At 34.5% G+C, this 279,119-nt stretch overlaps 32 protein-coding genes, 3 long non-coding RNA genes and 1 other non-coding gene across 65 annotated transcripts; 21 read left to right on the top strand and 15 right to left on the bottom strand.

Moving 5' to 3' along the window:
• Positions 1-5,557: 5,557 nt before the first annotated feature.
• LOC110599924 lies at positions 5,558-11,114 on the top strand. 2 transcript variants are annotated; one of them, XM_043950486.1, is made up of 7 exons: positions 5,558-5,724; positions 6,128-8,303; positions 8,413-8,494; positions 8,637-8,703; positions 9,583-9,768; positions 9,874-9,934; positions 10,497-11,114. In XM_043950486.1, exons 2-7 carry the CDS (start codon positions 6,302-6,304, stop codon positions 10,646-10,648), a joined length of 2,550 nt encoding a protein of 849 aa, XP_043806421.1. In that variant the 5' UTR covers positions 5,558-5,724; positions 6,128-6,301; the 3' UTR covers positions 10,649-11,114. The 2 variants fall into 2 exon arrangements, with proteins under 2 accessions (XP_043806421.1, XP_043806422.1); XM_043950487.1 differs by lacking the exon at positions 5,558-5,724 and having other exon boundaries at positions 6,110-8,303.
• Positions 11,115-14,756: 3,642 nt separating this feature from the next.
• On the top strand, positions 14,757-20,924 carry LOC110600441 (protein LONGIFOLIA 1). The gene is made up of 5 exons (XM_021737303.2): positions 14,757-16,049; positions 16,640-16,710; positions 17,024-19,105; positions 19,189-19,339; positions 19,934-20,924. Exons 1-5 carry the CDS (start codon positions 15,905-15,907, stop codon positions 20,767-20,769), a joined length of 3,285 nt encoding a protein of 1,094 aa, XP_021592995.1. The 5' UTR covers positions 14,757-15,904; the 3' UTR covers positions 20,770-20,924.
• Positions 20,925-21,517: 593 nt separating this feature from the next.
• Positions 21,518-21,589, top strand: TRNAT-CGU. The gene has a single exon. It is a non-coding gene; the product is annotated as a tRNA-Thr (tRNA).
• Positions 21,590-24,188: 2,599 nt separating this feature from the next.
• LOC110631277 (transcription factor TCP17) lies at positions 24,189-26,366 on the bottom strand. Its single transcript, XM_021779048.2, has 2 exons — positions 26,058-26,366; positions 24,189-25,784 (listed from the first exon to the last, which is right to left on the bottom strand). The coding sequence occupies exon 2, from the start codon at positions 25,738-25,740 to the stop codon at positions 24,577-24,579; it is 1,164 nt and encodes a 387-aa protein (XP_021634740.1). The 5' UTR covers positions 25,741-25,784; positions 26,058-26,366; the 3' UTR covers positions 24,189-24,576.
• An 8,389-nt stretch (positions 26,367-34,755) lies between these two features.
• LOC110600217 (nuclear transport factor 2) lies at positions 34,756-40,271 on the top strand. Its single transcript, XM_021737009.2, has 9 exons — positions 34,756-34,951; positions 35,833-36,018; positions 37,388-37,715; positions 37,805-38,037; positions 38,126-38,300; positions 38,663-38,784; positions 38,864-38,926; positions 39,584-39,647; positions 39,782-40,271. The coding sequence occupies exons 2-9, from the start codon at positions 35,833-35,835 to the stop codon at positions 40,030-40,032; spliced, it is 1,422 nt and encodes a 473-aa protein (XP_021592701.1). The 5' UTR covers positions 34,756-34,951; the 3' UTR covers positions 40,033-40,271.
• Positions 40,272-46,866: 6,595 nt separating this feature from the next.
• Positions 46,867-67,686, top strand: LOC110600467 (pyruvate decarboxylase 2). Its single transcript, XM_021737336.1, has 7 exons — positions 46,867-47,340; positions 47,579-47,742; positions 47,822-47,837; positions 49,338-49,971; positions 50,066-50,184; positions 50,297-50,485; positions 67,516-67,686. The coding sequence occupies exons 1-7, from the start codon at positions 46,867-46,869 to the stop codon at positions 67,684-67,686; spliced, it is 1,767 nt and encodes a 588-aa protein (XP_021593028.1).
• A 3,043-nt stretch (positions 67,687-70,729) lies between these two features.
• LOC110631308 (ninja-family protein AFP3) lies at positions 70,730-74,063 on the top strand. 2 transcript variants are annotated; one of them, XM_021779082.2, is made up of 3 exons: positions 70,730-70,964; positions 71,290-71,874; positions 73,407-74,063. In XM_021779082.2, the coding sequence occupies exons 2-3, from the start codon at positions 71,331-71,333 to the stop codon at positions 73,820-73,822; spliced, it is 960 nt and encodes a 319-aa protein (XP_021634774.1). In that variant the 5' UTR covers positions 70,730-70,964; positions 71,290-71,330; the 3' UTR covers positions 73,823-74,063. The 2 variants fall into 2 exon arrangements, with proteins under 2 accessions (XP_021634774.1, XP_021634772.1); XM_021779080.2 differs by having other exon boundaries at positions 70,745-70,964; positions 71,231-71,874.
• Positions 74,064-78,672: 4,609 nt separating this feature from the next.
• On the top strand, positions 78,673-82,869 carry LOC110630903 (glycerophosphodiester phosphodiesterase GDPD6). 2 transcript variants are annotated; one of them, XM_021778544.2, is made up of 9 exons: positions 78,673-78,789; positions 78,875-78,986; positions 79,482-79,669; positions 80,045-80,228; positions 80,405-80,479; positions 80,951-81,060; positions 81,278-81,496; positions 81,960-82,115; positions 82,485-82,869. In XM_021778544.2, exons 2-9 carry the CDS (start codon positions 78,974-78,976, stop codon positions 82,716-82,718), a joined length of 1,179 nt encoding a protein of 392 aa, XP_021634236.1. In that variant the 5' UTR covers positions 78,673-78,789; positions 78,875-78,973; the 3' UTR covers positions 82,719-82,869. The 2 variants fall into 2 exon arrangements, with proteins under 2 accessions (XP_021634236.1, XP_021634235.1); XM_021778543.2 differs by lacking the exons at positions 78,673-78,789; positions 78,875-78,986 and having other exon boundaries at positions 78,995-79,669.
• A 527-nt stretch (positions 82,870-83,396) lies between these two features.
• LOC110630904 lies at positions 83,397-84,102 on the bottom strand. Its single transcript, XM_021778545.2, has 2 exons — positions 83,955-84,102; positions 83,397-83,649 (listed from the first exon to the last, which is right to left on the bottom strand). Exons 1-2 carry the CDS (start codon positions 84,086-84,088, stop codon positions 83,451-83,453), a joined length of 333 nt encoding a protein of 110 aa, XP_021634237.2. The 5' UTR covers positions 84,089-84,102; the 3' UTR covers positions 83,397-83,450.
• Positions 84,103-87,526: 3,424 nt separating this feature from the next.
• LOC110630977 (glycine-rich RNA-binding protein 3, mitochondrial) lies at positions 87,527-90,564 on the top strand. 2 transcript variants are annotated; one of them, XM_043950165.1, is made up of 6 exons: positions 87,615-87,683; positions 87,816-87,859; positions 88,433-88,577; positions 88,674-88,742; positions 88,963-89,069; positions 89,792-90,564. In XM_043950165.1, exons 3-6 carry the CDS (start codon positions 88,442-88,444, stop codon positions 90,263-90,265), a joined length of 786 nt encoding a protein of 261 aa, XP_043806100.1. In that variant the 5' UTR covers positions 87,615-87,683; positions 87,816-87,859; positions 88,433-88,441; the 3' UTR covers positions 90,266-90,564. The 2 variants fall into 2 exon arrangements, with proteins under 2 accessions (XP_021634338.1, XP_043806100.1); XM_021778646.2 differs by lacking the exon at positions 87,816-87,859 and having other exon boundaries at positions 87,527-87,683.
• Positions 90,565-91,097: 533 nt separating this feature from the next.
• Positions 91,098-103,737, bottom strand: LOC110630976. The gene is made up of 3 exons (XM_021778645.2): positions 102,009-103,737; positions 101,181-101,611; positions 91,098-91,989 (listed from the first exon to the last, which is right to left on the bottom strand). Exons 1-3 carry the CDS (start codon positions 102,823-102,825, stop codon positions 91,198-91,200), a joined length of 2,040 nt encoding a protein of 679 aa, XP_021634337.1. The 5' UTR covers positions 102,826-103,737; the 3' UTR covers positions 91,098-91,197.
• Positions 103,738-107,241: 3,504 nt separating this feature from the next.
• LOC110630719 (phosphoserine phosphatase, chloroplastic) lies at positions 107,242-111,590 on the bottom strand. 3 transcript variants are annotated; one of them, XM_021778269.2, is made up of 8 exons: positions 111,433-111,590; positions 110,611-110,841; positions 109,918-110,050; positions 109,725-109,832; positions 108,579-108,672; positions 107,848-107,997; positions 107,723-107,776; positions 107,242-107,412 (listed from the first exon to the last, which is right to left on the bottom strand). In XM_021778269.2, the coding sequence occupies exons 2-8, from the start codon at positions 110,831-110,833 to the stop codon at positions 107,287-107,289; spliced, it is 888 nt and encodes a 295-aa protein (XP_021633961.1). In that variant the 5' UTR covers positions 110,834-110,841; positions 111,433-111,590; the 3' UTR covers positions 107,242-107,286. The 3 variants fall into 3 exon arrangements, with proteins under 3 accessions (XP_021633961.1, XP_021633962.1, XP_043806731.1); XM_021778270.2 differs by having other exon boundaries at positions 110,611-110,783; positions 111,433-111,577; XM_043950796.1 differs by having other exon boundaries at positions 110,611-110,911; positions 111,433-111,567.
• Positions 111,591-113,493: 1,903 nt separating this feature from the next.
• On the bottom strand, positions 113,494-118,456 carry LOC110599905 (ATP synthase subunit gamma, mitochondrial-like). Its single transcript, XM_043950488.1, has 9 exons — positions 118,208-118,456; positions 117,085-117,128; positions 116,793-116,945; positions 115,793-115,906; positions 115,556-115,683; positions 115,079-115,201; positions 114,866-114,985; positions 114,368-114,489; positions 113,494-114,020 (listed from the first exon to the last, which is right to left on the bottom strand). The coding sequence occupies exons 1-9, from the start codon at positions 118,303-118,305 to the stop codon at positions 113,951-113,953; spliced, it is 972 nt and encodes a 323-aa protein (XP_043806423.1). The 5' UTR covers positions 118,306-118,456; the 3' UTR covers positions 113,494-113,950.
• Positions 118,457-119,694: 1,238 nt separating this feature from the next.
• LOC110631017 (mitochondrial substrate carrier family protein E) lies at positions 119,695-124,589 on the top strand. The gene is made up of 9 exons (XM_021778714.2): positions 119,695-119,910; positions 119,995-120,110; positions 120,254-120,311; positions 120,421-120,570; positions 120,903-121,113; positions 122,766-122,811; positions 122,936-123,056; positions 123,312-123,384; positions 124,009-124,589. Exons 1-9 carry the CDS (start codon positions 119,826-119,828, stop codon positions 124,241-124,243), a joined length of 1,095 nt encoding a protein of 364 aa, XP_021634406.1. The 5' UTR covers positions 119,695-119,825; the 3' UTR covers positions 124,244-124,589.
• A 3,960-nt stretch (positions 124,590-128,549) lies between these two features.
• On the bottom strand, positions 128,550-138,894 carry LOC110600058. Its single transcript, XM_021736757.2, has 8 exons — positions 138,594-138,894; positions 137,137-137,180; positions 136,284-136,789; positions 130,902-131,025; positions 130,261-130,500; positions 130,062-130,183; positions 129,414-129,706; positions 128,550-129,001 (listed from the first exon to the last, which is right to left on the bottom strand). Exons 1-8 carry the CDS (start codon positions 138,705-138,707, stop codon positions 128,909-128,911), a joined length of 1,536 nt encoding a protein of 511 aa, XP_021592449.1. The 5' UTR covers positions 138,708-138,894; the 3' UTR covers positions 128,550-128,908.
• A 1,888-nt stretch (positions 138,895-140,782) lies between these two features.
• Positions 140,783-144,979, bottom strand: LOC110600242 (PLASMODESMATA CALLOSE-BINDING PROTEIN 3). The gene is made up of 4 exons (XM_021737042.2): positions 144,697-144,979; positions 143,972-144,208; positions 143,836-143,869; positions 140,783-141,390 (listed from the first exon to the last, which is right to left on the bottom strand). Exons 1-4 carry the CDS (start codon positions 144,746-144,748, stop codon positions 141,099-141,101), a joined length of 615 nt encoding a protein of 204 aa, XP_021592734.1. The 5' UTR covers positions 144,749-144,979; the 3' UTR covers positions 140,783-141,098.
• Positions 144,980-145,260: 281 nt separating this feature from the next.
• Positions 145,261-145,979, top strand: LOC122721678. Its single transcript, XR_006348393.1, has 2 exons — positions 145,261-145,433; positions 145,811-145,979. It is a non-coding gene; the product is annotated as an uncharacterized LOC122721678 (long non-coding RNA).
• A 3,282-nt stretch (positions 145,980-149,261) lies between these two features.
• LOC110630848 (protein CANDIDATE G-PROTEIN COUPLED RECEPTOR 2) lies at positions 149,262-152,201 on the bottom strand. The gene is made up of 6 exons (XM_021778455.2): positions 151,693-152,201; positions 150,940-151,131; positions 149,872-150,034; positions 149,698-149,800; positions 149,512-149,593; positions 149,262-149,414 (listed from the first exon to the last, which is right to left on the bottom strand). Exons 1-6 carry the CDS (start codon positions 151,990-151,992, stop codon positions 149,337-149,339), a joined length of 918 nt encoding a protein of 305 aa, XP_021634147.1. The 5' UTR covers positions 151,993-152,201; the 3' UTR covers positions 149,262-149,336.
• Positions 152,202-155,114: 2,913 nt separating this feature from the next.
• LOC110600129 (protein LEO1 homolog) lies at positions 155,115-161,605 on the bottom strand. 2 transcript variants are annotated; one of them, XM_021736879.2, is made up of 11 exons: positions 161,322-161,605; positions 160,457-160,797; positions 160,168-160,306; positions 159,868-160,053; positions 158,960-159,136; positions 158,585-158,716; positions 157,019-157,198; positions 156,800-156,931; positions 156,358-156,462; positions 156,028-156,273; positions 155,115-155,352 (listed from the first exon to the last, which is right to left on the bottom strand). In XM_021736879.2, the coding sequence occupies exons 1-11, from the start codon at positions 161,433-161,435 to the stop codon at positions 155,218-155,220; spliced, it is 1,887 nt and encodes a 628-aa protein (XP_021592571.1). In that variant the 5' UTR covers positions 161,436-161,605; the 3' UTR covers positions 155,115-155,217. The 2 variants fall into 2 exon arrangements, with proteins under 2 accessions (XP_021592571.1, XP_021592572.1); XM_021736880.2 differs by having other exon boundaries at positions 160,168-160,303; positions 161,322-161,604.
• A 6,292-nt stretch (positions 161,606-167,897) lies between these two features.
• On the top strand, positions 167,898-182,402 carry LOC110599906. Of its 7 annotated transcripts, XM_021736519.2 has the most exons (11): positions 167,900-168,149; positions 174,731-174,801; positions 174,942-175,197; positions 175,296-175,543; positions 175,749-178,405; positions 178,551-178,693; positions 178,946-180,880; positions 181,039-181,087; positions 181,167-181,414; positions 181,534-181,641; positions 182,138-182,402. In XM_021736519.2, the coding sequence occupies exons 4-11, from the start codon at positions 175,354-175,356 to the stop codon at positions 182,364-182,366; spliced, it is 5,559 nt and encodes a 1,852-aa protein (XP_021592211.1). In that variant the 5' UTR covers positions 167,900-168,149; positions 174,731-174,801; positions 174,942-175,197; positions 175,296-175,353; the 3' UTR covers positions 182,367-182,402. The 7 variants fall into 7 exon arrangements, with proteins under 7 accessions (XP_043806401.1, XP_021592211.1, XP_021592213.1 ...); XM_043950466.1 differs by having other exon boundaries at positions 167,898-168,149; positions 174,731-175,197; positions 179,483-180,880; XM_021736521.2 differs by lacking the exon at positions 174,942-175,197.
• Positions 182,403-187,887: 5,485 nt separating this feature from the next.
• On the top strand, positions 187,888-193,755 carry LOC110631340 (protein Asterix-like). Of its 2 annotated transcripts, XM_021779129.2 has the most exons (4): positions 187,888-188,198; positions 188,743-188,843; positions 193,207-193,275; positions 193,533-193,755. In XM_021779129.2, the coding sequence occupies exons 1-4, from the start codon at positions 188,040-188,042 to the stop codon at positions 193,537-193,539; spliced, it is 336 nt and encodes a 111-aa protein (XP_021634821.1). In that variant the 5' UTR covers positions 187,888-188,039; the 3' UTR covers positions 193,540-193,755. The 2 variants fall into 2 exon arrangements, with proteins under 2 accessions (XP_021634821.1, XP_021634820.1); XM_021779128.2 differs by lacking the exons at positions 193,207-193,275; positions 193,533-193,755 and adding an exon at positions 190,401-190,738.
• Positions 193,756-196,403: 2,648 nt separating this feature from the next.
• LOC110630710 (UDP-glycosyltransferase 83A1) lies at positions 196,404-198,273 on the top strand. Its single transcript, XM_043950010.1, has 2 exons — positions 196,404-197,055; positions 197,132-198,273. The coding sequence occupies exons 1-2, from the start codon at positions 196,569-196,571 to the stop codon at positions 198,019-198,021; spliced, it is 1,377 nt and encodes a 458-aa protein (XP_043805945.1). The 5' UTR covers positions 196,404-196,568; the 3' UTR covers positions 198,022-198,273.
• Positions 198,274-198,743: 470 nt separating this feature from the next.
• Positions 198,744-199,913, bottom strand: LOC110600466 (NAC domain-containing protein 101). Its single transcript, XM_021737335.1, has 2 exons — positions 199,736-199,913; positions 198,744-199,072 (listed from the first exon to the last, which is right to left on the bottom strand). Exons 1-2 carry the CDS (start codon positions 199,911-199,913, stop codon positions 198,744-198,746), a joined length of 507 nt encoding a protein of 168 aa, XP_021593027.1.
• Positions 199,914-201,419: 1,506 nt separating this feature from the next.
• LOC110599642 (diacylglycerol kinase 1) lies at positions 201,420-208,636 on the top strand. Its single transcript, XM_021736126.2, has 8 exons — positions 201,420-201,745; positions 202,173-203,647; positions 203,947-204,310; positions 204,624-204,700; positions 205,357-205,476; positions 206,207-206,371; positions 206,934-207,071; positions 208,200-208,636. The coding sequence occupies exons 2-8, from the start codon at positions 202,484-202,486 to the stop codon at positions 208,347-208,349; spliced, it is 2,178 nt and encodes a 725-aa protein (XP_021591818.1). The 5' UTR covers positions 201,420-201,745; positions 202,173-202,483; the 3' UTR covers positions 208,350-208,636.
• Positions 208,637-211,486: 2,850 nt separating this feature from the next.
• Positions 211,487-213,836, top strand: LOC110631202 (UDP-glucose 6-dehydrogenase 1). 2 transcript variants are annotated; one of them, XM_021778945.2, is made up of 2 exons: positions 211,487-211,761; positions 212,227-213,836. In XM_021778945.2, the coding sequence occupies exon 2, from the start codon at positions 212,248-212,250 to the stop codon at positions 213,688-213,690; it is 1,443 nt and encodes a 480-aa protein (XP_021634637.1). In that variant the 5' UTR covers positions 211,487-211,761; positions 212,227-212,247; the 3' UTR covers positions 213,691-213,836. The 2 variants fall into 2 exon arrangements, with proteins under 2 accessions (XP_021634637.1, XP_021634636.1); XM_021778944.2 differs by lacking the exon at positions 211,487-211,761 and adding an exon at positions 211,798-212,011.
• Positions 213,837-214,198: 362 nt separating this feature from the next.
• LOC110631144 lies at positions 214,199-217,661 on the top strand. The gene is made up of 3 exons (XR_006348424.1): positions 214,199-214,517; positions 214,969-216,474; positions 216,628-217,661. It is a non-coding gene; the product is annotated as an uncharacterized LOC110631144 (long non-coding RNA).
• Positions 217,662-222,052: 4,391 nt separating this feature from the next.
• On the top strand, positions 222,053-226,489 carry LOC110599726. Of its 2 annotated transcripts, none has more exons than XM_043950328.1 (2): positions 222,053-224,438; positions 226,272-226,391. In XM_043950328.1, the coding sequence occupies exon 1, from the start codon at positions 222,692-222,694 to the stop codon at positions 224,342-224,344; it is 1,653 nt and encodes a 550-aa protein (XP_043806263.1). In that variant the 5' UTR covers positions 222,053-222,691; the 3' UTR covers positions 224,345-224,438; positions 226,272-226,391. The 2 variants fall into 2 exon arrangements, with proteins under 2 accessions (XP_043806263.1, XP_021591974.1); XM_021736282.2 differs by having other exon boundaries at positions 222,054-224,438; positions 226,355-226,489.
• LOC110599727 (nucleoprotein TPR) lies at positions 226,363-232,513 on the top strand. 5 transcript variants are annotated; one of them, XR_006348471.1, is made up of 9 exons: positions 226,363-226,549; positions 227,319-227,463; positions 227,910-227,969; positions 229,150-229,252; positions 229,719-230,313; positions 230,848-230,983; positions 231,156-231,323; positions 231,411-231,516; positions 232,024-232,513. XR_006348471.1 is itself a non-coding variant. In XM_043950329.1 (8 exons), exons 2-8 carry the CDS (start codon positions 227,389-227,391, stop codon positions 231,462-231,464), a joined length of 1,191 nt encoding a protein of 396 aa, XP_043806264.1. In that variant the 5' UTR covers positions 226,363-226,549; positions 227,319-227,388; the 3' UTR covers positions 231,465-232,513. The 5 variants fall into 5 exon arrangements, 2 of the variants coding, with proteins under 2 accessions (XP_043806264.1, XP_021591979.1); XR_006348469.1 differs by having other exon boundaries at positions 232,005-232,513; XR_006348470.1 differs by having other exon boundaries at positions 231,950-232,513.
• Positions 232,514-232,816: 303 nt separating this feature from the next.
• LOC110599725 (G-type lectin S-receptor-like serine/threonine-protein kinase At4g27290) lies at positions 232,817-235,935 on the bottom strand. 2 transcript variants are annotated; one of them, XM_043950327.1, is made up of 7 exons: positions 235,677-235,934; positions 234,432-235,502; positions 234,176-234,342; positions 233,894-234,104; positions 233,566-233,803; positions 233,327-233,477; positions 232,817-233,235 (listed from the first exon to the last, which is right to left on the bottom strand). In XM_043950327.1, exons 1-7 carry the CDS (start codon positions 235,846-235,848, stop codon positions 232,936-232,938), a joined length of 2,310 nt encoding a protein of 769 aa, XP_043806262.1. In that variant the 5' UTR covers positions 235,849-235,934; the 3' UTR covers positions 232,817-232,935. The 2 variants fall into 2 exon arrangements, with proteins under 2 accessions (XP_043806262.1, XP_021591973.1); XM_021736281.2 differs by having other exon boundaries at positions 234,432-235,935.
• Positions 235,936-242,426: 6,491 nt separating this feature from the next.
• LOC110600378 (SNAP25 homologous protein SNAP33) lies at positions 242,427-246,819 on the top strand. The gene is made up of 6 exons (XM_021737223.2): positions 242,427-242,714; positions 243,708-244,259; positions 244,977-245,070; positions 245,358-245,488; positions 246,019-246,116; positions 246,478-246,819. Exons 2-6 carry the CDS (start codon positions 243,765-243,767, stop codon positions 246,575-246,577), a joined length of 918 nt encoding a protein of 305 aa, XP_021592915.1. The 5' UTR covers positions 242,427-242,714; positions 243,708-243,764; the 3' UTR covers positions 246,578-246,819.
• Positions 246,820-250,683: 3,864 nt separating this feature from the next.
• Positions 250,684-251,648, bottom strand: LOC110599812 (LYR motif-containing protein 4). Its single transcript, XM_021736389.2, has one exon. The coding sequence runs from the start codon at positions 251,267-251,269 to the stop codon at positions 250,970-250,972; it is 300 nt and encodes a 99-aa protein (XP_021592081.1). The 5' UTR covers positions 251,270-251,648; the 3' UTR covers positions 250,684-250,969.
• A 152-nt stretch (positions 251,649-251,800) lies between these two features.
• On the bottom strand, positions 251,801-258,052 carry LOC110599811 (heparanase-like protein 1). Of its 2 annotated transcripts, none has more exons than XM_021736388.2 (10): positions 257,516-258,052; positions 256,788-257,051; positions 256,605-256,641; positions 256,349-256,532; positions 255,472-255,620; positions 255,161-255,394; positions 254,323-254,512; positions 254,063-254,188; positions 253,729-253,828; positions 251,801-252,344 (listed from the first exon to the last, which is right to left on the bottom strand). In XM_021736388.2, exons 2-10 carry the CDS (start codon positions 257,007-257,009, stop codon positions 251,958-251,960), a joined length of 1,629 nt encoding a protein of 542 aa, XP_021592080.1. In that variant the 5' UTR covers positions 257,010-257,051; positions 257,516-258,052; the 3' UTR covers positions 251,801-251,957. The 2 variants fall into 2 exon arrangements, with proteins under 2 accessions (XP_021592080.1, XP_021592079.1); XM_021736387.2 differs by having other exon boundaries at positions 257,631-258,052.
• Positions 258,053-258,552: 500 nt separating this feature from the next.
• Positions 258,553-263,415, bottom strand: LOC110631019. 3 transcript variants are annotated; one of them, XR_006348410.1, is made up of 5 exons: positions 262,855-263,415; positions 262,526-262,695; positions 260,671-260,848; positions 259,901-260,596; positions 258,553-259,774 (listed from the first exon to the last, which is right to left on the bottom strand). It is a non-coding gene; the product is annotated as an uncharacterized LOC110631019 (long non-coding RNA). The 3 variants fall into 3 exon arrangements; XR_006348411.1 differs by having other exon boundaries at positions 260,072-260,596; positions 262,855-263,412; XR_002490451.2 differs by having other exon boundaries at positions 260,290-260,596; positions 262,855-263,406.
• Positions 260,377-262,309, top strand: LOC110631018. 2 transcript variants are annotated; one of them, XM_021778716.2, is made up of 6 exons: positions 260,377-260,666; positions 260,816-260,880; positions 261,134-261,388; positions 261,477-261,654; positions 261,728-261,809; positions 261,892-262,309. In XM_021778716.2, exons 1-6 carry the CDS (start codon positions 260,377-260,379, stop codon positions 262,081-262,083), a joined length of 1,062 nt encoding a protein of 353 aa, XP_021634408.1. In that variant the 3' UTR covers positions 262,084-262,309. The 2 variants fall into 2 exon arrangements, with proteins under 2 accessions (XP_021634408.1, XP_021634407.1); XM_021778715.2 differs by having other exon boundaries at positions 261,474-261,654.
• A 3,130-nt stretch (positions 263,416-266,545) lies between the features above and the next one.
• Positions 266,546-271,815, top strand: LOC110600545 (transcription factor PIF7). 5 transcript variants are annotated; one of them, XM_043950044.1, is made up of 9 exons: positions 266,546-266,906; positions 267,191-267,226; positions 267,535-268,030; positions 268,686-268,784; positions 268,875-268,940; positions 269,031-269,441; positions 269,567-269,669; positions 270,459-270,663; positions 270,742-270,844. In XM_043950044.1, exons 1-9 carry the CDS (start codon positions 266,767-266,769, stop codon positions 270,827-270,829), a joined length of 1,644 nt encoding a protein of 547 aa, XP_043805979.1. In that variant the 5' UTR covers positions 266,546-266,766; the 3' UTR covers positions 270,830-270,844. The 5 variants fall into 5 exon arrangements, with proteins under 5 accessions (XP_043805979.1, XP_021593100.2, XP_043805980.1 ...); XM_021737410.2 differs by having other exon boundaries at positions 266,774-266,906; positions 267,146-267,226; XM_021737408.2 differs by lacking the exons at positions 270,459-270,663; positions 270,742-270,844 and adding an exon at positions 271,365-271,815 and having other exon boundaries at positions 266,547-266,906.
• Positions 271,816-273,594: 1,779 nt separating this feature from the next.
• LOC110600263 lies at positions 273,595-276,068 on the bottom strand. Its single transcript, XM_021737071.2, has 2 exons — positions 275,913-276,068; positions 273,595-275,087 (listed from the first exon to the last, which is right to left on the bottom strand). The coding sequence occupies exon 2, from the start codon at positions 275,071-275,073 to the stop codon at positions 274,177-274,179; it is 897 nt and encodes a 298-aa protein (XP_021592763.1). The 5' UTR covers positions 275,074-275,087; positions 275,913-276,068; the 3' UTR covers positions 273,595-274,176.
• Between the last annotated feature and the right edge of the window lie 3,051 nt (positions 276,069-279,119).

Below are 279,119 nucleotides of genomic sequence, written 5' to 3'. Positions count from 1 at the left end.
AATAATGGAAAGAAAATGAAAGATGTTGAGTCATCTGTTAAAAACCGAGCTCGGGGTAAAGACCTAATGAGGTCCAAATCTATGAAAAAGTACAGCTTAAAAATTTTTACTCTCAAGATAAATCCAGCTCGGAAAAAGCCTGCAGATAAGAATATCCTTGTGAAATTGGAAAGTTATTAAGTCAGAAGCCAAGTCTTGGGATAAGCTTTCAACTCTGATTAGCTTAAAAGCAAGCAGTAAGGGACTGTGTGCTCATACCCTTATAAATTATGGGGAGTAGCTTAAATGTTTTATTCTTAACAAATTAAACAAGTTATGCTTGTAATAGTATAAGTAGCTCGATGAAGTTGAAAAAATAAGCAGAAATAAGAATTGTTCAAGTATGCACAATAAACAAAAATTAAGTTTCATCAAAAAGAGAAAATGATTACAGCCTATATCACAATCTATTACAAGTACCTATTCTATTGATGGAAAAACAGTCCTTAGGGGATTTACATGCCTGGGGGCATTATCATCTACACTACCTGTATCTACATTTACATTATCTACATTGTTGTTCATGGGAGGCCCAGCACCCTCCTGCTCAGACCCCCCAGTGCCCACAAAAGGCACGATCTCCTGCTCTTGAGGCCCAGCATCTTCATCTTCTAGCTCAGGTTCTGCCCCAGAAGACCCGACTGCGGTGCGAGAGGCCCCCTTGGGCAAGGGCCTGTCGTCCTCCTCGTAAAGCACCTCCTCGCCATCAGAGTCTACCTCCACGGCTCAGAGTTTAGCTAACGGGGCGGAGGGAGTATATTTGGCTGTCCTTAAGCCCCGATTGTATCCGGAGACGAATATGCGGAAGCTCTTATTCCATATGGCAGTTTTCATTTCATCAGAGCCTTGGAACTCCGCAAGTCGCTTCTCACAGGCCTCAGCTACCTTGGCTTTAAATTCAGAAGAACTCTTATAATCCTGGAGGTGAGCTTCACAGGCCTGCTCGATCTCTTTTTTCAGCTCGGGGGACTCCTTATACTCCATCAGGCGCCTCTCACACTCGAGTTGGATCTTGTCTTCAACGAGTCTAGCATCCTCGAGCAGGGCTGAGCATCTGTGCTCCAAAGTCTTGACCTCATGACGGAGTGCTTAATTGTGAAGTTCAGACTCCTCTTCCGCTGAGGCCAGATCTCTGATACGGTCAGAACTCTTTCTCAGCTCCTGCTCGAGAACCTCAACCCGAGCTAAGGCTCCCTCCATTTGAATCTTCACCTTGGCAAGATGAGCCTAAGCTCCGTCGAAATCAGCCTTCAGGGCCTCGTACTGACGCTGGACCTCGTCTCTCTGGCGAACAGCCTCGTCCTTTTCACGAAGGGCCTCTACCATGGAGGACAACTGCTTCAAGACTTCTTCACAGCGGACCTCAGCTGCAGCTGCCCTCTCATCAGATTCTTTGAGAACCCTCCGGGTGTGAGACAACTCCGATTCCAGGGACTTGGCATGCTCATGGGCCGCGGCTAGGTTGCTCTGGGCATCACTAGTTGCAGACAAGTTCTCCTCGAGACGCGCCTCCTCAATACGACGGTCCACGGAGTCCCTGAGAGCATGATCCCGGGCATCCATCTCCATAAAAATGTCTGTTGTCTGGCCAAAGAGAAGAACAAATATAATCAGAAAGAGAACATGGGAAGAAATCAATTAAAACAGAAAAGAAATGAGGGCGGAATACCATCAAGAGCAGCTCCCGGGCAGTGTCCCCAAGCCGATCTCTGGATTGAGCCCGGAAGGCCACCTGTTCTCGAGTAGAGCTGGCCAAAAGGCCAGAGAGAGCCAGCAGGCGAGGATCTGAAGCCTCCGCAACTCCACCAAACATCCGCTCTCAAATTATCTCCGCGACCACGCTCGCGGGTGATTGATGGGTGATGTCCTCTGCGTTAAGAATGTCATTATCAGGGGCAGAAAGCAACGGCACCACCGAGGTCTTCTTCTTCTCGAGCGGAGGCAGAGCTGGGGCAACATGTCTGGAGGCCCGAGGTCTCTTTGGAACTGGGGCAGTAGCGTCAGAGAGAGAAGGACGCTTGCTCCCAGCCCCCTTAGCCATGCCCTTCGAGGCAACCAACGACTTCCCCTGAGGGAGAACTTCATCCGCAGGCTCAGACTCAGCCCTCTCAATGACAGGAGGGCCCTCAGCAGCAACTTCTTGATCATCCTCGTCCACAAGGATGACCTCCACTCCTCCTTTCGGAGCCCTCTCTTCAATAACGGAGACCTCTGGCCTCACCTCGGGAACCTCTTCTTCAGCGAAGGCCTCACTTCTAGAGCTTCCTCAGAAGGAAAGGCAAGATCCGACCCCTCCGGCCTAGTGTCTTCTGTCGGCTCAGAAATGACCCTGGGAGCTTCTTTCGTCCCCTCGATAGAGGCACGTCGAGGCCGGGGGGCTTGAGAGGACTGATGAGCCGAGCTCGATCTGCTGCGGCGGGAGGGTCGAGACGACTTACTACGTCGGGAGCTTGGCCTAGGAGCTTGTGAAGAGACCGAAGGAGGAGGAGGTCGGGTAACCGACCTGGAAGAAATAACCTCGGCCACCTTTTGAGTAGCTTCCCTCACGGATTGCCCAGCCAAGAGGGCATCCAGAGTAGCGTCCATACTCTCCCGAGACAGTATGAGATTCTTAGGAGACTTGATCTGATCCATCTTCACCTCAGAGGCTGCAAAATTAAAAATCAGAGCAAGTCAGAACAGTTCTCAGCGAAGATCACGCAAGCAAAAACTAAAGCAGGCAAATGGGATAGGATACCCGCGTCCTTAATATCCCGAAGATTGGACGCGAACAAGCACTTTTCGACATCATACTTCTTCTTTACAGAAGTCAGTCGAAGAAATCCGACTTGGTCGGTAAGGCTCAGCTAGGGCAGGTCGTTGCAACCCAGAGAGACATCCTCCCAGGGGAGATCAAGCTCCCAAGCCAGCCCCGTCTGCTTCTTCAACTCTACCACCAAAAACCCCTCTACCCAGCCTTTGATAGAGTCTTTATAGCCCGTGAAGATGGACAATCCTCCGCGAGGGGCAAAGTAGTAAAATTTCTGGCTCGCTTTGACCAGTCTGAAGAAGCTGACGAACAGGTGAACCGTGGGTGTGAACCCCCCAGCTCAAACACACAGATTCGAAGAAAGACATGAAAAGAATAGAGTTAGGGGTTAGCATTCGAGGGGTGATCTCGAAATACCGGAAGACCTCTTTGAAGAACGGAGAAAAGGGGAAAGACAAACCATACTCCCTCTGTTTGATAAAAAAGACTAGACTGACGTCTCTTTGAGGGTCGACTAGGCCAGGGGGAGAAGGATCAGGAAGAACAATCCTTTCATTTCGGTAAGGTGCCCGGATATGAAAAAGAGGGGTATCTAGGTATTCCCTAGAGATGAAATTCCTAATGTTGGACGGGGTGATGCTAGACTCTAGGTTGACAACTTCGGGAAAACTAGAGCTATCCATGATAGAAGGAGAGGCGTACCTAAAAAACAGTTAGGACGGACGAGCAGAGGAAAGCAAAGAGAGCAGAAGAGCGGAGGAGAGCAAACGTTCTAAGAAGACTGGCAGAATACGAAATTTGAAACAATGAAGAGCCGAAAAGATATTTTGAGTAGTTTTGTCCTTGGGCGGCGCGGTCATTATTACTCTCGATATTTACCCCCTCATCAGTCGGACAATAACTGACGAGAAGGTAAAGGGGCAATTGATGACCGCTGGATCTCTTCACCCCGGTCTGGGGCCAGGCCCATGGTACCAGCCCATTATTTGGAGGCCTTCAAGTCTCCCACATGAACCAGGTCCAGTCCGCTCAGCTTTAAGACCGAACTCCAGTTAGCTTCCTCAATCAGGCCAACCCAGTCCACACGGCCCATTAAATAGATCCTACCTGGCCTCAACTTTAATCCAATCTTCAAGCCCAGCTCAGAATCAGGAAGGGGATCGACCCGTCTGACTTGTGGGTTCATCCGCATGCACGCTCGGGGGGAATTAGAGGCCGTTACGCATGGGGCAGAGATCTGATATTCTCGTACGTCCATATCAACATGGCGGGGACAGGTGGCCCAATGATAGGCAGTCTGTTATATATCACTAGCGGACAAAAGGAAAGGGATAAAAGGAAGAAACATTCTCTTCTCAAAGGGCCTTTGGGGGCTAAGTTCACAAAACCCTTGTAAAACCCTATTTTTCTGGGTCTCAGATCATCAGTTATCCCTTTAATCGGTTGATTCGATTTATGTAATTTAATAAATTTTATTTTTTATTTTTTTAATTCGATTCAATTTTAAACTGAATCGACCGAATACTCACTCTATTTAATTCCACTACAAAATCTAACTAAAAGGAGTAGGATTGCTAAATCCATATCACAAATCAAAATAGAATAACAATCTCTTAAATAAAATAGTTGAGAATAGATATGTTCATGGCCCAGTTTCGGTTTAAAATTAGCGGTTTAATTTTTTTTTCCAATTAAATTAAAATTAGTCCGATTTAAAATAGTACACAAAGATTTCGATTTCTTAACGGTTTTAGTTTGCTTTTAGTTTAATTTAAAGTGGTTATGGTTTTCATCATTCCAATTTCAATATCAATTAAATTTAAATTATAAATAATTAATTCGATTTCAATTTTAAAAAAATAAAAAATTTAAATAAAAGGTAAAGAAATAAATATAAATTTTAAATATTACTAAATATATATTTTATTAAATAAATAAATCATAAAATATATCATTTACATGATATAAAAAATAAAATAATATGCATATAATATAAAAATAAAATAATATTACATCTAAGTGTACATAATATTTTTTATAAATTAAAAATAAATTTAAATTTAATTATTTAATAACTTAATTTATTTATACATAAATTTTAAGTGATTTGATTTTTTTAAATAATTTATTTAAAAAATAAAAAATTAAATCAAAATCAAATTGGATTATTAATTTAAACTAACCAATTTTGATTTTGATTCTAATGTATTTGGAGAAAAATCGTAATTGTTATCTCTAATTTAAATTTTTATTTTGATTTAAAAATTAAAATCAATTGATGGATCCTATTCTAAATTTAATCAATTTAATTTTCATTCGGTCCAAACTGAACCTTATCCGTGTCTAATCGAGAAACAAAGCGCGGGAGAAACCATAATGAGCAACAGAAAGGAGAAGGAATAACATAGTGATAAGAAGATAAAATAAAAATTATATACAATAAATTAATAAGTATATATTTATTATAATAATAAAATAAATTATAAAATATATATTTTTATTATTTATTTTACATATTAACAGCGGTAATTTAGTTAATATTTAAACACTTAATATAACCATGAAGCTAAACCACACTTGGATTGGTTCGAGACTTTTAGGTAAACATGCACAAACGAGAAATTAAAACGACGTTGTTATGACGGTGAACATTGAGAATGAAATTAATCCCATCTACATTTAGGCCCTTTCTCAAACCAACCCATGCATCAGGCCCATTTTCATTGGGTAAGACCGAGTCCGTTAAATCAGCGCAAATCAGGGGCACGTACAGGTAACCTGCAAGGCTTTTACCTAGAACTAGAGGCTCTTCCCCTGCTGCTTCTTTCTCACTGCTCCAAATACCAAACTGCCATTTTCTCCACTGCTCCTCCCTTCTCTTCAAACTTCTCTCAGGTCGGCTTTCTTTCTCCGGCGCTTCACCGGTTCTTCATCCGGTAATGTTTCTTTTATTCTTCATCTACGCTTTGTGCTTCTGTAATGGATACAACCTGCTGTTTTTTCTTTTCTTCTTTTTGTTCCTTTTTCCATTTTACTTCTGTTCTTACTCCGTCGCACTGTAATCTGCTTTTTCTTGGTAACGGGCTTATTAGGAGATATTACTAGGGTTGATTTAGTCGTAGTTGTCTATTTTACTGCTTTGACCTTAACATTGTGCATTCATAGTGGAAAGATATATCTTGCTTGGAAAAATATTCAAAGGATTCTGTTAGTGATCATTGTATTTTATCTTTTCTGAGTTACCAGGTAGTATGTGGAAATTGCATTGTGCAGGTAGTTTTGTCTGCTGTATTATTTATGGATTTATGAAGTTTATTGTGAGTTTTTATCTCTGCGCAGACCACTACATAAGAGTCAAAAAGTGAGGAGGACAAAGTTTTGTGGATGACCTAAAGGTTAGTTTGTCCTGAGTGAGATCCTTAGTTATCTGGAGGATAGAAAGCTTGTTCAATAATAAACATAAATTCTGTCAGAGAGAATTATAGTCTTGGCTCCTGGATTTTTCAGCGAGAGATGGCGTCGTGTAATGTAGAAATAAAAGCATGTAAGGATGAGAAGAAAATAAAAAGCTCAAGTGAGATTTATGGTCCTTTGAGTAAGAATAGTAGCATAGGTTGTGATTCTACAGATGCGTCAATTTTAATGAGAAATGCGTCCATGGATAGGGGTATGAGTATTGATCCTCCAATCAACAATAATTTAGGGTCAGATGTCACGGAGTTGCAATGTAGTTTCAAATCAAATTGTTCACAAACAAAGAAAAGGAGGAAGAACAAGAAAAGGCTTCAAATTGAGCAGAATAGCCAGATAGACTTTCAGAGGGAGGGCTCTTCAATTAAGGATGATTCTGTCGGAATAAATTCACACAATGAGTGTAGAGTTGATATTAATACAAAGACAGATTTGCAAACAATTGAAAAATTGAGTCGATCGCAGAAGAAGAGAATGAGAAAGAAGCAGAAACGTAATGAAACTGTGATTAGTACTAAAGCACATGTTCCTTCTGCAGAGTGTCACTTGTTAAAGGTGGGGGGGAATGCTGAAAAGCAAAGTGATTCCTCAAGAAATCCAAGTACTGATTTGAAGAGAAAACGTGATATTGATGGCAAGTCTGGTCTTATTGAGTCTGTTGTTGATTGTAATAGACAGACAGCCTCACTTTCAGAATTGAGTCGGTCACAGAAGAGGAGAATGAGAAAGAAGCAGAAGCTTAATGAAACAGTGATTAGCAATGAAGCTCATGGTCCTCTTGCAGAATTGCACTTGATAAAGGAGGGGGAAAATGCTGAAAAGCAAAGTGATTCCTCAAAAAATCCGAATACTGATTTGAAGAGGAAACATGACAACGATATCAAGCCTGATCTTATTGATTCTGTTCTTGATTGTAATAATAAGACAGCCTCACTTTCAGAATTGAGTCGGTCACAGAAGAAGAGAATGAGAAAGAAGCGGAAGCTTAATGAAACTGTGATTAGTAATAAAGCTCAGGCTCCTGTTTCAGAGTTGCACGTGATAAAGGTGGGGGAAAATTCTGAAAAGCAAAGTGATTCCTCAAGTAATCCAAGTGCTGATTTGAAGAGAAAACATGATAATGATGGCAAGCATGGTCTTTCTGAGTCTGTTGTTGCTTGTAACATAAAGACCACCTCACTTTCAAAATTGAGTCGGTCACAGAAGAAGAAAATGAGAAAGAAGCAGAGGCTTAATGAAACTGTGATTAGTAACAAAGCTGATGGTCCTCTTGCAGAATTGCAATTGTTAAAGGTGGGGGAGAATGCTGAAAAGCAAGGTGATTCCCCAAGAAATCCAAGTACTGATTTGAAGAAGGAACATGATAATGATGGCAAGCCTGGTCTTATTGAGCCAATTGTTGATATTAACAGAAAGACAGCCCCACTTTTAGAACTGAGTCGGTCAAAGAAGAAGAGAATGAGAAAGAAGCAGAAGATTAACGCCACTGTGGACAAAGCTTATGGTCCTCTTGCAGAATTGGAGTTGATAAATGTGGGGAGAAATGCTTTGATACCTGACAACCAAAATGATTCTCCAAGAAGTCCAAGTGCTACTTTGGTAAAGAAACATGATAATAATGACGGCACTGGCCTTGGTTTGGTTGAAAAGAAAAATATTAAAATGTATAAAATGAAGGGAGAATTAAGAACCTATCAAAGGAAAAAACGGCAGTTCTCTGACTATGAAGAAAATGCAGAGCACGTCGTGTTGGCTAAGGAACATGCTGCTTCTGTCAAGGTTGTGAAAAATGTTTTAACAGATAAGACCTCTTGCGATTGTTCAAATGGTGACTTTGCATGTGCGGAAGGCAAGAATATAAATGAGACAGAGAAGTATGTTAATTTAAATGTTCCTGTCAAGCAGGGATATCTTCCTAAAGTATCATTCTCATCATTAGAAAGACCTCTTGTTGAATGTCCTGATAAAAAGCTTCTTATCCTTGATATTAATGGAATTCTAGCTGACATTGTTTCATGTTGTTCTACAATATCCAGGAAATCAGGTGAAGAAAATCGACAAGTATACTTGTCTTTATATCTAAACTGTTGATGTTTCCATTTCCTATTTAACGGTGTAGGTCTAACTCCCTGCTGTTGCTATGCCTTTTTCAGTTTTCAAGAGGCCCTTCTTTGATGATTTTATGCAGTTTTGCTTTGACAAATTTAATGTTGGTGTTTGGTCATCTAGAAGCAAGTATTGTTCTGCCTATCTTTTTTTTTTCTCAAAAAAAGCTATATTACATTTTTTACCAAATATTGGTCTCCATTTTCATTCACAAATTAGTATTCCTTCATGATCCTCATTGCACCCTGACGATAACTAATGTCAAATGCAGGAAAAATGTGAACTTGGCACTTAATTTTCTCATGAGAGGTTCTAGACATAAGTTGCTCTTTTGTTGGGTAGGTATTTATTGGAAGTGAAACATCTCTCTCTCTCTCTCTCTCTCTCTCTCTCTCATTTCTGGTTATGTTGTTTCTTAAGATCTTCATTTTTGTCAAGGGGAAGACTTTGATATTTGGGGTTATGTACAGTTTGGAGAAAAAAATTACCCAACTGTTATTTTTGGCATGTGGCGTGTTATTGATAACTAAACCTAACTAGTCAAAACTGAAATATAATGGTTCATTTTGGTTCCTAATTTAGTTTGGACCATACAATTGCGCAAACATAATATGGGAGCCTGAAACTTAATTTTTATTTATGATGTTTTTTGCTGTTTAAATTAAGTGGTAAACATTGCCAATGTTGATGCATGAAAGATGAATGGAATTTCTGAATCATTTCAGATATAGAAGTTCATTTAAGTCTGTACAAAGTTTGTCAATACTTTTCACAAGAAAGTTCGACTGCAAATTATACAGAACTATCGTATTGCTTTGCAACATCAATGCCTAATTTTGGTGTTGTTTTCTGGTTTTGATCTTGTAACCTATTGTTCAGTGGCATTGTCAATGAGTTTGAGCTCGACAGATGACATCTTTTCTCCAGTGTGAACTTTTTGGCTCAAAATACCCAAACATATACTTTTCCCTTATGGAAGCTGGAGTGATATTTGACTAAGCATATGAACTCTTAAGGAATTTAAAGTTAAAAATTGCGGCAGGCTAGGTATCAAAAGCTTTAACACTGGTCTATGTTTTGGTGGAGGTTTATGGAACATCTCAACCACTGTTATTGTTGGGTGCTTCAAGGCCATAATATCCCTTAGCTGTGCAATTGCTGTTCTCTAGTCCTTTTGTGCAATGCCATTCTGATTTCTGATGATTGTTTTCATGCAGCATCGATCCCACTGCACTAAAACTGGATTCACCACTATTGAGAGCAAGAGCAAACCCCTGGTATTGAAGGAATTGAAAAAACTGTGGGACAAACTTGAGCCTGGTCTTCCATGGAAGAAGGGGGAATATAATGAATCTAATACATTATTGCTGGATGATTCACCATACAAGGCCTTGCGCAATCCTGTATGTTTCTTCTTTCTCAGATGGGCTGTATTGACTTGAGTTCACTCTTTAATACTAATCCCATGCCATTGTTTGTTTTGTTTTATGTCTACTTTTTATGTTTAGGCGCACACTGCTGTATTTCCCCATCCATACCAGAACAAGGATACTGGAGATTCTTCACTAGGTGAGACACTCTCAATGAGGATGCAAGATTTTCTGTTAATATGCATGATAACTGATAAGCCTTTTTGACATGTAACATTTATGCAGGGAGTAAAATATTTATTCTACCTATTCTAGGTCAAGACTTAGTTAATAATCCTTCTTTTGGCACTATATTATGCTTTCATTAGCCAGGTTAACTGTGACATTTTGGTGTCAAATCCCCAGCTTTTTCTATAATCAAGCAAATCAATGGACTTTTGTTTATTCAGATATTTTAATTACTTAAAACATGTTTAAGTCGAAGCATATTCACCAATCCCATCCATCCAGACACAAATATTTCCAAAATTAGCACGTTCTAGCCTGTGTGTTTTCATTTTGTTTTCGCTGTTAGTTTTGAGATGCTAGTTTTTTGCTTGTGATCAGTTCCAAAGTGAATGTCGTTTTGGTTATCTAAGGGCTCCGTGTAAAAATTACCTTTGTGGCGTTTGATTGCTTTCCAAATGGTCCACTTTTGTGGTTTAAGATCTTCAAAAGTTTCTGATGATGATACTACATTTTTGTATTTATGTTCTGAACAGGACCCGGAGGTGACATTAGAGTATATCTCGAACAATTAGCTGAGGCTCCAAATGTTCAAGAGTATGTCGCGCAAAATCCATTTGGTCAGCAAGCCATTACAGAATCAGACCCTTCGTGGGATTTCTATCAGAAGATTTTAAATGGTACTTGAATAACTAGTAGACGCTAGTTCTGTCACTGGGCTATGGGGATCGATTTTGAATGACCTGCAACACTTAACTTTGTTTTTTGATCCTGAGTGATGTAATTCAATTTGCTCCTTAAGGCTGCATTGATGTTGCAGAATGCTGGTGCATATTTTCTTGAGTTCAGCTGCATGGAAAACCATAAACATGTTTGAGGCTGATACTGCTGTTATTTTGATAATCATGCAGAAGGCCGATCTGATTTTCTTCAACTTTGAGATGAGCGACATTTTTGTTCTTGTGCTTTAGGACCTTTTTTTCCAAATCATTTTTTACGCAAGGTTTATGTAATCTGCATTGGCAATTATTAGGTCTAACAGTATGATGTACTGCAAGTTAAGCAGCTCTAAATACAGATAGATCATTTTATTGAGAGAATAGCAAGAATGGAGTCTTGAATAAATTTCTGTTCTGTGCAAAGTCTTTGATTTATCTGATTATTTGTTTTGCTGGCACACATATGATAATATTTAATAATGTAATTAAAAATTCAGTTAGTCTAAGGTTCATAGCTGAACGTTAAGGGCAGTTAGCTGCAGACTTCTACAAAAAAGAACAAGCAAATGCATGCTTAATCTGAGATGAATTTACATTCCAAGACTCTTCTTGATGTGATGCGCTTCCTTCTCAGAATTTTGTTCCATTAAGTATCACGACTCAACTTTACAGTCATATTTGTGATTAAGCTCTGTTGCTTAGAAAGCTATGATGTGTTGGTAAAACCTGTTACAAGCACTGTTGTGTCTCCTGATTTGATTCGTGCTGCTGTGCTAGGTGGAGGGGGATGAACTAGGGCAGTGATCCTCATTTGATTTATACTGACTTGGCATTTAGCAATGTAGATTTTAGAATGAAGTTGAGATAAGGCAGCAAGGGAAACTATGAAATCCAAACATCTTGAATGTATTCATTGTAATCCTATCACTGTCACCATCATCTTCTTAATGCAGGTGGTTGATATTAGACTCACTACTTTTCATTTCATTGACTGAACCAACCACCATTTTTGGGAATCCTCTGGAGCCATGTATGTTGTGTTATCTCATGTGCTTCTCCCCTTTGTCTAGATGAAATGAGTAGCAGGGATCAGATACAGACAATTGAAGGTCCCATGTGACTAACCTATTTTAGAGGGCAATTATGATTTTGCTTTGCTGTTTGGAAGACACGTCTTTTGGGTCCACCAAGACTCCTACTTGGGTCCACAACATTTACTACCAAAATGGGGGACCTTCCCTTGGATTTGGGCCCACTTGCCAGCTTTGACAAGCCCATAAAATCCAAAAGGAAGATGATCCTAGACATGGGTGTGTGGGTTTATGTGCTAATCTGTTATTTAAGTTCATAAACTAACTCCAACTCACTCTAATTAAAAGGTTGGTGACTCACTAATTATGTAACTATAATCTTAGGCATGTGCAATGGATGTGGTTTGATTCCAATGACCTGGATTCTCACTTGCTATGACGTGTCTTGCCCTGTGTCGTTTTATTACCAACACACTTTGCCACTTGACCCATCTTAAAGGACTATTTTGATTCACACAAGACAAAGGTTCATGTAATATATTTACTACTTTACTCTCATAAAGAGGTACAACTATGATTCTCATAAAACATAATGCAACTGAAAGATTTTTTTTTTAAAAAAATAGTTATAATATGAATCATCTATTATTTTCATTATTATCCTATTAAAAGAGAACTTAATATTTATATGACATGTGAGATAATTTGTATATCTCTATTTGGGATTGAGGTTGGATCAGAAAAAACACTTAAAAAAATTTTTTTTGAATGATATTAAAAATGCACTTTGAAGCGATAATAAATTTAATTTATAAATTGCATATCTTTAAGTTTGGGAGTTCCATATTCCATTTCTCTATTTTATCGGCTCTTATAATAAAAGAAAAGCAATTTAATAAAAAAAAGAATTATTTGGAAATTTCTATAACTAAAATATAGCAAATATAACTTTGAATTAATTTTTAATGCCCTCAAGTAACAGTTTTAACCATATATATTGTAATATTTACAATAGCTTAACATTAAGTTGATATTCAATATGCTTGCTGTAAGGCCACCCACAAAAATTTTAAAAATAAAAAAAAGTTCAACTCTACATTTTGAAGGGTTTTTAATCATAAAGCGACAAGATATGGCTATATGTTTAATTTTTGTCCTATGTGGAATGAGCAAAATTAAGTACATAGTTAATTTATTCAAAGGTTTATTATTTCCTTCTACTTAATTTCTTTTTGTTTTAATTAATCAAAGGTTTATTAATTAGAATTTTCTTTTTATAATATGATAGTGTATATGGAAAATGGGAAATTAAATATCCTCAATAAATAAATAGTAAAAGAGGGACCCAAATGTAACCCTAGCTAGGGTTGCCTCCAACAAGAAAATCTCAAATTGTTTTGATGTTCACTCAAAATAAATAATGATTTTGGTGGGGATCATATATATAATTTTCTTGATATAAAGCAAGGCATGATATGCCAATCAGGAGCAAGAATGAGTAATATTACTTGAAACATGAGTTAGGATGATTGTGAAACGTTAGTTGATGTTACCTAATGGAGTTGATGAGGCACTCCACGTGCATGATTTTTCACTTTATGCATGTGGGGGTGATACTTCTACTCAACTCTCCACTTGTCCTTCCCAATAATTACGTCATTATTTTTTTTTTAATTATGTGTAACTGAATTTCTTTCTTATTCTCTTTAATGGTAATTATACTATTAATACCCTAAATGGCATTCTTATGTTTCAATTATTCTCATAGCTTTCAATCAAAACTTTCTATTCTTGTTTTGGAAAAATCCCACCAATTAATGATAACACTATTTCATTATAATTAATTATAAACCCATATTTCAAATTTCATTATAATTTTAATTTAAATGTGAAATCTTATTTTAATAGGGTTTTGTAATCAAAGCTAATAGCTTAATAGGTCAATAATGGTGGCATGATTAACATTACAGATTGGCTTTCTAATCATTAACCAAACCACATGTGCTCTCCATTATTTAATGCTTCCAAAACAGATTCTGAATTTTCTTTTTGCCTCAAATAGAACAAGAGAAAATGGAATTTCCCACTCTCTTTTCCTTATTTATAATAGAAAAAGAAAATTTTTTACTGTCAATTTTGTTATTACTAATTTAATTTATATTTTAAAATTTTTATTTTTATTTATTTGCTTTCTTCATAAATTTAGGCAATTTCATCTGTTTTACATAAATATTTTCTGATAAATTATCATTTAATTTTAGATACTTTATAATTATTTTCAACTTCAATAACTTATTTTATCTCCTTCCATCCTAAAGAAAAAGACATAAAAAAAAGTTGAAGTTACAAGATGACATTGTATTCTTATGTGTAAAATGTGGGGTGAAATAATAAATAATTATAATATTTAAAAATTAAATAATAATTTATTTTTAAATATTTATACAAAATAATTGAAATGATTTGAATATATGATAAAAATTAAATATAAAGATTAAATATTTTTTAACTTAAAGAAATAAAATATTAATAATATGAAAAAAAATTATTTAGTACCTATTCTGAGTGATGAAACCTTTTAGCACCCTTTTAGGTGAAAATCTAAAGTTGGAATGACCAAAATGTCCCTCAGATGCAGACGTTACAGATATGTAAGTGGCCTTCACGTTGTTGGTTTTATTCATACCACATAATTAAAATTGAATATAATTGATGAATTATATAATGAAGGATAATTTTCTGTATATTTACTATTAGAATAAATAAAAAATTTAAATTCAATATCTTACTATTTTTTATATTTGAAAAATAAATTAAAGCTAATTAAATTATGTTTTAATTGATAAAATTATTTACCATCCAATTAAAACTGTGAGCACAAGACAAGCTTCATCAGCAGAGGGCAAAATATAACCATTTGAGAATCTGATGGAATTCAGTAGATGACAAGTGTTTGAAAAAACAGGTGGTTGGACTTTTGCTGGTAATAAAGAAGAATTAGCATTCCTTTTTATTGTTTTTCACATCTCTCCTGACAAGACCACATGTCCATGCAGCCAGATCCAGACCCACCCACATACTCATCCCACATGGATGTATGAGATAGAGCCTAGATGACATCTGCCCCACATTTCCTCTCACTCTCTGCTGTGTCTTAGAAAAAAAATTGTATGCCAGCTCTTTGTTCTTTCATCAGATTTGTTTATACGTGTTCATAATATGACAAACCTTCCTATCCCTTCTGGCTGTCTGCCCATTTGTTATCTGAAGAAATACCAGAACCATTTTCCATGAAAACATCTATTCTTGGATCTGGAGAGATTCTTTTACACTTTTGTTTTTGGTTTTAGTTTCTTGTAGGCAACTGGAGGTAATGTTGCTGATGACTCGGTGTACATTCTCCATGTTTGTAATATAACGAGCGTTTTGGGTATTGGGTCCCTTCTTTCGTTTGGTTTTATTACAAAGCAATGGTTTGTCCAGTGAGAACCCATTAAGGTATCTTTCAGTTTCATGTACTCTTAAAATTTGATCTCAGTTTCTTCCGTCCGTGTGTTCTTTTTCTCCGTATTTTTCCCGGATTGTTGCTACTTGCTAAAGTTTGAAACTTTTGAGGAATGCATGGAGATCCTAAAATGGGCATTTATGTTTAGGAGGATAATTTGTGAGATTCGATTTTTGAGCTAAAGGACAATTCTTGATACTATGGGTATTGGTGGATGCCAAATGCTTACATTTGGAGCTGGAAATTAGCTGGAACCCATGAGGATTTTTTTGTCCCCCTTCTGATTTGTTGGTAACTTATGATTTTGGAAATGCTGCACTCCATGTATATGGAAAGTGCTTCATTCTGTCTTGGTTCAAGGAATTGGTAACAGTGGTATTTCTCCTCTGAATTTAACGGTTCTGAATTTCTCCTCTGAGAGAGAGAGAGAGAGAGAGAGAGAGAGAGAGAGAGTTCAACGTTGGAGTTTGACTCTGATTAAAGCAAACTCTGGAGAATCTGGAAACGGTATTTCTTAATTAGGTTAGCTGGGAATTGCTTAGACATCTTAGATTGTGGTTGACTGTTGAAAAGCTTCAGATCAGCTTATGGAGGTAGAGCTTAAAAATTTGTGATTCCTGTTTTTGGATAAAGGATAATGGAATATTAGGAAGGATAACCATTCAATAAAATTGGTTGAGGAAGAGGAGATGGCAGCAAAACTTTTACATTCTCTAGCAGATGATAATCCAGATTTGCAGAAACAAATAGGATGCATGACTGGGATTTTTCAGCTCTTTGATCGCCAACATGTCATCACTGGTAGGCGTCTCAGCCAGAGGAGGCTTCCTCCAGGTGATTTTCATAAGTGGTTTTGCATGGTTTCCAAACTATGTTGGCCATTTCATGAATTACTTGCCCTTTATCTTTCTGTTAATGTAGAATATTTGTCATTTCATAATATTTGTCCTTATGAAATGAATATGTTCAAAATTTATCAATGGGCTTTTATGCAATGAAAAATAGAAAAATGCGAGCATCTGGGTGATTTATACTTCTGATAAAAAAACTAGAAAAAAGAAATTTTTTTTCCCAGTTCTTTGATTCTTATGTACAATGTCATATTAACGTGCATTTCAACTGCATTTTAACTCTGCATTGATGATTTCTGGTAAGTTCTGCAGTCAGCTCATGGCTCTTGACTTCTTGTTGAAGTTCATAAGTTTAACATGCCTTTATATGTAGACTAGTTCTAGCTTCTGGATGATTTTCTTGATTAGTTATTTCTGTCTACTAAAAGTTTAGCTTCAGGAACCTGTACAATTTTGTGTAATGACTTCCCTCATCTACCCTTTGCTTGTTTTCCATTTCTATAACCAAGTTTGATCATGAAATTTTGGCTAACAAATAAGTTAAAACTTGTTTCTATTATTGTAATAATGCAGGTGATTCCCACTTGAGCAACGGCAGCTCTGACAAGGAATCTTTTGATGTTTATCACCGGGCTACAGCAGCTGTAAGCACTCTCAATTATGGGTTTCGACCCTTTTTTGCTTTCCTGGAAAAGTCTCAGAACATTTAACTGGATTTGCTAAACAATAGACACAAGGCTTAGTTGAGTAGATTATCATAGGTTTTTGTCAATCAGGTATTCTGACCTCTGTAAAATTGACAATCCATTATTAATTAGTTGAGTATCATGAAACACGTAGCCTCTCACCTTAAAGATTTATTCATAGGCTCTTTCCTATTGGTCTTGACAGATTTGTTGCTTTTGTATCTAGACTTGTTTAGATGATGTCTCTGAGCTTGTAAACTTGTCATCGCAGGAAATGAATTTAAACAAGAGTTTGAATGAGAAGCAAAGAATTTCTACAGAATCATCAAGACCATCTTTTTCTTCCTCTTGTTCGTCCTCCTTGTCCTCTTTGGATTGTAACAGAACAGCTCAACCAGAAGCGTCTTCCTTTGACAGAATCATTTTCCCTGAAACTCCTTCAAGGGATGCTGCTCTAACTCAGCAAAGTACCTCTCCACATTTGGGACGGCAATCTCTTGATCTTCGAGATGTTGTCAAGGATTCAATGTATAGAGAAGCCAAAGGGCTATCAGTCAGAACTTCAACTAAAGAGGAAGCAGTGGCTTATGCAGTGAAACATAAAGACTCCCCCAGACCTTTACAACTCTCAAAATCCGTGGATGGATCTTATGGAATTGGAAACAAGGGGAAGCAAAATTCTGCTGTTGATCTCAACGAGTCCCTTAGAGTCCTCGCTAAACTTCGAGAAGCTCCATGGTATTATAATGAAACTAAAGAAAGGCCAAGGTCATTGCATGACCTGAAAGAGGAGCCTTCACATATAATTTCAAAAGATGCTCCTCGGTTTTCTTATGATGAGAGGGAAATGAATCGTTTCTCTTTTGAATCCCGAGATACCATCAAGTCCAACCTAAGGCTGAAAGAGCTGCCTAGACTTTCACTGGACAGCAGAGAAATTTCTATGCGAGGGTCCAACTCTGATTCAAAATCAAGTTTCATTTCAAAAGATTTACAAAATGGTGTAAATCCAAATGAAAAGGTCTATAACATACAACAATCACTGGGAACTCAGAAACGCCCTCCTAATGTGGTGGCTAAGTTGATGGGTTTGGAAGCATTACCACATTCTGCATCCACAAGTTCCAGTCAGTCAGATTTAATCAAGAGCTTTCCTGTTGACCATAATGATTCCTTGTCAACATCATCAAAAGCAAATGACCTAAACAGGCAAATTCGGATTCCCAAGTCCCCAAGAAGTTCATCAAAAGAGCCAATTTCACCAAGGTGGAAAAATCCTGATTTGATCATGAAACCAATTTCAAGGTTGCCAATAGAACCAGCACCATGGAAGCAACAAGAAGGAAATCGACCTTCTCAGAGACCTGCAAAATTTTCAGCTGAGATACCAAATCCCTTTCCAACAGTTTACAGCGAGATTGAAAAAAGACTGAAAGATCTTCAGTTCAATCAATCCGGGAAGGATCTCAGAGCTCTTAAACAGATTCTGGAAGCAATGCAGGCCAAGGGGCTACTGGAGACCAGAAAAGAAGAACAAGGTACAAATTTTGGAATTCAAAGGGAGCATGAACCAAACTGCAATAGTGCTAGTCAAAGGCCAAGATTGTTGCGCCAACGCTACCAACAGAACAGCCATCTTAGTGCTTCCACAACTAGGAGCTCTGGTTCATTGAGGGGTCACGAGTCCCCTATTGTGATCATGAAACCAACCAAACTGGTTGAAAAATCTGGCATTCCTGCTTCATCAGTAATTTCAATAGATAGCCTTTCTAATCTTCATAAAACCCCAAGCAGTGGACATGCAGATGTTAAAAGTAGATCAGTTAATAGCCGTACAGCTAAAGATCAATCTCCTGGAATCAGTCACCTGGACTCTGCTGCTAAATCCATTGACAAGAAAGCCAGTGTGAGGAATAGATCCACCCAATCTTCAACAAGACCTCAACAATTGTCAAAAGAAAACACCACAAGTTCAATAAAAAGCTCAGGATCTGTGAGCCCAAGATTGCAACCGAAAAAGCTGGAGTTAGAGAAGCGATCTCGTCCACCTACACCTCCATCTGATTCAAACAGACCTAGAAGGCAATCTAGCAGAATATCAACTGATTCTGGTTCCCCTGGTGGGAAAAACAGACTGAAAGCTCACAAATTGCCACAGAGTGATGACCAACTGAGTCAGATAAGTACCGAATCAAGTCACCAAGGCGATGACATATCTCTGCAGTCTGACAGCACTGTTATCTTTGACTCGAAGGCAGATATGGAAGTCACCAGCACTGAGAAATCTACTGAGATCAATGGCAGCCACAGTCCATCTATGAAGGCCAGAAATCACTTGGTTCTTGGCGCCGAAGTAAGTGTTTTGTACTTCTCTGCTCACTCTGTTGTTCTGTGCATATAGTTAAAAAGTTCTATGTTTTCCTTTTCTTATTTCAGATACCAACTTCAATGTTGGAAGAAGATGGAATATTGGCAGAATTTGCAGTTGATACCCTAGAACATCCTAGTCCCATCTCTGTTCTTGACGCTTCAGTGTATAGAGATGGCACACCGTCTCCAGTAAAGCAAATATCAAATGTAGCTGAAGGTAACAGTCCCTGTCCAGAAAACTATGTGTTGTATGTGGCTCAAATTGGACTACAAGGAATCAATTACTGAAGCTTTTCAATGACTGCATCCGGTATATGCTTTGATAACGAATTATTTAACCTACATGGCAAGGGCTAAATAACCCTTTAGCATGAGGGTTATCTAGCAGTTAGGAAGACCATTTTAACTGCTTATTCAGCTGTGGTAGCACAATTCCAAAAGAAGTTATAAAACATATTATCGCTTATTCTTGTGCCTTTGCAATAGCTAGCTCACATTAGGCTGCTGAAAATTCCATTTTTCGCCAATAGCTTCTGAAGGACCTAAACTTTTTTCACATTGCATGTATTTTTGCATTCTACTCAAGACTTTCAAAAAATGGAAGTGAGTTAAACATTGAATCCTGACGTTGCTAGACAATGAACTTGCTGTCAAACTTGATATTAATAAACTTCAATTGGATATCTTATTTGTCATGCTTGTACTCACTGTTATTATCTTGCTTTATTCAACTTGACTTTCATTATCCCAATATATAAAAATGGCCTCTTCTCATCTAGCAATCTCACTTGAATATTCTCCCATGTGTCAGGTGATGGTGCTGAGGATTCCAAGGATCAACAGAGTGAGAATCAGTGGAACCTAGCAGATAATTTTGTATCCAACAGTGTGGGGTCTGGGCTCACATCAGAGATCAGTCGCAAGAAATTACAGAACGTAGAGAGTTTGGTCAAGAAACTTAGACGACTAAACTCCACTCATGATGAAGCCAGCACTGATTATATTGCATCACTCTGTGAGAACACAAATCCGGACCACAGATACATCTCTGAGATTTTGCTAGCTTCCGGTCTTCTACTCAGAGACCTTGGCTCTGGCATGGCAGCATTTCAGCTTCACTCCTCAGGTCACCCCATTAACCCCGAGTTATTCTTTGTATTGGAGCAAACCAAGGGCAGCACTTTGCTTTCAAAAGAAGAGTGCAGCCCTGGAAAGACCTCCCATTCAAAGCCAAACCCTGAAAGGTTTCACAGAAAGCTCATATTTGATGCTGTTAATGAGATGATTGTTAAGAAGTTAGCATTAGCGATGCCCTCTGCTGAGCCATGGTTGAAATCTGATAAGCTGGCAAAGAAGACTCTCAGTGCTCAAAAGCTCCTAAAAGAGTTGTGTTCAGAAATTGAACAGCTTCAGTCCAAGAAATCAGGAAGCTGGTTAGAGGAAGAGGAGGATGGTATGAAAGGCATTTTGTGTGATGATGTGATGCATCGGTCAGAGATTTGGACAGATTTTCATGATGAGGTTTCTGGTTTGGTGTTAGATGTTGAGCGGTCGATCTTTAAGGATTTAGTTGATGAAATTGTGATGGGTGAGGCAGCTGGTTTGCGCACAAGACCAGCTAGGCGCAGGCTGCTATCTACAAAATAGCATCCATCTTCTAATTCTTCATTTTACCTTTTCTCTTTCTTTCTTACTCTGATTTACATATATATCTATATTTTTTATACTAAAGCAAAATAAGTAAGAACTGGAATGCTATGATGGGTTGGATTGTAAAGAAATTAATTTCTCAGATTTTGACATTATACATATTCATAACAATGAATATATATGCTATATGCTTTTTTTTTTTTTGTAAAATTTGAATTGTGAAAGTTCTTCGTTGAGTATGTGTTGTAAGAACATCTGTCATTGCTAGAAGAAGAAGCAGAAAGCAAGTGCATTTAAAGAAGCGTTATATCTGTCTGTTTGATACATGAGAAATTATATAGTATCAACGTTGGAGCATGCAGATACCCATTTTTAATGGGTAAATAGGTAATTACAAAATTTTAATGATTTTATAATAAATTATTGGTTTGATTTATCATGCTGAGGTGGACATTAGTAAAATTTATATATAGTCCCTATATTTTTAAAAGTCACTTATTTAATCCTATAACTAAAAAAAGTCATACCATAAGAAATATAGTTAAACTTCATTTATGTCATTTATAATTTTATACATAGGTAAATAATCGTCTTGTTTAATTATAAGGATTAATAAATAAATTTTAGAAATAGAAAAACATAAGTTGCAAGTTTCACAAAAAATACGTCGGAAAATTTGTATTTATTTTATCTCTCACAGTCTTTTTTCGTAATAAATAATTCTTAGAACGAATGACATCAACAAGCCTCCGTAGCATAGTGGTAGTGCGTTCGCTTCGTAAGCGAAAGGTCGCGAGTTCGATCCTCGCCGGGGGCTTTTCTTTTTTGGATTTCATCTTCTGCTGGGCCTCGGTTGCGGCTTCTTGGGCCTTCTTTTCTCCAACATTACCAGATTGCACAAGTTCTTTTCCTTTTACAAAAATCTCAAATATGTAATTTTCTCAGCATTAAAAGAGCAAAATAACTGAAAAACTAATGATTTAGGATTAAATAATGAAAATTTAATATATTTATTAATGTGTATAATAGATTTTACAATGTTAAAATGCCTAATTAGAGATGACCATCATATCTGGGTGTATTAGATAATATTATTTTCTTGGGCTACGTAACAAATTAAAAAAATTTTTAAAGAAATTTGATTTAAAGAAAAGGAAAGAAAAGCTATAGATTAAAAAAAAATCAAAAAATTAAATTAAAATTCTACCTCATATAATCAATCACAAAAATTATTTAACTAATTAACCCAAACATAATTTTTTATTTTTGAGAATAAATATTTTTATAAACACGCCCACTCTACAAAATATATGAAAAAAATATTGAGACATGAGAAATGCATGGTCCCTTTACTAAATAAGAACACAGCATGCAGAGGAGAGGACCACTGATTCTATACATAAATCTCAGTAGTAGCTATCCACAAGCACGCCTAAACAGGCAGCCATAGAAGATGACAGAGATTGCTTTAATTTCCGGTTTCCAAGTGCGCAGGGATCGACATACGACTCTTAATTTGAATAATGATTTCTTCCTTTTCTTCCTCAACTCAACTCCTGCACCTTTATCCTTACCACTTAATTTTACATACATACAAGTACAGGACCACCCCCATATAAATATATATATATACATATATATAAATCAACCTTTTGTTTGATGCCAGGCCTCCTTTAAGACCCAACTTGCAATTTGTCCTTTAATATCTTTTTTCTTGGATCTAGTGACTACTGGTACATGTTGATGAGTGATCTGCTGCTGCATTTTCAGTCTTTTTCTTCCTGCAACTTATCTACCTTTCCTTTTCATATGCATATATATATATATTATATAACAGCATATTTGCATATTCGATCTCATCCATGTGTCTAATTTTCTTTCCCTTTTCTGGGTATCGATTCTTCCACTTCCATCCATGGCTTTCTTGCATTGTATTTATATTTGTCCTAAAAAGAACTTCAAACTAATTTTTCATTACCAAAATCCAACAAAGAATGAATTAGTGAACCTTCATTTTGCATGAAAGTGCACTCTGTCCGAGAAAGAACTGCACTAGAAGTAGGGAAATCTACAGTTCCACGCAAAAGCATGTGGCTGTATCTTTCATCTCTACATACTATACTTAATGGAGATGATCATCATATAGTTTGATCTTAAATTCTAATAATTTTTCTTAACATACATACAAGATATAAGGACTTGTTGGATTACAGTCCTGAAGTAGGGTTTGAGATTTTTTTTTTTTTTTGTTTGTCTGAGGAGAAAATTGTGTTAACCCAGTCTCGAAAATAGCATGCACACTCTAGGGACTTCCTCAGATTTCCTGTCATACTTTACTTTCCTTTTCATTAAATTTAGCATATGAATACTGTTAGGTTGATATATAAGAAATTAAAATATAGTTATTAGTATGATATATAAAAATATAATTTCACGTGAGAATAGAGACCGGAAATTGCAATAAAATTTTATTCTTTTTTTTTTTTTTGAGAATTATTTACTTCTGAGTTAATTCTCTCCAAATTTCAAGTAGTCATTTTAATCTTGATTCTAATCCATCTAATAATTTTTTGTCAATTTCTTGCACAATTATCTTAAATTTTTATATTTCTTCTGAACTCACAGGATAAATTAGAAAATTGGAGGATTTTTTTTTTTGATAAGGAGAAAATATTTTATTAGAATGAACTCAAGGAGAAAGTTAGCATGCTGATGAAGAGGATTAAGCAACATGCACAGCCTGACATTTAAATTTTGAGTCTTCATGACAGGCTTTATAGTAAATTTGAATATTAGATGATGATATTCATTTAGTTTATCAATGAATATTTTTACATAATTGTTCAATTTTAATTTATCAGTATCAATAATATTAATATCACAATTTTAATTTGATTTTGTTTCACTAAGAAGTCCTTAACCTAATTAAAAAATATAATCACTTAATTATCTTGATTTTATTTCATAATTAAGAAACCCTTTTACTAAAAAATTAAGCAAATACAACCTAGTGATTTGTAACTCATGATACTAAAATACAGCAACTGAATAGATAACCAAGAAAACCTAAAATCTCTCAAGAGCAAAACAAAGTAAAAAAGGGAAAAGAGTATTCCATGAACAGATAAACAGACTCCAAAAATCCTGTAGGAGCAACTAAGTCTTATGATGAAAACATTTTTTTTTTTTTTCAAAAGGAAAAAATAAGCATACTTTCTTCTTCCCAAATTCTATTTTAAATTTTAAAAATAGATTAGAGCATTGTTGTTCGGTTATCATGTAAGGTTTGAGCTGAATTTCCAACAGTACTGACACAAGTAACCTTAATGAAAAGAAGATAGACAAACTGAAATTTAATAAGTTAAAGTTTATGATGAAATTAAGTTCATTTGTAATTAAAATCAAGCACATAAATATTCATCAAATCAACAATTAACATTCTCATTCATGTACTCCAAGAACTAAATTTAAAACCCAAAAACACAAAATGTATAAAATTGCCATATTACAAACTTTAGCTTCTCCACATCACATTCTGCAAATCATGTCTGTTTACATAAATCAAACCAACACAGGAGGAAGTATCTTGTTTCTTACTTGTTTTAGACGGAAACAATTGATCATGGAGGCCAGCATTGACTCCCTAGCTGATATTTGCTTCCACGACGATTCCTTAATGAGATGAAATGAGACACCACTTTCAATTTTAGTGTATCAATATAGAGATAATAGATTCCCATAATCTGAAAATTTATAATATATATAGTCTGCTTGGAATTATTGAACTATAGCCAAGGAGAGGCATTATGAATCTGGATTGTCTTCTTCATCAGGCTGCCTTACATTTTTACTTTGATGAGACTGAGCAAACCCAGGATTTACAGTCAAGGAGAGATTCTTCATTGGCAAGCTTGTTGCACGAGAACTTGGCAGGATATGTTGTGAACCTGAGCTCAACAACTGGAAATGGTTGATTTCCCTGGATTCATTCTCTATGTGGGTGGTTGCATAAGGAGGATACTGTGGGAAGAGTGATGGCATTGTCACCTGCGGACATAAAAAGAATTGAGAAGCAGAAGAGAAAGGTGATTGTGATGATGATGGCAATGGAACATTGTTACTGAGGGAAGTTTCTGTTTGGGTTTGAAATCCAGGGGTTGGAAATTGATGAGATAAGGATAAATTTGAAGCATCCCAATGGTAGTAAGGGTTGAAAGGCAAGGGATTGTTTGGTAAGCCAGGTAAAGAAGAATGGCTACTACTGGTTAGAGGAAAGAACATTTGTGCTGAGGCTTGTTCAGGAGGATTGTAATTGCTAAACCCACCTTGATTTTCTTGTTCATTTGTTTTAATCCATTTTCCTTTCTCAACAATTCTTTCAACTTCATTACTTCTACCTGATCTCGCTGAAGCTTCAGCTGCCTCCCAATACTTAGATTTTGCCACTGTTTCTCGGTGATTCTCATCAAGACTGCTATTGATATTTATCCCTAAGGAGTAAAATCCTCCATCCTTATAGGATGCTGAATTGGCATCAAAGAAATTAGGTACAAGAGATGAATTTGGTTCATGAGAAAGTAGCATATGCTGAGGATGAACAAATTGGCCAAATCCTTGGGGCATCACGAGAGGTGGAAGCTTATCAATATCATCTTTAGTGGCATCAATCAACCAATCTATTACCTTGCTAGGCTGACTCAGGCCAAGCCTGTCTTGAAGATCATATAACTGAACGGCTGTGGGCACAGAGAGCCTGATTCGCCTGTCCCTTAAACCCTTTACAGTGCAGACCTTGCTATGCCTATCTTTTCCTCCAAACGAACGCGATACTCGCACAATTCTTGGGTTCCTAAATGCAGACCATTGTCTTGAAGAAGTAGATGGCACTGCCTTGGTGAATTTGTTGTCGTCGGCTGCACATACCTCTTGCTTTGCTTGAAAATCTTTTTCTCTTGAACTTCTACTCATCTTATTGCATCTCTCATTATTGAGTTGCAAATTCTAAACTGAACCTGTAATTGCATACACAACTCCATCAGCTATAAGCTATAAATCTTGATTCGGATTCATATAAATTGAAACAATATTCCATGCAAGAACTTGCTCATAAAATCAGATCACTTTTGCTTTTTGTTGCAAACTACTAGAATTCCAACATGTTAGGGTTAAGCTATGAATCTAAAATTAAAGAATCCGATTCAAGAATATCAAAATTAGAAGAACAATAAGTTCCAAAAATATCAAACATACATGGAATTGGTTAGCATATGCAAGCTTTAACTTACATCAGGGAGAAAATTCTTATGCTTCTTGCAAGACTGAAAGATTTTGCTTAGCTTGACTCATCTGAAGGAAGAAAAGTAACAGTAGGTGAAGCCAGAAAAGGCAATTACATAAAGAAAGCCCTGCTCACAAGTTCACATCAAATTCATTTGAAAAGAACATATATAATATAACCCTTTGAAGAAATTAATATTAGAAATTTTGGGAAAGTAAATTAGTTAAAGATGCCAGAATTTAACAGCAGAGGGAGATGAAAAAGGATAAAGCTAAGGTGCATTGGAGACCATATGTTGTTGACACGTCAACTAGGAGTTAACAACAAAAATACAAAATAATAAAAAAATGATCAAAATGCTGATGCCACAGACTGAACAATCAGCTGCCTAATAATGAAGAATGGTCGGTCTTCCTTGTAGTTTACATGTAAAAATTTTCAAAGCTAAACAAGGTGGATGCATGGGTTAAGTTTCCACAGACAGGGGACCATCCAGCATGTATTAGAAAAAGAGGGCTTATGCTTTATCGACATCTACTAGGTAGCTTTATAATGCATGCCTCTATAAATCAAAAGCTAAGTTTCTAATTCCCCTTTTTACGTGTGTCGGACAATGTGCATCTTTTTACTGTTTAATTATATATGTAATTCTGGGACTATATTACCCATAAATCATCAAAATTTTCAGGATCACCTTAACTTTTCTGTATTATTATATATAGTATAATATTTATTAAATCTAGTTTAACTCTGGCTTTTTTTTCCAGTTATGACGGTCTACTGTCGTTAATTTACCTTAAATATTATCGACAGTCATAATGAGTAATACGCATACATTTCATAATATACCGATCAACCGAGAAGATCTCAAAAGATTAATTATAAAACTAGAATTATGTTAATCCATATAATTTAATTAAGGATATGAAAAAATTATAAACAAGCAAATGAAATTACTAAGACAGGTTTTGAATTGGGTTACGAGAAAATCAGTTAGATAAATTATAGCCTGTGGCTTAGAAAGTTATGGTGTATGCTACAGTAGCTTGATCGACTGTACTAGATGATAGATATAGCAGTAGCTACATGCCCATGTGGATGAGGGACCAATGTAGGCTCTTTAAAGCGTCTAGAAGTAGCAGAGTGAAGGACCACACATTCACATATGGCAGTGAGATTTGCACAGCAGAACTTCAACTTTAATCTCCCACAACCTCATTTTCTTAATCATGTTTCTTCTTCTTCTTCTTCTTCAAATCATCAACATGATGCTTAGCATATTAGGGTTTTTGCTTTTCATTACATATAAGCCATTTTTATATCTAATTTGCATATGTAGCAGTAAAAGCATCCCTTCAATAGCTGGAGTAAATTCCCTGGTGCAGCAATATTCATTAATGGTGAAAAATAATAGAGGATAAAGAAACCCTAGCTAATAAAGAAAACAATATCAGAAGCAGAAGGAGAAACCTGAGAAAACATTGATTTTTCTTTTGGGTTACCTTAATTATCTCAAAAATGGAATCTATCCCAAAATAATTGAGGTCTAATAGAGTACTGTAGTTGCAGTTAATTTTTCACCAGTCAAAAGCTGAGCTCTTCTTTATATCTCCATCTCATCGAAACAAGTTAAAAACCCTAACACTGTGTAAACCCTTTTTACCCCACCTCGAAATTAAACCCTATTCAGCTTTTCAGGGCAATTCAAAACCCTAACATATATATGTCCTTCTATCCCTCTTTTTCACAGTTGATGTTGGAAATTTAATTTATATACCTGCACTGAATCAAGGCTTTTTTTTTACTGCAATTAGTTCAGTGATCTCCCCTTTTGCTTTTTCAGGTTGTTAGGTTTTTTTTTTTCAAGTTATATGACAGACAAGGGGGAAAATCCAGTTATCTCTTGCTCTATCTGAAAGAAAGCAGAAAAAATTGGTGGGTATCACGAGAAAGGGTTTTAGACATTGTTCTGATTCCCCACAGTAAATTAAAAGAAAAAAAAAATGGTCCCAATCTACAGGCAGCCATTAATCTCTTCACTATAAGTTGATGAAGAGTTGCTTCTTCCCACATAAAGGGAATATATCCGATTCAAAAGATAAATAAATAAATAAGAAAGTACAGGTTTTGAAGCTAGGATTTTCATCAATCTGCTGAAATTTGGACATGTAAATGAAAGTTTTTCCTTTTTCCAAGAAATAAAAATGTAGAGGAGGGGGAGGAAGAGTCCATTTCTAAGTGTTCAGAAGAAACCCACTTTGGCAAATGGACTCCTCGTTAGATGAGTTTATGTAATTTTCAGTAGGATTTGAGAACTGTTTTTGTGGGATAGTCCTTTTGAGTAATCTAATTGCTTCCCCTATCCAATTATTTTCATCCACACATTCTCAGCAGTTAGCACAAAATGTCATTATTAACATATATATACTTCTTTTTTCTTAAACCAGAAATATAAATCTATTTAATTAATTGTATCATCTCATTATTACTAACAATCATCACATCAACACTTCACCTTCTAGTTATATAAAAAAATTTGTAATGTTTCATTGTTTTAAGCTACTATAAATGCATGCTTCTCTATATAATTTCTTTTTGTCAAAGCTAAAGTCCATTAGATCAAATTCTTATCAGAGACCTTTAGAAGGATAAGTTCACACTACAAACAGCTATACATCAAGAGCTTTAGGGCACAAAAAAAGAACAATAAAAATTAACAGAAGAGCATGGGATCCCTATAGGCTACAACTCGATTCAATTGATATTAATGTAATATTCAAATTCCAATTTAATTTAAAACATTTCCTGGTATTAATGTCAGAATAAAGTCATTCAAGCATTCTAAACGTATTTAAAAGCATTAATTTTAAGAATGGAATGATATATCGTAAAGAAAATTAACTCAAATACATTAAAAAGAATCAATAATTCAAGTTATATCGAGTTTCTTAATAAAGAAATTTAGATATTCATAGATCAATAATTCAAGAATAGATTCAATTAAAAAATTATTCAAAACCAATTTAAAATAATTCTGAACAATAAAATAAAAGAATAAGAGAAGAAAAGAAAATTTTAGAAATGTAGTTCTTCTTTCTAGATTTTTCTCTTTGAGTCGCTTGTGATTTCCATGTAGGAGTTTTCAAAAGTGAGCCAAAAATTCATTCAATATAACAATTATGATGTATTTATATCCTATTGAGACTTTTATTTTGTAGTCCTATGATAAACTTAGAAAATTAAGTTTTCTTGCAAAAACATAGAGTGTATTATGCTGAAAAGAGCGAAATACGGATTAGATTATAAAAATAGAGGTCTAACCTATGTTCTTTACTGTTTGTCTTGGTCAATTTTTCTCGTATAGACGAAAATAGAGATAAGAAGAAAAAACATAGGTTACTCTATATTTTTATTATTTCGACAAAATCCTTCGAAAGTTTTTAGAATTTCTCTTTAAAATATTTTCTTAATTCCTTAATTTGTTTTAGTTTATATAAACACTAAAAATTAAATAAAAATATTAAATAATAAAATAAAAATTAAGAATCTTAAAAGCAAATATAAAAATTTAATAAAATAAGAAAAATTAATGAAAATAAAAAGATGTGGCGTAAAAAATATATAAAGAATTGTGCAAAATTTTGTCACATCAAATATTCTACTATATATAAATATGAAGGTATTACATTTGTATCAATATATATATATGGGATGAGGGATTGGGAATTAAATTTAAGCCTTCTAAATTTTATTTTAATATAATTGTTATCGAGCGAAATTCATGAGTGTATATATATTTATATTGATATGACGTAAAATTTTGATGTGTAATATTTTAACTTTATATAAATATTAGGGAAATGCCTATAAAAAAAATACTTGGTAATTACTATTTTTTCAATAAATATGAAAATTTAACATATGGATGATAATGTAATTTTTTATTAATGATTCCATAATTTATTTTATTATATTTTATGTAAACTGATTTTATTTGTATCAAGGGGAATGAGTTATCCATTATTGAACATTATAATTATATACACCGGCTGCATTTGACACCACAAATTCTGAAAATAGAGCCTTGAATTTATATAGGTCTCCAGATTTTTTTAAATTAAATTTTTATCTCTGTATAAATTTTTAGATAAATTAATTTGATTACTGATTTTTTTTATTTATGATGATAACGTATTTTCTAACTCAGGGTTTTTGAAAAAGTACTTTTTCATGTAGTAATTTTTAGATAAATCGGTTATTAAACTAATAATAATAATAATAAGCTTATATGAAATCTGTTAATTCCTAAGACATCGTGTATGTTTGACGAGGGAACCTCCCAAGACCTATTGGTTTTCGAACCACATCATACAAGAAAAATCCATATGGCAATTGAGGACAACTAATTATTTCTCAACTCTGACTTGCATATCAACTTTACATCCCCTTTATCTCCAACTCTGATTGTCTATGTTAATTTTGCTAACTGCCCCTCTACATTAGTGAATTGAAAGTGACTGAACAGTCTGAAGATAATATAACACCTCTTTCAAGGCATTTGACTCTGAGCATCATTAAGTTTCTGTTTGTACTGAAGCTTTATCAAAGACCAGCTGAATTATAATATTCTATGAAAATCTCATAGCTTTGAAGACGAATATATTACTGTTAAGCTAAAGTTTCTTGCGGAATATATGCATGGAATGAAGCTGAAATTTGGGGTAATCTTCCATTTTGTTAACCCAATAATTAATTAACCTAATTCTTGTAGTACAAATGCACAATCAATGTTGGAGATGAATGCAATGAGCTAGGACAATCTTGAAAGGCCTACAGTAAATTACTATCACAATCACAGACGTAGATAAATGATATCAGCCATCATCATCATGATGACCAATTTATAAACTGTATCAGAGATCTGTTCACATTCTGATTGTCTGTGGGTAGAAGAATTGTGAGAGAAGCATGAAGAACTCGAAGGAGACAAGAGATTGCCAAATCAAGAGAAGCATCTAAAATAACCTTTACTTCCATTTCTTTTATTTAATAATTTTACCTTGGTCTTTATGTCTCTTTCTCTGATCATTCATGCAGTTATTATGCCCATGAAAGTGACAACGCCAAAACCCTAGAAAATGTACCAAATATAAATGCTGTGTGTGCTCTTTCAATAATTCAAATGTTTTAAACCTCTCCTCTCCTTGTGACCACAAGGCTCAACCCTTGCCCTACGTTCCTCCCTCTCGAAATTATTAATATGCTTTAACTATTAGATTAAATTAAATTGTGTGAAATTCAATTAATAAATGGGTTTTAATTGCTTGGGTCCTATTATTTTAGAGAAGAAAATAATTGAATATAATATGGCTAAAAGTCGTTGATGCCGAAGTTAACTAATAAGCATTGAAGGCCTCGGCGTACGTCGGCTGGCCGGCAGGTGGTATTAATCAGATCCAGGAGAGAAGTGTATTTCTCTGGTGGTCCATTGATAAGTAGAAATGGCCAATTGGAGTAGAAACGATATTAAGCCAATCAACATCTGCTTCTGCATTCACTACTCAGCTACTGCCACCAACCTTCATGTCTCCTTAATCACATTTCTTATGAAAAGTTAAATTAAATAGATAATTTAAATTTTTGTAAAAAGTTAAGTTTAAAATTTTATTAAGATAATTATTGCACAATAATAATAATAAAAGGCTAGCAACAGTTACGATTTTCTAACACTTCCATTCTATTGAATAAAAAAAATATTTATTATATTTCTAAATTTAATTAATTAATCATTAATTATTATACTTTTCAAACAATAAAATAAAAAATAGTTAATAATTACTTAGAAAAAGTGATCTGTTGGTTTGTATTTCTGTAATATCTAAATTTATAGCACAGACAGAGATAATAAGTGAATTATGGAAAAATAAGAAAATTAATGAATTAATTTTTTGCACATGCACGATATTATTCACATTTTATGTACATTTTATATAAAATTAAAATCATATTAAAAATAAATTATTTGATTATTTGTAATATTTAAATTAAATATTTATATTAAAAATTATACTAAATCGATTAAAATATATATAATATGCGCACAAATTTAAATTTAAATATTTTAATAATTATAGAACTCATTATCAAATTAATCTTATAGCTTTAAAAAAAAAAATCTTATAGCTAAATATCATATTCAGCTTTTTCATGCTGACATCAAGATTTTCCGAGGCATTTAGTTGCTCTCCAAACAATTTAAGAGTATTTGGTTCGATGTATAATCGATAAATATTTAAAAAATTTAAAATAATAAATGATAAGTGATATGTTATAGTTATATATATATATATATATATATATATATATATATATATATATATTTTTTTTTTTTTTAAATAAAAATTAAAAGTTATAAAAATAAAATTTAAAATCTCTCACCTTTACTTGAATATACTTATTATGAAGTTAAATTTATAATTACAATTATAGTTATATTTTTTATTTATTCCGATTGGTACCTGATTTAATATTATTTTTCATTTAGACTATTTTTTAAAAAAATTTACATTAATAAATCATTTAAAAATAATAACACATTATATAAATGTAAAATATTATAAACAATAATTAAACTAATCATAATATTCATCCTTATACTATAAATACTATTTATATTCATATAAAAAATGTATTTTTAATTATTATATATATATTGAATAATAAATTAATTAATAAAAAAATAAATTAATAAATATTCTTAATTAATAATTTTATATCTAAACAGTAACATTTAGATATAATTTATTAAATATTTAATATATATTAATTAATTAAAATTAACTATAAACTACCGGTTATGATTTGCTATGCAATCAACGGCCACTATCAATTATATATATATCAGCTAAATTATATATTGCATGCGTGGAAAATTTAAACCTTATTATGTTGTAATAATTAGGCCTGCTGACTTCATGGACTGGCCCAGATTCAGAATGGAGCTCCACTCAAGCCCATGTGTTTTAGTATGCGCCCACTTCCAAATCCAAGATTCAAATGTTCGGTTTCTCTTAAAATTAAAATAAACGAAAATTAGTAATAAAAATTAAGCATGTAAATAAAAAAATACAGTTTAATTATATATAAATTTAAGTTTATTAATATATAAGAATTATTATATATATTTAATACACATTAACCATTAAATATAATAAAACATATATGTAATTCACTGTATTTTATAATTAATTATTTTGTAAAAGTTGAATTTAATGTATTTTTTAATAATTATTTTATTTAAAATAAAAAATTTTATCCTTTTAATTTAAAAAATTAAAATTTTACAAAAAATTATTAAACTATTTTATTGTAAAATAAATTATACTTGATATATGTACTCTCACTCCCAACAAATGGACCCACCATTCGAAATCCAAGCAAGATTTCATCTGGATTTCATCAGGTTATGACCTAAAAACTTGTATTAAAACAAAGATAAAATTTTTCATAGTTTCAAATGACAAAAACAATTAAAATTATTATATGTAACCATATTTAATTTAGACACGATTCATTCAAAATATAATTATATCAACCTTATACTTAATTTTGCAATATTTTTTTTAATTTAGTTAATTTATTTTCTAATATTTTTTATTAGCAATAAAAGAGTTTAATTTTTTATTTTTAAAATAATTAAACATACATCATTTTTTAAAAATTTAATTGAATTTTTTTTCTTTAATCATGCCAATCAATAATGATAACAGTCGAATTTTCTACATATAAAGGCCAGGTCAAGCCTAGAAGGAGGAGAGCACAGGTCCGAGACCAATCAGACCCATCTCAAAGCATGCCAGCTCCACGTGACGAGTTTCAGTCCGGTGATGAGAATTAGGTTGAATAGGCCACTCGAGCAGACTCATCTGAAAGAAATCTAGCCCAGTGATGTTACAAGATATAGGAGAGCAGGTCAAATTACCTCGCAGCGCTGTTCGCATGTATATCGGATAAATAAAATGGGCGCCTGATATGGAGAGAAGTCCTGACAGATCGTACGTACATATTTAAGTGATAAAGACAAACGACACTATAACAGATTAAACGATTAAACATGTCACTAGCAAAGAAAAAGAAAATGATAAAAGAGAAACATTTTATTCTCAAACCAACCTTATATAATCTTTATAAATCCTGTTTTATAAATCTCACAACATCAAATAGTGAAATGAATTTATTTTAAACGTCTCATTATTTACTTCATTCTCTTTAGCATAAAAAATAATGAAAATATAATTCATAATTGCAAAATGATATGCTTTTGCTTTGCTTTTAATATAAAAACACAAATACATTTAGTCAATGTTAAATATTGTCTCTTGCTCAATGTCACAACACTTCTTCCGCTCCCCTTTATTTTTTTAAAAAAAGAATTATTAATTAAATCAAGAATCTTCTTTTTTTCAATTCAAGTGGTTTACATTTTTTTTAATCTTAAAATATAATAAACACTAAAAATAATAAATATATTTGACTTTTGCAATACTTGAATATTTTAATAAAACAGACACTTTTTTGAATTTTTGTAAAATTATATATAATTCTAAAATAAACTTTTTATATTAAAAAATTAAATTCTTTTATTTTTAAAAAAGAAAAATTGGTTAAAAAAAGAAATTAATTAAATAATGCATCACACAACTCTCTCTCTCTCTCTCTCGCTCACACGCATAAACACAGAGAGTATCTTTGCTCCGTCCTTTCCTTTCCGTTGCTTTCCCTTCCCTTGATTCGTACGCTTACTTTCTCTCTTCTTCTTTCTCTTTATTCTTTTATTCTTCTTCTTCATCCTCTTAACAGATCTCACTCTCTCCAAAGCCCAAATCGAACACAATCAATCAGGTACTTTTAATTTTTTTTTTTCATTACTTTACTTTGATCTGATCGATCCGTGTTTCATATCTGTGTTCTTCTAGGTTGATTGCTTTCATAATTTTGCACCTACTGTTCCTTTTTTATTTATTTTTTTGTTATTAATAGTTTATTGTTCTTTGGATTTGAGACTTTGCATTTCAATCTTCATGTCTCTATTTTATAGCTTTCTGTAGTGCATGTGCCGAGCTGTTCTGAATTTTGCTCTAATATCCTATATGATTGTATTTGAACCTGGGTCTCATGAGCTCTTTTTGGCTTTTCCCCCTTTCTGTTAGATTTCCTTTTGGTCTTTTGGTTTCTAATCTCATATTGGGTTTTGCTTGGTTTCACTTGGTTAGTTTTCGTTTTTGGAGCTTGAGGTAGTAAATTAGCAAATATGGCTCATAACTCTGGCACTCTCATTCTACTAAATCTGTTATTACTATTGCTACATTTGCTTTTACCTCTCGCTCCTGCTCTTTTGCTTCATAAGCTGTAGGGATAAGCATACTTTTATTACTAAAGAATTAGGCACTTTGAATGGTGTAAACTCTGTGTTGTATGTATAGCTCGGCCACAGTGAGAGAAGATTATCTGAAGTTTGAGCTTAATTTGAAAATCCGAGATCTTTTCCCAACTAGTTTATCGCTATCTTTCTTTCCTAAATTTTCTTGTTTGAGGCTCTTTTTGAATGTGCCTTTTGATTGCTAATTGAGTATTTGAGTTATTTTATTTAGTCAAGTAACTTCAAATTTCTTTTGTGTTTGTTTTTTTTCCTTGAGGGTTAGATCCTTTTGAATTATCTTTATGTTGATTAGTTCATTTGCATACTTCACTTACTGAATGTTTGCACTGGATTTTATAAATAGATGGCAATGCAGGAAACAACTCCTGCCCCTGCTCCAAGTGCTGAAGTTGTTGGCAATGCCTTTGTGGAGCAGTATTACCATATTTTACACCAATCCCCTGGACTGGTTCATAAATTTTATCAGGATTCAAGTTTGCTGAGCCGACCAGATGCTGATGGTACTATGACAACGGTTACAACCATGCAAGTGAGTTTTTCTTTTTTTAATATCTCAATTACGAACACATTTCTTTGAGAGTTTAAAATGGAAGGCCTAGAGGGCTTGATATTTTAAAATGGAGGTAGCCCTTCAATATTTTCCTTATCCCACCCCCACATAATTTTATAATGATTTAGTGGATAGAGGGACTCAAACCTAAGTATATTTAAACCTAAGACCTAACACCCATTAGTTTTCATGGATTGGGTATTAGTTGAAAGCGACTAGACTAGGACGCAAATTCACTTTGACATCAACATATGTGTTGTATTTTTTGTGTTAATTCCATATCTTTCACTAGGTGGAGCATGTTTTGGATTATTTGCAGCCTCTTACTGATGCCTTCTGACAGCTAACAATGTTTAGGTCATTCAACTAATATATAGGAGCTGTCTAATATGCGATGGACATTAAGCTGTGAAATTTTGATGGATTTTTTAAAATGGAGATACAAAGCTTAATGGCTAGATCAGAGGAAAATTTTTAAGAAAATGATTGATTGCTTTCCTTTTATCATTGTCCCTTTTATGGAAATGGCTAATTTATGAGCAGAAGCCTCGTGATGCTTCGGGAGTCTCTATGATGAAATTTATATTTGCTCAGAAATATTAATGAGCAAGTTAAGCTGCATAGCATGTCATCCAAATATCAAAGGCAAGGAAATACGCCATTTGTCATGGCTAGACAATAGTTCATGCATGCTTTTCACAAAATCAAACACCAGTTAGCCATGTGCAATTTTATTTCCTAAAGATGTGAAGAACATTTGTTTTAATTAAAGAGTGTCATTCATCTCATCAATAATAGTTGTGTTTTTGTCGCAAAAATATAACTCATTGGTCGCTTCAGTTTTTTCTGGTTGCACACCTCTTTTAATAATTATGTCTATGAACCTTCACATGTGAGAATGTAACTGCGTGTACTATTCACTCTTATTACTTTTCTACCCATCTATTAAAAAAAATGATTGTGAAAGAGTATGTGAAAGATTGTTTTCTCGTGAATTACTCCCAATATTGTAACCTTACTTTTGCCTCAAGTAAAATTTTAAAATCTCATTGATTTTTTTTCCTGCATTCTATTTTGTTTAAATTATGAAATGTGCATGGTAATTAGCTTATCTTATGAAATGTGAGCAAGAATCACAATGTTGGTGGAGATTTCAATGGCCAACCATGATGTATTTAGCATTGTGAACTTTGGATGGAGATTTATGATCTTCATAAGGAACTTGCCTTGCAAACCTGTTAATATGTGCTGTTCCGTCAGTGATTAAATTATGATGAGTTGTTCTTGCATTTTCAAATTTGGATCTTGTTTAGATGGGTGGTATTTCACTCTGTTTATCATGGAGCAGGCAATCAATGACAAGATTCTTTCCTTGAATTATGAAGACTGCACAGCTGAGATAAAAAATGCAGATGCGCAGGAGTCTTATGAGAAAGGGGTGATTGTTCTTGTTACAGGTTGCTTAACTGGGAAGGACAATGTGAAGAAGAAATTCTCTCAAACATTTTTCCTTGCTCCACAAGACAAAGGCTACTTTGTGTTGAATGATGTATTTAGGTTTGTTGAAGAGAATGAACCATTACCAAATGATCCTGTCTTGAGTAACAGTGTCAATGAAAATGCTGTGCCTATAACCTCAACAACACAACCAGGTTGGGGTGATATTTCAGAAGCAGGTTGGTATGATTTCTTTATTGTTTCCTTCTTTCTGCATTTTATTGTAATGAGATCTGCAAATGTTGAAATTGCTTTATTTTTGCTCCAGATACGACTCAGTATACTGATCATCTTACAGTGGACCCTGCTACTTCATTGGAAGAGGAAGATCTTAATAATGGTGCAGAAATTTTTGATCCTTCTGATAAAGAGGAAGGATCAGTGATTAAAGAAGAGGTTGTTGAACACCAAACTGGTTCAAATCATAGTGAAATTCTCACGAGTGGTGATGCAGCTCCTGCAGCCCTTGAAGATGCTCCAAAGAAATCATATGCTTCAATTGTGAGATGACTTGTGTAGTTATTTCTGTTGAAAGGTATGGTCCATTTCTTTTACCTATTTTGACATTATTTTGTTGGATAATGTGTAGGTGAAAGTAATGAAGGGTACAGTGCCCAGTTCAGTGTATGTTGCTCCTAATTCAAAGGGGGCACCTGCAAACTCAGAAAAACAATCCCTTAACTCCACAAAACCTGCTTATGCTCCAGAGGCTGTTGCTCCCACTAGTGTTGGTGTTCCTGAAAGCAGTGATGTTCATGAAGAAGGTATGTATGTCTATACTTGGTAGATTTCTAATTTTGAGAACATTTGGTTGTATTAAAGATGTGCATGTAAAACTTTAAATTGATCCATTTCTATTTTGACTGCAAATAGTCAGATTTTAGTAATGATCTGAATGCAGGGCATTCACCTGACTGATCATCCCTAAGGGGATATCCTGATGGCAATGCCCTTTACAAGGGTGAAGACCTAGGTCAAACCTTGGTGGTGGGTGGGGTGGGAGCTGCCTATTGGGAAGGCCAAGGATAGTGATTTTTTAAAATCTCATATCTTGTGTGGGAGATGCTCTGTTGCCTTTCATTATACTTCCATAACCTGTTTTTCTTTTATTTTGTGCTTGTTACAGCTGAAGGTCATTCTATATATGTGCGGAATTTACCTTTTAATGCAACAGCTGTGCAACTTGATGAGGTGTTTAAAAAATTTGGGCCAATAAAGCGAGGTGGCATCCAAGTTAGAAGTAATAAGGTCTGATTTGCATGTGAATTTATTCTTTTTCATAGCAATTATTCATATACTTTGTATGGTTATTTCTACTGGCATGCAGCAAGGATTCTGTTTTGGCTTTGTTGAATTTGAAACATGGAGTTCCATGCAAAGTGCACTTGAGGTACTGCCTAACTCTTGTTTTGCTTTGCTGAATAAGCATGCTTCTTTTTTGTTATGTGGCATTTTGGTTTATCCAATGGCTTAGCAAGATTTTGTGCCCAGATTTGATATTTTCCCTATCAAGTGTGAGTTTGTAGCATATGCATGAGAGGATGGTATCATGGTAGATTTTCCTTTTCCCTTTATAATAAAGTGTAACAATACTTTAAAAGGGCTCAGGATTTCTTCTGTGACTACCATTTTAGAGAACTTGTCTTGACTTGCATACGCACATACACACATGTATATGCATGGGAGAAGCCTTTCATTTTCTTTTTTTCCTTAAAGTGAATAATAAATATCAAACTTGGGGCAGTTTTAGGTTTGAAATTCCATTTGATGAATTTTCATGCTTCTTTTCCCAGCAATGCTAAAAAAGAAATAACTCATAGCCACACGAAGGCCAAAATGTGGCTTAATTTCACTCCTAAATTTTGAATTTATTACTGATTTTAGTATACTACTAAACTTCAAGTTTGTCAGTGAAATCACTTGCAGTCATTTTGTTTGCATAAGGTCATTGTTGCTAGATTTGGGAAGAATTTCGGTTGGATTTTATAGATGATAACCTTATGAAAGTTTCTCATGGAATAAATATTATTTCAAAAACCAATTTCAGGCTTCACCTATCAATATTGGGGATTGTCAAGCTATTGTTGAGGAAAAGAAAACCAACACCCGAGGTAACTTAAATTTATGTTTCATTGGTTGATATTTTCTGCTTTTATTTAATGAGCTATTATGTTGATATCTTGAAGCATACACGTTTATGCTTGTAACCTTATGATGGCAAGTGAAATGCTACTGGTCTTTGCAGTTGGCAGCGGTGGGAGGGGGAGGTATTCTTCAGGAAGAGGTGGGTTTAGGAATGACAGTTTCAAGAACCGGGGGAACTTTGGTGGCGGTCGTGGTTATGGCAGAAATGAATTCAGAAACCAAGTTGAATTTTCAGTGCGACCCAAGGGTTCAGCTGGGCGCAGCAATGGTGATTACCAGCGGACTAATCCGAATGGAAGCAGAAGGGGAGGGCGTCAGGGTGGGGGGAGGGGTAGTTCTGTTTCTACTTGATCATAGGGCAACGAGGCTACATAGATGATTTTTTGACCGTACAAATGAGGGGCATCAAGGCATTAGAAGTTCAGGTTTTTTTATATTTATATTTGCAACTTTCCACAAGAATATTATTGTGCATCCTTGTTTTTTTCGTTTTCCCCTCCTGGGGCATTTCAGGAGAGCTTACGTAAACATGGAAATGTGTTTTGATGAAATCATGTAATCTTTCATAAAAGCTTCTATAATTTTGTAAAGGAGATCTCTTTCTTTCCTTCTCCCTGCTAGAATACTAAACTCCATAGGTAGGCTCACGTGGAAGATGAATATATTAGCAGCAGCATCAAATGATCCCTGTCTTATTACTTCTAGTTAAATGGAAATGCTCCTGTGTGTTGTTAACTGGTTGGGTTCTGCAATTGGCATCTTTGTTTCTTCTGTTGGTTTTAATGCATTGATAAAGAATAGAACGAATGGTTAATGTCCAGACTTCATCGAATGCTAAGCGCTAATTTGAATGGTTAAAAAATGTGAGAGATCAAAAAGTTGCAACTCATATTGGAAGCACAGAAAAGGGCTGGTGAAGTTTGGTTTGTTTTCTGCGAGATGGAGATAAAATTCGCATCAAAGAACGCAGAAACCCCAACCACAGAGAGTAGAGCAACCACAACCTGCGATATAACTTGCCAAAATTAATCCTGGGTTACGATATAAATCCGAGGGACCTAAAAACAGTCCCAAGCTAACGCTTAACGAAGCTCCTGGAATCCACCTATGGTAGGAGACTGAGTTTCTTGATTGTTGATAAAAGAGAGACCAAACTTCTCTGTTGCAGATGACAACTCTAGCTCTCTTGCATTTAGAGTAATTAGATACGCAAACTTTTAGCTCTTTCTTAACAAAGTGCTTAATCTCTGTTGCCTTAGTGTCTTGTCTTTGATATATTCTTGTCTTAAAAATAACTGGCAATGAATTTGGCACTCATCCTAGGGTTCTTAAATACTCTATACCAGTTATGAGTAGATCTCAAAGCAAAGGTTCCTCTTTTCTACCTTAACTAGCAAATATCACAAAAAAGGACAACTCTCCCAGCACTTAGCCCTAACATATTTACTTTCATTCAGAATTTTTAATATTTGAATTAACAATAAATTTTAGTATTTGAACTTTTATAAATTGTTTTATATTTTAACATGATCTACCAATCAAATCTAAAATTTATTATCAGTTATTTTTTATCTCATTTTATCATTATATAGTATTTAAATAATAATATATTTTAATATTTAATAATTCTTATTAAAATTATAGGATAGCGATCTTCAAAGTTTGATTTTTTAGTATTCATATTTATTCTAAAATTTAAATTTTTTATTAATTTAAATAAATAATAAAATTATTATACATAGTAAAAATATCTAAGTAAACATTAAAATTATGAGGTAAAATTTTAAAAACTCATATTTCACCGTTTTATGAGGTAAGTTTTTTATATATATATAATTATAATTATTTAATTTTAAATTTAAAATATATTATTAATTCAAAATGAGTAGAATTCAAATTAAAAAGGATTTTAAAGATCAATTTGTTTACCTTAAACAAAATGGAGCCTACTGAGGAAGAAAAAATAAAATGCCAAAAAAAAAATTAAAAAAAAAAAAGAAGAAGAAGAAGAAGAAGGCGACGTGTGGATTCACTAAAACAAAATAATACAGAAGCAGCAGAAAATTCCAATATTCTAGATTGTAGAATATGAAGAAGAAGTTAAAGAAATGAGGCACGGACCAAATTAAACAGTAAACAGTCTCTCCTGAGTGTTTGTTTTGTTTTCTTCTTCAAAAAGATGTAGCCTTTTGAACCAAAAATCATCGTGATCATCGATGTTCAAGTACAGGTGATTGTTTTCATTGTCTTGAGAAATTAAAGCTCAAATAACAATAGCAATAATCACAATAATACAGAAAAGGATCTGGATTGACAACCAAGATTTGGATCCTCTATTCAGTATTCATCTTCGTCTCCTCAGAGATAGAAGGAGCTAAATCAATGGCTTATAGCTAAAAAAAAAAGGAGCTTGATTAATACCTTCATGACTAATGCCCCACGATATCTTGAATCTCAACTGAGGATGGCAAATCTTTACATCCTTCGACAACCATTAGCAATTCATCTTCCAATATAATTTTGGATAAACATTTATTCCTCTCTAAAATGAGAGCTTCTAGACATGCAATACTTTTAAAAAGAGCATGTAAAAAAACCTCTACAAATGATAGCACCGGTCGGGAATTCTCCCATTATGATCTCTTAAAATAACTGCAGTAGTACCCACCTTGTTTCGTACGTCCATCAAAATTCAGCTTTAAGAAACCCACTGGGGGAGGTTGCCAAGAAGAAGGGGACTGATTATTAGGAACAGAGCAAAAGGGCGTTGGCTCTTTAGTGTCCCGAAATTCCTCCCAAGCCTTAACCGCCATTGCTGCTGAAAGGCCTGTTGTCTTGTTGGAATGTTTAAAAATGTAGTCATTTCGATCCTTCCAAATGTGCCAAAGAAGAAAAGCAAAAAGTTGGATTAACTCTTGCTTCTCCTGCTCATGACATAGCGTATCGCAGACCCTAATCCATTTCTTTATTATAGTAGCACCTGTTAAAATGGTAGATCGAAGGCTCAAGGGGGAGATAAACCAGACTACAATCGCATGTGGACAGAGAAAGAACAAATGATCAACATATTCATTATCTCCACAAAAAGGACATTCAGGATTGAAATGAGCCAACCTATTGTGTAAAGCTTCATTGCATAGGAGACGCTCCAAGCATAATAACTAGATGAAAATTTTAATTTTACTTGGAAAATTAATCTTCCAAAGTCGAATCCAAAAGATTCTAGAGCTAGAAGGAGCTACAGAGCTTGATTCAATAACCCCATTTGAAGCGAATGGTCTTCCTGTTCCTAGCCTTTTTGCCACTTGGTAACAAGATCGAACTGAATAATCAGCACCCTTCTCAAAATGCCAAACAAGCTGATCCTCTCTATTAAAGATGCTAAGAGGGATAGATAAAATCTAATTTACCTCGCGCCTGTCAAAATTCCGAATCAGAGTGTCTACATCCCATGTATGAGTCACTGAATTGATGAGTTGAGAAACACAAGGTGATCCGTTCATCATGATTATCATTCACCAACAATTGTCTAGGGAAAATACGAGGAACCCAAATATCCTCTTCACAGAAAATATTTTCTCTATTGCCAACCTACCATCGTGGACCTGCCTGCAGAACCTCTCTACCCCATATATTCTGTCATCCCCATGACGCTCTTTTCCCTTGAACTGCTTGTAGAAAAGAGGAATTTGGGAAATACTTCCCTTTGAGCACTCGAGCTAAAAGAGAATATGTTGTGATAAGATTCTCCAGCCTTGCTTTGCGATAAGAGCTCGATTGAAACTCTCCATATCTTTAAAACCTAAGCCCCCTTCACTTTTGGTATTACACAATTTAGACCATGCCACCCAGTGTAACTTTTTCTCAGTTTGCTTATGCTCCCACCAAAAATTTGCAACAACACTGTTGATCTTTGAGCACAAAGAAGAAGGTAGCCAAAACCATGACATAGTATAAACCGGAATAATAGATGAAATGGCTTTGAAAAAAACCTCCCTACCTCCTTTGGAAAGCAATTTTTCTTTTCCAGCTAGAGCATTTATTTTCAATCCTTTCCCAAAAAAAAAAAAAAAAAAAAATCAAAAGTCTGCATCTTTGATCTCTGAATATAGGAAGGTAGCTCTTCAAATTCGGTACTAACATGGAGCAGACCTGCTAGATTTTAGAGAGGCGGAGAATCCACCTGCTAGATTTTGAAGAGCTACCTTCAAATACAGTGTCACGTGCATCTTAGAGAGGCGGGTCTACCACCTGCTAGATTTTGACCTTTGCAAAAACTCGACTCAAATTAACTTATAAGTAATTGATATATATATATTTTTTAAAGGAAAATTATTAATTATATTAATAAAATTTTATTAAATAAAAAAAATATCATTTCAAATGGAATGACAATTATATCTAATAAATTATTTAGTTAAAATATGAGCTGATCAAAGTATGAGCTGTTAGAGTAATATCGAATCCATCTGTTTTGCTAGAGTAATATCGAATCCACCTAACATAAATATCAGTTTTAGAGTCTAACAAAAATTTACAATCATTCAAAATCAAATTCATGCATAAGATAATTTGGCAAAAATACTTTTCAAGTGTTTGTTTAAACCCTTACATAAGATTATTTGGTAAAGATACTACTCAAGTGTCTGTTTAAACCCCTACATAAAATAATTTGACAAAAATGTTCCTCTTTCTTTCTCATTTCTCGAGTATAAATCATTAAAATCTCTCAAACAAAGCCTCGAAAGAGAGTTTCTACGAGATAAAACTCTAATAAAATTTCAAAATTGACGTCGTCATTGCGATTTCGGAAACTCATAATAACTAGTAGACCTCCATTAAACATTACTTTCCAAAATAACCGAAAGAACAGACACATGACTCTTCCACATTAACGAAAGGCTTTCTCTCAATTCTTGTCTATTGACTGAGAATCAATCATCAAAATGTAAAAAATTATAAAAGAAAATCCATACGAAAACTAAGAGTTTTTGTTTCTATCAAAAATAAAATGTTTGGCTTGTAACTAGTAACCAAATCCTTCAATACATTAACTATCCGAGGATTGCCGAGTCCTCGGCAGTTCCAACACAGGACGATCATTGCTCGAGTATAAATCATTAAAATCTCCCAAACAAATCCACAAAAAAGAGTTTCTATGAGATAAAACTCGAATAAAATTTCAAAACTGACGTCGTTATTGCGATTTCGGAAACTCATAATAACTAGTAAACCTCCATTGAATATTACTTTCCGAATCAATAAAATTTGAAGAAAATAATAGACACATGACTCTTCTACGTTAACGAAAGGCTTCCTTCCAATTCTTGTCTATTGACTAAGAAGCAATCATCAAAATGTAAAAAATTATTAAAAAAATTCCATACGAAAACTAAGAGTTTTTATTTCTATCAAAAATAAAATGTTTGGCTTGTAACTAGTAACCAAATCCTTCAATACATTAATTGTCCGAGAATTGCCGAGTCTTCGGCAATTCTAACACAGGACGATCATTGCTTTCAGCTATCCTGACCTTTGACGAGATGAGCCGCTTCACTGTTGCCTGTCAAATTAACATTCACAGGGGTGTTGTCAGAGGCATCCTGTTGAGAGGAAGGAAAACAACAACGTTATATTTAGTGTTTTTTAGCCTTTTTTTAGCATCATCATTTATTTGGGCTGCAATCTCCTCATCAAGCTTATCAGGGACAACAACATCCCCTCTAAAGAATGCTATAAATCTGTCAAAGAGGTCTGCATATTCTGAAAATTAATTGGATTGTATGTGAGAAATATCTCTACCATACAGAAATCATAAGTGACGATTGGAATATCTCTGTTAATAGAGAGAACAATATCTTCTTCTTTATCAATAGACAATTGAAGCAGATCGTCTTTATAAGAAAGGAGAAAGAAGAAGTTAGGTTTCAGGAAGAGGAAAAGACGAGTATATCAACTCGCAAAGAGACCATAGAGGAAAATTTACGATAGAGTAAGATAAGAACATTATTGTTAAAAAAATGTTTTAACGAAAATGGTTATAAGTAATGGATGTTTATAAGTTAAATTTTATAAGTTAAGTCAAACCTTTTTAATTTGAAGGTAAATATATTTATAATTATAATTAAGGAAAAATATATATATCTATTTATAATAAGTGTAAAATCTTTATTTAGTTTTTCTTTATTTATATATTTTAATTTATTTTATATTTTTTAATTTAAAAATATTTAATTGACTGCGATATCATGTATTTATTTACATAATTATACAACCATAAAGAAGTAAGTAATTAATAATAATTGATTTAATGATTTTGAAATCTCTGATAGTTATTTAATATGGGGCACATATTAATTTAATTATAAATAACTTTTACTTAAAAATTTAATTTATAACGGACTAAAAAATTTTATATAAATCTCATCATTTATTCGTATTCTATTGAATATATCAAGACAAGATTTTCCATTTAATTATTTATATTGCTTGTATGTTTTTTATTTTTTAAAAATATAATAAATTTACTTTTTTTTTGTTATAGATATTAATAATATTATAATTTAATTAATAAAAGAGATTTTCCTATTAAAATAATTTAATTAAATAAAAACACCTTATAGGCTCTAGTTTTGTTTTAATTATTCACTATCCGTATTATATATTTACATTGAATAAAAGAGTTTCAATCCATATAATATTACACCTACCATCTTGAGAGTTTCTCACTGTCCAAAAATTCAACTCTATGAGAAAAAAAATCTTCATAATTTTTATAAATTTTAATATTTATATTAAGTATAATATTTTTGGTTGAATATAATGTACGGTATTTTATTTTTTTTTTAAATAGAGATTAAAAATTAAAAAAAAATTTTCAGATTTATTCAGATACATTTACTATCAAATTAAGTATGTGAGTATTATAATGTATTCTTATCAGGTTGTTAGTTAAAGGGTATTATATTAAATTTATTTTTAGTGCAAGAAATTTGCTATTATATGCCAATGGTGAGTGCAATAACATTTCAAATTTTAAAGTTAAGAGCTCACGAGTTTGAACCAGCGAAACTGCATCTCTATATAAATACAACTTCCGAAGCACCAAGCCCAAAATCCAGTGCAGTAGTAATATTAATTTCCAAACTTCATAACAATCACACATACTAGCTATTTCCAGCGAAAATGGATAACGCAACAAAAAACAAGCATCCCAGCAATGCCATGCGAAGCATACAAAAGACAAAGCTCCCATTAGCACCCACGCTAGGCCACCATCTAGCACACCGACTGGTTGAAGTTGGTGTCTCAGAGGTATTTTCAGTTCCCGGGGACTCCAATATGACCCTTCTGGATTACTTCATCGACGAGGGAGGGCTGAAGCTAGTGGGATGTTGCAGTGAGCTGAATGCAGGGTATGCAGCTGATGGGTACGCAAGGGCAAGGGGTGTGAGTGCTTGTGCTGTTACCTTCACAGTTGGTGGCCTCAGCATTTTAAATGCTATAGCTGGTGCTTACAGTCAAGATTTGGCTGTAATTTGTATCGTTGGAGGTCCTAACTCCAATGATTACGGTTCTAACACAATTCTTCATCACGCCATTGGGTTGCCGGATTTCTCCCAAGAGCTTCAGTGCTTCCGCCCAGTGACCTGCCATCAGGTAAACCACTCCAATGCTCGTCAGTAATGGTGCATATATTTTGCGTAGGGATAGCTGTGGAATAAAATTTCAAGCAAAAGTTATTATTAGTATTTTTATTATCGTTATTATTATAATTTTCGAAACGATCTTAATATACAGTAACTAGGTTGACTAGGAGCTGTAGGAGCAGCCTAAAGCCAAACCAAGATTATTAATGGTTGCATGCCAACTTTCTGTACTCAATATTCTATTGGAGGCCATTATTAATGATTTGGAGCACGCCCAAGAACAGATTGATAGAGCAATTACAGCATGTTTAGAAGAAAGCAAGCCTGTTTATATCAGCATTTGCTGCAATTTGGTTGCCATCCCTCATCCTACTTTGGTTCAGGATCCTATTCCACTCGTCTTCTCTTCCAAGTAAGATTATATGCATTCCCAAAATTTGCTCTCTAAATGTATAACTTGTTTTATCCACATTTCCTTTTCTTGTTTTCAGGATGAGTAACCATATGGCGAGCAATTTTTCAAATTATGCATAATATAAAAAATAATTTTAAAATCATGCAAGATCCGAAAATATTTTCGAATTCTGTGTGTTAACTCAATGAGTTCGCTAGTCAAACTGGCGAACATACTAATTTGATATTATGGGTGTCAAACTTATGAAAGTTCGACACTTAAAGTGCCGAAATCTGTCTTGTTCGGCACTATGAGTTCGAGCTTTTCATTGACACGGGAGCAGTTCAACTGCTTCCGTAGCAGCATGCGTAGCTCTTCGGCACTTATAGTGCCGAAGAGCTGCATGCATGCAGTGAATGGCCACTGCAGGCATCTCCTGCATCCATAAGAAAATAAAAATCTAATATTAAGTTTGTATAAATATTTTGTAATATATAATAAAATTTAAAATAAATATTTGCATCCGTAGCTTTGAAAGGTCTAAGGTTCGACTCCCCTAACTCCCTATTTAAAAAAAAAAAAAATTTTAAAATAAATATAATTAAAAAAATAAAATGTAATAATTTTTTTAAAAATATAATAATTTTATTTTTTAGATTATTTCATCCATCCGTTTTATTTTTTTATTATTTTAAAATTATTTATTTATTTTATTTATATTATTAAAATATATAAATTAATTAGTATTAATTTGATTTTATGTTTAAATTTTTGTAAATATTTTTTAATATACGCTCAAACAAAATCTGAATTTAAAAGATTGGAATTCTTCGGCACTATAAGTGCCGAAGAGCCCTGCATGCATGCAGTGGATGGTCCTGCATGCATGCAGAGATGCAGGTAAGAAAATAAAACTTAATATTAAAGTTTATTAGATATAAAAAATATTTATAAAAACTTAAATATAAAATAAAATTAATACTAATTAATTTATATATTTTAATAATATAAATAAAATAAATAAATAATTTTAAAATAATAAAAAAATAAAACGGATGGATGAAATAATCTAAAAAATAAAATTATTATATCTTTTAAAAAATTATTACATTTTATTTTCTTAATTATATTTATTTTAAAAAAATTAAATTTTATTATATATTACAAAATATTTATACAAACTTAATATTCGATTTTTATTTTCGTATGAATGCAGGAGATGCATGCAGCGGCGCCATTCACGGCATGCATGCAGCTCTTCGGCACTATAAGTGCCGAAGAGCTATGCATGCTACGCTGCCACGGAAGCAGTTGAACTGCTCCGGTGGCAATGAAAAGCTTGTTCGGCACTCATAGTGCCGAACAAGACAGACTTCGCCACTTAAAGTGTCGAACTTCCATAAGTTCGACACTATACTAGTATGTTCACCAGTTTGATTGGCGAACTCAATAAGTGCCGAACTTCCATAAGTTCGACACTATACTAGTATGTTTGCCAGTTTGACTGGCGAACTCGTTGAGTTGACACACAGAATTCGAAAATATTTTTAGATTCTGCATGATTTTAAAATTATTTTTTATATTATGCATGATTTGAAAAATTGCTCCCATATGGCCCGGAAGTAGCAGTGGAGGCAGCTGCAGAATTCCTGAATAAGGCAGTGAAGCCTGTTCTGGTGGCTGGACCAAGGCTCCGAGTTGCAAAAGCCTGCAATGCCTTTGTAGAGTTAGCAGATTCTAGTGGCTATGCAATTGCAGTCATGCCAGCTGCAAAAGGCCTTGTTCCAGAGAACTTCCCTCACTTCACTGGGACTTATTGGGGCGCAGCAAGCACTCTGTACACTGCTGAGATTGTGGAAACTGCAGATGCTTCACTCTTTGCAGGACCCATTTTCGATGATTTGAGCTCTCTTGGCCATTCATTGCTCTTCAATAAGAAGAAGGCTATTATTGCAGAACCTGAACGAGTAATAATTCCCAACATGCCGGTGTTTTGGCGAGTATCATTGAAGAAATTCCTTGAAAAACTAGCGAAAAGGCTCGAATATAACACTAGTGCATACGAGAATTACAAGAGGATTTGTGTTCCAGAGGCACTTCCCCTTCAATCTGTTCCCAATAAGGACTTGAAGGTTAATGTTCTGTTCAAGCACATACAAAAAATGTTGTCGGGTGACATGTTTCTGTTGGCTGAGGCAGGCGATTCATGGTTCCATTGCCAGAAACTGAAACTGCCACAGGGTTGTGGGTAAGAAATCTGTCACCTTGAACTTGTATACATTAAAATAGAATTTATCAAAGGCTCTATACAGAAAAGAAAACGAATTTGGGAATCTATGCTGGTATGAGAGTCAGCTGCTATATGCATTGATTGGTTGGTCAATAGGTGCAACACTTGGGCTTGCGCAGGCTGAACCGGACAAGCGAGTTATAGCTTGTATAGGAGATGGAAGCTTCCAGGTCGGTTTACACACTTATTATAATATGATTAACTAATTAATATCGTCACGGCTTCCTCTAATTCAATTGCTCCAGAGAAGAAATGATTAAGAATATTGTGTACGGCTTGCAGATGGCCCCACAAGAAGTGTCCACAATGCTTAGATTAGGACATAACAGCATCATATTCTTGATAAACAATGGTGGATACACAACAGAAGTTGAGATTCATGATGGTCCGTACAACGTAATCAAGAACTGGAGCTACGGTGGGTTGGTCAATACAATAAATAATGAGCAAGGGACTTGTTGGACTACCAAGGTAATAAAAGTATAAAACCTTTTTTTTTTTTTTTTTTTTACCATATGCACTAAAAGGGTCTCATGATCTGAGATCCAATAGAATAGGGTTTTACAAGGGTTTTTGTATTGAAAAATAAACTTAAACTTTCTGGGGAGGGGGTTCCCCTTTTATCCATTTCGCTATGCTTGCTGGTGACGTGTAAAGGCCTCTCCATGATTGGGACACGCGTCTCTGACATACAGATTCGGGCGTACGAGGGTATCAGCCGCTTGCTCCATGCGTAACGGCCTCTGATTCTCCTCGTGCGTACGCTCGAGCGGATCTGCTAGGCTGTCTGAGTATGGCTCTGGATACTGGGCTGGGCCGAGAGTCGGGCCGGACGCTGATCCTGAGAGGAGAGGGCCTGCTGGTCGCGGACTGGGCCGATCTGAGTGAAGAAGCTTGGTTGAGCCTGGCCTTGAAGGTTGAATGAGCCAAGCTTGTTGTGCATATCAGGTGCGTGGGCCTCTGCGTTATGGGCCTTGGGCTGTGGTCAAGCCCCTGATCCGGGATAAAGAAATCCAGCGGTCATCAATTGCCCCTTCACCTTCTCGGTAGTTATTGCTCCCACTGCCGAGGGGGTGAATATCAAGAACCATTATGACCACGCCTATTCGTGTTCAGGTGCCTTAATAACATCCTTTCATTTTTCCATCGTTGTGCAGTTTCTGAATCCTATCTGCTCTTTCCCCTTTCTGGCTTTTCTCCATTCTTCGTGTTCTTTGCTGTCTTTGCTTTCCTGTCATCATTATCTGGACATGTCCTTTCTTTCCTTTTCCATGACTATCTTTTAAAATTCTGACACCGTTAGCTTAGAGTCTAGCATAGCTCTGCCCCGTGCTAAGGCCTCAGGCTCCGGGTATATATCAACGCTAACTTTTCTTCATTCTCAAATCCTCTGCTGGAACAAGAGGTTCTTCCTTTCCGTTTCTCTGTCTGCTTCTTTCCTTCATCGAGATTGGTCTGATTGTTCTGTTTTATCTGCAAAGGATCCATTTGACGCCTTCTTCAAACGGAATGAGGTGAGTTTGAGTTTGTATTGCTTTGTTGCCCCAGAGGTTTGTTTTAATCTTGCTTTTATCATCTTGATGGAGAATTGTTTCTGACTTGTCTCTGTTTTGAAACTTTTTGCAGTACTTGAGATAAGAATGGGTCAGTTCAAAATTCTTGAAAATTTGATGTTACCTCTAAGGAGTCTGGACGGTGCTTTGGAGATCCTTCTGGTAGGGCGGCCGATGGGTGGGACTATTAGGCAAGCTGCTGAGACTGTTTTACCCAGGTCGTCTGGCCGGCCTCCTCCTCTGTTTGTTGTCCGGGCTCCAAAGAGGTTCTGGGCTGTTGGGGAGTTTGCGCTAACTTTGCCTTCCCTCAAGAGGGAGAAAGAAATTTCTCTGATGCCCCTGTTATCTTCTTTTGATATAAATGGAAGTGGCGAGAAAGATCAGCTTATTGTTTCCTTCAGTGTGGGGTGCTTACGTTATGAGGGACTGAGATCAGCTGCACTCAGTCAAGTCTCCAGCGATTTCTTCGAATGTATGCTTTGTGATCTCTTCGGTGCCGTAACTCGAAGACTTATGTTTTTCATGTGTGGTGCACGACCGGCATATAATATCCGAGCTTGTCCGAATGTACCGTGCATCACACTTGGGTAACCGAACGTTTGCCTAGGGGAACAGTGAGAAATGCTTATGGGAATCAACTTGTTCAGTTCCCCTATAATAACGAGACAGAGCTCAGCCGACCTGTAGAGCTCGCTTTCCGTACTAGGATAGTCCCCGGAATTAAGACTAAGATAGTAGAGCAGATGTCAGTGATGTAAACGTAGATGATGATGTATGTGGTTATGTAAATCCTTTAAGGATAGTCTTTCATCCCGTAGTGTAGGCCTTTGTAACGTGCTGTAATATACTTTTCTTTTAATGAAATTCTTGTTTTTTGCTCATACTTGTTCTTTCTCTGTCATGGATGAAGTACTGATACTGCTTTTCGTCGTAGCTTTAGCCAACAAACTTTTGTTTCGTTTTTTCCGAGCTGAACTGACCACATTTCGCGAACTCTTGCTTTTAGTCGATGAGCCGAGCTCCGGGCCTACTTAACCAACTGGACGGTCGGTTTACTTTTCCGAGCTTGACTAACCGACCCGTGAGCTCGGTCTTTACTTGATGGATTGAGCTTTGAGCCTCCTTTAGCCGACCGAACTCTCAAGTTATGTTTTTCGAGCTGGACTAATCCGACCTGTGAGCTCGGTCTTTAATCCTTGAGTTGATTTCAGAGCTCTCAGCTCTGTATGATTTCGAGGTGCCCTTATCGCCTCTTTCCGATCTCGCAGCCTTTGTTTAATAACGATAAGTCAAATCTTATATCTTTTTAAACGATGAGCAAGTCTGACCTTTATCATGCTCCCATTTGCTTGTACTTTTGAGTCTTTTCATGACTTGCCCCTCTGTTTCCTTGGTATTTACCATGGAGGTGGTGAAGTGGTGAATTTTGCAGGTTGAGTTGTTCTTGCGGGCTAAGTTGGGCTTGTATTATGTAGGTGGCGAATGGGCTTTTGGTTGATGGGCTGTAATCACGGATCTGGCCCTTGACGGATGTGGAGAAGCCCAGCGATCATCTTTTTGCCCCTTTACCTTCTCACCGGTTATTTATCTAACCGTTGAGAGGGTAAACTTCGAGAGTAATTAATGATCGCGCCGCTCCAAGACAAAACTGTTCAGATCCACGTTCCGTCTCATTATTGCCTTTCATCTCGAATTCCTTCTGTCTTCTGAAGAAACTAGCTCTTTTCTGCTCTCTGTCTTCCTGCAACTCCTTCTGCATTTTTCACCCCATTGTGTTCTCAGGTACGCTTCCTTGTTCTTCCATGGCCAGTTCAAAGCTTCCCGATATTGTTAACCTTGAGTCGCATATTACACCCTCCAACATAACTAAGTATAATTCCCAAAGATTTTTAGATGCTCCGTTGTATTTCATTCGAGCACCTCTTTCAAATGAAAGGATAGTCCTTCCTTACCCTCCCCCTCCGGGTTTGGTGGATCCCCAAGAGGGTCGTCATATAGTGTTTTTCTTAAAGCAGAGAGAATTCGGTCTACCGTTTCCTTTTACCCCTTTCTTTATTGAGGTCTTTGAATACTTCGGGGTGACTCCTCGGATGTTATCCCCAAACTCCATCTTGTTCATGTCCTGTTTTGAGTCTATCTGCCTGAGTTGGGGTTTTACACTCACGGCCTGTCTGTTTGTCACTTTTTTCCGTCTGGTTAGGGCGGTTCAAAATTTCTATTATTTTTCCCCCCGTACTGGGTTATCTCTTTTCACGGGGTACAAGGACTCCATAAAGGGATGGGTGGAGAACTTCCTTGTGGCGGAGTTAAAATTAGGGTCCGCCCGAACGTGGGAGGTGGATCTAAGTTGGGGGGAGATCTTTTCGGGTTGCAACGAGCTGCCCCAATTGAGTCTTATTGAGCAGGTCGGGCTGCTTCGACTGACTTCCGTTGATAGGAAGTATGACGTCGAGAAGTGTATGTTCGCGTCGAATCTTAGGGATATCCGGGACACGGGTATAATGCCTTCTCTGACTATTCTGTTTCTTCTTTGCTCATACTATCGGAAAGTATGCTGATTCTTTATAATTTCGTGTTTTTTGCAGCTTCCGAGGTAAAAATGGATGACGTCAAGTTCCCCAAGAACTTTGTCCTGTCTCGGGATAATATGCATGCCATTTTCGACGCCTTTGGGGATGGGCGTTCAGTGACTGAGATTGGTGCGGAGATGGTTCAAGCTGCTTCCTCCAAGAAGGTTAGCCGACCTCCCGCCAAAGCTTCTTCTAGATCTTCGAAGCCGAGCTCTCGCAGCACCAAGTCATCTCGGCTGTCTAGCCGAGGTGGATCGAGCTCAACTTCGAGGCCTGCTGAAGGGTCTAGATTTGCTCCAGCCTCCTCAGAGGTCGTGAGGGAAGCCTCCCTAGCTATTGTGGAGCAGACCCAAGGTGCTGAACAAATGGAGCAGGGTATTGCCCATTCTCCTGGGGGTGTGCCAGGGGGAAAATCTAAATCCCCTGCTACTGAAGACAAAGAGGCCTCTGGGACAGGGATGGAGATCATCCTCCTAGATGACCAAATCTCAGAGGTTTCTGCTCAAGATGCCCCTGCCCCTGCGAGGACTGAGCCTGAGGGATCTGAGGGCATTTTATCAAAGACCGGGGACAAGCGTCCAGCCCCCTCCGGAACATCTGCCCCGTCTCCTGCTCGCAAAAAGTCCAGGACTGCTGCAGGATCTTCTCCAGCTCTTCCTCCCATTGGGAATGAGAAAGGTGTTTCTGTTATGCCTTCGTTATCTCTTACTGACAACGTTCTGAACGCGTCAGGAATTACTTCCGAGTCTCCGGCCAGTGCTGTTGCCGAACTTCTCCGGGAGCGAATGTTCGGTGGAATCACAGAGGCCTCGGATCCACGCCTTCAGGGAAATGCATCCTTCCGAGGAGCAAGCATCCTTCCAAGGAGCAAGCATCCTTCTGATGGTAAATCTGACTGGTCTCTTAGCCAGCTTTACCAAGGAGCAAGCATCCTTCCGATCTCGCTCTCGTGAGGAGCTCGGATCCACGATCAGGGAAATGCTTCTGATGGTAAATTACTTTTTTCACTTCTTTTCAGTTTGCTTTGTTTCCTTTTCTTGACAGTTGTTCTTTCGTACTAGGTGACGGGCCTCTTTATGGAGGTGGACGTCCGTGATCGCTTCCTCTAGGAGTCTGTAGACCGCCGGATTGAAGAGGCGCGTCTGGAGGAGAACTTATCTGCAACCAATGACGCGAGGGGTAATCTGGTAGCCGCTCGGGAGCAGATCCAGTCCCTCCAGGTGGAGTTGCATTCTGCGCTGGAGGCCCTTAAAAAGGCTGATGAGAAGGCGGCTGAGTCAGCAGAGCAGACCAAGTCTTTAGAAGCAGAGCTGTCTCAGGCTCGCAGGGTTCTCAAAGCGTCTGATGAGAGGGCAGCTGCAGTGGAGGTTCGTTGTAAAGAAGTTTTGAAGCAGCTGTCCTCTATGACGGAGGCCCTTAACGAAAGGGATGAGGCCGTGAGGCAAAAAGCTGAGGTCCAGCAACAATATGAGGCCTTAAAGGCTGATTTTGAAGAGCTTCAAGCTCAGCTGAAGGAAGTGAAGGCTCAGGAGGAAATGGCCCTAGCTCGGATGAAGGTCCTTGAGCAGGAATTGAGTACGAGCTCTGATCGTATCAGAGACCTGGCTTCATCGGCTGAAGAGCTCAAGCTTCGCCATCAACAGCTCAACCATGAAGTCAGGGCCCTGGAAAGTAAGTGCTTAGCCCTGCTCAAGGTAGTAAAACATGGTGAGGACAAGGCTTCGCTGGTGCGCAAACAATGTATAGCGGAGTATCAGGAGTCTGACGAGCTGAAAAGGAAGATCGAGCAGGCCTGTGAGGCTCACCTTCAGGACTATAAGGACTCTTCTGAGTTCAAGGAATTTGTAGCTGAGGCCTGTGAAGCACATCTCGATGAATATAAAGCTTCTGGTGAAATGAAAGCGGCTATTCTTAAGAAAGCCTTCCGTATGTATGTGACCGGCTACAATCGCGGTTTAAGAGAAGCCAGACACGCTCCTGATACTCCTTTGGCCGAGCTTCACAAGTACGAAGCGGACTCAGATGGCGAGCCAGTACTGTATGGGGAGGATGATTTCCCTATGCCCCGAGGAGATTGCCGGAGGGACATATGCCGGCCAGCTGAGTCTCCCTCAGAGGGATCCGAGCTAGAGGGGGAGGACGTGGAAGTCCTTGGGTCAGAGGAAGATGACCCTGACTCTGAGAAGGAGGACCTCCACCTTGGATCAGAGGTTGCCCCTGTTGTTAATGTTGAGAGCTCTGATCCAAGGGATACCGAGCTTTCAGATGTGGCTGTAAATAGAAATAATGTAGGCGAGGGTGTTCCTACTAATGTAAGTCCTTTAAGGACTATTTATCCTCCCACCTCACCAGAGAGATAAATTGTAACAGTTATCTTGATGAAATATCAGTTTTCTTCTTAGACTGCTCTTATTTTTCATATATCTTGGAATTTATCTCGACTTTTCATATTTATAATGTACACTACGTGTTCTCATTCATAAGCTCCGAATTGATCTTAAGTTGCGAGCTCAGCTCTTAGCTAATAGTCTTGAGAGATCAAATCTCATACCTTTTAATGGGGACTAGCATGTCTGTTTTTTGCTTTTAGCCTTTCCTTCTTGGTTGTGAATTTGGATGTCTGTTCCCAATAAACTGATTTTGGAGTATAGCCTTGTTCTCCTTCATTTTTCCTCTTACAGGTTTCTTCGTTTATGAGCCTTTTGAAAGAGGGAGCCCGGCCTTTTGTTTTGGCCTTCATACCTTAGGCTTTTGAGGATGCAAAGTCTATCCGAGCTGGGAGCTCGACCTTGAGCTTAATATAGGTCTATCCGAGCTGGGAGCTCGGCATTTTGCCCGACAGCCATACTTTTAGCGTTAGCGTCTGTTTCGAGGTCGGCGCTTCTTGGCTATTGTGCCCCGAACCTCTTCAGGAGGTCGGAACTTATTTTGCTTTGGTAGCTCTGGGCTCCTCTCTCTTTTTGGTGAGGTTGGAACTGTATTTTATAAGTTGTCCTTGCATATGACATGGGAAATTTTCATTTTGGGAGGCTCTTGAGTCCTTCTCCGACCATTTTTGTCTTCAGGAGATCTTTACGAGACCCTGGCTGTTTTTGTTCTGGGGTGACCTCGGGGCCCCGCCAGCAGTTTTTTGTTTTGTTTTCCCGAGAGTTCTAGGGGATCCCGGTCTTCATGCTCCGGGAGGCATCTTTAAGATCCTCTCCGGCCGTTCCGGGGTGACCTCGGGGCCCGCCGGCAGTTCTTTATTTTGTTTTCTCGGGAGTTCTAGGGGATCCCGGTCTTCATGCTCCGGGAGGCATCTTTAAGATCCTCTCCGGCCGTTCCGGGGTGACCTCGGGGCCCCGCCGGCAGTTTTTTGTTTTGTTTTCCCGGGAGTTCTAGGGGATCCCGGTCTTCATGCTCCGGGAGGCATCTTTAAGATCCTCTCCGGCCGTTCCGGGGTGACCTCGGGGCCCCGCCGGCAGTTTTTTGTTTTGTTTTCCCGGGAGTTCTAGGGGATTCCGGTCTTCATGCTCCGGGAGGCATCTTTAAGATCCTCTCCGGCCGTTCCGGGGTGACCTCGGGGCCCCGCCGGCAGTTTTTTGTTTTGTTTTCCCGGGAGTTCTAGGGGATCCCGGTCTTCATGCTCCGGGAGGCATCTTTAAGATCCTCTCCGGCCGTTCCGGGGTGACCTCGAGGCCCTGCCGGCAGTTTTTTGTGTCTTCTTGAGGTGTTTGCACAAGATTCAGGCTCATTGGCCTTACTGTCGCTTCGTCATCTCAGCTGGTTTTGTGCCTAACTGAGGTCTTGTTTCAAGGGATCTTTCTGAGCCCTGTTCTTTCTTTTTCATGGAGGAATGTTATTCTTTTTCATGGAGGAATGTTATTCATACAGATAATTCATATTTGTATAAATAATTTTTTATTTACTCATATTTGTCAAAATACAATGTTTTTCTTTACAAATATTTCAGGGGAAATACCTTTTTAGGTGCTGGATGTTCCAAGCGTGGGGTTCGGGGTTTCCTTGCATATCTTCGATTCGGTATACCCCTGGCTTGACCACTTTTGTCACCTTGAAATGACCTTCCCAGGTCGATGCTAACTTGCCCGCGGCCACTCTTTTTCCTATAGCTTCCAGGTTTCTTAAGGTCAGGTCTCCCATTTTTAAGCTTCTTTCTCTGACCTTTTGGTTGTAATATCTCGCTGCTCGTTGTTGATAAGCGGCAGTTCGGACTTGGGCTTCTTTCCTGACTTCCTCAAGAGCATCCAGGTTGCTTCTTAACTTATCCTCATTAGTATTCTCACTAACGAATTGGACTCGATGAGTGGGGATCTGCAATTCAACCGGGACTACGGCTTCTGTGCCATAAGCAAGTGCAAACGGTGTTTCTTTAGTGGGCGCTCTGGGAGTGGTTCGGAGTGCCCATAGTATGCTATTGAGTTCTTCTGCCCAATTCTCCTTTGCGCCATCCAGCCGTTTCTTTAATCCTTGAAGGATAGCTCTGTTAGTGACTTCTGTTTGGCCATTAGTCTGAGGATGAGCCACGGAGGAGAACTTATGCCATATGCCCATGTTCGTCGTGAAGGCTCTGAAAATGCTGCAGTCAAATTGTATGCCGTTGTCTGAGATAAGTACTCTAGGTATGCCAAATCTGCAGATGATATGTCCACATACGAAATCTATCATCTTGCGAGCTGTGATTGTGGCTATTGCTTCTGCCTCTGGCCATTTCGAGAAGTATTCCACAGCCACCACTACGAATTTCCTTTGCCCCGTAGTCTTGGGGAAAGGTCCCAGGATGTCGATTCCCCATTGTGAGAAAGGCCATGGACTGGATATGCTTGCTTGAGGAGTGGCAGGGGTTCTGATTGCGTTAGCAAATCTCTGACATACGTCGCACCTCCGGACAAACTCTTCTGCTTCTTTTTTAACAGTGGGCCAGTAGTACCCTTGCCTGAATATTTTGTTGGCTAATGTCCCTGCTCCCTCGTGAGCCCCACATAGGCCTCTATGTATTTCCTCCATTACCTTTGCAGCTTCTTCCGGACTCACACATCGGAGCCATGGGCTGGACTTCCCTTTTCTATATAAGGTTCCCCTTATTGCTTGGTAGTTGGCAGCACGAGCTGCTATCTTTCTGGCTTCATCTTTATCTTCGGGGAGCTTACCCTCCTCCAAGTATCTCAGGTATGGGGTCATCCAAGTTGGGCTCTGTTCTACCTGCAGTACCGTGTTCGTCTTTTTAAAAGCAGGTGTACGGACATGCTGTATATATACTTCATCGGGAAGCTGTTCTAACTCCTCTTTGGTCAATCGACTAAGCAGGTCTGCTTCCTCATTTTCATCCCGAGGTATTCTTTGAAATCTGACGATAACTCCCCGACCTGTGAGCTCGGCTTCTATAGTCTTTACTTTATCAAGATAGTTCTGCATGATGGGGTCCCTAGCCTGATATACTCCCGTCACCTGGTTGATCACCAATTGAGAGTCGCTATTCACCTCGAGGTCGGTTACCCCTACCTCTGAAGCTACCAACATTCCGTTTACCAGGGCTTCATATTCGGCCATATTGTTAGAAGTCGTAAATTCTAGACGCAAGGCATAACATACTTTAAAACTTTCTGGCCCCTTAAGCATTATCCCAGCGCCACTACCTTCAGCACCTGATGCTCCGTCTACATACAGCTTCCAGCTAAATTCTTGGGGGGCTCTCTCTCTTCCCCCTTTCTTGATATCTCTGAGGATGATCCTCCTTTCTCCTCATTGAATGCGCACTCCGCTATGAAGTCAGCCAGAGCTTGGGATTTTATGGTTGTTCGAGGTCGGTACTCTAGACAGTAAGGGCTAATTTCTACAGACCATGCCAACATCCGCCCTGAAGTTTCCGGCCTATGTAGAATCTTCTTTAAGGGTTGGTCTGTCATCACGACTCCTTGGTGGCCTTCTAGATAAACTCTGAATTTCCGGACTGCTAGCAATAAGGCGTAAGCCAATTTTTCAATGTTCGAATATCTGACCTTAGTGTCTCTGAGTACCTTGCTAACGTAGAAAACAGGTTTCTGTTCTTCTTCTTCCACCCTTACTAGCACTGCGCTGACTACTTGTTCTGAGTCCGCCAGATATATCAGAAGTTCTTCTCCTTTTATGGGACTGCTGAGCACATGAGGCGAGCTAAGATACTTCTTAAGCTCTATGAAGGCCTTTTGGCAATCTTCTGTCCATTCAATATATTCAGTATGGCTTCCACTTTCTCCGGATTGGGCTCAATGCCTTTACCACTCACCATGTACCCCAAAAATTTTCCTCCCCTAATGAAGAAGGCACATTTTGCTGGGTTCAACTTCATTCTGTATTGATCTAACACCCCAAATATCTCCCTCAAATCTGCTATGTGTTGTTGGAAAGTTGAACTTTTGACCACCATATCGTCCACATACACTTCCAGATTTCTACCGATCTGGTTTTTGAAGATTTTATTCATCAACCTCTGATAAGTTGCCCCGGCATTTCTCAATCCAAAGGGCATAGCCCTATAACAGTAAGTTCCATCTTCAGTTATGAATGAGGTCTTTTCCTCATCCGACCTTTCCATTGGGATTTGATGATAACCCGACATAGCATCCAAAGAAGACATATAATCAAAACCGGCCGTTGAGTCGACCATTTTATTAATATCAGGGAGGGGGTAACAATCTTTAGGGCAGGCCTTATTTAGGTCGGTAAAATCTATACACATCCTGTATTTGCCATTGGCTTTTTTAACTAACACAGGATTTGCCAACCACTGTGGGTACATGACTTCCCTAATAAAGCCTGCCTCTTCTAGCTTCTGCACTTCTTCCCGGGTGGCCTGCTGCTTCTCTCTTCCCGCTACTCTCTTCTTTTGCTTCACTGGTCTGGCCTCGGGGAGGACATTCAATCGGTGTGTCATCACTTTGGGGTCAATTCCCGGCATGTCTGAAGGCTTCCATGCGAAGGTCGGTGCGTGACTTCGGATCAGGGTCATGACTTCACCTTTTTGTTCTTTGGTGAGGCTGGCATTAAGACTGAAGACCTTGTTTGCATCTGCTTCTGATAAGGGGAAGGTTTCCAACTCTCCAACTGGCTCTGTCCGGGCTTCTTTTGTTTCATCTCTGACCTCCAGAACTTCCGAGTCGAGTGCTTCTCCAGTTGAGCTCGGCTCTGTTACTGTGGCCAAGTATACCGCCCTTGCTTCCTCCTGGCTGCCCCGGACCATTCCCACTCCTTCTTCCGTTGGGAACTTGAGTGCCAAATACCTGATGCTAGTGACAGCTTCAAAATCGAACAACGCCGGTCTCCCCAAAATCGCATTGTAGCTCAGTGGGAGTTTGACCACCAAAAACACCTCATGATGGGTGCGAGCTCTGGGTGCTTCTCCCAGGGTAAGAGCCAGCTTCACCTTTCCTTCTACAAGTACCGGTGCTCCTTCGATCCCCTTGATTGGTGACTGGTCCCGAACCAGCTGTTCTTCTGGGATTCTCATCTGTTGGAAAACCCGATATGGCAGCAAGTTGACCTTACTCCCGTCATCTACCAGAACCTTCTTTACTCGAAAATTGTTAATGACAGCCTCAATAACGAGCGCATCATCATGGGGCATCTGAATGCCTTGTGCATCTTCCGGAGAGAAAGCGATAGTCATGGGAGAGTGCTCAACGATCTGCATGACTTCACTATTGCTGGTCTCCCCTTCCCGGTTTCTCTTCTTTCCTCGACGGCTCATCCGTCCTCCCGTTCCTCCTACAATCATATTGATGGTTCCACTGGACCCATCATTCACTGGTCCAGCTCCTGTTTTCCTAGGCGTCTGAGTTGCCGGACCTGGCTGAAGCCTCTGCCCCTCCGGCCTCTTCACGAAATTCTTGAGGTGCCCTCTTTTTATCAACCTTTCAATCTCCGCAATCAACTGGAAACAGTTATTTGTATCGTGACCATGCGTCCGGTGGTACTGACAATACTTGTCAGGGTTCCTTTGATCTGCCTCTGACTTCATGGGTTTGGGCCACTGGAGGAACTCCTTATCCTGGACTGCCATGAGCACTTCGGCTCTGGAAGCGTTGAGGGGGGTTGGTTTCTCGGGAACCCAAGGAGGGAGCACTCTTGGTTCAAGAGCCCGAGGAGGAGGAGGAGGCCTTTGATCCCTTCTCTCCCAGGCCTGTTTGTACGTGTAACGACCCGGAAACCGGACCGCCACCGGCGCTAGGATCCAGATCGGCTTAAGGCCGCCGGGACCCGTAGCAAGCCAAACATACATACTATTACCTGGTTAAATCCCATACATGATTAAAACTTAACCATAAAAACATGAAAACTGAACATCTGTTGAACCCAAATCTGACCTGTGCATGTATCCTGACATGAAACATACATTATAAAATCATAAAATCATAAAACCTCCACTGGAGTCCTCATCATATACTCCAATGAGGTAACATTACATGCCTCAAGTTTGGTTCTCAGCTCAACATATAACATAAACATAACCATGCATTAACAGGGACTAACCAGTCTATAGGGCCAGCACAACTAATCCATAGACACAACTTTACTTAACATTACATTATCTTACATGAATTTATAATACATGTCCACTCTAACATACTAAACATAAACATAATCTAAGCTATTACAACATGCATATCTTAACCTTGACTTTACCCTGCAGCCTCTGGACTCTGACTTAAACCTGCAACACTGGGGTTAGGGGAAAGGGGTGAGCTAAAAAGCCCAGTGAGTAGAAACAGAGAGAAAAATCATTCATTAATTACATGCTTTCATGAAATGCGTCATAACACAGAGAAATCACATAATCTTGTCCGCCTCGGGGCTTATGCAATATGTATTCCCCACGGACCCTGGTTTCTGAGAGTCTGTCTTTTTGCATGCATCTTTCCTCTCAGAGGATGGACATGACATCAAAAATCCCTCTGTCGGTGCCCGGCTCCCCCATAGGAGCTCACAAAGGCCTGTAACATACATGACATGGTGTCTGGTCCACAGAGAGCTCACATGGACTTTCCTACATGTACTTGTCCGGCTCTCAAAGGACTAAGACAAGACTCGTGACAGATATGGGCTATTGAAGTCGCCTCGGTCCACCCTACCTCAGCATCAACATGAAAATAATGCAATGCAACATATTCGTGAACTAGTGCAATCAACCTACTATACATAATCATGATGCATGAACATGCTTTAGGCATTAGCTTTTGTGCATAAAAGATTAAGTTTAGTTCTACTCACCTCCTAGCAGACGCTGACTGACTCTGCAACTGCTAACACTGATGGCCTCCTCGGTCTCTCGGGTCCGATCCTACACAGGTGGACTCGAATGAGGTGCCAAACACATTCTAACAACTCATAAACAACTCCCCAAAAACCCCTCTAAACATCACTTAAACATGCATGGAAAACACCCAAGAAACGGCTGGACAGGGCACTTTCGGCGGCACCTTCGGCGGCCGAAAGTCCCTTCCAGAGACGAAACTCGGGTAGGTTCGGCGGCAAGTTCGGCGGCCGAAACCCTAGGACAGAAATGAAAGTCCCTCCTTCGGGGGCACATTCGGCAGCCTAAAGACTGCCTCCCATGCAGGTTCGGCGGCCGAAACTCCTTTCGGCGGCCGAACCTGGTCCCCTCTGGACGACAGGTCCGATTCTGCCAAGCCAAAAACCAAACTCAAATATACCCAAATCCTCACATACTCTCTCCCAATCATGCATACTCACTCCCACAAGCATAAAGGAGCATAAACTAGCATAAACTCCTCAACACAAACATCACATAACATACATTGGGTATAAAACCCACATAAACCTAAACATGCATATCTACCCATACTCAACCATCAAAAACTTCATAAAACTTCATGAAAGCACTAGGGAAGCAAGGATCTGCACTTACCTCTTGAAGGTCGAGGGTAGTGTGACCCCTAGCTCGGAGGTGTGGAGAATCCAAGCTCCAAAAGTTCCAAGCTCCCAAAACTCCTTTTAAGCTTTAAATCTTCAAACACAAGGGTAGAAATCATGAAAAACTTGAGAGATGGGTAGAGAGAACACGAAAACGACCAAAGGAAGGCATAAACTCACCTGAGCTCGAGAATGGGGAGAAAACTCACCCATTTCCGATCTGAGGGCCCTTTATAGGTGGCCTGGTCGAAGACCTTCGGCAGCCTAACGTGCCCCCTAAACTCATGCATGTTCGGCGGCCGAACTTGACTTTCGGCGGCCGAACCTTGGCTCGTTTAAACAAGACTTTCGGAGGCCAAAGGCGCTCCCGAAGCCTTTCCATGTTCGGCGGCCGAACTTCACTTTCGGAGGTCGAACCTGGCAGACTCCTCCTTGGTCTTTTCTCTTCAAACTCAATTCTTTTTCAATTAAAACCATTGAAATCATTATAAAAACATTTAGAAAAATACATTTTACCCTTCTAGAGAGATCCAACACCCTATATTCCGCCGGAGGGCAGGAATTCCGATGCCGGATTCTAGCTGGGTATTACAGTACGGCTCAGGCCTCTTTCCATGTTTCTTCTCGTGTCTCTCCGGCCTCCTCTCCTCCGGGGCTTTCTCTTTTCCTGCCATCCCTTTAGCAAATCTACTCGTCACTAAGGCATCATCCTGCCTTATATACTTCTCTGCCCTCTTCATCAACTCAGCCAGTGAGGTCGGAGGTTTCCTGCTCAAAGAACCAAAGAACTCGGCAGAGGTTGTTCCCTTTTGCATGGCCTCCACCGTCCTTCCTTCATCCAGCTCGGGAATCTGCAGGGCCTCCGTATTGAAGCGGGCGACATACTCTCTGAGTGATTCACCTTCTTTTTGTTTCACTGTTTCCAGATAGCTCGTCTTCCTGTCTGCTGGCACCCCGGCTATGAACCGGCTGATGAAGCGGGTGGCAAGATCTCTAAAACTTTTAATGCTTCCGGCCTCCGGGCTGTTGAACCACGCCCGCGCTGGTCCCGAGAGCGTTGTTGGGAACACCTTACACATTAAGGCATCTGACAAGGTTTGCAACTCCATGAAGGTCTTATAGTTCATGACATGCTCTCTCGGGTTACCAGCTCCGTTATAGGCCGCCATCGGCGGCATCATAAACTTCTTGGGAACGGTCTCCTGCTGCACTATCTTTGAGAAGGGAGAAGAAGTGGGCAAGGAGGTTTGGCTCTGATCTTTCTTACCTAGCTCGGCTAAGAGCTGCTCTTTCAACCTTTTCAGCTTTTGGTTCATTTTCTCGTCTTCCGGGCTGGATCCTTTGCCCCAGCTGTATTCCTCCTCCTTTGTTTCAGTTCCCGTTTCCCTGGTTGTTCCGGCAGAATAGTTGTCCGCCTCCTCATTTTCTATCAACTATCTTGCCCTTCTCCCATGGATTCGGGCCTCCGGTTCTTCCTCTTCCCTAGCATCGTGGCTGTTAGTTTGGAGGCGGTCAGAGGTAGGTCGGGGTTCATTGGTTCTGGGTTCCTCCACTACTGGGAGTGCATTTACTGGGGTGCTAAGGCCCCTCTGTTGCATTATCTGCCCTAACCAGTGAGCAGTAGTCTGTAGCTAGAGAGCCATGGTTTGAATGTCCTGGTTAGACAGAGTCACGGTGGGAGTATTTCCTGCCAAGCTTGGCGAGGGATTAAGAGGGATAGGCGTTTGGTTATTCAACGTTGTAGGGCTAGAAAAGGAGAACTGCTGCCCATTTTGGGCAGAGCTCAGGTCATTTGGAATGTTAAGGCTACTTTCTTGGTGGTTTGCCATCGTGGATCTCAGTGGGTTTTGAAAGTGAAAACTCCGGTGATGAAAAGATCTCCTTCGTTTTCCACAGACGGCGCCAATTGATGATCTGAGATCCAATAGAATAGGGTTTTACAAGGGTTTTTGTATTGAAAAATAAACTTAAACTTTCTGGGGAGGGGGTTCCCCTTTTATCCATTTCGCTATGCTTGCTGGTGACGTGTAAAGGCCTCTCCATGATTGGGACACGCGTCTCTGACATACAGATTTGGGCGTACGAGGGTATCAGCCGCCTGCTCCATGCGTAACGGCCTCTGATTCTCCTCGTGCGTACGCTCGAGCGGATCTGCTAGGCTGTCTGAGTATGGCTCTGGATACTGGGCTGGGCCGAGAGTCGGGCCGGACGCTAATCCTGAGAGGAGAGGGCCTGCTGGTCGCGGACTGGGCCGATCTGAGTGAAGAAGCTTGGTTGAGCCTGGCCTTGAAGGTTGAATGAGTCAGGCTTGTTGTGCATATCAGGTGCGTGGGCCTCTACGTTATGGGCCTTGGGCTGTGGTCAAGCCCCTAATCCGGGGTAAAGAAATCCAGCGGTCATCAGGGTCAAACTTGATACTTCATATTCTGGCTTACTGTGTTTAGTTGTGGTTTTGTGTTTTCTTTTTATTTCATAAAAAATCAAGAAACTTGTTCACTGTTGTGTTTTCATTTTTACTATTTAGAAAATATTTCTAAAATAATATTATTTTTTATTACAAATTCTATCAATTTATTATTTTTATCGTAACTTGTATTAATTATCATTAACAATTTCAAAATTTTATTTTCATCAATTAAATTTATTTTTTTAAAATATATATTTATTCAATTAATTTATAATATATATATTAATATTATAAAAAATTACTATTTAATTATTGTAATATAAAACTCATTAATTAAATTTTCGATTTTAAAAAATACAATTAAGCGTCATTGAAATATTAAAAAATATACTGATTAGTTCTTCTATTAGTTAATTATAAGTATTTTACTATTTAATTTATGTGATAGGATAAAATTTATTACCAATTTTATAAAATATTTATTAATAAATCTCTTCATATTTAGAGTATTTTAAAATTTTTTTATAACACTTAACAACTAAAATTAATAGAAAAATTAATTACTATAATTTTATGATTTATTGTATTTTTTAAAATTAATTGACTAATTATTAAATTTTTCTATATTATAAAGATTAAATAGTAATTTTTTTATTTTTTAATATTTAACCACTAAAATTAATGGAGTGACTAATTAGTAAACTTTTTAAAAGTTTAAGGATATTTTAATATATTTTTTAAAATTAAAAGATTAATTAATATATTTTTCTATACCACATATACTTATTAGTAATTTGCCTATGTAAAAATAATTTATTATTATTTTTATGTGCAACTATTTATAAAATTATTTATATTTTAATTTTATTTTTAAATATCATATTTTAAAAATAGATATTTTATTATTTATTTTTATATAAAAATTTATAAATTTATTTGTTTTAAAAAATATTTTTAAAAAGTATATAAAAAATAAAAAAATATTTTTAATTTTTAAAAAGAAGAAATCTTGCACCGTTACTGAAGACGCCTTAAATATCTTTGTATTGTTTTCAATTATAGGTTGGTAGTGAGGAGGAAGTAATTGCTGCGATTGAGACAGCTATGGGTGATAAGAAGAATTGCTTGTGCTTCATAGAGGTGATAGTTCACAGGGACGATACCAGCAAGGAGCTACTTCAGTTCGGATGCAGGCTTGCTGCTAGCAATGGTCGACCTCCCAAATCTCATTAAAGTCTCCACAAGTGTTAAATAAAAATTTCCTCTATTGTTTCTTAAATTATTTCACTTATTGAGGAAGACGGTTCCTTCTACTATAACATCGTCTTCTTATGAGATATTATGGTACCGTATTGTACTATTGTTAGTTTCTCTCTGAAGAAGAAAGATCTTAAAAGAAAAGGTCTTCCTAAAAAAAAAATCTCAAAAAAAAAGATCTCAAAAAGGAATGTCACATTAAAGTAAGACTCGAAAGGATAGACCACTAATGTCAGGCTGGAAGGGCAGAACACAAAGTTCAAGTCGAAAAGACAAAACTTGAAAGAGTAGATCACTAAGGTCAGGTTGGAAAGGTAAGACCGGAAGGGTAGACTATCAAAGTCAAATTTTCCAAAAGGAATACCAGTAAGATTAGATCCTTTCAAAGGAAAGGAATACCACCAAGATTCAGCCTTCCGAAAGAGCAGACCACCAAAAATCAGAATTTTCAAAAAAAGAACACTCATATTAGATCTTTCAAAAAAAAGACCTAAAAAATGAAGGTCTCATCAAGGTAAGATGCGAAAAGGCAGACCACTAAAGTTAGGCTGAAAGAGTATTCCACTAAGGTCAAGTCAAAAGGGCAAGACCCGAAAAAGTAAACAGCTAAGGTCAGGTAAAAAATGTAAGGCTGAAAGGGTAGACCACTAAAGTCAAGTGAGAATGGTAGACCACTAAGGTTAAGTCACAAGAATAAGACCTGAAGGGTGATACTTGAAAGGGCATACTACTAAGATCATGCCAGAAGGGCAGACCATTAAAATCAAGTCAGAAAGGCAAGGTCAAAAGGATAGACCACCAAGACAAACCTTCTAAAAAGAAGACCAGTAAGATTAGACCTTTTCAAAAGGAAAACCACTAAAATCCAACTTTCCAAAGGAGGAAACCATAAAAGTTAGACTTTGTAAAAGAAAAACACTAAGATTAGACCTTACAAAAAGAAGACCACCAAGATCCGACCTTTTAAAAGAGTATACCACTAAGGTCAGATTTTCTAAAAAAATATCATTAAAATCAGACTTTTTAAAAGAATACCATTAAGATCAGACATTCAAAAAAAAAATACCACTAAGATCAGACATTTCAAAGAGTAGATCACCAAAATTAGATCTTCCAAAAACAAGACAACCAAGATCAAATTTTTTAAAGAGAGTACCATCAATATAAGACTTACGACACCCACACCTTTAATGTAAAAACTCTAAAGATAGGACATTCTATGGACAAAACTTCAAAAATAAAATATTTAAAAATAAAACATATTTATTATAATAATTTTTTTAATTGGAAATTAAAAATCAGAGAGTAGAACTTGAGATCTCTTAAATTTATTCAGATGTATTTACTAACAAATTAAATGAATGCTTTATTATAATAACTTTAAATTTAATTATATTATAGTAATATATTTATTAAAAAAATCCTAATATATTTAAAGAATTATCACCGCAGCATCGGTGAATTTAAGAGTAGTATATTGTATATAATTATTATGTTTAAACTTTTTAATTTTAAAAAATTAATATTATGCACACTTTAAATTTAAATTAATAAAATTTCATTAACTAGACATTAGCTAATACATTAATATTTCAATGGAAATATACATGCACGCGGTACTTTTGTGTATTGTATTAAACAGTTATTTAAGAGTATTTTATTTTCTGCGATAAAACGATTCTTTTAGCTTATTCTTATTACCAAAATTCAGTTTTAATTTCTTTTAATTTAGTTTGAGGTTTGTATATAATTTCTCACAATATAAAAGGCTGAAATATGTAATCTAAATATATAATTGTAAGTCAATGACAAATATTTTATATTTTAATTCAACAGGTTGATATCTTAAAAATTTAGCAAAATTATTGTATCTAAAGATATATGCTATATTATTTATTTTATTATTTAATTAAATGGATATATACTTTTTAATTATTATATAATATATATTCTGTTTCATAATTTTTATTTATTTTATTTTTTAAATTTTATTGTATTTAGAAAAGATGGAAATAATTTTTTTAAATTTTATATTCAAATTGAAGAGACAATAAACCACTAAAAAAATAAGATTTTATTTTATTTTTCACCATTTAGTTTTCTCTCCTCTCATTTTTCTCGTACCCAAACACGGGGTAAGCCGCAGCAGAAAATATGCCAAATTGCCAAGCCAGACAGTAAACACATCAGCACAATCAGCGCTGCTACAACACCCCTGATTAGAACACGTGTCTAGTGTACTGACACAGCACTCTTACCTAAACTCAGCAAAAATGACTTTTTTGATTTAACCAAACGCCGCTTTTGCATGATGCCAGTAAGCCGGTGCTTTGTTTCTTTCCCCGTTTCCTTCCTTCCTATTTACGTTTTCTACCCTCCTTTTCTAAAACCCCTGCTTGAATATCTAGATAATTAGGCCAAAACAAAAAATTCTAGATAATTCTTTACAACCATCCTTATTATTCCTTCTTTTTTCGAAATATATAAAACAAAATTGTGAGTTTACTAAATTATCGTCTTCCTTTTTATTTTTAATCTTTTTAAATAAAAAATAAATTTATTATAATTCTTATCTCATCATTTTCTTTTTAAATAAAAAAAAATGAGACGGATAAATTTAATTTTTAAATATCATGATTGAAAAATGGTGATTTATCTTGGAATTAATCAAGCTATTAAGCTTTACATGATGAAGTTGGAGAGATCGTTATTTTCATGATTGATCATAAAATAGAGCCAATCGATAACACTAGTATGAACTATGAAGGCCAACTTTTGCAAGTTCTCTTTTGCCAAAGGATTGGAAACGGGAAAAATTCGCTTGGCAATAGCTATTTTAGGGTACTGAAATGTCTGAATTAGCAGAAAAGGATAGAAGAAATTACGAAATAACCCAAAAGGATGAACTGTCCGAGGGGAATCGAAGAGCAGTAGGTGGAGCAGAGAACAGGTGTTTTCTGGTTATCATGAGTCAGCAGAGAGAGCTGCAACTTGCAAAATAGAGACCCAGGGACAGCACACAGAGGTTGTAATAAACCGTACATGACATTCATATAAGGTCTTCTCTCTCTCCACTGCTTGCCACGTGGCCATTTTCGAAATGTGTTGTCATCTATAAAACCAAAGGAAACTGTTTCATGAGTTAGCTATTTTTGGTTTCTTCCTATTCATTTTCTCTGCTGATTGCTTACCTTCCCCCGATTTGAACTTCTTTCTCTCTGGATTCAGCCTCAAAGCTTTGCAGCTTCATCTGGGTTTGTCATCTTTTCCTTTGTTTTTCTCTTTTTAGTTCTTGCTCTCTCGTTAACTGTAACTTCCAGGCTCTTTACAGGTGCTTTTACAGATATTTTAGCCCTTTCTTTTGTTGTTTTATTGATTTTTGAACCTGGAATGATTTGAATTCTCACTTTGTTACTCTAGATTCTTCGGTTGGGTATTGGGTTTGCCATTATTTACTGATTTCTAAGCTTTGGGTTCTAGTTTTTTATGTAGTTTAACTTCATCTGTTATGTGATGACAGAGAAGCTATTGCAAGAGTTTCAGTTCAGTCCTTTAACTTTCATTTCGAAATGGATGAAGGTTCTGGGAAAGTGAAGGTTGGAGAAACAGAAATTTCCTCCATGCAAAATAATGGGCAACCAAAATACCATTTGAAGAGATTCTCACCACAAGAGAATCCCAAAGAAACTACCCAGTTGAACACTCAAGAAATTCAACAAGAAAAGCTAGACATCAATCTTGGACTCTCTTTGGGTGGAATTTACAGTGAAAACTTGAGAGGAAAACCTCTAACTAGATCATCATCCATCATTGGAGTGCTGACTCCGAAGAAGGACCCTGAGGATCTTGATTCTCCATTGCCCAAGTCCTTCCTTTCATTATCAAGGTCTTGCTCCGTGCCTACTGAGGCAGAACAAGAGCAGAGGAAGGCAAGTCTGATGGCTTTAGCAAGGAGGAGAATTGAGTCCCCTCGGAGATTCAGTGGGCAGAGTAAGAAAGAAGTCACCGAGCAGCAAAAATCTCCAGCTAGAGAACCAATGCCAACTTCACCGTCCAAAGTAGCTGCCTGGGCTGCTGCTTCTGCTGCCAAGAGCCCTGCCTTGTGTCGTGCCCTTGTTCAGATCAAGCGGCAGGTCGCTTTGTTTGGAAACACACAACTTGAAGGTATAAATTTCTCTCTCCTTTCTGCTATGCTCAATTTTAATTAAATTGAAGCTAACTTAGAATCTTTGTTACATGCTTGAAGTTACTGTTCTATTGTTTATATAACCATTAGGCTTTGCATACAGGAAATATCACAGCAGAAATTTCGCACCATTTGCTTATTCTATTGTTTCCATAGTTGATGTGGTTCTCATTGCTTCAGTAACTTTCTCATATTTGCTTGTGTATGTTGAATTCTTGATTGTATTCTCTGTTTTAGATTACACAATTGGTTAGCATTACATATGAAAATTATACTGGAAAACTGGAAAAACCTTAGATTTAAAGAAGACTCGAAGAATGCTTTTGTAATTAGTGATTTGAATAGAAACGAAGAATAGTGCTCATTAAGTAGGATGAATTTAGTCCAATTGCTAGTTTATAATAGTATCTTTTCATGGAACTAATGTTTCAAAATGATACGGGTCTTGAATTCATGGTGAGTCAACAAAACAAGAAGATTAATGTCACAAAAGAAAATGAAAACGGTAAAAGAATGATTTGGTATAACAGGAAAGAATGTGTAGTTGATTAAGTATGCCTCTATGTATCGACGAAAACATGAGGAAAATGAAATATTTACCTATTCCTTTCATAGACTCTATTCCTTTTACAGTATAATTTGAAAGTCCACAATACATAGTTTTGCCAAATGGAATTGCATATTTGTAAGCCAGTTATTGATTTTAAAGCATCTTATGCATGGCGGATAATTTAAGTTTATGTAGAAGTTTAAGTTTATGGAATTGGATTTACTAACTTCATTAAAGTTTTTACTAAGTTGAAGTGAAAAGTGAATGTCCCTATCTTTATGTGCTTGATTTCTTCATAATTCTAACACATATTCCATAAATTTTTTACCTTAGGGTTTAGGGTCTGAAAATTTATAAGCCTTTTTAGCGGAGCATAGAGACTACTAATTTATTGATGATGCATATAACCAAAATATTGATGTCAATTTAGTATGTGGAATAAAACCATTTATTGATTATTATCATGGTAGTTCCGGCAACTTCCAAGACAAAATTAGACCAAAGAGAAGTAATAGCCAGTTTGAGCAAGAAGTTAATTCGAGTTTGCTTAAACATGGTGCGATTATATCTAATTAGAAACAGGGAAGACAGGGAAGACTGACAAATTAAAGCATATCTAAAGGTATGTTTATTTTATTCTGTATAAAAAGGAAATGGCTTTGTCTTTCAATCACAATACCTCTTGTATCTTCCATTAACGCTTTTATCTAAGAACAAGTGTGTCGCCATAATAAGAAAAGCAGGTGTGTAAAGATTTTAAGCACGGTTGTATCTCAAGGGTAACGGCTTTATGAGCTAAAATACCGAAAAATTCACAGTATTAAGCAATTTGATAAAGTATAGTTATTTTGCTCTTCAAGAATTTTTTTTTTTTTTTTTTAAAGAGCTGATGTTGATTTTGTTCATCTTGAGCTCTGAGAGATGTATTAAGCAATATGGAATAAATGAATTGCAATGCAGGACAAGAAGGTGCAGCTGCAGAGAAGGTTGCTAGCTGTTCAAAATCGTTGCCGATGCAGAAGGATGCTGAATCCAATGTGACGTCGAGGACAATTTCAAATGGAAAACAAGAAAAGGTTGAAGAAAGAAAGCTTGAGAATCATCCATCAAAAAGGGTTAAACGTGTGAACAATGGATTTCAAGATAATGGGATGGATGTAATGAAACAGATGCCTAGTGTGACAACCACTGGAGATGGCCCCAATGGCAAGAGAATAGAAGGGTTTCTATACAAGTACAGGAAAGGTCATGTGAGCATAGTGTGTGTTTGCCATGGCAGCTTTCTCTCTCCAGCTGAATTTGTGAAGCATGCTGGTGGTAAGGATGTCCCAAATCCCATGAAGCACATCACTGTCTGTTCCTCTTTTTCCTTTTAGAAGGCAGTGGTGACTTTTGGCTTTGTCACCCTTTCTGAGAATCTAAGGTAGAAAATGAGAACATCTGAAACTTATAAGCTACCTATTTTCACTATTTTGTCTGTTTTTTTCCTTTCGTTGAGAAACTTCCACCTGCTGGTGGATTTTTTGTTTTTTTAAAAACTTCTCTCTTTTGAGAACTCTTGGACAGAGTGTGTTTAGCTTTTAATAGAAGAGTAGCTGTTTTTGCTTTGTCTCTCTACTCAAATTGTTTTACGTTATTGCTTCTGTGTCATATATATTAAGCATATGGATCCCTTCTGTAAAGTATATAGTAGCTCTGTCTGCTCTACTGGAAATGCTTTAGATAGAAGCTGAAAATCCCACTTGGAAATCTGTCATCTGTTTAGTTGCCTTTTCTGCACAGGAAGCTTTTGTGATTTTATTTGGTATGCTTGGTTAGAATTGTAAGCATGTGAAAAATTGATTAGCATTCAAGACTTGATAAGATGAATACAAACAATATTGATATTATATTGTATCCTGTCACTAGCCCTACCTTCGGCATCCCGTCGTTCTGGACAACGACTTTGGGAATGGCTAACTCTCAGCACGACGACTTTGGGCATGTTCAACTCTTGATCTGTGTGTACAACTCTACGAATGAATTCACCAGCGAATGGTCGAATGGCTAACCATATTTTGTTATGTAGTATAGAGGTTTCGAGTTGAAGTTTTTCTAGATGATCGTTAAAAAAAAAACGCATGGCCTAAATGCAGAGCTTCCTTGAAAATGCAAAAGTAAGAATAATCACCGAGGAGCATATGTAAGACCCCAGTTTTATAAGCTTCTGCCTAGCAAAATAAAACTGTGGACAGCCTTCGGCTCTTGAAATGGATCATTGGACACAAACGGTGTCGTCTGGCCATTTTCAGTAATATCCTGTGATTCGAATTTCGATAAATTAATTTCTGGTTAAATTACTCTAATTCTGTTCATTATCACTACTAATATAGTAATTAAATATCATAGAATTTTAAAATTTTCTTGCTTGATGAATAAACTACTAATTATTAGATATTAAATATTTTATATTTTATTTTTTAATTGATTATTGTTATTGTTAAAATATTTTCTATTAGTTAAAATATTTTCTATTATTTCACATTTTAAAAAAAAAAATATTATATAATAGCCAAATTTTCACAAGATTTACCAACGAAATCAATAATGATGCTTGAAAAAGCGACACAATTGATTTTTTTTTTTTTTTTTCTATTCAGCTCTAAAAATAGCTTCACAAAGTTTGCTATCTATATTAATAATAATTGAAAAAGTGATGCAATCTTATCTTATACAAAATTATAATTATATTTATCTAAAATAAATTTTGTTATAAATATAAAATTCATAAATTATTATTTAAAAATTATCAATTAAAATTTGGATTAAATTACAATTAACTAAGAATTTTATTATTAATAAAATTTTATACTTTTAAAATATAAATATATTTAATTATATTATTAAAATAAATAATAAATAATTTTTGATACGGGCCAAACTACTACTTTACACATATTTGAATAGATTTCACTACAGTGAATGAAATGTGTTTATAAACTAAATGGGTAGGTTTTCAAATTTTCAAATATTGAGAATATTTCTTAGTTGTTCTTTGCTTTTTCTTTCTTAAAATTAAGTTATTATTATTTAATTGATGAATAGTATCATTATTTTATAAATTAATTAATTTATGTTGAGTTAATTATTAATTTTTATAATTTAAAACTCTGTTTAACTATACTAATGATTTTATTTGCTGGTAATTATTCATTCTAATAGTATTATTTAAAAGTTAAAATAAATAATTTTTATCATTAATAACACATAAATAAATGGGTCTGATAAGATTTGTAACACTTTCTACGAGTTCTGAAAAAGTTTAAAGAATCATTTTTATTGTGGTCAGCCAGTAGAAAGTCTTATCTATAAAATAATGGATTAAATCAGTTAATTATTAGTTTTTGTTATTTAACTCTATTTAATTATACTAATGATTTTAATAGCTGATAATTATTCATTTTAATAGTATTAAAGTTAAAATAAATAATTTTTATTATTAATAACACATAAATAAAAGGGTATGTTAAAATTATGACACTGTTTATTGGTTCTGAAAAAGTTTAAAGAACCATTTCTATCTGATCTGTGGTTAGACAATAAAATCTTATCCATGAAATACTTTATTAAACCACTACCCTTAACTTTATTAAAATCTAAAATGTAAAGACAGACCTTTTCAAATCTGCTAAAAAAAAATTATGACCTTTAAAGAAATTACTATGTTTATAATAAATAAAATATAAGTTAATCGATTTTATATTTATTATTTAATTATTTATTATCAATTAACTGTCTGAAAAATCTGCTAAAAGAAGTTTTTGTCTTATTCGATAATGAAATTTTTATCCTATATGATGAGACAGATTTTGGAGGAATATCAGCGTACAGGAATGTATAACCCTGCCAAGACCTAACCTAAATCATCTAAGAAAATCACAGAGAAATTTCTACTTTTATTTTGAAGCAAAATCTTAACTTTTCCAAATAACACGCGGTCCAATCATTCTCGCTTACCATCAAAATTTATTTCATTTTGAATCAATATTGATAACCGCTAGATTTCCCTACCTCCAATCCTGAGTCTAGATTACAGCCACGGCCCATGAAAGGAAGGCCCACATGCCCTCTCAAATAAAACAGGTTCGGACCACCAGATCCCTGAGGCCGGACTCCACCAGATTTTTCCTCATCGAGATCGGCCCAGTCCGTATAACCTCCCCACGGATTCCTTCTCCTCCTGGGTTCAGCGTCCAGCCCAGCTTTCGGTCCAGCCCAAAATCCAGAACGAGACTCGTCATACAGCCTGGCAGATCCGCTCAAGTGTACACATGGGGGAGAATCAGAGGCCGTTACGCATGGAGCAGGCGCCGGTATCCTCGTACGCCCATATCTGTATGGCAGAGACGCGTGGTCCAATCATGGGAGAGCCGTTATACGTCACCAGCAAGCAGAAAGAAAATGATAAAAGGGATACCCCTTTAGAGAGATAGGCCAAGTTTTATTCTTCAATACAAAAACTCTTATAAAATCCTATTCTATTGGATCTCAGATCATCAAATATCAATTGATTGATTTTCTTATTAAATTAAATCATTGTTCAAGTATCTATATCTTCCACAAATTTATCAACTATCCATTGTTTAAATTTTTAAAACTGATGTATATTTTTAATATAATTTAATTCAACATAAAATAATATGAATACTAAAATTTTAAAATAAAAATTATTAATAAAAAAATTTAAATATATTATTAGTTAAAAATATAAAATATTATTTAAATAATAATAGTTAGATTTAGTACGAGTTAAAGTATTCAACTCACATGTTTATCACCATCCGGTGGAAATTAAATTTGATTAAATCTAAAAAATCTTAAATTCTACTATCTCATCTCTAATTTCATGTCAAAAAAAAATTAAAAATAATAATTAGATTCAGTTATGTTGAATTTTATAATAATCTTACCGTACCTTGTCATTCTCTCTCTCTCTCTATATATATATATATAAATCATGATTTATTATATAATATAGATAATATTAAATTTATTTTTAAAAATATAATTATTTTCATGTGTATACATATTTATTATTATATAAAGACGAACATGATAAAATAATTTAATTATTTTTTACAGAATTATATATTTATCCATTAATAGTTTATTTATATAAAAGTATAGTATGGAGGCACGAATTGCATAATGGCATTTTGTAAGACCACTTGCGTTGTTGGAGCGCTGGCTTCTGCGTTAAGCTTGGTCATTGTACGTCGTTGCATGCAGAATTGCATGGGGTACATAGTCACTGGATTACAACTAGTTTGAGATTTATGCCTGCGTCAGATTGTCGTTGAGCTTGATTCCCAAATGTGTATTCAGTTACCGAGGGGAGAAAGCAATCATCAGCTCTGGTATTATTGCCTTATTGCCAAATATCCATCGTTGTTACTGAGAGGCGAATATAGTGGCAGATAAAATGGCCAACTTTGTAGTAGCTACTAGCTAGTGTTGATCATGTACAGATTGTTGATGACCCACCTGAAGCAGTGTTGGAGCGTGTTAATGCAGGCGCCGTGCATGGTGTGATCTGGCCGAGGTTTATTAGAAAGTCAATGGTTTTTATGCTTTCGTTTTAGGCTTTTGGAATTTGTTGCCCTCCTTTTAATTAAAAAAAAAAAAAATTAGAGGCACAAAAGTTTTTTAATCAATAATTTTGTTAAACAAACAATATAATCTAAATAAAAATTAAGTATATGACCACCGATAAAGCGAATATTATAAATAAATATAAATATTATAAAAATAACTAATTTAGTTATCATTTTTATTTAATTTTATATCATATATAAATTTTATTTATTGATTACCATATCTTGAAATTTTATTTATAATTATATAATAAATTATTAATTTATGTGTATTTTAATAATAAATAAATTATATAATATATAACATTATTCATGATTTTATATATAAACAAGAATTGAATATTTCAATTGTAATTAATAATTAAACCAAATAAATACTTAGTGTACCGGAATTTTATATTTTCTCCTCTTTTACTTTGTTTTGACACATAGACCAGCCCACATGAACCTGTCCACAGCTAATTCTACGTCAAACAAACAAAATACTGAAAAAGGAACTCAATCATAACCATACACGTTAGCAGATTCTTCATAATCCAACGATCAATTTTAAACAAATGAATATCCTCAAGTAATCATAATTCCATTCTTCAAGGTGATAACTGATCACAGATAATGATGGGAGAATTCCTTGTAGCTTGGCTATTATTGAAAAGGGTTATCTCAACGGAATATTCTTGGCTCTACATGGATCCACGGCTAAGAATCCTGTAAGCCCACCGTAGACCATATCACCATCGCATCAGGAAAATCATATAAAGTTGACGCCTTCATTTATTTGTATTTGACTTGTAGAGAGGACCCATCTCTGGGAAAGCAGCTAGTCGTTGCGACTTTGAGCACAAGAGGAGGGGAGTAAAGGAGAGGGCTTTGGAGAGAAGCTGAGCCGATTCCATGGCTTTAACATGTAAGTTTCCGAACTACATCTCTCTAATGATTTCTGGGTTTTTGCATTTTATGGCTAGTTTGATGTTTGATATGACATTTGGCAATGATTCTATTCTCTTTTTATATTATTTTGTTTTTTTCAATTGCTATTTTTGTATAGTTTTCCACATATATTCCCATTGTTGGGACTTGGGAATGGAATGTATTCTGAAATTAAGCAGATGATGATCTTGGAATAATGGTTGAGAATGGTGCAAAGTGGCTCCGCATGCAAAGGATAATTTTTAGCTAATGTTTTGTGATCGTTTGGCTATGCATAAATATGATGCTGTTAATCATACATTCAATATCTTGATGGGTCACCGCTACAAATTCAGCATAGTTCCATTAATCTGTTCCCAATATGTTATCCCAAATTGTAGATTAAAATTCTGTCCTCAGATCAAGTAAATTGCCCTCTGGGTGTTATCTCATCGTTGGATTAACATAATGGATGAATTGCTTGGTACTATAGCAAATGCAGGTTATGTTCTCATCATATTTCTATCAATCACACTTGTGTCAACTGCAAGGCCATTCTATCCTCTGCCAAGTAAAATAAGCCATGGTACCAAACAGCCTTTACAGACTTCTCGTCCATTTAATGTTGCACATAGAGGATCAAATGGAGAGATTCCTGAGGAAACTGCTGCTGCATTCATGGTACATAACTATGTATACTTATGTGAGAACATCCATTTGTAGATCAGAGGTTCATGGTTATTGAACTGTCTTGTTCTTTTCGTTACTGGTTATTCAAGCTTTTAGTTTATTCAGTGACTTCTCTTGTGCATACGTGGAAAGTGAAGAATCATTTTCTACTCTAATTAATGCATCTTTAGATGGATCAGAGAAATTCCCTTTCCCCGTCTTCGTTCCAAACCAAATTAAATTGTACCATATATAGACATATCTCAAGAACATCTTTATTTATTTTCCCAAAATATGATAATTTGGTTTCAAATTAATTTTTCTTGTTTCACTTTACATGCATGTGGAGTCCCACAAATGTTCCTGATAACCACCACTAATTTGCAGAGAGCCATTGAAGAAGGAGCAGATTTCATAGAAGCAGATATTCTATCCTCCAAAGATGGTGTTCTTATATGCTTCCATGATGTTACTCTTGATGACACAACTGATATTGCAGATCACAAAGAGTTTTCAAATCGTAATTGGACCTATGATGTTCAAGGGGTCAACACTACTGGCTTTTTCCCTGGTACTGAATCCTTGTCCTTTTGCCTTATGGATGATTTTGTTGTGCAGCTAGATATTGTAATTATCCTTGAGCAGAAGACTCAACAAAAATTAAACTTTCAGTTTTGGCTGTATCTCCAAAAGTGTTACCTTTTATCAGGAAAATGGAAACCTAAAAGTTACTTCCATTACATGTAGTTGATTTTACCTTTGAAGAACTTAAGACATTGCGGGTGAAACAGAGATTTGCATTCCGGGATCAACAGTATAATGGTTAGTTTCACTTCAGATTAAATGCACTATCTTTCTTATGTCTTTGACTTTCAACTTAATCTTCTTCCTTTATAGTACACAGTTTGATGTAGGGTTGTGGACTATTTTGGTAAAGGGTAATTCAGCTATTAGTTCAGTTTTAACTCTTGATTATTTCAGTTTTCAGTTATATTTGGTTATTTCGAAATAGTATTAGAACTAACTGATCTTTTTAATTAATATATAATATATAAATTATAATTTTTTGATATTTAGTTAGATTCAATAAACCAAATGCTCACCCCTACTCTGATGATCTTTGTTTAGATTTGCTTAGATCTCTGTAAGCAACCTGGCATATACATGTTAAACTTGTAATAAATTTTGCAATATACATTTTGTACTTGGTCTGTTGTAATAACAGAAAGATATACCATTTTGGATGGCAGCAACAAAACATAACAAAATATTCTTCTGTTGTGTGTCCTTCAGGAAAATTTTCTATTATCAGCTTTGAGGAGTTCATATCAATTGCACTGGATGCACCAAGAGTTGTGGGCATATACCCAGAAATAAAAAATCCTGTACTCATCAACCAGCATGTAAGAAATTTCTTTATAGAATGTCTTGAAGAATCACAGTGTTTTTACCTTTGCTAACAGTGGCAGTGTGAAGGCATTAATTTTCTGAAACCTTAGAGGATGAGATAATTGTAGAAATCAGTATATGTTGCCTTTCTCCAGTTTCTCATAGGAAGAAAACTTTGTGGAAAAATGAGATGTTGTGTTTGGTTATGTAATGTTTGAATCGTAACAACAGGTGAAGTGGCCAGGTGGCAAGCGATTTGAGGACAAGTTTGTTGAGACTCTTAAGAAGTATGGATATAAAGGTTCTTATATGTCAAAAGATTGGCTGAAACAACCTATTTTTATCCAATCCTTTGCTCCAACTTCGCTCGTGTACATATCAAATCAGATAGATTCACCCAAAATCTTCTTGATTGATGACATTACAATTCCAACTCAAGATACTAATCAGGTTTGTATTTCCCTTATTTTAACCTCTACCTCTAAAGAATATATGTGACTTTGTTGATTTTAATGTTATCATTTCTGCATTATTCACTTGAATGTGCATTTGCTAGTTTTCTAAAATATTAGATTCAGATTTTGGTTTCCATTTCAAGAGAGCTAATGCTCAGTTGTGCTGAACAAATTATGGATATATCATAAAAGTATCTATGGACAGCACAAGTTTGATCGCAGAGGGTGTCCATGTGATTATAAATTCTGTATTTCCCATATTAACTCGAGTGCTGCTCAAGTCCTTTTTGTTTCCTGGTACATTGTCTTTGCACAACAGTGGTTGTACAAGACTGGACCCGTCTTCTGGTCATGACATATGCTCACAAAAGTCCTATTGATGCAAGACATTGAATTTTCAATTTTAACTGTTGGACTTTGAGCTTCTAATAGAAATGGTGCCACTGATAATTTTGCAGTCATACTGGGAAATCACTTCTGATGCTTATCTAGACTACATTAAGGACTACGTAGTGGGAATTGGACCCTGGAAGGATACAGTTGTTCCTGTGAAAATTAATTATATGCAAATTTCTACAGATCTTATTGCCAAAGCACATTCCCATAATCTCCAGGTAAACTTACCTATCTAGAGCTTATATTGTTGACAGAAAAATACAATGGTGTCCTTATTAATTCATCGCATATCAAAAGGCTGCCTTGTCTCTGCTCAGATAAAAAGGCATCAAAGCGAGTAGGCTGTCTACTGTAGGCCAACCAAATTTTGATAAAAACTTAAAACATCATGAAGCAATTAATGTGTTTGTACATAAAATTCCGTAACCTTAGAGTACTTGGGTGATTCTTCAAAATATGTCTACTTATTGTCTATGTTCTTCTCTTTGTAAGCATCACCAGCATTAGAACGCTTGCATTGAAAAGATTATTTTTGTCAATGCTAAAATTTCGGTTGCTGATTCCTTTATTATGAGTTTAAATGGCAGGTGCACCCATACACCTACCGTAATGACGGTTCATTCTTGCACTACGACTTTCATCAAGACCCATATGAAGAATACCATTACTGGATTAACACTGTAGGAGTTGATGGACTCTTTACAGACTTCCCAGGAACTCTCCATAACTTTCAGGAATGGACTTCACCTCTTTCTAAGGAGGAAAGTGCATCTAAATTATTGCATGAAATAGCATTGTTGACCACTTCATATAAAAACTGATGGTGAAAACCAAATTTATTTGTCATCTTTAGGTTCAGATTCTCCAAGCAATTTTGCTTATTTGTTCATAGGAGAGAGTTTCAGGCTTCCTTGTATTGAATTCCCTGCTGAGAATAATAAATGACGTTTGATGAGGTTATTCCATGGAAAATGTTTGTGTTTTGCTTGTTTTCTATGTATCCTCGGTCATTAGATAGCAAATTTAATTACTATCCTGAGAACCATTTCCTTTACTTAAAATTCCATGAAAACTCCTTTTCTGTACTATTTTAGACTTGCACAAATCGTTATCAACTTTTAAAGTGAATTTTATCTTCTAAATAGAATATAATATCCTTATAATCTTTAGTTTATCATATATAAAGTATGTGCAATAATAATGAACTATACATGACTGATTAAATTTATTTACATGAATGTGTCTCAAGGAGCAACAGAATGATAAAACTTTTAGCAGCCATCTTCATTATGGCGTCTGCAATCATTTTTGCTATATCTTTCAATGATTAAATGGTGAAGAGCATGGAATTAACAAACTATCATCAAATACGAAACTAAGAGACTGCATTTTATCTATGGAAGAAGATACTGAAAAAGACTGCAAAGCTATAAATAAAAAATGAAAAACTAAGCAGCACTTTCAGCATAACTTTGAAGTCAGATCTATTCTACAATTTTGAAAGGGCATTGTCATGTGAACTGTACAAAATTAGATCAGCCACTTCTTCCCAATCAATTACGGGATGAGAAACAGGGTAAGCAGGAAAACCATTTACTTGGACCAGCATTTGAAGGCTTATTGGAGGGCTCTGGGTTAGAGGTTCCTTCTTGTGATTTTTGCTGCAAATCTTGCTCTTGGGATGCTTTTGGAGTGATGGGTGATGATGCATTTTGCTTTGAAGAATTATCCATTTTATGGTCCCCTGTTAATCTGCATATACACACAACAATTCAGTCATTTCTTCTAGATTCTATCTACATATAAGTTAAATTGCAAGCTTTGCTGCAAGTTCTCATTAGTTCCTTTTTTATTTTTCTTGGTTTTAGGGACTTTTTTATACAAATGTTTCTGCCTGAACTTGAACTCGAGACATCGTAACTGTAATGCCATTGAGCTAAAGTTGATTGGCATAATTATGGGGGCTTTAGTATCATTGATCCAAAGCTCATCTTTACATAAGTTATGCAGATTTGTTGGCAAGTTTTAGTTACAGAATTCATGGAGGCATAGCTTACATTGGAAATGCAAATGATTTGACACTGGCTCCACTCACATCTGAACGGCGAAAACTAGCAGACTGATGTGAGTTCCCGGCATTAGACTTTTGTTTATCAGCATCAGCTCCATTCTCCTTTATGATTTCCATCATTGCTTCAGCAGCTTTTTCCTTAGTTGGTTGTTCAATTTCGCCAGATTTCTTATTCGAAAACGTATCAGCAAAATATCGCTTACTTGACAACTCAATCACTGGAGATAAGGGGCCACCAGGCATGGGAAAATCACCCATTAAACCAAGCTCTCCAGACTTCCCCAACCAGCTTTGATCTTGAGTGAAGCTCATATTCCCCATATGGATGCTGAACAAAGATTCATTAGAAGCAATACTCCAGTCATTTAGACCTGAAGATTTACTAGCAAATACAGCAGATGGTATCCTGTAAGCGGGGTTGGCAGCTGGGTCCGCAGGTCGCTCCATCTGCATTGTTCCAGGAGACTCTGATGCTGATTTGGTGTTTAAGGTTGACTCATTACCAGATCTATCTACATTTTCCTTTGAAGCTAACTGCGGGTCTTTAACATGGTTAGGGGAGGCAGTCCCACCTTGGGAAAGCTGGACTTCTTCAAATGAAGAAGACGACGAGGAGGATGCGGTGCTTAATTTCTTTTCATGGGCAGGATTTGACTTCAAACTTTCAGTAGTTTCACTCTGATGGTCAGATCCCATCGTTAAAAATGTCTGTTTTGCTTCAAGCTCTGGAGTTCCCCTACCATCTCACATCACAGGAGCTCATCATGCAGCAAGATAGAGGACAATTTCATCAAACTTCAAGACATAGAATCAACAGATCACATGACCAGAATTCACTTTTCTCATCATTCAATGCTATTCAAGAAAGCTGGAAATGTTTCCCAAATATGTCACCTTCAAATCAGCATGCATGTATCATGCATGCACGTATCTACATTGCTTATCGTGTAGTGATATTAGAGTTGCATTTTAATTTTTCCCTGGGACTTGCAGAAAATGGATTAAAACCCATAAATGAACTTTTCCACCACAGTTTGTAAAATGTGATAATGAACATCCCGATTATTGTGAAAGAGTTGGTAAACTTGTGAAATTTTGGGTTCTAAAATGCGATATTATTCATTTAAAAAATAAATATAAATTCAAAAAATATGTTTATTCCCAAAATTTATAGGAAAAAAGAAGAGGTATACATAAAAGAGAAAGAAATTGGAATAATGAGAGGAAATCAAAGAATTATAATAAAACTTACAAGGGAAAGCGAGAACACCTTCAGAAAATTGCCAATGAAGTGTAATCAGCAACCTCTCCTATTTGTTTCTCTCACTTTTGATCAATGGAGGAAAAGAAACTGATAGCAAAAACTAAGAAAGTATAACAGGCAACACAGAAGGGGATAGAGAAAAACCAGAAACAGAAACAGAAACAGAAAGAGAGAGAGTGAGAGGGGAAAGGGATGAAGGGATTTAATGGTGTGGCATGGTTTTAGGCATTAGTTTCTCTCCCTCCAGAAACAACGGACTCCTCTGGATTTTGACATTGCTTGCGCGCCACCTTTCCAATCAAAATCCATTAGTCCTCTTGCTTACACCCCTGAAACGACAACGACAATTCTCAACATCAATTTTTCTCTCCTTTTTCTTTTTTCTTTCAAAAAAAATCAAATGCATGCATATGCTTTTTCCAAAATTTATATTTAACCCTATAAATATGCAATATTTACTTTCTACATTTATGTCATATCATTAACAAGGATTTCTAATGAAACTATGCCCCAACAATTTTTTTTTTTTCCGGAAATATCCCCAACAGATAGCCAAATAGAAAAAGGGGGAATGTGCGTCTCTTCTGTAGTTTGCTGTTAATATTTGCAATACCTGTTGTGTTTACATTCCGTTTGAAATTGAAAATTATTCAAGAATTCAATTCAATTAACAAATATTTTATTTAGAATAAAACAATTTTAAAAAAATTATTTTAAAAAGTTTCTAGTAAGGTATATTTGATTTGTATTTTTTAAAATAAATTATATTTTAGTTGTTAAATTTTAACCTAATTAATGTATCGATCTTTATATTTCTAAAATCGAACATTTAAATTTTTATATAATTAATCTATTTAAATTGGAGGTCTTTCCATTTATAATTTCATTAGTGAATTGATTAAATGAAAAATAAATACTTTAAATATCTAAAATACTTTCATAAATACTTAAATCATTTTAATATAGTGAAAATTTTTATATTGTATAAATTTTTAAATTTTAGTGTTAACATAATTAACGGATCAATTATTGTATTTTTAAAATTAAAATTTTAAATCTCTTTATATTTAATTCGTCTAAAATTATACTTTTTCATTCATTATATATATTAGTTCAAAACTAATAGTTGGTTAAATTTTTTTTGAAAGTGTAATTTTTCTTAAAATATTTTTTATAAAAGTTTACAATATATTTAAAAGTTGTTTAATATCACTTAAAAATATCTGAAATTATAAATATTTTCTAAAAGTTTTGAAATTATAAGTATTAAAGTATTTTAATGAATGAAAATCGAAGAATAAAAAGTGTAAAAAATTAGTTAAATAAGATATTATGGAAAAAATTAATGGGCATTTAAGTGTTCTTTTAAATAGAAAATAAAGAATTAAAATGTTTAAATTATATTAAATGATGACAAACTGATTATATAAATATTTAAGTGTATAATTTAAAAAATATAGGGATTAATTTATTAATTATACTAAAATTTGAAAAGAATTTAACGACAAAATAGATGGAAGGATATCTAATTTGAATATACTGATTATTAAAAAAATTTAAATGTTCAATTTTAAAAATAAAAAAAAATACATTATGATAAAATTCATAAACTTATATAATTATTTTTTAAAAAAATATATATATATAAAATAATTAATAATTTTATTGATTTTTTATTTTAAAATATGTGTTTTATTTTAAATTCTGTAATTTAATTTTGTGTTTATTGCTTCTCTTTTTCGTTCAAGGTGTCTTATATTATCTACTAAAAAAAACTTTAATTGCTTGTGAAAGAAGGTGACTATGAGCTAGAAGATTGGTTATTTAGGATGATTTTAAAAAATTTTAAAATAATAAATATATGATAAATTAAAAAATATTAGAATTTAGAAGCCTTTTTTTCTTCAAAATAAAATATATGCACTGTATAACTTCAAGATAAAATTAGATCATTAAAAAAAATTATGATGATTTTAATAAAATTTTTAATTTTATATAAGCTCTGTAAATTTTACACACGTACTTTATAATTAACGTAAAATTTCAAAAAATTAGATCATGGGCTATAATGAACTTCAATCTATGGCCCATGGCACAGTGTGCCAAAGGCCAAAAGAGATAGAGCCAGATATATTTTTTTTATATATATATATAAAAAAAAGAGGAAAACTTCAAACTAACAAAGCGGTCACAGAGAGCAAAATACAACGCAGTCACAAGGCCACACGTTCAAAACAGTCAGTCCCATACAAAAATCTTCGATCTTAACCATAACGCCTCTAATCCAACGGCGATGAACATCTCAGACAAAATCCAACGTCCCATATCCCCTTCTGCGCTAAATATAACCTTCCTTTCGCTTCACCCGCATAAACCCCCTTTCGCGAATAGGGTTTTAGTTATTCTGGCTGATACGCACAAGAGTGAAACAAGGAGAGAAGCAAATATAAGGTACGATTCGAATCAAATCCTGTCTTCAATCTCACTTTCTTTTGTGGGTTTCTTATTCATCTTTTTTTTTTTTTTTTTTTTATTTTTTTAAATTTATGCTTTGTCTGATGCTGTGATCCGTTTTCTTCCTAGGGTTTGATTCAGGGAATCAATTAGTATTCAGTTATATTTTTCAGGTCTGTTTTGATCTTGTCTCTCACGACGTTTCTAGGTGGCTCTCTCGTGGTTGGGATGGGGGGGGGGGGGGGGAAGGAAGTAGTTAATAGAATCGAGAGTTAAAGTAGCGCTGTTTAATCAGCTTTCTTGCGTCTCCTTGCGTGTGTGATATATGAAGTTTTAAGCTTAATTTGATTCAAATAGAAGATGTATGTTACGTTTGATGGCTGAATAAGAACTAATTTGAACGGGACATTTTTTTTGTTCTCCAGTCCATGCCCTTAGGCCCTTACCTGTAACAGACAGAACTAAACTCTCATATGTGCAGGTTTTTGTCATTAATTTATAAAACGTTGGGATGAATTTGTTATTAACTGTGACTTGTATTTGTATTGTCCTTTGCTTATTAGTTTTGGTGAGTATTTTAAGAGTAATGCTTGTGTTTCAAAGCTTATGATGACTGAAAGATACGTTTTACCAGTTGCAAGTAAGTTCTTTTATTAGAGGAAAAGTGCTGGCATGGAAAATTGGATCTTTTTAATTTCCATTAATTAATTTACAAAGTTTTCTGACTGAGGCATTGTTTTACTTAGGTTATTGCAATGGCTTTTCTTAGTAAAGTTGGGAGTGTACTGAGGCAGACAGCCACCACACATGTCAATAATGAACTTTCTGCATCCAGGCCATCCCTCTATCAAGCAATACGATGGATGTCGTCTTCAAAACTTTTTGTTGGAGGTGCTTCTGTTTCGCCTTTCACATGTGACTGTGATTATTTCTAACCTTTTAATTATCTCTGGATTGGTATTGATTTTATCAAATTTGTTATTGCAGGTGTTTCTTATGCCACAGATGATACTTCTCTAAGAGAAGCTTTTAGTAAATATGGGGAGGTCGTTGAAGGTATTTAACTAGGTTTGCCATATTATTTTAGTAGGTTCACAGGGATTACTTGTGGGTATTCTTGTATGTGTTCCTGTGCTGTGATCTAGGCTGCTAGGGATTGGGTGGAGCTGTAGCTAATTTGTTTACGTGGGTTCTTGTGGGTTCTTTTTGCATAACGCGAGCTTCCATTTCTTAATTTTTTTTAGTTTTGTGTAAAGATTCCTGATTGTCATTGCAGCAAGAATTATTCTGGATCGAGAAACTGGTAGATCTAGAGGATTTGGTTTTGTTACTTACACATCCAGTGAGGAGGCTTCTAGTGCCATCCAGGCCTTGGATGGACAGGTAATCTCTCTCTCTCTCTCTCTCTCTCTCTCTCTGATTGAGATTTCTAGAAAATTTCTGTTGATAAAAAATAAGATCAACAGTATTATTCCTGTTTTTTTTTTCTTGTTTCAATGTCTAAATATAGCTATAGTATTCATCTTCTCCTCTCACTGACATAAATTCTTGACACGTGATAAAGACTGCTGATTTGGACATACATGCATTTTACTTGTTTTGTGAGGACATATGATATGAGGCATGTTACCCATAAGTACATATTTGTCTACAATGAAACATAATGGTATGATATCTATATGAGCTGCTGGTGCCTTTGCTTCCCCCCCCTCCCCCCCCCCAACACCCTCCAAAAAAAAAGGCTCTCTGCTCTTCTTTTGTCCCGTTACTCATTCTTTCAGGTCTATTTTGTGTGTGTGTGTTACTCATTCTTTCAGGTCTATTTTGTGTGTGTGTGTGTGTGTGTGTGTGTGTGTGCGCGTTCGCGTTTGTTTAATCATGAGGAGACCAGCTCAAGTTCTTCCCTTTGTTTGTGGGTAATGTGTCATGAATGAAGTGTCTTACAATTTCAAATGCTGTTCCTTTCTTTTGTTGCATGTGGTGTCTCCTATCTCTTTAAGCTGCCAGGTTCTATTCTCACTGTATCTCTCCTTTCCCCTGGATTTAGTGATGTGTTTGTAATAATTGGTCAACATACTTCTGATCTATACGCTTCTATCTCTCAGGATCTTCATGGTCGCCGTGTAAGAGTGAATTATGCAACTGATAGAGCTCGTGGTAGCTTTGGTGGTGGTTATGGTGGTGGAGGTTATGGTGCCAGTGGTGGCGGCTATGGTGCAGGTGGCGGCGGCTATGGTGCAGGTGGTGGCTATGGTGCAGGTGGTGGCTATGGTGCTTCTGGTGGAGGCTATAACAATAATTATGGAGCTGGTAGCCCTAGTGGTAGCAGCAGCTATGCAGGTGGAAATGCTCTTGACGCAGCTTTTGGTAGTGGTGGTGGTGATGTTGCTGGAGGCAGTGATAATTTTGGTAGCAGCAATACGGGTGGCGGGTTTGATGGAAATCCAGGATTGGGATTTGGTGGCGATGAAAGTGGCACCTTGGATGATGGAGCTGGAGGATATGATCAAGATGAACCATTGGAAGGAAATTTCAAGGATGATGACGATGATGCTGGTGACTTTGCCAAAAGGGTGTGACGGCCATCTTCGCTGTTGGAAGGCTGTTACAAACTTGCTTCCGCTCCATATTTTAAATAGATGGCAATTTTGTTTGGTTTTAATCATACTTCTGACTGTTTATGGACAATTTGCATTATTTATCAATTTGGCGATGTGAAGTAAAACTTTTAGGGCACTGTCATTTGCAAGTAAAACAAAGTCTCTCACTAGGAATAATTATAGTTGCAAATACTATTTTCCCTTGGTCTCTCTGACCTTGTCCATTTGTCAGCTCATTTGGCTCCCAATGACATGTATAAATTGAGTTTGGTGGACCATATTGCAATTATTGGTGACATGCATTTCTATTTCTGTAAAGGAAGACTCTTTAGTCACCTCACCATTTCCATTGTTGGAGAGGCGAGAGGACGCCTTGCCGAGCCACCCACCTAGAGTTTTGCCTTTGTCCTTATTTTGCTCTAAGAGGAGATAGAGAGATGACGACGTAGATGAGAAATCGGAGTCCAAATTTTTAATGGAGAAGGGAAAAATTAAGTTGGATATTTTCAGGGACAGTCCCCAGCAACGACGTCAGTGCCGCAAACTGTGTGGTCAGGTCTTCGATCATAAATTAAGATCCGAGAGAGGATGAGGGAGAGGAACAGTTCAAACTGAGTCGGAGATGTGGAAGATCGTCCCTTAGATTTCTATGGTGACGCATTCCTTTGAGCTTGAAGTATGCTCAGAAACGAAGATGACGGACTTGATGGTTCGATGTTTATCTTATAAATTCAATCCATATGATTTGTTTATGTTAAATCACACATCTTCAATATTCAGTTAAAGTTATAGATTTCTGTCAGCTCTTCCATGCAGTAAATGAATGGGATGGAACATGTTATAGCTATGAATAAATATCATTCTGATAGCGTCTGTACACTGCAAAACTTTCTATCGTTTCACTTTCATTTTTAACGTTCATTTTCATCCATGGAAATCAACCACCTCTGTGCATTTAGCACTATGGGAGAACCTCTCCTTGTCTTCTCCACAATTTGTTGTATCAGCTGCTTCTCTATCTCAACATTGCAATCACTCTTTTCATCTTCACTTGCCCCATCATAAAGCAATTCTTGAATCCCTGGATTACGCTCTATTGATGCCCTTAACTTACTTAAGTGTGATTCTCTTGATGGTCTTTCTTTGTTGCAAGTAACATGAGTCGAGGAACCATTTGTTGCTCCATTTTGACCCCACAACATGCTTTCACTAAATGGATGTATGCCCTGGAGGTTATTTTCATAAACCCCGGATGGTGAATCATCTTCTTCTGACTCATTTATCTTCATTAGCTCTTCATAGGCTTCATTGTAAGCATCAAGAGCTTCCCCTGATAAATTCATAACTAGAGGCTGGGCCATAGAATTTAAAATTTCTTCAGTGTCTTCACCAGATGAGTATATCAGTTCACTGTTTGACAGCTTAATCGGAATATTATTACACTCAGATTCCCTAAGTTGCAGCCTCCTCTCAGTGTCTTGAAGTGCCATTTCAAGCTTCTTCACACGCTCTTCAAGTCTGGATTGAATAACTTCATGCAGACGCAGGCTCAGTTCTCGGGGTGAAACAGTATAATTTCCAGTGTAAGTTGCTGAGGAACCACTTGCATCTCTATCTGATTCAGGTTGGACAACAGTTTGCCTATTTAAAATGTCTGCACGTAGTTCACCTAGAGCAAAGTCTGCTACAAAATCCGAGTCATGCTGCACAACATTAACCTCTATTATTAGAGAAACTTAAATAATTGATCAAAACGACAGTAACGTAACAAATGGCTCATAGTTGCAAGTGTAGCAGACAAAGCTGGATATATATGTACAAATATGGTAAGTGGAGAACCAGTCAAGTTTTGAAACTTTGCTCGGCCCCAAATGTAACTGAGAGGTAAGAGAATCTCTTGATAGGTCACAATGTATAATAGGGTACTGTAAATTGCTGTCACAAATTGGACATAACTACATTTAGCTTAAACAGATGTGCATGAAGCGTGATGATGAGGAAAATTTAAACGATAAAGTGTATTAATTCAATAGTTGCCAATTTGTTTAAGATCATCAGAATCCAAGAAGTTGAATAAAATCTGGAAATCTCACATATAACTAGCTAGTTCATGACTTGGAAACATGTGCCACAAATTGTTTTATTAGATTATACCAGTCATAAAAGGAATATGACCATTATGGAGAAAATATACCATGATCTGTTGATTCCCCCTTTCTCCAATTCTTTTTATCAGACATCTTATTTAGTTGTAAAAAATATTAAAACAGAGAGTTTCAATTCAATACTTCTAGTACAAGAAAACACAGATAATATAGTAAACCATAGAAAAATGTTAGCGCAAACGCACAATATGCATGCACACATATTAGAAAAAAGAGGGAATAAAATGGAACTTAGAGCATTGCATAATTTAACAAGCTTCCACAAACAATTGCCTGCTTTCTAATGAAAGGAGGAGATTTTCATAACAGTAAACAGGAATAACAACTTTTCACTTGAGGAGATCTTCTTGAGTCGGATTCTCCAATGTTATATATTATTCAAGAACTCTACGTATTTAAATGTATATCTGATTACCAACCAGAATGCAACTCTAATCGTAGCCCAATCTTCTTCACATAAGAGAGTGCCTGAATCAACTAATGCTTTGCATGACAAGTTCAGCAAAATATTCAATTCTGGCCTACTCCAATCTACACAGTGAAATTATTAGAATGTGGAGTTCTCCTGGCCAAAATGGTTTACAAGATAAGCATTTACTTGCTTCCATCCTTCCTGATAGTCTAATCCATAATATCATTAAGACTTAAGAGGCTAATTCCTAAAACTGGAGAACAGACTGATTGAAAGCAACCTGTTCTGTGTCACTGAACATGCAGGAGCACATGCATACATAAAATTTCTTTCACAATGTGGCTAGAGGTGACAACGAATAAGTCAATGTTCTGGCTGAAATGTGACGGCAGAGGAAGGAGCTGGTACTAAGGTTACTACCAATAAGGGCAACTGCAAACTTCACCAGCTGGCTAGAGGGGATAACGAATAGGCTGATTTTCTAGCTGAAATAGCGACGACAAAAGGAGAATCATGGATGACACCCGTGTACAAGTTTTTGACATATGATGATTTGCCTATTGATGAATAGTCGGCTAAATAGATAATAAAGAAATCCTTTAAATATGCACTAATTAATGGTCGATTGTACAGAAGATCCTCAACTCAATCGTGCTTACGACACGTAACGAGAAATAAGGGTCGAAAAACCCTTAAAGATATTCATGAAGGTAATTGTGGAAATCATGAAGGAGATTGGATGATCGTCCGGAAAGCATTCGAAAAGGATACTACTGGCCCACAATAATGTAAGATGCAAAAGAGCTTGTCCAGAGGTGTCATCAATGTCAAGCGTATGCAAGCACCCCGATATCTCAAGAAGTCCTGAAGAAATGCAGTTCAATAGTAGAGTCAAATCACGTGTCTTTGATGTACGAGACTTAGTTCTTAAAAAAGGATGTAAAAAGCGGTAATGCCGCATCTGGTAAGTGGCGAAAACTGGATAGAACCGTTCAAAATCTCGAAAGTCATTCGCCCAGGGTCCTATAAACTGGTCAAGGTAAATGGCCAAGTCATCTCCCAATCTTGGAATATTGGTAATCTGTTAACGAGGTATTTTTTTCATATGTTGTGTGTTAAGAACTTAGCATAGAGTGAAAAACTAAGAGAATTGATGTAGAAAAACTGATCCCATTATTGAATGAGAAATAGCCTTTAAATAGGCAAACAAAACAACTAAATCAGAGAAATAAAAGGAGCACTACTAAGCACTATTGCATAATCAGATGTGTAGAAAATAAATGAATAAATCCCTACAAACTAGGACATATTCTAACTGAATTTTAACTCATTATTCAACAAACCCTCCCTTAAACTAATGTTTGCAAACATCCAGTTTAAGTGAAAGTTTGATCAACTGAACACACTCCTAGAAGTCCTCTCAACTTCACAAATGCTGCTTGCTTAAGTGGCTTTGTCATAATGTCAGCTACTTGATCTTCACTCCTGCAAAATAATAAATCAACTGTACCATCATTGCAGAGATCACGCAAAAAATGGTAACGAACATTTATATGTTTGCTCCTGCCGTGCAGAACAGGGTTTTTTGAAATCTTGATAGCTGAAACATTATCACAGAACACTTTTGTTGGACCTTGCTGCTGGCATTGAAGCATCTCTAGCAACCTTCTCAACCAAATGACTTGACAAGAACATGTTGCTGCTGAAATGAATTCAGCTTCTGTGGTGGACAAAGTAACAATTTGTTGTTTCTTTGAAGACCACGAAATAGCTCCTGAACTCATTATAAAAACAAAACCCGATGTATTTTTCCGATCATCAACATCTCCTGCATAATTGCTATCACAAAAGCCAAACAAATTTTCTTTTACTCCCCTTTTATAAAAAATTCCAAATTCAACTGTCCCTCTCAAATAACGGAGAATTCTTTTTGCTGCTAACAAATGTGATTCAGTAGGGTTCTCCATATAGCGACTTATCAGACTAACACCATGCATGATGTCAGGTCTTGTTGAGGTTAAATACATTAGACTCCCTACCATTTGCTTGTAAAGAGTTGCATTTATTTTTTTCCCTTCATCATTTCTCCTCAACTTCAAGCCACATTCAACGGGGGTAAAAACTATGTTGCAATCCTTCATTTTGAACCTGTCCAAAATCTCAAGAGCATATTTTTTTTGTGAAATAAAAATACCAACAGATAACTGCTTAACTTCAATACCAAGGAAAAAATGCATTAACCCCAAATCAGACATTTCAAATTCATTCATCATTTTCCGTTTAAAATCTTCAACCATTCCTTCATCATTCCCGGTATAAATAAGGTCATCAACATAAAGACACAAAATGAGCATTTTTCCATTTTCTAGCTTTAAAAATAGAGTGTGTTCATGAGGACATTTATGAAAACCTTCTTTCGCCAAATAAGAGTCTATACAGCTATATCAGGCTCTAGGTGCCTGCTTTAGACCGTATAAAGCCTTTTTGAGTTTATATACCTTGTCCTCCTCGCCTTTCCGCACATACCCAAGAGGTTGATCGACATATACCTCTTCTTTCAATTCGCCGTGTAAGAAAGCGGACTTCACATCTAATTGATAAATGAACCAAAAGTTTTGAGCAGCCATGGCTAAGACTAGCCGAATTGTGTCAAGCCTTGCAACAGGAGCAAACACCTCCTTGTAATCAACTCCAAATTCTTGATTGTATCCCTTCACGACAAAGCGAGCTTTATATTTGTCAACTCCACCATCTTTGTTCAACTTTGTTTTATAAATCCATTTCACCCCAATGGACTTTTGCCCTTTCGGAAGCTCTATCAAATCCCAAGTGTTGTTTTTCTCTATTGATTTTATCTCCTCATCCATAGCATGTTGCCATTTTGAATCTTTAATAGCATCATGAAATGTGAGGGGATCACAATCTGCAAAAAAAACAAAATGAGCAAGTGAATCGTCATCCGATAGTTCACCTCCACTTACATATTCTTCCATCCAGGTTGGTCTCCTTCTAGTACGGGGCTGGTCAACAATTACAGCAGTAGAAGTGTCAACGGAATGCTGTAATTGTTGCTCCATTGAAGAAATTTCTTGCTGCACCGAATTTTCTTCAATTTCATCAAAGCTTATAGGTGTAGGTGTGAGTTGCTGCTTTTTATCACTCCAATTCCAAGCATTCTCCTCATCAAATACTACATCTTTGCTAATCACAATTTTATTAGTGAGAGGATTAAACAATTTATATGCTTTGGAATTTTCACTTACACCCATAAAAATACATTTTTCACTTTTATCATCCAGCTTCTTCCTTTTCTCATCTGGAACATGTGCATATGCAATGCATCCGAAAACTCTAAAGTGATCAACAAATGGTTTTCGCCCATTGAAAGCTTCCTCCGGTGTCATGTTCCGAACAGCAAAAGTTGGACTTCTATTCAACACATGAACAGCCCAATTTACAGCTTCTGGCCAAAAAGTTTTTGGAACATTCCCCTTTGTTAGTAAGCTTCTCACCACATTAAGAACTGTTCTGTTCTTGCGTTCGGATACACCATTCTGCTGAGGTGTAAATGCTGCTGTGAGTTCCCTTCGAATGCCATTTTCAACACAAAAACTTTCAAATTCTTTGGAGCAATACTCTCCACCACGGTCCGTTCGAAGCGTTTTGATTGACTTCTCTGTTTCATTTTCAACTCGTGCTTTGAAATTTTTGAACACATCAAGAGCTTTGGATTTTTTCTGCAAAAAATAAACCCAGATTTTCCGGGTGAAATCATCAATAAAGGTTATCAAGTACCTTTTACCTCCATTTGAAGTGGGTTTAATTGGACCGCAAATGTCTGAATGCAGCAGCTCTAGCACTTTCTTTGCTCTCCATGACTGGCCTTTTGGAAATTGTGAGCGAGGTTGTTTGCTAACAATACACTCTTCACAAACTTCAGCAGGAATATTAATTTGAGGAAGGCCTGTCACCATATTTTTGTTTTGCAGAGTTTTTAAGCCACCGAAATTCAAATGACCATAACGAAAATGCCATAGCCATGAAGGATCTTTTATTCTAGCAATTAAGCATGTTTCAACATCTTGAATCTTTAATGGAAATAGTCTATTTGAACTCATCTTAATGCTAGCAATTGCTCCCCTTTTTGGGTCATATATCTCACAAATTTTATTACGAAAGGTTAATTCATAACCCGTTTCCTGTAACTGTCCAACACTCAACAAGTTACACTTCAAGTTAGGAGCATAATAAACATCCGAAATTATCTCAGTAAAGCCATTCAACATTTTGATAGAGATATCACCTTTACCCATCACATTTACAATGGACTTATCACCAAAACTCACAGTAGTAAAAAAATCTTCATTTAAATTTAAAAAGGAAGACTTACTACCGCTCATGTGATTACTGCAAGCTGAATCCACATACCAAACATCAGATGGTGTTCCTTGGTCCGCTTGATAAGCCATCAACAGCATTTCGGTTTCAGTTTCAACAAAATTTGACTTGTCTTCTGTTCTTTTGTCTTCTGGCAATTTTGTACGACACTCGGAACGATAATGCCCATATTTATGACACCTGAAGCATTCAATATTAGACTTATCACGGGGCTCACCTCTGCTTTGCGCTTGATCGGATTGGAAATTCTGTCGATTTCCTCTCCCTCTGCCTCTCCCTCTTCCTCTCCCTCTGCCTCTCCCCCTTGAATTCGAGAAAGAAGAGGGAAGAGTTGAGGCCTTCAAAGCTAACTCTTCAATATTTGAACTTCTGTTCATCTTTTGCTCATGCACCAATAACAAGCTCTGCAATTCATCAATAGATAAAGAATCCATGTCCTTTGATTCTTCAATTGAGCAAGCAACATAGTCGAATTTGGGCGTCAGAGAACGTAATATCTTCTCCACAATAGTTACATCTTCTATTTTCTCACCAATAAATCGCATCTTGTTGCATATTTCCATGGTTCTAGCAAAATAGCTGGTAACGGATTCACCGTCTCTCATCTGCAGAGTTTCAAAATCTCTCCTCAAAGTTTGAAGCTGTGCTCGCTTAACTCTGGCTGAGCCTGCATATTTTTTCTTCATAGAATCCCATATATCCTTGGAAGTATCTTTGCAAAGAATTGTTTCCAGGATAGAACGCTCAATAGATTGAAAAAGGTAATTTTTTGCCTTCAAATCTTTTAGCTTTGTAGCTTCAAAATCTGTCTTTTGAGCATCTGTTAATGTTTCTCCTGCTGCTAGAGCGCCGACTCCGTTTTCGACTATCGCCCAGTAATCTTTGGAACACAAGAAGTTCTCCATTAACATGCTCCAATGGTCATAGTGACCAACAAAACGTGGGATTGCTGCCTGCACAAAATTTGACTCTGCAGCCATGGAAATAATAGCTGCTGCTCTCTCTCTTTTTTTTTCACGTGTTTAACTCTCTACAACTAACCTGGCTCTGATACCACTGTTAAGAACTTAGCATAGAGTGAAAAACTAAGAGAATTGATGTAGAAAAACTGATCCCATTATTGAATGAGAAATAGCCTTTAAATAGGCAAACAAAACAACTAAATCAGAGAAATAAAAGGAGCACTACTAAGCACTACTGCATAATCAGATGTGCAGAAAATAAATGAACAAATCCCTACAAACTAGGACATATTCTAACTGAATTTTGACTCATTATTCAACATTGTGTTCTTCAGAGACAAAAAACGTTGGCGTTGCCTTCATAAAAAAAGATAAAGAGCATTCATGGAGGGGCACAAGGCGAGTTCTGCCAAGCTCCAATTCGGGTGTGGTTCCGCCAGGCCAAGTCACAAGGTGAGTTCAACTAGACCATAATCTAATCATCGATCCCACTAATTAAGGCCACAAGGCAGATTTCGCCAGGTCAGGTCACAAGACAGGTTCCACCAGACCACAATCTGAGCGTTGGTCCCACTAATCAAGGCCACAAGATGAATTCCACCAAGTCAGGTCACAAGGCGGGTTCCACCAAACCACAATCCAGACATCAGTCCCACTAATCAAGGCCACAAGGCAGGTTCCGTCAAGTCAGGCCACAAGGCAAGTTCCGCCAAATCATCCAGGCGTCGGTCTCGTATAAAAAGACCATAAGGTCATCTGAGCGTCGGTCCCGCATAACAAGACATCTTATACAAGGCCACAAGGCGGGAATCCGCCAGGCCATCCGAGTGTTAGTCCCACTAAAAGGTCACAAGACAGCTTCAGACAGGCCATAATCCGAGCGTTGGACTATAGAAACAGAAACAAACTCATACCAAGCCACAGGGCTGGAATCCGTCAGGCCAGTAGGGTGTCAGTCCCACATTCATGCCATGTTACAATTCAGACGTTAGTCCTACTAATCAAGGCATTCATGCCAGGCACAAGGCGGGTTCTGCTGAGCCATAAGACCAAATGTTGGTCCCACTAATCAAGGCAACTCATGCCAAACCATAAGACAAGTTCCGCCAAGCTATCTAGGTGTCAGTCCCGCATCATAAAAAAGTTTCTAAGACATTTGATGTCAGGCCATAAAGCAGGTTCTGCCAGGCTATAATCCATGCGTTGGTCTGCTTCAAAAAAGATTCTAAGGCATTTCATGCCCAGGTCACAAGGCAAATATATGTCAGGCCGATCAACTGGGTTTAATCTCGCTTCACAATAAGTTTTTAAGACATTTCATGCCCAGATTGTAAGGTGAATATACACCAAGCCGACCAACCAAGTGTTAGTCCCGCTTCACAATAAGTTTCTAAGGCATTTTATGCCCAGGCTGTAAGGTGAATATACGCCAAGCCGACTAACCGAGTGTTAGTCCCACTTCACAAGAAATTTCTAAGGCATTTCATACCAGGCTACAAGGCAAGTATACGCCAGACCGACCAACCGGGTGTTAGTCTTTCTAAAAGCATTTCATGTCCAGACTATAAGACATTTGTCATTGCTCTGACAAAGGGCTGCTGAGCAAGCGAGTAAAATCCACAAGGAGGAAAATGACTGAAAGATCATCAGGGCTGGTCAGGGCAAGAAAATGTTTGAAAGCTCGTCAGAGCAAGAAAGTGCTCGAAAGCCCACCAGAGCCAAATAATGCCCGAAAGCACGCCAAGGCTGAAAAATGTCTGTCAAGGCAGAAAGTGCTTGGAAACCCGCCAGGGGCCGATAATGACCAGAAGCTCACCAAGGCTGGAAAACACCCGAGAGTTCGTCAGGACTAGAAAATGTCCGGAAGCTCATCAAGGCTAGTTGAGGTAAAAGAAAGCTCGAAACTCGCCAGGGCGATACCATATCGCTCAACGGCTTGGATCAAATTTTGGTCAAAAAATGGACAAAATCTTGGATCGAGCTGGTCGGTAAGGCAAGTAAGAAAGCGAGGACAGCGCGCGCTCATCCCGAATAGAAGTTGATTTAAGTTCGACGGACTGAACTAAGGCCGCACGGCTCCACTCAGGACAGTCGGTATGATTTACACTTCAGGATCGTGACACATTTCACGACCAGGCCGCAAGGAAGGTATCCGCCAAGCTAACGACTGGGTGTCAATCCTGGTTAACAAAATTCTCAAGTCATTATTATGATCTGGTGTTAAGTTCGGTTTGTTATTTTTAATATTTTCACAGCTGCAACGCAATTGTCATTTATGGTCAAGAGCAGAAAAGGCGATGCGAGTATGGAAGACCAATCCAAACAAGCCATATGCCTCAGATCGCGAAGGCAACTGTCACCTTCGAATCTAAAGAGTCAAAGACCAGCGGGAAACTTCTGATATTACATAATAATAACCCAAAGAAGGTCATATGTTGGCACTCGAATACAGGTCCACGTGGCAAGAGTCTGATCAGATGATACTCGGTCCCACCGAGGGAAAAAAAAAGCCTGAATGCTTCAGGTCTCGACTCTTTGTCAAGACTCACCTCCTCTGGAGAGATCGGGTCTCCATAGGAAGTTATCCTCATTACGACTGTAATCGCAGGATCACTGACCAATTAGCTGGCAAAATCCCATATCAAATAGTCGGCCACATCATCATCAAACTTTCAAGAATAATATATTAACTTTATATTCTTACAGTATAAAAACTAACGATCACAGAGACAAAAGTATGCAATTCTCTTATACTATTACTCTCAAGTTCTACATTCGCACTATTCTCCAGTTTACTGACTTGAGCGTTAGAGTGGCTGCCGTGGACACCTACCACCGCATATTCTCTTTCTTGCAGGTCCATACAATCATAGCATAGCTCTGTTTTCCGATTGCATCAAGCATGAAATTAAATTTTCTAGTTGGCAATAATGCAAAAGAAAATAAACATGTTTTACCTCAACAAGGTCAGAAAATCTTCTCTCCAAATTAGATGTATTCATGTTTAGCGCCAATCTCTCAAGTTCAGCTTCAAGCTCAGCTTCAATTTTACTCATGTCTCCTGAAGTTTCCTCAGCCTCCTCATAAAGTGATTCTTTACCATCATTGTTTGTTGAACTATCCATGATTTGTACAAAAACATCTGGAATCAGTGCCCTGTACTGAAATGAGTTCTCACATGTACCCTGTGATTCATAGTTCTCATCAACCAACTCTTTCACTGACAATGAATCTTTCATCTCAAGTTCCTCTTGGAGATCTTGAACCAAGTTCTCAGTCTGCTTCAACAAATTTTTTAATTTGTCTACTTCTCTTCTATTAGCTAGGAGAGAAGAGGCTATGCCAACACAAACACCCAGACAAAATAAAATTGTCTGATCAGGTGACCCTGACGAAAGGAAAGCATTAGGTCATGAATCAGGTTAAGCTTAGCTAATAACAGATCATTCAAGACAAAAGTGAAGTATTAGACACAAGAATATACACACATAACAGAAGTGAAGTATTAGACGCAAGAATATACACACATAAAACACAAACATACACGGTAGCTGTACGTCTATTGCAAGAAGTTTCAGCAAAACAATATTGCTCTAATAAACTGTAAATTGCAAGTGGTGATCAAACTTTAAAACAGAAAACTAATGTATCTCTTGTTTAATGGGAAACAGTTACTAGCAGAAGTTAAGTTCTGGAAACTTCCAACACTAGTAAAGAACAAAGAACAATAAACTAACACTTGCACAAACAAAACAATGAAGCCATCAAGGAAGTGAGAAGGTTACCATTTGGAGACTCAAAGTGTCTTTCACTGCCTGCTTTGTGGAAATTGTTGTATCTTTTATCATGCTCATTTCCTGTCTTAGATTTAATCTTATTGGGGACATCCAACATGCTGATTTTTGGCAGGGGTGGAACCCCACGCCCATCTTCTTCTTTATGCAGCCTGTTAATTTCAGCACTGATCTGTGCACTGGAAGAATGACCATTCACTCCGTTAATAGTTTGGTTTCCATCAGTTACAAGCAGGGGCCTCATAGTTGTAGATGATGAAGGAAAGACACTGAGCACATACTCTTCCATGTTAGCGTGTTCCTTGTACAAATGAGCCATTACGCAACTTTCTAGGGAACTTAAAGGTTTAATAACATGGCCATATATATGTTTGGTTCTAAGAGAGCTTGTTTTCCTTGTAGAATCATGAAAAGTATCTACTTCACCGGTACAAGGCCTACAAGAATTATTACCCATATCACCACTCAACTCTCGACCACCCTCACCTTCTCTCGGGTTTTCATCTGTCGACAATCCAAGTGGCAACCTTGACGACGGAAGTCCATTGTTCTCATAACCACTAGAAGAACCTTCTGGTTCTGAAGTGCCATCTATCTTGTACTTATCCGACAATCTCTCATGTGTAGACATATTATCTGCCATCTTCCTTCTCCGAGTCAATCTCCGGATGGGGCAGCTGGGGGTTTCATTTTTCTCACATTTGGAAGGCCCATGCCCCAATAAACTATTCCTATCCCTTGAAACACATTGCCAATGTTTAGCAATGTATCCAGCAGCGGCAGCTGCTCCAAAAACCCATAAATCCATTTCTGCTATCCCAGAAAAGACAAAAATACTACCAAATTCCACAACAATATCTTCCTCTTTTTACCAGTTTCGGCCAGAAAAAATCCCAGGACTACAATTTCCATTACTTCCAACACAAATAGCCATTTCTAAACTAAAGAATGTGAAGCCCTAAAATTATAAAATCCAATAGCGAGTTGCAGACTGGGAACTGCTTCCACAGAATGGAAACACAATAACAATTGAACGAATCGAGTATTTTCCCTTGTCTATGTTCCCGGCATTTGATACTCCGACATAAATAACAATCCACTGAATTATAAAACTCCCTGTAGCAATAGTCAATTACTAAATAGCTGAACTTCAGGAAAAAGAACCAATCCCAATCCGTTCCTCAGTCCATTCCTAAACTCATTCAAGTAAAATAAAATCCCATTTCAAAGAATAAAATGGGAAAAAAAAATTCACAGCGCGAGAGATTCACAAGCAAAAAAATAAACTCACTGCATTTCTCAAGAAAAAGCTCGTTCTCAATTCTCATAACATATAAAGGAAGAACCCCAAAAATGCGCACTTGAGCGCAAGAATATACTACTCATTGGATGACGGCCTCTGAAGCATAAATGCCATCAATAGAAATGACCCATTTCACCACAAACGCTAGCACAGCGTAAAAGAAAGTCCAAGGGAAAGAAACCAGCGATAATACTAGCTTATTGCTTCGATTTTCCAAAAGAGGAAATGGAAGGAAAGGGAAAAAAATTTGCGCTTCTGACAGTTTTAATATTTGAAAAGCAAGAATCTAGCTAAAGGAACCCAACTTTTGAAGACGATGTCGCTTTTGCTGGTGTTGGTGCTGAATAATCTCTGGCTGATTGGATGCTTTGCTAGACTAAGACCCCGTGCAATGTTATCTCCACAGGCATGAGAGACACCTGCGTCTGTTTATGATAAATACTATAATAATAATAATAAGGTAAATTTCACATAACATATTAAATAAAAAAATTCACTTTGTAAAAATTAATTATCCCTTTTGAATATATATAAAGACATAAAATAAAATAGTTTCAAAAAAAAAAAAAGACTTAAAATAAACTATCCAAAATTTCTGCCTTTTAGATAAAATAAATTAAAACTTGGGTTGCTTAAAAATAAATATGCATGTGAGAAACCATAAATATATTTTCAGTTAATAGTAAAGATATCTAAGGTTGATATTTTCATTAATATTATTTATGAATTATGCAAATATGTTCTTTATGTAAATAACAATATTTTAAGAATAAAAACTTTATGGTTGTAACCTTTTATTTACTGTGAGAAATGTTAAAATCAATATATTAAAACAGATTTTCTTATAAAAAAGGCTGTGGGACTAATTTTGAGGGCACATACATTTCATTTTCTAATAAAGACATGTCCTATATAAGAAACCACTTGAAAATGAAATAAAGAAAAATTTAATAACTTCATACGCATCAGTCAGCTTATTTATTTACTCATTTTGCTTTTGCAAAAAATAGATGGTTGGTAATTCAATAACAATAATTCAGCCACTGCTCGCGCTGACCCCGAGAGCGTCGTTGGGAATACCTTGCACATCAAGGCATCCGATAAAGTTTGAAGTTCCATGAAGGTCTTGTAGTTCATGATGTGCTCCCTCGGGTTACCAGCTCCATCATAAGCCGCCATTGATGGCATCATAAACTTCTTAGGGACAGTCTCCTGCTGCACCCATTTCGAGAAAGGTGAAGAAGTGGGCAGGAAGGTTTAGCTTTGATCCTTCTTTCCCAGCTCGGCCAAGAGCTGCTCTCTCAACTTCTGCAGCTTTTGGTCAACGTCCTCATCTTCCGGCCTGGGCTTCTTCTCCAGGCGGTATTCCTCCTCCTCTACTTCACTTCTGGTCCACTTGGTTGTCCCGGCGGAATAGTTGTCAGCCTCATCATTCTCTATCATCTCCCTCGCCCTCCTTCCATGGGCTCGGGCCTCCGGTTCTTCCTCTTCCCCGGCTCTTCTCCCCTTTTCTCCGGTATTGCGGCTGCTGGTTTGAAGGCGGTTAAGGGCAGGTTGGGGCTCATTGGTTTGGGGTTCTTCTACCACTGGGAGTGTATTTATCGGAGTGCTGAGGCCTCTTTGTTGCATCATCTGCCCCAACCAGTGGGCGGTATTCTGTAGTTGGAGGGCCATGGTTTGAAGGTCCTGGTTAGATAAGGCAGCATTGGGAGCATTCCCTGCCAAGCTTGGCGAGGGATTGAGAGGAATGGATGTTTGGTTATTTAGTGTTGTAGGGCTAGAAAAGGAGAACTGCTGCCCCTCTTGGGCAGAGCTCAGGTCATTTGGGATGTTAAGGTTGCTTTCATTGTGATTAGCCATCGTGGATCTCAGTAGGTTTTGTTAAGAGTGGAACTCCGGTGATGAAAAGATCTCCTTCGTTTTCCCACAGATGGCACCAATTGATGATCTGAGATCCAGAAAATAGGGTTTTACAATGGGTTCTGTAAAACTGGAAAAAGTTTAGACCTAGAGGAGAGTATTTCTCCTTTTATATGTTTCCTTTTGTCTGCTAGTGACGTGCTAACAGAACGTATATCATTGGACCACCTGTCCCTGCTACGTTGATTCGTACGTACGAGGGAATCAAATCTCTGCCCCATGCGTAACGGCCTCTGATCCTCTTCACGCGCGTGTAGATGGGTCCACAAGGCAGATAAATGAGTCTTACTTCTGGTTTTGGGCTGGGCCGGGAGATAGGAGCAAAGCTGGACCCAAAGGAGATCGGCCCGAGGTGCAGTGAAGGCGAGGCCAGCTTGGTTGAGAAATTTGGAGGGGCCGGTATCAAGGCTCGAAAGGGCCAGACCTGTTAGTGCAGAGGATGTGTGGGCTTCTGAGCGATGGGCCGCGATCGAGGACTTGGGCCCTGACTGAGGTGGAAAAATCCAGCAGCCATCATCATTCAATCATATTAGATCTTAATTCATATTAATAATAAATGATGCATTATATAATTTTTTTTAAGAGTGATTAAAAAAATCTTATTAATTAATCGGATATAGTGGGGTCATTTTAGTTTGTAATTAGTTTGTCGATAGACCAGACTTCTGAATGGGTTAGCAAAACATATTTAAAAATTATTTTATGAAAAAAAAAAGCTTTACAAAAATACACCATTTGTTGAAAAAAAAAAAAAAAAAAGACTAATGAGGCCCAAATAAAATGATATGGGAGCAGAGTTGTTGCCATATGTAACCGCATTTCACTGTCATGGTTTAAAAGGCGAGTCTCACAATGCGGAGCGAGGCCCACTTAACCCTTGCACATGATTGTTAGGTAAAGAAAGGCAAGACGCTTTGAATTTCTTTTCCCCTTGCGTTTGAAAAAGAGGAAACTTTATTTAAAGTAGCTCTACATGTACATAATTTCAGTAATTGGACCCATTCAGTGTTGACATTTTCATTGCAACTTCTACTTCATTTTAATTATGATCTACTTACATCATTCAAATAAATAATGTCATACTTTGTCTACATCTTGTTTAATTGTATCACCAAACACTTCATACCGGACTGGTCAAGCAAATTTCAGTTTGATTTTGATTTAAATAAATTATCAATTTAATTTAAAGAATTTTGATTTAAGATTCCATTTGTCTCAAAAAGTTATTACCCTTTAAAAATTTTATTAAAATATCTATATAAATTTTTTAATATATATATATTTTAAATATATATTACATTTGATTTTCATTTCAATTCCAATTTTATCTATTTTGAATTTTGATAAGTAAAATATTACATGCGCTTACGAGTAATCTCGCAAAAAATAGGATCCACTTTTGCTAAAAAGGACAGATGGACTGACCTGTTTTGGGCCGAAAGTTTGATTGTGCTCAAAGCCCTGAACAGCTCACCCAGTTTGAGATTCTATCTCCTATCTCATATACAGCAAACAAGGATGAGAATATGTACAACTCTATTCTTAACACACCAGACATGTCGTTCCACTCAAATGTTCCGTTGAAAACCTAATTTTCATTTGTCCAACTCATTCATGTAATATTTCAGTTAAATTACTTCCACTGCACAGCATCATTCTAATATTCGTCATGATTTTCTGTTCATTTAAAGATAAAAAATTGCTCTGAAGAATAAACTCGTTATCTTGCACACAAAATCAAATAATATATAAAGGATGACCATGGCTTCTTTGCTGCATTCAATCTCATTGTCAATCATGTTGTCACTGCAAAATACTTATCGATGATGGCTTAATAACACCTTGAACAACTAATTTCTATTGTTCTTCTCAACCAATTATAGCTTGTGCATTGAGATAAGAAATAAAAATGAAAAAATAATAGTAGTTGACAAAAAAAGAAAGGAAAGCAACTATTTAGCACAGGCGATTGGCCAACAAAATAGAACACCCGCAGGAAAATGAAAAAGAAATATAGCAATATATTGTAATTCAGAAGTTTAAAATCTATTCCAAGGAACTTATCAGATCTGTAAAACTAAAAACCAGCCAATCTGCTTTTGCTGCTACTGCCTCTCGAAGTTGAACACCCGCATAGCAAATGAACATGTCAGCACCTCCTGGCTTTCGAGCCTACATATGAATAAATTATGAAAATCATGTATTTTAAGAATGTCATTGTTGAAGCATATGCAACAACAAAAATTACAAAGAAAAACTTTCTTTCTTTGTCATGCCATACATCTTGTCAGCTAAATTGGCAAAGCACAGGAAGTAACTTGACTACTGACAGTTTACTTTCTTGTCATACACATTGGGTTTAGAATTGACAACATATTAGGTCAGTTCAGCAATAATATGAGGATCAGAAACTTCTGGTTATTCCAAAGTCTCATGACAATGATTTAATTTTACAATTTGAAAGTAAAATGAAATTACTCGCCTCAAGATCAGTTGCACCATCCCCAATCATAACGAGAGCCTTGTATCCATGAACCTAGTTTGTCATCATAATTAGCTTTTCTTGAACTTATAAATCATTCATAAACTAATCGGTGCTAGACCAACCTTCCTTATTTGCTGCACTGCAGTTGCTTTTCCTCCACTTCTTGAAGTTGGTTCATTTGCATCAAACCCCAGAAATTCCCCTGAACTTCCAAAGAGCAATTGATTGGCAAATATATTTTCAGGTGGAATCCCAAGTATAGAGGCAACAGGCTGCAACAAAGTTGTTTGACAAGAATTAAAGCATGAAAACTAATTTATCCCATTCAAAAAAGCAACAAGACTAGAAAGCAAAGATTTCGGTTCCAAATCCAAGTGATGATAATAAACTTCAGTTAAAATATAAAGCTACAACACATAAGTCCTGTGAGTTATTTCAAGTGGAAAATTATAGAATTTAGTATTTAAAGGATGTGGTATTATAGGAAGTGAGCATGTTAGTATTTTTCACTCCTTCACAAATGATGTTAGCACAAAATCAAAGAGCTCTTATGCAAGAACCCTGTGCACTAATTAATTAAAATGATTAAAAAATATATCTATAAAAATGTAATTGTTAATTGTAAAGATCTTCCTATCAACAGAGTTAAGAAAATATGCCTTAATCCTACATAATTGTATGGTGCCAGTATATTGTGCAAGGACCTGATGAATTGTTAGCATAAAGTTATTAGCATGTTATAGTTTTATGCAATTGTCGTGCTACTATAAGCATTTTACTACAATTTAAAATGAAGATCCGAGTCTGATGAATGATTCAAAGATATAAAAAGAGGCCAAAAAAATAGGGTTACATTGATCATTTGACGAAAGCCTCCTGAGATCAAATAAACATTGGTATTTTTAGCCTTCAGCTTCTTGACCAACTCATCTATGCCAGGAGAGATCCTACATAATAGGAAATGGAAAATGTTAAGACTTTTCAAATTTAGATTTAACTATAATTGCCAAGAGAAGGGGATATGAGGAACTGATCAAAAGAAATTGAACGAAAGTAGTACCAAGTTCTCTCCACACATCAGGTGGCAAAACAAAATTTTGAATTAAATAAGTTACAGAACAAAATTTAAAAATAGTTGGAGTTTGAATTAAAGAACTCATCAAGATGATGCATACTCTCCACTCAAATAAGATTTTAACAATTTAATCCAAATAAGGTGCTATATTAACGCCTTGTTATTATCAGAAAGTCTACTAACTAAGCGTATTAAGTAAGATGTGAAGTACACCAATAATTTGAAGTATACTAAGATCACAAAATTAAAATCATGGACCAACTTAACTCTGAACCAGGCACGAATTAAATTAACCAATAAAAATGTTTCCTTTCTGATTCTCATTTATATATTTTTTTAGCTCCATCCTATGTTCAGAAAAATAAAACAATGTTTTCAAATGAAATCCACCATAAATTAAGCATATAACAACTAAGTAAAAGACATTTCAATTTAATCACATAGAAATATAGAAAGTACAAGGCTTGCTCAGAAATCATAAGAAAGAGAGGACAGTGAAAAAGGATAATGGATTGCATTGCTTTAGTAAGAAGAGGGTTGATCTCTAAATATCTTATGAATAAAATAAATGTAGACACTAGAAAGGATAGAGTGAAGGAAAATGATCCACATGGAATGTTTTGGTATTTAGATTCAGTTGAGTTGAATTTTAACGTCAATAGATGTCATGCAACAAAAAAACTAATTGATATACAAGGGAACTATGTCCCATGAACCAAGGCATGCATTCACTCAATGAAAAATCTTAATCACTGGATGGTAAAATGGATTAGGAGAAAAAGGAAAAGGAGATACATCAAGGATAATGGACACTTCAGATGTTCTATGGCATTTATGGTGTGTTGATTGTGTTTTTGCAACCTCCATAACAGCACCCTTCAACTCAAAGAAACAAATTAAAGCATGATCAAGGATTTAACCTACTTTGGGGGATTCTTCTCAAGAAAATCTTGGACCTGAGATAGGGAAGGTTTGAACAGAGATAGTCTGGCTGCCAAGGCCTCCTCAAATGGAACAGAACCACCCATTGCTCTGGTGAAATCCGACACCAAGATCAGATCTAACAATGTGAAATACAGCAGTTCTAAGATCTTAATAAATGATAAGGACAACCAACTTAGCAGTCCATTCTGCAACAGCCTTTCCAGCTCCACAAAACTCTGCAAGCTCATCAATGCCCTCATCTAGACATACCGTGCTATCCACATCAAAGCATACTGCATCGGCACTTCTCCAAAGCTCAAGAACCTCTGTCAATTTAAAAAAAGTCATCCATAATTAGAGCAATATACATATCGATCTTAAAATGTAAAGCCGGAAGGATCTCAAGTTAAGAGTTCGGAAATAATGCAGGATTCAAAGATAATCTGTTGTTGAATCACAGTATTTCTGTTTACATTATGTAAGCTTGGTTGGTCTCTACCAATTATTTTCAACTACCAATATCAGTCAACGAGGTTCGTTACAGTAGTCTTACCTTGCCTTCTGGATATCATAAACCTCCATTCACCGAAGAAAAGAATAATTACACTTTCGAGACCAAAAAAAAAAAAGTTCAGAAATTTATTTACTATGCACTTAAGGGCATCTAATTCTTTAAGCGCAAGTTTCACATTTAAGTTTGCTTCAGTTTCTCTTACTTGGGAACAATGCTAAGGTATTATCATTCACTAGTATAAAGCTTTTTAACCGGTAGATATTTAACTCAACTAATTCAATAATTTAAAAAAAAAACTTCAAAATGAAAATATCCCTCTAGTTGTTTAGAAATAGAGGTCAGCATAAAATATATTGAGTTAGCTATTATGACCTTTGGATGGCAATGTATTGTTGAAGTGACTCAGTGAGGAGGCTTTTAAAGGTTGAGCTGAAGCAGTGATTGAATTGCAATAGTGAGGAGATTTCATAAGCAAAATTCCACCGCTAATCACGTTATTTTTAAGCTGCAAGGAAAGTGCTGGAACAAAACGAGAGCGATATCGTCTACAAGTAGCAGGAATAGGGTTAATTTGTGAATGCACCAAACCTTCCATCGAATAATCTGTTCGGGAAAAAAAAAGGACAATAAATAAATGCAAGACAACTTGAGGCACCGTTGCATTTCATCAGTCCTGCAAATACTCTATCACATCAACAGAGTGAAAAACAATTAACATAGTTTTCTCTGCAAGCTAATCAACAATACTGTAACAACCCACTCCCTATAATCAGGCAATTAAGAGAAGGGTCCAAAGAGCAGGACATAAAACTATATATATATATAAAGAAACAGCACTAGTTATGCAGGGAACACTTGCGAATTACAGGAGAAGAACGAGATAAATTAATTTAAAGAAAACTGTCATCCAGTAGTATTCTGCAGAAATTAAAGAGTTACAGATCCATAAGCATTGCACAACCATCAATGAAAAAGCATACAAGCTGTTTGGTATGTGAGACAACGCCATGTTACTTTTATAGACAACAAAACAATTGCAGATGAAAATCTAAGATTCGTTTCCTTTTCCTAATGATTTCCCGCGAACCAAACAGGTAAAACCACAGATAGAACAATAACACTCCATTACACAACAAACATAAAGAAAGTAAACGAGAAAGCAAGAAATTTAGATTACAGCAAGCACGAACTCACAGTTAAAGTTGTAGGATTTGCTTGAAATGCTTCTCTATGCACTTTCTTTTCTCTCTTCTCAGATCCCTCTCCTCTTTCCGTACTTGATTGATTGGCCTATTCCTTTACCTACCGTTGGCTGGCGAGAGCACAGGTGTGTTGTAGCTTTCCAAATTATATATATAATAATTATTATTAAGGTATATAAAAAAAAATACTTTTTTAGGTAAAAAAAATATTTACTCACCCATTTTTAATATGTTTATTTTTTATTTTAAAAATTATATTAATTAATTTCATATTTTTATTTCATTGATAAAATCATCAATCCATTTAAAATTTTTAGTATTTAAATTAATTTAATGTAAAAAAATATTATAAATATTCTTCATTAATAAATATAATTAAAAAAAGTCTTCAATCTCTCTCCTCCTATTCCCCTAATTAGATCCGGCCATGGTCGGTATGATGCAATTCCTTTTTCTTAAACAAAAAAACTAATATACCATATAAAAGTAGGGAAATTCCATAATTTTTTTACATTAAAGAGGTAATAGAATTTAAAAAATAATTATTTGGAATTTTTATTCTTGGAACAATTTGGTGTTGTTCAATAATTTGTTTCTTTTAGCTAATTATTTAGAGGAAAACAAATATTTATTTTAGGCTTTATTGATTTGGTCATATTTATGCTTCGGATTAATAGATTCAACGCTTAAACTAAATTATAATCCTTTTAATATCTAAATTGATAAAAATCATAATAGTTAAATTTTAATTAATTTCATATTAATGATTTATTGGCATAATTAAATATTTAAATTTTAAATTTTATTAATTACACTCAAATTTTTTTTTAAATAATAAAATTATTTTTTATCTTAACTTTATTGATTAAAATTTAAAGTATAATCAACAAAATTTATACATACCATAATATATATTTTTAATTTTTTTATAAATTATTATAATATAGCTAATTTATATTTAATTATTATAATTTATATAAATTAAGCACTAAACCTTAAAAGGAAATTTCAGTTTTTATTACCTTGAAATTCCTAAGATGGTGCTAGTTCTAGTGGTAATGCTAAGGCTACTGTCTGTCTTTTCGGTAGTACAACGCACAGAAATTGTTCGATGAAATTCCAACTCCCATCTCCAGCATGCAATATCTTATTTTCCCTTGTTTTAGTGGACAAAATCACAAAATATTTTGATGTATTTACACAGATGAGAATTCCAGTTTCCAGAACGATGAGAACTGCAGAAAAAACGAGAAAAATAAATCCTAAGTTTTTCCTTCTTTAATTTTGGAACGAGGTTCCATCTCGATCAACTCGCGTGCAATCTTATCAGTTAAGTCTTTAGCCAAAACTTCAACCTTAAGGATACCCACCTCAATTGTCACCGCAAATCCTTTATTCCCATTACGCTGTGCCAAAGAAATAGCAGCCTCTGTGATCTTCGGCTTCAAAAAATTCAGCACATGGGTATCAAGATTCAAGGTCCTCAACACGTCCGGCAGATACAGTTCGCGCCACATGGATAAAGGGAAGACAATAGGAACTCTGTGCGAGGTACGTTGTTCTGGGAGTACAAGATCTTCAATCACAACTTCGTCGCCTTCTACTGGTGGGAGTTTTAGTTGATATCTATAAAGAATGCGAAATTCGATATTACAAATTGGGAGAGAGGAGGGTGCTGGGTCTGTAGCTGCTGGCTTGGCGTCGTACACGTTGAAAAAGCAGCTTACCTTGCTCGTCATTGATGCTTTTAACTTCCAATTGGTTTTGATGGAGGAGACTTTCCGCTTAAATATTCCCAAGTCTCCCGCAGTTCAGCCCCCTTTTCTTCTCTTTTTAGGTCGACCAGGAGTTCAGCCTTCAAACAATACATGGTACTTGTTTTATAGTACCATTTTATATATATAGCTTTTAATCATTAACCCTTCACCTTCTATTGCTCATTGGGCTTCCCTGAAAAGATGAAATGGGGGACTTCTAAATTCTAATTCTAACATGTTTTTTTTTTCTAGCAACCAGGCATACCGCAATATCCCGTATATCCCGTTATACACACTTTTCCGATTCAAAAAGGACTTCATTGGGCATAACACGATTCAAATGCAACTGAATTTACAAAGAGAAGCCTACAACTTGCGATGCCCATGCGCACGAGTACTCGCAAATATTTCCAATTAAAGAGCACAGACTCACTGCCATCCTTTCAGGAATCACGGATATTCCTTGGAAGTTCTTACTTCCATACATGCACAAAATAATTTACAGGATCTCACGTTCCAAAATAGTCATTTAGTTTCCATTTTAAGTACACGGGTAGAAAAGTGAGCCCAAAATCAATGGCGACCATCGAAAATCTGATTTTCAATTCCCAGAAATGAAGTACAATTGTGGTGGGATTTATTGAAGTAGCTCAACAAAAAAAATCCTCAAAAGATGGACAAAGTTCCAAGAAGGCCTTTGCCACGACCTTATTTCGTCACTATCAAGTACCCTAGCAGCCAAGACTTGTTGAATTATCCCTCGAGTGCAGATGCTCCCGATATAATCTCAATCAGCTCAGTAGTGATTGATGCTTGACGAGTTCTGTTACAAAGTAATCAAACAAATTATTAAAACCACGAACAAGAGATATGAGGAAAAAAAAAAGAGAGGGGAGGGGGGGGGGGGTTTGCTCCACTCCAATCCCATTACATATACAATGACAAACAAAGGTTGATCAGCTATAAATCTATTATGATTAACAGACTAACCATCTTTCACCGAAAGGCCAACATTTTAGACCACTAAAATGGACCAAGTTGGATATCTAAATGTATGAAAAAAAAAAAAGAGACAGAGAGAGAGTGAATTGAGCGAGAGATATTTCCCAGCTAAGATGAAAGCAAACATTCATTTTGCATGTATTGTTTAGTAAAGAGTGAATGAGAGACCTGTTATAAGTAAGTGTCAGACGATCAAGCATCTCGCCAGCATTTCTGCTTGAGCTGTCCATAGCAGACATCCTTGCTCCCTGTTCACTGCAAGCATTCTCTAGTACAGCGTTGAACAGGACCTGGGAATGTATGAAACATGTTCAAGAAAAATCCAAAAATTGTCATAGAATAGCATTCACAAAGCACCTCAAGTTCTTAACAATTGTTTTGTCGTACAATTTCACCCCCATACAGAACAAATATTAAGAATAGGCATCAAGCAAATTGGCAAAGCATCAGTGCCCAATAGGTTGCCAAAAGTCATATCACAAACTAAGGACGTTTTTCAGAAGAATCAATTCCTTGTATCTGCACCATAAAATTGCATTCAAGAGGTAAAAGTTCTAGGGCATTGAGCTTCCAGATTCCAGATTTCAGTTTGCACGGTAATTATTGCCAAAATGATTCATTTTATCCATGAAACCAAGAAAATAGCAAGAGTTTAGCATCACTCACACAAGAAAATTGGAACTCAGCAAGATTCTGAAGTATTTCACCCTTTGTTTCACCACCTTCAATCTCATAAGAGTCGAGATCTCCCAGTTTTCCACCAGATTCAGTCTCTTTCTCCACAACCTAAATCAACATATCATCATACAACATCCACAAACCAGACAACAAATCAATTCAAAGTAAGACCATATTATCAGGTGTCGCCTTCTGAATCACCTCTGGAGATAAAACAGTTGACATGGTTGGAAGAAAAGAAACAACTGAATGGAACTTGTTGAAGACAATCCTCAAAGCATCATATTCCACATTCTTTAAAATGTCATCTGCCAGAACAGAGACCTGAAAGGCCAACAATTAAAATAAAAAAAAAAAAAAGAAAAGAAAACAAAAAGTATCATAGACAAGAATCTCTATATTCTATCAAAATAGCAATTTGGCCCACTCTGAAAATGTCAGGAATGTAAATGGCATAATAAAATATCCTTTTCATGAACAGCATAAAAGGATCCATCTGAGAGAGGGGGGGGGGGGGGGGGGGATAAAATAAAATCAATGCAAGAGTGACCTTGTTTCCTGATCCACATAATAGTAAAAAGCATTTGAGTCTCAAATTCATCTGTTTGCACATGTAAAAGTATGGACATACAAAGAAATCATTTTATATGATCAATAAATCTGGGAAAAATTACCAACCTGAGTATAATTCAGAGGATTCTTCTGCAACTCAGTGATGGATAGTTCAATGTCCTTTTTCGAATCACGTATCAACTGAGCCTTTGCCTTTTCTCCCAAGATGACATATTTTGTTTCTTTCTCAGGACCTGTAACCATGCAAAAAAAAAAAAATTAAAAGAAAATCTAAATTGTCCAAAAACACCCAAGCATTTACTGATGATAATCTAAGCAAGTTCAGTTATAAACAAAATCTACCAGCAGTCAACTTGTGTAACGCCTTGCTTATCTTGACAGATGTGGAGTTAATTCCTCCACATAGACCTTTGTCTGAAGAAATAGTGACAATTACATTCTTCTTTACATCAACACCTGGCAAACAGAATAACACAATGACAAAATGAATGCAATAACAAAATGAGAAGTATTTAAAGAGAGAGAGAGAGAGAGAGAGAGAGAGAGAGGAAGTAGAAAAATATAAAAGGATTTGGTACAATTGCCAAGAAAGATACAACTTAGAAGTGCATAAAGTCTCATACCAGTATAGAATCAATTTTCTAATCAATAATTTATTTTTAAAAAAATCAGATGCCTTTTCCTAAGCCTATGATTTAATTTCTATCAAAACTTCACGTTTTTTGACAGCTTAATAACTCCTCAGATTAGAGAATGGTAATAGCTTGTGTTTCCCTAGACTTCACAATTTATGTAGTTGGAACTAAACTTTCTCCACAATGCTACAAATGCCCTTAGCACCATGACTTTTAAACTTCTGGTGGATCAGAGAAAATGAGAAAGATTCCATGCACCACTAGGTTAAATTCAAAGCACATAAGGTGATCCTGATGAAATCGTTTATTCTACCACACTATCAATCAAATGTCCAAATATCATTTTAAGTGAAGTATTCTACTTCAGGATAGGCACAACATATATTCACTTGCACTAAACAATCATTAAAAAGAATATCATTTGCGAAATACACACAAGTTATTCACCTCAAAAGCATACAATACTATGAAAATGTCGAACACCATTGACACATTAGCCACTTCTGAATAAATTTTGCAAAATTTGCATGCAGATAACCAAAGAAACCAGTAATTATGATTGGTAACAAAATGAAGACACAATGAAGACCATAAGAGGCATAAACTCTTCAAAAACAAAACTGATAAATTTGATGGCAATTAGTTGCAAGACTGATTAAATTGGATACGATAAGCTAGTCAATTTGTAAGCTTGTTAATAAACATACTAGGAGCATCGCCAAGAAGAGCAGTAAATGGCTGCCATAGGCCGCGGGAATTTTCTGCTCTAGTTTGAATTGCGCGTAACTTTGAGGCTGCAACCATCTTCATAGCCTTTGTAATTTTCTGAATATTTTTGACACTCTTCATTCGATTTCTGACTGCATAACATACATCAACAAAAAGAATGATCCACATTTTAGGGACCTTATTTACTAAGAAACAAAATAAAAAGTAGCCTACTATAAACTGCAAAAATGTAGCCTTAGGCATTAGCTACTTAATGAAAGTAACACTTACCAACTTGAGTTGAAATAGAACGTGCTCCAACATGGGTCTGCTCCCTGTACATGAAACAAACTTATTTTAGCTGCTCATAACACTAAAAGAATTTCTAAAACAGAAAAAATTGCAATCAGAAAATGATTACGCAGCATGAAGAATACATTTTCATGTGAGCAGATTAATGTAATGGTAATTCAATTTTTTTTTTTTTTTTGTTTTCTCAAACTTTATAAAACGTTATGCCTGAACAAGTCTTGTTTCGCCCTTCCTTTTTTTTTTGCAATCTTTTGTAGGAAAGTTTTGGTATCATACACCATTGCTCCATGAAAAACAAGAGATAAATCTTTTACAAAGCTTACAAAGTCATAAACTTGTTTTAGGCTTTTAGCTAAAAAACCATCCACCCAGAACAATGTCAAAAACATATTTTTCAAACAAAACAAATATAGAAGTAGAACATTAACAAATGGCATTTGCGGAAACTTGGCATTCACGTGAAAACTCAAACATCACAAGCTCAATATATAAACAATAGACTTGTCTGGTAGGACGCAAAAAATGGAGGTGCCAATTGATTGTTTCAACAGAGCCATATCACTAATAGTATCCAACAGAAATTTTTCCCGTACATATAACCCTCACCCCCACAATGGAAGCAAATGGGGTTTGCACGAGTTACATTGATATCTTTTAATTCACATGTCTGCTAATATCAAAACTGGTTAGAAGAAATATAGTCACCAAATGAACAAATTCCAATATCAATTATTTGCATTAAATCATCCTCCAACCTTAAAATACATTCCACTCTATATCTTGCTGAAAATATTCCATCCCCAACAATTCAACATATAAAAATAAAGCAATTTACATAAAAAAGAAACACTTTCCTCCATTTGGTTATAAACAGACGGCTAAAAGCTACTATAGAAACACATGTAGAATCGCGAAATAATACAACACCGTTGTGTTCCGTCCATTCGATTCAATCATCACATTTTCCCAAGATTATGAAGAAAATCCCCCATTTAATAACTAGTTGAACAGAGGCGTAAAACGAGAGAGACATAATGATAATATAGAAAAATGCAAGGAGAGGATAAAGAGAAGTGGGAGAAAGGGGAGGAAGAGATCGCACTCAGCAATAAGAGATGATCGGATGGCGGTCATCGGTTGGGGAGAAGCGAGGGGGGCAACGAATCGCCTCCCTTCGCGTCTCAAAGCAGCCATCGCCATTGTTGAAAGATTCTTTCAGTGAAACCCTAGAGGCCTAAGCGTTGTAGATCCACCCTGCCAGCTAATTTGCTATGGCTTCGAGCTCAGGTGCGTTTTCCAATTTCTCACTTACTCCGCTTTGTTAGAATGCGAAAATGGGAAATTGGGATTGACTGCTTCGAGGTGAAACACTGTCGTTTTATGTGGGTGGAGTCTAATTTAAAACATTGTTTCGGAACAATTACTATTCACGAATTAATGAAATATGATTTCATTGTTAATTCTAGAAAATATTGATAAAAAATTAATTAGAATAATAATTGAATAATAAATATTTAATTTATTATCTTTCTTTTGTTTGTAAATAAAATATGCAAGAAAAAGGAAGAGTATTTTTTAATAAAATATATATAATAATTTTTGGGCTTTATCATTTGAGTATAATACCAAGTTCAAAAAGTAATGTTGGTCCGAAATACATGAACTCTCTTTGATAGATCGGTTTAATATTTTTAGTTCTGATTCAAGTCCACATAACAGATCGAATTATTCACAAATTTAAATTCACCCACTACAGTCTCAGTCCAGTAACGTGACGTGGAGAAAAATAATAAATTCAGTCACTTCGCAGTCCTGTCTCTATGCGCGTCAAAAAAAATTAAATGATCGCCTGATATGAAAAGGACTTCTAACGCTTTCTTGTGTATGAATCATGATAAAGGCAAATAATACTTTAGCAGATAAGTCGTTACACGTCACTAGTAAATAAAGAAAAAAAAAAGAAAATCAATATTTTCCTTTCTACCTAAATTTAAACTATTGTAAACTCTGCTCTCTGTCATTTGCTTTACATAAAAAATATTAATAGGCACTAATTAGCTTTTGAATTACATTTAAATAATTATTTTTTATAAATATTAAGTATTAAAAATTAATCATAAAAATATTAATATATCAACTGATCTTTTATTTAGATATTAGGAATCAAATATACATTAATATTTATTTGTTATGCCTTTAAATTTAAAATTAAAATGACTTCCAAAAACTTAATTTCTAATTATTTAGATGAAAATTAGCGTAATTAATGTCTTAATCCAGCGAAATTATAAGAAAGTAAGTGTTCATGTTCAAATCTCATACAAATCTCTTTTACAATACTGGTTGTACTTGAGAAAGAAAAATTTTTATTTTTTTATTTCGATTAATTTTAAATTATATTTATTTTTTTATTTAAAATATTAATTTATAAACATATTTCCGTCCAATACCATTTAATTCTATAAAATCAGCATTTTCAAACTGAGAGAAATTTAGAATATGCCTATTGGTCATTTACAAAAAGCACGCTTTAGAAAAACAAGAAAAGACGAGTTTTGATTTTCTTAAAACCCGTATTTCAAACGCCTCCATGCCTGCTCTTTTTTTTTTTTGGCAGACGCAGCCTAGTATGATATAAAAGCATTTTAAGTCGTTTTCACGCAGCAAGGATAGCCCGCGCTCTTCAAACAATAAACCCTAAAGCTCCACCAACTGAAAAAATGGCGGTTCATAGTCCAACGTCAAATGAAATTCAACCCTCCATATCGCATTCAAACAATTCTTCAACTCACCATCAGTTCTTTGGTAAGCTTACAGCCTCAATTTTTTTTTATCTCTATTATCCATTTCGATGACATTCTGTGTTTGATTTGATGTTTTGGAGTTTAGTATGGAGAGAGTTCCTATGGGGAGCTATTGCTGGAGCTTTTGGGGAAGGAATGATGCATCCTGTTGATACCATCAAGACACGAATTCAGAGCCAAGCTGTTCTTAGCGGAAGCCAGGTTTGAATCACAAATTTCTTTCTGCATATTCCTTTTTTTTCAGTTTGGAGAGTTTTTTTTTTCCTTTTTGGTGCTTGGTTCAAATTAATCAGAAATCTGAAATTCATTTCAATTTATATTCTTCTGCATTCTTTTACTAACAGAGCCAAAGGAGCATACTGCAGATGGTCCGGACAGTCTGGGCTGCTGATAGAGTGAGAGGTACATGATTACAAGTTCCATTTTTTCTTCTGATAACTTTTCCATTACTCTCTATGTTCTAGCGGCTGTCTGATTATTATGTGGTTGGTCTGAACTGATTACCTTTTAGGCTTTTACAGAGGTATAACTCCTGGAGTTACTGGGTCTCTTGCAACTGGAGCAACATATTTTGGTTTTATAGAGTCAAGCAAAAAGTGGATCGAAGAATCACATCCTAGCCTTGGGGGCCACTGGGCAAATTTCATTGCTGGAGCTGTTGGTGAGCTAACCCTTTAAAAGTTCATTAATAACTTCATTTTGCTCACAGAAGAACTTTTTGGATTATTGCTAGTTTATTGCAATTTTATCTTGGGGATGGCATATTTCACTCTTCGTGCAAAATTTCATTTATATTATTTACAATCATGTGCACGCTCTGGATTTCTACATGTATTATGTTTCATACTTAGGTAGAAAGTTGTTTTGTCAGTGTGATTCTGCTATGATATGAAGGTCTTATTTGTTTAAAAGCACTTTTGATATTTCTTGCTTCATCAGCCAATGGATTTCTATGAGAACTCTGATTTTCCATCTTCTTGTTTAACATTTCAGGAGATACACTTGGTTCTTTTGCATATGTTCCATGCGAGGTAATGAAGCAACGCATGCAGGTCCAAGGCACAAGAACATCTTGGACTAATGCTGTTCTGAAAGACAATATCAGGGTGAAATCTGGTCAACAAATGTATGGCTATTACACAGGAATGTTCCAGGCTGGCAGTTCAATATTGAGGGAGCAAGGCCCAAAAGGATTATATGCTGGGTAAGTGTCTGAAACAGCAAGTAGTGCGTGGTTGTTCTGATTTTTCTTTTGAAGTATTTTGCTATTTAGAGTTCAAGCTTAAGTGTTCGCTTCTGAGCTAGCATTTTCAGTAATGGTGTAAATTGGATACTCTCCTTACAACTATTAATTCATAATGTAAGTTGTAGTAATAGAATTAAGGTACTTTTGTATACCAAGGGGCTAATAAAAAGTAATACCCATCTCCTTTTGGTTCACATATGAATGTTTAGTTCTTTGGCCTATTGTTTCCATAATGGACAAGTCACAATTCTGATTGGCCACAGAGAGATCTGTGAGAGTTGCTATTTTGACAAACAGTTTGGACACATTTTATGAAGTTACTGCTTAAAGTTTTTATGGCATCTCACTTGATAGGATGCCCTAATTCAATAAAGATACAGGTTGGAGAAGGATAATTTTGTTTGTCCATGTGTTCTGGTACACCACAACACAGCCCACTGGATGAAAGGGAAAGGAGATCACTGTAATTGTTTGTACATTTCCTAAGATCCTTCTTCCAAGAGCTTGGCCTGTAAAATGAGCTTCTCTCTTTTTTTTCTTTGCATATGGACACCTTTTATTAAAGGTGCCAAAAGGCACCGGGCGAGGCGAGAACCCTTGCAAGAGGCAAGTGCCTTTCCTCGCCTGGCTCAAGGCATGACACAAGGCGAGTCGTCACCTCTTGAAAATAACATGCATTGCTTTTTTCTTTCTTCCTTTATAAATACCAAACCTAATATATATTTCCTTTTGAAGCATTTGATTGGAGAACTAAATTTTAGGTATTCATTAGAGGATATATTCCCATTATTATACTAATTAGTTAAAGATTTATCTCCTATAATTAGGCTAATTAATCGGAGGTGTATATCCCTATAGTTATACTAATTGATTAGGGTTATTCCTAATTTGTTAGTATAATTATACGAATAATATACATCTTAAACAATTTAGGAAAGAAATAATATAATATTTATACAGTTGACTTCTAATATCCAAGTATATTCCAAATGGAAAATATTACATATTTATATACAAGTATGCCTATAATTCAACTAACTAATTAGAAATATATATATATTTGTAATTATGCTAACTAATTAAGAAGGAATTAATATAATATCTATTCATATATGTGTGCATATATATATATACACATTTGGCATCTCACTTCAAAAAGGCATCGCCTCGGCCTCGCCCCCTCGCCTCTCGCCTATAGTGGATCTTGTCACCTCTTGCGTTGATAACATTGAATATGGAGGGCGTGATTAGTCAAAATGTTTATTTTAACCAAACTATTATGATATGTGGAACTGGCTTATTGATTTAAATTTAATGCATGTGAAAAGTTCTTCTCAAGATCAAAGTAATGGTTCCTTAGCCATATTGTACCATGGCATCTAAATGTCAATTCAACTAATAGGCCATGAAGACTAGGGAGGGTCTTGGCTCTTTCAATATTCCAAAATCTAACCTGCTCTTTGCAAGGTGCACTGGGTATTATGTAGTGTTGCTTGCAAGATCATTTCTTCCAATAATATTGATATTATTGTTTCCAGACAACTAAGGTTGTGCCACATCTTTGAAAGAGTTATTTGTCCCAATGATTAATTTACTGCTTACTTTGGCAGATACTGGTCTACACTTGCAAGGGATGTGCCATTTGCTGGTCTTATGGTTCGTTTTTATCTTGAGAAACTTGGTTCTTAAATCTGCAATAAGTGCCTTCAAATTTTCTTCTCCTTGTTGGTTGATGCGACCACAAATCTTATTTAAGTTGATATTGTGCTTGTTATTGCAGGTTATGTTTTATGAAGCCCTGAAAGATCTGACAGAGTGTGGGAAGCAAAAATGGATGCCTGGTTCAGATTATTTCATTAATAGTTCTACGGAGGGGCTTGTCCTGGGAGGACTGGCTGGTGGTATGTGCTGTTCTGCCTAAAAATACTAAGTGCAAGGTTCAGAAATAGAAATTTGAGTTAAAAAAAAATTGTTATCTATTAACTGAAGCTAAAAATCGACTACATTTTTCATTTAATGTAGAAAGTTGCTTGTTAACTTACTTCTACAGGTTTCCAAATACAAGCTGATTTTTTCAGTACTTGATTTTATGGTGCAACTCGTGGAATAGATCTTGCTTGAATGGTCATTCATGGTTATTTTTAAATTTTGAGCAGGTATCAGCGCATATCTGACCACTCCCTTTGATGTCATCAAAACAAGGTTGCAAGTCCAGGGATCAACTGTAAGGTATTAATCTTTTGATATTCAACTTGCATGACCAAAAACGTTGCTGATTTCTAAATTGTATGATGAGATCATCGCATACCACATTAGATAATTGTTGCTTATTGCTTTTAACGTTGCTTTTCAGTGTTCAACTCTTAGTCATGATAAACTGAGTCTGCCAGGGTTTTCTTTATGGAAAGGCTTGTCTCTTTCGTTATAACATATCCATTCTACAAAGCGAAAAATCCAAATTTACCCCCTGAACTTTACAGTGAGGGCTAAAAATACCAAATTTAATCTTTCGGTTCAACTGTTTCTGACCTTTCTCTAAGATCTAGGTTTCTGTCAACTTGTTGCTTATCACATATTACAGTTAATAAATTAATGTGCTATTGTTTTTGAATTCGGGCAGGGATGTATATCATTATTTTATTGACTAGCATTTGAAACAGTGATTTTATAAACTAGATTTCACAAAATTTGGCAAATAGAGAGCATCAATAAAGTCTTTAGGGGAAAAATTGAGAGCTTTTTGTTAGATTTGCTAGGAAATGAATAATCTTGCCTTGTACGCCTTTTCTCAGACCTGTTTCAGATTGGAAAAAAAAAATGCTTGACTTACAAAATATTTGCAAATTATTGAAGGTACAAAGGCTGGTTGGACGCAATGCAAAGGATTTGGATGGTTGAAGGTGTTAAAGGAATGTTTAGAGGAAGCATTCCCAGGATAACATGGTATATCCCAGCTTCTGCCCTCACTTTCATGGCTGTGGAATTTCTCAGGGACCAATTCAATGAAAGAATAGAGTGTAATAATAAGCAAGAAGTTGCCAACTTGTCAATAGAGAGAAAGGGATCATCTCTGCGAGAGGTAGCATAGACCATTGTACCATAGTAGCGTTTTACATATTTTTTCTGGCCCAATTGCAATTCTTTACTTAAGCTACATTTTTTAAAGTCAAAATGCCTCTTTTGGCACTTAAAATTAGGTCAAAATATCATTTTAGCCTTTTAATAAATTCGAAAGACAATAAAATGCTGTATTTTTTAAACAAGTTTTATTAATTCGGGAGAGAATTTATTACTGCCCAGACTCCTAGTGGATTAGAATGAGCTTAATTTCAAACGTTGAAGACTTGCGGCAGGGGGTTAAACGATAGCGTTTTACTGCTCTTTGAGACATTCTGTAAGAACATCAATCGTCCCGTAAAAAAAAAAAAAAGAAAGGAAAATCTTGTTAGGAGGGAAATTCTAATTCTCTTCCTGCCAAACCTATATGGATTTCACCAGCAAGTTGTCAGATTTACATGGGATTATATTTAGGTAAAAAGTTTAATTTTGCACTAAATTATATAAGGTGATTAAAAAAGTCGAATTTCAAATTTCCCCTGCATGGTATTTATTTTTATCAATAAATAGCATTTATTAGTAATAATAAGACGGGTTCAAGGTCTGATACAGTAAAATTAAGGACAAGATTCAAATACATAAAAAGTAAGAAAAACAAAAAAAACTTAAAATATCTTGAATCCTGAAAAAATTAAAATCATCAAATGGGGATCCCAGATTTTAGCTATTCAAATCCATGTTAGTTCAGGAATATTGTGCCATATGCAGATTAAGATTTTGCACACTGCATCATGGACCAAATCTTCTCACAACCACTTGTTTCCTCGGTTCTTGAAGCTCTCGGATAAGCAAGATTTATCTTCTTTTTTTTTTTCATCAAATATATTAGGATATTTATTAAAAGGTTCTAAAGAGTTCAAGGATTACATATTCAAACTCAAGGCTATAGAACCAATAAAATATAAAAGGGTCTCTAATACCTATATAGATAAAAGTCTAATTAACCACCAACTTTAAAAAGCCAAACTCACCACTCGTAATCCGATTTGGATAACCAAAGAAAAGCATGTTCCCTTTTTTTGAAAACTCGTAATCCCAATCACTATTTAGAAGCTGAAACTCTTTAAAACAATAACTAAAAAAATCTAAACCACCTATAAAAAAATTAGAGAAAAGCATTTTATCCAAATGAGAGAAGGTTAAGAAAGATTTTCAGAGCAGAGAGAAAGGCAAAACCTTTGATGGAAGTACAAGAATTGCCGGTATAGATTAGGATGATAGAATTTGAGGCTTTATAAAAGGACGTCAGATAGAAAAGTGATAGAGAAAAGTGGTAGAGAAACTATATGAAATTCTGCTCTAGCCCCACCGTTGTTAACATCAATCATTTTACTTTCATTTTGCTTATATAAATAATTATCTTTATTTATTTATTTGATATTTTTACTAATTTTAATTAGTTTTTATAAATTAGAGTTTTATAGATATTTTACTTTTATTTTTTTGGAAAAAATCTTTATCAATTAAAATTTAAAGATTATTTATTTTAAAAAGAGTAGAAAGTGGTATAAGTACTGTGTTACAGTTTATATCAGTCAAACTGTCAACTTATTTTAAGTGTGAAAAATTAATAATTTATGGTGATAATAAATGACATCATTTTATCTCTATTAGGACAACCTTTTTATTTGATATAAATAGTCACCTTTTTATTATTAAAAAAAGAGAAAACTCTAAAATAAAGAAAAGAGCACCTACCTTTCTCTCCTTATTTTTCACTTTCTTCTTCCTCATTTTCACTTTGAGACAATAAGGGAGTAGCTCCAACTTCACCGACAGAGGTTCTTTGGGCATGAGTTTTCATCATTGGAAGAGTTCTTCATTTTAATAATTTATGATGATGATAAATGACATCCTTTTATTTCTGTTAGAGCAACCTTTTTAGATGCTATAAATAGTCTCTTTCTTATTATTAAGAGGGGGAGAAGATTCTAAAATAAAGAGAAGAGTAGCCACATATCTTTCTCTCTATATTTTCCACCTTCTCCTTTCTCATTTTCATTTTGGGAGAACAGGAGAGCAACTGCAACTTCAGCGGTGGAGATTCTTTGGGCATGAATTTTCATCATTATTCATTTTAATTTTTTTTTTCTTTATTAATTTTATGTTTTATTTATTTTATTTTAAAATTTTATTTGTAAATATCATGGGTAGATTTTTAAATTTCAAATATTGAACCTGTAATACTTTATTTTAATTTTAAATTTAAACTAATTTCAAACTAATTTCTATTAATGAATTTATACTAATTTTTAATTTTGAATCGAATATTTCATCTTAATTTTTTTCTTAATTTCTTAATTTGTGTTTAGCCAATCAAAATAATGTTTTAATCATTAATTCCAATGTTTTAATCATTAATTGCTGTATTGAAAAAGGAAGATTAATGGTGAAAAATTTAGGATTAGAACCTATATTCTTATATTCAAGAGATTAATGGTGGAAAACCTACTCTACGAGAGAGCTGGTTTTGAGATTTTTTGTGAGTCCTGTCATTAGACCGCTAGAATTATATTTATTTTAAAAAAATAAAATAATAATAATAATAATAATAATAATAATAATTAGCGGGAATAGAAGAAAAATAAAATAAAGGACAATGTTTCAATGGGACTGACGGTGTGCGGTTAGGAAGAAGGACCATCGGTGATGGTGAAAGAACGGCGCTGGTCGGCATTGATGAAAGGAAAGACGCGTACGGCTGATTCTTGGAGAGGACCGCGATCGGAAATGTGAGAAGAGAAAGGCTGATGTCGCAATTTGAAGCGAGGAGGGGAGGACGGATTGCTGTCGCGACGAGGAAGGAGAATGGCGCGCGACGTGGTTCGGCAGGCTGTTGTTCGATGCTGTGGAGAAGTGAGCTGACGTCGCGGTGGTTCACGGCTGGAGGAGGAGTTGCTGTCGCGATGTGGAAGAATGGCGGCGCTGGGTATCGCGTGATGGAGAAGGCTGCTGACGCGCCGCAGTCGGGTGCGGTTGTGAAGAAAATGGCCGGCGGTGAGGAAGGGAGAGAAGAGAAGAGAGACGTGGGGTGGTTGGCTTAGAGGAAGAAGAAACGAAAAGAAAGAGCTTACGTTTTTATCTTTCCATAGGTTTTTTGAAAAATTAAATTTTATTTTTTATTTAAAAAAAAAAAGAACAGAAATGACAAAAAAAATTATTGTTGTCGGTGTTGAATTATATATATATATATATAATTGTGAATTTTGGATGGATATATCGACAGAAAATGAAGAACAGAAATGAAAAAAAAAAATATTGCTGTTGGTATTGAATTATTTTTTTTTCATATATATAATTGTGAATTTTGGATGGATATATCAACAGAAAATGATTTTTGATATATTGAAAATTTGTGCTTTCTTGTGTTTGGATGGAGTATTGAATTATGGACATTTTTATTGATGTTCTATAAACCTTGTGCTTTTGATGGTTTGAACGATTGAAATGCATTATTGTTATCATTATTTGTCAGTTTCATGTCACTCTTTATAAATATTTTAAAGCATGATAGGTATAATTTTTTTTAAATTTTATATTCATTAGCTTTATACATATTAGTGAGCAACTTCATAAATTGATTTTATTTTAATTTATATTTATACTAATTTTGCCATATCCTTGTTTTATGGTCTTATTTGAGTTTGGGGTATTATGCAAAATTTTTGTAAAATTTTTAAAAGAAAGAAATATCTCATGCATCATATAGGTTATATATATGATTACATGATAAGTAAACTTCTAACGATGCCACCTCATTTAATCTAGAAAATTATATAACAAAGTGAATTATCCAAGAGGATTCTTATTTTGGTGGAACATGAAGATTCAAAGTTCAAAAACAAGACTATCAAAATTTTTCTACTCTACATTCAAAAAAGAAGAGTTTCATTCAGACCCAACAGAAAAGAAGAGACGTGATCAACCATCCAGTCGACACACACCGTTTGCTTCTCTGTATATGTGTGCAATCTGAACTTCCAATTCTTTACTGGCATCTGCTTCACACAGTGGACCAAATTTGAGTGCCCACGGGGACCTGATATCTAACCAGAAGCGTGCCTATCTCACCATCACTCTCCAAAATGATCCCTCCTCCACTGAGAGGGCTCTTTTTGCCATATTGTGGGCAGCCCCACTTCTTAATTCATTAACTTCCCTCCAAACAACCAAGTATATTAGTTCATGTCACGTCTACATGCTTTTTGTATATCCTTTAGTTCTTGCTGACTTTCCATCTTCCCCCTCCCAACCAAAGCATGTAAATCACAAAAAGAGAAAGGAAACAGAGCATTTTATAACTAATTAAAATAACTAATAAACCCAAAACAGATGGTCTGAAATGGCTGGTGAGCCAAAACCCTGAAAACTCACTGTTCAACATAGAAAATAAACTCCAACATTAATGCCATGAACAATAATGAAAATGAGCCAATTTAACAAGTAAGATGAATGATCACCACAGGGCTCAACCCAAAAGGGCAAGATGGTCCTACAGTTTCCCACATGAACTGAATTATTCAAAAACCAGTCAGCAATACCAAGTATTTGGTTAAACTTATTCAATTGACAACTAGACATGATGGTTATTCTTCATTGACAACGTCTCTTGGCCTCCCTTGCTGATATTCACAAATCATGGTCTTTTGTTGGGCTTGCCACGTTTCCTCTTGAGCGATGTTGGATGACGAGCACTACAAGTATTATTGGCTAAGCTAAGAGAAAGATCCTGTCATTTTGAAGATAGAAGTGAAGCAGAAATAAATTACCAAGCAAATTTAATTAGCGTATCAAGGAGGTACTTAGTCTTACAAATTGCCTAACCAAAAGCTTACAAAGCTTCCAAGCCAAATCACAAATTGACATGATCGAGTCCAATCCTCACATTGCCTGGTATTATAGCCAGACCAGTAGAAATACAGATAAAGTTCCAAACTTGCAAGGCAGTAAAATAAAGTGCCATAAGCATGCTAATAAAACATAAATTAATTGCCTGAATTTTCCCATTTCATTTTCCATTTTTGTCGATCATGTCCTCTATTAGTGTTGATATCTAATCATAACAGTGATAATTCTATAATCTAAATAGATTAGTCCATTGAATGTCATATGTAATTGAAATATAAGAAAAAGAAAATTACCGGATCATTTCTCACTGGAACTTCCACTAGATTAGAGACATCAAAGCTTGCCTTAAGAGCACCCTTACTAGCATGTTCTCTAGAGAACCCAGGAGGAACTTCAAGGTGGATCATCCTAATAGTTTTCTTCATCGAAGGCTGTTTACTTGTAGTTCCAACTTCAGAGTCGTGAGTTTCAGATAAGTTACTGTTAGATGTGCTAGTAGATATCTTCTTGTTGGATATGCTAGTAGAGATATGTTCATCTTTCGCGAATTGAAACACTCCCCATAAGAAGGGTGTCCACTTTAACTCTGCAACAACAATGATATAAACTAAACTGGCATGTAAACTAGCAAAAATATATATAAAGGTCTAAACAAAGAAATGAGCATGTTTCACAAGTTTCACACCTGACCATGGGGTTAATAACCTAGTGGTTGAATGCTTGTCTCATAGCATATAAGGTCAAGAATTATGGAAAAAAAAGTAAAATAAAATTAAAAAAACAACTTGCATATCTAGCAATATAATGATATAGTTGGAAAATTAATTTGTATATTACTATATTTTTATGAAATAAAATATTTAAAAGTAGCAACAAAATTGTAATCGAGGAAAACAAGTTCCATTAAGGGAGGGAGAAAAAAGGGGAAAAAAATAAACTACCTTTAGCATAGCACAATCGCATAGATGTGAATACAATTAACTCAAAATCATCCATGCGACTCCTCATCACTAGATCTTCCTTTTCCATTAATGACCATAGATAATCAAATTGATGTATAGACCTACAGTTTGCACCAGCCTTATGAATAAGATTTCATCTTTTCCAATAGAGAAAAATAATCTCAGATTTGAAACAAACCTCTCTAAATTTCCAGGGAAAAAATAAAGTGAAATATCACAACTAAAAGCAAAATCATTATCAAATATCTCATCCCAAATGTTGCCACGAGGTAGCAGCTCAAACTGTAGTACTTCAGGCATTTGCTTGGAAAGCTTATACGCTCTATGATCAATGACCCATGGACAGCGAGGAAGATGAGCCCTAAAATCACCAGAGAATTTTCCAGGCAATGCCATGTTAAGAACTTCAACACTTCCGCTGCATGATGAAAGGAGGAAATTAACGGCTCGGATTTTTTTATCACATACATCATAATACTGTTGTTCTTTTTTCCGCCACATCTACCAGTAAATAAATATAAAACCATGATGTGAAGATATATAATATAATCAATTCAATCATTAGCCAATCAGATTCCCCAGTATCAGCATAATTCATCGAGTAGTGGACAAATGGATTGAAATCATTATTAAAATGGTAAAATGATTCTATTTACCAAGTAAGGTTATTAGGTGTAATTAATAGGAGAAACTAATCCTCTGATCTATTGGACAAATGCATCCAGAGCTCACCTGAAGCATCCATCTCATGCTTTAGGAAAGCTTCAAAGCAATCAGATGTGTATCTGATCAAACAATATGAGGAAAGAGATTACTTACCTCCATACAGCCTCAAGCTTAGGACAGTTTGAAGGGTATTTCTCAGAATGATTCAGACTATACATGGCAGGCGTTGCTTGGATATCAGTACTTTTGGATTTACTATCACGTTTGCGTTTTTCACCTGTACAAATACTCTTTCGAGTTAGCAATACAGTGGTCAATCCAAGAGATAATGAGATCGGACCTCTAGCAAGGAACAATATTATCGAAATGGGAAGCTCCGAGATATTATTAGAGGAGCCATAACAAATATTCTATTCTCTAAGTGATTCTGACAATGCTAAATCATATATTCAATGCATGAATTGCATCAGTAAATTAACAACTTAGATGATCTTTACTAAGTTTCTTTAGGCTATTGCACATTCTCCATTTTATAGATCATGAGATGCCTAAATCAATAAGCCTGCATATAAAAGGAAACAATGTTAAAGTCAATCTATTTCATCGTATTACATCATGCGCATTACATCAAGTGATGTTTCTGATGTTTTTGCATTGTTAAATACTGTGAAAGTTGAATTTTCTTCGTACATTTATTTGAGAATGATACAGCATTTATATAAAAAAACATCCTATAATTATGTATTCTAACTAGGAAAGTATCCCTCTAAGTATGCTAATGTATCCCTATAATTATGCTAATAATATTTATATGTAATATTATTACACAGTAGACTTACTATAATGCTCCCCTTAAGTCATATGTTAACCATACTTAATTTATTACAAATATAGTCAATCCTAGTCCCATTTAGAACTTTCGTGAAAATATCAATTAGTTGTTCTACCATCTTGACATGTTCTGTTGAGATAACCTACTATTTAATCTTTTCATGAATGATGTGACAATCAATTTCAATATTCTTGATTCGTCCATGAAATATTGGATTAGAGGTGATGTGGAAAGCTATTTGGTTACCACTAGGGGTGTGCATCAATCTGTTCAATTTAGTTTGAAAAACTAAAAAACCGAATAAATCAAACTTATTAAAAATTCAAACCGAACCGAATAACAAAGAAAACTTATTTGAATCGAACTAAATTATTTCGGTTCGGTTAAATTGATTTCTTCAGTTTCGAACTGTTTAGATGATTTAAACTATGAAATAACAAAAACCAATTACCTGATTTTCCAATTACCCATTCAATTTGTCTTTTGTCAAAATTTTGAACCTAAAAACAATCCTTTTACACAAGGAACAATGGACATCATCAAAGATATCCATCTATTAAGTCAACATGTTTGCCTAGAATAAAAGAAAAAAAAAAGACAAATAAGGCAAAGAAAAAAGAGAAAACGATCACAAAAGGAAATATATTCCAAAAACATAAACAAATCAACCACACAAATTATTCAAAAACAAATAAAAATCAACCAAACATATAAGCTCACAACACATAAGAAAATTTTGCAAATTTCAAAAAAATAAATTAAATTAAATAAAATATAAAAACTCATGAACATTGCCTTCAGCACCCAAGGAATCTAGATATTGTAAACCCAAATGCTCTTGGTTCCAAACTTCTTTTCAATTTACGATCACCATCAAGAAAGTTCAGCACCAAGGGAGCACATGTGGTAATGGTGTGGATTGAAGAGGCTATTGGCTCGATTTATTTTGGTAAAAAAGAAAGGATTTAAATAGCTTTCGCAAGAATAAGAAATCGATAGGCAGGAGAAAACGAAAGGACGAAGAAGTAGAGGTGGGAGAGCAACAATTCTTCACGATAATAAGAGAAAGCAAAATTAAAATGAATGGAGGAGATGAGGGAGGAGAAACATCAAGAAAACGAGAGCAAGGTAAAAAGAACAGGCGGAGGGAGGCTACCGGCTAGGGTTTGGAAAGTTAAATGATATATATAACGAGATGTGGACGACTAAGATCATTTCTAATGGACGATTAGATTTAGTCAAATAAAAAATAAAAATAATAAAATATGTGTTGCTACTCGACACAAGACTTTGGAGTCTTGTAATGAACAATTAACCACTAAGCTGCAAAGGAAAACACATAAAAGAATCTACAAGCTTAACTTTTATCAGTTTGGTTCAATTCTACTGAAAATTTCCTCTCTAAAATCAAACTGAACTAGATAAATCAAATTTCAAATATTTTAAATCGAACCAAACCGAATTTTTAAATAAATTAAACTAAAATTTAAAATTAAATCAGTTTGATCAACTTTTTTTCGAATTGGATCGAATTATGCTCACCCCTAGTTATCATACCACATATTAGTAGGTGATGAGCCCTTAAGACTTCATCCAACAATTGACTTATCCATATTACTTCACACACAAACTGGGCTATAGCTCAGTATTTTGATTCATTATTAGAGCAAGAAACCATATTTTGCTTCTTACTTTTCCATAATACCAAATTTCTTCCAATAAAAGTACAATATCTTGTAGTTGATCTCTTGTTAATTTTCAATCCTACCCACTCTGCATAGGAAAACAATCAATATCTACGCGCTCGTTATTGCTATACAAGAGACTGCATCCTAGTGCACTTTTCAAATAGCACAAAAATCTATCCAAAGCTTCTCAATGGCCAGCAGTGGACGAGTTACTTGCCAACTAATTTTCTACACATTTTAGGATCAAATGACTCATTATCCCTTGTTGTAAGTTGAAGTTCAGGAGTCATTGGCACACTCTATGGTTTGGCACCTAATTATGTTTATGTTTATGTGAAATAGAAAGATGATTGACTCAAACAGGATGAGGCAAACTGATATTAACAGAAAATACAGAAGGAAATAGAAATCAAGAAGAAGAGAGAAGAAGAAAGAGAAACCAGATCAAAGAGAATTTTCTTATCAACAATTCAATTATTCACACTTAACAATAGGTAGAAGATAATATTTATAGCTAAACAATTGCAAAACCATGTGTTCACTCCGTAACTAACTCTTATCCCTGCACGTGACAAGGCTCAATTCCCTCTTTTATTTTTGAAGCCAAACGGCATTGTATCACAAACTCAATATCAAGAGGGAGGAACCACTGAGTGACCATAAAGAGGCAGGCTAGTTGATGTGGATCCCTAGACAAAAGTCTCAACCTGCAACATGACTCAAATGGGATTACACATTTGTACTTTCGTACTTGTTCACAGGAGTTTGCTAAATGCAGCCACAATGCTGCATCAAGGCCTGATTGCAAAGTGGTGTAGACTTAAATTCACATTCCTTTAAGGCTCAATCCAGCCTAATCTAATGAAAAGTTAAACGTAATTTTGACATATTCTATCAATTTTTTGAACTTGGTCAGGGCCTGATCAACGAATTAGACAACCTTAAGGTAAAGTGGAACCTAAGCCAAGCATGGCCATGTAAAACGAATTGGGTTGTTGCTGTCGTTATAGCTGTCACTGTCACCGTCACTGCCAAAGCATGACGTATTGGTCTAGCGCTACATAAATTTTTTAAATAAAAATTGTAAAAAGTAGGAAACTAATAGATAGTAACAAAATTAAGCAAACCTACAAATCAAAACTAATTAATAATCATAGATACATAAAAAAAAGACCTTGATTTACATTATTTATTAACAATAAAGTCAGTTAACTAGCACAAAGTATGAAGAATACTTCCTACTATATGATTTTTCTCTTGATCCTCAATAAAGTGTGAAATTATCTTTAAAACTGGGTTGAACAAATCAAAGTCAGCAGCTCGATGGATTAATTTGAGAAAGAGAGTGTCAGCTGCTTAGGGAAGAGGAGCTGCTGTCTCAAAAAGCAGCTTTGGTAAGGTAATAACCGTAAAGATCATTACTTAATAGATAATGATCAGTATAGGTCATTTTCAATACGTAACTGTGGTAACGTCTGTTATGCTAACATAAAAAAAATGTGCATTAAATAATGGGGATAACAGTAACTGGGCTCAAACTCCGTTTAGTAGCAGCTGTTAGTTAAAACCATGAGGGAAAGCAGTGAAAATCGACCTGGTGCAACTCAAAAATGGAATAAGTCTAATTAGGATCTGATCCAACTATGAATGAGTATCAATGCCTTAGGCCAAATTTATTAAGAGCAATGGAGGAGGAGACGTTTCAGAAAAAGTAATATAAAAAATCAACCTCAAGGTTAAAGTTTTTGGGTTCACTGGCAGTATATAGCCATGTGAAGAGTGGTGTATTCGTAAGATGATGGCATGAAAAGCCATTGGTTTACACAAAACTGCGAGTTATTGTGGTTCTCTTGACTATGCTATATAGTGATCACTCTTGATGCTGTCTACGACTAGATTGACTGCTGAACCTTTCGGTTTACAGAAAGCCGAAGTATACATAATCTAATCCAACACTATGAGCCTGCTGGAACAAATAGGTTCCAGTTTCCATTTCATGTCCAGGAAAGAAAAAGGTTACAATTTCATGACCCATTAAAAACTAACAAACTGAAATGAATCTTTATAAATAAATGGATTAACTTTGTAGTAAGTGTTCTTTTGCTCAAATACTTGACTTTACACTTTTTAAATGCAGTCAAGTGTATAGAAGAAAAAAAAAAAAACTAAAACCCACAAGAAATGTACTAATATCTTCTTGGAAGTTTTTTACTTGCAGTCTGTTCAAGCTCGGTAATCTGGGTTACATGAAGACGACCAGTCATTATCATTTCTCTGTGTATATCTGGTCTTTTCTTCTGTTTTTGTGATTGATTTACATAAAATTTATCATTTCTCTGAAGAAAGATTACATAAATATAAGCCCACGTGTAGTGGAAGACATTGAATGAACCAAGTATATACATTGTCTGAACTTCTCTGAAGTACAACATTAGCACCAAGATTTTTTTTTCCTCAGACATTTCTTTGAAAAGTGAATCATGTCAATTTTTCTTACCAGAGGTGAAAACTACTTGCCTTCTTATTTTTTCATTGGAAAATGGTTATCCTAAATTGAACTTTCATTCTACTGATGCAAGAAAGATAACTACGTTTCTCTAGAGTATAAAGAATAATATCAGGGAAAAGCAAGCGGAAAACACTTGATCTAGGATAGAAAGAAAAATAAAGATATTCATAGCCAAATATGATTTTATTATCATCAACTCGCTAAAATGAATTTTGAGCACAATCAATTACAGAGAAGGAATTTTGCAAGAGAAGAAACCTAAAGCTAACAAAAGTAATTCGTTAAGTCCAATATTTTCTGTTCTGATTTATGATTTCTTTATGGCAGACCCATAATTATCTGATATTGTTCTGTTACTTGATGTTCTCTACTTCTAAATAATGAACCACAGAGATTGGGAAATATAAAAATAACTACATTGATAAAATATTTGGAGAAGAAAATGCTTAGTATAGAATTACAACACAAATAAATAACCCATGCATGAGAATCGAATGATTTCTTGCCTGAAAGCTTCTTCCTTGAATGCCCAGGGGATACTGGAAGTTTTCCCGCTAAAGAAGATAGAGAAACCCCGTCCTTAATATCTTGCTCTGCATTCTTACCTACATGCGTGAAGGGGGACAGAGATCCTGGACGGAAGAAAGAAGGCCATAATCCTTTCTTATTTTCTCTTGTCTTGCCAGAAGAATCAAACAGCAGCGGAAATCTATCTGTCACAGAAGTCAGAGACAATGTGCCACCAGTTGCTTGTTCCGCCCTTCTGCCTAAATGGCTCAGAGTAAATGAAGGTTTCTTGAATGAGAAAGATGGGCATGATACTTCATTAGTTGCTTTCTTTGCCTTCTTGCCTGAATATGAAGATGCATCATCTTGAGCTTGAGTTCGTTCTTCGTTAACTGAAGGGGCCTCTTTGTTCCCAGGGATAGCTAACCCAATGGGCCTTGAACGCACAGCATCAACTGAAATCCCCTTTGGACTGAATTCTGGTGAACCCAAGTGATTGTTATGGCTACATTTTTCACAAAACCAAATTTTTGGAATTACCAAGCTGTTATGTATGCAATATGTGAAGAGGAGAGAGACGAAAATAAATTTGAAAAATAAAATGCTAACCAGAATATCAGAACACGTGTGAAGTTGTTGTCGATCTTACAAAATAAATAGTTTCTTTTCAAGTTGTTTTAGAGTTTTTAATAGTTTGATACAATTTACTTCAAAAAATAATACTTTGATATAACGTTCCCCTCTCCCTTTTTTTCATCAAATGGACTCCAAGGGGATCCAACTACAAAGAGCAAGAGATAAGGCATCCAGAAACTCAAAAAGAGAGAAGAGAAAATATATAAATATACATACTCTTTTGCACGAGCTTTTAAGCGATCGCATATTGCAATACCTTCCTGAAAGCCAACATCACCACATCAATCACAGTGCTCAACCAGCTAAAGATACCAAAAATTACAAATACACGACTTATATTTGCCAATCTTGAAAGCCAATATCACCACATGAATTATGATTTAGGAAAATCGTAAGGTAACATATGTTTCATTGCGAGTGAGTAGCTTGTGTTTGAGGAAAAGACTGCCAACCAAAAATCGAAAATGGAAAACTTGAAAAATGGAACTGAAGTTTTACTGATAAGCATTAGCTCCGTCGTTTCATCTTCAGTCTGCGCCTCTTGCAGAATGGTGATTCGTTCAGAATCAGAAACATGAGCCTCAAGGAGTCGACTGGATTGGAGAGCGAGAGAGACGGAGGTGGAGAGGCGTCGGTTGCCATTAGGGATATTAACCGCGAGATATCACTCGGTCCAACTCATTAATATTCTAATATTTAAACTCGTTTATTTTTTTAAAATAAAAATAAAAATTTATTCAGATTCACATTTTAAATTTAAATAAAATATTTAAAATTACTTTAAATTTAAACTATTTAATATATTTAAAGTCATCGTTTTATATTATAATTAAGTAACTTATATAAAAACGTATTTTAATAATAATTACATAGCTATAAAATATCTAAAAATTCTGTTTATTAAAAATGTCAAATATAAAATTTATGAATACATTATTAATATTATTTAATTATTTATATAAATATATTTAAATAATAAATATTCCGCATATAAAATCTAAATAAAATCTAAACTTTGTACGAAAATTAATCTTTATATTCAAAATACATCTTAAAATTAAATATGTACTATTTAAATCCGTCATGATCAAATAGATTTATCTAAAAAATATTTAAATTGTTATTATTTTAATTATAATCAAGTAAAGAAGTCGACTTGAAACTTAGATTAGGGCCTTCCCTACCGTCCCGATGGGGATTCGGGTCTCGCTTAACCGTTCACCCCTGCTTAGGGTCCAAATATGAGATTTGAAGAGTTTCTTTCATCCCATTTATGCTATTAAGTGTGGTAAGTTATTTACTATTTTTTAAAATTTTGTTTTGGCCACCCTGCACTTATAAAATGCCATAAAATTTAATTTCACTTTAGTTTGAAAAATAATTTTTTCTAAGTCAGGTTTAAGAATTGTTATTTTTTTAACCTTTATTAAGCCAAAAAGGCAAAGATTCACAACTCAAACTGAAATCATTATTTGTTTAACTGTAAATATAATTTAACTATAACTGAAAAATTAAATTAAATTAATTGTTATGTTGATTTTTTATCTAATGGATTCAATTTCAATTACAAAATTGTTGAGAAAATTAAACATCAACACATAACCAGATAATTTTTTATTAAAAAAAATCTCTAAGAAAATGAAAGACAATAGAAGGGCCAGTAGCATATGTACCTTCTTCTTCTTCTTCCTCGCGAGGGTCTGACTCTGATCAGCTGTTTTATCTTCTATTTTCAGAGAAGAAAATCCCAATGAATTTTTTCTCTTTCGCTGGGGTGCCCTTTCCATTTGATTAGGTTGTTGGTGTGCTGCGGAGAGACATGAAGAAGCTCAACAATGGCCTGATGCTAGTCTAGAATGCACAATGGATTCTACTATTACCTGCCGGAGACTGCACAAATTACCAGGTACGAATAAACTGTAACGTCCCAAATTTTCTTTGTTTGTTTGTGATACGTGGCCCTTCTGCACATAAATTTTTCATGGATTAAATTGGAAAAATTATTTATTAATTTATTAATTTTTAAAAATATATTAATACATTCTGATGCAATAAAAATTCTATTAATCAGTTTAGTCATTAATTTTAAACGTTAATTTTTATAAAAAAATATAAAATATTTTATACGAATGAATTAATTAATTGATAAATTTTTTAAAATATTAAATATATTTTAATATACAGCAACCAACTAATCAATTTTTATATAATATAAGAAATAAATAATAGATTTTTCTTTTCCTTATTTTGGCAAATTCTAAGAATAATGGTAACGCTTACTGGATTTCTGCTGACTTGCTATAAAAACAAAATTTACATTTATAATATGTGTAACGGATATATTTTTTTTATTATAATAAGACACATCATTAATAACGGTAACAAAAGCATTAGTACATACAGTAGTATATTAAAAAAAAAAACTTGTGAGTTTAAATTTGAATGAAAATTCAACTTTTCTTTAAATAATAATAATAAATCTGCAATAACTGGATTCTCAATTAAATCAATGATAAATAACATTGACACCTGTAATTTCAACCCCAGCCTATTTAGAATTTATTATGAAATAGAGAAAGAAATCGAGGAATTACATTGGCTTCCTAATTAGATTTAAGAGATTAAGAATTCTGACGTTTATAACCTGTATTGATCGTTTGGGAAGAGTATTACTTATCATCATCACTATTTTAAAGGAATTCTTTTTGTAAAAAATCATATTATGAAAAATAATTTTTAATAAAATATTTTATTTTATTTTATTAAATAAAATATATTAAAATATCTAGAATAAATTTTAATCTTACTTTTGAGCATACTTTGACCCTCAAACTCAATGGCATAGCTCAGATTCTAGACTTTTCTATCATTCACTCGATAATTTTAGTGATCAATAAAAAAAAAAACAAAACTCATTCTCCAAATACAAAAATATGAAATCAATGACTGGTCAAGTAACATCACATTAAATCTGGTCGGCCACTTCAAATTGAAATCAGCCCAAAATCAATGAAACTAGATTCGCCTAATCTGCAGTGGCTAATATTATTCACTTTTTAATGGAGTGTACGGATTTATGTACTATCAAAAAATATTGTCAAAATTACAATAATTTTGATTTAGATGTGTGTGAGTTTTATTTTTTGGTAAAAAAATTTATATTCCAATAAAAATAATTTTTTTTTTTAAAAAAAGGCAACTCAGGTCCAAAACCAGACCGAAATTGACTCTGAGCCAGCCCTACATCACACCCACCGGGCACCTGATGGATCATCACAAAGCAGCAATTCCCGGCCTTATGCATTTAATAATGCGCGGGTGTAACCGTAAACCAGCCAGCTTAATTAGCTGCTGCATAGCATCACTAACCATTGCATCTTCCTTTGCCAAAGCCGTTTAACTTAACGCATAGTCACAAAATTCCGGATTCAAGCCGCCTCAATACCCTCATCCCTTCTTTTCGTGTAATACCCCTTTTAAAGGCTTTAAATACTGAAAAAGCATTGTAAAAAATTGCATCTTTCTTCAGTTGACGCACGCGAAACATGGGGCTACATGAGGGTATTCCAGTTCCAGAAAATGTTCCGTGGACACTCTTCTGCTTAAGATTATCTTGGTCCATAACAAGATTCTAGCATTCTAGCATCCAATAATTTCCAGAGGCAAAATTGAAAACCCTGCTGAAAAGTCGGACCATTTTACATGCCACTGTTCAAGTTACCAAGCTTCTAAAAGATCACTTGATAAAATTCTCATCTTAAGAAGTCAGTTTCCAAAACTGCTGGAGTTGACTATATGAAAAAAACTGTAATGGGACAAAAACGGCCTCGTAGTAAAAGTAAGCAACGAAGTTCCTCAGCGGTAATAAGAACGTGGGTGCCAAACTCTGATTAGACTAATAAATTACTGGTTTTCTAGATCTAAATCTAGATGTACAGACACGGGGGAAAATACAGACAAAGATGTCCCACCACTGACCACAACCACCAAAAAGGAATAAGAAGCCCATCTTTTTGCTCTGATAGGAGTGGAGAAGAAACAAACAAAAACTTAGCTAGCATGTTCATACATAAACGAAGGGCAGAATCACATGCATACATTTGCATATTGATATCCAGCATCAATCGTGGCACATACCCCACCTAAGCAACCGCCATCTAGGCCATACGTTTGTATTTTTAACCCCACAAGAGCATCAAGCCTGATACCAAGAGGGTGACCAAGATGGAGAACCAGCTAGTGTTAGGGAGTCTGAACCCACCATCAATGTCTGTGTTTATTCCAGCTCCTGTTGGACTTACGCCGTTGCCGATGCCTCCCAAGACTCCATTGGAAGGTGTTGTGGAGTATGGAGTAGTTGTTGTCGGTGTGGTGTTGACTGGATTGGTGTTTGGGTTGGTAGTTGAGGGTGTGGTGGTAGATGGATTTGTGGTCACTGGAGTTGGAGTGGTTGTGCTAGTCCCTGCAGCACTGTATAAACCAAAGGAAGAGTTGGTAAATAAGCCTTTGAACCTGAACATTCCATAACTTAGCACATTATTCCCTTAATTGTTTGAAATGTTAGAAACACAAACCTAATGACATCAAACAGGTTTACTATTCACCACAGGCAAAAACACATATACAAGTTAACACAGTTGCAAAAGCAATCATACTTCTAGCTTCCATTCACAATTTCTTTTATATATATATAAGAACAGAGATGCCAAAGAATGAGAACAAGTTAAGAAGATATATTAGGTCAATCCTAAAGTATTTAGGGCATGTGCAGACATGAAAAATTATTCAATAGGACAAACATAACAGGTTCCATCCGTCTCACAAACATGTGAAGTGCACTATGTAAGATCCATATAGCTCATATTCATGTGAGAGGGAATATCGTTTTGTTTAGTAATTTTCAGTGAAAACACAACCAAAAACAACATTTATTGATGCATTCCCAAAGATTGCATATGGGATTCACATTCAGAACAGCAATCCAAATTGAACCTGTAGCAACTTTGAAGCTCTATATAATGGCATTCATGCTGTAACCATTCAGAGATTCATATTTTAAACTTTGCGCTTAAATCAACAACAAATAGGCAAGGGAAAAAGAAGTAAAAGCTGTTCTGGATTGGGACTATGAATAACACAGATCATTCCTAGTACAACATGAAAATCTAATATTGAGGACATAACCAAAGCACACAGAGCTCAAATTACTGTTACTACCAATAGTACACTGCTTGTCATTAAAATTTGGCTGTCCCAGGTGGCCTTGCTGCTAATTACCATAGTTATACGACACAAAAATGTGTTTTTAACCAAACTAGAGATAACAACAGCACAGCCACTTGAGAACAATGATCCAATAAATGCAGGAACAATTTTAGAATTATGGGACCACACATGCACAGTTCTCAAAGACATCCAAATTTCAAAAGATGGCTCAGATCCCAAGATAATCATTCATCCCAAGGCTTTTGAGGTGCCTATGATAATAAAAATAATAAAATCCCCACCATGGAAATGGCAGCAAACACTTTGATCTTCAAAGTAGAAAAAAAGTCTTGTTGCATACCCTGCCCTCCCTCCCTTATCACACCACTTTTTGACTAAAGACTCATCCTCGAGAAATGACATTGTAATGCCTTTTTATTCTCATTCTTTAAAGAAATATTGAGGACTTTGAGTTCATGTCCAGATCAACAATCGGCACTGCTACAGTATGTTAAGAAAACTAAACCATGTGAAATAAAAAAAGGAAGTATAAAAAAAATCTTAACATCCGTATTAATCATATGCAAGATCTTTAGACAGAGTTCAAAAGGTAGAGGCCTATCGTGGCTTATAACGCACAACATTGTCTTTATACAAGTTGCCATTCTTTATATCATCCATCCTTGTAAAATTTTAGCTTTAGCAAAAGACAATGAATACTAATAATTGCAGCATCTTTTTTATGAAAAGTGAAACTCTTCACCGACTAGCAAACGGCTAAATGATCAAGAACATTATCATGCAACAGCAATACGAGTCAAGATGACAAACATAGCTCATTTTGAATTTAAATAAAAGTGACAGAAGAGAGATAGAAGAGGTGGGGACAGGTGTCGTGCATTTTACTAACGAAAAGCATCATCAGCAAGAAAACAGTTGATAGAGAACCAAAATTCTTGCAAAAAGCAACCTTTTTCTCCTATTGATGAAAGGAAAGATGCCCATCCCACATAAATAAATAAATAAATGAATTTCCCCTTTTGAAGCCAAAGCTACAGGAGCAGAGGAATCTACACAAGCCAACGTGAACAGAACTACGTCTCCATCCAATTATGCATGTCATGCTTCTGTAAATCCTAATTTGATTGGTCTATCTATCTTGAAGTTTTTCCAAGCCCAGTTATCAAACAGCACCAAGGTTGATCCCACGAAATTCCTGACTCAATTCTTCATTTCCTTGGTGTTCTCAATGTGAACTAAAACTTCAGCCACGGTGGATTTTTAAATCTATGCCCTAGATTCTTCTTTCATATTCAGTATTTTAATATGAAGTCAGTGAGAGCCCAGAGGGAAGTAAAGGGACCAAGAATAAAGGGCTAGCACCAACAAGTTCACTTTTCCATAGACGGTATATTCTTCCAAATTTTATTATATTTTTATACTAACTAGCTTCACGACAGCCAAGCACAATAGCCACTTGCAAGCCTATCTTGCCTTGGCATCTAGCCCTAAACAAAGGAGGGGTGCCCCATTAACAAAAAAGTTAAGGGCACCCCTCAATCACTAATTCACTATGCTGAAATGTGACAGATTTACTTTAATCATTAACATTTGAAATGTCAAATGGGTATGAGAGAGAGAGATGCTAAACCAGAAAGAAAATAGAAGCAAATGCACCAAAAAAACAAAAGCAAGATAAAAGCAATATACCTGACAGTAGCCGGATAAGAACAGCCACTATAACCTATATGAATCACACAAAGAGGTAAGAAAAAATGGGTGCTTTGTTTTCTTTATGGAACACATTTAGATACAGAAAAGTAAGGGATTTGACGCAATGGCTTACTGGGATCAGATGCAGAAACGGCAGCTGTGCCAGAAAAATCACAAGAGCCTGCAGCTTGGCCCTTCTTTTGGAAATAGCTATTAACAGCATAAGAGCAATGGGCCTTCACAGTATTAGGTTGGAAACAACCGCCATTTGAATGGGTAGGAGCACAGTCAGCCCCAGCTCCACAAGCATAGTCCAGAGTCTTTTGAAGAACTGCATCAGACATATCCTTGCAAACACACCATGTGCAGCCTAAACAAGAACAATAAATACTGTTAGAACAAAAAAGGAAAGGAAATAAACAGGGAAATGAAAAGGTAGGTTTTCAAAATAAGGAATTTGGCCTACAGAAAATAAATATGATAAAAAAAAATATTGGAGAAGGTTGATTTTGGAAGAAAAAAATGTCATCTTTAGCACCTGCAAATAGCTCACAGAGAGAGAGGGAAAAAAAAATCCTCACAGAGAGGAAGAAAGAAACCAGGGCTAGCAACATTGTGAAAAATACAAATAAGAAATAAATTTGTAAGAGAACAAATAACATACTAAGAAACAAAAGGGCAAAAACTTGTAGGGAAAAATATCAAAAAAAAATTAAAAAGGGAAAAAATTTTCCATTGCAGGCAAGATCAGACCAGTTGTTTTATTGTAAGAACTATGGTGGGTGGGGAAAGGAGACGCTTAAGCTAAAGGTCTTCAAAATTTTTATTTTTTAAAAAAGGGTTACTCCAGGAGCTTACTAGCATGGCCAGTCATGGCCAACATCAGCACTGCGAGCACTATAACCGCCATTACTGCTCAGACAAAGGTTAAGAGATTAGTGGCACAGAGTTATAGCGGTAGCAATGGAGGCCAAGAAAAGGGTTTCTGGCGGAATCACTGATGAGTGTGTGTGTGAGTGAGAGAGAAAGAGAGAGTGAGGTATGGAAGAGTGTGCGAGTGACAGTGAGAGAAGTGAAATGGGTGGCTATCTAGGCAAAAAATAGTGCCGCAGCAGATTGTGGGGCAGATTGTGGGGGGGAGGTGGCCAGTTTTTTTAATTTCTATTTTTTTTTTCCCATCTTTTCAATGAGCGGCCAATTTATTGTCGGTTTGTTGAGAAATTATAGAATGGCCCATTAACAGTTGCTTTAGATAATGAATCATATATCATTTTGGATTGTATGAAAAAATATTATGTGTATTATTTATTTGTATTATTTATTATTAATAAATAAATAATAATAAATTTTAAATGTTATAAAAAAGTTAATATAAAAATTATATTATAAAATATCTATTTCCCTTCCTTTCTTTCTCTGCTTAATAATCTATTGCTGCCATCAAATCGATTATTTTTTTATTCCTTTAAATGGAAGACGACCGTCCTTTTTTCCTCAAATTTTTATGAATTCCTTTCATCCCGTTTTGAATGGTATAAATACTTTCTTTTAAGTTATATCGGCAAACCGAGCTTCAAGATAAGGGATTGTGATAGGTTTGTCTTCTGTTTGTTTTTTCTTTCCTCTCTTTAGTATTCTTTTGCTGCTTTGGTAATGCTTTTCAGTGTAGACTATAAATCACATAATTTTTTTAAAAATATGAGTTTCTAACTTTTACTTGGTGCGATAACTCTTGGAAATCCTAACAATGTTTGGTTGTGAAATACCTAGTCTGTAAAAGACTGCTTGTGTAAAGGAGCTCTATTGTACCGCTGGATATTCCTCTTGGTTCTAGATCCTTCTTATAATGATAGTTTTTTATCTTTTATTTAATACTTCTTAGCTAATTTGTTTAAGCTTTTAAAGTTTTTTTTTTTTTAGTCTTTTTGTATCTATATTTTTTGGGTGCATGTTAAGTTTTTCTTTTTTTCAGATGGATTCTGGATAAATCTCAAGAGATGTGGGAACGATGAAGCTTCGATTCTAAATCTCTTGTTCTCGAATGTTTCAGGTTTATGGTTGTCGGTCGTGGGCTTATCTCTTGTGGGTTGAGATAGTTTTAAGGTTTTGTATTGCTTAGTGAATTGGGCCTTCTATGTTTACACTGTTTTATTCTAATTTTTAAATCAATATGCAATGAATCAATTTTCTCTCTTAAAGAAAAAAAGACATATAGAATTTTACTCATGAGCCCTTTGGTTTAGCTATTTAATTGTGAAAGGAAATCGAAAAGAAAAATTAAAAAGGAGAACTAAAAAAAATAGAAATTTATTTTATTCTATTTTACGTGGATAAATTCTTAGAAAAAGACAAATATAAATTTTCTCCTAAATAAGAATGCATTACATAACTATTATGCCTTTACAAATTAAAAAAAAATGTTAACTAACTAGCTAAAAATTTTAAACGAATCTAAAATATGAGTTCGAGATCGGCTTATTTAGAAAATAAATCGAATCTAATCAAATTTTTATCGAATTAAATTTCAAATAACTTATAAATATTTTGGTTCGTTTACGCTCCTATTTCTGTACATTTTCTGATTTACTCTTCCCTTTTATTATCCAAATAAAATAATTTTAAGAAGTTATTTTCTTTATCTTGGCTTATTTTCGTTTCTCTGCAATAATCAATATCATCTAATATATAAATAATTAAATAGAAAAAAATTACTCTTTTAATTTTCAATCTCTATTTTAAAAATAAAATTACTCATTTTTTTTCCATCTATCATTTTATGATATTTTCTTTATTTTTACATAAGCAACATTTTTATAATTTTAATTTTCATTAAATATTTTTTCTCATTTAGAACGCTCTTTAATTTACTATAAAAACTTTAAATAATAAATTAAAAATATAAAGGGAGTTTCGATGCCCTTCTCTCAAGTGTGTATATGAAATATACTTTTATAATTTAGAAATAATAAATTATTATTTCACTATAAACTTCATCTATTATTATTATTATTTAAATATTTATATCTCAAAAATATTTTACAGCAATGCTTAAATATTTATCCATTAGCAACAATGAGTAATGTACCTTTTTCTAAAAAAAACTATAAGATTGAATAAATTAATTTGTATACTAAATATAATTTAATAGCAAAAGGAATGTTAAAATTAGTATAGCAAATCAAGTGATTGCAAGAAGAATTTAAGGAAAAGCACGTGTGAGGTATAATGGCGGGCGAGTACAAGCGAGGCGCAGGAAGACAATTCAGCCATTAAAAGTTGGCGTACAGCGAATACGGCCACTGATTTCAGCCACAACAGCTCGGATGCAAGGTTGGCTGTGGAGCTCACCACCATTGGTTATTTTCTATTGTAAATTTTTTTTTTTTTGTATTTTTGTATTTTACTCTAGCAAGCCTAAATATTTTAGATTTATACATGAACTCGTTTGTATTCAGACTTTAAATCTCCATATTAACAAATTCAAATTTCGAGGAAAAAGAAAAAACTCACCAACCCACTTTTTCTTCTAGTTTAGGCAGCTGTTATCTTGCAGTGTAGGACAAATTCACTGCTAATAATTTTGATTAAAATTGCTTTTAAGAAAAGTGAAAAAGCTTGAGATTATTCAATCCCTATTTTTCTTTCAGATTTTTAATATCTAATCAAGTTGATTTTTTAGTTACTATAAATGAAAAGCTTGTCAATAGATGAAAACAGTCTACAATTTGAATTAAAGGCAAAACGATTTTGGCTTTCAGACTCTCTTAAAAGAAAGGTTGGCTTTCAGATTTATTTAAATTAAAGTAAATCAACCTAACTTCATAAATATTCATATTAAATTTTGATTTCGTACAATGCAAAAATTATATTATCTACGAGAGACATAATTTCATTATTTAGCTTTATTTATTTTTATTCCGAAATAATTTATATTTAAAAATATTTTTTATAAAAAATACTTTTTAATAAAATAAATTTTTTTATTATTTAATTTTAATTTAAAAAATAAAACATATTAATAAATTTATATATTCTTAAAATATAAAAAATAATTTCTCTAAAATGATAAGAAAAATATTTTTTGTTAATTAGATTTTATGAATACTCTAAACAATTATTCCTTATATTTATATTTTTTATCAAAACTTTTTTACTTGTTTCTTTTTTTAAGACGATAACAACATATAAATTAAGACGATAATAACATATAAATTGATTATTATAACTCTATTTAATTTTATTTTATTTTAATAAATTTTTAAAAATATTTTTAATAATTAATAAAATTTAATATATTTAAAATGAATATAATTTAAAAATAAAAATTTATATTTTTTAATAAGTGTAAAAAAATAAAATAAATAAATAATTATGAAATGATAAGAGTAAAAGATTTGAAAAATATTTTCTTAAAAGAAATTGTAAAACAAACATAAGCTTATTTTATAAAACTACATTTAAAGAAATAAAGCATCCTCAATAAGTCAATATCTCATGAGAAATTTTACAGTATTATAACTATTAACATAGATGATTCCATATAAGTCACATCTCTTCCGATCCCAAAATCTTTCAGTATGAAAATTTCTCTTTTCCTATAAATATTTTAGGATTTATTAATATTTGTAAAGATTTTAAATTATAGATGTCTATTGACTTTTCTATTCCTATTTCCTCTAGACTTGCATAATTCCCAACTAGTTTAGGATTTCTTTTTTGGGGAACAAATTTCCCCACAAATTCGTTGTTTAGACAATTTTTCGGTTCGTAACAATTATTTTCTCTCAAACTTGTTATAAACTTGCCCAAGTTGCAATAACTTTTCAAGTTTTAACCCTGCGACTGTGACATTAATCATTCTGCAGCTGATGGTGGGAAATTCAATATAGTTGGAGGAAATACTTCTAGCTTTTAATTATCACATCTAGTTCATCTGTTCATCAACTCCAGTGAGTAAATGACGTGCAATGTAGGCTCTTTTCTGTTTCCTTGGGCTTACTAGTCACCCAGGATTTCATGCCAGATGATTGTTACTTGATACAACCTTATTGAAATAATAATAATTCAAGCTGTAAATCCCAGATCATGTTCCATATTTCAACAGAAAGATAATTATCGAACTCTACAAACTATTGATTTTTAGCCCAAAGGAACTCGATTGAACAATTGAGAGTAGGCACCCAGCCGATATTTTGAAAAGATAAAAGTTACTAGCCATTCTTTCACTACTGGGTTTTTATATTGGCACTAAATGCCTACTTTCAAAGCTATTCAAAATTAATACTTCATTTCATCATATTATAGATTTGCTATGCAATTAAATAAAAAGAACAAAAGAGGCCATAATACATTCTTTTTTTTTTTTTTTGAAAAATTTTCATCCTTTTATTATTACTTTTTTGCTTTAACAACATAATCAAATGTTTTTTTTTTTCATTCACATTTATTTACAGAGAATACAATCTTATGCCATGTTTCGATTCATACCTTAAAATTAATTAGTCCCAGTCAGCATCAAAGAACCCGGCGTCCTTCATCTCAGAGTAATATGCATTATCCAAAAGGAAATCTTCTTCCTACAAAAACATGCCAATTCAATTTCATTTAGATAGTGAGCGAACATGCAAACACAAGATATAAAGTTGATTGACCACAAGATTCAAGTATGATCACCTGGAAAAAATCTGCTAGAAATGTCAAGTAAAGAAAAGGAAGGTAAAGAGAGTGATAGCAGACAACCATGAAATCGTACAACCTGCAGCAGATGAAAAATGAAATAACCTTATTCACGATGCCATATAAAATTGCAAAGCATGTTAATATGAGTTTGCTTATGTTTTTAAATAATTTTTTAACTACCAAATGGCAAAGCTAGCCCCAAGCGCAGCAAGCACACATGCAAACAATGATGCAGCACTAGTGACAAACATCACAATGATGTAGTTGTGGAATGCTGGTCTAGCTGCAAAGAAAGAAAAGGATTATTAGTTTAGGAAAACTACTTTTAAACATTAGTAGAAATAATATACCCACGAGGTAGCCTCTCTCTCCATTTTGAGAAATGCACAAATAATATGTAGCCATAAACTGCTGTAAGCAATAGCTTATGTATAATCCACAGGCCCCACTTCATTCTTTGTGTACTATCATCACCGTCAATGAACAGTGGAACCCCAAATCCAAAAACATAAATTCCCTGTGGAAAAAAAAGAAAGGTCGAATGCAGTTAGGCTGGATTCAATAGTTAAAGATGGCTGTTGATTTGACTGGAAAGCATTGCACAATATGATGAATATACAAACAAATTGAGCTCTAATTAGAAGGGCCCCAGGATGCTATCAAATTATCCTCTCCTTGACTGCAAGATCAAAGTACTATTAAGGTGCAATTCTAAAGCCTCCTAGTAATCGACCTATCAGTTCTCAATTTATCTTAAAACTTAAAAGGTACACAAGCTCAAATTAATTCAATCGAGTTAGCAACCAAAATCTCCATGAGATATATCTTAGTGTATCCAATAAGCAAATATGGACACTAACTCTTACTTTATGTTGGACTCCCAATTATCTCTCCTTCTAAATCAAATAGCGACTACATGGAGCTAATTCTTTATGGATTAACTCACAGATAAACCTTAGAAACAGAGATGGCAACCAAAATGCAAAATTTGACGCTAACCCAGAGCAGATTATTGAATCTTAAGAAGACAGAATGACAATTGATAGCATGTGTGACTACATAGTACATGTACCCCCCCCCCCCCCCCCCTCTTTTTTCTTTCTTTAATTTCTTCTAATGAATGAACATGCCTGAACTAAAATTTCTTGTTCAAAATTTATCACTAAAAAACCCATGTCCGATGTTGTATTGACAACAGGTACATAAATAATAATGATGTGACAGTTCCTGTTTTAACAGGTTACCCAATACCTATTCCAGGTCGTAACATGCTCCAATAATTTAAAGAACGTATAGCTATGCCCATACAATAATCTCTAGCACTTTGGCACTGGCAGTGACTTTACAATCGGGAGATGCCATGTCTAAAAGTTTAATCATATCCAGCTTAAGTGTCATGGAAAAGGCAAAAGAATATGGCACCTTAAAGAGTATATCAACACCAATAATGATTCCTGAGACAGCAAAGTTACGGGTCAGAGTTTCCAATCCACTAGCATAACTATTCTGGAGCAGAAAAGCAATTAAGCTAATTTCCAAGCACAGCATTGCAGATCCTGTGAATAATGACAGGAAATTCCAAGAAATCTCCTTCCCAGGAGAACACTGCCAAGCCTGTTCATCAAGGAGAAGTACAGAAGGTAAATACTAAATGCAAAAGAAAAAATTACAAAAATCAGTTCATCACATCACTAAGCTACGAGAAAAATTCAGAAAAGGGGGTGACAAAACTTATATTATTTTTCTAAATCCCATGTCTGTGATATACATTATTCCCACCAAGGATAAATCAGTGGTCCCCTTGATGAAGTTACAGGAAAGGATACATCAACTGTTAATTCCATGAAATGGAGGAAATTTCATCTTGGGCATAATAAAGGAAAGGAAATTACAGCTTCTACGTTACTTCAATCCGTACACAGAAGTAACAGAACTCACAGCAATACTGAACAATAATAACAGTCTCAGAAGCAATTCTTTACAGGTCTCAACAACAAAAATGACCAACTTAAAACATCAAAAATCCCAATCCTCCAACTTTTGTAATTCTTTCTATACACTTTTCCCCTAAATTCACTTACAACTCCACTATGCTCAAAATCCACACAGAAACTCAATATCTTCAATTTTCTTCATTTAACGGAAAACCATAAGAAAAATTAGAAGAGAAAGGACCTGAAGACAGCACCAAGCAAGATTAAGAGAGCTAGCCAACCAGAGAAGGGCATAATAGGAAATCATGATGTAAGACCTCCCATTCCATAGCTTCCTCAAATTTTTCTTTGCGTTGATCCCCAAGTACACCACAAATATGATAGCCGGTAATACTAAAACAATAACATACCACGGCCCTTCACATTTCCGGCCGCCGATGGCAGGAAAGGTATGATCAGCCTGGGCGTCGATTCTGGACGAATCGGGGATTTTCGGCCCAAGAGAAGGAGAAGTTGCGTAAGCGATTGCTTCGAGATTCATTAGATAAGGGTTTCTTCGAAAGAAGAAGACTTAGATGAGCTGGAGAAACCCTAGATTGGACGGCTTCGATCGCATTGTGGGGGAGATCGTGGAAATACTTCGTTCTTACAACCGATGCAGCTATCGAAAGACCAGCAGAAATCGGGTGCGGTGTTTTTCTCTTTCTTTTTTTTTTTCGAAGATTTTCTTTTATTATTATTAATTAGAACATAATCGAACGGCTCTCTAATTATATTTTTAGGTATCAAGTTTTTTTATATCAATTAAAGAATATATTACTAATTTACTAAATTTTTTAAAGATGTATTGGTCCAAAAAAAATTAACTTTAAGAGTTTTTATATTTATAATTTAAATTTTTAATTTTAAATAAAAAAATTTAAATTTTAAATTTATGGTAATTATAATAATTTTTTAAAATTAATTTTAATCAAATTTAATTTATATAATATATTATATATTATATTTTTATCAGATAAATAATTTAATTAATTAAAATTAAAATTCTAAACTCTTAATTATATAAAATTTCTAAATTATATAATTAAAATATTCAATTCTCTAATTCTTAAATAAAAATTTTAATATAAAATTTTAAGTAATTGAAAATTTAAAATTTTAATTAAAATTTAATTTAAATTAATTAAATTATTTATATGATAAAAATAATAAAATATGGTGTGTTATGTGATTTAATTAAAATATTATTATAATTAATTTAAAATATTACTACAATTATAATAAATTTAAAAATTAATTTAACAGGAGCTAACCAGCTGTTTGGTAACCAAGAAAAGAAAAACAAAAAAAAGGCTCTCATTTCAATTCAAGGTTTAAAATGGTTACAGACACAACAAAGCACAACAGAGGCAGGAAAAACTCCCACTTAGTCTGCAGAGAAGCTTGCCTCCTCTCCCATCAACTCAGCCAATTTACTCCAATCTTCTCATCATCTTCTTCACTGCCTGTGCTGCATCATTCCTTGGGATACTGGGTATCTGAATTAATACTTCAGCCTTTTGTCCTGCGGTTGCATTGACAAGTCCACCATTGTTCTCCACTTGATAAACCAATTCATTCCCCTTTGGCCTTGCATCTATATAGACAGTTGAATTTTCATCAGTCTCCACCTTTAAAAGCATTCTTGACAGCTCTGTTACCACTTTCTTTTCAAGCCATCTTCTAATTGGCCTGGCACCATATTTATATTTTAAAATAGTTATATTTTAAAATAATAAAAAAAATTAGAAAAAAATATTTATAAAAATCCCAAATTTTATATCTTTTTACCATTGTATCTTTAATTTTTTTTTATAAAAATACCATACACTAATAATATTTTTATAATTGTATTTCTTTTTTTATTCTCGTTAAAAATTAATGTATAAAACTAATTTAATATAAAAAACCTCCAAAATAGCAAATAAACATTCTCAATAGAATTATCACATCCATTTACATTTTTTTATTTATTTAGATTAAATGTTAAAAGTTTAATCGTGAGATAAAAAATACATTTATATTTATTTTTAAATTTAAATATTACTCTAATTAAAATTTTATATGTTAATTTAAATTTTTTATGCTAAAATGAGTTCCTCGGTTGAAAAATTAATAGAATTATGAATGAAAAATACAATTGGAAAAATAAACGTTAGTATAGGGTATTTTTATAAAAAAAATAAAAGTATAATTATAAAAAAGGTAAAGTTTAAAATTTTATTTACAATATCTAAAAAATTTTAAATTGATATAAATAAATTAATAAATTTCTTAAAAATTTAGCAACAATGACCGGGAAGCCAAACTTCTCCAGCACAGCACTTGCCGGAAGCAGAGATTTTAGAGAAAAGGGAAAAGAAAATACCTCTTAGAGAGAGAGGTTGCGTGAATATTTACAAGCAACCTTGGCATGTACTGCTTTAAAGAACTTTTCTGTCCTCTCATTTAATTTCTCTAATCACGCAAACCCTAACATCTTTATTTCATTCTCGCCATTTTGGATTTAGGTTTAGTTAAAGATATTGAAATTTAGGTTTTGTTATAATAAACAATTTTTATTTTTAAATAATTTAAATTCTATATCAATAAAATATTTTGTCATATAAATTAAAATTTTAAAATTAATTAGAGTTCATTTATTTTGAATAAAAAAATTGGACTTATTTAACAAAAACTAAAGATTATTTATTTGTTAAAGAGCAGAGGAATATGTTTAAACTTTATTTTAAATTAATTATATTCTTTTCCGACCGCCCACAATGTAGTTGATTAAAATTAAAGCATTTGGTTTATTTGATTAAAATTAAAGCATTTGGTTTATTTGATTTAAAATTAAATGAATTAAATAAAGTGAAAATTAAAATTTTATTATTTATAAAAATTAAATTAAATTGATTTTGATAAAAAATTAAATCGAATCAAATTGATTTAATTTAGTTTGATTTAATTCGATTTGAATTTTTAATAAATTTTTTATTTTTTACACTTTAATTTTACTATTAATTTTTTTTTGAAATATTACTATTTTAAAATTTAATTAGAATATTTTAATCTTAATATAATCTAATCTTTTTATATTATTGAAAATAATATATTATTATCACTAATTAATTCGATTTGATTTTTTTAATTTTTTCTGATTAAAATCAAACTGAAATAAAATAACTAAAAATTTTTAAATTAAATATCAAAATAAACGGAAATGAATAAAAAATAAATTAAAATTTTAAATTAATTCGATACAGTTAATTTTTTCGATTTGAACCGAATAATTTTGATTTAAACCAAATAATTTTAACCAATTTTAAGTGTAACTATTTTTATTACTAACATTTTATATATTATGACAATATTTTATATGGAAAAGATTATAACTAAATATAAACAATTTATAATAAAGTTTTAAAGCCATATAAAAATAATAATATCTAATAAGATGCAATTTATTGTTTGAATTGCCAGTAGAGAATTTTGCCTACATAACTTGGCCTTCCATTTTAAAGATCATTATAATTTGCAAGAAGAGATTCTACTCGTACAGAAACAAATGCCTGATTATCTTTGTTCAAACTATAGTTAACCAAGCTTTATATTTCTCTTAATCCCATTAACTAATACTCAAAAAAGAAGATCAATATATATATATATAAAAATATATGTGTGCAGCAAAGCTTATGAACAGTGATCAAGGATGAAATATAAAACTAATCAACTACAGAAGTATTCACTCCTCATCACTGTCATATACAACTGCCATTCGTCGGTGAGTTGGAATCTTTCTTGGAGGGGACTCCTCTTCTGATTCAATCCCTGCTCGCTTGTGACCGCCTCCATACACCTTGCTCTTTTGCTTTGGCTCCTGCAAAATGACCAAAACATAAAATTCTAAGTTATATACTTCACACTATTGACATCAAAACTTGCAAATGATAACAATTTGAAAGTAGCCTTCCTCAAATGGGCTTCTAACTAAATAATGAGCTTGTATTCTGTTGAAGTTACAAGAGCATTATAGTAATTATGTAATAGATGCAGAATGGAACATCAACTACGGCGTATGGACATCAATTCCTAGGAATATATTGTCCTCCTCTCAGATTCTCTAAGAAATGCCAAGAAAAGAAAGAAACACAAGAATCATTCACTACAAATTTTCTTAACAATTATGAAGTTAATTTATTTGCTCCCCATAGAAGCAGTACAACAAACCTAATATAAACATAATCTCAGGCACCCTAACACAATAGCATCCCAGAAATTTAGGAAACTATTGTCGCGGTTTCAAGGACACAAAAATCAGCTGTGTAATACAAATAAGAGGCGATTTGATACCACCAGACCCAGAACTGTGAGGATGTAAGGCGAAACAAGGTTTTAAATTATGAAATAGTAATACTATCAAGGTATCAATATCCTTGTGCACCCAATCATATTGGTAAAAACCTTTCACACTGCACAATGTCACTTTTCCAGATCATTACATACAGAAGTACTGAAACAAACAATAGAGTACATTCATAACACTTATGCATACCTCAACCTCCTCTTCCTCTTCTGAGGCTCCATCCACCTCCGGTTCCTCATAGCGTTCTTCTTCTTCCTCCTCTTCTTCATATTCTTGCTCTGGCTCCTCAACCCTTTTCCGGGGAGGAGATCTCTCGAATTCCTCTCCATCACTTTCATACTCTGACTCTTCCCTCTCACTGTCAGAGAAACTCACAGGGCGCTTTGATGATTTCAAAGTGGGCAGAGATGACTTGCGTAGAATATCTTTCTGCCCCTGTTATTAATAGCGAAAATATTACAATAAGTCCAATTTCACCCAACTAAAAGGTAATCACACAATTACTTTGGGTTACAAGACCTTTTTAGCATTCATAATGCGTTTCTCTGCACGAGCTTCCACTTCCAGATCTTCTTCAAAGCGGCGGCGAGAACGACGAGAATCAAAATAATCTGGGTCATCATCCTAAATAAAAAGGAAATTAAATAATGAGACAGGAGACAAGGAGAAGATCCTAGATTTCTGTGCAGTAATAATGCTGATGTTGTTCCAATTCCAAACATATCAAAAAGAAAAATGAATCTTATGCTCATAAGCATCTTAAGATGAGAAGTGTATCAGACACAATCCACATGGAAAGAAAATAAATCAAAATGGAAGTCAAGGGGTTGCCATGTGCAAACAGTTATAATGTTGGAGCATAATATGAGAAACATAAATCACCCACACCTTATGAATGAAACAAAACAAAAGAGCAAAATATGTAGAAGCAATATAAGCAATATATTTGACAACTGCAAACCTCATCAAGAGCACCCTCCAAGAACCCAGGTGAAAGCTGACGCCTCCGCTCCACGGTTTGAGTATACTTCCGGCTAACTTTTTCCCTCTTCCGATTAAGAAGTACATTTGCTCTAATTGTTTGACTCTCAGCCTAAAAAACCAAAAAGACCAACATAAATTGAAAATCTGTAAACACACCAGGCAAATGCATGTCACTATAACTTTAAGCAATCTTTACCCTTTCTTTTTCCTCTTTCTCTCTCTCGGGATCAATGTCGGTGACGCAGTTCTTAACTTTATAAACCTTTCTATGCCGTGAGTCAACAAGAGCAGTCAACAGCCTGTGAGAATTTGATGTGAGTGAGGATGGCATAAACCTCATCTTCCTTCTAATTCTTCCTTGTGATTGAAGAAGTGACTGCAAGCAGAGGCAAAATTTGTATCTTATTTACCAAGAAATGAAGACATAGATTGTCCCCTGAAGGGCAATGCTTGGGGAGCTGATCTAATAAATGCACTTCAAACAGGGAAGCTAGATTCCCCATGTTGGGATGGCCGAGCATAAAAGATTTTGAAGGCAAAAAGAAGAGGCAAAGGGAGAGAAGAGAATGGAAACAACAGCACTGAATACTGTTAAGCCAGGATAAAGAAGAAAGCAAGGACTATCTTTTCCCACAAATGCATAGAGGCAGTCAAAAAGAAGTTGAAATTATATTATAGTAGAGAAAAGCTTTCTATTTCAACAACTGTTGATAGGAACAGATCCAAATCCAGCAGCACTTATTCTAAGCTTGGTACATAAATACAATAGAGCAGTACATCAAATCTTCATAGCATTTCAAAGTCCAGTTTCACAACCAAAACATAAGGGATTCTATCTACTATACTAAATCACCATTGCCTGGGCATCCAGCCCAACCCTAGTATGCAAGATGATATTGCACTTCCAGATTAGCAAAGGCTTAAGCAAGCTAAGAAAGCAATACAGTGACAGTTCAAACAAACTCACTATCTTTAAAAAAAAATAATTTCAGTTCCCTAGACAACATGTACACACTAACATGAATAAAAAGAATATTTGTCAATCACAATGCAAATAGAAACTCCACGTAATATAGGTTCCAAACTCAAGTTCTTTAAATTGCAGCCATTTCCCATCCCTTTCATCTACAGCATACAAACTAAAAAGTTACAATGGGAAAGAAAATCCACTAAAAGATTCAAATGTTTTTAAGAACTCCATGTGCATGGAATAAATTTTAAAATGATAGAAATCATTTGGATTCAATTACTTGGAATAAATGAAAACAAACAAGCGTCCTTGTTTTCTTATTTTGCTCTTATTTAAAAAGAAATTAATATAACTTGAAGTAGCAGCATTTTGGTTTCTTAATAAAACACTTCAGAAACGTATTGAATTCTTGCAAAATCATGCCACTTTTGGCATAAATTCATTCCTTTCAACATGGCTTATTTTTCTAACTAAAAGAATTGATTTCTATTAATTTTAAACTTTCCATACATGAGAATAGGTCAAATAGAATTCAGTTCATTTTAGAATTTCCAGACCCTCAAGGAAATCAACGACATCAGAAGGTAGATATTCACAAATGAAAAAAAAAAAGAATGTTATGCATCTTGGTAGACCGTTAAATGTCAAAATGAACCTAGCACAAAAACACTGTTAGCAGCCACCACAATATAAATAGAGAGAACAAGAAAATTGAGGAAAAAGAAGACTAAAACAGTTGAACATATCACATGCTTGAATCACACATGTAACATGACAGATATGGGGTGTCACCTTGTTATGTCTAAGAAAAAGATGTGTTTGGTCATGGCGATCATCTTGCACAGATATATCAAGAACTTCATTCCCGATTAATAACTGTAAACTGCCATCTGACCATCTCACAAAGCGAGCATTGCTTTCAACCTAAATATCAAATGAAAAGGATATTCTAGTTGCTATCAAATTGAATTAAATATAATAAATCAATGCAACATGCTATATCGTGCCAATTAAGCATAAGTAAATTTTAAATTTGTCGGTCAGACAAAATTTTGAAAATAAAATAGCAGCTATGGGAATAATCGTTATACCATGAATCATAACAGAAATGTCCTCTTTTTTTTTGGAACACTATTCCAAGATATAAAATTCCAGGAATCTACTCACGTGTTTAGTGCCATCAGGATTTCTAACAGTCCTCCATCGCACAATATTATTTTCCAAGCGTATGCGTGTCTTGGCTCCAGACTCATCTGTAACAAATGTTTTCTCTTCCACATATGTCTTAGGGTCAAATGGGTTTGGGTCAATGCCCATTATATTGGAAACCTTGATCATGTTCATCTGCAAACAAGTACTAAAATTTCACCTCAAGAAAACATGTGCAGGCATGAACATAGCTTAAGTATCAGATGCAATAAAACCACAAAACAACTGCTGCCATTAAGTACATTGCAAAATACCATGTCAGTCTAATACTTTCTTTGAGAAGCGCTCTGTTAACAATTTGATATTCTCTAAATTAAGTTATAATTTATAAGCAATTTGGTATTCTCTAAACAACTTGGCATCTCCAGTAAACCTTCTCTCTGCTGCATGTTTTCCATACAAGTTTATAGAGTCATTGGTGGAAAATAATAAATTAAGGGTGACCCAGCGCACAAAACAACATTTGAAGGCTCTGGTGAGGATTGATGTACACAACCCCACCCCTGTTTTACAAAGAGGCTACTTCCATGACTCAAACCAGTGGCCTCTAGGTTTCAAACAGAGTAACCGTACCATTACACCAAGCCATCCTCTTAGAAAATAACATATTACACAGAAAAAAGAATTACATGATCTATATGCTAACAATGCAATTAAAATGTTCCAGATGCATCTTTAGGGGGAAAAATTTTAAACAAAAAATAAATAAAAATTCCAGTTAGACCTGCTGAAAACAGAAACCCTTCTCTAAACTTAATTTTAATAACCAAGCATACTATTGCAAATTATTGTAGCTTTAATCAATCAGTCAAGAAATGCAAAAGCTTCGGCTACTAATTTAGCAGATAGAAGAAAGAAAAATACACCTTGGTTGGATCAGCTGGAGGTTGATGAAATGGAATCTCTAGCTCTAATGGAGGGCCAACTGGCTTCTCTTTAGCTTTAACATCAATGTTCTCCTCTTCTGACTCATATTGAGCATCTTCATCCATCAGCATATCCTCTGGTCTTAAGTTCTTTTCATAGCTCGCTTCCTCTTCCATTGGAGATCTCTAAGTAATGAAAACGATATGTATCATTCTCAGGGACATAAACATGCTTGACAAGACCAGATGATACAGAAATAGTATGCACTATGCAAACTGCCTTTGTTATTCAGTACTCACGTGTGAATCTTGCTCAATTTCATTCCTGACTGCATACCCTGCCTCTTCCTCATCATCAGAGTCGCCAAACACATCACGAATCTCTGCAGCTGACTGTGAAATGTGATTCTGATCCTTCTCCCCATCAGGTGATTTACTGCTATATTGTCCATTTTCCCATAAAAAACAATGAGGTCAACTTAAAAAGCAGACAGTCATGGAACATATACTAACATCTAGGATTATTTTATGTAGAAAGATTAACAGCAGTTATATTTAGAAATACGACAAGGAAAGAAAAGAAAATAACCTCAGACTTCTGTCCTGATCAACCTCCTCATCCTCATTGTCTGCGTAATGCTGGCCCTCAGATCTCTCTGATCCACTTTCAATTATTTCGTGTCTCCGACTTGTTGGAACTCTAGGAGCATAGTCTTCTTTCTCATCGCTGTCTGCTTCTTTTGCTTCACTCACTTCCCTCTCATCACCAACATCTACTTCTTCAGAACTTGGTTCCCTTTCCCCCTCACTTTCTCCTGGATCAGGTTCTACCTCGTGCATTTCACCTTCACTCTCCACTTCAACATCTTGATGCCCTTCCACTTCATCTTCACCTTCACCCTCATTCCTCAGCCCTCCTTCAGCTTCATCCTGGGAAAATCATCACAAAATGATGTTGTAAGCAGAAGCAGGTTGTTGTGATTGAACACCTTTTACCCACATCTTTCTCTCCATCCTATTCATTTTCTTCTTCTTTTTTTTAATGAAATATCAATTTAAAAAAATCCAGTGAACTTGATCCTAATACAAGAATCAGATTTCTCAAGCTGTACATTCCATTAATCCAAAACCAAATAAAACAGAATGCATATTGCAAAGACAAGTTTTAAAAGACAAGTTTTAAAAAATTAAGTCCATTTCAACCCCATTATCACATTGCAACCTATTAAACACAAAATTCCCTGAAACTCCATTTACAAAAAGCTGCAGGCGCCTAATAGCTCCACATTCCAATACTGCAGCGCAATTATATATATATATATATACATATGAATGAAAAAAGTCACTTGAAATCAACATAAGGATTCAAACCTATCAACAAAAATGTACGAATACGTATATAAACTAGTGTGCATGTACAAACTGTTTAAGAGGATGAGGACAAGGATGATTACTGAGGCGTAATTAGGCTGGGGGTTCGATTCGTGCTCGGAATCGATCTCTTCTTCTTCCTCAGACTGATCACCGAACAGGTTCTGCATCATCTGATGTCTCTTCTCTTCCCCCATCTCTTCCTTCTGCTTTCTATTTTCCCCCTCTGATCAGCGGTGCCTTTGAAAGATGATTGTCGAAAGCGAAGGTATCTGTGGAAGCTTTCCTGTGGGAGCGTGATTCTACTTTGGGTTCGGGTACAAATCGGATCCACCGTAAATTACCGCTCCGTGAAATTATTATTAATTAAGCTTTTGCTTTTAGCTTTAAGCCCGAATCTCTGACACGTTGGTCTGTCAGTTATACAACAATCCAATAGGATGATTGGAACAAAAATAAGGGAAGTACCAAAAAAAACATCTCGTACTTCGATTTATATTAAATTAATATTTATTCATATTATATCATTAATAATAATTTTTAAATATTATAAAAAGTATTAATATGAAAATTATATTATAAAATATTAATTTAATATAAATTAAATTATCAATATTATGATAAAAATAACTAAACTTATATTATATTTTTTATATTTTCTCTTTTTAATTAGTAATTATATTTTATTATATATATATATTAATTATATTTTATTATATATATATATACTTATTAAAAAATAAATAGATTATAATCCTAATTTCTTGCCACTTGCACTGGTTTGAGATTCTGTAGTTAAATGTTATTTATATTTATCTTATATATTTATATTATATAATTCTACTTATTTTTGCATAATATGGTATTATTATTATTTATTATTTTAATAATTAATTAAATTTATTATTTCATTACCATAATATCAAATTACTATAGTTGAATTTTATCTATATAATTCTATATATGTATATAATTCCATATATAACATATGAATAGAGAAAGGAAATATTAAAATTGCCAAAAATAGTATTACCAAATATTGATAAATACAATTTTTTTCCTTTTATTTTTATGTATTTTTTTAATTTAATTGGTTAAATTTATTAGTTTTATATTTAAATTCAAATTGATTGAATAGTTATTTCTAACATTTAAATTCAGTTTTATTAAATTTTATTAGGCAAACAAATTAATTTAAATTTTTTAATTTGTAATTTACTATATGATTATATGAATAAAAATTTATAATTATAACATTTTCATTTATTTTCTTTTGATTTTTATGAATCATTGACACATACACACACATATATATATATATATATATATTTATATCTTAAAAAATAATTATTTATACATTATAATATAATATACAATGCATTAAATACATAGCAAAAGAATTATATATTTTAAATTTCTATTGATATTAATAATTATAAATCAAATTAAATTAGAAAAATGCAGTATTTATTTCAATTTAAGTATTTCAAATTTTATTATTTTTAAATAAGTTTACTATATTAATACTATTAAAATAAAATATTAAAAAATAATAAGTACTACAATTTTCTAATAAGAATAGAGTCTCCTAAATTTGATTTTTTTAATACATTTTTTATTTTAAATATTTTAATTTTATTTAAGCTTTAATCTCTTATATTATAAAAAATATATAATATTAATAAGTAATTGATTCAATTTAATTTTTTATTAAAATTAAATCGGATTGAAATAATTAATTTTTAAAAATTAAAATTAAATTAAATTAAAATTTTAAATTAATTTAATTTAATTAAATATTTTGATTTAAATAAATACTATTTACTTTTATTTACTCATTAACGACCTCTTTATTAGCAATTATAATTTTACAATAATTCAATTGAGTCGTTTTTTTTCATGTATAATAAAAAATTATTTAAAATATATTATTGGAAAATAAATTATTTCAGTTAAAGTCAATTAGTTCAAATAGGCTCCTTAATTTTTTAATAAAGTTGAAATACACTCAAATTTATATTTTTAACCAAACATAACCCTGAATTTTGAAATTAAGTTTAAATTTGTCCAAACTTAATAAAATATTATTTAATTTATGCAAATTTTAAATAATTGGCAGTGATTTACATTTTTTTCTAATTTCTTTTTCAAAATAACAAATGTATTTTTGAAAAATGTAATAATGCATGATGCTGTCAAAAAGCTCGTCCGTTTTGACTTCGTTCAGGCGACAACAGTTTCTAGACCTCAGAGCATTCTTGGTTAATAGAATGGTCATGCTGGGATCTTCAAAGAGAGAAGGTGATTGGGTTAGCGCCAATGCCAGGTGTTGAATGCTAGGAAGCCACAAAGAATCAACCCCCATATTCACAGAAATGGGCATAGTAGAAGTAGGGATTGTAGCATAAGACTTGGAAACTGGGGCAGATGTAGAGACACTCATTGCAGAAAACTCAGGCTACAAATGAGTCCACTTTTCTATTGTAGGTGGGGGAGGAGGAGAAGAAAGCATAATTACTTATTCCGCTCGGCGAACACGTTTGGAAGGGAGACCAGTTGCCTTAACAATAACTTTACCCTGGGCAGCACGAGCCATCTTAATAAAGTTGCTCTTCTTTTCAGTCATATATGCACAAAATAAAAAGTGTATAAATAAGGTAGTCTAAAGTATAAGAGAAGACGAAAAGAAAAATACCCTGCTTACTTACTAGAGAGGTGCTTTCCCTAAGACGATGAAGGTTGGGCAGGTGAGAAATCCGAGTCTAGTTCACCTGAAAAAGGCTTTGCTAAGATAAGATAGTGTTACTCCCTGCCTTGGTGATGTCCATTTTCTGCAGGGACTTAGCCATCATCAAAAGAGAGTCTAAAGCTTCATTCTCATCTCTCTATAGCTGGACCTCATCCTTCCTCTAGTTCGTTAAGAGGTAAGCATGGATCCTCACCTCCCCTTATGTTTAAAGCAAGTTTTAGAAGTTTTGGAGAGGTTTATGGCATGTTTTGGGGTATAAGCATGAGTTTGAGCATATGTTGATCATATGCGTTTTGTTGTTGTTTTTGGGGCTTGAACTAGTTTTTAGGCCTCTATATGCATGAGATATGTTATATGTTAGTTCAGAAGTGTTGGTATGCATGTTATGGGTGTTTGATAGGATTTGGAGGCTGAGAGCATGAGTTGTGCTCGGATTCTGCCTTTCTGGAGAATCCAGGTTCGGCCGCCGAAGTAAGGTTCGGCCGCCGAACCCCTTGTGGAGGCAGTTTCGGCTGCCAAACCTTGCCCCCGAAAGCTAGGCTTTTGGGTGAGAAAGGGGCTTTCGGCCGTCGAAAGAGGGAGTTCGGCCGCCGAAAGTGCATGAGTTTCGTCTCTGGACGAGACTTTCGGCCGCCAAAGGTGCCGCCGAACATGCATGAGTTTCGTCTCTGGAGAGGGGTTTCGGCCGCCGAAAGTGCCGCCGAAAGTGCCCAGTCCAGCCTTCTTTTGCCCATTTTTCCATGCATGCCTATGATGTTTTAGAGGGGTTTTGGGGAGATAGTAGGAGTTATGTTTAAGAGTTTGGTCCTCATTTGAGTCCACCTGTGTAGGTACGGACCCGAGAGACCAAGGAGGCCCACAGAGTTAGAGTTACAGAGACTGCTCAGCAGTTGACAGAGGTGAGTGGAACAGAACTTTATTTTAAAAGTTAAGAACTGTTTTAGCATGATTCATGCATCATTAATGCCATGTTTATGTAGGATGCTTTGCATTAGTATTCACCAAGTTGATGCATTGCATTATTACTTGTATATGTGGATTGGACCGAGGCGATCTCAATAGCCCATAAGTCTGTCATTATTGTATGTCCTGTGTGAGCTCCTTTGGGGCCGGGCATTTACCTTGGATGAGTCCTGTGAGAGCCCTTATAGGGTCGGGCACCATGAGTAGTTAGTGAAAGACCTGTGTGAGCTCCTTTGGGGGCTGGGCACTGACAGAGGGAGTTTTGGGATCATGTCCAATCCGAGATGTGAAATGTTTGTGCAGTGATGCATCATATGATAGCATGTTTTAAATGTGATTTTTATAGATTCCGCTCACTGGGCTTTAGCAGCTCATCCCTCTCCCTAACCCCATTTTTTCAGGGCCTCAGAGAAGAGAAAGAGAAAGAGATAGCAAGGGTAAAAGACATATGTAATAGTATAGAATAGTGGACATGAGAATGATGTACAGTACAGAGTTCATGTAATGTATAGAAATGATGTAATAGCAAGTTATGTATTGAGTTATAGAATTGTGCTTGGCCCTAGTGTATGTTTATCCCTTTGCACATGATCATTTTATGATTGAGATAATGTTGTTATGATGCGCTAGGCTTGGTGCATGGTAGTCTTTCTATCTCTGTAGTTACTGTATGGTACCATAGCAGGTATCACTCTTCGAGTGCATACAGACAGAGCATGCATAGTCCAGGCTTAGTTGATGAGAAAAGTTTCAAGAAAAGAAAAGATAGTCAAGCAAAGAAAAAAAAAAAAGAAGAGTAAGTAACAGTTTTAAGCTTAAGTATGATCATGTATGGGATTTATCAGGTACACAGAGTTGACAGTAGGCTTACTACGGGTCCCGGCGGCCTTAAGCCGATCTGGATCCTAGTGCCGGTGATGGTCCGGTAAGCGGGCTGTTACAAAATGGGTCCATGAATAACTGAAGACAGTCTTCAGCTGCTCTTTATAAACTATAATGGTATCCTCCGTAAGGATAAACTATAATTGTATCCTCCATAAAGATCTGGTCATCTGCATCAATGCTCAAGGACAGAGCAAAAATGCAGAAGGTTTCTTGGAAAATTTGGCATTTATCATGAAGGTGATCTACATCTTGCTCTGATAGAATGGACGAGATGTCACTAATTAGGCTACTTTCGCTTTATTGAGCTGCCTTAAGTTGAATAATAAGAGTTAGAGTGCAGATGGAGCTGTCGGATGAGGAGTTTGAGGCAGAACTTCTACTGAGAGTAAGAGAATAAGAGAAAGTATTTCTATTCATTCTAAAAGGAAAAAAGAAAACAAAAATTACCATGAAAGTAAGAGAATATAAACGATAAAGAAGGAGTGACCGAGACTTTCTAGAAGCAAAGATTATAATTGTAAGTAAAAGTGATATTTGGAGAAGAATAAGGGTTCTTATAAAATGGTTTTTGATAGCAGGCTTTAAATGTTGTTTAAGAAAAGGGATAGCCAACATTGCAAAGTCATGTAGGCAAAGCGATGTGATCATGGAAAAATCAATCTCAATGAGCCATATGTCTTAAATCGTAAGAATAACTGTCACATTCGAATCTAAAGAATCGAAGATCAATGGAGGACCTCTGATGTTACACAACGATCGTCTAAAATAAACTATGAGCTGTCACCACAAAACAGAGTCATGTAGCAAGAATTTGATAATCTAAAGAGCGGTTCCACCCGAGGAAAGTAAAATCCAGACACCGTAACATCCGATTTATCATCAAGATTCACTCTTTACTGAATATATCAAATAATGTTATAAAGTTACCATTAGCAGATACAGTTAAGCATATCCCCATTACACCGGTAATTACGGGATCATCGACAAATTAGTTGGCAATATCTCTTATCAAACAACCGGACACATCATCGATGGATTATGAGAAAATGCTATATTTAACTCCATCTTCTTATAGTATAAAAATTAATATTTTTTGTACAATTACTGTTAAGTTATAAGCAATTACTTATAGTTCTCTATTTTATAGTTTAATGACTTAAGTATTGAAATGATTGCCGTTGGTGATCACCGGTTTCAAAGTACATTAAAAAAAAATATCACCCTTAAAAGTAAAGCATGAGACATGCAATCGCGGAAACAAATGGAACGCAGCATGGGATTCAATCCAAAAAAATGTGTTTTTCAAAATAAACATGGGAACATTATTATTAAATCTCTATTTAAAAAAAATAATTAATTTACCTTATAGTTCTTAAATATAATTAAAAAAATCTCTTACTATTTTAAATGGTAACTATTTAATAATTCTATTATATATTGCCAGATAATTTTAGATATTCAATAAATATTATATACTTTTTTTGAATTTATTCATTAACATTTCAACAAATTATTATAAGGGCTTTCACATTTTATTATTATAAATTATTTAGTTTATTGACCAACAGAAATACAAATAAATTAATTAAATAGTTACATTTTAAAATAACAAAAAACTTTTAATTAGCCTAAAAATTGTAAAAATAAATTAATAAATTTTATAAAAATTAAGAATATAATAGTAATTATCTCAATTAATATGCTAAATTTTTATTGTTTATTTTTTAAGTTAGAATAATTTTAATATTATTTAATATTACTGAATTGAACTTTGCCATCAAAATTTGATATTCATAGAAAGTATCATAATTTCCCAAAATAATCGTTTTATCTAAATCATACGCAAATCAGCGCCAACAGTGACCTCCATCATTGATACCCATCGGCCATCGCCCAAATTGGCAAATTCCAATTTGTCTAGGTGGGTTCCACATGCTATTTTTGCAACGTGGCGGATTTCAATTGCACGATCACCTAATTCTCTCTCCACCCTCAACCACCCCACATGCCCTCTTATTATTATTATTATTCAAAAAAACCTTTAAACTCGCCCAAAAAATGGGGCGCTTTTTCTTCACCGGCAGCTTGGGATCCAAACCTATGCCTAGCTTCAGCTTAGGACCCGAACCTCAGTTTTGTTCCTGCGTTCGTTGAAAATTTTGCACACTGCTTTGATTGCTTTATCCCTCTCTCTGAGCTAAGACTCAGTTCTATATCTCTTTCTACATCTCCGATTCAAACCCTAAATTATTTAGCAAATTTGCAGTCTCAGAAGATCGATTACGAGTTCAAACAGAGGCGTCAGGGCGAAACTGTAAGTCGCTTTCTCTTTCTGGAAACCCTAACTTTTTCTTTGTAGAAGCTAATTTGCCTTCAAAACCGAATCTGCGCCAGGAAATTGGTGCTTTAGGGATGGGCAGCTGCATTTCAGTTTGACATGTGTTTTTACAATTGTATTTGTAATAAAAATTTTTTGTATTGGATTTGAATTTTGGCCTTTTGCTCTCGATCTTTACCTGAATTTAGTGACAAATGTGAGATTGTAGGCTAATATATAGGTTGACGCTTCGTTGAAAAAAGGTAGGGAAGGAAAGGAACTGGGATTTTGGACGTCGAGTTTAGTTTGCAAGGCATTCTTTCTCGGGCTGCCTTTAGAAAATGTGCCTAGATATGGAGTACTTAGTGTTCAAAATTTATCTTACATTGTTACTTTTATTGTTACTATTTTCTTCCACGCATTGTCAGTGACTCAAAACACGCAATAACTTTTTCTCTTAATGAGATTTCAACTGGTTCATAATATTATTGTTATTATTATTATTAGTGCATTCTTATTCTTCTCTTTCTGAGTCGTTCAATATTTCTAATGCTCAGGGTTAAGCTGACAATGGTGGCATTTGTTACTCTTAAGTCTCTTTTTGTTACTGAAACGGTTTTTCTTCCCGTTGGCTGGACTTTTTTTTTAGCTCTATACCCTAAATTTCCCTCTTGTCAATTTTTTTACTTGCTTGATTTTCTCCCTGGCCCATGCTATTATCTTATCTGGAATATTACCTGGCTTGTAATGGGAGAATCTTTTTGGAACTACACGCTTACATTGCTTGTGAAAAGGGCAAATTTGTATTAGGCTTATATCTTATCAAGCATGTTGCGGATGTGGCAGATTTTGTATTGATTAGTTAATAACTGAAGAAGAAATTTGTTTAGAATACAAAATGAAAGTCCATTGAATAGCAAGTTTCATTATTCTTAAGCATGCAAAGTGGAGTTTGTGGACTTCTATCTGACAGAAAAAGGTGGTACTATAAATATAATGAATAAAAAGGATTGTTTGGTAAGCTTATCCGATATTACTCCCTACTTAAAATAAAATTTGCCCCGAATTTTGAAGTGAGAAAGGATAAAAGTTTTCTTTGGGGAAGTGCACCCCGTCTTCTCCTTTATTTAAAATTTGAAAAGTTGAACAATATGGAAGTGAGCACCTTCATATCCATCTTTGCCTTTTTGAGAGCTCTTGAACAATCAAAATCAATAGAAACACTAGTATGCAAAAGATTAGGTAACTCTTTTACTTCCAACATGGTTGAAGGGGATACAACCATGGCTCCATTTTTGATATCAAGTTGTTCTTTGCCCATGTCGTCATGAATAGTAGGCATTTCCTCTTCAATCTTTTGCAAGAATATTAACTTTCCTCCTGTGGGATCTTCGTATTGAAATTCATCATCCCCATCCTCCTCTCCTTTAGGTTCACAACAAATCTCCTTTTGCCTTTCAACAAGGCTAAGAGTTTTCCTCTTTGGACACCCATGAGACTTATGGATCCTAATGGCATTTATAACATTCTACAGTAGTGGATTTAGTACAGGGATTTACACCTTTTGGAGGGTTGGAACTACTTGCTTTGCTAGTCCTACTAGTTGAATTTATTGTTTGAGTTCTCCTCCTTGGTAACTTGAGAAGCAACTTAGGCTTTTTCCTTTCTTAGTGCTTTCCAATTCGGTCTTTAATCCATCGACATATCTTACAACTATAGTTGTGAAACCGAGAATCAAAATCTTTATTTTATGAATCGAGAATAAAAAATGGAATCGAATCTTAAGATTAGTTAAAAATTCCAAAATTAATTAAAAATGATATATGTTCTAAAAATAAGTATAAGAATATCTTATAATGACATGTTTTGATAAATATATAATTATCATTTATATAATTAGAAATACTCTTTATAATAGAATAATATGTATTTTCTATGTTATGTAGTTTTATGTTATAAATTATAAACTCTAGAATTGTAGACAATCATTATCATTAAACTTGTGTTGAAATTCTCATTTAAATTTGATCAAATAATTAAATAGTAAAACAAATATCACGTTTTAATATTATTATTATTAATATGAATTATCATAACTTGACAACTATAATTAGTTAACTAAATTAACTAAAAAGAAAAAAAGAAAAAGAAAGAAAAGGGAGAGAAAAAAAAGGGTAGTGGAGGAAAATAGTTAAGGAAAGGTTTTATGTACACTTTTCGTGGCAAAAATGAATGAGATCTTAAATTTTAAAAATACAAGGTCTGACAAATCCTTCATAAAGATTGAATAGAGTGAAACTCAGTTCATTCATATTGATTCACTATTGATTCTTTCAATTTAGTCTTGATTCAGGTATATTTTTAATTTCCCCCATATATTTGAATAGCTAGGATGTGGAATCAAATCAAGAATCATAAGATTTAGGTATATCTAATTCATCCTATAGATTTGAATCAATTTGTTGGGAAATTGGTTCGAATCGTAAAATCCAAGTCGAGAATTGTAAGATTCTGACAACAGAGCATTCAACTTGTCTTTTGGATTCGTGGAGATTGTTACTTATCAGATAGTTTAATGAACTCGATTGTGTATTCATGGATGGTTCTACACCCTTGTTGACATCTTTGATATTGTTGGAATAGAATTTGCTTATGATCTGATAATAAGAATTCTTGTTGCAATATGTAATTCATTCGCTGCCAAGTATGAACTGTACCCTTTCCTCCTCTTGCTCTTCTTGCTTGCAAATGCTCCCACCAAGCAAGCACACTTCCTTTTAGTCAGCATGCTACCATTTTAACTCGCCTTTCTGGTGTTGTCTCCATGTAGTGAAAGAATCCCTTCACATTTTCTATCCAATCCAAGAATTCTGCAATGATGAAATTATTGAAGTGAGGAATATCGACTTTTAATTTGAATTATTTGCTTTTATTTTCATTGTATCTATTGTAACCACGATCACATCTTCTCTCACACTTTCTATTTCGCCTAAGATAATCATGGGGGTTGTACACATCCTCTTCTTTCAAACTTTCATCATTAACTTACTGTCTGCGTGCAAGGATTTGTCAGACAACATAATCACCACATGCTTCACTGCCCCCTTGGCCTTCTGTTGTCTGCATGATTCCTATTTCCTTCAATTCCCTAATCGTTGAGACAATCTCCAATTTCTTCAACATGTCTTTCTACGTGCTCAAAATTGAAGTCCATTCTTTGTTCAAGATGTTCTAATAGTTGCAATGCATTTGTCACTAGATTGAAGGGCCTTAACTTCTTGATCACCGTCATGGAAATTATTGCTAATTGCTGTCCTTGCTTTGATGCCACTTGATGCAGCATGGAGCTCATAAGAATAACACACCCTCACACATGAGAGTGAAAATTGGGAGAATAAACTTGATCAGAAATTTATATTAATCAAAAGGCCACCAAGTACATGTAAATCTAGGGTATTTATAGAGTTTTAATTCTCCTAAATAGAATAGGAACAAAACTCCACAAAATAGGAAGTTAAAATGTGAAAGACGAGCCTCAGTCGCCAATGACAGCGCTGGAAAGCTTTCCAGGAGGGCGATGTCGAAAAGTGTAAGGCACTATCTAGGCGTGCCTCTGTGTTCCAAGCCCAATTGACCCCAGTTCCAACAAACGTGAAGGAGAAAGAGAAAGGAGAAGACGAAGAAGAAGAAAAAGAACTTGTCTTCTTTAGCTTCCTCCAGAAGATCTATAGGTAAGTTTTTGTTGTTGTTTTTCTTCTTCTTTTTCTTCTTCACCACTGTTGGTAACATGAAGAAAATTGAGGGCTTAGCTGCTTTTCTTCTTCTTCTTCTCCTCCTCCACGTTTGTTGTTAACTGTCACGTTGCCCATTTTTCCATGGATTGGTTCTTGGTTGCTGACAGTTCATGCATGCCCCGTTTTATGCTTTCCTTTTAATATTCAAAATGAAAAAGCAATTTATTTTTATTTTATGTGATTAGAGCTTTAGATATTTTAATTTTTTAACTAAAAATTTATTATTGTTGTCGCTAAATTATCAATTGAATTTTGAAATTGCAAAATATTTTCTATAAATATGAGGGTTACACTAAGGATGCATTCGCTAACGCTGTATGATTTCTGTTTTTTGTTTTTTCAAAACTAAAAATAATTTTTTGATTTTTGTTATTCACTTCTTGGAAGCCGTTTTCTAAAAATTATTTGTATAAAACATAAGTTTATACTTTGTTACATAAAAGTAAGTTATAAAATATTTTTTTAAAATATGATATAAATAATTTTATAAATGATTGCACATAAAAATGAATTTTACTTTGTTTTTACAAAGTATATGATATTACAATAAACATTTACTATTTTGTTCCCTTGGTATAAGAAAACTTATTAGTTAGTCCATCAATTTTGAAAATACATTAAAATATTCTTGAGATTTTAAAAAGTCTATTAGTTAGTCTCTCTATTAAAAGTGTTGCAAAAATGAAAAATTACTATTTAGCTCCTATAGTATATAAAAACTCACTTATTAGTTATTTAATTTTGAAAAATATATTAAAATGTCTCTGAATTTTTTTTAAAAAAAAATACTAATTAATCCCTCCATTAATTTTAGTCATTAAATATACAAAAAAGTTTAAAATGCTCTTAATATAAAGAGACTAATTACTAAATATTTTTACAAAATTGAGGGACCAATTAATGAATTTTTTCTTATCACATAATTAAATAGCTAAACTAATAGAAGGATTAGCTAGTATATTTTTAGTATCTTAGAGACATTTTAATGTATTTTTAAAAATCGAGATACTAACTAATGAGTTCTGCTATATCTCATATATTAAATAATAACTTATCCTTATAAAAAGTTTAAACTGCCCTTAACATGGATCAACTAATGAGTTTTTTCATACTACAGAGATTAAATAGTGAAACATTTAAAAACTAAAACTAATGGAAGGACCGATTAATAGATTTGTTGTTAAAACCACAAGCACTTTTTAATGTATTTTTCAAAATCAAGAAGCTAATTAATGAGTTTTTCCAAAGTACAAAGACTAAATAGTAAATTTTCCTTACGATAATAAAATAAAAATATATTTTATAAATTAATTGAATAAATATATATTTAAAAAAATAAATTTAATTGCTGAATATAAGATTTTGAAATTATTAATAATAATTTGATAAAAAATGTAAAGAAATATAATGGTTTGATAGAAACTGTTTCAAAAAACCTATATTTGGGGTTTTCAAATTGTGGTTTTTTATTTTAAAAACACTTTTTAACAAGTAATAAAAATAAAAATAAAAATAAAATACTAACAACATAATAAGTTTTCTGTTTTTTTATCAAATAACAAATAAAAAACAAAAAATCACAACGATAATGAATACACCCTAAATTTATATAATTAGCATTGAATTAAGTATTGTTTAAACTTATTAAAAAATACAATTAAATAAATATAATTTGTAATAAAATTTAATCATATAATTGCACTTCTTTAATTATGAAAGTAGATAAATTTAAATGATCATCTAATATTATTTGAATTATGATAAATTATTTATATTCATTTAATTTTTATTTTGTACTTTGCATCATTCATTAGCACTCCTATGCCTTTTCCGCCTAGGCTCCAGGATCCCTTGGCGTCTTAGCGCGCCTTGAGCTTTTAATAACTATGGTCAGAACACGTTAAATGCCTAGTTTGACTAGGAATAAGTCCCAACTGAGAGTAGTATTACAAAATAACTCCTAAATAAAATAAGAGTCATCAAAACTAATTTAGAAATACTAAGCTAAATAAGAAGTCTAATTGAAGTAGAAGTAGAAGTGTTTAGGAAATAAATCTGGATAATAACTATGGTCAGAACGCGATAAATGCCTAGTTTGACTAGGAATAAGTCCCAACTGAGAGTAGTATTACAAAATAACTCCTAAATAAACTAAGTCATCAAAACTAATTTAGAAATACTAAGCTAAATAAGAAGTCTAATTGAAGTAGAAGTAGAAGTGTTTAGGAAATAAATCTGGATAAAATAGCATAAAAAGCTGACCCTCCCGTATGCTGGACACACCCTGGGGCGTGTAGGCAGGTTGGGAACACGCCCTAGGGCGTGTTGGAGGCAGACTGCAAACCCTACCTTGCACACACCCCGGGGTGTGCCTGCAAATCCTGCCTTGCACACGCCCTGGGATGTGCTGCAATCCCTCTGGCATTCCCTGGGGCATGCTGATGTCTCTTCCAGCTGCCGTTTTTCTGCTGAGTTCTATCCCTTAAAGCCTTTTTCCTTCCCCATGGGTTTATCATTAATATGCTCCTCATCATGTATCTGCAGTCTAGCTCTAGTCTGAATTTTAATGCTCTATTAGTTGATTAGTTTGCCATGGTTAGTAGCTAGATATAGGTGGGTTATGGCACAGTGATTTTTATTTTAAATAATTAATGTTATTATCAACTGCTAAGGACCTTATTAAGCTGGGTTTCTGTTTCGTTGGGGGGCAGTTTGGTGCATTGAAATCAATCTTCTTTTGATTCTCAAGCTTAGTTGGTGGTGGTGTGTAACCACCTGCTGCAGGTTCTGGAAATTGGAGCACGTCCAAATCATGTTATGCAATATTTGGCAGATTGATGCAAGATCAATATTTGGTATTACATTTTTCTTTTGCAGTATGCTTTTTCTTGTTTTTGCTTTTGCAAAAATTGCAAGTTTTGTCTACTTCTTGTCATAAGGAGGCTTGTAATGTCCTTTTTCACCAAACAAGACTGATTTTCTTGTGCTTATTTAGCTCCCCTTAATTAATCCATTCAAACGAAGGAACTATCCATCTTCTATGTTATCTGGATCAATTGAAGTTCTTGTTTTGGAGGGACTGCCCCTTTTCTGTCCTCTACTTGCAAATGATATGGTATTTATGTTTGATAATAAGAACTCTGTTACCATTAATTTGTGTTATGCCTTCATTCTCATTGTATACGGAATGAGATTCTTGAATGACTTGAACATGGTGGTTCGGAGTGACACTTTAAAGGAGCAGAATTGAGGTTTGAACTTGCTTGAGCTTGAAAAGTTCTTGTGCTGTTATTTTCCCATTAATGAGATGTCAAGTTATAAAGACTGAAGTTATTGGTTTCCGTAATAGGTATCGGTTTTTCCTATCACAAAATTTTGGCTGCTGAAATTTGTCCGGTGGATCATCTATGCCTGGCAACGAAGTTGGAGATAGGATCCATAATTTCTTTGGTCAGGAGAACTTGTCTCGTGGCGAGCACCGCTCAGAGGTTGTTGACGGCACCTGGCCTGTGCTAGTTAACAATCCATGGGCTGGTAGTCAGAGACATATTGGCACATCTTTTTCTAACTTGAAGAATCACTCTCTACAGCAATCAGGTATCGCTTATGCACATTGAATTAGTTGTTTTTGACAATTGGTATCGAATTCTATGAAGTGTATTATTAAAGGGATTTTGTTTCTTTTTTCTCCTTTTTATCTCAATGTCAGACTAAGAGCTAGATGACTGGAAGTTTATTTGCGTGGTATGGTTTTAAGGCTTCTCTATTACTAATTCTCTTCAATTTTTTGTTTTTACATTAGCTGATTCTGAGAGAGTACATGGGGGACAATCATCAAATGTACAGCATGGTGTAAATTTTTCTCAATCAATCCTGAGGCCTGAGTTCACTAGAAGTCAATCTCAAAACCAACAACCCACATTGAATGGCTATGTGCATGGGAATCAAACTCTCCAGACGAGGCACAATGATACAAACTTTTTGGGAGTGGATTTGGAACCTGATCAATGTAATTTAACATCAAGAGGCTTTTCAATTCTTGATGCACAGTTGGGGAGTAGTCCTGAACTTCACAAGAAAAGTTCAGTAAGGATGGATTTTAATGAATCTCCTGTTAATTTTGATTTTTTGGGAGGTCAACAGCAAATTAGTAGCCAGCATCCTGGCATGTTCCAATCTTTGCCAAGGCAGCAGTCGGGGATTAGAGATATGCAGCTATTGCAGCAACAAGTCATGCTCAAGCAAATGCATGAAATTCAGAGGCAGCAACAGCTTCAGAAACAGCAATTGCAGCAACAAGATGTAGGGCAACTGAATTCTGTAAAACAGGTTTCCTTGTTTGCAAAACAAGGAGCTGGTTGTCATCCATCAACTTTGGTCAATGGCATTCCTGTACATGATGCATCTAATTGTTTGTGGCAGCCTGAGCTTATGGCAGCAAATACAAACTGGCTACAGCGGGGCATGTCTCAAGCTATGCAAGGTTCCTCTAGTGGGCTAATGTTTTCCCCTGAGCATGGCCAGGCACTGCCCTTGACAGGAATGATTCCTCAGCAGGTTGATCAATCTCTTTATGGTGTTCCTATTTCTGGGACAAGAGTTGCTCCAAGGCAATACTCTCCTGTCCAAATGGATAAGTCTACAATACAGCATATATCAGGCAGTAGTAATGCCTTTTCAGGTGATCAATATGCTGGGTTTTCAGACCTGTCTGGTATGCAGGATAGTACTTTGGCTTCTAGGCAAGGATATCAGGGAAAGAACATGATAGAGACTGCTGCTAGCCAAGGCTTAGTTGGTGGATTGAATTTGGAAAACTTGCAGCGAGTGGGTCCCCATCAAAGCAGTGGGCCTGGACAGGATTTTCATGGGAGGCTGGATGTAGGTGGTTCATCAGAAACATCATTGCAGAAGACAGCAATGCAGGTTGCCCCTTCACAGAATGCGGCTACACTAGACCCAACTGAGGAAAGAATTTTGTTTGGTGAAGATGATAATCTGTGGGAAGCTTTTGGCCGAGGTACCAGCATAGGATCAGGAGGTTTTAATATGGTGGAGAGCACAGATTTACTTGGTGCATTTCCTTCTTTGCAAAGTGGGAGTTGGAGTGCTCTTATGCAGTCTGCTGTAGCTGAAACGTCGAGTGCTGATACAGGGCTACAAGAAGAGTGGAAAGGTCTGACTTTCCAGGGTAATATACCCCTAGCTGAAAATCAGCAGACCCCCACTGTGAATGATAGTGGCAAACAGCAATCAACTGGAGTTGATAACAAATTGCAGGCTGCCTCTGTGCCAAATGCTAGACCCTATACCATGAATGATGGCACAAACTCAGGTATCAACAACTATATCAATATGCCTGAGGTTAAGCAATCTGGAGAATGGAGGGAAAAGTTGCATGCTGGTTCTTCTCAAAGATCTGTGCAGCCATTTTCTGGAGAGGGAACCAAGTGGTTGGATTGCAACCCTTTACAAAAGCCAGTGTCTGAAGGCAGCCATAATTATGAAAAGGGTGCTCAGGCCTCAGATGCAGGCCCAAAAGCAAAGAACGGTTCAGGACCTTCAGGTTCTTTGACAAATCACCTGAGCATATACTCCTCTAATACTGGTAATCAACCAGGCACTAAACCAAATGATTGGAATTTTGTTGATTCTGTGGCTGCAGCCACAGGTTCTGTTTTGAAGAATCAGGTTAATGAAAACACATTGCGAGCTTCTCACAGTACCGAGTGGAAGACTCCCATGTTAATGGGTTATGGTGCTGTTACATGGAAGACTGATTCTGTTTCTAATTCAATTGCTGAATTGGAGCATCCAAAATCTACCACTGGAAGCCCACAGGTCAATAAAGAAGATTCTAACCTGAAGGATATTGCTAATTTGCCTGATTCAAGTGCTGTATGGGCTAACCAGGAACGCAGCCAGCAGCTCCCCCATGGTAACAGTATTGACATCTGGAAACATGTTGGTTCTTCAGTCAACCCTAAAGAACGTGAGTTTCCAGGAAAATACCAATCTCGTATGGATAAGAGTTGTCAAGTTTTTGCATCATCTGGAAATAGTAATTTGGGCAATGGAGCGGTTGAAACTCATGATTTCTCTGATACAAAAGAAAGCAAAACTGATAGCTTTCACAATGTATCTAACCGTACTCCTTCTGTCAGTGGTGTCAGAGAAAAATCTTGGCTGGATGCAAATGATTCACTTACTTTGTCTGAGGAAAAACTGAAATCATCTGTTCATGTTGGTCGAAAGCCTTCAGGAGTTCGTAAATTTCAGTATCATCCTATGGGAGATCTGGATGCTGATGTTGAACCTTCTTATGGAGCAAAATATGTCACTCATCCACAGTCCACACCTGTGCAGGTTTCTCAAGGTTTAAAAGGTCATGATCATGGGGGTATTGGGAACTCAAAATTTCCTGTTCAGATAGCTAGAAATTCTGTGGAACTTGACAAGGTAATTATTGGATTTTCTCTATGAGGTGTTTGCCTTTTTTTTTCCCACTTTCTAAATTAGAATCATGCTACTGGCGTTAAATACAAACCAGAAACAAGTCTTCAAAAGATCTGTTGACAATTTCTCCTCTAATACTTATTTACAGCTTCATTTTGCACGTCAAGGGGAAACAAAAGGCTCAGATGAGATGTCAGCAAAAAGTATATTTCTAGTTTCTGAACTTGGTGCTTTTACTTCTTCTGACAGAGCTGTTTCCAATTATGCAACAAGCAAGACAACACCCTCAAGGTAGTTTGTTTATTTTGCAACAGTTATTTGAGGTTATAATGAACTAGTAATTATTTCATCCAAGCATTTCTATTACTTCCTATTGACACGGTGTTGATTTTTATAGTTTGCCACTAAGTTTTCTTTCCTCCTTCCTAAACTTCTTTCTGTTGTCAATTTCATGATGCTGGAACTAAGGTTTTTCCCCTTCCTACTTAACTTTTCGCATTGTCAATTTCATGAGTCATGTTTCTATTTTCAAATTCATTGTAGTCAAACTATGCTTGAGCTTCTTCATAAGGTGGACCAATCAAGGGAGCATGGAAATGCAGCACACTTCAGCACTCCTGACTGTTATAAGTCTTCTGAGATGCATGATATTAAAAATTCTAATGGATCTGTTCACCTCCGAAAAAATCAGGCTCCTGCTTCTCAAGGTTTTGGTTTACAACTTGCTCCCCCGTCTCAACCCTTGCCTTGTCAAGACCATGCCTCATCTTCTCAAAGCCCTTCACAGGCAAATAATTGCCTCAGTTCAACTTGTGTCAGTTCTGAAGTAGGGGAGAAAGGTCATGGATGGATGGCTTCCACATCTTCTGTTCAGGGCTCGCCTCATGAGATGTCTCAAGTAGAAGTAAGAAAAAATATTTCTGCTTCCTCAGGACAAACTAGCAAGAATACCCAAGGAAAACTTTCAGATGCTCTTTCCCCTAGCTCTTCTTATTCAAAAAGACATATCCATAATATGCACATGCATGATATGGGCACATGTGCAATGACCACTGACTCTGTCAATGCATACTATGATAGGTTTGCTTCTCAGTCGAAACAAATGAGCGAGACTTTTCAGAGAGCTCATAGTGGTCAGTCAGCACTGGCATCAGTGCCAGAGATGTCTAGGTCACATGATGATGTTACTTATTCTGGTGAGATTCATAAGCTGAGTAATAACAACCAAAGTAGCAAAAAAGATTCTGCCCAGCAATTTCCTGTTTTGGAAGCTGCACCAGCTCCTCAGGGTTCTAATATATCTGGCACATCACAGGAGAATTCTTCTGCAGCTAGAATGTCTGGTACTGAATGGACCAGTGTTTCAACACGGCAATGTTCATTTGACACACAGGCTTTTAAAGCTTTGTCCAATATTCAATCAAATAATGATTCAGAAACAACTTCCTCTACACCTCAGAAGCTAGAAGGTCATGGCCTACAAACAGTAAGGAGTGATCCATCTGGTGCATATTCTGTGCATTCATGTGGTTTTGTTGGGAAAGAACAAGCAACAAAAGGAGACCCATGCCAGCAAGTTTCACCTGATAACGACCATTTGCAGAAGACAATGTCTCTCTCTGAAGGTAAAGAATCTGTTGCAAATTGTCTCACGGACACTTCTCTTGCGAACCCTGCCAGTACCCAAAGGGAGATTGAAGCATTTGGCCGATCTCTAAGATCCAATAATATTTTACACCAAAATTATTTGTTATTGCATCAAGTTCAGCACATGGAAATTGAAGATGTGGATCCAGATAATAGGAGTTTGAAAAGATGTAAACGTCCTGATGTTGCTGTGGATGCTCAGCAGATAGGTTCCCCAGGAGGGCAGCAGCTCTATGGTCACAATATGGTCACAGATGCATCAACAAATTGTGCTTCAGTTCCCACTGGTGATTCTAAGATGCTTAGCTTTTCAGCAAGACTAGCAGATGTTCGTGATACAAATATGCCATGTCAAGATATTCTAAGACTTGGTCAAAACGACACTCAAAATTTTGCCAATAGCAGTGCAGTTCCTGTGAGAACTGAACAGTCTCAGATCAGTCCCCAGATGGCCCCATCCTGGTTTGATCAGTATGGCACCTTTAAAAATGGGCAGACATTACCATTACATGATGCACAAAAAAATGTCTCCATGAAAATGAAGACTTGGGAACTTCCTTTTGCTGTTGGAAGGCCTTCCAATAGCTTGCATTGTCATGGTCCATTGGAGCAAGAAAATGTGATTGCTAGTCAGCACAGTATTCTGCAAAAGAGTTCAACAATGGAACCACTAGCAAATGAAAATCTCTCTTCTCCTCAGTTGATTCATCATGATGCTGGTGATGTGAGCTTGGTTGCTGTGAGGCCAAAGAAGCGCAAAACTGATACCTCAGAACTTATACCATGGAATAAACAAGTGGCAATTGGCCTTCAAAGGCTTTCAATCATCAGGTGGTTTACATAAATTCATCTCGACGAGTGCCTTTCCTTGTCTCTATTGATGTGACTGATGCTTATGTAAAAAAAATGCATTTCCTATATATTCGTAGGCATTCAGTGATATCCATTCCCCAAATTTTTTTGACATATGCTGATTTTATTGTTTGTAGTTCGGCAGAAGTGGACTGGTCTCGTGCAACAAACAGATTGACTGAGAAGGTTTGCTCATAACCAAATCAGGCTTTCCTAATTCTAAGCTGACATTTATCAGCCTTATAATTGCTCCATTTAATGACAGGTGGAAGATGAAACTGAAATGGTAGAGGATGTACCTCCAGCCTTCAGATCAAAGAGAAGGCTTATATTGACAACACAGCTTATGCAGCTGCTGATTCACCCTCCTCTGGCATCAATTCTATCTGCAGATGCTACATCACATTATGAGAGTGTTATACACTTTCTTGCTCGGTCAACCCTGGGAGATGCTTGCAGCACACTTTCTTGTGCTGGAAGTGATACTTCTGGGCCTTCCAGCAGTGGAAATATGTAGGGCTGCGCTTAACTCACACTCTAGCATGCTTTGCAATGTTTTCAACATCTATGCTTTTTTTTTTCCTATAAGGATATGATTCCTTGCATGCTAATAACAAGTTTTCCCCCCTCAGCCTGCCATTGAAGCTCAATACATCTGAGAGAATCAACAATCAATACTTCTCAAAAGTTGTGGAAGACCTGATCAGTAGAGCAAGGAAGCTAGAAAATGATCTCTTGAGGTAACTGTTTTGGTGTCTTCTGTTCTAATATTGAATTGTGTCTGAATAGTAGATAAAGTGTTCTACTGAAGGTTGGGGTTGGAGGTTTGCTAGGCATTATCTTCAATTTTTTTTTTTTTTTTGGTTTATGAAAATGAAATGGACGGAATTGAGTTGTGCGTGTTCATACTGAGATGGACGATTGCGAAGACTGCGAAAATAGGTCTAGAAGGTATACATATTAAAGAAGTTTCTGATGACAAATTGAATTTGCTTCCACTTGTTAAATGTAAATTTAGCTTGAAAATATTGGAAATTGGGAGAGAACCAATTGTTCCATTTGGTCTGGCTTGCATGTTATCTGGATTTTGCGTGAGCGTTTTTCAATCTGCATTCTATCTTCTTACTGCTGACACTTCTTTTCCTTTGGGTTGACGTCTTAATTAATGTTTATAAAAACAATGAATTTTTTTTTTCTACCAATCTCATAGTTCTTGTGCTGCTTGTGATAATTCAGATTGGATAAGAAGGCATCTGTTCTAGACTTGAGAGTGGAATGCCAAGAGCTAGAGAAGTATTCTGTTATCAACCGTTTTGCCAAGTTCCATGGCCGGGGCCAAGCTGATGGGGCCGATACCTCATCATCGTCTGATGCACTTCAGAAATCCTCCTGCCTTCAGAGATATGTTACTGCACTTCCAATGCCTAGAAATCTCCCTGACAGGGTACAATGTTTTTCACTTTGATAATTAATTGATTGATTTTTATCTCTTATTGGCCAATTATCTCCACATCCATCATTCTTCTCTAATTCATATTATACCAATTCGTATACTGGCCCTTGCTTACAGTAGAACCACAGATATGAGAGTGTAGGAGGTTTGGATGCTTAAATTGTCTCTGTGAAAGCAATGGAGGCTATTAGATCTTTTTAATCTAGGCCATCAATATCATATTCATTCTTGAGAGATTAATCTGGTCTTGGATAATGATTAGAGGAAAGCGGGTCCCCAAAATGTTTTTCAGTGAATGGGGGACAACAGGTGGCAGTCTGGCTAGCAATGGCATTGACACGTAGCTAAAAAATTATTAAGTGTGATTCTTTGCTTTCAAGGCTTCTGATCATAGATTCTGTGTGATATAAGGGTTTCACCTTGTTCTCTGTTCTTTTTTGGAAGAAGAAAAAGAAAAGGAGAGACATGGAAAAAAAAGGGGGTATGGGGGTTGATTGGGAGCGGGGCAGTGATTTTCAAAGTCCAAACTCCAAAGTCTTGAATTGCCAGCTTTAGTACAATAATGATGTTATTTCACATTTGGCCCTTCTATTTTTTTGTACAAATTGGTTGAAGTGTCACTAGTATTTGTGGGATTTCTTTATCAAAGAAATTCAGAAACATGTAAAGATGCTGAAGTTCCAAAATATTGAGCAGTTTGAGAAGTTCATACATTTGGTTTCCCAACAGCTTACTCTCTCAAGTCTCTGTCTCTTTGTTCTCTTCCTCTGCATTATGCTCTTCTTTTAAAGATCTTTGTTTTTGCTCAGCTTTACTTTGACTTGTTTTCATTTCACTATGTGAATCCAGTTATGAGCTGAAACTCGGACTTGCAGCGATGTTAGGATTTTTCTTTTTCTTTTTTTTTTTTGGGTGCATTCTGAAGGCAATAAGTGCTTGCAATTGCATGCTTTATGGTTGCTCAGAAATTAACTTGTTCATGATACTTCTTGGATGGGAAAATGACCAAAATTTTCTTTTTTACACCCTCCTAACACGTAAAAATAACACCATGAAACTTTAGAGCTGCTCTTGGAAAACCCTTGTATGCTTTTCTGAGGATGTTTCAGTAATTAACATGTTTATGTCAAAATTTCTTTAATTTTATTATGTTCTTCACATTTATAAGAGGAAAAAGATGTTTCCAAAGCACTTTTTGTAAATTCAATTATTAAAGTGTATTGCAGTTCTCCTTATGCTCTTGGTTTTAATTTCCTCTCAGTTACAATAGCATGTTCCAATTGCTAATTGTGGTGAAACATGGTCCAAAATTGACTTAACTCTGATATTCTTTAAATATATTTTAGGCAAGTTACCCTTCATTTAGCTGTTTATTGTGTCTTCTGCTGTTACCTCTGTTGGGATCAATATTTTTCAGTGTCAAGCAATGTGATTCTAAAATTATAGATGGAGTTGAAGCTACATCTTAAAAAAAAAAATCATATAGATGAGCGACGTGATGGGGTAGTTCTGATCTTTCTTAGACCCATCTTTAGAGCAAACAGGACTAAAAAACAGAAAGGGGGAGTTGACGGTGAACAAGTACAAGATTTCGCTGAGTTCTCATGCACTGGAGTTAGAGAAACGGTTGATAAGTTCATAGACACGGATTTAGTCCGATCACATGTTAGTACCAAGGACCAATCCTTGTTTGGGCAAAGACTTTCAGTATTATTTTTCAGTAGTTTGACCATAGACGGCTGGGAATCTTATCTTTCTTTATTTCTTAAGTTGCATTATCGGTATAAGCTCGATTCATTTATTCTTCCATCTTGATTTGCCTTGTTTTAGCTCACATGGTGATCATGAATGTTGGTGCGAAATTTATCAGTATGAGGCTATAAGTTTTGGTATGTTTACTGTTGGCCATTTGGGAAGTCTTATCTAGTTGCTTTTCTTAAGAGTTTAATTGTGTTGAACAGCAGTATTTCAACTTTTTAGCGCAACCTTCAAAAGGAAAAAGGAAAAAAAAAAAGAAGGTAAGGAATCAAGTATGGTCCCGTTGAAATTGAACAGTTAGGGTGATAATGTTTGATTATGATATGACATGCTTGAATTGTTGGGATGGGAAGAAGACATCATCCTCGTTTACTCGTTTGCTTATGTAACATTAAAGTAGGGTCAAAATCTCAGCACCAAGAAAGTGAACGGGTAAGCGGCCATCAGACCTCATAGTTTACTTGGTGCTAAAAATGCATGCTCGGCTTTACCTAGGCTGTCTTGGAAAATATTTTACTGAAAAATATTTTCTACATTTTCTAACAGAAAGTGTTTTCATTGTTAAAAGAAAATTTAAGTTATTTTTTTATATTTTCAGGATTTTTTAAAGATTTTTATAAATAAATTCGTTATTTTATTTTTAAAATTAAAATTAAACAATAAAAAGTAAATTATTTTATTAGAAAATATTTTTTATAAAATATTTTTTAAATATAATTTTTTTTAAACAAATGGGGCCTTAGAAGGGATTGTATCTTGTTATTGTATTTAAAAGAAACTCCTAACGAGTTATTTGCAAAATTATTACCAAATGTGCATGCATCTTTGCTAAATGCATTCTTTATTTTGTGGTAAACTTTTAGAAGACCTTTATTTGACAAAGAGGTTCTCTTTGCTGTTTCGGCCTTGATAGCATGGATCCCTCAAGGGAAATTAGCTGTCTTATCTATGTGGTGGCAACTGTTATTATTATTGTTATTTTTTTGTCAGAAGGTAAATATCATTGATAGAAATAAAAAAATCTAAGACCTACACCAATAAACTCATAAAAAGGAAGTCTCTAACGCCCAACCGATAAAACTCAAACCAAGAACAAACCATAGAGACCCGTCCATTTTGACCAGATCCGACCCATAGGCTGATCTGCATCTTCTAGAAAATTGTGGCCACCGCGAAAACTTTACAGTGGCTTTAAAGAACTACATCACTAACTGATTGGGGCTGGAACGAACACAAAACCTCAACTTTGAAACATCTCCAGCAACAAGTTCAAGATACAACCACAGGTTAAAGAAAACGGTGACCAAAGATGAAGAGCCTCTGATCCACAAAGGAGCCATGGGCGCCTTGAAAATTTTAAATTATATAGAGGCATTTATATAGTTTTATATATATTCAAAAAAATTATTATTAGATATTTATATATTTAAAAATTTTATCAGTTAATTTTTATCTCAAAATTACTCAAGTAAAAGAATTTTATATTTTATAAAATTAAAATTTTAATTTTTTTTATCAAATAAATTTTTATTCGCCTTTAATATTATTTAATTTATTTAATTTTAATTGTTTATTTTATTTTGTCCCTTTTATTCTCTATTTTTTTAATTTAAAAAATTTATTTTTCATCTTTAATATTTTAACTTCAATATGTAATTTTTTTAAAATTATCTATTCATTATGTAATTTAATTTTATACGCTATTTTTATTATTAAAAAGTAATTATCTCACTTAATTAATTTTTAATCTATTTATATAATTAAAATTATTTAAATATAGAGACATAAAATTTAAATTTTTATAAATAAAATTGTTTATAAGTAATGTTTTATTAATAAATGAGTTTCGTTAACTATTTAAATTTAAAAGAATAATTTAATTTTAAAAAATATAAATTTAATGGATAATAAAGTAGATAATTTAAATTTAAAAATACTTAAATATAAATCAAATATTATTTTTATAAATAATATGTTAAATTATTTTAATTGATGAAAAATGAAATGGAAATATTATTTTTATAATTAAATTTTTTAAAAATAAATTCTATAAGTATTTTTTTTTATAAATTTGTATGTCACAACTATAATAAAAAGAATTTTTTTATAATAAATATTGTTAAAAATTAATTTTATAATAGAATGAGAGATGTGCTATATCAATTGATCATTAAGAAATATATAATTTATAAACATAAAAAAATGAATTTGTTATTAATATATTTTAATTAATAAAAAATAAATAAATGGTAATTTAATTATAATATTTTATAAATATTTTAAATATATATTTATTTTATATATTTTATTTTACGTGTTTTATTTTATTGACCGTTCATTGAAAGTGAAACAAAATTTTTAAATCCATTAAAAGTGTGTGCTTTTTAAGAATCCAATCACACCTTACGAGGTATAATTCCGCGAGCCACCGCTCAACCGGTCACCGATCTTAGATTGAAAGGAGGACTGCAGATATGAGAAAAAATATCTGCATGCAAAACTAAAAACAACCAACGAGAACGAAACACAAAGAGGATAAAAAGGCATAAAAAAAAGACTCTCATAGTTGAACCATAGATCTGCAGAAAAAACAAAAGAAATATTCCAAAAGCCTACCTAGAGATGGGGAAGGAACCCATGCTCTGGAGGGAGATCTCTACCGAGATAGAGACAGATGGAAGGACACTAGTTCCTAGAGAAAAGAAACTGAGGAAATCGGAAAGAAGGAAAAGCTCTAGGGTTTTATTTGAATATGTCAGCAGCCGTCATATTGGATTATTTACATTGAACAATCCATATCTACGTGGTCAAGGGAGATTTTTGTGTTTTTGAAATCTCGGAGTAAAAGAGGAGCCAATGATAAGATTAAAAGAATTCACCTTTCGCTCAGATTCCGGCTAGAAAACAGCTATAAACACGAATTTGGGCCATTGATGAACGCTACAGCGAGAGGTTATTACAATGCGGCAGAGATTTTAACCATTTCTCGCAAACGACGAGTCGTTTGTCAAACCATTTTTCTTTCCAATACTAGAGGGCTTAATCCATCTTCATGATTATTCAACTTGACCGTGAATACATTACGGTTTTTTTTTTTTTGAAATGGAATAATTACGGTTTTTAAACTTCATAATCAGCTAATCTGTGAGTTTTATTTCATCCACTTTGGTCAAATTTGAACAAGATATTTCATATGAAACTTAATCAAAATAATAATAAAAAATTAATTTCCTTAATAAAAATTGAATTTAATAACCATACAAGTATACATTAATAATTTGGAGAATTGTCGGTGAAATAAAGACAACAATAGAAAAAAAATGGAGAATTCATTTGCTGCACTGTAGTATGGAATGCAGGCGGCAAGTCATTTCACCAACCATCAACGTTCTTTTTATTATTATGATTTTTATTAGTTTAAGAATATTACGATTTTTACTTAAGTATTTAATACATTAATTCTAAATAATATAAAAACATAAATATTTATTTAGCTATAATAAAATATTAGTATTTTTTTAAAATTATTTTTTAATATTAGTGTATTATTTTCCAATATACCATATCTCCTGAAATAATAAGTTTTAAATTATTATTTTTTAATATTGTTATATTATTAACTGTTAATATGGAATTTAAATAATAATTTAAAAAACTTATAAATATAGGTGGCTTTTAAAATTAAGGGGGAGATTATGAATTTTTTTTAAATAAAGATATGGGGCAAAATATATTTAACCTAATTTTAATTATTGATATTAATCAAAGGACCAAATCTTCAGACGGAAAGAATTGGGAGATTAATAGTCTACGTCATCATGTTGTCTGAGGTGGCTAAATTTTACCGGCACGACGAACTTAACAACATGACTCTCAGATCAAATCTGTCAATTGCGATACCAGCAAAGCGAGAAAGAGGGACCGGGTATGTCGTCACACAACAGTTCATCTTCTTCGGCAAATGATCCACGCCAGCCATCGGCGGCGAAGCCTTACGTACAGCCGATTGTTTTGCCTCAAGATCTTCCCGTTGATTACGCTGGTTTCATCGCCGTTGTTTTTGGTGTTGCTGGCGTAATGTTCAGGGTTCGCATCCATCTCTTACTGTTTATTATATTCTCTGTGGAATTAAGCTCTTTATATATACAAACGCACACGAACATTTTTGTGCTCAATGGAATATCTTCTTGTTCATTGCTATTTTAACCAAAGTTTGATAACAAAATAAGGCAGGTAGGCTGTTTAGTTATTGAACTACATTGGAATTTTTTCTACTGATTTTCTTTTAAAATATTTGGCTGAAATTTCTATCAATATTTAGCAAAACAAGGTTAAATATGAAGTGAAATTTAGTTATTGTGCTCCAATGAAAAATGAGTTTAATGATGATGGGTGAAATTAAGTCATAAATTAATCTATTGAGAAACTTTTAGGATCTTGAAGTTATTGTTAGGAATCTTTTTTATTTCTTTAATAACTTTAGTTGCTTCTATATGACAATGAAATTTCTTGTTCGATTAAGTTTATACTGCTATTAAATTTAGGTTGTTTTGTTGGTTTTGACTATTGTTGTGCACCACCCTTTTTCTTTGGATTTTTATTAATGCGCAATCTTATATGTTTTTGGCAGTATAAGCTCTGCTCATGGCTTGCTGTCATATTTTGTGCTCAATCACTTGCCAATATGAGAAATATTGAGAACGACCTGAAACAGGTTTTGATGGCCTCCATGTAAGTTTGTTTTTATCGCTACAGTTTTGCTCGTATGCTTCTATTCATTGCAAGTATTATGGTATGGTACAACTGTTTGCAGATGTGTTATTCTTGTAACCTTCATTCTTTATGTAACATGTGATTTCAAACTGGATAACATCTGTAGATGTGTTTAAATATGTTAGAAGTGCTGGGAACATATGAAAAATAATGACAAAATTTGAAAGGAATTTAATTTATAACTGGTTGTCCATCATTGAAATGATGAAGATTCAGGAGGATGATTTGACATATATAATATGTGGGGTGGATGCATTTATAGGTATAAGTGGAGTTGCTTTCTGGTGTGAACATGATTCTTGGGTGAGAGTGAAGATGATCCTTGGGTGAGAGTGAACATGAATCCTTGGGTCAGAGTACTGTGAATAGTAATAGATGCATAAAACATTATCTTTTGTGTTGTTTTATGAACAATAATTGTTTATTTCTGGAATGAGGAAGTAGCACACAGATTAAAGGTCTCCATTTCTCTCTGCTCTTCTGCTCTTCCTAAAGTGAGTGAAATGTATTACCTTTAGAGGCATATGAAAGCTGGACCATGATTTGTGAATCCCATTACCATTTTGCGTATTTCTTAGTAGTTCATATGTAATATCCGGCTAGAGTCTGACAGTACAGAGTACAAAAATAGTGCATGCAGAGGTTAAGTCTTGGTCCAGAGAAAAATTTTTATTTTCATAGAAAATGTATGACCATGTATGAGATTTTACAGATACTCAGAGAGTATAGCAAGCTTGCTACGGGTTCTGACGGCCTTAAGCCGATCTGAATCCTAGCTCCGGTGACGGTCCATTTTGGGGTCGTTACATCATAAGTCTGCCTTATCAAGCTAGATTAAGGTGAAGGGTACTGATAGATATAATTGATTTAGGCAGAGCTTGGCTTTTAAATTTTGTAAAAGGGAAAATTACTTTTTAGTCCTTGAGGTTTAACGTAATTAACACTTCTATCCTTCTATTTTGACGACCCAACACTTAAGTGCCCCACTTTTTCTTTCGTCCGAATTCGTAGCCCTTCTGTCTAAAATGGCCGTTTAGTCAAAGAGTTTTAGGTGAGGTGAAATTTTTTACCAAAAATACCCTTAATGAACTTGATAAAACCTCTCTCAACGTAAATCCATCCATCCTTCTTCTCCCTCATATCTTCTCTTTTCTTTTCTTTTCGGCCATTGTTGATTCTCCATTTTTTTTCTCTTTTCCATCTTTATTTTCACTCATATCTTTCTACTCTCTCATATATTTCTTCTACCTCATATCTTCTCTATTTCCTTTCAGCCATTGTTGATTCTCCTTTTTTTTTTCCTCATTTCCATCTTTCTTCTCCCTCACATCTTTTCGATTTCCTTTCGGCGATTGTTGTGAATCATCACTGGGGAAGAATAATGTCTGTATCAAGTGGGTCTGCCAGGTACTGAAATGGAAGATTGAAGGATGTGAACCGCAGATGTAGCAAAAGGGCTGGGATAAGGATTTCTGAGTCAGCCGAAAACCCTAATAAGCCATATTATTTTTGCAGAGATAATGTGTGTGGAAGTTTTCATGGGTGGTGTGAACCTGTGAATCAAAGTTCAACTTCATCAAGTGGCAACATTAACGTGGATGAGGGTTGGAAAATTGAAAAAAAAACACCTATAGAAGAAATGCTAGAGAAGGTAATAGAAGATATTGCAAAGATGAAGAATAATCTGAAGAAGATGAAGGAAGAACAAAGAGATACTAGAGATGAGATTGCAAATATTAGGGGAATTATGTGCCAATTGAGAACAATTTATATTGTTTTGATTTTTATTGTAGTTGGAGTAGCAATAAAAGTGATTTGAAATAATATATACCAGGAATTTAGATAATAGAAACTACTCTTTTTTTGCTGTGAATGTATATTTTGAATTTACAGTAGTACGATGGACTAAAGTGTTTGAATATTTAATTTTATGAGGACGTAAGTGTTTGAAAAACTGAACATATGAGGATTAAAGTGTCTGCAAATTTAAAAGTATGTGGATTATAGTGTTTGAATATTTAAATGTATGGGGACTATAGTGTTATGAACTTTTAGTTATTTAAGAGACAGTATCCTTCACAGATGTATTATTTTGTTATAAAATACTTTATCCCTACTCACATAAAAGTAGCTAACAAGAAATGTAAACGCATACACAGGATGTGAAAAAAACTGAATATTCATTCATATAAAAGCTTGATCATTTGAATGATAACATCAGTCTTATCATTGTACTGGTCAAGTTCATTACATTGCAAATGAAATTTTTTTCCATTACATTACAAAATATATGCAAAAAACCTATCTAATTTCTTCAAAGTTGTCCAAAATAGCTTTACCTGAAATGACCAGTATATATCCAAAATAGCTGCATCAAAAGATCTCAAAACCTGCAAATGAAATCTCTAAAAAAAAAAAAAAACATCAAAAGCTGCACACTAATTATGTAAAAAAAAAAGCACATCAAAAACTCGCCAAATCTGCCAAAAAAACATGTTGCACATCTAATATATCCAACAAAAAACTCACAACCTGCAGTCCACAAAAAATATCACAACATGCAAAAATAAATCTGCCAAAAAAACATAAATTTCAAAATGTCATTAATTTTCCAAAATGCATCTCAGTTTGCTGATGCTTGGCTATGAAGGTCTATTGTTTGGGTAGAATTAATATCAACGGTCTCCTGTCCAGTCTGCCCTATTTTAAAATGACTTTCCCTGTGACTACTGATGGACTGCAATCAAAATTAATAGAAATAGTCAAATAAATTAAAACAGTAAATGGACATATATGTAAATGAAAATAATAATTAGAGAGATTCTGCACCCACACAATCAACACCCAGAGAATTTGCATTTTCCTCAGCTTCTTCTACATTTTCCTCCTCTCCTTCTATATTTTCCGCACTCTCTACATTTTCCCAACCTTCTACATTTTCCTCCTCTCCTTCTATGTTTTCCTCCTCTATTTCTATATTTTTCTCACTTTCTACATTTTCTCCACCTTCTACATTTTCATCTTCTCCTTCTATGTTTTCCTCCTCACCTTCTATATTTTCTCCACCTTCTACATTTTCCTCATCTTCACTATCCCCAGTATTGGGACCCTCAATATTAACTTCATGAAACACACCCTCATTGCCCCTAATAGAACCTGCATTACTGCAACTACCACTTTCCCTCGCATAATTCCTAACTGGTACAATTTTAACAGCATAAACTTCCTGCTCAATTTCAATATAACATACATTTTTCTCTTTTCTATTTTGTTTAGGTATTTTTACATTTAATGCTATTGCCTTAGTTGTAACAGTTAAGGGTATTTCTCGGTTTTCTTTGTAAAGCTCAAATATAAACATTAAATCAACATCATTCTCTATTGTAAAACCATTATCAGCCTTAATCTCTATAAAATCACTCTTTAAATTTAATAAGTAGGAGTACCTGTTAGCAAGCAAATTGTTCATTCTCTCCTCACGCCCTTCATATTTGATTAACAAATTGTACCTCTCAGATTTATCCATTGCTATCTGCGAAAATAAAAAGGAAATTACAAAATTAATTTCCAAATCATTAAACCCCTAATCTTAACAGTAAACCCTATAAAACCCAATAAATAAAAAATTATTTAGTAACTCAAAAAATCTAAACAGTAAAGCAACGAATTTGTCTTCACCGTAAAACAAAAGAGATTTTCGTACCTTCGAAGTGGACCACAATTTTGTTTTCTTCTGCGTATATGAATACTGACTCCACTTTCGAAATATGGTGGGTTCAGTGCTTCTCGAGAAGATTAAGAAAATGAGAAATAATTGGACCACAGAGAGACAGAGCGAGCGAGAGAGACAGAGAGACAGAGAGACCGCGAGAGAGAGGGAGAAGAAAGAGGAATAGAGTTTCCTGATTTTGAAATAGAGGAACTTTTTGTGAGGGTTAATTTTGTCAATTCATGTGTCCTAAACGGCTATTTTGGACAGAAGGACTACGAATTCGAACGGAAGAGAAAGTGAGGGACTTAAGTGTTGGATCGTCAAAATAGAGGGACAGAAGTATTAATTACGTTAAATTTCAGGAACTTAAAAATAATTTTCTCTTTGTAATATGATGCGTAGGGGAGATTATCAACAAAGAATATAAACTTGTGAACTTATGGCTTCCGAACTTTTGGGTCCTGTAACAATATTATAGATACAGCAATATCATACAATGGATCAAGGATTTGATTTGATTATGGGTGGAGGATTTGATTTGATTTCGATTTGACTTCATTATTATCTTGGTTATAAGTTTGAATATTTTTATCTGCACACCCCTCTCAGCTTTGCTCTCATGGGATTGGTGGCAAACTACTTGGGGCCTGCCCGACCTAGTCAACAAACACAACAGAAGTGAGATCTTTTGACTCTCTTTTTAGAATAAAAATTTTCAAAAGATTCGACTCAATTGATTTTTTTTAATAATTTTTTCATTTAAAATAAAATATTTAACTTTTTAAATAAAAAATTTATCATTTTAAAAAAAATAAAATTATTATACGATATTTTAAAATTTTATTTTAATTATTTTATTGTAAAAGAGAGTGAAGGTTTAGATGAAAAATATCCATAACTAAAATTCATTTTATTAATGATTATTGATTCTGAAGATTGTAGCGGGTGCTAAGGCGACAAGTTTAATGGAACTATGCACCTACAATATTGAAATCCCTATATTCTTTTTTTTTTTTTTTTTTTTTTCAATTTCTAGTTTTTATGTTTTATAAGTATTTATACAGAACAACCTGCTTCGGCAGCTTATGTGTATGTTTCATGTTTTTTTAATGATCAAAAGGATTTGCAATCAGCTATGACAAATAGTAGATAGGAGTTTAATTTTGAGAGCTCCTTTTTTTTATTATATTATTTAATAAATCCTAGTACATGAATATCACTTTTTTTAAATAAAAAACAAATAAATATCTCATAAATCATGTTCTTTGATTTTTTTTTTCAGTGAAAATTAGTTTGCATTTTAAATTGAGATCTCACAATATACAATGAATTTATTATTATTGAACTGAAAAATTACATACTAAATGAATTTTGTTTTTGATATAGTGGAGATTGATATAATAAAAAATAAAAAATTATTCAAAACAAAATAAATTCAACTTTTAAATATTCCAATAAAAAAATTTAGTGTATCGTAATATTTATAATAAGATTGTTTAATCCATTGATGATTTTATTTGCTTGACGATAATAATTTTTATTTTAACTTATACAAATTACAAAAATAAACTTATTATCATTGAACTAGAAAAGCACTTCACAAATTTACTCATTATCATTGAACTAAAAAGGTATTTTATCAATATCGGCTCATTTTGAGTCAAGTTAAGAAATTTGAGTTCATGTCTCTCCTTGTCATATAGTTTCTTTGATCGCTTTGAATTAATAATATTTTTCTCCTTTTCAAAAAAAAAAAAATATTTTATCAGGAAAATTTGTAACTTTTTACCAAAGCATTAATAAATATTAAATTTATAAATCCTTACTATTGATATTTGATTGTCGGCATTATTATGAGTAGGTAATAAATAATTTTTTTTTATTATTAATAAACCTCTAAACATTTTTAGAATACTTGGACGGATAGGTAAATAAAGGCAATAAAATGTTTCTTTTAATTATTATTAATAATTTTATAAAAATTCCATTCAATTGATTCTATTTAAAAAAATTAATTTTTTAATTTAAAATATTTTATTTAAAAAAATTGAAATTCTTCTTGATTTCATAGAGATAATTAAAATTTTTTTTCAAATAAAGTAATTAATTTTTTTTTTTATAACTTTCATTATAATCCAAAAAATTTTTAAAATTTTAAGAGATAACATGCATCCATCCTAGGTAATCCAATGGAACTTTCTGAGTCAAGAATAGAGTTTATTCAGCAGAGGACAACATCCATCCTTGAAGCTGTTACAGGCTAAAGAATTTAAACAAGTTTGCATACATGAGTTGCATGAATATTTACAGTGTTTGATTCTATTATTAAATTACGTAGAATATAATTAAATTTTAAATAAAATTTATTTTACAGATTGATTTGGCATAATTTAAAATGTAAAATTTAATTGAGTTTTATATAATTTCTGTTTGGTATAATTCTAAAATTAAAAATTCATTTTCTCTTAATTTTTAAATTATTTTTAAAAATAAAAGTGTGTGTATATATATATATATATAATTTTCTATTATAGAAAAAAATCATGTTCACGTATGCGTATAATAATTAATTAATAATAATAATTACAATTAATAAAATTAACATAAAAATTGATATTAATATATACTCTTGTATAATAAAGTTTTCATTCAATTCAATAATTTTATAACCTTAAAATAAACGGTGGGTTGGGTAGTTGTATCAATTATTTTTATTTAATATTTATAAAATAATATAAAAATTAAAAAATATAAATACTTATTAAAATAATTTTTAATTATTTATTTTCAAATTATTAATTATTTATTAATTTTCAATTATTTATTTAATTAACTAGTAAAATGAATGATATATTTTGTTAGATAAGTTTTGTGAAATTCCTTTCAAATGCTAGCAAAAATTTGAAAGAATTGGTTTTAGTTATAACTAATTTCATGGAATTCAAATTTATTTTTAAACCAAACACACAAAATATAAAATTCAATTAAATTTCACAAAATTTAGAGGAATTGGAATTCAACCAAATATACCCTTAATTTTTATTTTATTTACTTTTCATATTTATAAAAATCAATTTTTAATAGTTAGAGATATGTTATAAATAATTTTCATAATATTTATCATATAAAAATTTTCAATCTTAATATAAAATAATTAAATGGAGAAAATAATTTTAAAGCTTAAGTTATTTTTAAATAATTACTATTTAATTTCTATAATTTAATGAAACTAAATGTTGGTCTCTCTATTTATAAAAATATATTGGTTAGTTTTTAATTTTTCAATCTTTTAATTAGCACTTTATTTTTAAGAAAACTATAATTTATTTTACATAGTGAGAAATATTAAAAAAAAAGGACTATTATACTCAGGAAAAAACTCATTTTTTATTTTAAAAAATATATTAAAATATTATTGATATTTTAAAAAATTTAATAATTAGTGTTTTCATTAATTTTAATTTTTAAGTATTGAAAAAAATCTTAAATAATTTTAATATGAAAAGATTAATTAGTATATTTTTTAAAAATTTTAAAAAATCAAATAATAAGTTTTTCAAAATATAAAAACTATATGTTATAATGCTTAACGATTAAATTAATGAAAAAATTAAATAATATATTTTTTAAAATATCAAAAAGTTTTTTACTGTAATTTTTAAAATTAAGGGGTAATTAATGAGTTTACATCAAACAAATTAAGTAGTAATTTTTTTTATAAAAGAAATAGAAGGGAAACTGATATATATTTAATTTTTCTTTCCCATGCCTGCTGCATTGCCTTTGGTATCGCCGCTTATGGTGGCTCAGGCTCAGCACTGCATGAAGAATACCAACTGTGCTAAGGTACACGCAATAATCACAATTTAGGCAGTTGATAACAAAATGACAGTAAGCAGCATCTGGGTTTGCTTATAAAATCTAACTTAAAAGAAAAGTATCAAATCAGTTGCATAGTGTAATTACTTCTCATGGACAGGAAGCCTCATGTGATAGCTATTCCTTGCGCGGCACAGAGCCATGTCGCATCTCTCGTCAAGTTGGCTTACAAATTAGCTGAACATGAAATCAAGGTCACTTTTGTTAACGCAGATTTTGTGCATGCCAAAATCATGGCTGCTCTTCCTCTAGAATTTCAGCAGCAAAATCAGATACGCTTTGTTTCAATTCCTGATGGATCAGAATCGGATGATGATAGGAATGATTCTATCAAGCATAATCAGAGTATACTTCGAGTTATGCCTGGTCATCTCCAGAATTTGATTGAGAAAATTAATCAGTCAGGGGATGATGAACAGATCACTTGTGTAATTGCTGATATTACAGCGGGGTGGGCACTGGAATTAGCCATGAGTATGAGCATCAAGAGAGCTGCGTTTTTGCCTGCCGGACTTGGAAACTCGGCTTTGGCGCTCCACATTCCCAAACTAATTGAGTCGGGAGTTATCGATGTTAATGGTAAGGATATATATGCAAGTGCTCATTTTAGGTTACAATTTGCATATGCTTAGATTCATATTTGATTTCTTTGCAGGAATGCCAATTAGAGACGAGATGATCGTCTTGTCAAAGGACATCCCTGCTTGGAGTCCTAGAAATGTGACATGGAGCTGCCCAGGTAACCCTGAGTTTCAGAAATTTCTCTTTCAATGTTATTCTACCAAGGTTTCCGAATATGTGATGATTTCCGATTGGACTATTACTGACTCATTCTATGAACTCGAGCAACCTGCCTATAACTTGATTCCCAATGTCCTCCCTGTTGGTCCACTCACAAGCACTCGTATGATACATAATCCTGGAAGCTTTTGGCCTGAGGATCAAACTTGCTTAAGCTGGTTGGATGAGCAGCCTACTGGTTCAGTCATTTATGTTGCATTTGGCAGTTTAAGATTATTCAGCAAGCAAGAACTAGATGAATTAGCACTTGGTCTTGAACTCGTAGGCCAACCATTTCTTTGGGTTGTTAGACCACAAATCATGAATGGGATGCGTGCAGAATTCCCAGATGGGTTCATGGAGAGAGTTGCAGATCGGGGAAAAATAGTCGAGTGGAGCTCACAGGAGAAAGTGTTGTGTCATCCTAGTATTGCATGTTTCTTGAGCCATTGTGGATGGAATTCTATAATGGAGGGACTAAGCAAAGGGATTCCGTTTCTTTGTTGGCCTTTCTTTGCAGATCAATTACATAATAGAGATTACATATGTGAAACTTGGAAGATTGGTTTAAGTCTGAGTCCAGATCAACATGGGACCGTAACAAGGCATGAAATAGAGACAAAAATAAGAGCACTGATTTCAGATGATGCTATAAAAGCAAATGCCCTTAATCTGAAGGAAATGGCAAGCAAGAGTGTTGCTGCAGGTGGATCTTCTTTCAAGAATTTTCAAGCCTTTGTCGAACAATTACGAAGTTCCTGCTAACCAGGTTTAATAAAATGGTAAATATTTGTATTCAGTGTCAGCTTATGAACTTCTGGATTGTATCTTTCATTTCTCAAATTTATATGCTGCCTTTTCTGACCATTTTATCTTCATCTCCAGTGACAACTACAAGATTTGTTTAATGATATGCAGCAATCAACCCAACGCGGCTAAGAACCATTAAATGATGAGGTGCGGGTGTTTCTGTATATAGAAAAGAAAAAATTCTGTAACAAAGAAGCTGCCACTAGATTCTGCAGGAAATTAAATTTTAATTACATCTATTCTCTTTTAATTTGACAATTATGATTTATTATACTTATTTAGATTATAAATATATTATTAATTATATTATTTTTATACATTTAAATAATAATAATATATAATGTTACATATAAAAAATAATAAATATGATAACGTGCATCCATGAAAAGCTAGTAAAAATAAATAAATAAATGAATTTCTGTTTCAATTTTTATTCTTGAAATGAATAAATAGAAAAAAAATTCATTTCATGAAGCTAGAAACAGCTATTTACTCCTTTCCTCTTTTCAGTCTTACCAGCACAAATTCCTCTCCCTGCAGCCAATATTTGACGAAAAAATGTCAGCAATTGAATCCATAGCCTAAGTTTAGTTTTGTAAACTTACAGTAAATGAACTTTAGTTTAATTAATAAATCATGAATTTTTTAAAATAAAGACGATATAAGAGATACTGAGATTATTGAAATTTGAAGTCTTGGTTATCTCGAAAAAAGACTATTTTTTTTTTGGTCACCTTTTGAGCAGGGTAATATTGAGTGGGCAATCGGTACACATCCATCCGCCAATGTGTTCTCTTGGCATTTGGAAATGTTCCTGAGAAGTAGGTGAATTGGAATTTGAGTCCAAAAACATTTCCATCTGAGTTGCAAATGGATTTTTCTTGCCCACTTGATTTCCAAAACCCTATTCCATCTCCAACAATTCTAATTGTTTTTCTTTCTCCTACAGAATCTTCCTCCCCATAAATGAAGAAATACCATTCTCTTTCTCCACAGGAAAGAGTCACTGTTACAAAACAAAAACTTCAATAAGCTAGTATCTATATTATTTATTGCCAGATTAAAAGATATGAAAATAAATATATGAATATCAATAGAATAACAAAAAACAAATATGAAAACCATGGTAATCTCTAATAAATTTCTTAGAGTTTTTTTTTCAAGAGAATTATTAAGTGCTTGGCATTGATTGATGTACATGTAAAGACACTTTTGAAACTTTGGCTATGCTAAAGTTTGCTTTCATTTCTTCCTCATATTTCCCTTCCAAGTTCATGTCTTTTTTTTTTTTTTGGCATGCTTCCAAGTTCATGTCATCCACCATCTTTGTTATTGTCAACCTCCAAATAATTTTCTTTTCTTTTTTCTCCATTTCCTTAACATATTTGAATTTCTCTTGTTGCAGTTATTGTGTTGTCCTTCTAGATTTGGATTGTATGTTGTCCTTCTAGATTTGGATTCTCCCTTCTTCTTCATGGTTTCCCCATCGATCATTCTAAAAAAAGAACTAGTTAAAAAATGAAAGAAAATAAGCGTCCATCATCAAAAGCATTGACACTGTAATCAACTAGAAAGAATACCTTATAAAAAGAAATGATGTAAATATCAAATAGAAAGAACTCCAAGAAATGAAGATGATATAAAGGGGGAGGAAATAAAAAATAATTACCAAGGGTGTTAGGAGGCTTGCTATAAAGCTCACTGGCATTGATGTCCTGACCAACATGGGCAGGAAGAGGCTTGTAAAATGCCTTGTTCATCAAATAATGAGTCACGAGTTCTTCATCAGTGGGCAAGAATCTGTACCCAACTGGGAGTTCTGCGAGAATTCCACTTTGTCCATCCATACGATCCCGCAGTTGAAAATCCAAAATATGCAAGGAAATGCCAAGTTCTTGATGATGAACGTACGTGGAAATCCGCAGGAAATGGTTCAAGAGCTCGAACACCATCTCATGAGTTTCTTATAAATGATATATGGAAACCAATTCACGATACTGACGCATTTGAAAGTGGAGTGGACTCCTAGTATAACTTAAACACGAAAGACATTATGGGAAATCTAAAACATGATTATTTATTTAGACCATTTTATACTTTCTTTTAAAAGGTTTTGAACTGTCATGATCGGGAATGTGTGTACAAGACAAACACTTGGAATTTGGTGAGGTAATCTGGTACTGGTGTTTGATTTCGTCGTTGGTTTCGTGATTCTGTTGGTGTGAAAATGGTCTTTTTCACCCATCTTAGCTTCGTACAAATGCTTGACGGCACAGGCCAACCAGTAAATAATAATCGCACGCACGAATTTGTATTCTTTTATGACTTGAGCTCCTAAGTCTCTTTTCAAAATTGTATTGAAGCTTTGATAATGCTTATAGATCATATCCAGGGTTTAAAAGCACATTTATCTTTGGTAGAGGCCAGATCTAAGGAAATAATAAATAAAATAGGACTCGGTACTCATAACCATGCTCAAATATCTTGTGAATAATTGTAAGATATCAATCGTCACATTTCACCCTCAGTTCTTCCTCTTTTCTCTCTCACTTTTCCCTTTTTCTTTGATCATTTTGTTTGCAGATCTGAGCAGGGTTTTTTTTTTCTTGTGATCTATTTTTGCTTTGCTGTTTATTTATTTTTTCTCTTTCTTCTTTTGCATGCAGGTTTGGGTTTTTTAGATCGGTGCTCCCTTTGTTTAGAATCGTTTATAGGTTGCGAGAGGCGGGTATTGCTGAAGAGCTCCTCCCATCTATTTTAGATGGCGTTTTTTTTATTTGTTTTGTTTCGAAACAGGGAATACTCTTCATTGTCATCGTCCTTGTGCTTTTTTCTTTTTTTATTTGAATCCAGCATCCATATGGATGATCGATCGATTGGAATCTTCTAGATCAAGTCAGATCCTAGAGGCCATTTTAATGTTTGATGAACTTTATGTATTGGCCTTGGGGCCTTTCTCTAGATTTTCTAGAGAGAGACTTCTTCCTTCTTGTTTGTTTTTCTTTTTTGGTTTAATTCTCCCAGCTCATCTACTGGAGGCCGCCGTGGACGGTGGGGTTCGGTAAACTCTACTTGCTTTTTTTTTCTGAAAGGACTGTATTAGTGGGCCTTTGGGCTTTATTTGTTCTTTCTTGGACTGGGCTTTGCTTTCGTTGTTTTTAGGTTTAGATTATTTGGGTTAATTAGTTGTCGTTTACGCGTTCATCTGATCTGATGAATTACTCAACCGTTTAATACGCCATCGTTCCAGTATAGTGGGACCCAAAATTGTCAATGTAACTTCCACTGGCGTCACGTGACAGTCATGCTCGAGATTCAGAATCTAGGCGCCTTCCTTCTCTCCATGCAAGTTGTTCCCAATATAAAGAATCTTCGGATTTCGCTTTTGCTTTCAAAAAATAAAAATTTTATTTTTAATTTTTTACGGAAAAAGAGAAAAAAAGGAAAAAATGTAACTCATAAGCCCATACTTTTTTCCCCTCGATTTCGAATATCGAAAAAAAAAATACATCCTGGATTTGGTTTTGGTATGGGGTTTTTGCTTCGATGCTCAAATTTTCTAAATTCGAAAACAGATTCTCCCTCTCTGGATTTCACTTTCTATTCTAGATCGACCTCAGGTTCAGGGCTTCACCTTCCTTCGATCGGCTGCTTCTCTGGCTCGTCGCTTACTGTTACTGTAAGCTCTTGCCTTTGTTTTATTTATTTAACTTTTTTTTAAAGATTGGCAGGAAATACAGGCAATTTTAATTTCTTTTCTCCTTTTCTGGAAATGATATTGTTGTGTTCTTTTTCATCTCTAAGATAACGTAATTTTTGGTGATTGTTCTCTTTGGAGTTGTTGCAACTTGCAAGAGATCGAATGCCCTTTTCTTTATTGGGGGGAGGGGGCAGGGTGAAATCTCTTTTTCTCTTGATTTCTGAGTTGGAGAGTTTGAATTGATAATGGAGTTCAGCTGCGTTGCTTGGCTGAGCAATGCGAGTATTACTTTCAAACTATATTCGCCATTGTTTGAGAATAAAGAGGAAGAATGCCAATTTTATGGTAATGGGTAACACTCTCTTGCATTTTGCATCTAAACTTAATTGCCTTTTTATTTTGACAGATATCTTCCGTGTTGTCGTTTTCTTATCATCTCGGAGATTTCATCTTTCTTTCACAGTAGGATCGAGTACTGTTATTGTGCGGCGTACTTGAATTCATGGGTTTATTTTAATCAGTATGATGTGAATATGGGTTTTGGTAGTGTGTTAAAGTGAAGTGGATATAAGGCTCAAGCATTTTTATCATTCGACTTATTTATGCTTCAAGGTAGAGGTAGCTTGGAGGGTGAATAGGAATACAGTTTTGCTGTGATTTGGTGGTACTTTTGATCGTGGTAGAGTTTTTGGAATGAGAAATAATACAATTTGAAGAATGGATGATGATAGAGAGATTGGGATGTTGCTTCCTGGCTGGAACAATCCAACTGAGTCTCGCATTTTTATTTTATCTTGCTTTACTGCTGCTCTAGTTGGTATTTTGACGATAGCTTACACAGCTTTCCAATGGAGAAGAAATATTAGTCTAAATTGGATGAAAGCGATAGCCAGGTCAAAGAAGAACCCAAAGGCGAGGCACAAGGTTCCTGTAGCTTCACATAATTGGGTTCTTGAATCTCTATCTCGTGGAAAGAATCTAAATTGCTGTGTCTGTTTAAAATCAATGTCTCCTTCTCAAACTCTTGGGCCTATGGTGGCGTCGGACAGTTTTCTTCATCATTGTAGCATTTGTGGTTCAGCAGCACACCTAAGTTGTTCTTCAAGTGCTCAAAAGGATTGCAAGTGTGTATCTATGGTTGGATTGGAGAATGTGATGCACCAATGGGCTGTTCGATGGACAGAGATGACAGATCAACCGGATGAAACTTCCTTTTGTAGTTTTTGTGAAGAGCCATGTAGTGGGTCTTTTCTTAGTGGATCCCCTATATGGTGTTGCTTGTGGTGTCAACGACTTTTACATGTTGATTGTCACAGTAGTATGTCTAATGAAACTGGTGATTTTTGTGATTTGGGTCCATTTAGAAGGCTGATTTTGTCACCGCTTCATGTTAAGGAATTGAATTCATCAGGTGGATTTTTGAGCTCTATCACACATGGAGCAAATGAGATTGCTTCTACGGTGCGTGCAAGCATTAGAAGTCAGAGCAAGAAGTACAAGCATGGTAATGAATCCTCTGTTGACACAGGTAATATTGGTAGCACTTGTGACCCAACTACAGAAAGCACAGCTGATGCATATCCTACAGTAAATGGTTCTCATGTTGTGGAAGAAAGCTGTAATGGTAGCTTGCATGTGGAGAGTCCTCGCCATGGTGGTAGTGTTGCTAGGTTGGAATCTAAACCTAGTTTTAAAAGAAGTGGATCCCTTAATCAGAAGGATGAATATCAATATCAAATGTTAGGAATGAAACAGAGATATGAAATAATTGATTTGCCTCCAGATGCAAGACCATTGTTAGTCTTCATCAATAAGAAGAGTGGCGCTCAGCGTGGAGATTCCCTCAGGCAGCGTTTGAACTTTCTTTTGAACCCTGTTCAGGTTTGAACTGCTCTAAAGTGAAGTTCTAGTAAGAATGTAACTTTTTTGCAGTGGTTTATTCAATCAACTTTGACTGTGTGTTTCTGGGGCCACAGTAAAGTTTGTGAATTTCCTTTCAGAAATAAAAGCACATAACTTTAGGATCAAATTATGACAGCTGACCACCTATCAACTTGGACCATTTGGACCTTCTTTTTATTTTAAATTTAATTTAATTTTATTTATCCATCTTTTCTTATTTATTACATAGATTTAAATGTGATGCTTGTGAGGATTGTTTATGCCGGTATTTCTTACAGGTGTTTGAATTGAGCTCAACACAGGGGCCAGAAGTAGGCCTTTACTTTTTCAGGAAGGTGCGCCACTTCAGAGTTCTCGTATGTGGTGGTGATGGTACTGTTGGCTGGGTTTTGAATGCCATAGACAAGCAAAATTTCATTTCTCCTCCACCTGTAGCTATTCTTCCTGCTGGAACTGGAAATGACCTGGCTAGGGTATTATCCTGGGGAGGTGGTCTGGGCGTAGTTGAGAGACAAGGAGGCCTTTGCACATTGTTACATCATATAGAGCATGCTGCGGTAACTATTCTTGATCGGTGGAAGGTAGCTATTGTAAATCAAGGAAAGCAACTTCAGTCACATAAATTTATGAACAACTATCTAGGTAGGTAAATGCTTCTGTTGTAAAACCATGTGGCTAAATTATTTAATGGATGCTGCATTCTATTTAGATGACAAGCTTGCTCTCTAGATGGATGTTTGCCTGCTATGAAATGGTAACTAAACCTTATTGTATCAGAAGATCTCAACTTAAAACCTGGCTCTGATTATTAACTTTATATGTTTGAAATATCACATCATAGGGTTGGTGGATGTTTATTTGGCTGGTCTTAAGATTTGTTGATTTTATCTTTATTTGTGTCTTCTGTCATAAATATTCTTGTATAGTATGATTACTCCTTTTGGCAAGTTAACAGGAGTTGGGTGTGACGCAAAGGTTGCACTGGATATCCACAATCTGAGGGAGGAGAATCCAGAGAAGTTTTATAACCAGGTAACTGCAAATTTTGGTTAGGATGAGATGCAAAACTGATCTACAAAATATTTAACGGCACATCACCACCACTAAGGAATGGTTTTCACTTTCCAGTTTTAGACAAGAGATTACCTATCCAATATTCCAATTAGATAATTGTGTTGCCAGAGATGAATTTTAATCTTTGCAACAGGAAAATATCAGAATAAATGAAATGGTAATAGAACTTTGTGTAGAGATATTTTTAGCGAATATGTCAAAGGAAGATGATGCATTATACTTTGGTAGTTGGTAGTACTTAAATGAAATGTGGTGTTCTTTAGGGTGATGCAAGTCATAGGGAGAAACTTGCACAAGATGTCAGCAGAGTGAAATGGGATTTTCAAATTCTATGTATGTATATGTGGAGAATATGATGGATCTTGCATGATAATTTATTATTGTGGGTGTATCAATATTTTAAGGTGCCAGTTGGTGTATAACCATAAGTGCTGTGCATTTTTATTTTCTTTCTCAATTGTATGTTTCATTTTTGTGGACCGTAGGCTTGAACATGCACACATAAATTTAACCTGGAATATCTTTTCTTGCCAGGTTAGAGTATATCCTGGTCTTTCAGTCATAAAACCATACTTTCATTTCAGTTGGCTGAAATATTTTTAATATAACTGCAGTTTATGAACAAAGTTCTCTATGCAAGAGAAGGTGCTAGAAGTATAATGGATAGGACATTTGCAGACTTTCCATGGCAAGTTAGAGTGGAAGTGGATGGTGTTGACATAGAGGTTCCTGAGGTTAGTGCCTCACTTATATCAGCTATTTGGGTAGTAAAAATCTTTTAAACTTTTGCTGATAACTTCTTTTCTTTCTTTCTTTCCTTGAGAAGCTTTTTTTTTTTGGCTCTAAAACACAATGCAGAAGGGGCCTAAATGAGTCTTTTCTGGAAAGTAGTTCACAACATGATTCCTGAAGGGCACTTTGTCTGCCTGACTCGTGGAATTGAATTAAATTCTAAATTTGGACCTTTTGCCAGTGGCAACATAGGTTTTATTCATTTATGATTACTAACTTTACTAGTATTTTCTATCTTGATCCTGTTAGTTAATTTTAGTGGTATTTTTTCAGGACAATATGATATAATGGTCATGAATGCTTCATATCTTTTTTATGTTCATATGCTGTATCTATTTTTGTCTATTATTTTTACTATAATGTCAAATTCTAATTTGTGAACACTAAAGCAGTGAGGCACTGGGGAGAGGAAGATGGGTTCTCAGTTCTCATTTACTTCTTCTTTGCTCTTAATTAGCAACTGCATTTGTATGTGGTATTTTCACCATTCCACCCATGTCCATGTCCCATATATCTGCTAACAGATTCTAAGGGATTCAAGTGCATAATTTTGAAAGCTGGAATTCAATGGTTATTTATGCAAAACTTTTGGGGTGTTTTGCAATAGAAAATTTACTCACTAGTCGCCAAGACGTCTGTTAGAAATTATTGATTTTGTTCTACATCTTTCAGGATGCTGAGGGTGTCCTTGTTGCAAACATTGGAAGCTATATGGGTGGTGTAGACCTATGGCAAAATGAGGATGAATCCTATGATAACCTTGATCCGCAATCCATGCATGATAAGCTGCTAGAGGTTGTAAGCATATCTGGAACTTGGCACCTTGGAAAGCTTCAGGTAAAATACTTGAGAAAACTTGGTGCATGCGTTTTCCCTTCCTTCATTTGGCTCTGATTGGGACTTGACTTTGAGACTTAATAGTTTTAAGGGTGACTCTTGTACCATTTACAATTGAGATAAAGCTCATTGGTTGATATGGACATTCTTTTTTCTCTCTAAGTGAACTGTTGTTTCTTTTCAGAATAATGAAATTTGAAGGTTTTTTCTTGCAACTCAGACGGTACTTGTGAAATTTATTTGTGAATTTCCTGTTGTGCCTAGAAACAGGCTCATGAGAACATGTTTTTAGGTCTATTTAAACTCGCATTTAGATCTCCTTGTTTTATGATATTAATACATGGAAGCAGAACCCAGTTCTCAGTTAAACACTTGAAAGTAGATATTTTGTCAATGCCCTCCTTGCGTTCTGGACTTCTAGTGCTATGTTGGTTTTCAAATAGCCTTTGTTGATTTCATCAGAGCAGAGAACATGGATTGGCTCATCCTGGCTCAGAATTCTTTACAACCAAACATATTTAATTTCATGTCCTGATTTTGTGCTGTTGTTTTGTGTCGGTAGGTGGGGCTTTCTCGTGCTCGAAGGCTTGCACAGGGTCGGTCAATAAAGATACTGCTTCTTGCTCCATTGCCTGTACAGATTGATGGAGAACCTTGGTTTCAGCAGCCATGTTCTTTGATTGTATCCCATCATGGACAGGTTCTCTCTCTCTCTCTCACACACACACACTGTTTTAAATAATGGGAAGTTGGATGGGCTAGATTCTGGCATTATCTTGTTTTGTCATGTACATACATCCAAAGGCTCCCTCATTCTTAAATGTAAAAACAAAATACTGCGCTATACATCATGTGGAATATGTTGCATTCTTTTCCATTTCTTGTTCCTTTCTTTCTCTAATGTTTACAATGCTTTGTATGCTCAACTATTGAGTTGATAGACCTTTAATCACGTGAAATCTGCCCAATCTGTAGTGAATGTATTATCTCACACCGTGTTCATGTAATAGAAATTGGTGATTAGCATTGCTATTTTCGCCCAGGTATTGCACAGAACTCAGTTGTACATAACGTTTGCCATTTTTAGAATAGGGTTTGTCATTAGCCATTGATGAGACAGCAATGTGTTATCTGTTTTTACAATATTATTTTGTATTACAGCACCTGTGAACATTTTCTTTTTTATATAATGTTATGGAAGACAATTTTTTATCCTGATTTGTTTTAGCTTCACCAGTTGTGCATCAATGCTTAAGCATCCACCACGCTTGAGGCAGTTAACATAATCCAGGGAAGCTTGTGCAATAACCTTTAAGCAGTCTGTTAGTTTATAAGAGTCCCAACTTAATCTTCTAACTTTTATTTGCCTGGTTTGCTGATGCTAATACGTCAAGTGGATGTGTACAGTATTTCTTCTGGCACTTTTCTCATTATTGATATCATGCGTTGCTGGCATGGGCATAGTCCAGTGGCTATGGCACCCTTGTACAACCTGGGAATCCAGGTTTTAAATCCCCGCATAGTACCAAGAAAAAAAAAATCATGTTTCTTTTCCAGTGCATATCCCTCATTTAGGGTTGGATTGCATGAAGGGGGATATTGTGGATAAGCTTTTAAGTTACGTGAGGATTCATTTTGGCCTCTTGGTGCTTTCACACAATGTTTTGCCTTTGGCATCCAAGATACCACCATCCGTTGTTCTCTCTCCCTCCCTCGCAAACATATACACTTATAATTAACGGAAGCGAAGTATAGGCTGAGGCTCACAAATTAACTTTTGTTGTTTGTATTCGACTGGATGTCTTAACTAATTTCTTTTGCTTGGCAGGCTTTCATGTTAAAGAGGGCAGCTGAGGAACCTCTTGGTCATGCAGCTGCCATAATTACTGATGTACTTGAGAATGCTGAAACTAACCACGTAATTAATGCTTCACAGAAGAAAGCACTTCTTCAAGAAATGGCACTTAGGCTTGGTTAGTGGCATCGCTGATATTGTGGTTTTACACTGCTGCTTGTATCTCTTGATTCTCTTCATACAAATGTTATGCGTTTTGGTGTTTAACTTAGTGCCTTTGCCAAGGCGGGTCTGTAAATTCAATTTATAGTTAATAGTTTTCCCCATGTTGAAAACAGGCAGAAAGGGGAGATTTTGGATTTGTTGTGAAAGAAAATATAGAAATATGATAGGGAAAAGTGAATTATCATCCCTTGCCTTTGTATCTTCCACTCGGTTCATTTTATAGCCTGGATTTGCGAGTTGTTGCCCCTCTCTCTCTCTCTCACTCTCTCTCGCACAGACGTCTGCAGTTGAATGTTACACTTTTGTACGCCACAGGTGACGTATATATATATTCCTGATTAGACTACATCAAGGTGGTAAATAGTAACGTTTGTAATATATGAGAGTTCTGGTTTGCATAGTTGGAAATTAACCAAAGAAATTCATCTATGATGACTGATGAGAAACGATTATCAAGAAGCAAGTAATATTTACTGCTGTATTCGGTAAGAAAGTTTTAGATGAGTCATGGCACATGACGCAAGCTTTTAACATCCTATTCTAATGTACAAGTTACAGCAACAGGTTCTGCGAAGCTTGAATTGATCATCTGCTGTGGTTGTTGAGTGAACAAGTTGATTAACCATCTTCCCTGCTTATTCCTCAGCAGTCCGTGTTTACCCTTCTTCCACAGCTTGCTCACATACCCCACGGCTGCCTCTGTGCCTGCCCTGCTTGCCCTATATGGGAATCCATATTTTTCTTTGGCATATTTTCCTTCTCCCTTGGGATGCCATCTATGGTGGCAAGTTTCTTTGCTTCAAAGCCTGTCCTATCATTGAGAGTTGGTGTTTGGTAATGGGGTTGAAATGATGATGATAATAATAATAATGATAATGTGAAAATTGGGATTTGTTAGATGACCATTAGTATTCTTAACATCAAAAGGCAAAAATATGATGCCAACTGATCTCATATGATTTTCAGAGAAGTGAAATTTACATCTAAATCGAGAAATTAGGTTTTGAACCAAATGTCTTCACAAAAGAATGATGAGTAAAAGAAAAGGGTCAAAACAGAAGATGACATAGATGTAACAACTTGTTATCACTAGAAAATTTCTGGAGTAGATGTGAAGGACAGTGACATTTTTTGACCAGAAGTCGCTCCGCTGATTGAGTTTTGAGTTGCTGTTGTTGCGTCTGTGTCTGTGTCGGTATCAACTACTAACTGCTAACCAAACCTTACAGTTCGTTCAAATTTAGACCCACTGCTTGCTCACATTATTGTCAGAACACCCTCCGAGGAAATGTCAATAAATATCTTTTATAGTAAAGTTCAAATATTATTTGCTTATTTTCATAAGACAAATTAATAATATTTATTAGCAATGTTTATATATAATTAATTAAATAACTGTTAAATAAAATATTTATGATAATTTATATTTATATTCAACCATTTAAATTTTAGAGAATAAAATTAAAATTTTTTAATTTGCTACAATTATAATTAAGAGAACTAAATTAAATTTGTATAAACAATATAGTTTCTAAAATTCTATTTGAATAATAAAATAGTCTTTAAATATATATTTTTATTATAATAATAATATTTTTATTTACTTTCTATTTTTATTTTATATAATATCATAAAATTAATTAAAAAAATTTAAATATAAAAAATAAATAAAATTTCACAATTTAAAACATATAATATTTAGTTTTATTTAGAATATATTAATAAAAATAAAACTTTTTAAATATAAAAAATATACATATAATTTATAATATTGAGCGTAATAGTTGAATGAAATACGTTAATAGTATATTATTTATATGTGATATTTTATATATAATAGAAATTTATTTATAATAAATATTTATTAATAAAATATAATTAATTTTTTACTATAATTATGAAAAAATAATTATAATTTAAAATATTGAATATAAATATAAATTATTTAGAATTTTTTTTAATATCCCTTGATTAAACTATATAATCTTTACAAAATCTCATAATAAATATTAAATTTACAATCCCTAGTTACTGATTTTTGGGGATATTTTGATGCGTGTTAGGCATTTTTGCACCAGACGTGTCACTCTTAGTCGCCTGTTGGTTTCAATGGCAGAGAATCCACTAGGCCAACGTTTTTTGACTGGCTCTAAAAGAAAAATAAAAACAACCGTAAATTACTAAGTCTTACAATTTAATAAAATTAAATATTTATTTCTTTTAAATTTATTTAAGTATATTTAATTATTTTATTTACCCTAATTAATAAATATTAAATCATTGACAAATCCAAATATTCTAGTAATAAAACACATGAGGATTGGGATCAGATTTCACCATAAATCTCTTTGCTCTATATGTTTGTATAAGCAATTTATAACTCTACTCCCCCATTTTTATCTATCATTTAAGATATTTATATACTAATTAAGGAAGCAATAAAATTACCTAATTATTGTAAAATATTTTAAATTTGAGTAATCATTTTATCTCACTTAATATTGATATAATTAAGAGAAAAAAAATAGAATGAAAATAAAAAGAGAAAGGAAATGATAAGATATGCTTTGTAAAAATGGTTTATTTATTTAGGAGAAATAAGGGTAAGATGAAAAAAAAAATTGAAATTTGGGAGTCAAATGAGTACAATTGAACTATGGTTTGATTTAATGAAAAAAGAAAATGTAAAAATGGTTTCTTTATTGAGTAGAAATAAGGGTAAGATTAAAAAAATTAATAATCTTTAATTTTTTTGAAAATTTAATGTAATTTTTAATAAAATAAGGGTGGAAAATAAGGATTACTATATTAATAAATCTAATAAGTTAACAGCAGTGGCCGTCCATCATCAACTTTAAGATGCTGAATTCTGGGCATCATATGAGGAATGAGCACGTTATTGTTTCATTTGTAACAGTTCCTTTTGAGTAAAGCTCTTTTTCTCTTTCAAATGTCACTTCTCTTTTCCCCTTTTTTTTTTTTTTTTTAATAATATCGCCTATTGGCTTTGATCTCACTCTAAAATGCACTTTTCTCAACCCACCAAACACTTCCTTCCTGCCCTCTTAAGCTTCCCTTTTTACTGCATGAGTCTTCATCACTATAGACCCCTCCTATGCTTTTCAATATACGTGTGTATAATCTCTTGTTTGCTGATTATGGGAAATGGGTTTTGTCCAAAACTCATTTCTATGGGCTATTATATTCTGAAACTCAATTATAAAAGAAACTAAAATATGGAATGTTATTTATCATTATTATTATTTTAAAAAGGTTCATTTTTTAGGGGAAAAAGTTTTGAATAAAAAAGTTGGCATCCCTGGTTTGTTACTGAAAGGTGCATTCTTCTGGAAACGCGTTGAACGTCCAGGTACAGCAATCTGACTTTGCTTAGGCATGTGAAAGGTACATGGCCATTTGGGAAGAGGTGGTGGATCTTAGATGGGTTTTTGCGTATTTAAGGAGACATTGCTCTCTTAAATTTCCTATAAGAATAGCTTCAGCATCTCTTAATTTGCATAGGCTACTGGGTTTTGTTGTCTCCTACTTTTAACAAACTCTTTTCTCCTCACCCTTCTGTTCTAATAAAGTTTTGTGAAGAACATAGAGATATTCATCAGGTAATTTAGGTGGCAATTTTTCCTGTATCCCAATTTCAATCTGCTTATGTTTGGTTTCCTTTATGGTAATATGTGTTTTCTGTATTGAATTTGGCTGCCATTTAAGCCAATGCCTAGAGTTCCTTTTTGATTATCAGCTGTTTGTTGAAATTATCATCTGCATAATTAGTCTTTTGAGTCTCATTTCAATGGCCAAATAAATTTCTTTGTTTCAGGTTTTAGATAGCCAGAAAAAAATGGTGAAGATCTGTTGCATTGGTGCTGGCTATGTTGGGGGTCCTACCATGGCTGTTATTGCATTGAAGTGCCCCTCAATTGAAGTAGCTGTTGTTGACATCTCAGTTTCTAGGATTGCTGCATGGAATAGTGATCAGCTTCCCATTTACGAGCCGGGCCTTGATGAGGTGGTGAAGCAGTGCAGAGGAAAGAACCTCTTCTTCAGCACAGACGTTGAGAAACATGTCTCAGAAGCAGACATAATCTTTGTTTCTGTTAATACCCCAACAAAAACTCGGGGCCTTGGAGCAGGCAAAGCTGCAGACTTGACTTATTGGGAGAGTGCTGCCCGAATGATTGCTGATGTATCTAAATCCAATAAAATTGTTGTTGAGAAATCTACTGTTCCCGTGAAAACTGCTGAGGCAATTGAAAAAATTCTGACCCATAATAGTAGAGGCATCAAATATCAGATTCTGTCCAACCCAGAATTTCTTGCAGAGGGGACGGCTATTCAGGATCTTTTTAACCCTGACAGGGTTCTCATTGGAGGGAGGGAAACCCCAGATGGCCAAAAGGCCATTCAGGCTCTTAAAGATGTATATGCACATTGGGTTCCTGAAGATAGAATCATTTCAACCAATCTCTGGTCAGCAGAGCTCTCAAAGCTAGCTGCAAATGCCTTTCTGGCACAGAGAATTTCTTCTGTGAATGCAATGTCAGCTCTCTGTGAAGCAACTGGCGCAGATGTTTCACAAGTTTCCTACGCTGTTGGCAAGGACACCAGAATTGGTCCTAAGTTCTTAAATGCAAGTGTTGGTTTTGGAGGATCTTGCTTTCAGAAGGATATCCTCAACTTGGTCTACATCTGTGAGTGCAATGGCCTACCTGAAGTAGCTAACTACTGGAAACAAGTTATTAAGATCAATGACTATCAGAAGAACCGATTCGTAAATAGATTAGTCTCTTCAATGTTCAATACAGTTTCAGGCAAAAAGATTGCCATCCTTGGTTTTGCATTCAAGAAGGACACTGGTGACACAAGGGAAACACCAGCCATTGATGTATGCAAAGGCTTGCTAGGTGACAAGGCACACTTGAAAATATATGACCCACAGGTGACTGAGGATCAGATCCAGAGAGATCTGTCTATGAATAAATTTGATTGGGATCATCCAGTTCATCTTCAGCCAATGAGCCCTGGTGCTGTGAAGCAAGTGAGTGTGGCATGGGATGCTTATGAGGCCACGAAGGATGCTCATGGGATCTGCATTCTTACTGAGTGGGACGAATTCAAGACCCTTGATTATCAGAGGATTTATGACAATATGCAGAAGCCTGCATTTGTGTTTGATGGACGAAACATTGTGAATGTTGACAAGTTGAGGGAGATTGGTTTCATTGTTTACTCCATAGGGAAACCATTGGATCCATGGCTAAAAGACATGCCTGCTGTGGCTTGAGTTTCTTCTCCTGGAATCTGAAGCCAGAACTGAGCAATCTGGAAGCTGCATTTTGATTCTTTTATTCTGTGCTTGTTTCTTTTATTTTCCTTGAATTAGTTGAAAATAATATTTAATCGAATAATAAGATCTGCTCTTTTTGTTTCCGACAAAGGTTTTGCTTTTAAATTATTTTTACACATAGAAGAATCTATATTCCAATAAATTATATTAACACTGAATAATTACTTAGAAAATAGTTATTTATAATAATAAATAAATTATTTTAAAATAATGAATGAAAATATATTTAATATTTAATATGCTATGATTTTATATAAAAATAACTTTTATAAAATTAAATTAATATTTATTTTCTTTCAAAAAAGAATTTATATTTATTTCAAAATTAAATAAAATTAATCGAAATATAAAGTTTTAATATATTAATTTAATAATTATTAAATCTATTTTTAATAAGTAAAGTTTTTAATAATGGATTAAATTAAATGTCTCGTTATGATTTGAAGACAAAAGTAAACTTTTTCGACGGCGATGCATAATAGAATCCAAGCAATTGGACCAGATTCCCCGAGCGATGCGAGCGTTTGAAAAGCACGTGCTCTCGCTGAGCTTTGATTAGACATGGAGGAATAGGCAAAAAGAACGCCGGAAGACGCAGCTCTGCCGTACAGAGAATAGGGAGAACAGCTCCAGGAGGTGCTGGCGGCGGCGGATGGTAAAAGAGAGAATATTGCCGGCGAAAGATCCGTGTGAATGGAGTACATATGCAACAGAAAGTTATCCATGAGGGCATTAATCCTCGCACTAGGCTCAGCAACTCCAAGGTCCGATTCAATAAGAACTCTTTCTCTGTTTTTTGGTTTATATGTATGTCGTGTGTTTGTGGTGTTTTGGTTCATTAGGCTTCGTCCGGGTGTCAAAAAGGGTTTTGTTTTTGGAGTTATGTGCATGCCAATCTCCCTCAAATGTGCAAGAATAAGACTACAGTTTGAGTTAAGCTAATCTTTTAGTTCTGTTTTCTTTAAGCCTGTAGCATTTTTTTTTATTAGGATTAGGCTTTCCATTTCTCTCAATTTTTGGGTAATTGATTCAGCGGCATATGGACCTAAAATTCATTGAAGTTCATGGTTTGTCTTCTGTTCACGTGAGATTTCTCTTGAAATTGTGTATGTTTATTTTATTCTGTGCGTATGATTCCCATTGTAAATTAAAACATCCACGATAATTTCAGTGTATGAGAATTATTTTTTTGATTGATTGGACAATATTTCCCAGGTACCAGGGCATATCACATTACGAAGAGCTATAATTCAATGATCATAATGCAATTCCTTGCCCTGGTGAGCTCCTTGTGTAAGAGCACCATAGCAACTACGGAGAGCCATGGGCAGGTGGGCAGATGTCTTTGGATTCCTAGCTGAAGTTGCCGATCTACCACCCAGCCTACAAGTGCTTGAGATTGGTTGACACAGTCATTGTTGGGGACCTGGGGTGCATTTTATTCTCCACCTTAGTCCTCAACACTGCCACTGTTTTGAAAGGGATGAGCTCTCGCTAATGACTGCACTAAGATGCGAGCCTCCTTCTCATGGTCTTCTATGCAACCAACATTGTGCGAGGGAAATTCTCCAAGTTTGGTTCAGGAGTTATGATTTAATATATGCAAGTTCTTTGTTTCTTCACATGCTTGTCTGGGTTGGACTAGAAACATTATAAGTTAGTAAGTTGAAGGGCCAGGAATGTAATTATAATCTTTGTGTCAGATGATATGAAGTTCATTCAAGATTGGGAGGCGAGGAAAGTACTTAAAGGCTGACAAGCTTGGGCTAGAGTTCAGGAATGCGTAGGAATTATACTTTTTAATCACAATAATATTGATTTTAGTTTATAAAGTTCAATGCTTGAGAGATTTCGAATAGAGTTTATTGGTTTTGGTTTTGGGTAATTGTGATTCAAGATTGAAGCAAACCTGACTTTTGTAAGAATTCTATTGTTGTTTCCGATCATTTACCTCTACTCTTCTCAGAGGCTAGCTCTTTATCATTTTGTTCATCTGTTGATAGTTGTAAGTAGACAACAGTGTCATCTTGAAGATTTTTATCAAATAGATCATCTGCTTGTAGACAAAGTTGAAGACTTCAAATGCTCCCTGGCGAGAAATTTTATGAACATGATTTTAATGATTCGCAAATTATGAAGGTGGGGGATTCTTCTTTTGCCAAATTATGTAATGGCTATGGCCAGTGGTGTACTTGTCCACTAAAGGTGATTGGAAAGCAATCGTTCTCCAAGGTTGGAAAGCAATCGTTCTCCAAGGCTTTGGCTTGAACCATTAACCAACAAGTTTTATTGTAGGAAGCACCAAGAGTCCTACTTTCTAACAAAGAAATGTAAATGTGTGTGTGTGAGAAAGAGAGAGATTTTGATTTTTACATTAATATGATGTAACATGTAAAGGATGATGTTTTGAAAGATTGGTCTTAGTTCCTTGGGAGTTAGGTTTAATGTAATCTTTGGTTGGTATTGAGAATATGCAAGTTGCAGGTGCTCATTATGTAACATCCAAAAAAATAATCATATTACGCAAGTCAAATTTAAGCGACCCCTGCCTTATTAGGAGATAAAACGCTTGTAGCTGTATGGCATTATATTTTGTAATTTTAATTATATTTCCCTTTCAATTGAGAAATAGTAATTGCATAAATTTTCTTTCTTATTCTTTCAGCATCCACATTTGAGAAGTGATCAAGAGATACCAGCATGAAGTTGCCCTCATGTTAGGTAATCATTTCTTATCATCATTATGTCCTGATTTGTTTGATAGCTCTCTACATTGGATGGCTTAAATTAATTTAGTATATTCAAGAAAAAGAAGCTGCTCTCTAGCCTAATTACAGCATAGCTACCTTAACATTAAGATCTTTAATAATTCAGGCTGAAATGAGCCAGTATTGCTTCAAGTGGGATTATAGAGGACTGCTGGCTTGATTTTTCCGACCAGCAAGGATAACTGTGGGTGGCTTTTTTTCTGCATTTAGTGAACAAGGGAAAGAACCTAGATTCTGAACTGAACATAGCCTGTAAAATTATGTATATATATATATCAGATTCAGAAGTTTTCCTGCAATTTTTCAGTAGGCTTTCCTTTTTGGAAAATTTCATGGTGTTCCTCTAAGTTATCATTTATTTTTCCTTGGACTTATATATGAATATTTTAAAAATGATGGATATTTTGGACAATCTTCAGTCCTAACCCTGATTTCCACTCTTTTAAACTTTCATAGTGACCAAACGATACAAAGCAATATCTTAAAAAAGTTATGGGTAAAAAGGTGTTCTAATATAGGCAGTCAAAAATAGTGATATCCACTCAAGTGGGATTCACACTTTTCTGATCTGCAAGAAACAGTGGTGTGGAATATGTCCTCTGCTGACATGAAAACTCTTGCTTGATATCATGCGCATTTGGAATTCAGACACCCTTAGGAAACAGCCACTGCGTTCTTGTGCAGTTGTGCTTGATCATGTGAAAGATGCTTTTCCCATTTTTAATTAAGTGCACTTGTTTGCAAGTTGTGCACATAAAATAGTGCAATTCCAATAGCATCTGGCCAGTGCATTATCTAAAAAGCCTATGACCATTCTTTTCATAGTAGAAAGCTTTCTGATCTTCTCTTTAACCAAGATTAAAGCAAGCCAAACATGTTTGACACTCCTTTGCCAAGGAGTGATTTCAATTTTCATCAAAGTTGGGCTGTACCAAATTGTCAAAATACTCTTAGTCTACTGGCTGATTATTGTGTTGCTTACCATATTAACCATCACTTTTGTTGGCACACTTTGTAAATAGTAGTCTACTTTTCTTTTGCTTATTTTGCTTCCAAAGTATACTGTGCTCATTCTCAAAAGGAGTGGTGGTGGGTGACTAACTGTCTTCTTTATGCTAATGCAAGGTGTTGTATTTTACTTGCATATTCATAGTCTAGATGGCATCTCATTTTGCTTGCAAGAACCATCTTCAAGGAGGACAAAGTTTTAGTTGAACCTTTGTATTAAAAAACAATTAAAATACTCAAATTTAACCTTACCTCACTATACTATACTAATTTTATATTTAGAGTCGTCAATTCTTGTCTCTTATAAAAAATTAAGATTTTCTTTTTCTCGTGTCAAAAATAAAGGAAATGAAAATTAGATACGCAATTTGAAACTTTTCAAATTCAATTAAATACGTCTATAAATTTATATACGAAATTAAGAATTCAATTCAAGGGTGGGCATACAAGATGTTTATTCAACTTTTGAAGTCAATTTCGTTGTATGATGGACTATCTATGAGCCTAAAGTCCAGTGTTGCATTTAGCACAAGAAAATGTTGTTCATGCTTATGGGGTTTCAACAGAAAATGGGCATGAAATACATTGACTTGACTGAGTTGGTGCTTTTTGTTAGAAAATTAGGTTAGTGGGCAAGGAATTGATGTGAATTAGCAGATGAAATTGACTGGGTTTCTACTAGCTTTTGTGAATGTACTTGGAAGGATAATGGAGTTTATAATGCAGGATTAGAAAAATATATGTGGGTTTAGTAGAAAATTAGCCTCTCCATTAATTGATATAAAAATAATGATTATTATGAGTGTTGAAAGTGGAGTGGAAAGCAACTATACATGTCTTGCATGAAGCCATGTTTGATTCGAACACCCACATGGCTTCGGATAAGGAATATGCAACTCATGGCGAGCTACCACAAAAGCAACAAATAAACAAAAGTTTAAAGAGTGATAGTGCTGGTGTGCTAACTCCAAACTACCTCTACCATCCAAATAACACTAGGTAAGAAATGGGTCCCATAGTAATTAACATTTTAATTTCTCAAGAAAAAAAAAATAATTATATACTTTTTTTTTTAATTTGCATATCCACCCTTTTTGAGTATTCCCCAAGCATTGCTGGTGCAAACTTGCTCATCAACACATGCAGCATTATTACTTGTATGAAGGAACACATGCACCTTTATGATTAGAGCATATATATTTATATAAAACAAAGTGTTGGATATGCGGCTGCTTTGCAAATACATATATAGAGAAAAAAAAAATTCCATGCATTAAAGGCAAGAATTCAAGGTACCTCATGTTTGTTTTTTACATTTTTTTTTTTTTTTTACTTTTTAGAAATTAAAAATTTGTCCAGTACTACAAGCTAAAACCTATTAAATAATAAAATTTATTATGAAGGTAAAATATTATGTAAAATTAATTCTAAAACTGCTAATAAATAATTTTCATAAAATATGATTATTGTGAAGCTAAGAGGTTGTATGACTGAATTGGAGCTACATTAAAGCTAAATATGCTTATAACTGATGCAACTCTTTAATCATTTTATATCACTTGTGTACGTGTCGGTGAAACCCTCTAGCTAGATCTGTTAATTTCTTGATATATTCATATATTTATTTATTTATTTTTTACTCTGTCGTCTTAATTGTTCAACAAAGCTACTGGGTGAATTTGAGTTTGGCTTTGCTTAATTTATAGGATTAGTTTATTGTGTTGACTCTCCCTTCTTAATTCTCTGTATTAATTAAATTTAATGTTATATATGATGGTGGAGAACATGTTGAATAAACATGTATGAGATATTAAAATCCCTTGGGTGGTGAGAAAGAAAGGAATAAGAAAGAATATTTTGAAAAATATCTGTTGAATCTGAGAAAATTTTATAATACAATCGTTGTATGTATAACGGTACAATGGTGATTGTAATGAAATGATGGAGAGTGATGAATATAAATGAGGAGAAGATCTTGAAGAAGCATAAACACAAAAGAACAAGGCATCTTATATATATGTTACAGAGAGAGTATGGCAGAAAACAAGAAGGGCTGGGAATGGCCTAATCTTTTGCTTGCAAGGTGTCTAGTTGTCCATTTGAGCATCACTTTTGGAGGGCCACCACTCTTCACTCTCAAGTCAAGTTTCTATGGGCAATTAAGCATTACCCAGTAGTTGTATAATATATGCCAATAAAGAACCTATACCTAAGCTTACACTACTACCCCCTCTCTCTTCTCAACCCATCCTTTTCCTTCTTAAAATTATGAAAGAGAGAAAAAGTGAAGGGTCCAATGTTGCCGACCTGTAAAAAAAATAATTTAATTTATCATAAATTTTAACTTATTAATATTGGAGTCGTCTTTGAAATAAAAAAGAGATTTTAAATTTAAATTTGTTTAAAAAAAAAAAATCTAACATGTCTAAAAGAAAATCAGCATAATAAACTACATTGTACATGATCTGCCTGCCTTCAATGATGGATGTTTCAAAAAAACCCAATCCTCAGACCAAGTTAAATAGAATCTTAATTAATTTATTATATATACTTAAAGTTGTTAATCAGTAATTGGGTTGGCTCTACAAACACCACATATAATGTGCATGCACATGTGATTATATATATTTAATCCTCTAATTTTCCTTTCTAATTATCACTTTTGTGCAAAAAAAAAAAAAAAATTACAGCTAGACAATGGAGGAAAGTGCCGGCAATAAGCCCACAAAAGATGGGATATTTTTCTTGCAAAGAAGATCTGATTAATCGATCTGTGCCCTAATAAGACATTCACACTACGGTTTCTGCAAGGAAAGCCGGCTTCCTCTCTCTTCTCTTCATTCAAAAGCCGGCATCCTCACTCCATCGCTTGCCAATGCTGGCCCCTTTCCTGACATTGTTGCTCACTGACCATGGGCTACACAACAACGCAGAGATAGTCATAAAAATAAAAATATTAAAATAAATTGGGGTTATTCTTTTATTTATTTATTTATTTTTGAAGAAAATACTATTCTTTTTATTTGATTGTGAAAAACAGAAAATGCGTAAATGTTACTAGTCTAGTCTGTATCTTCCCAAATCTATACATTTTCCTTTCTTAAAAAAGCTAAAATTTCAACATCCACGCCCAACGTTTTTCACCATATGAGTGGTGGAATCTGGAAAGGTACAGCAAATTCTATCTAAGAGTTGGGACCAATTAATTAATCCTTAATCTTCCTTGCATTTTACAATTTCTAGGAAGATGTGTGTAACTTTGTTCTTAATTCTTCCTCTTGTTTCTTTAATTTTTTTTTTCTCTTTTAAATAAAAGGAAATGAAGATACAAGGAACTTCTCTTTCATCTCTCATACGGTGGCATAGAAATTGCCTATATTGCAGTCAAAGGGATTAATTGGCCACTCAATTTATGATCCAAATGGCCTTTTTTTATAAAATTAAAATAAAGGTATTATCCAAGGGCAGGATCGATTTGGCTTAGGAGGCAAAGGGTTAACACCAAAAAAGTACTCACTCAATCATACTCTCTACAAGTATCCGCTGATTTTAATCCGGTTTCATATCGAAAAGATCTGTTTTATAGGTTTGATTTGAAATTAATGATCGCTAGACTTTTTACATCTGGGGCAAGACCGAGTCCCGAAGAAAAATGCCGGTTTAAGACCTATCAGGCCACACTCAAAGCGGATCGGCTTTAGAATCTGGATTCCAACCCAGTAGCGAAAAGCGAGTCGGACAGAACTCACGCGCGGACCTATCCAAAAGAAGTTTAGCTCAAAACATCACAACAGGTATAAGGGCAGGCCAAGTCACCTTGTAGCCCTATCCGCATGCATGCAGGAGGGAATTAAATGTTCACCTGACGTGGAGAGGGCCCTGCCCTGACACTTCCGTATGTACGGATCTGAGTGACAAAAATATATGATACTATAACAGAAAGGCGGTTAAATATCACTAGTGGACAAAAAAAAAATGGATAAAAGGAGAAGAATGTCTTTTTCTCCATCTAATTTTACACTATCACTGTAAATCTTGTTTCTGAATCTTAGAATATCAGAAATTATTTCAAATATGTGTAGGTATTTCATGTATTAATTTGAAATTTTTTAACCCCTAAATTATTGTAGTTACAAGATAAGCATCTATCTAAATACCTTTAAACTTTAAATTATTAGTGGCCTATCTTTTTCTTTGAAAATGAAAAATATAAATACATATAATTTAGAGAATGCCATAGAAATTAAGCCATTCCAATAATTACATTTATCTATATTATCATGGCTGTCATTTAAGATGTAAAAACACAAATTAAGTATGAAAAATATGTTTTTAAAAGCCTAAAATTTAATTGAAAAAGTATGAGTGTAAGATAAATTTACAGAACTCAAAAGAAGGAGGCGGAGGTGAAACTTTTCACTTGGTGTGATATGAAGAGTGGGGCTATCTATTCCTTAATAGCAAGACAAAGGAAGGAATAGTTAGGGAGAGGTGGGGCAGTTGTAAGTAGGTTCTTCAGCAGCAGAGGATGCTGGAGTGTATTAATATTAGCCCTTGGATTTTGATGATGCCGTAGGATTCTCAAGTTCAGTACACGTGCTCCTCTCTCTCTGTTTTGCCCTTTACTTCTTTTTATCTTTGCTTCCATGCATGGATTTCTCCTCCTAAATATAGTGAACTTGTAGTTGTGGAGAGAGAACAAACACTCTCTCTCTCTTTCTCTTAGTATTTCTTCTTTGCCTTTGTTCATTGCCATCATTAACAACAAAGACAATTGACCCACAAGCTCTCCCAATTTTATCTTCTTTTTTTTTTCTCTTCAGAATTTTATGTTTTTATCTCCCTCTTTTTCTACATTTAGATCTTTTTCTTGCTGCAGAATTCTGTGAAATCTGAGATGGGTTCTTGTCCAATCAGCTCATAAAGATGATCTGACACAATTTACTCTCCAGATTTGAACATTCACCTAGTTTTTCTGATCTGGGTCTACGTCTCATTGTCTTTTTCACTGGGTTCCTCTGTTTCATTAGTCATTATCATTTTGGCCTGCAGTTTTAGTGCAATTCAAGCATTGTTTCGAGTTTTTTTTCTATCAGATTTGAAGTTTTCATTAGTTGTCCTATCTTGTTTTCTTCTTTCTTGAATTTCTGTGATTCAAATCCATGGAAGAAGACCAAGAATTCAGACATGTGTGCAAGTTCTGCAGCAAGAGCTTCTCTTGTGGTAGATCCTTGGGTGGTCACATGAGGTCTCACATGATTAATGACATTTCAGCTCAAGCTGATGGTACTAAGCTCACCAGGAAAAAGCTCCCATCTCTCCCCAACAACAATGGAGCTAATAACAATACCTCTTTCAACGAAGCTGCTGGTTATGGCCTCAGAGAAAATCCAAAGAAGACTTGGAGGCTTGCAGATCATTCGGGTGAGGATACTTCAGTCCTTGACAAATCCTGCAAAGAGTGTGGCAAAGTATTCCAATCTTGGAAAGCTTTGTTTGGTCACATGAAGTGTCACGCACTAGAGAAAGAAAAAGTGTCCAACAATAATAGCCTGGAAGAGCAGCAAGATTCTTGGACCAGTGCTAATAACCAGAAGCTGGTCATGGACAGCCAATCAGACAACGAAACTGCTGCTCCTAATCGAAGAAAGAGATCAAAAAGGAGAATAAGGTACATGGGTGCTGAAAACTCTTCTTCCTTGTCTTTTGCCAATAATGCATCCTCTTCTGTTTCTGAAATTGAGCAAGAACAAGAAGAGGTTGCCATGTGCCTAATGATGCTTTCTAGAGATGCTGCTCAGTGGGGCGGCTTGAATTCTGTTGCTGAGTCCTCTGATAATAATTCTGCTTTTCTTGAGACTAATTTGGTTAGTTCTAAAACTGAAGGTAAGTCTTTTGTTTGTACTGGTACTAAGACTGTGAAAATGAAAAAACTTGGTGAGAAGTTGGAGACTGGCAAATTTGAGGATGATGAGTATTTCAAAGTTGAAAACAGAAAATCAGAGTTCTCTGCTTCTGGGATTTCAAGAAAGGGGTTTACCAAGAACGATAAAGCCAAAAAGCCTCAGCTAGATGATGAACATGGAGCACAGAACTCTGGATTCAAACTAGCCAAGAATTTTACCAGGGAAACTAGTTTGGATCAAACTGGAATGGTTGCCAAGAGCAGTTCAAGCAAGAGAAAGTTAAGCGACTCTTCTGATAAAAAATTGAAGTCAGATTACTTGAAGAAGCTGACAACCGATGCTTCAGATTCTGAAGCTTGCAAGAACACTGATAAAAGCAGCAGATTTGAGTGTACTACTTGCAATAAAGTATTCCACTCTTACCAAGCTCTAGGAGGACACAGAGCAAGCCACAAAAAGACTAAAGGTTGCTTTGCATCAAGAATTGACAGCAGTGAAAATAGCATTGAAACTGAACCACGTCCTGACACAACAGCAGATAGTAAGCTCATTAAAACCATCAAAAATGAAATTTCTGCTGATCACTTGGCCATAGATTGTGACGACAAGGCTGAGACAAGTTGTGGGGCAAAGAAGAGTAAAGGACATGAGTGCCCTGTTTGTCTCAAGGTGTTCCCATCAGGACAAGCATTGGGTGGTCACAAGAGGTCTCACTTAGTGGGAGCTCCTGAGGCTAAAAACAACCAGAATATTGCAATCCAAGAACCAATTCCACCAGTAAGAGACTTCCTTGACCTTAATCTTCCTGCTCCTGTTGAAGAAGAAGGCAATGGGCTTGTGGGTTTTAATCCATGGTGGATAAGAAGCAACCACAAGCATGAACCCCTTGTAGGTTTGATCTCTAATTGACTTCTCTAATCCAGGCCAAGCATGGTTTTCAATAAAAAAGATTCAAGAGTGTACAGATTCATTCATTCTTTTAAAGATTCAGAAACTAGTCAAGGTATTGCTCTTAGTAGCCTTTTACTTCATTTCCTATATATTTTCCTTTTTTTGGCTGAAAAACAAATCCAGACACATCAATCACTTGTGCCTGAAAACTACAGTACTGTAATTGAATGTTATCTTTACACATTTGAAGTGTATTTGCTCAATCAAGAAGGTGTTTGTTTCTGTGGTAATAATTTTTTCTTGGCACAAAAGAGAAATGAGCAAGGTGTTGAAATTTTGGATGGGTGAGTGAAGTCATGAGAAGATAAAAGGCAATTTTATAATGCACACAAAGATAGCATGTGAGCTCAAAGGTGGTTGTTTAGTCACCTACCATAAAAACATGACAACCCATCTTACTACTACTTCTCTTTCTCTAAATTCTCACTATGTTATTGCAATTATAGTTAAAAATATATGTAATCCTCTAATTGGCATCTTGCTCATTTAATGCTTAAGCTCTGTAATGGGACCACTTGTGCTAGTTGTTGGTGTGGTTAAGACGGGCTCAAAGCTTGATCACACCAAATCAAGAATGGTTGGAGAAAAATTCAAGCCTAAAACTAGCTAAGAATTGGGTTTTTGTCAAGGTGATTAAGTTGATGGGATGGCTTAAATTCTTAATTAGTCCTTAATCTTTGTCCATGGGAGCACAAATTGAGGTGGGTCAAAAAAAGTGAGCAGAGATTAAGCACAAATTCTCATGGGCGGCATGTCTTAATTATGTGCCTAATTTTTGGGCAAGAAACTCAAAATCTTTGGTGTAATTAGTTTTTTTTTTTGTTTTTTCGTTTTTTTTTTTAATGTTAGAGCATGGAATCTTGGTGAAGTTAGCGTTTAAAGTTCACCTGCTCTAGAAGCTGGCAGGTGGTGCTTGTTTGTCTGAACCAGGACACACAACTGCCTGCTGCCAGCAGCCTTTTTGGATTCACATGATTAAGCAAAGATGGGGGGCTTGGGGATTTGAATGGATGCTTTACTTTTTTTAGTCTTGTGAGAGAATTCCAACTGGGAATTGGAATTGGACACTTGTACAAGCAAACCCTGTTTCATCCCATTTATTTTATTTATTTATTTACTTTACTTTTGAGCTTTTTCAGATCTAAGCAAAAGCCTTGGCCACGTCATTTGAGTCAACTTCAATACAAAGTCAACTAGGTTATTGAATATGGGATGTGGGCTGATTTTGTTAAAGCTCAATGGGCTGATTTATATTTTGAATTTCAACTTGCCTGCCTGCCTGCCTTTGCAACTTGAATATTATTTAAAATTTTTTCTATAATAATATTGTTGTAGCCGGTAACAACCTTTAGCCTTTGGGCGTTACCACTTGCCGTCCATTGCATGTTTTAAATAATTATACCCTTTTTTATATCATAATATTAATAAATAATAATAATATAAAACCTCTTTATTCTTTTCATGGCCTATAAAGAGATTTTTTTTTAAATGAAATTAGAGATCGAGAGAATAGAATCTGAAATTTTTTAAATTTATTCAAATATACTGATAAGCAGACTAAATTTATAAGTGCAATTAGGAAATAAATCTAATTGCATAATTAAGAATTATTCGAAATTTAAATTTTCCTTATAAGATTATATTATTCAAAATAAAATTAAAAAAATTACTACTTTATAATTAATATTTATATAATTAAAGAAAATATTAAATTCCGCGAAGACACATGACAAATTTTCCTTTGAAATAATTTGATGTTAGAAAAGGAATGTGCGTCAAACTTTATGTCCATATTAAAATTTGAATGAAAATTATATACCCAAATTTGAATAAAAATTAATTAATTTGCAAAATTGAAGAAAACATAACAGTCTAAATCATATAGTGAAAGAAGGCCCATTGCAACTTGGACCACGCCCGAACCCGTTGCCAGCTAACATCACACTGGCTCTTGCGTTCAAATTGCAGAACAGAGGTGGCCTGTGGACATTCGAAATGGAGTTATAGTCGAAAGAAACGTTGGATTAATCTCTCCAGCTCGACTCCTCCAATGCTTGATGAACTGTCCACTGGGGCACAACCTACCTAACTCACATGCCGCAGTCGTGTGTTACCAGCTCTCAAATCTCTCCAGTTGAACTCTGTTATTTCGTTCTTTTCCAGGTAAATCTCTAAACTTCTGTGTATAGGCGTATGGTTGTATGGGTATCTTTTTGCTTGGGTTGTTGAAGAATATATGCTTGAATATAATAAACTGATTTCTTGTAGAAGAAGATTTTAGCTTCGATTGTTTTAAATATAGTTTGATATATTATACTGTTTTATAAAATTGCCTGCTTGCCTTCTCCCTTCTTTTTTTCTCCCCCCAATTTGATTGCTTTTTTGCTTGATATCCTACCAAAATTTTATTTTTTTTGTTAATTTGGGGGAATTGGGTTTTCTCCAATGATTTATGCCTGTATACTTACCTGTTTCCTTTGTTTAATGTAATGAATAAAACCTTTTCTTTTTCTTTTTGTTTATTGTTTCTGTTCAGTATACAGAGAATGATGCGATTAATCGAGTTGTAAATGTGAAAATTAAATGTACTTGATTTTTGTGCAAGAGGATGGTCAAATTATATGCATTTACTTTTCTTTAATGGATATTTGTGATAGAGAACATTGCCTATATCAACCTTTGCTGCAGTCACAATAATAGTCGTAACTTATGCTACTTCTCAATATTAGGTCCATGTGTAGAACGAGAATTAGAAGGGGGTTATTTCAATTCTTGAGGAAATGATTGATAATATGAACAATTAATCTTTTTTTTTTTTTTTTTCATTTTTTAGTTTTTGTGCTTTGGTGTCCATCCTTCCAATATTATAATAATGTTTTGTTAATTTGGTACCATATATTACATTCTAAACTTCCTTCATTTTCTTTGATAGGTCCATATCTTTTACCTTTACTTAGCAATAAAGAGATCTTTTCAGCTTCTGTTGTGAGGCTTCTTTCTTAATGTCGAGTAGCTCCAGCAGCAGCAGCACTATTGATGTAGACGAACTTTTGCAGATTGGGACAAGATGCAGAGATGTATGTTTCATGTCCTTTTATTTTCTACCAGAAATTAGAAGCATCATTCTATAATCTGTATTTGATTAAAAATGTCCAGCTCAGTCTCATGGGTCCTTCAGTCCTATATACGAAACTTTGCTTAAAAGTTAATTTTAGCATGCATTTTTGAGTATCTGGCAGTTGTATTTATTAACTTGAATATGAGTAACCTGATATAATTATTAGTACAGCTTGAGCAACATATTATTTTCCCTTTTTATTTTACAAAGATGCCTGGTTTAGTATTACTGATGACATCTTGTTAATGAGTTTTTCAGTACTTGAATTTTATCAATTTTTTAAACGCTTAAATGAACATTTTGTCATTAAATTATTGTTGTGTTTTCATGGATCAAAGGGTCTGTTTCTTTCTAAAGTTTAATTCAAATAACTATTTGCTCATTTTATTTATTTTTCGTTTGCAGCTAAGAAAAGAAAAAGAAATGTTGAATGGATCTCAATCCCATAGCTTTGAACTAATCAGGGTAATATTTTCATTTGAGATTGGTAGAGGTAAACAATGTAAGATGTAAGATATTAGTTACTGTGGTTCTGTTCCTTGTCTAATTTCCTAAAGTGTAATTCAGACGAAGTGAGCAGATAGAAAATTTCATTTCCTTATATGTGATGGCAGTTTCCTGTTTTCCTCTCAATTTAATCTTTTGTTAATTGTTAGTGAATTATTTATGTTATTCCTTTCAGAAAGCCATAATAAGGAAGGCTCAGGAAATTCTTTTCTTCTAGATGGTAGAAGTTAATGCCACACTGCTTACTTAATGAAAATGTTCTTCAGATTGTGAATCAGTTAGCTTCTTCTCGACACTCTGGCCTAAGTTTAAAGTCCATCTCTGGGAACTACACAAACATCACCCGCAATCAATGCTAGATTATGATGATCATGTGCTCTATCAACTCTATATATAAAAGGATAATTTAGGAACTCGTGAAATATCTGCGTGTGGGCCTCTCAAATTGGAGAAATATTTTGTATAAATTAAGAAATTACTAAAATTAACTGTTTATCTTTCAAGGTGGATAAAGATTTTGGACTTCCGAATGACCCAAAAAGAGTTGGTGTTGGCATGATCCAGGTTGTGGATCATTGGGTTGATTGGGAACCTCAGCAAGACTGGGTAGTTCAGTTTGCAATTAGTCAGTCATTGCCTTTTTCAATATCAATTGTTAATCAGGATCAGTAAATATTATAAAGTAATTGGTAGACTGTGATTGTCCAACACCAAAGATAGCACACTGTACTTTATTCCTTTCTTGCTTAACTTGCAAGTGGTTGCTGGCAGAAAATGCTGAGTTGCAAGTAATGATTTTTCATAGTAAAAGGTAGATCTTGTAATCACATTTCTCTTATAATCTTTAATAAAAAGAAAAATCCATTCCCCCCTTAAAACTCCAAGAAGAATAAGAGAAGATGAAAATTTATATATTGAGGTGTTTTTATGGAGGCTGCCTTTGTTCACCTAATCGATTGAAGCACACAGGTCAAAATAATTAAATAAAAAAGAAAAGGAACTTGCAACTTGAACCTCCCTCTACTTTCCTTTCTATAAGAGATTGTAGTTATTTTGTGAGAGAGAAAAAAAGAATTGGCATCACAAAAGAATGAAATATTAATGGTATCATCTAATTGGGAGACTTTTTTTGATGCAGAGGTTAGAACTACATGTGAAATCATTATTAGAGGCTCGTGCTGAAGACAGAAAGCTCATTCAGAAATTGGAAAGAGAGTTGTTGAACTGCTCTCAACAGATAGGTGTTGTTCCTGATTTTGTTCTAACACAATAGTTACTAGCTTCTAAATCATTTTACTTTTATCTGTAAGATATCAAAATTAATACACTAATTTGCTTAATAAGAATTCCCTGTGAATTACTCCTCTCCTTTCTTTTTTCTTTTTTTAATCTTAGAGGTCATTTGCATAGAACATTATGCAAAGGTCATAGCTGAAGCTACTTGATATTTAATTCATTAATAATATACATGTATTTCCACCATTGAGATCATTTTCTCTGAAGTTGTTTATATGACGTTCATTAATATGGAATTATAGTTTTATAGCAGGGATTTCTGTCTGTGATCTTATATTCTGTAGGAAAATAGGGTTGTTGCACTGGTTGAATCAGAATTTTTACTTTATATGCATATTAATTAATGACAGCTTGCTGCCCTCTGTTCCAGTATGATTCTTCAGTATTAACTAGGTATCACATTCCTAACAGATTACCTTCAGGATCAAATAAATGCAAGGAATGCAGAAGTTTACAGCTTGGGGGAGCATGTACATGACCTCGAGTTGAAATTAGCAGACATGGATAATTTACAGGTGAAGGTTGGCCAGTTGCAGGGGGAAATTGAGAGGTCTGACACAGAGTGCTTCTTGTTGACACAGGAATTGAAGAGCAAAGAATTAGAGCTGCAAAAATCTGTTTTATGCATAGAGAAATTGGAGGAATCTATTTCGTCTTTAACCCTAGATTCCCAGTGTGAAATAGAGAGTATGAAGCTTGATATGATGGCTTTGGAGCAAGCATGCTTTGAAGCTAGAAGGGACCAGAAAGAAACCACTTTAGAAAAGGCAACAATGGATAAGTTAATAAAAGAACAGGAGATTCGAGTTTATGATGCAGAGGAAATTATAGACTGCCTAGAAAAGGAGAATAAAGAACTGAGAGAGAAATTTGTTACATCTGAAATGCATGCTAGACAATTTCTTCAAAAGATAGAGGAGTGGCAAGAAAAAGAGGACAAATCACAGCTTAATATTCAGCACCAATTAAGTGAATCGGAGAGCAAAAATATGTTGAGAGAAAAGAGGTAAACTGCAACCTATATTCCACCAAATTCAATTATAAACTTATCATGATTAGTCAATCATATTATTACCTCTGTAATAATGAGAAAAAAAAAAGTAATATGCTATTTTCCCCCCCGCCTACCGGTGGTATGTGTCTGCTTGTGCACAATGTCACTATCCATTTCAGTTGCGCTTGTTATTCTAAGGGTCAGTTTGGCATTGCTATTTGAGTTCTTATTCACAAAAGCAACATCTTAAATATGTTAATGGTTAATTGTTTTTTAAGTGAAATTTGGCATGTTTTAGTCATAAAAACTTGAAAAGAATTAAACAACACTAACAGCTATACTGGGCTACGCATTCATGCAAAGACACATTGAAAACTTTATAAGGATAGTGTGCCTTTAATTTGTGTTAAGTTCTTTAATTTTACTACAAAAATTAAGTTCCTTAATTTTATAAGTCATAACCTTGTTTTTAAACTTCTAAGGTTGTTATTAATTGTAGAATTGCATCACTTAATTTCTTGTAATATTTTAACAATATTTTTGTAGTGCTTGCGGAGAGCTACTTGGTCAACTTTTTTCAAAATTGGCAATTGTATTGGCACCAGAATCAAGTTTGAAAAAGAAGATGGAGAGAATGTCACACCAGATAACCGAATATGAAGTTCTGGTGAAGCAGCTCAAGGTATGGGTCATGACTTATGAGAATGCATAACTACCTCAGTGTTGGACAGTGTTAATGAGGTTGATAAACTGAATGTTAAATGTAATTTTTGCATAATGAATTCTGGCCCTTGCATGTTTTTGAGTTTTCATGGCTGTACATAAATTTATTTTAACTTGTGAATTGTCACTAGGAAGATTTGAGAGAGGAAAAATTGAAGGCAAAGGAAGAAGCTGATGACCTAGCACAAGAAATGGCCGAGTTGAGGTATCAAATGACAAGTTTGCTTGAGGAAGAGTGCAAGCGCCGTGCTTGCATTGAACATGCATCATTACAGAGAATAGCTGAATTAGAAGCACAGGTAAATAATGTTAGGATTTGCAGTCCACTTGATGCTCAGGAGGATCAATTGAATTATGAGAATGGTTTTCTTGTTTTTGTCATGAAGATTCAAAAAGAACAGAGACCTTTTTGTGGTATCACGAAATTCCATGAAGCATAGGAACTGGCTGCATCTAAAACTATGAGGACCTATTAATTAGAAAGTGTTGCAGGTTTGTATCTTCTTCTTCTTCTTCTTCTTGTTGTACTTCTGGTAGAATGGTGCTGCTGTACGCATGCTCTTCCCCCCCCCCCCCCTTCTTCTTAAGAAATTCAAGTGTTTGAATCACATTTGCAACCGAAATCTATTTGCTATATGTGCATCACACATCGACAGCAGATATAAATATTTTTATTTAGGTGCCAGGCATTCCTCATATGATTCGCATGAAATCTAATTTTGGTTTTGTTTTTCAATTTCAATACATGCCTCTGCTGGCTAACATAGTAGATGTTGTTTCACTGGTGGGAATTTCATTAGAGCTGTATAAGAACATGGAATAGCAAAAAATGATCCATATGAATTTGCCGATTTCAACTAATTTGAGAAGGCGACTTAGTTCTTGTTGTGTATAAAAGCGTGGAACTGTAACTTTTTTGCACCAGGTCTCTTACTGTGGATCTTTCAGCAGTGTAACAGAATGACAATTGCAATTTGCAGTACCTATACTTTTATGCAGGATAGTTATGATGTTCCAGTCAACAGCAACACGCTGGATTTGCTGGGCATTAATGTGCAGCAAGAAGCGAAATTACTTGTATCCGATAGAATGATGCAGCACCATAGGGTCAAGGTGCACGCAAATAAGCTTGGACCGTTGTATTACTCATTGGCTTGGAGCTCTCTTAGTTTATTTCAATTAAAATAAGCATGAAAATGAAAGCTCTTCACAAATATGGATAGCCCCAATACATCTTCTTTTCGGTCAGGCTGATGGGTTGCATGTTTCTGGTGAGCATTCCGAGGAAAAATACCTTCGAGTGAAGCATATTACTGCAGTTGTTTTGTTTATGGTTCAGCGTTTGATATAGAAGAAACTTTAGTGTATACGTATCACGCAGCCAGTTGTGTATTTTTACATTTTTCTTATTGATTTAGTTGTATATGATTTGGTGATCCATTCAGTTTGTGATTAACGTTTTTTATTATTTAAGGTAGAAGAGGGTATTCTATATGTAGGGGTATCCCGAATGGGATGGTCTTGCTGGATGCCCCAGAAATGGAGAATTCTTGGATGAACCAAACTTTATCACAACCTATATAGATAAGAGCAAGTGTTTATGCTCGATCATGCAAGAATTATCTATTATTATTATTATTTAAGGGTAAGAATTATCTTTTTCTTGCTTACTGAGAGGAGTAACTCTGGCAAGTCTTTCAGAGTTTCAAGGACTTGTCAAAATATAGACATTGAACATGCAATTTATAAGGGTAGTTCGAAAAGAATTCCTGATGTTTGGTAAGAATTACAGATTGGTCCGTTTACTCCATGACGATTGGATCTCTCAGATATTATTTTACCAATAAAAATCCCAAGTCATTTCTGTTCAACTGCATCTTTATTAGAGATGTCATTGAAAAGATAGAGCCCCTATCGACCTTCAGGCAAGCTGATAGTCATTTCATTCTTGGAACAAGAGTTTGGCCTTGGAGAAGAACTTTCAACAGTTCTGCGAGAGTGAAATGCTGGTTCTTTGGGCGACGGAAGCGTCTGAGTATCACTGCTCAACATGAGAACCACCGAAGACATTGTTGGCCTATCAGTTGGATCCTCTTGAATACACAACAGACCCACTTGGATAAATCTCACAGCTTCTTCAGGACGGCATGTACCGTTCATGGATGGATCTATTATCTCCGCTTCGTTTCCTTCTTTCCATAGTTCCCATGCCTTAACATTACACACATACCCATAAATTTAATAAATTTTTTACCTACTCAGAAGTATATGATCCGATTTAGTGTTTAGAATTTAGACATACCCAACTGAGAAGGGTTAATGAAAGTCCACTGCGATGGAAGCTTGTGTTCCTCCTTCCACTCACTATCTCCAACAGGAACACACCAAAGCTAAATACATCTGATTTCTCAGAAAATTTCCCAGAAAATGCATACTCAGGCGACATGTAACCACTGCAATAATAGCAAGCTCAATCATCAATGCATGTAAATCTATATGAAGAGTTCAAATGAATGAAAGGAGTGTGAGACAAAGACATACTAAGTGCCCATCACACGATTGGTATTTGCTTCAGTTTGATTTATGCCAAAAATCCTTGCCATTCCAAAGTCTGAAATTTTGGGGTTCATTGCTTCATCCAACAAAATATTGCTTGCCTTTAGGTCCCTGTGAATGACTTTCATTCTAGAGAACTTATGGATGTAGAGGAGTCCTTGAGCTACGCCTTCTGCTATGTTGAGGCGTTTGTCCCAAACCAGTTTTGCCTTTTGAGATGGATCTAGTCAACAATGCCATAAGCAAGGATTAGTGATAAAATTTTGGACCTCTAGAGCCAAAAATGTCTTGAAAGAGAGAAATAGAAGTCTACCAAAAAGAAATTTGTCCAAACTTCGATTGGGCATGTACTCGTATATCAGTATCTTCTCCTCCCTTTCAACACAACAACCCAAGAGTCTTACAAGATACTTGTGTTGGAGATTGGCAATAAGTTTCAACTCATTCATGAATTCCTCAAGCCCTTGTCCTGATTTTCTTGAAAGCCTTTTTATGGCTATTTCTTGATCACCAGGCAGATTTCCCTGTAAAGTTCAATGGGATTAAACGCGCAATTCAATCACTTAGCAAAGCAGAACAAGAAAACGACGGATACCTTATAAACAGGGCCAAACCCACCCTCTCCTAGTTTTTGTGCTTCGGAAAAGTTGCTTGTCGCGGCTAATATAGTTTTAAAGCTGAAAAAAACCAGTTGTGGATTGTCTTGTCCTCCTTCAGCTGCAATACTGTCTTTGATCTCGGATGGACTTCCTGATACCTTTTCTGTTTATGTAAACTATCATATTAGGGCTGAAGGTGAAATGGAGAAACATGGAAATGAGCTTTGTTTTCACAGAATGTGAAGAGAGTACCTATTTTTCTCATCTTTGTCCTCCTCAGGATTACTAATAGAAGCAGGCCTAGGACAATTACAATAACCATTGAACCTACAACTACCACAATAAGTCTCTCTTTACTTTTAGAATTTGAGAATTCAGACGCTGCAAGCCTGACATAGAGAGTTTGTCCATTGGGGTCACCATCTTCACGTTGTCGAAGATCCAGGAGATCTCCATGCCAAAATGAACAGTGAGTGCCATCATAAGCATAAGCAGTACATAAGCAGTCACTCAAGCAAGTGGATCCGCATTCCTGTGCTTTCTCCTTTGCTAGTGCCCATGGCTGTGGATTTGTTGGCAATAGCATGTCGGGACTTGCCAAAAATTGGTCACTCTTCCCATTAATAAGACTAGAATTCCCACACTGCAAAATGGTTTTCCTTGCGCACCCACCATTGTAAACCTCCGAATTCCACTCTTCTTCTGATTTTGGATGAAAACCTGACAAACAATGACAAAGAGGCTTGGATTTCAAATTGCAACTCCCGAATGACCCGCAGTAGGCATACAAGTCACATTCAACCCTTGGCTGACTCCAAGACAAATTCCATTGCTTGGCGGACTTTAACCATGAAAGTTGTTGAATCTGCCCTCCAACATCTATGATGAGTCGAGATATAATAGAACTGTTGTACAGAGAATAGACGAAATACCTCTCATTTTCGTTGTCAACATAAGTATAGTTAAATATATAATTCAATCTCATTTCAGGAAGTAAGCTGAATCTTTGTCCGTCCCAATTACCGCTAGTCCACATAATTTTAGACCTATTCCACGAAATGTAAAATTGACTGGTTCCATTTGGGTCCACCTCAATAGAATAGAGTCCTGGTGCAGGATCATCTTTGTTTTTCCATGAAATAAGACGCGTGCTTGTTTTGGTGATTTTGTTGAATCCAAGCCTACAACCAGGGAGAAATGTATCGGTTGGATGATCAAAACTCTGCCAGAGTTGGTCTGATGAATTCGTCCCATCTCTCAAAACAAAATTTCCGTCATCCAGAAGCACAGCTTCCAAAGAGCTTGAAGTCGTAGGCTTCAAATCCGTTGACCATATTAGAGTATTTGATTCATTAAATAGAGCTAAATTACCATCTGATATTCTTAGCTGGGAAGAGTATTTATCAGAAACTGGTTTATCTCTATTTGCTACCCAAACAGCTGTCAGTTCAGACAATGTGTTGTACCAAATTCCTATGTAGTAGTTTGAGGAGTTACCTGGCTTGAAGAAACCCAATACAAAGTTCCCTTCTTCAGATGAAATGGTTCGATCACCTGATAGAGACTGGTTTCCAGAGATTTTATCAACAGCAGAAGAGATCTGGAACTGGAAATATAAGCATACCAAGACAACATAAACAATGAACCATGGATTGTTGTAAACGCCCATGGCTACAGCCTATAGAATAAATTTGCAGGCAAAATGGTTTTGATATCTAACAAGAATAATCCAAGTATAATGGCTGCGTCAACTCGAAAAAGGAAAAAAAAAAGCAAATGTTTTGTTCAATTTTAATGAATTAGAATTATGTGAATTTCGCTATTTAACTTGATATATGAAATAGAAATATCAAAGAAGATGGCAAATATTGACTTAAACCAGTCTTGGTAATAATAATAATAATAATAATAATAATTAATGCCTATAAGCTGTGGTATATATTAAATCAATTTTTATTATTAAGTACCCATTAATAGGACTCGTTGATATAATGATTGATCAAGTTTGACTGTATAATCTACTTAATTTTAGAAAGAGATTTGATTTTATATTCTGAATAGTCGTTAAATTATTTGGAAAACAAAAAAAAAAGAGTTTTTTTATATGATATTATTATGTGTAATGATTTTTCCAATGGGTGTAACATTAAATTTGTTAAATTTCATTGAACAAGATTATTTATTTATTAATTTTATATTTTTAGTATAAAATTAATAATAAATAATCTTCATTAGTAGACCTTTTTATTCAATGTTAAACTCATTAAAAATTATAATTGACACTTATTTTTAAATAAATAAATTGTTTAATAAGACTTTTTTTTTATTCCTTAATAATTCAATTTTTAAAATTTAATTTTTTATTTTTTTTTCTCAATAACTCAATTTTTAAAACTCAATTTTTCTTTCAATTCTTTTTCGATTCAAATTTAATCATAGCTATTTTAAATCAAATTGATTTCAATAAGTTAAATTTTAAATCCAATCAGAATTTTTACTTTTAAAAAAAAAATACAAAAAACACAATGTTAATTTAATTAAAGTAGATTTTAATAAAAAGAAACAAAATTAACATTGAGACTGAAACTAAGGGATACTTTTCAATTTGATCTCAAATCACCAAATTTTTGAATCAAATCTGCATTGAACATGCATCATAACAGAGAATAGCTGAATTAGAGGCACAGTTAATATAATGTTTTGATTTGCAGTCGACTCGATGTTTTTGGAGGATCAATTAAATTCTGAGATTTTTATGATGAAGATTCAAAAAGAACAGATGCCTTCTTGTGGTATCAGGCAATTCCATGAAGCATAGGAACTAGCATTGCTTTTTGAGATAGATCTAGTAAATAATGCCGTAAGCAAGGATTAGTGATAAAATTTGGATATTTAGAGCCAAAAATGTCTTGAAAGAGAGAAATAGAAGTCTACCAAAAAGAAATTTGTCCAAACTTCGATTGCCCAAGTACTCGTATATCAGTATCTTCTCCTCCCTTTCAACACAACAACCCAAGAGCCTTACAAGATCCTTGTGTTGGAGATTGCCAATAAGTTTCAACTCGTTCATGAATTCCTCAAGCCCTTGTTCGATTTTCTTGAAAGCCTCTTTATGGCTATTTCTTGGTCACCAGGCAGATTTCCAGTCCCAGACATTTTTTTCTAGCACGGATACCTTGTAAACAGGGCCAAACCCACCCTCTCCTAGTTTGTTTTGCTTCGAAAAAGTTGCTTGTTGCGGCTAATATAGTTTTAAAGCTGAAAAAAACTAGCTGTGCATTGTCTTGTCCTCCTTCAGCTGCAATGCTGTTTTTGATCTCAGATGGACTTCCTGATACATATTCTGTTTAGATAAACCATCATATAACTAGGGCTGAAAGTGAAATAGAGAAACATGGAAAGGAGCTGTAGTGAAAAATTATTAGGACTGATTTTATTTTTATCTAATTGAGCTGAGAGTGACTGTTTGGCTTATTAGCGATTTGAATAGCGGTTAGGCGATTTATCAGCTATTAGCTATTTCACTGATCGTTAGTTTTAAGTGTTTAGTTGTTTATATATTAATTTAAAATAAATATTAGATTAATTGTTAAAAGATAAAATAACAATAAAAGATATGGATGAATATTACTCAAGAATTCACATAAATCATAAACTAATATAAATTAATAATAAAAATATAAATTATTTCTAAACTAATAAATTAATTACATTTTTTAACGCACCTCAAACTATCAACAATATTATTATAAATGTAATACCCCAACACAATTGTTATTAATATATATTGAAATTCAACATATTAATTATGTAGTTAGGACTATTTACATAAAAATTTTACAATTTTTTGCTGTTTTGTAATTTAATTTAAAATTTTAAAAATTAGTAAGATTGTCGAAAATTATAAAATTTATTATAATTATATTAAATTTAAAATCTAAATCCAACAATGTGTATTTGGCTAACGTGATAACGTGATAAAATAACGTGAATTATTTTATAATATTTATATGATACGTAAATAAATATTATTAATATAAAAAAAATAAAATTTTTATCTATTTTATAATTTAATTTAAAATTTTAAAAAATTAATATTATTAAACTCAAATTACTAAATTTATTCTCTACACTACTAAATTTCTAAAACTTGACTTTTTTTTATTTTTTTAATTTTGATTCTCTTAATATTTTTGAATTGATATAATGTCTATGCTCGTGTTTTCAGCATTGATTTATACGATTAAGCAATAATAAAAAATTAATATTATAATTATAAATAATAAGATTATAATTTATATTTTTATTATATTGATATGGTTTCATTATAGAAATTTATTGTATTAAACAACTAATGAAGTATTTAATAAGTAGATACGAGACTTGTTGTAATATTTATTAAAAGAAAATAAAATTGTGATTTTTATACCAGACAAGAAAAATATATTTAGAAATTTTAAATTAAATTATATCAACTTTTAAAATTTTAAATTAAATTATAAAATAACTATAAATTTTAAATTTTTTTCTATAATAACATTTATCTACGTGGTATAATTGTATCATTAAATAATACACTTTATTTTATCACATTATCAAAACATAACTCTTCCCAATTTAAATTTTAAATTTAATATAATTATACAGCTACAGGTCATGATGAATAAATTTTGGTGGGGTGGTTGTCGTGAGGATGGGAGAGGGATGAATTGGCTCTCGTGGGATCGAAAGTGCGGCCGTAAATCGGAAGGTGGGATGGACTTTCGGGATTTGGCTAGTTTTAATACTGCGTTATTGGGAAAGCAAGGTTGGCGTTTGTTGGTTGACACCAATTCTCTTCTATATAGAGTGCTCAAAGCTAAATATTTTCCGAATGGGGATTTTTTGTCAGCTCGGTTAGGTTCTAACTATAGCTTCATTTGGAAGAGTATTTTGTCTTCTCAACAAATGTTGCAACGTGGGGTAAGGTGGCGAATTGGTGATGGTAAGCAGGTTTTTGTTGTTAATTGCCCTTGGATTCCTCGGGATATTGGTTTTATGCCTTTAGATGAGGCAATGTTTGTTCCTAAAGCCATGAGAGTATGTGATTTGTTTGTTGAAGGTGAGCTGCGTTGGGATGTAGAGAAGCTAATGAATATTTTTAGTGTTGCTGATATGAGAGCTATTCTTACTATTCCATTGCCTCTATTTCCAAAATCGGATAAATTAATTTGGCACTTGCATAAGAAGGGTGTGTACTCAGTTAAATCTGCTTATTTTTGTGTCTTAGAATTGTCGGGTAGGACTGGTGTGCTGGGTTATAATGATGGGTGGAATCGTCTTTGGTCTCTTGATGTTCCTCCCAAAGTTCGGGATTTTCTTTGGCGTACTTGTCGTGGAGTGCTTCCTACTCGGGATATTCTTTTGAGGCGTGGGATACATGTACCTGCTGCATGTCTTTTTTGTGATCATGATGAATCTATTTCACATGTTTTTTTGCATTGTCCAATGGCTGTTGAGTTATGGAGACTTGCTGGTTTTTCTACTGCTGTTGATTTTTCTATATTCATGGATTTCTTTATTCATATTTATAATACTTTTGGCAGAGAAAGGTCTCAGGGTAACATTTATGTTTGTTGGGTACGGCGTTCAGAAAATAGAGCCGCCCATTTATTAGCTAGAGAGTCTATTCATCATGGTAGATTCAAGATTTGGATTGACATTCCTGATTGTCTCTTGAATTATTATTCTACAAGATAAATAAAGTTTTTCTTGATTCAAAAAAAACAATTTTATCAATTTTTAAAATTTTAAATTAAATCATAAAATAATAAAAAAAATTAAATTTTTTTATATTAAAAGGCTATTAAATTACAAAATCAAAAGTTTTATCAAGCCAAAAGAGAAGAATAAAGAAAACATGGATAGATAAGCTAAACATCAACACAACATATAGTTATCGTGACATATTAGCTTGTTATAAAATTCACGATAAAGTATATAAAAATATTTATTTATTTTTATTATTTATAATTAATATTTCCTAAATATTTGATAATTAAAATCCAAACACGAAACTTCCCTGCCTAACAAGCTTCATGAGAAATTTTTCGAAAATAAAAAATACGCACATATGATTATTTGTACAAACATTTTCGTCACGTAATTTTCAAGATTTCATCCCTACCCCTAAAGAAATTCAGCAAATTTTCTTATTATACAAGTTATTTGTAATTTTTCACCTATTATGATATTAAATTCAAATATAATAATTTATATTTATTTTTCATTTACTCATTCATTTTATAATTTTTATTCACTCTACTTTTTCACCCATAAGAAAATATATTTTTTTTTATTAACTTTTGAATTATACTCATTTTAAATACTTTAAATTTTATTAATATTAAAAAATATTTTAAAAATTTATTAGAAATAAAATAAAATTATAATAATCAATTTATATATTACTATAATTTTAAAAAAAATAAGTGGATAATAATTTTAAAAGAATTAAAAATAATAAAAATTATGAAGCGAAAGAATTATCACATTTATTTCCAATAAAAAATGTATTCACATATCAAATTTTACAAAGCTAAAATTTTGTCAAAATTGCTGGGATGCTTGCTTTCTTTTAATTTTGCATATTTTAGATATTTTTGATAAGTAGATAAAGTGGATAGTGGTTTAATTCAATAGGTAAATAGTCGATTCAAAATTAATTCTATTAAGTCTTTTTATATTTGATTTCGAATAAAGAAAACCTCTAAGATAAGAAAGGACCGCCAGAAGTCTATCAAAAATATCTCAGTAGAGATTTTTCGACGTTCAAAAGTTAGACTAAAAATTATATGCTTTTTATATTTGATCTCGAATAAATAAAATTTTTAAGATAGAAAAGGACGACAAGAAGTCTATCAAAAATATTTCAGTAGAGATTTTTTGACGTCCAAAAGTTAGACTAAAAATTATATGGATATATTAACATAAAGAGAAAATAAAAGAATTTAAATAAAACATTAGTGAGAAATTTAGAAAATGTCCTTTTTCCTAAGAGTTATTCCGTGTGAGTTTATGAGAAGAAGATTAATTTCTTTTAGTCATTTGTTTCTACAAAAGTGAGAGTTCTTATTTTGGGGGTGGGCCTCCATCGATGGAGTTGTTTAGGAATATTTATATTCAGATTCCTTACACTATATTGCATCAGATTGAATAATGATATATTATATTTGGTTTGTCAATCGACTAATCAATATATAAATGTGTCACTCATATCTGTGTTTCGTTTTGATTTTATCATGTCGTATTTAGTTTATATAATCTTTATAGAGGTCGATAATTTTGGTATTAGGCTTTTATGGGTGACACAAATATAAAAGAGTCTAATATGCTCGTTTCGAAAAATTAAGAGAACTAAAAATCTGACATTTATAATTTACGAGTCGAACATTTTATAATCCGGTTAGATTAGATAAAGAGATTGGCTTGCTCTCCCAAATTAAATATAAACGTGTCTGACCCTACTTTTAACACGTTATCAAGGTTGATTAAGATTTTTGCAGCCAAGTTTCAAACTCCCGAAATTGTCAACAAGGGCTCTTACTGCTAAAATTAAATTTGCAATCTGCAACCACTTTTGCTAAGGTCCTACCTAAGTTTGGATCAATAAATGCAATCTGCAGCCATTTTTACACGTCTATTGATTCAAATTCGAAACACAAAGTTACGTCTTCTTAATTTCAGTTATTAACAAACGTATGTGAATCTATTGCCAGAAAAAAAAACTAATTTAAACAAAATTATATTTTTAATTTTAATATTATCCTTTAACAACTAAATTAAGGTTCAATTTATTTTTTTGTTATTTTAATTTTAACTTTTGATTGTGAAGAATTATCATTTAATAATTGAATTGGTTTATGAATTTTGTTGATTTAATTCTTGATTTTAGGGACACAAAGATCTCAAGTGGTGGAATCACCAAAACGAAGAATGAATTGAAAAATACACATTAATTAAATTATTTTGGATACTTCAATAATTCCTCAAAAGTTTTATTTATTTATTATTATTTAATTTTAATTTAAAAAATATATTAATAAATTTTTAATAAAATCTTTTAAAATACAGAAATAATGTAATTTTTTTTATTATAAATTAGATGCTCTAATAACAGAAAATATTTTTTAATGGAGCCTAAAATTCCTATCGGATGGAAAAAGGGCAAAAACGAGGGGGGGGGGGGGGGGGGGGGGGGGGGGGGTACATCTCCGTGTATGGAACGTTATGTTTTTTGGGGGGGAGGGGGATAGGCTTTGGCATTTTCTCGCCAGTTTCCACTTTCCACTGTCAAGACTTGGTCCGGTCCTTGACGCGTTCGAAATTTCGAATTTATCTCTCTCTCTCTCTTCTCTCTCTCTCTTTCTCTCGGCTCTCGCTCGGTGCTCAACTATAGAGCTCTTTTCCTCTCGTCCTCAGTCTCTCTCAAAGCAACAGATTCTTTGGATTGCCTTTTATCCTCCGTTTTTGCAACTATTTTCTCTACAATATCAGGTATACCTAGATTCTCTCTTTGCTTTGTTTGTTTGATTTCACTTCTTTTCTCAATTTCTTATCCTCTTATAACTCAGATCAATCAACTTTGGTTTTTTTGCTTTCATTGTTTTCATCGTAGAGTAGTCCAAATTTTCTCTTCTTATTTATGCTTTTGATTGATTTTGCATCTACTTTGACTTTTAGATGCCCTTTTGTTAATACTTTCATGTTGTTGGATCCTTTTTTCTCTTCTACCTCTCACTCTCTCTTCTTTTGATCCCTTTTACTAAAACTTCACGGATTCCTGCGTGTTATTTCTGTTTGGTTGGTCTTGAAAATTGACGGTGGAAGATTTTCCAGCGTATGCTTCCTTTCTCCTCGTTTTTTTTTTTCTTCTAACAAACAGAAATTTTAAATCCGCCAGTTTTAGTGAAGTCCTAGTAGATGAAGAATTTTTGGTATAGTATCTCTGAAATAGCGAGATGACTCTTGTGTCCTTGTTTTTTCCCCCCTTTTTCTTTTTTAATATGATTGATGATTGTGTTTTTGGTTTGCTTTGTCTTTTTGTTCCTTTTTATTCTGTTTTTTCAAATTGTGCCATAATACCTCAATAGTTCTTCTTTTTCAATCTCAACCAAGAAGGGGATGGGGGTATTTCGCTGCTGATTTATTAACTTTTCACTATTTCTTTGGTTTTCCCGTGTAACTTTTCATACCCTTTTGAAGTTCATCCAGCTATTTCAACTATTCCTGTTAATGATTTTTGTTCTGTGCTAGTTTTGTTGTTTTATATAAGCTTATTTTGCCTATTTATCTATTTATCTCCTTGTTCGTTTGGTTTTTCCATTCATGGAATTGTCTTGTTAATCCTTTACAAATTTTTATCAAAACCATGATGGGAACTTTTATGTCCCTTAATAAAACGCTCTGGAAATTCTGTGTAGTTTTATTAAGTCAGAGTAAATTCAATTCTAACACAGTCTCACATGTTCATTTCTTCAACTTCTGCAGGAATTTTAACTGATTATTAATCAATTGCTTGATCATCTTCATTTTACTCGTGAAAGAATGTTTGGTTTGAAAAAATCTCCCTTGAAGGTTGGCAAGCATAGCAAGGTTGACCCTGGATACACCGATCCTCCTCGTTCTAATCCTTTTGATTCTGATGACGAGTTGGACAATAAGAAAACCCTTAAACCTCCTAGGAAAACTTCTTCAGAACCCAATCTGACAGCACCAAATGTTAGTACCAATCCTTTTCATGATGATGAAGAAAGAGGGACATCTTCTTCACCTTTGTATTCTGTCACTTCAGCAGCAAGAAATAAGTACAAGAATGATTTCCGTGACTCAGGAGGAGTAGAGAACCAATCAGTGCAAGAATTGGAGAACTATGCTGTATACAAGGCTGAGGAGACTACAAAAGCAGTCAATGGCTGTCTGAAGATTGCTGAGGAAATCAGAGAGGATGCTACCAAAACTTTGATCACCTTGCATCAGCAGGGGGAGCAAATTACCAAGACCCATAACGTTGCGGTTGAGATGGATCATGATCTTAGTCGGGTAAGACTTTTTTTTTTTTTTTAATTACAAAGTGTAAATTAACTTGAACATTTAAACTATGTAAAAGGGAGAGAAAAAAAAGAATATTCGGAAGTGATACTTTGAATTTCACTTGGATATTATTACCTAAACATATGCACTTTGCTGGTGTTAGGAAAGCTGTTTCAAATGGCATTTGAAATTCTCCGTTATGCATTTTGTTGAAATTTGTAAGAAGCTTGATTCTGTTTCATACCAGATCTTTGCTGTCAGATAATCAATCCTTGCGACTCATAGAATATGTGTATATGTTATTTTTCATTGAAATTTTTTTGCCTTTTTTTTTTCAACCCATGGTTATAACTTATAAGAGATGCTACAATTGGTTTGAATAAATTTGATTTACATGGATGTTGTTGATTTCAAGCAAATCTTATTATTGTTGATCATGGTTGCCTGCTTGAAGCTGATCAGTTTCTTAATATTTATGGAGTTTATTCTTTATATGTTGATTATAGATATTGTTGAACTGATGACATGACATCAGTGTAAAACTCCTTTGTTCCTATTAGAGTAGTATTCAGCCATTCCTTGTTTGGCATAGGAATACTTGCCTTCTGGCTTTGCAATTCTTTGCCATATATGGATACATGTTATTTCTTGGTCTTTTTTTTTCCCAGTCTGCTCATTTATGAAGTAAAAGTAACATATTCATGGTTGTTTTGATTCTGATTTCAGGGAGAGAAGCTTCTAGGAAGTCTTGGGGGCATGTTCTCTAGGACTTGGAAGCCAAAGAAGACCCGTCCAATTACAGGCCCTGTTATTACAAGAGGTTTTTTTTTTTTTTTTTTTTTTCCCTCTATTGCCACCTCTTGATTGATATTCATTTGAATAATATAATTTATATTTGTGAACACATACAAACCTGTATAAGCAGGATTGAGGTTAAACTTTGCCATACTGTCTGTTTACTGCTTCATGTTTCCTGTTCTTCTTTGATTGAGAATGCACCCCAAAAAAGAAAAAGAAGAAATAGCAGGGTGCTAAAGTCAAAACAATACGAACATCTAGGAACTTACATTTTATCATTTTGATCGCATGTTTTGTGGTGTTCTACAGATGATTATCCCAAAACAAGAGGTGGCCACATGGAGCAGAGGGAGAAGCTGGGATTGAATCCTGCACCCAAGGGATGGTCCAATAGTCAGACACCCCTGTCTGAACCTACTGATGCATTCCAGAAAGTTGAGGTTTGTGTTTTTTATCAAAAACATTTTCTAAGAAATGGGTACTTGTGGCACAGGAGTAATAAATAAATGAAAAGGGTCATTTTATGCAACTATGAATGTAATTCTTTTTCTGTTTCTCTCGCTTTTTGAAGTTTATGATTTTACCTGTTTTCTTCTTTTGCTTTTGCATTGAATTTTTGGGGTTTGGTCTGGGTACTTTTGGTTGTCTTTCGCAAAACATGAGACCGAAAACATCATAAAATTCTTAGATATTTCTTTTATTCTTACTTTGGGTAAGACTTCTTCACATACTTGTTTATCTTTCTTCATTGGAGACGAGTGTTGGTGTGTCTATCATATATGATGAGAACTATGGCATAATTTCTGCTCCTAAACCTATGCAAGTCAATTTTGCGTACTTTTGTATTTTTAATTGATATGTCAGAGCTAAAATCTGCAACTTATTGGAGCTAAAACTTGCAATGATTAGTTGAATTAGTTTTCCAATGAAACCTAGTCATGTTTCTTTATTCGGGCTTTATGCAAAACAGGTGGAAAAAGCAAAGCAAGATGATGCACTCTCAGATTTGAGTAATCTATTGGGAGAGCTGAAGGACATGGCAGTTGACATGGGGACTGAAATTGAGAAGTGAGTTATTGGATTAAACATTTGAATCTGAGCATCTTTTTTACTGTGAAATGCAATATAGGAGTTCTTCAGGATTTTAGGATTATCAGGACTACTTTAGGAAAAACTATATAGGAAGTAAGTTTTAATTGATTTGTGATGCCTAGCTAGGTTGGAATTAGGGTTACAAAACACAAACATTTACAGATTCTCATTATGATTATTAACTGATGATTTGAACAAATAAATTGAGAATTAGTTTCTCTTCAAATTGAGAATTTGTTCTCACTCAATCCCCTAATATCACATGCATTACCAAATTATTACCTAATGATTTCTCGAGTTTATCTATCAATCAGTGATCATTTTGCTATTACTGCAGACAAACAAAAGCTCTGGATCACTTCCAGGATGATGTGGATGAACTAAATTTCCGTGTTAAAGGCGCAAATCAACGTGGCAGACGTTTGCTGGGAAAGTAGTGTGCAGGTTTTCAAACTTGTTGAATACTGATACCCCCCCCCCCCCCCCCCCCTCCTCTCTCTCTCTCTCTCTGTGTGTGTTATTCATCTGCATGTATGGATTTGGATTCAGATTTTCTTCCACTGATGTAGGATAACTTTTTTGTTCTTTGCTCCACCTTAAGATTCATACAAGATTGGAAATTTGATGGTACATTCTCAATGAGGGATTCATTTGCCTTAAATTTATCCCTTTTTTCTTCTCTTCTTTTCTTCTTTTCTTTTCTTTTCTTTTCTTTTTGGGTTAATTCTAGAGGCAATTTGTTAATTTATTGTTTTGACACGGCCATACTTGCTCCAAAAATGCATCTAGTTTGGTATAATAGAGGCAAGATGCGTGGATGCCTAAATTTGTATCTTCTTTTGCGGGAGAGCGCCTTCTTGCAAGTGAGGGTAAAATTGTCTGACACCTGCAAAATCGTACACTTTGTTGCATGGGGATGAGTTGCAGCCTCTCAGCAGTGCACAAGTGAAGAAAAACCCACCCATCTCTGATGTAGAGCAAGGACGAAGAAACACAAAACGAGGAATAAGTCTAAGAGAATTCATTCTCACATTATCCCCTATCAAAAGAATAATGCTAAATAATCAAATAACCTAAACTAGGAAGAAATAATAATAATAATAGGGCTTTTATCAAATAAAGATAAAAAAATTTAAAAAAATTCTTAAATCTTGATTTGAGAAAAATTATTTTTTAAATTAAGGTAAAATTTATAGTAGTTTTTTTTTTAAATGAAAATTTATAGTACTTTAAAAATACAGTAATTTTTTTTTAAAATAAAATTCTAGTCCGATAATATGATAAAAAAAATTAAAAAATAAGAAAAAAATATACCTTACCGGACATATCATGTGCAGTAAGGTATATATATATATATATATATATATTAAAAACTGATTTACATTATAATATATTAATTTTTAATATATATTAATATATTTTATAAGAGTTTTATATTAAATATTTTTCATTATGTAAGTCTTATATTTTTAACCTCTAAATTTTTTAATATCTGATTTATATTAAAATATTTTATTATAGTCTCGTATTAAATATTTTCTTAATTCTATTAAAATAAGTAAATTTAATATAATTCAATAAATTATTTTTTGTAAAATTTATATAATTTTTTAAAATATATTGCAATAAATGAATATATAAAATAAAAATAAAATATAAATATTTAAATTAAATTATTTATATTATCATGATAAAAAATATTTAATGAAATATTGTTATAATACGTGAAAAAATTATAAACAGAACTGTTATTTTATTAAAATTTATTGTTGGACTATAATAATTTAGTTGTTTGAATTTATTTTTTATAAACAATTTAGCTTTTATATTTAAAAAAATATATAAATTTTATAAAAATAATTGTTATCTTAATATAGTAGTGAACAAATTATTAATATAAGTTTACAATAAATATTTTAATATAAATTAAAAACTAATAAATTAGAGATTAAGAGTAAATTTATTTAATGAAAAAAATAATTAATATAAAACTGTTATAAATACCTTGATATAAATAAAAAATTAAAAAATTTAGGATTTAAAAGTTTTAGGGTTTATTTAAATGAGAAAATATTTAATATAAAATTATTATAAAATATTTTAATGTATATTAAAATTTGAAAAAATTAGAGTTTATAGCATGATTAATAATAAATTTTAAAAAATATATTTTATTAATAAAATAAAATTTTAAGAATTATATTATTTATTATTTAAAAAATATAAATTAAATTGTAAATTTTACTAAAATTTCAAGAATCATAATATATATATATATTACCGAACATATAATTTTTTTTATTTTTTTAAAAAACTTTAATTATAAATTACTGTATTTGTAAAGTGTTTGTTTTTAAAAAAAAAAAATTAAAAAATTTGTATCGCAGTGCCATAAGTTTTATTGCATTTTAATTACTTTGAAAAATAATTTTTTTCAAACCAGGACAAAAAGCCCATAATAATAAACTTTCTAGAAAATTAAACTCCAAATTTCCTAATCCTCCAATAAATGAAAATTCCTAAATTGTATTTGGATGGTATCTTCCTATACTGCATTACTCTCTCTCTCTATAAACTCTCTTCGATTATGCGTAGCATAACAGAGGAAACTAAGCATCAGAACATACCCACTTATTACGCTAAAAGAAAAAGGACTGTTCTTCTACTCTTCTTCAGTGTTCTCAAATGAAGAGATTTCTTTCCTATATGGAGCTTCCAGGCCTGCAGATTCTAGCTGTTATGTTCCTCTTGCTCATTTCCATGCCGACAGTTGAACCGTCCCATACAGTGGCACAAGAGTCCTTCACTACAGTGCCCACTATGCATCACCACAGCCTTTTTGCAAGCAATTATCATTATTCTCCGGCAAGGGCAGAGAGTGGTTCAACATTCACTTCTGAGAAACGAAGTGTTCCTTCCGGATCAAATCCTCTCCATAACTGAAGTTCCTTTACTTGACGTCGTTGTTATTGTTTTATGAGAAATTTTGATAGCCAGAAAGCAGCTACAGAGTATTAGTATTAACTAGACCAAAGAGTTTTCAGCTCTCCTAATTGTTTTTTTATATATAATGGGAATTCCGTTATCTTAATTTTATAATTATCTCTAATTTGTTCCTTAAAATGAAAATAGAAAAGGAAAATTGTAATTTATAATTTATATAGAGCATAAGCAATGTTTTCTAAGAATGATAATGAATATTGTATCATTAGAATTTATAAGAAAACCAAATAACACAATGCCACTGCATTCCTAGACCAAATCATGATCACCCCATAGCCTGAGAGAATAGTGTAGTTCTAAGAGCTAAAGATAACTTCAAAAAGCTAACAATCAAAAAACGAGATGACTAGAAGATGCCATCAAATATAAAGAAAAGAGAAGGTATGGTAGCAGGACATGGAACCACTAGACTTGAAAAACAAAATAGTCTAAAAAAGCAAAAATTGCTTAACAAAAGAGGGTACTAGAACACCAAGATCCTAGGTTCTCAACAATCCATTTAAGGGTCTGGTTTCGTCCATTTCTCTAGAGCATGTTGAATACTGTAAGAAAGCTGATTTATAGTTAAATATATCACATAATCCCCATTTAAAGATCACTCTGAGCCCTTGTGACTTTAAGCAACAAAAAGATACATGGAGCTTCAAGCAACTACTAACAAAGCGGCATCTCCAATTCATATAACATGTTTACCTCAAAAAATAGAAATTATAAACAAAACTATACATTTGAAAGCTGATACTAGTAGAATGTTCCGCAGCAAATGGCAAAAACAATTTCAATGGAAGAAAGTGGCAATGTATGTAGAAGCAAAAACATCACATCAGAAATCCTGGCCTTGAGAATTGGCCAATTTCATTCAGAGGATCTTATGTCAATCCCAGCAAAATAGTTCATATTTCACAAGCACAGGATCCATTTTGCTTGCCTATTCAACTAACATTTCCCAACCATGTGTCAAATATCCATGACCACTAATATCTAACAACTGAAACATCCCTTGAACAACAAATTCCAATTTCAACAACAAAAAAAAAAAGAAAAAACAATTTCAAGAAAAAAAGCAATTAACATTCCTTTAATACTTTACGGCTTACAGCTTGCAAATTCCTGAACAGCTGAAGCTGTTCAAGTTTCTTCCATGAAGACTGCAGCAGGTATCTAACGATATATTTTAAATCCCTACCAAATAATTAGCAACGAAGTGATAATCAAGAGACATATCAGCACCACACATAGCAAAATTGTCTCAATTGTAACTCGACCATTATAACCGCATCATAAGCAACTCACCAACTTGTTCTACATCCAACACCTCACACATGCATAATGCTTCACTATTGGATCCAAGCTAGTGTACAATTACTCAATTAGCATAAATCTTATGTACTGAATTAATAAAGTTCCTCAACAATTCCAAAATACAGCTAAAAGATACAACTTTTTTCCTCCATAGTTCATAGTATCAACTATCAAGTCGACCACTCACTTGGAATCACAAACAGAAATAGTGCAAAACGTTAAATTAAAAACCACAAGAAAATGCAATGTTACTAACTCAATTATTACTCGAATTCCCGGATTTCTGGATACAAATTTTCCTTCAGCTATAGAATTGTAAGTTAAAACAAGCAACTATAAAATCCAGATGGGTTATTTCAAAGAAGAAAGAATTCAGTTCTCATATGCTTGAGAACTCTCACTTCAAAAGAGACTTGCCAGTAACAAGAAATACAACAGCATCTATTGCAAATTGAAATGAAGATAAATGAAATTACCCAGCATCATCTTGAAAGCGAGGGTGCTTTTACTTTCAATATTTTTATCTAAGAAGAAGAAGAAGAAGAAGAATAGGAATTGGTCTCCATGACACTCTTGATTTTGGTGGTGTAGAGGGAGTAGACAATAGCCTGTCGTTTAGCGATGTCGAGCTGAGCCTTGCCGTCGGAGAAAGCGGCGGAGATGGAAGAGGAGTCCGATAGGTTCCGGTTTTCGCGAAAGGCGTCGTCAGTGCGGCGCTTCGTGTATTCTCTGATGTTATAGTCGGAGAACTGGCGAGCTGTGCGTAGAAGAGAGCGGTACAGAGAGAGTACTTCAGTTCTCGAAATAGCATACGACGACGCCATTTGTTTCTACTATTTTCGCTGGTAAGGAGGAGAGAGGGTTGCAAGGACCCAAGGCTAACTCAACAAACTACGGACGGCCGAGTTTTTTGGTTGTTTTTGTAGACTTAAATACGACTTGCCGTTGCTAATTGCGAGTCCTTTATAGTGGACTGGTGTCTGGTGAGTGGTGACTGATTAAAAGCCAATCGTTCTATACTCGCACGACTCTTTGGAGAACGGAACGACAGGTCGTTTAGAATAAACAAGGAACGCAACTTCCGTCATAAAGCCTCCAGAATCTCTGAAAATACTGACTACACCTTCCAGCCCTTGATTTGGAACGTGAAACATCAAACTAATTCTTAAACTTCCCTTGTTTTGGAGGAATCCAAAATCTCTGGGACTGGTGAATTGAGCTTTTGGCATTTGAGTCTTGAAATCAGTAGGAAATTCTATAACATCAGAACAGAGAATTTTGAACATCTCTTCGGTTAAACTATCAAAATTTAAATTTACTTTTCTCTCTCAGTTTTTCCATGCATACTACTCAACTAACAAATTATGCATTGCATTGCATCTTATTCTAGTATTTATCCATCACAGCATAATGCTATAAGTCGTCACAGTTACAATTACCACAGAATTACACTTTCTGCAACTTCATATACAAACCAGAACAGTTACAAAGCTAAGTAACAATTGCAGCCAGTTATTCACAGGAGGGGGCATCAAAATTAGGGAACACTATGAATGAAATGGACAATGGATTGATGTATATAGGAGAGTTCACATTATTATGAACAGGGTCTAATCTGGGAATATCTCCATTTTCGGTTAGTTCTAAAGGGATTCCATTTAGAACCATGGTTTCGCTTTGAAGGTACCCATCCTTTGGAGTTAGATGGTACTCCTCTCTGGTTGCTCCCTCTGATGCTTCATTTCCGACCCATGATACAGATCTCTTAAGGCTACGCATTAATAAGCTTTCTCTCTGAACTTTCTTTTCCACGTGCAATCTCATTGTCAGACTATTTCGAACACTGATTATAAAATCAGTCTGATTGCTCAGATTAATTAGAAGTAAAGTTATACCTGCCTGTAACAAAAAGATGACAATAAATGAATTCAGTGAGCTACAAGCATTAGCTAGATGACTTTGCAAGTAACCCTTAAAGACATAAACAAACATGCTATCTTTTCCCAAAGGGTTCTAATCCTGAGGTATGAGCAAATTATTCAAGCCACAAGTGCACGTGGAAACAAGGGGTGTCTGTGTGCATCCGTTGCATCTTTTCATGAGTAGAGTAAATCTTCTTTTCCTTGGGAAAGGAAAATAACAATTGCTTTCAAAAATTAACTCAGAAATTAGAAAGAAGTGTCGAGAAATTGATTTCAAGACGAATTTCAGCAGTAACATATGAAATCCTTTTGTCTATCACATAGCTCTTACAATTGCTTTAAGAACTCGAGGAGGGTAAACTTCCAAGAATGAAGTTCCCAGACTAAGTATTGTGTGCAGGATAGGGGAGAGAAAGGAAGGTACAAGTAAAATTTTACTCAGCACAAAAAAAAAAGTTGTGTCACAGGAAAGGTATGCATAATAAACATAAAAAAGCTTTTATGTAATGTGAAAGCACAACATACTTGAAAAGCTAAATAAGCATGAATGCCATAATGTCCTCCATCAATTTTACTTTTGACCTCAGGAGTTTTGAAAAAATGGGTTTGGTTTGAAGCTTATTCTGAAGGCATGAATCACAACCTGCTGGGAAGTCACAGAAGAATTTCAGAGATGTGAGGCAACATAGTGCCCGAGAGGGGCACTATTTGTGTCAGAGTCACAACCAGTTTGGGATGTTGTTTGGCGTTATTTAGGGGACCAAACGCATATGTGACCCAATGGTTGCCATTCAGTAATCAAATCCAAAATGCATGGCTGAGAGGAACAAACAAGCCCTCCCCAAGCTAAGCCCCGAAAAACCAAACCTCCCCTAGAATGAGGCTACATTTGGCAACCAAAAGATATACGGAAAATTATAAGAAGGAAATGAATCGAAAAGAAAGGAATGAAATTTATATGTGCTTCCTTCCATTTGGATCCCTTCTTAAAATGAGAGGGAAGTTTAACTTCTTTTAGTTGTATAGATTCTCCCAATTAAGTCCTCAACTAATGTTCATGGACTTCTAAAATAAAGGCTATGTTGGCAAAATTCATTATAATTTCTTCTAATTTTCTTTATTTTCTCTTCATGTAACAAATATGTTAGGTCCCAACACATGCTAAGCACAGAAGCAATCATCATAAAAATTGGGATGTTTTATATCACATTTATCTCAGGGCTCATAGCTTGCTCCATTGCGGACCATATAATACACAAAATTGGAACTTTTCATATCAATGTTGTCTTAATTCGTCTACAATGCCTGACTATTCTAAGCAAATAATTTGGTTATAAAGTTAAAACAAAGTGAAGCCTTACTCGTCCTTTTGAGCAGTGGGCATAAGCACGTAGATACGGAGAAGCATCGCTACCAACAGCTAGAACACCTTTCCCCATAAGTCGATGCCAGAAAAGAGCACTATTGCAAATGCAAAATCCAAAATTACAAAAAAAAAAAAAGGGCAAAAACTTTGGATTAGATATGCGTCTGAAACTGACAGGAAAAAATAATTCTCATTGAATTCCATCCCTGCATCAACCCCAAACCCAAATAACAAAATTCACAAAAAAAAGAAAAAAGAAGAAGAATAAGAAAAGAAAGAATCCAGGAAACAGGCTCCAGACTTTTTAAAAAAGAAAGCCATGATCTTGCCTGTAGTAATCAGGATTGGGTACAAATGTAGTTGTATTGAGAAGACCATAGTTTCCACCAATTAACGTTTGCCTGCAATATACTTTAGTGTGGTACTTGGCTGCCATTCCAAGCTGATCCAAGTACCTGAAAGTCGAATATAATAGAAGTATAATTAAACCGTCATCACTCCAAATAAACACTTCAGCAGTGTAGCGTGATAGTTATATCCTCTTTCCATTTAAGATAAAGCATAAAAGAGCTTAGGTCAGCAAGATTACCAAAAGCTATTGATGAATGTATTAGACACATGACGACCACCACTGTTATAGGCTCCACCAGATTCTCCAACCCAAGCAGAAGCCCAAGGACCATTGTCTTGAATGGTTTGCACGAGACCACTGAATGTTTCTGATATCCTGCTCAAATATTGGGGATCTAAAATCTTATTTGTGAGGTTGGGATCGACACCTGCAATGGAAAGGAGTTATGTATTTTACATGGAAAATGGATTGATAAATAATAGTGCATCTGTCTTGGAATCAACGCCAATCCATAAGAAAAATAGACTTTAAATTTAATTTTTCCATATACAGAGGCGTCTGATTTATAAATGATATCACCTCTATTAAGAGTTTAAGACCATTTCAGACACATCTTGTAAAGGGTAAAGAGTAGTCAGGTTCTATATGATCTTTAAGACTTCCCAACTGAGAATTTCACTTGCACTGGATGATGTAAGACATATGGTTTTTTATTTTCAGAATAGATGGCTAGAAGGTAAGTGAAGTTCCAAAAACTTAATGATTGAGAGCAGTATTTCACAGTTGATTTATGACGAGATTACTATTACAATTATCAGCATTTGTTTAAAGGTCTTTCTAAGAACTAATTGCCGCTAGTATACAAGCTTATTTGTTCCATAAGAAGAAGAAAACAGCGGTATTCAACAATCTACTATGAAAGATGACTCAAAATATAGCGGTCATCTATGCAGCTGAGATTATAAATGATTGTTAAGATCTAATATTTCCAGAAATACCATTTCAATCTCAATATAGGAGTTCAAATAATTGCACTTATCAAATTTAAGCAGATCTCAGCACCATAGTAGCTCACCTGCACCCAAGTTGTATATATGATGAGTCAAGATATTGACAATGCCTGAACCTGAAACCTGAAGAAACTTAGCAAACCACTGCTGGTTATAAAATCCTCCAGGTGCTACAAGTAAAGGTTTGACATCAGAGTTCTTATATAAATCCTTGATAATATCTTTAAGGTTGATCACATCTTTCCCATAGAGTTCTGCACTGACACTTGCACCAACACCACTTCCACTCAACTCATTACCTGCCACGGCAAAGGCAATACATTAGGAGGTGCAAGACGATGAATCTAAACTAACAAGAGGTCTGTAAATTTTATACCAAATTCCCATGAATCTATCTTGTGTCCCTTTGAGACAGTGTAGTTCATAAAATCATAAGCATTACTTGAATCCCAAGCTCCTCCCCAAACACTCCTCCTGATCCAGTGCCTCCCGTGGAGGGCATTTAAGCTAAATGTCACAATGGCCCTGCAGATACAAGGTTCTAAGGTGATAACTCCATAAGCAAGCACCTGAATCCCTCCTCCCCTCAATATCTTCCAAAGGCCCACTATTTTGGCATGAGATATATCATATGCATTGATGAAACTTAAAAGTGCAAGACCGCAAAAGGAAGATAGCAATAAAGACTTGGGATTTCTTTTGGGAGGTCTCAAATTGGAATATGTGATATAACTATTGTGAATGAGTGAGATAAGTATGGAGATGTCTGAAAACAGTCTAGATGGTAGAAAATTTTGGCACATGCCATGACCTGAAAAAGGACTGCGAGTGATTAATTTACCGAGAGAATGAACAGACACATCATTTCTACCAAATACATATTATTTGCTTGCAGGAAGGCACCTGCATGTCCGAAATAGAGATATTTTGCTCAAGAACATTAACAAAGCAACATGCTTGGAAGACTCCAAGAAATCAAAACTCATGGTGAAGCCATCAAATCCAAAAAAAATTCAATTAAGCTTCATAATAACAATATCATATATTGTACAAGTTTAAATACTTATCAGTTAAAATATTAATGTAGGCAAAAATTGAACAGAAAATGAGGTCTGTTAATTAAACACTAGTGACATATTTGCATCAACAGATTGACTTAGAAAATATTAGTGCATACTAAGATCTGACCAGATAATTGCATTTTTTTAAAAAAATTGGGAACACAAAGAAAAAACCGCATACTAAAATCTTACCCAGTTTTACTGAAAAAATCATTCAGCTCGTCCCACCGGTTCATTGGTAAACATCCCTTTGAAAATCCAAACAGCCCACCTTTAATCTTTCTAAATGGATGGCAAGGAGAAGTCAAATTTCCTACTTCATACAATACTTGGTCTTGTAAAGAACCTCCTATTCTTATCCTCAAGTATCTGAAAGCTATAGAGCCACAAAGACTAGTAAATTATGCTCTGTATAAATGTTAAATGGTTCTTGAAGGATGGTACAAACCTTGGATAGCTTTTCCAAGAAGAGGATGAGACAAGTCCTGGGAACACCACAACACCAACAACCAGTTATCAGAATTCCTTCAACATATTTATCCAGATGAAAAAAAAAAAAAGAAAACAGCCCACTAATTTCTGCAAAAAATTTATTCAATTTCTCTTAAGAGGAACATTTTCAGAGACTTACCAGATTTAGGACAGATGAATTGTGCCACGGACACTGGTTGTAGTCACACTTATCAGGAGGCCACCAATCAAGGGTAGCGCAGATGAAATTATCATCAGTTTCAGCGATAGTCAGAGTCCCATCAACCACAATTGTAGCATGTTTAACATCTTGAGCAAAAATGATAGGCATTGAAGCCAAAAAGAAGAGCAATGACAGGCCGAATCCCATTGGCTGATTCATTATACTCTCACCAGCAGCCCAACTTATTCAGATGAACTGCAACTGAAATTTACAGAAGAGTAAAGTTATGGTTGAAAGTTAAAACTGACATAATATTTACAGAATCCCAAAAGAGGACCAAAGCTAAATCATGAAACCAGTAACCCAATTCCACAATGTTCAGATGTCGATTTGGAGAAGAGAGTAATTTTCATTGTGCAGAATCATTGCTTATACCACTCAAGTTTAGCAAAATTTCAGTTTAAAAGGAAGCCCCAAGTTCATCAATTGAGAAGAAAAGGACATCTAGAGAAGAAAAAATTAATAGAAACAGAAACAGAAACAGGAGAGATTAAATCAAGAAGTTGAAAAGCAATATATGCTAATTGCCATAGCAGAGAATTTTGTTTCCTCTCGTCGGTTACAGATGCAAGAATGAAATGATAATGCCATCATTAACTTCAATAATTGGCAAGAGCTTTATCCAATCTAAAATAAAGAAAACTAAAGATCCAAACGAAAATTACTTAAAAAAGCAGCATGCTTGAAAAGCAATAATCATTTACAGAACCAAATTTAATGACGAAATCTAAGCTGCCTTCATCATTCAACAAAGCAGGATTGACCCAGTTGAGAACTAACCTCAAAAACCTTCAATCCACCTCACCATTAAAGAAAACAGTGAAGCTCAATCCTAAAGCGAAGCTTCCTCAGTTAAAGCCCACTAACAAAATAATGTCTTTTATGAAAAAAACATGACCATGCTTCTGTCATTTGCATCTCTCTTGAATAATGTTGGAATTTTCTTTAAGCCATCCACCAGAAGCCAAGTAGGCTGAAATGGGTCGGGCTAAGAATTCATCTAATTAGTTACAAGTACAGCTGGGAGCATGAGAGGCTAGGCATTGTGAAACAGCTTGACATATTTCACGGCTTTTTTTTTTTTTTTTAAATCAAAGATATTTCATGGTTAAGAGTGAGAAGAAAATAGAGATGGGTTTGACATGTGTTTGAGAATTTATGAACTGGGATTCCAAATTGAGGAGTGTGAGCTTTACGCAAGCTTAGCTTCAACCGGAAGTGATGCCTTCACCAAATCTTGTTTGTGTTTGTAACATCTCTTTTTTTCTTTTTTTAAACGAAAACACATTCTTAGTTAATTGTATTTTTATCCAATTAAATTAATTTCAAGTCATATCGTTATCATGCTAGTAAATAGTAATTTTTTTCGGTTTATTTTTCCATAATTATCTTAATGGTAAATATCAGAAAATTCATTACTTTCTAAATTTTAACAGTATTGTTTTTTTTTGGCAGAAGAATATTATTTATGAAAGGGTAGAAAAAAAGGTAAATTAATTTTAGCAACATAAATTATTTAATTTTTAATAAAAATACAACAAATGAAGGATATATTCTTAAAAACTAGAATTAAAATTAATTATTTTAACTATATTTCTTAATTAGTGAAAAATTTGAAATATATATATATATATATATATATATATATATATATATATATATATCCTTTTTTAAAAAAAAGTAATATTTTTATATTATTATTTTACTAATTTTTTTTAAATGAAAATTATAATTGCATTAAAAGGCTATAAGGGCAGAAGATACAACTAGGCTATGAAAGGCTAAAAAAGAAAAGCCTAACATCCTAATCACAAAGCCCAATTCAAAGAAACTAGGCCCAGCAAACAAACCGTAACACCGCCTCAAGCCGACGACTCTAGGTAGCTATCTTCACAGCAAAGCACAGAAGGCGTCATCGCCTCACATGCTTGAGAAGAACCCAAACAAATAAGGACAACCACAGGGCTGCTCAAAATCCACGCACTGGACCTAAGACGTTTGAGACAGGTTTCAGCCGCTAAAGGAAGAGAACAGATCTTCCAAAATGTCAAAGCAAAATCAAGAGAACAGACTCGTTCAACGACACAAAAAGCAAGAAACTGAAACCTCTGGGTCCAAAACCAAAAGTCACGGAAGAGAAGCAGAGGCCATAGCGTCTCAATCTCCGCTAGCTATGGGGGATCGACTTACATCCTTTGCTATGTTCGCTACCACGTGCTTTGACAACCTCCCGTACTCAGGGAAGATTAGGATGACTACAACAACAAAACCATTAACACACCATCAAATCTCGCCTGAAACTCTCACCATGCAGCACCGCGATCTGGCTTAAAAAAATATAAAAACCACACCAGTGGGGGAGAGAAACCACCACTAGCGGGGAAAGCAAAAAGCAAGGCCTTCCATTTTGTATTTCCTTCCTTTAATTAATTTTTTAATAAACTTTTTTTTTACCATGTAAATGGATTTGCATTAAAAGGCTCGTTGAACAACAGTACTAAGGATCTATCAAAGAGTCAGAAAAGAACAAATGGTCCAACAAGAAGAAGCCCACGACACATAAAATTGCAGTCCACAACTGATTGTCTACTGCTCATCGAATACTAGTCAAATCGGAACAGAAAAGAAGAGCCACAGTTCAGCACCATCAACCACCACAGCAAACTCTGCGTAGGCATCGTCCAAACCCGAACAGCCGAAAAAAAGAAAGTAAAAGTGATTGACTTGCATGCAAGGAAAAAAGAACTTGGTAGACTCCAACCGCACAAAATGAGCCCCGATGGTTGTCATAAGCTGCTTCAATGGCAATTGTTAATAGAAACCAGAAACAGACCAGCCTATCACACTTTCAGTCTCGAATAGTCATGGGGCAGCCAACGAAACCACTCAAACTTCGGCACTGAGTATATCACCGGTCTTCCTCTCTGGATGAACGATCAAAACTACCATCAAAACTCAACCCACAGAAATCAAACAAAAAACGAACATAACACAACGAAAAAACAACAAAAACAAAATTGCACAAAAAAGCGAAGTCAAGCTCATTCTACCAGAGGCAGAAGAGTCCGACAATAGCGATTCACACCAGCGCGACGCCCTCTCCCTCTTTCTCTCTCTTTGCTCTTTAATAAAACTTATTTTAATTAAATTAAGTTGCCTCACAATTTTTTTAGAGAAAATATACTTTAGTAATCACAAATGTTTTTTGATATAATACATACATCAGCCTCCCAAAATACAAGACCAGGCTCCCGGACTGCCTTGGAACCTGATGAATAGCATATTAGCTCTATGGGGGTGAAAATAAAAATGCTGCTCTTGCTCAACAAGGCGTAACCCTCACAACTAAGCAACCCAGTACAGTCAAAATGGACAAGGCATCAAAGACCACGAGCTCACTGACCTGCCAATTTGGACATTCCCATTTCAGATTACGTACCTGTTTTTTCCCACCCTGGGAAGGAACTGTTACCACTCCTTAATCATTATTCATTTCAGCGGAGACACAGAGAAACAGGAGTTAGAAATGGAAAGCAACCTGACGATTGGAGCATGGAAAGAAAGGCAAAGGGAAAATGATCCTTTGCTTCCCTCAAAAGCTCAAATATGCTTCGTACAAATTCCAAAGCATATTCATCTTTGCTTGCACCGGTCTCCTGATCATGGGGCTAAAGTTCTTATAAGAGTTTCAGGACATCCTTCCAGGTCTTCTATTCTAGTTTCTCACCAATTAATCACTTTCCCACCTGAAAAGAGGCTGCAAAAATTATCACATAGAAGTTTACGAGTGCATGGATATTTATTAAAGTCAAAGAGGTACCTCCAATCCTTTTTTGCTTTTTAAGAACCAATTATACATTTGGGAAAAGAAAACCAAATTGTTTCTACTTCTTATTCTTCTTCTTCTTCCCCTTCCACCCAGTTTCGTTTCTCTTGATTGAGGTATTTGCGTGCTATCTTGGTAGAGGGAGATTTTCTGGCCCAGAACAGTCCTCTAGCTGTGTTCAGAATACAGAATCCTTAAAAAGAGGTACAATGTTTCTACAGTAGAAACAACTAGCTATGCATGTCCAAAATGACAACAAAATTACCATATGTAGTTCTACAGTTGGAACCTGATCTTTCCTTTCCCATATGCATGTGTTAATTACAAATTCAAAGAAGCTTGTTATCTCTTTTAATCACTGGTTTCAAATTAGAATTCATGCGGTCTTTTATTCATGAAGGACAACCTAATGATTATGAAAAAGGAGAAAAAAAAAATTAACTGCTAACTTTTGCAGATAAGGGTCAAAACTGGTTCCAGAAGCAGCTTTGTAGGCAGATGAATTGGGAACATGACAGTGAGTTTGCAGCTGCTGTGGCTGCTGCTGCATTTGCTATTTACACGCTGGAAGAAGCGGAAGAGGAATATAGGAGAAAGATCAGAAAGGAGTTTGAGAAGTCAAAAACAGAAGTCAGAACTAGAAAAGAGGATAGATCAGCAGGTTCTGTTAGAGTAACTAGATCTTCATCAACCAAGGAAGTGAAAGATGCAGGTAATTATAGAAAAATACAGATAAATTTTCCACAAGAATTCGTAGTAATAACAAAGAACTATTTTACTATGTGAGCGAAAACCAGCAGAGCTGGGTCATAGGGCACAAGACACCTTTATGCCTACCAGAAGACCAAGTCGTTTAGCCTCTACAAGATCTATGGTCTCAACAGATCAAAGGGAAAAGGCCAATTCAACAAGAAGCGAAGTTGGGGAATCCAAAGTTGATTCTTGGGAGAAGGCTCAACTACGGAAGATTAATAAAAGGTGATATTGGTTTTTTTGAAATGAAATGCTGGTTTTAGTATTTTTGTGCTTGATAGTAAGGTTAAACTTTCAGGTATGAGAAGATGAAAACAAAAGTTCTTGCCTGGGAGAATGAAAAGAAGATGGAAGCCAAACTCCATATGGAAAGGAAAAAGGTTTGGTCTGGGTTTTTGTTTTGATCAAATCTGAGAAAGTTAAATGTCTAGTAACTCTGTCTTCTGATTGGTGGACCTGCAGAATGAACTGGAGCTGAGAAAGTCTAGAAACTTGCAGCATTACCAAATCAATGTAGAGAGAATTGATGCAATTGCTGGAGGAGCAAAAGCACAAGTAGAAGAGAAAAGAAGAAGTGAAGAAGCTGAGGTGAAAGAAAAGGCAAAGTACATGCGAAGAAAAGGCAAGAATCCTGTCAGGTGTTTCTGCTGCTGATAGTTACCAAGAACCTAACAGCTACAAGCTATGCAAGTCCATTAAATTGTATATAATTCTATTAATATGTCTTAACAACTCAAATGGCTGACTGGGTGAAATTTAAATAAACTAACTGATATGAAGTATGGAAAGTTTTAACTGCCTACAGTTGTTTGTGTGTAATGCCAATGTAAATGACTTCAACAAGTGGTATGAGAATATAAAGACAACTGTAATTAGCATCTGCCTGCAGGTTCTTGATTTTTTTGCATATGATCTCTGGAATTAATATATATATGATTCAAGGAGGCAATGGCCACAACTAATAGATGCTTCCTATCAATATGAGCAAAGCCGCAGACGAAGACTAAAACTGTTTTTAAGAGAAAAGGTTAGATTTTCTTATTTGAACATTAATGAAATTGCAGTCTACAAGTCAATTCCTTGAGACAAGTTTCACCTCAAATGGTAGTGACGAGAAAAACGTTTCCACAGGCAGGGGGAATTTTTCCTTGTTGTTCAAATGATAGTGCCTTCTCTTGCCCGCAACCTTTCCATTTCGGAAGCTGATCACTATAGTATGGTCTCTTGCCCGCAGCCGTTCATTTTGCTGATCAAAGAGTTCCTGACCTGTGATCGAGAGCAGGAACTGTTAAGAGTCTCATATCTAATAATTTGCCATGATTAAGATTTTTTACTATTAAAAAAAAATTAGCTGAGTATTATTATCAAATAAAATAATAAATCACTCTATGAATAGTATATCATCGAAGTATAAATTTATGGTACCTTGCAGTTAGCTAAATAATAGAGGGGACATTAACCAGCCATGTGCAACATATGAAACTTTAAGAGACCGCCGTCGATGCAGAATTATCAGGCACTAGAGAGGACTTGTTCAATTCAAGTAGAAAACCAAAGTCGTCGGTCCTCCCTCCAGGCTCCAATTGCAATAATCTCTGAAGTCCCTGAACATTCTCAATCTACAAGGACTTTCAAGTGGTGCAAAAATTAAATTCTGTCAGCAATTGCATCTTGGAAAAACGTATGGCAAGCCCATGAATCTAAGGACCATTGGTTACAGTACAAATGGCCAAAGTCCATTGGTTAAAGCTGCCGATTGTTAATAACACTATTTGTCCTGGCCAAGAGAATTATGGAATTGGAAAGCATCGGTATGGACATGTTTAGTCAAGATTTTAACCAGGAACTCTCATTAAATTATTAGGTATAAAACAAACGTCATATCCTGGGCCATGCCACTATTAATACTGCCACTAAATTCAACCATAAGATGTGAAATCTACAAACCAGGCCACAACCTCATGTGATAGGATCGCAATTGCCCCTGCCCCTCCCCTTCCTATGGATATATACAAAAGATGCTATCCATTTTCAGTATAGCATTTATTATATCATTCTCAATGTACACTATTGATATTTTGAAATTAAGAAAAAAGATTTATAAATTTAAATAGAGAGAAAAATATTGCTGTCCTTTTATTTTTTTTTTTTTGCTAATGACGTATAATCGTTTATGTGCTACAAGTCCATCTGTCTCTATCATTTAGGTCCGTACGTACGGATGTGTCAGAGTCTCTCTCCATACTAAGCGGCAATTTAACTTCTCTCAGCACATATGCGGACAGAACTGCGAAATGACGGACTAGTTATTTTCCCTCACATCACATTTCCGTTGGACTTGGACTTATGGTGGACCAAGTCTGCCCCGCCTATTTGGGTCAAGGATTAACATATTGGATTGATCGGTTTAAGTTTAAGAATGATTTGATGGGTTTTGGATTTGTGTTCCTCTCTTGGATCCGGTCTTTCTCAGAATAAAAGAAGTCCGGCAGTCATCAACGTCCATGTGTGAATCCACAGTATAAACTCATATTGAACTCTATATAAAAACTTATAGAACTAGATAACAATTGCCCGTTTTTACTGAAGCTGTTGTTGCTAAATCTATAGACCACCTCCATATTTGTGAAAGTGGTGTATCTACTTAGAAGAAGAAACTTGCACAGGCAAAACAAAACGAATGATGACAGAGCTCCATATATATTTAGGTAAAAACCAGGTTGTGCACTCCAGGGCAACAGGGATATGGAAAAACATTAGTGGGTATTGAAATTAGATATGATTGAATGAGGGGGTTTTGTCCTGAAGCAAAAATGTACAAAACACATCAAAACATGACACACATTGAAGCAGATTTCTTTGTCAAGTTGTAATGGAAGATAAGGACTTGTGGTCACCATGGGAGGACCATTCTACGCATGGCGTTCAAGAATTCACGGGCTGTCGGCTTTGCATGAAAAATCAAGACTCCAGTTTCTGGTTTAGAACGGAAGAGTTGAAGGGTTCTGCTGGGTTTGGTTTGAGACTTGACTCTCATTTTTGTCTTCAAGTGGTAGATATGACTTGTAAATGATTGGAAAAGCTATGTATTTTCCTAGGGCTTTTTCGTCATTTCGGTACTGTTTGACATGCCCAAATAATTAGTTTATTTTTGAAGGAAAAAAAGGCTGGATGATATTAAGATTGAAATAATTAAAAATTTAAGGAAGAAAACATTAAATAAAGAAAAAAATATTTTTCTTAAAAAGCTGAAAAAGAAAAGGTTAAAATTCACACATAGGCCTTGTTGGGAGATGCATTCAAAACGTGTAGCATATGTTTTATGAGTTTGGAAATATGTAAACTATTATGTATGTTCAATGTATCTGCAATATTCAACGTGTATCAAACATCATATTTTCCACCTTTTTAAGTCTTCTTCATATTTTTACTTTCAGTAGATATATTTTCTTTTTAAAAATATCAAATATTATTGATAAATCTATTTTTTATCTTTGTGAAAAAAGAAAAAAAGAAATATTAAGTAAAAAATTATAAACTTTTTTATAAGCAAAATAAATTAGACTTAAATTAAAATTATGGTATTGCGATATATATAAACTCTAGCAGAGGTAAACAGTATTTGATTCAAATCGAAAATATAGACCGAATTGAATTAATTTGAAAATTTAATTCGATTTTTATTTATTTCAATTCAGTTCGATTTTTAATTTTAAAAATTTTGATTATTTCAGTTCGAATCGATTTTGATCAGAAAAAAAATTAAAAAAATTGAATCAAATCAATTAGTGATAATAGTATATTATTTTCAATAATATAGAAAGTAAAATATTCTAATTAAATTTTAAAATATTAAAAATAAAATTTAAACCGATCAAATTAAATTGAATCAAACCGAATCAGATCGATTCAGTTTCTAATTAAAATCAATTTGATTTAATTTTTATAAATATCAAAATTTTAATTTTTAATTTATTCAATTCGATTTAAAATTAAACTGATCAAATACCCGTCTCTATACTCTAGTGAGAGAGAGAGAGGGGAAGGGAGCGTCTGGAGGCTAAAATGAGTAAGAAATCATCAATAAAATAAGAAAGCTAATAAATAACTTCTTACTTGTATTGTAAACAAGTCTACATATTTGCATTCTAAATTAGCTTAAAAGAGTTTATTTCAAATTTAAACCTAAGCTATTTAAAGTTGACCCGTTCCAATACATCTCTCCAACTTAATAATTATATTTATCCTCGTTTATTATTTATATAATAAACCGAATTTATATGGATATAGATTTCATACAGGTTTCAATTTCAATTTACTCCGTAAATTTAGTTTAACTGAAGGAGTAAATTAACTAAATTAATTTCTCAAACCAACTCCTAAAGGCATGATAGTTTTTTTTCTAAATGCTAGCGATAATAATTTTTCTATATGATTGTTTAACATAAGTTAAAATTTATTTGTTATGTTAATTATTATTTTAATTATTATATTTTTTAATCAATAAAATGAGAAATATTAGACACTTGCTTGAAAAAAGAATTAGGGTTGTTAATAAGAGTGGGCATTCGGTGGGTTCAGTTTAAAATCGAATCGAACTAAATAAACTGAAAATCGAAATTTTAGTATTTATAAAAATCAAATCGAATTGATTTTAATAAAAAATCGAACCGAACCGAACTGGTCTGATTCGGTTCGATTCAGTTTGATCAGTTTCTATTTTTAATAATTTTTTTATTTTTTATACTTTATTTTTAATATTTTAAAATTTAATTAAAATATTTTAATCTTAATATAATTAATTTCTCCATATTATTGAAAATAATATATTATTATCACTAATTCGTTCGGTTCGATTTTTTCGATTTTTTTCTGATCAAAATCGAATCAAACTAAAATAACTAAAATTTTTAAAATTAAAAACTGAACCGAATTAAATAAAAAATTAAACTAAAATTTAAAATTAATTCAATTCAAATAATTTTTTTATTTCAACCCACTAGTGCGGCACTTGTTGCCAGAAGCCTTTTATCTTATCTGCTCTTAATTTAAGGTGGCCCACGCAAGAGAGGCAGAGTATATATATCCCATTCTCTCAAAGGACTTGCATTTGCATCCACAAGTTTTTGTACAAAATCTCAATCAGAATTCATAACCAATGTGATATGTGAGCTTCCGAGGGGACCATATAGGGCTTATATGACACTGAATTATTAATAGAGAATCCAAACATCTATATCCAAAACTCATAGCTTCTTCTGTTCATGGAGAGAAAGTGAATCATCGTTCATCATTCATCATTCATCATATAATAATATCTTCATCGTCATCATAAGCATGATCGGTCAGTGTACAGTCCCCAAATGGAATCTAAAGCACCAACGACAAGCACAAGTCGAAGGAGCAGAGAGTAACAGATCCACTCACGTGCATACCCACCAGCTGCAGAATCCCACTACCCACCTTGGTGTCCCCATGTATGCACTAAAACTACTACTTGCGTTTTTTTTCTTTTCTCTCTTTAATTATTCTTTTTCAACTTCCTTTTTTTGCTTTTGATCTTCGCTTTCTCAGTCGACAGAATCCCTCTTTGTAGTTCTTTTTTCTTTCTTTTTATGATGTCGTTTCTTTAGCTAAACTGCGGTTAGCAGAAGAACCCACATAGCTTTCTTGCTACTTTTTCCATATATTACTTGCTATGCGTATCTTATCTCAGTTGCTGCTGCTGCTGCTGAACTTGGTTTTTCTTCATTATTGGCAGCAGCTTATTTCATCAACAGATGGGTTTTTCTTCCAGGTTATATTATTAAAACATCTTTTTCTTTTCCTTTCTCAATAAGTTTAATCAAAATTTCTCAGTTCACAAGATCTTTCTTATAACATTTTCTCCCTTTACAACTTAATGGGTTTCCTTCTTTGTGCTTCCTTGTTTAAGTGTAAAAGTATAGTTTCATGACCATTTAATGCCTACCATATGTTGTTAGGAAGTACCATTTTCTTGATTTTGATTCAAGAATTGTTTTATTCTCTTACATATTTTCAGCAAGAATTATGTAAAGCAAGAAAATAAAGATATGGTGACTAGAGTTGAATTCATATCTTCAGGTCCAATTATTACGAGGTGGCAGAGCTAACATGGGAGAATGGTCAGCTAGCCATGCATGGACTTGGTGGGCTTCTCCATTCTGACCAGGGAACAAAGGCCACAACCACATGGGGTAGGACCAGCGAAACCCTCGAGTCAATAGTCCACCAAGCCACACGCCACAGTTCACCACAAAAAATAAACTCAAAGCAGCAGGGGCAGGCAAAGATAGCCTCGGCTGTGGAATCATCAGACGGAAAATGGGCAGAAACGTCCTCCGGACACCAGGCACAGATGGCCCCCTTGTTGTTGAAGAAACGTGCAAGATCAGAGTCAAACCAGTGTGGAAGCAGCCGAGATCATGAGCAAGTGGACCGCAGTGCATGTGCAAGTGCGAGTCCCACATTTTGTAGGGAAAGCGACACGACCATGATGACTTATGCTTCCTTTGAATCCACACCCAGCTTCAAGGCCAAAACTACTGATAATGAGGATTCTGCTTCTCATGGTGGATCGGTAAAACAAACATATCTACCCCCTTAATTAATTTAAATTATATATAAAGAAATCTAACATATTAAAGAATTATTTTTGGTATAGCCATCAGATGTTATTTCTGTACACGAAAGAAACTGTACTTAATTCAACTTTCTTATTTCTGTCGAAAACATAATAAAACTACCATACTTAATTGTCTTTTCCTTTGTTTGATTAGCTGAGAGTATGGAGGTAATTAAGAATGTTATATTAATTAGGATTGTATATATATTAGAAATTAGTTGAGCAATAGGCTGCATAGCATTTATTTCTTTGAAAAAGAAGTAGACTTTGTTAAAATAAATAAATAAATAAGAAACTTTACGTAAAAAGAAACCTACTCTAATTAAATAAATTTTGTAGATTAACATGTAGAGTTCTCCTATTTTATTAAAATCAGTGTATTGGAGAGATAAAAATTTGAATTAGTATAATTTTCATGTGCTCATGTTTTGGCTCCAAGTTTCTGAAACTCCGTTTAGAAATATAATTTCGATGAAAATTTATAAATTTTTCTCACTATTATTGACTGACTTATCTAATAAAATATAAGAGTAAAAAATAAGAAACAATTATTATTCATTATTATTGACTTGTTTTAATAATTTCTAACTTTATTTTTAATTAATTATAGGAAAACCCAGATGAAGATCGAGAGACCAAAACTGAAAGAGTCAGATCTCATTCAAGTAGAAGAAGTCGAGCTGCTGCTATTCACAATCAGTCAGAAAGGGTAATTACTAACATTTTCATTATTTTTAATGCAATAGATTAGTAAATAGTAGAAATAAGATAAGCACAGTTGATGATTTTATTGGCACAGAAACGACGAGATAGGATCAATCAAAAGATGAAAGCTCTCCAGAAGCTGGTTCCTAATGCAAGTAAGGTCAGGGAAGTTAATTACACAAGTTGATTATGTCTTAATTAATTAATATTTTAGTTAAATAAAATAATATTACGTACTATAAAATTGCAGACAGACAAAGCATCAATGTTGGATGAGGTGATAGAATATTTGAAACAATTACAAGCACAAGTGCAAGTGATGAGTGTGAGAAACATGCCACAGATGATGATGTCTCCTTTAGGGATGCACCAACATTTTCATCAAATGTCTCTCTTAGCACGTATGGGCATGGGGGTTACTCATCTAGGCATGGGCATGGGGATGCTTCATGACATTAATACTATTGGACATGCCACGGCTACTCCTCCCCATTCTCTCCCTCCACTCCTCCACCCTCCGCCACCCTCCACCACGCCCGCCGCTTCCTTTGTTCCCCCTCCTCATCCTCATCCCTTTGTAGTTCTCCCTGCAGCAAATCCGGACACTGCCAACAGTAGTTCAGTTCCTCTGCCTGATCCTTATTGTGGGTTTTTAGCACAAGTATGCGTTCCATTCATATATGCTTAAATATAATTACTATTCACAGAAAACAATTACGTGTTACGTTTGTTCTTAATTAACGTGGTGTTTTTATTTATTTTCTTGGATTTTCCGAACCGATGAAGTCGATGAATATGGATCTTTACAACAAGATGGCAGCACTTTACCAGCAACAAATGATGAATCAGCAGATGACACAAGCAGCACCACAGCCCAACCACGTCCAAGGTGATTAAAAATTTATAAAACCAGATTGAGGAAGAAAAGTGCCCAATCGTTATAAATTGAAAATTTATTTATGTAGTTAATTTATTACTAATTAATATAATTAATGATCTTGTATAATAGCACTTTATATATATATATATATTGATTTTCTTACACAATTGTTGTTTTTCATACATACATAGTAGAGAAATTCTTATATTGTATTCTTAGTTGTAATGTTTTTCATACATACATAGTAGATAAATACTATGTAGAAGATGGAGTGAATGGAAATAATTTTTCACTGTTTCCAAGGAAAATTTATTGCTCGTACAAAAGATTGGCAACATTGATTATAATGGGATTTACATGGAATTTACTATAATTAAGAACTATAATACTAACCCTTATAAATTATAAAATTTCTCATTTTCACAGAGTATAAACAGGTGGTATTGCCATTGTTTCCCTGTTCTTTCCCTAGAATTATTATATACAGCATAGATATACGTGTTTGAATATAAGTACAAACCTCAGTAACTCAACATTCAACAACTTTTGATGATGGTCTTTGATTCTGAACAGAAATCACTGTTTCAAAAGCACCCGCCAATGCTTTCACCTTGCTCTTCCTGCTCTCAGGAAGCTTATTCCTTGTCTCCTCGATCATCTCATTCAACAAATTCTGCTCCACTTTCTTTTCTTCTAAATCTTCGGATTTCACAATAACCTTCTCGCTTTCAGATTCTTCAACATTAATCTCGCCTTCATCAACATCAACTTTTGTTTTCTTTAAACTACTTTTTGCAGTCTCAGCTTTACAAATTTTGCTGTCACTGAAGTGTGTTCGCCTGAATTTGGGTCTTCTTGGAGAAGAAATCACATGGCGTTGCTCGAGTACCTTCCCTTTCCTAGAACTTAGCTTTCTGGCAGTGGACTCAGGACCTCTTGTGCTTACTATTCCATTCTTTCTGGGCCTAGTCCTTGGTTCCACCTTTGCATTGGCTGCTCTAATGTAAGTGTCAGGGTAATCAGAGAAGGCACCAGCATCGGGAGATTTGGATACATGAACACCCTGTTTTCTTTGTCTCAGGCTTTTATTCTCAGAGGACTTAAGTGATGGATTGACATTGATTCCATGGATTGTGGGTCTCAATCTCTTATCTGGTACAGACACTTGAACAGGGGAAGTTCCTTGTCTATGTTTTAAGCTTTTATCGTTACGGGACAATGAAGAACAATTAGCTTTATTCTTTGCGTTCAACTCAGTTCTCGAATTCCCATTCCTAGAAACTCTCTTTTCAGGATATTTGGGAGCCAAAGAATCAGTTGGTCGTGTCAAGCCCTTCTTAACTGAATGCAAGGCCGCCGAAGAAGAACCAGTTGATCGCGCCGAAACGTTTTTTTCATCCAATATTGATTTCTTAGTTTCATTAGTTCTTCCAAGTAAAGAAGCTGACATTTCGTTGTTTTCTTGGTTTTCACCATCCTTTTTACTCCTTAAACCCCTGTTTATATGAAAACTAGTTGATTTTGGCAGCTTAGGCCTTGATATTGGACCTCTTTCTTTGACAGGCAGTGAAAATTGTTTTGACAGATTAGCTTCTTTCATTGTTGATGGTGGAATTTCATTCTTTTCAGGACAATGAGGTTTCAGAATGCTGGAACCATGATAATAACTGACTGCTAATTTACTGCTCATTGGCTTTATTTCAGGATCTTGTCTTCCATGGCAGGAGCCTCTTGAAGCTGCAAGATAAAGGGAAAGAATCTTTACACTTTTGTATGGAATCCCAACATTCCCAGTAGAATACCTCCTTACATCACCATCTTCTGACTCGGTCACCCCCAGGATCGCCTGAGTATCGCTCTCGGTGTCTCCGATTAGTGAGCTATAACCAATCTCCTGAATCCATGGCATAGAATCGGTCCTAAGGATCATCGGTATACCATCATGATCTGGTATAGCAAAAATATTCTCCTCAGCCATTGTTACCGAAATAAAACTGCCACCTTCGAAATCCTGCATGAGACAGTAACATTTAGAGAAAAACAGAGTTGGAAACAAATCTTTCTTATATTTTCATGATATTTACAAAAGAAAAGGAAGCCCAAATCTTACCAAGGATCAGAAATATGAAGAAGCAACCATCTCGAGCTCTGAAAACTTGAAAGGTTCGTCAACCTGAAACAAACAAGAAATGAGAAATTCCCATGGCAGTCATTGGTTTCCAATCAAGAATTTGCACAACTTAGTAATTAGCATCCCTTAAAATGAAATTATAATTACATTTTGTTAAATATGATCTCTTTACAAATTATGAGTATTGAATAGAATAAACAAAATCTTTTAATTAAAAACTAGAAATTAAAACAAAAAAACAGGAGTACGTACCTTTATGTGGAGTTTCTGTCGAGAAAAAGAAAAACATAGGAAAATGACCCTCTCCCCCAGAAGAGGGTCTCCACTTTGTTTGTGCTAAGGAACGATTGCAGACAACAAAGGCGAGGGGGGGGGGGGGGGGGGGTTTTGGTGTTGACAAGGCAACGAAACAGCGGATTTGTTGCAGCTGCCAACCAAAATAAAAAGAGCCAACCACTTTCTCTTCTCTCAATCCGCGTGTAAAAATCTTCCTAAAATGTAAACCATATATCAGTCCCATAAATTATGGCTGGAGGCATCCTTTGATCTTGCCACATCATAAATAAATATATACATTCTAATATCAATAAATTTAAATTCATTATTAAAATAATAAATAAAATTACTATTTATCCTAACTAAATCGTCTTATAAATAAATTGATTATGCCATTTCAAAAAAAAAAAAAATTGATTATGGTAGGATTAAGAATATCAAAGACAACGAACGAACCTTGTATTTTATTAAGGATGCTTTTTACTTAAATTCAGTCCATTATGTATTATATTTACTTCCCTAATAAGAATTTACTTTTTTTACTCTAATTTATTTATTCTTCTAATTTATATAATCTCCAATAAATCACTTTTTTTTATTTAAGATAATAAATAAAAGTGATTAATTATAAAAGATGAAAAATGAAATTATTAACGATTTTTAGTTATCTTTAACAATAGTTAAAAGAGTTATACATATAAGACCTGACCTATTTATATTGATTTAAAAAGATAATAATTTTATATTTTTTCATATTTATATTTTCAACTTTTAATTTTAACTTATAAATTTATTGTTATTATAACATCTTTTTTATTTAATTTTAATTATATTTAAAGTTATTATTTTTATCATATAAATAATTTAATTAACTGAAATTAAACTTTAATTAAAATTCTAAACTTTTAATTATATAAAATTCTTAAATTATACAATTAAAATATTTAATTATTTCACACTTAAATAAAAATTTTAATTATTAAATAATTAAATATTTAAAAAAAATAATACTTGCAATAATATTTAATTTAAAAGTTAAAAATTTTTTAATTCGAAATTAAAATTTTAAGTTATAAACGTAAAACCGATAAAGTTAGATTTTTTTTTTTTTGGACCAATAGAGCTGCATATAATACATATTCCGCAACCGATAGAATAAAGAGTTTTAAACAGTGACTAAGGAATTGTGTATACCATTCCTACACCAAGTAGTCAATCAATTGTCACAGTATAGTTCTGAAATAATTTATTTTCAAAAACAAAAGCCTAAATCCATCAAAAACTGAGGACAATGAAGTAATTCAATTTTTCTGAAAGTCATGAGGTGTTAGATTTAATACAATTGTAGTTTTCTGTTTTTCAAATCATGCCTTCTCCTCATTTCTGCATTGGTTGGAACAAAAAGAAGGTGACCTCCAACCATAAAGTTCTTTACAAGCTTTCATTTCACAGTTTCAACCTAGAATTAGTTAGAGATCTCATTGGAACGCCAAGAATTCAAGGGCTAACCAAAATAAAAATTGCAGCTAAACAAACATACACATGTTTTATACTGATGCTTCATGAAATGAGCACATACAATCTCCCTAGAGTACTTTAAGGACATATATGGGAAAGGAATTCCATACCAGAACTACAAAGACCAAATCGGAGTATTCTATATATGGTTCATCAAAGTTCCAAAATATAGCAAAGTACTGAAAATCATTACTCTCCACATACAAAACAAGGACAATCCTATAAACACCAAGTCTTCTTGCAAGAGCCTCAAGGCGCATGTATCTACACTGCAGAAGAATAATACCCATACATCCTCATCATATTTCTACTAGAGATCATTGATTGCTCACCAAAATTTGGAAATTACAGAACAACAGTGTTCTCAATCAATCTAACATCTGCAATCAACTCATTTGCCACATGCTAAAATTTGTTTGAAGAAAAAGGTGATTTGATTGAAGAACTTCGGGTTGAGCTCCATGGTTTCCAAAACCATAAGCTGGTCAGCATCTAATAGAGGGAAAGTCGTCAAATTGCACCATGTAACTGGACTGACAATAAGAGAAATGCCACAAATTTCTGACATCTGGCATGTAGGAGAGTGGTAACTCAATTGATTATTTCTCTAACCAACCAATCCAGACTGGGTAAGGCAAAGTACAAGATAAGAAAAGAAGGGAGAGCAAATACAAGGGTGATAAGGATGTAGAGTGACAAGATGGCTGCACTAGCCGGTATTGCATACAAAACAATCAGGAGAAATATGACAATCAATGGAAACTTTGCTGTCAAGTGAACAAAGAAAACCAATGACTTACGAAGTGATAACTGAAGTCTCTCAGCATTGAAGTATCTAATGCTAAGACGATCTTCGTCATGGTTAGATGCTGCTTGTTCTGGAGGACGAGAGTATGGGGCTCGCCTGTTGCTCACATGAGTAACTTGATTTCCCATAGCTTGGTTTCTGTTTGAAGAACCAACAGGCTGATGCTCCCCACGAAACGAGAAATATGACTTTGACCTATCACCATTCATGCTCTCAACCATCCAGAGTAGGAAGTAGTTCTTCCGAGGAAACCTAAGGTGTCCCTTGTAGACCAATCTGAAAGATAATAGATTACACCAGGGACAAGAAATGAAAAATGGAAGCTGGATTGGGAGGGTAGGAAGTTTCACCATAGCCCTTTGCAGCCCTAGCACACAATTCTTACACAGGGTGTGGCCACACCACAAAACATAGGGCACATTTTCAACAATGTTGAAAGATTCCCAGCATATAGGGCATTCCAGTCCCTCTTCTCTGCTATTGTTTAAGGATGGTTCATCATCTGAGCATTCTGAATGAGCTTGACTCCTCTTTGAAAGTTCATTCTTCAATCTGACGGATCCACTGATGGCTTTTGAAGCAAAACCCCACATGATGAACGTGAAACAATTTGACTTAGAAAAAGGGCACTTGCTTAAGTACACTAGGCATGTGCAACATTGATCAATGACATCAACCATTGATGGACACAAACCTACAACGATACAGTTTCAAACAGCAAATTGTCAAAATTACAAAACTATGGTTCCTTTCCTGTGGTTATAACATCACGAAATTAAGCATGCTAGATTGGAGAATATGTTATGGCTCCTAGCAACTTTGATGGGCTTGTTCTTTGGGCATAGCATATCACTTGCTCATGCTCAAGACAGTATACATCATTCTGGCAACTTTTCGTTAAGCTCATTCAATAAATAAAATAACTCTTAGAGCGGCAGCCAAGTATCCGGGAAAATAGTAAAGCAAAAGAAACCAAAGGTTGCCCATTCATGGTACTTTTCTCCATGAATGAATCATCACACCCCACAACTCCACGAGAATTCGCAAGATATTAAGGACATATAAAAACAATTGCCCACTACTTCAAATACTTTAAAGCAACCAAATACGCCTAAATTGATTAACTTCTGCCAACTTCACAAATCACAATCAGCATTAATACCATTAAAAAATTTACACATCTAACTTTCTCATGTCTATTAGTGAAAGATCGATCGACAAACAAAAGGATGTGGGTAAATTTTATGAAAACATATTAAAAAAGAAGAAGAAAAATAAAAAGATACCCCTGTTTTTTACCATCCAATTATCTGGAGGGCACATTCGCATCTACATAATAGATAAATTCACAAAAATACTGAAACCAGAGATTAGTATCAGCTGATGGTTCCAGATTTGAGTAGATGGGGATTTGGCTATCCGTTTGAAAAATCTATGAATTAAATTAAAAAATACCCATCTCCATACACAAATTCATAAGAAGAGAAAGAAAGCAAGAGAACTAGAAGGGTGAGCTTACCAAGGGAGGAAGAGGGTTGCGTCTCTTCATCTCTGGCTACGTCGACGGGAAGCAAAATCGAATAAAAATTAAAAGAGGTGCTTTTTATTTAGATTCAGTGAAATCATAAAACAGATGCAGAATAGAGTGTCGTCCTAATTAAGATCCACGTGTACGGAGAATGGCCGCCTATCACCATCTAAACGACACCGTTTATCCAATTTTTCCTTTTCCTTTTTTCAGTTAATAAAATAAAAGCATGGTTATCTCTCAAACAATTTTTTTTCTAGAAAAAAGAAAACGATCTTCCTGCGGCTTGCCAGAGCTTGTTATGTTATGTGTGGCTAGAGTTTTTATTTAGTCTTCAGTAAATGGGCTGGTGATCAAATGTGTTTATTTTGAGCCAGAAGCTCATAAGCCCACCGAGACCAACCCTGAAGAGGAGCCTGACCGTTGAGCCCGGTGGATCAGAGACCGAGCAGCTATGGGTCGACAAGGACTTGATGGTTATATATCCCAACCATGCATGCATGATGGGATATGAAAATTAATCATATGCATTAACAGTAATTGTTGTTGTTGGGAAATTAATTAAAAAAAAAAAAAAAAGATGACAGTTGGTTATTTTAAAGTGTATTACAGAGAAATACTATGACCACATCAATTTGTTGTAATGGATGGAAAACTTGCACGACAGTTTACAGTAATTAATGTTGATTGCTGTCTCTCTCTCTAATTATACTTTCTCCTTAATAAAATATTACACGTAAGATGTTTTTTTTATCAATCATGTAATATTTGCATGGTACGTAATTAGCTTATTATTAATCCACCTATGCTTTAATTAGAGTGCAACTTGTGACCTAATCATTTAGGTATGAATTAAGTCTTAATATAATTAATAAATTAACACTTATCAAATTTTTCTATTTTCGATTCGTTTAAAAATTAATTATTTTACTTATTAATATATTCTTCACTCATATTGCTCCATTACTAAATTATTTTTATAATTAATAAATTTTATTTTATGTCCTGTAGTTTTAAATAAATAAAATAAATAAATAAATCCATTTTCATCGGATTGATGCAGTAAAAAAATTAAAATATTAAGAGAGTAAGATATAATGTAATGTTTAATTAGGGTTTGCATGTAAATGATGGCCCAATCTATATTTAAATGGGGGGTCCACTCCAATCTTCGTTCAAACTCTTATTAGTGAAGATTTTACGTTGAGAAGTCCTGAAATCATGGTAGATTATTGGGAGTATTTAAGCTGATTAACATCTTTAATTATGCTTAATTAGGGTTTTAATCACTAAATATATAATTATAACCCCAGCCCCAATGGATGCTTGAATTAAAAATTATTAGGTGATGTTGGTACACATGCATCATCACTCACAATCACAAACAACTTCCTTTTTTTTTTCTAAAACATGAAATTTACTCCTACTATACAAAGGATAAAAAAATATAAAAATCTTATTCATTTTGAGTTGGTATATATGTTTTGACAAAAAAATAATAATAATAATAATAATAATAATAAGTTTAATTCAAAATTCATACTGTCGGGTTTTTAACACTCAGACTCTAAAAAAGAAAACAGAAATAAAATCTCAGTAAATTCTACCGAACAGACTGACCCAGCAACATACTATTCAACTGGTGACTAAAACAAGTCGGATTGACCTAAGACTTAAATCCATCAGAAAAAAGTTTAGTTCGGGTGACGTAACGAAAAGTAGGAGAGTAGATCTAATTATCCTGTGACTCTATCAGCATATACATCATAGAAAAATTAAATGGCCGCCTAACAAGAATGAATACACTGGTACGTCCGTACGTATGAATCTATATGACAGAAAAAAAAAATAAAAAGGAAAATGCGTGACCCTCCTAAATCAAACTTACACAAATTATTGTAAATTCTATTTTCTCCAAACATTACAGCCTATTAATTTATAATAGTTAGAGAGTAGAGAGATGAATACTCATCAATATAAGTTGGCTTGCAAGTCTCCCATTAATTTAATTCCATAGGTTGTGACAAACCCATGACCTAATTATACATAAACTATGATAATGTAAAGACAAGAGCTTCAATTAATCCTCATTAATTTTGCTGCTAATTTATGATGTACTTTTTTTTTCTTTTAAAATATATATTTAATGAAACAAAAATATTAATATTGATTACTTCTCTTCAAAGTCATGATTTCACATAACTAATTAACCAAGTAATTCAACCTAAAGAAACCAATATTTTCTCTTTCTTCTGTGTGTAGTAAGGAAGAAGCAAACAAATTAGCTATAGAGTATAGGGAGAGATAGGAGAAGAAAGGCTGAAAAAGCCAAAGAATTAATAAACTTGGGCAGAGAGTTAAAAAAAATAATATGAACAAATTGATCACAATTTCATGATGGTTGATGTTCCCTTGGCTTGAAGAAGGGGCATTGCTTTCCTTTCTGTGGGGACACTCACACACAATTCATCATTAACAAAATGGGCACAGCCCATACGCTCCCTCATACTAATTCATTTAATAGTATATCAATACTTTAAATTTTTTCTTAATTTAATTAAGAAAATTAGATATTTGTGATTATTGCATAACTTTTTACTATTTGTGGAAACAAATCAATGATATGCCTTTGTCTCTACTTAAACCTTTCGGGATTTAAATATTTTTAATAATTTTTTATTTAAAATAGATAAATTTAATTTTTTTTAATTTCAAAAATTTTGTAAAAATCTTATATTATTTTAGAAAAATTTATTTAAATTTTCTTCTTCTAAAATGATTTATACGAAAGGATGGTTAATGTTTTAGATGAAGACAAGGGAAGCCTAACCGCCAAAAGCTTTGATCAGCTACAGAACGATGCATCAATTATGGATAGACAGCTGATTAATTAAACCCAAATCAAAGCAACGTGACTGGTCAAATCCTGTACAATATTTCAACTACTAAATCCAGAGTAATTTTGGTTAAAAGAAAAGAAAAAGCTTTGATGTTGGACCCACATGAGTGTGATTCGATTGATTGGCTCAGTTAGTGTCAGGTCATCATCTGTGGATCCCACCCCATGCATGCAGATCCAAGCCAAGTGTTTCGCTCCTCTTGACTCCTCCCAAAAAATAAAAATCATCATTTTTTTTTCTCATAGTACATTGATAAATAAATCATTATTCTTTTTAGGAGGAGGGATTTTAATTCAGA

Source organism: Manihot esculenta, chromosome 14 (assembly GCF_001659605.2).
Source record: "Manihot esculenta cultivar AM560-2 chromosome 14, M.esculenta_v8, whole genome shotgun sequence".
NCBI classification, from domain to species: domain Eukaryota; kingdom Viridiplantae; phylum Streptophyta; class Magnoliopsida; order Malpighiales; family Euphorbiaceae; genus Manihot; species Manihot esculenta.
Note: the sequence above shows the minus strand (reverse complement) of the source record. Positions and strands in the feature narration are given on the sequence as shown.

What these genes read in the sequence shown, in the direction of transcription:
- LOC110599726 (XM_021736282.2), top strand. Translation starts at nt 222,692, where the DNA reads ATGGAAGAAGACCAAGAATTCAGACATGTGTGCAAGTTCTGCAGCAAG.
- LOC110600441 (XM_021737303.2), top strand. Translation starts at nt 15,905, where the DNA reads ATGGCAGCAAAACTTTTACATTCTCTAGCAGATGATAATCCAGATTTG. An exon ending in CCAGAGGAGGCTTCCTCCAG is followed by an intron (nt 16,050 to 16,639) that starts GTGATTTTCATA and finishes GTAATAATGCAG; the next exon opens with GTGATTCCCACTTGAGCAAC. An exon ending in ACTTGGTTCTTGGCGCCGAA is followed by an intron (nt 19,106 to 19,188) that starts GTAAGTGTTTTG and finishes TTCTTATTTCAG; the next exon opens with ATACCAACTTCAATGTTGGA.
- LOC110630977 (XM_021778646.2), top strand. Translation starts at nt 88,442, where the DNA reads ATGGCTTTTCTTAGTAAAGTTGGGAGTGTACTGAGGCAGACAGCCACC. An exon ending in TTCAAAACTTTTTGTTGGAG is followed by an intron (nt 88,578 to 88,673) that starts GTGCTTCTGTTT and finishes TTGTTATTGCAG; the next exon opens with GTGTTTCTTATGCCACAGAT. An exon ending in ATATGGGGAGGTCGTTGAAG is followed by an intron (nt 88,743 to 88,962) that starts GTATTTAACTAG and finishes TTGTCATTGCAG; the next exon opens with CAAGAATTATTCTGGATCGA.
- LOC110631308 (XM_021779080.2), top strand. Translation starts at nt 71,280, where the DNA reads ATGGATGAAGGTTCTGGGAAAGTGAAGGTTGGAGAAACAGAAATTTCC. An exon ending in TGGAAACACACAACTTGAAG is followed by an intron (nt 71,875 to 73,406) that starts GTATAAATTTCT and finishes ATTGCAATGCAG; the next exon opens with GACAAGAAGGTGCAGCTGCA.
- LOC110599906 (XM_021736520.2), top strand. Translation starts at nt 175,354, where the DNA reads ATGCCTGGCAACGAAGTTGGAGATAGGATCCATAATTTCTTTGGTCAG. An exon ending in TCACTCTCTACAGCAATCAG is followed by an intron (nt 175,544 to 175,748) that starts GTATCGCTTATG and finishes TTTTTACATTAG; the next exon opens with CTGATTCTGAGAGAGTACAT. An exon ending in CCTTCCAGCAGTGGAAATAT is followed by an intron (nt 181,415 to 181,533) that starts GTAGGGCTGCGC and finishes TTCCCCCCTCAG; the next exon opens with CCTGCCATTGAAGCTCAATA.
- LOC110630719 (XM_021778269.2), bottom strand. Translation starts at nt 110,833, where the DNA reads ATGGAAGGTTTGGTGCATTCACAAATTAACCCTATTCCTGCTACTTGT. An exon ending in CAATACATTGCCATCCAAAG is followed by an intron (nt 110,051 to 110,610) that starts GTCATAATAGCT and finishes TTAAATTGACAG; the next exon opens with AGGTTCTTGAGCTTTGGAGA. An exon ending in CAGTGCAGCAAATAAGGAAG is followed by an intron (nt 107,777 to 107,847) that starts GTTGGTCTAGCA and finishes ATGACAAACTAG; the next exon opens with GTTCATGGATACAAGGCTCT.
- LOC110631340 (XM_021779128.2), top strand. Translation starts at nt 188,040, where the DNA reads ATGTCGTCACACAACAGTTCATCTTCTTCGGCAAATGATCCACGCCAG. An exon ending in TTGCTGGCGTAATGTTCAGG is followed by an intron (nt 188,199 to 188,742) that starts GTTCGCATCCAT and finishes TGTTTTTGGCAG; the next exon opens with TATAAGCTCTGCTCATGGCT. An exon ending in CAGGTTTTGATGGCCTCCAT is followed by an intron (nt 188,844 to 190,400) that starts GTAAGTTTGTTT and finishes TTATTTTTGCAG; the next exon opens with AGATAATGTGTGTGGAAGTT.
- LOC110600263 (XM_021737071.2), bottom strand. Translation starts at nt 275,073, where the DNA reads ATGGTTGATGTCATTGATCAATGTTGCACATGCCTAGTGTACTTAAGC.
- LOC110599905 (XM_043950488.1), bottom strand. Translation starts at nt 118,305, where the DNA reads ATGGCGATGGCTGCTTTGAGACGCGAAGGGAGGCGATTCGTTGCCCCC. An exon ending in CGATCATCTCTTATTGCTGA is followed by an intron (nt 117,129 to 118,207) that starts GTGCGATCTCTT and finishes TTTCATGTACAG; the next exon opens with GGAGCAGACCCATGTTGGAG. An exon ending in GTTACACAAGTTGACTGCTG is followed by an intron (nt 115,684 to 115,792) that starts GTAGATTTTGTT and finishes GCATGGTTACAG; the next exon opens with GTCCTGAGAAAGAAACAAAA.
- LOC110600129 (XM_021736879.2), bottom strand. Translation starts at nt 161,435, where the DNA reads ATGGGGGAAGAGAAGAGACATCAGATGATGCAGAACCTGTTCGGTGAT. An exon ending in CCCAGCCTAATTACGCCTCA is followed by an intron (nt 160,798 to 161,321) that starts GTAATCATCCTT and finishes TGATTTTCCCAG; the next exon opens with GATGAAGCTGAAGGAGGGCT. An exon ending in CTCCAGCTGATCCAACCAAG is followed by an intron (nt 159,137 to 159,867) that starts GTGTATTTTTCT and finishes ACTTGTTTGCAG; the next exon opens with ATGAACATGATCAAGGTTTC.
- LOC110600545 (XM_043950044.1), top strand. Translation starts at nt 266,767, where the DNA reads ATGATCGGTCAGTGTACAGTCCCCAAATGGAATCTAAAGCACCAACGA. An exon ending in ACCCACCTTGGTGTCCCCAT is followed by an intron (nt 266,907 to 267,190) that starts GTATGCACTAAA and finishes CATTATTGGCAG; the next exon opens with CAGCTTATTTCATCAACAGA. An exon ending in TTCACAATCAGTCAGAAAGG is followed by an intron (nt 268,785 to 268,874) that starts GTAATTACTAAC and finishes TTATTGGCACAG; the next exon opens with AAACGACGAGATAGGATCAA.
- LOC110631017 (XM_021778714.2), top strand. Translation starts at nt 119,826, where the DNA reads ATGGCGGTTCATAGTCCAACGTCAAATGAAATTCAACCCTCCATATCG. An exon ending in TTTCATTGCTGGAGCTGTTG is followed by an intron (nt 120,571 to 120,902) that starts GTGAGCTAACCC and finishes TTAACATTTCAG; the next exon opens with GAGATACACTTGGTTCTTTT. An exon ending in CCAAAAGGATTATATGCTGG is followed by an intron (nt 121,114 to 122,765) that starts GTAAGTGTCTGA and finishes TTACTTTGGCAG; the next exon opens with ATACTGGTCTACACTTGCAA.
- LOC110600058 (XM_021736757.2), bottom strand. Translation starts at nt 138,707, where the DNA reads ATGGAAAGGGCACCCCAGCGAAAGAGAAAAAATTCATTGGGATTTTCT. An exon ending in TTAAAAGCTCGTGCAAAAGA is followed by an intron (nt 136,790 to 137,136) that starts GTATGTATATTT and finishes TGAAAAATGTAG; the next exon opens with CCATAACAATCACTTGGGTT. An exon ending in TTCAAGGAAGAAGCTTTCAG is followed by an intron (nt 131,026 to 136,283) that starts GCAAGAAATCAT and finishes GTATTTGTACAG; the next exon opens with GTGAAAAACGCAAACGTGAT.
- LOC110600242 (XM_021737042.2), bottom strand. Translation starts at nt 144,748, where the DNA reads ATGGCGGTTATAGTGCTCGCAGTGCTGATGTTGGCCATGACTGGCCAT. An exon ending in CGTTTCTGCATCTGATCCCA is followed by an intron (nt 143,870 to 143,971) that starts GTAAGCCATTGC and finishes TGATTCATATAG; the next exon opens with GTTATAGTGGCTGTTCTTAT. An exon ending in TCTTATCCGGCTACTGTCAG is followed by an intron (nt 141,391 to 143,835) that starts GTATATTGCTTT and finishes TGGTTTATACAG; the next exon opens with TGCTGCAGGGACTAGCACAA.
- LOC110630903 (XM_021778543.2), top strand. Translation starts at nt 79,457, where the DNA reads ATGGATGAATTGCTTGGTACTATAGCAAATGCAGGTTATGTTCTCATC. An exon ending in CACTACTGGCTTTTTCCCTG is followed by an intron (nt 80,229 to 80,404) that starts GTACTGAATCCT and finishes CATTACATGTAG; the next exon opens with TTGATTTTACCTTTGAAGAA. An exon ending in CCGGGATCAACAGTATAATG is followed by an intron (nt 80,480 to 80,950) that starts GTTAGTTTCACT and finishes TGTGTCCTTCAG; the next exon opens with GAAAATTTTCTATTATCAGC.
- LOC110631202 (XM_021778945.2), top strand. Translation starts at nt 212,248, where the DNA reads ATGGTGAAGATCTGTTGCATTGGTGCTGGCTATGTTGGGGGTCCTACC.
- LOC110599725 (XM_021736281.2), bottom strand. Translation starts at nt 235,848, where the DNA reads ATGGGCGTTTACAACAATCCATGGTTCATTGTTTATGTTGTCTTGGTA. An exon ending in TTTGGACAAATTTCTTTTTG is followed by an intron (nt 233,804 to 233,893) that starts GTAGACTTCTAT and finishes ATTGTTGACTAG; the next exon opens with ATCCATCTCAAAAGGCAAAA. An exon ending in AATCGTGTGATGGGCACTTA is followed by an intron (nt 233,478 to 233,565) that starts GTATGTCTTTGT and finishes CTATTATTGCAG; the next exon opens with TGGTTACATGTCGCCTGAGT.
- LOC110631018 (XM_021778715.2), top strand. Translation starts at nt 260,377, where the DNA reads ATGGAAAGCAACCTGACGATTGGAGCATGGAAAGAAAGGCAAAGGGAA. An exon ending in CAAGGAAGTGAAAGATGCAG is followed by an intron (nt 261,389 to 261,473) that starts GTAATTATAGAA and finishes AGCGAAAACCAG; the next exon opens with CAGAGCTGGGTCATAGGGCA. An exon ending in TCCATATGGAAAGGAAAAAG is followed by an intron (nt 261,810 to 261,891) that starts GTTTGGTCTGGG and finishes GTGGACCTGCAG; the next exon opens with AATGAACTGGAGCTGAGAAA.
- LOC110630848 (XM_021778455.2), bottom strand. Translation starts at nt 151,992, where the DNA reads ATGAATCTCGAAGCAATCGCTTACGCAACTTCTCCTTCTCTTGGGCCG. An exon ending in ATGGAGAGAGAGGCTACCTC is followed by an intron (nt 149,801 to 149,871) that starts GTGGGTATATTA and finishes CTTTCTTTGCAG; the next exon opens with CTAGACCAGCATTCCACAAC. An exon ending in TTCTAGCAGATTTTTTCCAG is followed by an intron (nt 149,415 to 149,511) that starts GTGATCATACTT and finishes ATGTTTTTGTAG; the next exon opens with GAAGAAGATTTCCTTTTGGA.
- LOC110630976 (XM_021778645.2), bottom strand. Translation starts at nt 102,825, where the DNA reads ATGGATTTATGGGTTTTTGGAGCAGCTGCCGCTGCTGGATACATTGCT. An exon ending in ACACTTTGAGTCTCCAAATG is followed by an intron (nt 101,612 to 102,008) that starts GTAACCTTCTCA and finishes TCCTTTCGTCAG; the next exon opens with GGTCACCTGATCAGACAATT. An exon ending in GATTTTCTGACCTTGTTGAG is followed by an intron (nt 91,990 to 101,180) that starts GTAAAACATGTT and finishes AATGTTGTGCAG; the next exon opens with CATGACTCGGATTTTGTAGC.
- LOC110600378 (XM_021737223.2), top strand. Translation starts at nt 243,765, where the DNA reads ATGTTTGGTTTGAAAAAATCTCCCTTGAAGGTTGGCAAGCATAGCAAG. An exon ending in ATGCATTCCAGAAAGTTGAG is followed by an intron (nt 245,489 to 246,018) that starts GTTTGTGTTTTT and finishes TATGCAAAACAG; the next exon opens with GTGGAAAAAGCAAAGCAAGA. An exon ending in ATGGGGACTGAAATTGAGAA is followed by an intron (nt 246,117 to 246,477) that starts GTGAGTTATTGG and finishes CTATTACTGCAG; the next exon opens with ACAAACAAAAGCTCTGGATC.
- LOC110600217 (XM_021737009.2), top strand. Translation starts at nt 35,833, where the DNA reads ATGGCAATGCAGGAAACAACTCCTGCCCCTGCTCCAAGTGCTGAAGTT. An exon ending in CAACGGTTACAACCATGCAA is followed by an intron (nt 36,019 to 37,387) that starts GTGAGTTTTTCT and finishes ATCATGGAGCAG; the next exon opens with GCAATCAATGACAAGATTCT. An exon ending in GGGTGATATTTCAGAAGCAG is followed by an intron (nt 37,716 to 37,804) that starts GTTGGTATGATT and finishes TTTTTGCTCCAG; the next exon opens with ATACGACTCAGTATACTGAT.
- LOC110600467 (XM_021737336.1), top strand. Translation starts at nt 46,867, where the DNA reads ATGGATAACGCAACAAAAAACAAGCATCCCAGCAATGCCATGCGAAGC. An exon ending in GCCCAGTGACCTGCCATCAG is followed by an intron (nt 47,341 to 47,578) that starts GTAAACCACTCC and finishes ATTCTATTGGAG; the next exon opens with GCCATTATTAATGATTTGGA. An exon ending in GAAACTGCCACAGGGTTGTG is followed by an intron (nt 49,972 to 50,065) that starts GGTAAGAAATCT and finishes GGAATCTATGCT; the next exon opens with GGTATGAGAGTCAGCTGCTA.
- LOC110631277 (XM_021779048.2), bottom strand. Translation starts at nt 25,740, where the DNA reads ATGAGTAGAAGTTCAAGAGAAAAAGATTTTCAAGCAAAGCAAGAGGTA.
- LOC110600466 (XM_021737335.1), bottom strand. Translation starts at nt 199,913, where the DNA reads ATGGATGGACAAAGTGGAATTCTCGCAGAACTCCCAGTTGGGTACAGA. An exon ending in CAAGCCTCCTAACACCCTTG is followed by an intron (nt 199,073 to 199,735) that starts GTAATTATTTTT and finishes GTTTTGTAACAG; the next exon opens with TGACTCTTTCCTGTGGAGAA.
- LOC110599812 (XM_021736389.2), bottom strand. Translation starts at nt 251,269, where the DNA reads ATGGCGTCGTCGTATGCTATTTCGAGAACTGAAGTACTCTCTCTGTAC.
- LOC110599924 (XM_043950486.1), top strand. Translation starts at nt 6,302, where the DNA reads ATGGCGTCGTGTAATGTAGAAATAAAAGCATGTAAGGATGAGAAGAAA. An exon ending in ATAAGTTGCTCTTTTGTTGG is followed by an intron (nt 8,704 to 9,582) that starts GTAGGTATTTAT and finishes GTTTTCATGCAG; the next exon opens with CATCGATCCCACTGCACTAA. An exon ending in TACTGGAGATTCTTCACTAG is followed by an intron (nt 9,935 to 10,496) that starts GTGAGACACTCT and finishes TGTTCTGAACAG; the next exon opens with GACCCGGAGGTGACATTAGA.
- LOC110599727 (XM_043950329.1), top strand. Translation starts at nt 227,389, where the DNA reads ATGTCGAGTAGCTCCAGCAGCAGCAGCACTATTGATGTAGACGAACTT. An exon ending in ATAGCTTTGAACTAATCAGG is followed by an intron (nt 227,970 to 229,149) that starts GTAATATTTTCA and finishes TTTTTGATGCAG; the next exon opens with AGGTTAGAACTACATGTGAA. An exon ending in GAACTGCTCTCAACAGATAG is followed by an intron (nt 229,253 to 229,718) that starts GTGTTGTTCCTG and finishes CATTCCTAACAG; the next exon opens with ATTACCTTCAGGATCAAATA.
- LOC110599642 (XM_021736126.2), top strand. Translation starts at nt 202,484, where the DNA reads ATGGATGATGATAGAGAGATTGGGATGTTGCTTCCTGGCTGGAACAAT. An exon ending in CAGAGAAGTTTTATAACCAG is followed by an intron (nt 204,701 to 205,356) that starts GTAACTGCAAAT and finishes ATATAACTGCAG; the next exon opens with TTTATGAACAAAGTTCTCTA. An exon ending in TTGACATAGAGGTTCCTGAG is followed by an intron (nt 205,477 to 206,206) that starts GTTAGTGCCTCA and finishes TACATCTTTCAG; the next exon opens with GATGCTGAGGGTGTCCTTGT.
- LOC110630710 (XM_043950010.1), top strand. Translation starts at nt 196,569, where the DNA reads ATGGACAGGAAGCCTCATGTGATAGCTATTCCTTGCGCGGCACAGAGC. An exon ending in GGGAGTTATCGATGTTAATG is followed by an intron (nt 197,056 to 197,131) that starts GTAAGGATATAT and finishes ATTTCTTTGCAG; the next exon opens with GAATGCCAATTAGAGACGAG.
- LOC110599811 (XM_021736388.2), bottom strand. Translation starts at nt 257,009, where the DNA reads ATGAATCAGCCAATGGGATTCGGCCTGTCATTGCTCTTCTTTTTGGCT. An exon ending in GATTTTTTCAGTAAAACTGG is followed by an intron (nt 255,621 to 256,348) that starts GTAAGATTTTAG and finishes TTGTATCTGCAG; the next exon opens with GGCCATTGTGACATTTAGCT. An exon ending in CCCACTGCTCAAAAGGACGA is followed by an intron (nt 252,345 to 253,728) that starts GTAAGGCTTCAC and finishes TTTTTGTTACAG; the next exon opens with GCAGGTATAACTTTACTTCT.
- LOC110630904 (XM_021778545.2), bottom strand. Translation starts at nt 84,088, where the DNA reads ATGATGGAAATCATAAAGGAGAATGGAGCTGATGCTGATAAACAAAAG. An exon ending in AAATCATTTGCATTTCCAAT is followed by an intron (nt 83,650 to 83,954) that starts GTAAGCTATGCC and finishes GTGTATATGCAG; the next exon opens with ATTAACAGGGGACCATAAAA.